The sequence below is a fragment of the Papio anubis genome, chromosome 1 (genome assembly GCF_008728515.1).
Source record: "Papio anubis isolate 15944 chromosome 1, Panubis1.0, whole genome shotgun sequence".
Lineage (NCBI taxonomy): Eukaryota > Metazoa > Chordata > Mammalia > Primates > Cercopithecidae > Papio > Papio anubis.
Window position 1 is genome coordinate 115,289,039 of NC_044976.1, and position 288,358 is coordinate 115,577,396.

General features: G+C 42.6%; 4 protein-coding genes and 1 long non-coding RNA gene across 14 annotated transcripts; 3 read left to right on the forward strand and 2 right to left on the reverse strand.

The window, feature by feature from the left end:
- Positions 1 to 5,397: 5,397 nt before the first annotated feature.
- On the forward strand, positions 5,398 to 44,457 carry CD101 (CD101 molecule). Of its 2 annotated transcripts, none has more exons than XM_003892471.5 (10): positions 5,398 to 9,359; positions 17,600 to 17,980; positions 19,290 to 19,706; positions 21,154 to 21,540; positions 24,692 to 25,075; positions 25,760 to 26,164; positions 29,474 to 29,884; positions 33,347 to 33,742; positions 41,545 to 41,819; positions 43,697 to 44,457. In XM_003892471.5, the coding sequence occupies exons 1-9, from the start codon at positions 9,272 to 9,274 to the stop codon at positions 41,784 to 41,786; spliced, it is 3,111 nt and encodes a 1,036-aa protein (XP_003892520.1). In that variant the 5' UTR covers positions 5,398 to 9,271; the 3' UTR covers positions 41,787 to 41,819; positions 43,697 to 44,457. The 2 variants fall into 2 exon arrangements, with proteins under 2 accessions (XP_003892520.1, XP_009214660.1); XM_009216396.4 differs by having other exon boundaries at positions 41,545 to 41,796.
- Positions 44,458 to 66,397: 21,940 nt separating this feature from the next.
- On the forward strand, positions 66,398 to 113,676 carry TTF2 (transcription termination factor 2). 8 transcript variants are annotated; one of them, XR_004176975.1, is made up of 25 exons: positions 67,250 to 67,338; positions 67,418 to 67,520; positions 69,318 to 69,404; positions 80,779 to 80,845; positions 82,630 to 83,622; positions 83,943 to 84,057; positions 84,405 to 84,587; positions 86,043 to 86,191; positions 88,063 to 88,144; positions 90,286 to 90,405; positions 92,506 to 92,656; positions 94,824 to 94,929; positions 96,900 to 97,081; positions 98,107 to 98,260; positions 98,585 to 98,676; positions 99,402 to 99,484; positions 99,884 to 100,017; positions 100,799 to 100,969; positions 103,359 to 103,417; positions 104,218 to 104,368; positions 105,723 to 105,805; positions 107,528 to 107,602; positions 110,093 to 110,275; positions 111,580 to 111,648; positions 113,500 to 113,676. XR_004176975.1 is itself a non-coding variant. In XM_031652275.1 (24 exons), exons 1-23 carry the CDS (start codon positions 67,311 to 67,313, stop codon positions 110,235 to 110,237), a joined length of 3,513 nt encoding a protein of 1,170 aa, XP_031508135.1. In that variant the 5' UTR covers positions 67,250 to 67,310; the 3' UTR covers positions 110,238 to 110,275; positions 113,500 to 113,676. The 8 variants fall into 8 exon arrangements, 5 of the variants coding, with proteins under 5 accessions (XP_031508146.1, XP_031508135.1, XP_031508134.1 ...); XR_004176974.1 differs by having other exon boundaries at positions 110,093 to 111,648; XM_031652275.1 differs by lacking the exon at positions 111,580 to 111,648.
- A 6,952-nt stretch (positions 113,677 to 120,628) lies between these two features.
- On the reverse strand, positions 120,629 to 130,355 carry TRIM45 (tripartite motif containing 45). 2 transcript variants are annotated; one of them, XM_009216414.4, is made up of 7 exons: positions 130,257 to 130,355; positions 129,172 to 129,422; positions 126,481 to 127,214; positions 125,062 to 125,191; positions 124,032 to 124,146; positions 121,805 to 121,931; positions 120,634 to 120,902 (listed from the first exon to the last, which is right to left on the reverse strand). In XM_009216414.4, exons 1-7 carry the CDS (start codon positions 130,320 to 130,322, stop codon positions 120,754 to 120,756), a joined length of 1,572 nt encoding a protein of 523 aa, XP_009214678.1. In that variant the 5' UTR covers positions 130,323 to 130,355; the 3' UTR covers positions 120,634 to 120,753. The 2 variants fall into 2 exon arrangements, with proteins under 2 accessions (XP_003892524.1, XP_009214678.1); XM_003892475.4 differs by lacking the exon at positions 130,257 to 130,355 and having other exon boundaries at positions 120,629 to 120,902; positions 129,172 to 130,247.
- An 8,075-nt stretch (positions 130,356 to 138,430) lies between these two features.
- Positions 138,431 to 149,859, forward strand: LOC116269454. Its single transcript, XR_004176981.1, has 3 exons — positions 138,431 to 139,660; positions 141,222 to 141,510; positions 149,504 to 149,859. It is a non-coding gene; the product is annotated as an uncharacterized LOC116269454 (long non-coding RNA).
- A 3,450-nt stretch (positions 149,860 to 153,309) lies between these two features.
- Positions 153,310 to 225,055, reverse strand: VTCN1 (V-set domain containing T cell activation inhibitor 1). The gene is made up of 6 exons (XM_003892477.3): positions 223,498 to 225,055; positions 180,872 to 180,936; positions 166,961 to 167,308; positions 163,499 to 163,777; positions 157,325 to 157,495; positions 153,310 to 154,936 (listed from the first exon to the last, which is right to left on the reverse strand). The coding sequence occupies exons 1-5, from the start codon at positions 223,527 to 223,529 to the stop codon at positions 157,371 to 157,373; spliced, it is 849 nt and encodes a 282-aa protein (XP_003892526.2). The 5' UTR covers positions 223,530 to 225,055; the 3' UTR covers positions 153,310 to 154,936; positions 157,325 to 157,370.
- Positions 225,056 to 288,358: the final 63,303 nt, after the last annotated feature.

The following is a 288,358-nucleotide window of genomic DNA, read 5'->3' on the forward strand; positions in this document are numbered from 1 at the left end:
ACACACTTTTAAAATAAAAGTTTTAGTATTATTTAGGTATGGCAGGGCCAACAGATCAGGAGACAATTACCATAGAAAAGGCAGTTTGTTATATTCATAGAGCCCAAGAGGAGGGACATACCACACCATGGGAGGCCACACAGGGAAGCACCAGGGTCAAGGCACAGAGGAAACATGGGCATGGAGCTTTATTGTGGGTTTTTGCAGGAAGGAATAGGTGAGGCAGAGTAGGCAGGCTTAGGATTGGCTAGGTTGAATAATTCCAGCAAGCTCTAGGACACAGGGGTTGTCCCTAGTTGTCTGGTACCCAATCCTGGGTGATTAGGGAAAGGGAGTAGTGGTCCTTAGTGCAAAAACTCAGTGGAGGAGGTTGTGGAGTGTAGGCTCTGGATTGGTTGGTTTGCATATGAAAGGCTTCTCTCAGGAGAGTCCTTAACTAGCTCTAAGAATTGGCTAGCCCTGGAAGGGGCAGTCTCTCCAGGATTAGCAAGACCCCAGATGTTAAAACATCAATAAACACAAAATAAAAAGAGGTAATTAATGCATACACTCATTGCTTAGGGCTTGTAGACTACTGAGTCTTGTAGACACCTGGGTGGCTCAGCTCCACCCAGAGAAGTGATGCTCACCTGAGTCCACCCTGTTCTGTGCATTCTCCAACCTACTTGTGCCAACAGTACTGGTTACTATGATTATAATAAGTTTGTTGAATAGTATGTAAACCAGTGAAATATGAATGCCAACGGGCTGTTCAGAAGTGCTGTTGGTAAAACTGGATGTCCACATACAAAAGAATGAAGCTGGACCCTTACCTTAGACCATCTCCAGAAATCAACTCAAAATGAATTAAAGACCTAAACATAAGACTTAAAACTATAAACTCCTAGAAGAAACCATAGGAGGAAAGCTATAATACTTTGGATTTGGCAATAATATCTTGGGTGTGACACCAAAAGCTCAAGCAACAAAATAAAAAAAAAATAGACAAATGGGACTACCCAAACATAATTTCTGCATGTCAAAGGAAAAAAACAGAGTGAAAAGACAACCTACAAAATGGAAGAAAATATTTAAAAGTCATATATCTGATAAGGGGCTAATATCCAGAATATGTGAGTAACTTTGTTGTACAATAAAAAGTAACCTGATTTTAAAATGGGCAAAGCATAAAAAGGAATGAAATAATGGCATTTGCAGCAACATGGATGGAATTGGAGACCATTATTCTGAGTGAAGTGACTCAGGAATGGAAAACCAAACATCGTATGTTCTCACTCATAAGTGGGAGCTAAGCTACGAGGACACAAAGGCATAAGAATGATACAGTGGACTTTGGGGACTCAGAGGAAAGGGTAGGAGGGGGATGAGGGATAAAAGACTGCACATTGGGTACAGTGTACACTGCTCAGGTGATGAGTACACCAAAACCTCAGAAATCATCACTAGAGAACTAGTCGTGTAACCAAACACCACCTGTTCCCCACAAACATGTAAAAATTTAAAACAAAATGGGCAAATCACTTGAATAAACAACTCTCCAAAGAAGATACACGAATGGAAAGCAAACATGAAAAGATGGTCAGCATCGCTAGTCATAGGAGAAGCGCTGATCAAAACTACAATGAGATATCAACTGATGTGCATTAGGGCAACCACTGTCAAAAGAATAGGAAATAACGTGTTACTGAGAATGTGGAGAAATTAGAACTCTTGTGCTCTATTGGTGGAGATGTAAGATGGTGCCACTGCAACGGAGAATAGCATGGAGGTTCCTCACAAAACTAAACAGAATTACCAAATGATCCAGCAGTTGCATTTCTGGGTACATATCCAAAAGAATTCAAAGCAGTATCTCAAAGAGGTATCTGCAAACCCATATTCATCACAACAGTATTCTCAGTAGCCAAAAGGTAGAGGTAACCAACCTCTTGTTGATGGCAACAGATGAATAAAGAAAATGTGGTATTTACTTACAATGGAATATCATGCAGCCTTTAACAAGGAAATTCTGTCATACATTACAACATGGATGAACCTTGAGGACATAAGTGAAATAAACCAGTCACAAGGACAAATATGTATGATTCCACTCATATAAAGTATCACAGAAGATAGAAAGGTAAGGTTGCCAAGTGATGGGGGGAAGGGAAATTAGTGTATAGTGGGTATAGCGTTGCAAGATGAAAAAGTTAGGGAGATCTATTGCCCAACAATGTGAATATACTTTACTAAACTGTACATTTAAAAGGTTAAGATGGTAAGTTTAATGTTATGCTTTTTACCACAATTTTAAAAAGTAAGAAGTATCAATAAAAACATGAATTCTCTGAAAAAAACTCAATAAAAGCAAACTGCTTTTTTAAAAAAAAAATGCTATCAATTTTGGTATGAGCAAAATAACTAAAAGATTGAGCAGGGTGGGGAGGATAACAGAAACATGGGAGGATTCTGTACTCCATTGGCTTCACAGATGCTGAAGTTCTTACTCCATTTGAAAGAAATCGAACCTGAAATTTGTAGAGAAGACATTATAGGTTTGGTTTTTGCAAGAAAGTGGCAAGAGACTCAAGGCAGCAGACCCATATTCAACAGAAAGGCTTGGGCCTGTGTCAAGAGATTGGCGAACGAATGTGCATGTATATGTTGAGGTGGAAATAAAATGTCTAAGATCCATGGAAGCCTTTTTATGATTCCCATGTTTACCTGACATGTTCTCTTGATTGATCAACTAACAGCCCAAATTGTGTCAGATAAGAAAGTTTCTACTGTGATTGTTCCCATTTTTATAAATGAGGAAACTGAGACATAAAGAAGTCAAGTGATTTGCTCAAGATTTGAACCCAAATCTTTCTGACTCCACAGTCTATGCATGTGCTAAATCGTTACACCAGCCTCACTGCCTGAATATGCCAGGCATTTGTTAAGTATTCGTTGCACAGATAGAAAGATGAGTAAGAACTAGCCCCTTCCTTTATGAAATTCGTGGTCTTAAAAGATAGGGAGGTGTATAAATAATTCATTTTATTACTATATAATAAGTAAACTTATAGAAATTCACTGACATAGCACAAATCTTTCTTTGGATTTCTATCCAAAATGTTAAGAAAGTTTTCACTTAGGAGATGCAAACCCAAATTTTAAAATTTTTAAATGAATAGGCATTTACCAGGTAGGAATGGGACAAGATGCTAAGCAAAGGGGATAGCATTTGCAGAGTTAAAGAAAGAAACAATGGTAAGGTACATTCGGAGAATATAAGTGACTCTGTATTCCTGAAGGTTGAAAGTTAAAGGACAGGGTGGTGAGACTGTTCCCCAGGTTCAGCTCACAGAGATCATGTCAAGAAGTTTGGACCTGATCCTCTAGAAATCTTTTGGAGCCACTGAAAGAAAAATTTGGAAAGTGAATGGCTGTGTTTGTATTTTAGATCACTCTGTCAGCAAAGTAGCAGTGAGAGACAAAGCTGGAAGACCAGAGGTGCTGCCTTATTCCAGATGAAAGCTCAAGGCTCTCAATTGTTATGGCAATAGGTAGAATTAATTCATAAAAGATTTTAAGGATAACTGATAGGATTTCATAACTGAATGTGATGCATGGAGGCCAGCCATGGGTCTGGGTCGATACTGGTGCATTCAACCATGATGGACAATACCAGTGAAAACAGAGAAAACAGTGATTTCAGCTTTAGACTCAAGTTTGAGTTTCCCAAGGAACCTTCAAGTGGAGATACTCAACACCAGCTAGATGGTCTGGAGCTTACGAGAGAACTTGGGGTTGGAGATCTATTTGAGATTGTCGGTATAGAGATGGGGAATGAGATGCAGCAGGGTGAGGAAGGAAGGGCTGAAGACAGAACCTTGGAGAAGATTATAATGTCAAGTGGCCTGGAGAAGAGAAACCAGTGAGAAGCAGACTGAGAAAGAACTTCCAAAGGGGTAAGGGAAAATCCTGGAGAGAGTGGTGTCAGAGGAGGAAGGAAAGAATAGCAAGCAAGTTTGCCAATGGCCAGCCACACCTGATGCCACAGAAAGACCAGGGCAAGTGAGCAGTGTTCACCGTTGTGACCCAGGAAGTCTGTGTGAATCCATGCCCAGATTTCAGTGGGCTAAAGTGGTGGTGGGAATTAGGAAACCTGGTCAGAAGTTTGAAGAGGGGAGGGAAAAGGAGGTGATTTGGAACTAGAATAAAAATTGACTATTTAGTAGAATAGGAGACACTTGAGCTTCTTTATGGGCTGAGTAAGCAATAGATGGGTGTCTGACCCCAAGGGGGTAGGAGGGATCTGGGGTCTAGGTAAAGGGAACTTCCTGTCTCCTCTCCCCCTTTCTGCCTGTCTCTAAGGCCTATTCTGATCCCCTCCCCTAAACTTTTTTTTAATCATAGCTTTTTGTCAACTGACCCTCCATAGGAAATTTAAGGAATAGCCCTTCCCAAAGAAGTGTTCACTTAGAAAACAGGAGATGGCCTAGGATCCCATCTGTTTCTCTTTCTCCTCTTTTGCCAGGAAGCTAAACTCGCCCTGTTTTGCACCCCATGCTTCTTTGCCTCCTCCATAGAAACCTAGTTCATGCTTTCCTCACAGGTAGGAAGAGTCGTCATCCACCTTGAAAACCTCTTCAGCATTGGTTAACTCATCAGCTCCTGGGGAAGCCGGGCCAGTGGGAAGGAAGAGCAAGAAGGCCGGGGAGTTGGGACCTGGGCTTCATCCTCCATCACTGGGGCCAAGTCACAGCTGGGCCTATGCCAGGCCTCAGTCTCTTCCTTTGTTATATGAGGGAGTTGACTGAGATCACTGTGGTCCCTTCTTGTAGTGTGACTGCTTGGTGTTATACACATGCAGAGGGGAGGCTCAACTGCAGGGCCTCCCTCACGTGGGCAAGTCCAGGCCCTGTGGAACAGTAATCAATGTGACCTGAATTCAAAGAGCTCAAGTGGGGAAAGGGGTGAAATAATGACCAGCCTCCTGTTGACCCCTTAGGGTTCTTTCCCCCTCCTCCAGCCATTCACTATCGTGCACTCTGCCTCCTGTAAATCATGAGTAGCTAGCTAGAAGGTTTGTTAGACAGAGCTCTGAACCAAAAGTGAAAAGGCAGCCTTAGAATCCCATCATTTTCTAGCCATGATACTGATATACTCTGAGTCTGTTTTCTCATTTGTAAAATGGGATTAGTAATACCTACCACATAGTGATAAGAGGTATTCTAGAAGACTGTATATGTAATGTGCCTTGCACAGAGCCTGTCCAGTACTCACTCTCTCCCTCCATCTGAATCAGGAACTTCATTTTTACATTCCTTTCAAATGATACAATTGCAATGCAACAATTCCCCAGGTAAAAGAATAACTGTCTCTCTTCCTGGCTCTATTTTTTCCTTTTCTTCTTTTTTTTTTTTTTTTTTTTTTCCTTGACAACAGAAAGCTTCTTTTTCCCCCCAGAAAAGAGGCAACATCACCCTGTCAATGTTAAATTCTGGCAGAAATGAAGCCACTAAAATGGAAAGAGAAAAAAATATTTTGGCAACAGCCAGGAATGAGAAATTGCATAGCATTTACTGGGTTATATATATTCTATGGATACAGGATACTCTCTATTATTGGCAATGATTGTCTCTGTGGTCAATGCTTATTTCTGAAATAATTCTCTTTTCAGTGCACATGGTGGATTGATTGCACTGATGGCCTCAGTTTGTTTGTGTTAATCTCTCCCTTTGCTCTATCACTTTGCAGTTCCCCTCCATAAAGAGGCAGAGTATATATTAACCCATCTCTTGCCTTTGGAGTTGGTCATGTGGCTTGCTTTGGCCCATGGGGTGTTAGTGGTCACGATGTAAATAGAAGCTTTAAAAAATGCTGTTGTATTTCCACTAGTTCTTTTGGACCCCTGACATTACCATGAAAATGTGCCAGTCCAGCCTGCCAGAGAGGTGTGAGAGACATGTGGAAGAGAACTGAGTCATCCAAGCCAAGGCCATCCTAGACCATCCAGCTCCTGTCAGCAGGACATAGCCCCATTGACAGAGCCACCCAGCTGACCCATAGGCTTGTTAACAGAAATAAATGTTTGCTGTTGCAAGCCATCAGAGTTTTCTGATTGTTACACAGCAGTAACTACTCCATTCACACACATTTGCTGAAAGCGTTGGTGCCTGGGGGTGACCCCCAACTTCTGCAACTGAAATGGTGAATAAATTCCTGTAATTTGAACCTCACTGATTTTATAGTTAGCAGCCTGGAGAGTTTGTTTGAAATCTCCATCCTAGGCAGACTGCCCTTTAATTGTTCCCTAAATACAACCTGCACATCCCTGCCTCTGCTTCTGCCTCTGTACGTTGTATTTGTCCACACTGAAATGTCCTTCCTTCTCCTCCCTGCCTATTTGCATCATACCAGATCTCCAAGGACATGACTTTAAAACCAGCCTTTTCTGATTGACCTCCTGCGACTGTTCCCTGCCTTTTCAGCCTATTAATTCAGGTTATTTCTTGCCTGAGCCATAGATTGGATACCAGACCCATGTTTGCCATATATGGCTGCTGTTTTTGTTTGTTTGTTTGTTTGTTTTAATCTCAGCTGTTTATTAAACTAGATCCCAAGTTTCTGGAGGGCAGGGCCCTCTAACATCTCTTTTATCTCCCAAGCCTTGTATAGTATCTTGAAAAGGGAAGTACAGGGCCTTTCATTTAAGACTTTAATATTTGTAAGTTGACCATCACTGGGGGGCTAATTGTTACTTATCATTGCTAATGAATAAAACCAGAAGAATGGATGAGTGAATGGAGGGATGGATGGATAGATAGATAGAAGATAGATAGATAGATAGATAGATAGATAGATAGATAGATAGATAGATAGATAGACAGACAGATAGATAGATAGATAATGTTAGATGCTTCCAGATCTGAATTTGTAGAATGTACCCTGTTCTACTATAATTCTCACTAGGAAAATAAATTTTACTTTAAAATGCCACCTTTCCCCTGAAGATTTTACTGACCCCCATTCATTCTCTCCAGATTAGATATGTCCTTTTCCTTTCCTGATATCCCTATGTGACAGTCAAGTTCTTACCTGCTCACCTCCACCATGCCACATGGCACAAGCAGCAGCTCCTGGAGATCAAAGGCTGTAGCTTAATTATGTATGGATGTCCAGCACATGGTAGGGTGCTTACTGCACAAGGAGTACTCAGTAATTATTTGATTATTTTATCTATCCTGCCTCTGTCTTTCTTTTAAATGCCCTACTTCAGCCCCTTATTATTGCTCATAGAGACAACTACAAAAACCTTGTAACTGACCTTCTTGCTTCTAGCCTTATCTCCCTTCTTCACCTTTCAACCTGTTAGCAATGCACACATACGGAATTCAACTTAAAAGGAAAATCCAACCAGGCTATACTCCCACTAAAAATCTTCATAGCTTCCCTCTTCTTCAAGGTATTAATAAAAACCAAGCTCTTAGGCTTGGCACGCAAAGCCCACTAAGATATGCCCATCCTACCTGTGTAGATCCTTCTTTCACAACAGCCTTAAACTTTATTCCAATAGGATAGTACAGCCTGTGTGTACTATTCATACTACACGGTTACTTCCCAACTGTACCTTGTCCCCTGCCTCTCTAGATAACTCACTGACTCACCTGGCCCAGCCCAATCCATCCTGACCTTCCCTCCTGCCCACCAATTTTCCCCACCCCCTGCAACAATCAGTGTTCCACTGATTGTTGACACATTGCGTTGTGATTATCTGATTTAAGTAGAAGCTTCCTGAGAACTCTAGCACTAGTGTAGTATTAAATTAGCCTAGGTTCAGGACCAACTGTTGAATTTAGACACTCCTCTGCCATCCTTGGTACCTGGGTTCACATCTGAGTAACTGCCCATTAGTGTAACTGCCCAATGGGTTCTCCCTGCCTGCTGCCCAGATAGAACAGATTTATCAAGACAGGAGAATTGCAGTAGAGAAAGAGTTTAATTCACACAGAACTAGCTAAATGGGAAACCAGAGTTTTATTACTCAAATCAGTCTCCCCAAAAATTCAGAGACTGGAGTTATTAAGGATAATTTGGCAGGCCAGGGAGTGGGGAGTGCTGATTGGTCAGGTAGGAGAGGAAATCACAGGGGATCGAAGGGGGTTCTTCTTGCAGTCTTCCATCCCTGAGTGGGATCAAAGAGCTGTTGGAGCCAGATCACCAACCTGGATGGTGCCAGCTGGTGCATCAGAATGCAGGGTCTGAAAAATACCTTAAGCACCAATTTAGGTTTTGCAATAGTGATGTTTAGGAACAACTGAGGAGGTTGGAATTGCGTGGCCTCTGGCTGCATGACTCCTAAACCATAATTTCTAATCTTGTGGCTAATTTGTTAGTCTTACTAAGGAAGTCTGCTCCCCAGGCAAGAAGGGGGTTTGTTTCCAGAAAGGGCTGTTACCCTCTTTGTTTCAAGATTTAACTGTAAGCTACATTCCTCCCAAAGTTAGTTCGGCCTACAGCCAGGAATGAACAAGGGCAGCTTGGAGGTTAGAAGCAAGATGGAGTTGGTTAGGTCGGATCCCTTTCACCGTCATAACTTTCTCACTGTTATGATTTTTGCAAAGGCAGCTTCGTAGGGCAGATGAAGATAAACTTAAATGTCTCATGATGGTAGCTAATATTCATTGAGCACTTACTATGTACCAGATATTGTTCTAAGTGCTTTAAATAAATTAGCTCATTTGGCATTCACAGTAATCTTATGGGGTACATACTATTAGTATCCTCATTTTAGCAATGAGGATTAGGAAAGGTTAATTAAGTTTTCTAAGATTACACAGCTACTAAAACTAGAATCTGCATGCAAACCCAGGCAGCCTGACTCTAGAGCCTGTAACCTTCAGCACCACCTCGTGTCGCCCCACGTTCATGTTTTCCAGGGGCCCTCTCCCATTTCTCAGTCGTTTCCTCTCCCAAGAGCGGAGGAGAAGGAAAGGCCAAGAAGACAACATTTCTCATGGCTTTTTAATGTATTCAGTTTACCTGAATTCTCTCATCATTACTAAATGACACATACTGAGCCAGGTTGAGGCCTATCTTTTCTTAGTTTTATCTGTATCTGTTTACTTAACCACGAAGATAACTTTTTTACTCCCAAATTTGAGTGATTAGTAAAGAGCTATATAATGTAACCAGTTTTGCTTTTCGCAAGCCATCTCTGTTTCTCAGTGGGCTGAAAACCACACTATTGCTTCCTCTTTACTTTGCAGTGAGAGCACAGCATTTGTCACTCAACCTCTGAATGTTAGTGACACTGCTAGGACGGGAAAGGACTGTGCTGGCCCCAATGGCAGGCTTCTCATATGTGGCATCTTTCTTTCTCTTTCTGAGTAAGTTTCATAATCCTTTATGTTTCTCTTGTCACAGGAGGTAGTCACCTCAGGGTGCTGGGTGATGGAACAGGACAATTTGGTCTCTGCAGGAACAACTATGCCATATATTTCTGATGTTAGCAATGATTTTTGACTTATTGATGACAGTTCTTGGCTTACCTAGACATCCTTGAGTTCCAGGGAGGTGCAATGCTTGGTTGAGTCCCATGCACATGATTCCATTGTTTTTTACATTTGTGTGTGTTGCCAGATCTATCAGTTTTGCTTGGCCCTGTCTTTACTCATCTTCCTGGGCTGATCATCCCAAGAGACAATAAAAAAGCCTTGTGTGAGGCTGGGCGCAGTGGCTCACGCCTGTAATCCCAGCACTTTGGGTGGATCACGAGGTCAGGAGTTCCAAGACCAGCCTGGCCAAGATGATGAAACCCCATCTCTACTAAAAGTACAAAAATTAGCCAGGCGCAGTGGCAGGCGCCTGTAATCCCAGCCACTCAGGAGGCTGAGGCAAGAGAATCGCTTGAACTCAGAGGGCGGAGGTTGCAGTGAGCTGAGATCAGGCCACTGCACTCCAGCCTGGGCAACAGAGTGAGACCCCGTCTCAAAGAAAAAAAAAAAAAAAAGCTTTGTATCTCAAACTGAGAGGAGACTTTAAGGTTTGTCTGATATTAAGGCTTGATGGAATAAATATGCCTTGCAGATATGACTGGATGGAAAGAAAGGTTATGAAAGTACTTAGTAGTTTTAGACTATGCTAAAAGAAGGTTCTAGATTTCATCTGTGAGTGGAAGTGGAAATTGACTACTGAGAGACTGAGAAATGGGCAGGAAGATTCACTTGGCTCTGCTGAGGGCCATGCAGAGGGGCTTGCCTGATCTAGGGGCATTTATGTGTGTTAGAATAGGATGGAAGAAGAGGAAATTTGGAGGTAGAAGGGAGAATCAGATGAGTTGAGCAGGTAATGGAATAGTTTCAAACCAGATAGCAGGTACTTTTTAATGCTACAGTTTTCATTAACATCTGGTAAAGAGAATAGACCCCATCTCAGAATAATGTGTAAAATGTATGAAATAAAGTGCATAGAATTATAGAGGAAATCAATCACATTGAAATACAGGTATCAAAATATTTTAAATACGTTGTAATGCAGTAATTTATTTGCTTCTTATTTATGGATTACATAATAAGATCTACAGGTAGGTCTATTAACCACCAAACTTCAAAGTAATGATGAGTATAAATAACATTTCAATATATCTTAAGTAGTTGTAATGTGATATGAAGATATCTGTGGTTGTCTACGTTCGTAACTGAAGAAAATACTAAATTTCCATTAGAGGTAAAAATGAAAATAAAGGTGTAAGATTATTTTTCAGCCTGGTTTATGGACCCTTTAATCCTACATGTGGACCCAGTTAAGAACTCTTGCTTTATAGCTGGGCATGGTGGCGCACACCTGTGGCCCTAGCTACTTGGGAGGCTGAGGTGGGAGAATCGCTTGAACCTGGGAGGTGGAGGTTGCAGTGAGCCGAGACTGAGCCACTGCACTCCAGCCTGGGTGACAGAGTGAGATTCCATCTTAAAAAAACAAAAACAAAAACAAAAACAACTTCTTGCTTTAGAGAGACTGGATGGAGCTAGTGCAGGGACCCGAATGGCTGGGATGATTGGGGAAGTAAACCAAGCTGTATTTGGTGTGACCAGGACTATGGTTGAAGAATTAAAAGAAAAGAATACAGCATTCAGCACAAAGAGGTTGCTTCATAAACATTGATTGAGTTAATTGTGCTCTTGTCTCTAGGTACATATGATAGTGTGAGGTAAGAGTCAGTCCTAGGGCCTGCAGGAGAAGTTGCCAGGACCACTTGCTGGGTGATGGATGCCTGCCAGACTGACTTGGCGGGTGTTGATGGATAGGTGCACTGGTGGGATCCTTTGGGGGCTGGTGTGTTTCTGTTTTTTGGTTAAGTTGTCTGAGTGTGATTCTCAAGTGTATGTGCTTTGTGTATTTGAACTCTTATGTTTGCTACATATATAGGAGGAAACTGGGTTTACATTGTGCAATAATTCATAGAATTGCAAATTCTGTCTCTTTTTTTGGTAAGCAGGCTAGAAGGCCTGGGGGAAGGAAAGTAGTAATCAAGGCTCAAAAAGGGGAAGCTGGAAGCTTTTCCTTAACCCATTTAAACAATTACCTAAACTGGGTTATAGATTTACTTCTTCTAAATTCTGACTCATCCCAAGCACTAATTTTGTGTAGAAGCACAGTTTCTATGTGAAGAATACATAAATCAGGAAGTTACTTGAAAAAGCTTTGGAAGTCTGCTGTTTGTCATTACAAATATAGAGGGGAAATGAAAGAAATTATTTAAATAGTGATCAATTGATCAATTACATTGGTTAGCAAATGTATACTTTGTCCCAATTTTTTTTCAATAAATATAAGGACTGAACAATCCTGATAGAAAGTGGTGCCATATGAGATTAATGTCATGGGTAAATGAGTTCTCGGAGTTAGCAGTTAGCTTTGTCTGCCTGTCTATTTCCCCCACCCTAACTAGCTGCCCTACAAATAACGGCCATTAACGTGGCAGGGTTTGGGGGAAGGGCTATTGTCTGTCTTACTGAGATTGCATTCATGAAAAATAAAACAGATTCCACTTAGTATGGATGGAAGCTGTCTCAGCCTCCAAGCATATAGGGTTTTTGAATGTGTAAAGAGAAAGAAGCTGCTTGTTATGTTGGCTATTCCTGAGGTAGGTTTTGTATAAGGTAGCGTTATTTGAAACTGCTCTTTTTTTGGTATCAAAAATGGTCAAGTATGGGCCGTTTTATAAGGTTCAACCTAATTGTTTTCATTCAAATAATACTGCAATGGTAAATTTGACAATTCAAGTGATATTTTTAAAGAAAGTCAATACCATCGAGGAATTTTTAGTGTTTTGAAAGCATGATTGCAATGTCAGTATGTCAGTGCCAAGATTTGTACTCATCAGCCTACAAGAATATGAGCTGTTATTCAAAAGTGGCTAACCCTCTGCCCATTGAAAGAGAAAGCAAGAGGGCAGTCCTCACAGGTGTTTTTCGGAGGGTGGATGATACGTACTTGAAAAAACTCAGAGAGAATATATTTATAATAAGATCCTTAAGCTTATGCCCCAGTGCATAGCCATTTGAGTTGATCTCTGCCAGTCATGCTTTCCACCTGAAAAATACCTTTGAAGTCTCCACACTATTTCTTTCGGTTTTCTGAGAAAGTAGTATGTCTTAGACTGTTTGGGGTGTTGTAGCAAAAGTACCATAAACTGGGAGGCTTATAAACAACAGAAATTTAGTTCTGGAGGCTGGGAAGTCTAAGATCAAGGCACTGGCAGTTTGGTGTCAGTGAGGGTCTGTTCCTCACAGCGCCTTCTAACTGTGTCCTCACGTTGTAGAAGGGGCTAGCGAGCTTCCTGGACTCTTTTATAAGGGCACTAATCCCATTCATGACAGCAGAGCCCTCATGACCTAACCGCTTCCTAAATGCCTCACCTCGTAATACCTTCACCTTGGGAATTTGGTTTCTGCATATGAGTTTTAGGAAGACACAGACATTGATACTATAACACAGCACCCTCCCAGTCATCCCTCTACTAAGACATTATTTCATTCATCCGCCTTGCTGGCTTCACCCATTCTCCATCCCACCCCTTCCTACTGCTCCTCACCTAGCTACTCTCTCTAGCTGCCATCCTGGTCTTCATTTTTCCTTTTCCATGAAACTCCTGGAGGTAGGTTACACTTTCTGCAGTTACTTCTTACCCTGAAAACTGCTGCTTCCACTCTATTGAAATCCCTTTTAGAAAGATCTTCATGGACATCCTCCTCATCGAGCTAACAAGACTGTCCTCTGCCTTCAGAGTCCCCAACCTCTTGGCAGCCTTTGGCAGTGCTGACAAGCCCTTTCCTCTTAGAATGTTCTTCTTCCCTTGGTTTCCAAGCCGCTGTGTCCTAGTTGCCTTCCATTAACTCTTCCCTCTGTAGGTATTGTTCCTCATCCCATCCCCTAAAGAGATTCCGTAGTAATCTCTCCTTAGCCCTCTTCCTTCTGTTCCCCAACACTTCCCAACACTTGTATATAACTGGCCTAATCGACGTCTAACAGCTCAGAACTCTCCCTAGTTACAAACAGACATTTACAGGAGCCAACAAGAAACAATGGAGACAGCCATGGATTTGGCACTTGCAGATCTATTAATATGTTCAAGTCTGGCTCAAATTCTAGGAGTTTTTGCACAACTAAATATGGGAATGTCAAATGGTTTTTGAAAGGATTCGATTATAAATATTTTCAAAGGGTTAAATAGACCTTAACCCTTTGAAAATATTTATAATTTATATGTAAATATAAATATATATTTAAATATTATTTCAAAATGTTTGCTGAATATCCTTCCTGTCTATTCCAAGGTCTTCAAATTTAGTATTTCTAAAATTAAATGCATTATATTTTCACTCACCATTATACACACAACAGTAACTCTGCCTGGTATCTGTATTTCTATTCAGAGTATCAATATTCTCCCAGTCAGCCTTATCAAACTTATGATCTTTGATTTCTTCCTATCTCTCATCTCGCCTACTACTCCCAAGCATCCAAAACACTGAAAACTCTACAGATTTTGTTTCTACAGTAGCTAGGTTATAGTACCTTTATTTTTATCCCTATTGCTTTTGTCACCTCTGCCCTGAGCTCCTATAATTACCTGATACCTATTTCTAACTTCCATCATCCTATACACAAACTGTCAGGTTCATTTTCCTAAGACCTTTCAAACACTTTCAGTGGATTCCCCATTGCCTAATGAATCAAGTCCAGACTTTTAAATGTGATAGTCAAGTCTTTTCTGCTCTGGACCCAAAATTGCTCTCCAGTTTTACCTCTCTCTATTAATCTTCATGCAGCGCCCCCACCATCCAGTTGATTACTCCTTATTTTTGAATATGTCTTTTGATTCCTACTCAGAGTCTTGCCATGAAATCTCTTTTACCTAAAATGCCCTGTCTCCCCATTTACCTTGTCATAATCTTCCCAATTCTCCAAAATCCATTTCTAATGCCATCTCTTATGCCATCTCCATAAACCTACTTCCCTCCCCTCAAAACATAGTCCCTCCTTTCTTCAAAATTTTTGAAGCACTTTTATTATATGTTTTCCATAGAGAGATGACTGCTGTCCACTTGACTGGATTATAAAATCCAGAACAGAATCTAGCCTAAATTCATCTTCATATCTTAGTCCGTCAAGCATGAGAAATACTATAAGTGGTTGAATAAATATTTATTGAATTGGCAAATAAAGCAGCAGAAAAAGAAGTATGTGTTTTCACAATAAAAATGTTCAAATGTGGTACCCATCTTGCTGAAAAGTGATGGGAAATGTTGGAGAAGTGTTGCCTAGCCACCAAAAATAACATCGTTTGTAGAAACATGCCTTGATATAAGTAGGTTCATGGTACCTCAAAAGCCACATTAAAAAATATTTTTATTGTGAAATACAACATAAGAAAATATTAATAAAACATACATTTTCGGTTTAACAAATAAGTAAAAAGTAAAATCTATATAATATCTACCCAGGTCAAGAAACAGAATATCACCAAGACCTAGAAGCAGCCACCCAGCCCGCAGTGTGCCCCATCAAATCACAGACGCTCCCCCGACGCAATCACTTTCCTGACTTTCATGATAACCGCTTCCTAGTTTGCTTTTTTTTTTTTGAGATGGAGTTGCCCAGGCTGGAGTGCAGTGATGCAATCTTGGCTCACTCCAACCTCTGCCTCCCAGGTTCAAGCGATTCTCTTGCCTCAGCTTCTGTAACAGCTGGTATTACAGGCACCTGCCACCATGCCTGGCTAATATTGTATTTTTAATAGAGACAGGGTTTCACCATGTTGGCCAGGCTAGTCTTAAACTCCTGGCCTCAAGTGATCTGCCCACCTTGGCCTCCCAAAGTGCTGGGATTACAGGCATAAACCACCTCGCCTGGTCATTTCCTAGTTTTTTGCTGATGATTTTACCCCTTATGTATGCATCACTAAACACTACAGTGTGGTTTTACCTGTTTTTAAACTTTATAAACAGTAGGATTATTCTGTATAGAGTCACAAGGGTTCAGAAGTGTTTTTGTATCTTTCATTGAACGTAGTCACTCATGTTATTGCAAATAGTTGTAATTGTTGATTTTTATTTCTATAACATTCCACTATATGACTGTGCCACAGTTTATCCAGTGTACTGTTGATGGACATATGGGTTGTATGTTGTTTGGGGTTTTAATGAGCAGTGTAGCTGTGCATATTCTTTCACACATAGCTTGGTGCACACATTTCTCTAAGATGGCATTGCTGAAAAGTGTTTTAAACTGCCACTGTAGTATAACTGGTTGGTAAGTTATAATTTACATTTTCCCAAAGTGGTCTAACTTCTATTCCTGGCTTCTTATTACAAAAAGAGCATGATATAAATATGTCACATTAATTTGGACTTATGAATAAATTAGTATATTCTAAATTATTATAGAGGCTGGGTGCAGTGGCTCACACCTGGAATCCCAGCACTTTAGGAAGCTGAGGCAGGCAGATCACTTGAGGTCAGGAGTTCGAGACCAGCCTGGCCAACATGGTGAAACCCTGTCTCTACAAAAATACAAAACTTATCCGGTCATTGTGGTCCATGCCTGTAATCCCAGCTACTCAGGAGGCTGAGGCAGGAGAATCACTTGAACCTGGGAGACAGAGGTTGCAGTGAGCCAAGATTGTACCACAACACTCTAGCCTGGGTGACAGAGCAAGACTGTCTCAAAAAAAAAAAAAAGAAAAAAAATATTATTACTAGAAATGTGTGTGGTTGGCTGACTAGTTGGTTGAGTGTTGGTTGGTTTCTCAATTTTAGATTGAGCATACATGTATGAGATATATGCACCTGACTGCCTCAGGTGACCACTTACCTTTTCTTCCCTTTTGCCCTTTGTTGTAGTTCCCTTCTATCCCTTAGAACTAGTTTCATTTCATCCCAGATTCCTATACTCAGTCTTTTTGTGTTCTCTGTAATGTCCTTTTTCCTTTCCCTCACTTGTTTTTTCCACTCTAGTCTCCTTACTCTTTGTCCCTGGAGAGTCACAAAATGCAGCAGAGGCTCTGCTTCTTCCTCATCTTCTTATGAACTCTGTTCAGTTAACTCCATAAAGCCAGCAATCTCTCCCTGTCTGGCCCTTCCGATGTCTTCCAATCCGTCTTCCCTTTTACTGTACCCTGGGCCCCTAGTAAAAGAACTGGCCACCCTTGTGGCATGTCTTTGTCCTTTCTGCAACACAAAATGAACTAGCCTTTAATATCAATCATAGTAAGTAAAGATATGCTTTTTGGTTTCTGAAAAATGATTGATTTAAAAAACTTGTCAAATGAAATGTTACCATTTAATCATGTTTTTTCCTTTAGACCTAATACTTGAGATTTGTTCTAATAGAAAACATTTCCTAGTAGTCCCAACGGAAAACTTTTGGTAAGAACAAAGCTAAAATAAATTCTAATCCCAGAACCTGCTGGATTTTACAGCCATCTATTAGGAGGCTTTTCAGTAAAAACGTTTCTTTAAGAAATGACAAAACAAAACCAAAAAACCCTCCACAGAATAGAAAGGAAGTGCTGCTACCTCTTCAGATGCTAATTTTGGCTAGTCTTGCAACAGACCTGGCTAGGAGCTACAAATAGTTCAACCAACCAGCTAGAAAAATCATGGCACCAAGGGCAGAGCCCTAGACCTTGCGTCTCCAGCAACTACTTCTCTGGAAACTGCCCGACAATGGCATCAGGCACCCTGGAATTTGAGGCTTGAGGAAGTATATGCCAAATTTTTTCATAAAATAATGTAAAATTATCATACATTTATTTGCTTTAAAATAAGTACACTTCGATAAGCAGATGTTTTATAGAAGTGGTCATGTTACATTGATGAAGCTAAACTTTTTTTAAGAGACCGAAGATTACTATAGAAGTTAAAGTTATAAAAGAACAATTAACTCATCAAGCAATTCCACTGCTGCTCAGCCTGAAGAAGATGTTGAACATTTGAGTTGATTATAGCTAACAACCTGAGATCTCATTTACCAGAATTGTAATACAAGGAAATACATAATGTGGTACACTGGGAACTGAAACACTAATCTCTTTTTATTCCCCTTTCTTTCTCCTACTTGCAAGCTAAGCTCAGCATTGGCCAGAGAGAAGTAACAGTTCAGAAAGGACCACTGTTTAGAGCTGAAGGTTACCCAGTCAGCATTGGCTGCAATGTAACTGGCCACCAGGGACCTTCTGAGCAGCATTTCCAGTGGTCTGTTTACCTACCAACAAACCCGACCCAGGAAGTCCAGATCATTAGCACCAAGGATGCTGCCTTCTCTTACGCAGTATATACGCAGCGGGTGCGAAGCAGAGACATCTACGTGGAGAGGGTCCGGGGCAACTCAGTCTTGTTGCACATCTCAAAGCTCCAGATGAAGGATGCTGGCGAGTATGAGTGTCACACACCGAACACTGATGAGAAATACTATGGGAGCTACAGTGCAAAGACTAATCTAATTGGTAAGCTGCTTGTCCACTTCTGCTCGCCAGCCCCTGAGAAGCCGGAGTCTCCACCATCACAATATCTTGCAATGTGACCTGGCTTTATATTGTTCCATGTTCTTTGGGAAAAGAGCCCACATACCCTTGTGGATATTTTGGAGATATGTCACAAGGGGGTATCTCATATTCTCTAAAATTATGTTTCTTTTTCTCAATTATCTTTGCCATATGTAGATGGTGTGTGGTTTTCCCAAGGCCTTGTCCACAGCTATCCATAGGTTGCTAATAGCAACAGCATTCAACAAAGCTATGAGAGTTCTCCCTGTGTTGTCTCTGCCCTTGGAGGCAGAAGAGTAATTTGACAAGAGAGCTGCTGCCATGGGTGATAAGTCATTAACTTAGAAATGATTATTCTCAAACTACCATTCTCTAGCATATTTACATATTGGGAAAGGGTCATAGTCTTTGCAGTTGTCACTTTGTCCCTTTGCCTAGAATATCTATCACCCCCTTTTCAGCTTAACAAACTCCTACATATACTTCAGGACCCAGTTTAGATACTACCTCTTCTGTGGAACTCATCTTGACTGCTTGGGCAGAATTCCCACTTTTGTTTCTTTTAGATTGTCTGTTCATACCACTACTATCAGCATGCATCCAGTTATATGGTAACTAGCTGTTTGTATACCTCTCTCCCACCACGTCCTCAGCTTCAACTCAGTGGCTAGCACTGAGTAGATGCTCGGTCACATTGGTTGATTAAATCTAAGTGTTGCTTTCATATAAGCTTAGGCTGTGTGATTTCATTTTAAGAAAACAAGAACGGTAGGGTAGTAAGACAGTTACTAAAACTTTAGTAAAGAATGCATTTGGGCTCTAAATGATACATTTTAACAGACATTATTACAGAGCCTTATAGAGGAGCAGGTTAAGGCCCAGGGAGGTGAAGTGACATGCCCAAGTCCATGTAATAGGGACGGATGTAGGACCAGAATCTAAGGTTTCTCTGTCCCAGTGCTTTCTCCCTCTAAATACATGCTTTGTGTCTGAGTAGCTAAATTGGTTACAGCCTATGCTAATGAAGCAAAGTGAGGGTCAACACATTGGTGAGACATTTACTTTGCCAAGTTCCGTAGACTGTACATAGATGCCAGTGTTCCCATTAGCAATAGAGAAAGCATATGGATAGGAAGGCATATGGCAAGTGGAAAACCAACTTGAAGTCTGTGTGCTTTACATATGGTAGCTCGGGGCACCATTTTCACCTAAGGAGGCCCACTGGACAAGCACTGGGCCAGTCACATTATTATCACTCCTTTGTTTCCAGTTATTCCAGATACCCTCTCTGCCACCATGAGTTCTCAGACTCTCAGTAAGGAGGAAGGTGAGCCATTAGCCCTCACGTGTGAGGCATCAAAAGCCACAGCCCAACATACACACCTCTCTGTCACCTGGTACCTAACACAGGATGGAGGAGGAAGCCAAGCCACCGAGATTCTCTCTCTCTCCAAAGATTTTATATTGGTCCCTGGGCCCTTGTATACAGAGCGGTTTGCAGCCAGTGACGTACGGCTCAACAAACTGGGGGCCACCACGTTCAGGCTGTCCATAGAGAGGCTCCAAGCCTCAGATCAGGGTCAGCTGTTCTGTGAGGCAATGGAATGGATTCAGGATCCAGATGAAACCTGGATGTTCATCACTAAAAAGCAGACCGATCAAACCACTCTGAGGATCCAGCCAGCAGGTAATTATCTTCCTACGAAATTCATTAATACACTAGTATTAGGTAGTGGGTATTTATGAGGTATGTTTTAATTTTTGTTCTAATCCTTTGTTGGCTCTAAACAAATTGGCTAGAAAGTTTGATTTGATTTTGTATTTTTGTCATCTGAGAAGCATAACTAAGAGGGAGGACATTCAGTTTTGGCTCTGCCCACAGATTCTTTGTGGGATAAGGTCTACTCAATGGTTAGATCGATTCCACAAGCCAGTCATGGAAGTAGTTTTGTTACCATTTTTGCCAGTCTCTGTGTTCGCACATTATCTCCATTATCTAATTTAGTCGTGACAACCACCCCGTGAGGCAAGTAGTTGGGTCTCCATTTTAAAAATGAGGACTCTGAACCTCAGACATGCTAGATGCACTGCGTAAGCCCACCCAGCTGGTGAGAGTGGGGCTGGTATTCAGAGGGAGGCCCCTCTCTCTCCAAAGCCCACTCAGCACAGACAGCTGGGCCTCAGAGTAGCTCCAGTTTCCAACATGAAGCCTTGTCTTCGTCAGTGCTAGGATTTCCTTCCACCTGCCCCCTTTCCCTACTTGGAATGCAGTCACTTTCCTTTTTTATTTTTTTTTTAATTTAAAAAATTTTTTAAGGACAGGGTCTTGCTATGTTGCCCAGGCTGGCCTTGAACTCCTGGGCTCAAGCAATCCTCCTGCCTCGGCCTCCCAAAGGGCTGGGATTTCAGGCATGAGCCACCACACCCGGCGTGCTGTCACTTTTCATAATCTTTTGGCATTTTTGTCAAAGCAAGTACAAAGGCCTTGTCTGTGATTCTTGGTCTCTCCCTATACGCTTTTGTCCAACAGGATTGGTTACTAAACCATATACTGTATACCCATTGCTAAAAGCAATGATCCAACGGTGGATCATTAAAGTTTTTTCTTTATTAAAAAGAGTGTTATTGTGTTCCACTAAAAATTGTCCTCTTGGCCTTAAGTATCCAAGTTACACTCATGAGTCCTATGGAGCAATATCACATGTGCTTTTTAACTTCAGAAAATTCTGCTGGAGATTCTTAGCCAAAAAAGAGAGTAAGAAATCACAATTTACAGCAATTCAGTATAAAATATTTAATTTAATATATCTATTTAATTCAGTATACAATATTTTAATTTTTAATTTAAAAAGCATACATTACTATATGCATCATACGTTTGTGCATTCATCTTGCTTACTAAGAGTGCATTCGGAAAACCATGCGTACTGCCCTTTCTGGGTGATTTAAGGAAGAGTCATGAGTGTTTTTTACTCTAAGGATTTTTTTTTTTGGTTTACCTACCAGTATAGAGCTGAACTCTCACATAAAATGTGATCCCTGTGGCATCCTTACAGAGGGTATCATCTCTCTCTTGTACTGAAAGGACAGGGGCTGTGGGCTCTCTAAATACCTGCCTTGCTTTTGTTTCCCAGTGAAAGATTTTCAAGTCAACATTACAGCTGACAGCTTGTTTGCTGAAGGGAAATCCTTAGAACTGGTTTGCCTGGTTGTAGGCAGTGGCCGTGACCCACAGCTTCAAGGCATTTGGTTCTTCAATGGGACTGAAATTGCACACATTGATGCTGGTGGAGTCCTGGGCCTGAAGAATGACTACAAAGAGAGAGCAAGTCAAGGAGAGCTCCAGGTCTCAAAGTTAGGCCCCAAGGCTTTCTCTCTCAAGATCTTCTCTCTGGGCCCAGAGGATGAAGGCACCTACAGATGTGTGGTAGCAGAGGTCACGAGAACACGCACAGGTTCCTGGCAGGTGCTTCAGAGAAAGCAGTCACCAGACAGCCACGTGCACCTGAGGAAGCCAGCAGGTATGTGAAGTCAAGACCCGGCATGCACTGGGCTGCTTTCAGATGGCCCCTCGTCAGTAGAAGACCCCTTTGTGGATACAATGGGGATCTTCATGAAGAGCAGGTTTCAATCAGATCATATTGGAGGTGGAGTGGAGTGGAGTGGAGTAAAGGAAGGCACCCAAACTAGCTGGAGACCCGAGTCCTATTCCTGAGTCATTACTTAGGCTGCGACCATGAACACACCACTTTACGTCGCTAAGTCTCAGCTCCCTCATCTGTAAAATGATGGCACACAACTAGATGGTCTTTAAGTTCCTTCTTGCTGGCTTAGAGTCTAAGCCCTCTGCCATGTGTGTGTGTGTGTGTGTGTGTGTGTGTGTGTGTGTGTGTGTGTGTGATATGAATAGGTTAAGAGGAAAAAGCTACACTTTGTCCTCCTTCCTGGGGAATGAACACCCATGTTATCCTACCTTGAGACTCTGCTGGCATTTTTCAATTGCCTTCTGTTAATCTCCTACTATGTCAACCTGGTGTGGGAGATAGTACTTAGTCATAATTCTGACTCACAGTAAGAAACGAAGAGGTAATTGATAGTGGGCAGACTCCATCCTCTGCATTTTGCTGTGATGTGGTGAGATGCCGGTCCAAATGGTTCTGAGTGTCTGCAAGCACAGAACTGAGGAAACCACGCAGTTTACCTTTACTTTATGAAGGTTGGGCGACTTTAAACATGTTTGAATAATCATTGCCTTTTGTGTGGAGAAAAACAGACAAATCTACAACTAATATAAGGATCCACTAGGCTGGGTTTAAATTCAAAGTCCAGAAAGATTAATTGCCCCCAAATTTTTTTAATGTTTTAAATGTTTAAAAACTGAGCTGAAAATAAAGATGTCCTTGTTGCACTGGCTTATTGGAGACATCTCCAAAGATAGATACATTTTCCTTTCATGTTCTCCAATACGCCATTTACTAGGAATGAAGATGCACTGATTTGGCCTTGAGTGGCAGGCCAGGAGGTGTGTTGTGTTCACTTTCACACTAAACATTTGGTCTGACTTTCTAGAATTAAGGAAAAACAATATAGGTAGGGTTTACATATTTATGCAGAGATAAGTTTCTGCTTTATGCATCTCAGCCTTCTCTGGAACATATCTGCAGGCTTTTGTAAACCTGGTATGTGGGAATTTCACCCAAAGGGGAACTTCAGGGTACACAGCTGATAATCCTATGAATAGGGTCATCTTCTAAAACTAAAAATAGTTCTTTGTATAGGCTGGAGTCTACACTGGGCTTACTATGTAGATGCAGAAAAAGTTATTAGCAAATTTATTAAGGATCCTATTTAGCATTCTGTTTTGAAAGTCAAACGTTACTCGAAGTATTAGCAACATTTCATCATTTATGAATATTTTAATCACCCATTACCGTTGTGAATGTGTAACTTACATACATTTCATAAGTTTATTACTTCTTACCAAAAGGCAGTAATGGCCACAATGAACTAAGGAAACATCATTTAAAAAAAAAAAAAAAAATCATGTTAGTTTAAACTAATCATCATGGTTATCTTAAAGTGGTGAGATTATGAGTAATAATTTCCCCTCCAATTTCTAAACTTCAGTTATGAGTCTATTTTTAACTTGAGAAAAATTAAATTTGAAAGCAGATTTGTTCTTTTAAAAAACATATTTATGGACATTAACCTTCATTCTGTCTTTGTTACTTATGTATATGTATGCATAAAACAGTCAAAGACTGAACTCCTTCCTCCGCAGGGAAGAACAATTTGCAAATTCATTTAGATCCTATTTAGATTTCTAATGCCAGTTCTATTTTATTTTCCTCTTTTGCTTTGAATTACCTCTGCTTTTGCCAGAGCCTATCATTAAACACTAATGCTAGCAGCTAACCTTTACTAAGTACTTTCCCTCGCCATCCAGGCTAAGCTCTTTGCATGTGCCATTTGTTCAGTTTTCTCAACAATGCAGCAAGGTGAGCACTATTATTATCTTCATTTTTACAGAAAAGAAAACTGAGGCTCAGAGAGGTCAAATATGTTGCCCAGGGCAATTCTGACTCCAGGAGCCGTGGCCTTAAATTAGTGCTGGGCTGCCTAGAATGTACAATCTCCTGCTGTATCTCTACATTGCTCACAAAGCAACCAGGACAAGACCTTGCAGAATTCATGTTTGTTGAATGAATGTGTTTGTTGAATGATGACTTGAATTTCCCATCTGAGAGTCAGATTTACATTTATGGTTTTACACTGTAGTTTAGACATAAGAAGCCTCTCTGTTTACAACAACGTGTATATGTATATATACATGTATTTTCCCCCCAAATAATTATTTTTTATAGTAATATTGTGAACAGAGATGTAATTAACAATGTTTCTTCCTCATTCAAAACACTTACTAAACCAATTAGCTTGATTAGGGAAAGATAAGAAAGAGGAAGATCTTTTTGAACTCTGAAGGTCCGAATTCTAAAAAACTAAAAATTTAAATAAACACAGCTTTATTACTTTCAGGCTCTTATATCTACCCTAATTAACATACTAAAACATTACCAGATGTTTGGCCAACTAGGTATCCTTAAGGAAGAGTTGATTTAACAAACTAATAAAAAATACGTGCAAGTGATAAATGGCTTAAGTAAGCTGGGCACAGTGGCTCATGCCTGTAATCCCAGCCCTTTAGGAGGCTGAGACAGGAGGATTGCTTGAGGCCAGAAGTTCAACACCAGCCTAGGTAACAAAGAGAGACCCTATCTCTGCAAAAAATTTAAAAATTAGCCAGCGTGGTGGCACGTGCCTGTAGTCCCAGCTACTGAGGCACGAGGCAGGAGGATCGCTTGAGCCAAGGAGTTTGAGGTTGCAGTGAGTTAAGATCACAGTGCTGTGTTCCAGCCTGCACAACAGAGCAAGACCCAGTCTTTAGAAATAAATAAATTGTTTAAGGGTAAATACATCCTCCGATATTCTTTCTGCTATCTTGTTTCCACTATTTAAGTGTTTGGCAAATCTTTTGCCGGAGGGTGGTGCAAGAGGAAACAGCCCGATTTGACTTGTCACAAACTAGTCAAGTCCTAATTAATGAGATTTCACGTATTTTAGAAAATTTCTTATTTACCTAAAACAGTTTTTTTCTTCTATAATCTGTAACAGCAAGAAGTGTGGTCGTGTCTATCAAGAACAAGCAGCAAGTTGTGTGGGAAGGAGAGACCCTCGCCCTTCTCTGTAAGGCTGGTGGAGCTGAAAGTCCCCTGTCTGTGAGCTGGTGGCACATCCCACAGGATCAGACACAGCCCGAGTTTGTGGCTGGCATGGGGCAGGATGGCATTGTGCAGCTGGGTGCCTCCTATGGGGGACCCAGTTACCATGGCAACACAAGGTTGGAGAAAGTGGACTGGGCCACCTTCCAGCTGGAGATCACCTTCACTGCCATCACAGACAGTGGCACATATGAGTGCAGAGTATCTGAGAAGTCTCGGAACCAGGCCAGAGATCTGAGCTGGACTCAGAAGATTTCAGTTACTGTAAAGTCTCTGGGTAAGTGTCAGAGGAAGTCCTTTTTTGCACCTGTATATCACTCAATTCATTCTGCAGTGGAATTGGATTGCGTGTTATCCTGAATCCCCCAGTGATGGTATGTGTACCCTAGGACACAGAGCATAGTCTCTGGCTACCCTCTCTGTCAATCAATCTTTAAAGTTTCTTCATCTTTGTAAAGATCATCTTTAGGGTGCAGCTTGTAAATTGTTCAAAGTTAAAAACAAAATCCTATGAATCAGCTTATAGATGAGTATAGCTGAGCCTCATATCTTCTGGCTTTTGAGAGCTGCAGCCCTGGGATTGCAGAGCCCATTGGAGCATGTGCAAAAAAAAGGGTTCTGATACTGAACCCACGCATGGGGGTAAGGGAAGGAGGCCAGACATCTGGGGTGGGGAGTGCTCCACCCACTCAGCAGCAGCTGTCTAAGTAGCAGATTGGGGAAACACTGCCTATTTGTTGTGGCTGCTGGGAACAGTCTTAGAAGAGGATCAACTTTGCAAAATTGAGGTCAGAGTTCAGGACAGACTGTACTGAGAATCAACTTCTACTCTATAAAATATAAAACTCCAGATGTACAAATGCATGGTCCTACTCAAAGAGGTGGCAACTAGAAAAACCTGAAAGTGCTGTATTTTAATCTGGTACATATATTAGAAATTATGTTTCATTTTTCTGTCTAGAGTCAAGTTTACAAGTTAGTCTGATGAGCCGTCAGCCACAAGTGATGTTAACCAACACCTTTGACCTGTCTTGCGTCTTGGGGACTGGTTACTCTGACCTCAAGGTGCCACTCACTGTGACGTGGCAGTTCCGGCCAGCTAGCTCTCACGTCTTCCACCAGCTTATTCGAATCACCCACAATGGCACTATTGAATGGGGGAATTTCCTATCCCAGTTCCAAAAGAAGACGAAAGTTTCACAGTCTTTATTTCGTTCACAACTCCTGGTGCATGATGCCACTGAGGAAGAGACAGGAGTGTATCAGTGTAAAGTAGAAATTTATGACAGAAATTCCCTATACAACAACCACCCTCCGAGGGCTTCTGCCATCTCTCACCCATTGAGAATAGCGGTCACTTTACCAGGTAAGTGTGACTTGAAATTAATCCCTGCTTTAAAAACAAACAAATAAATAGCAAGCCTCCCATTCTGGGTAAGTTATAACAATACAACATAAAATACTTTCTCCCATATTTGTTCTATCTAAGTAAGCACCACATAATGAATGATACCCAGGTTAACACTGAGTTAGTATGCACGGGTTGGCCATACTGGTGGTTAAAACATTGAAATACCTTCCATGTCGGCTAATTGCTGCTCTCTATCCATTCCCCATTTTCCTCTAAGTTCCCACCATCCAGCAACTAGAGGGTACCACGTGGCACAGCAGGGGGCCTCTAGGACCTGGCTCCGGGGGAGAAGATACGTTTTGGATTGGGCACGGTCCAGGCCTTACCAGTTAGTAAACATTTGCGATGTCTCTGCTGGTGGTAGGGATAAGGTAAATTCCACTGGAATACATCCACCTACTTATTTGTAAGGTGTTAATGTATAAGAGTCAGAAAATTTATTATTACAATCACATATAATCCATCTCATCAACTGATAATAGAGCACAGGAGATAAAAGTGAGATACCACCTAGGCAAAGTTCTGCTGTGTCATGTATCTTCTCTCTCATAGTCTGCATTCTCTTAGGACAGAGTGATGGAGAGACATTGAATTATTTAGATCTGACAATCACTGGATAGCAGAACAGCTTTGGATGAGCCACCTGATCTGCTCAAGCCTTAGTTACCTGATCTGTAAATTGTTAATGTGCAATTTAAATATGGTAACATATATAACATGCTGAGTACCTGACATACCAAGATGATGCTCAAACGTGGTCGCTGTCATTCTCGCTGCCGCTGTGCAACATTTTTGGTAATAGTAATGATCCCCTTGTTCTTGAATTCATGCTTAATTAATTTGCCCTCTCTGTGGTATTTGCAACTGCTGCCCCAATCTGTCTTCTTGAAACTTCCTTTTTCCTTGGCACCATGACACAAGATTTTCTCCTCCACTGATTTATTCTTTAAAGAAAATAGTTTCTCTGGATTTTATTCTTAGCTTTGATCTCTTTTCATTCTATACGCTTTCCTGCAGTGGACTCATCCCTACCTATGGATACAACCTGTATGTTCACAACTCCCAAGTTCATTATCTTGACCAATTTCTCCTCTGATCTCCAGACTCATATATCCAGCTGTCTCCAAGACATGTCTGCACTCATTATGTCAAAACATAAACCCCCCATTATCATCCAAAGCTCTTCCTTCTACATTGCCCCTTATGTCCCCACTCCCCATCAGTGACCCAAGTTGAAAACCTGAGTCATCACAACTCTTATGTTCACCTTGTATCTAAACTCCCATAGTGTGACATGCAAGGCCCTTTATCATCTGGTACATTTGTGTCTTTCCAGCATCATCTCCTTCAACTTTCCATCGTGAATTTGAGCTTCAGTCACACCGAATTACTTGCAGCTCCTCAATAGTCCATGTTCCCTCTCACTTTCAAAATCTTTGGTCAAGTTGCATCTTTTTTTTTTTTTTTGAGACAGAGTCCCGCTCTGTCGCCCAGGCTGGAGTGCAGTGGCCAGATCTCAGCTCACTGCAAGCTCCGCCTCCCGGGTTCACGCCATTCTCCTGCCTCAGCCTCCCGAGTAGCTGGGACTACAGGCGCCCGCCACATCGCCCGGCTAGTTTTTTTGTATTTTTTTTAGTAGAGACGGGGTTTCACTGTGTTAGCCAGGATGGTCTCGATCTCCTGACCTCGTGATCCGCCTGTCTCGGCCTCCCAAAGTGCTGGGATTACAGGCTTGAACCACCGCGCCCGGCCTCAAGTTGCATCTTTTGTGCAGAAATCCTTAACCTCTTCTCCATCAGAATAATTCCTATAAACCCTTAAGACTCAGCTCAGAATTATCCCTCCAGGAAGTCTCCCCTCACTCCTGTATTTGGGCTAGGAGACCCTGCTGTGTGCTCAGATAGGCACTTCTACATACCTCTGTCTTAACATGAGGGACATGAGGAACAAAAATTGTACACTGAGGCCAGAGGTGGCTCACACCTGTAATCCCACACTTTGGGAGGCCAAGGCAGGCGGATCACCTGAGGTCAGGAGTTTGAGACCAGTCTGGCCAACATAGTGAAACCCCGTCTCTACTGAAAATGCACAAATTAGCCAGGTGTGGTGGTGTGCACCTGTAGTCCCAGCTACTCAGGAGGCTGAGGCATGAGAATCACTCTGCACAGGAAGTGGAGGTTGCAGTGAGCCAAGATCATGACACTGCACTCCAGCCTGGGCGACAGAGCAAGACTCCATCTCAAACAAAACAACTGAAAATTTCACACTTGAGAAAGGTTTCTCAAGACTTATTTCAGCTCCACATTGTAAATGCGGAAGACAGTGATCAGGGCAAATATCACTGTGCTGTGGTAGAGTGGCTGTCTGTCTACAAATGGCACTTGGCACTATCTCTAAGCCTCTGTCCCTGTACTTGTCTCTCTCTAGAGTGTGAGCCACTGAGGGAAGATATCCACAGGGCCTGGAATTGTCTGGCACATAATATAGTGTGTGCTTCATAAATGTTTGCTGAAGGAAGAGTAAAGAGACCTACTGGCAACACCAATAAGCAGTTACAAAAGTAGAGTGGGTGATGTGAGCAAGACGTGAGAAGAAGATTTGGGAACAAGGATGGTCACTCATCTTTCTGACAAAGCAGAAAAGCTGCTGGGGTCAAAGATTAGTTGACTCCACATCCATACGATGTTTCCACAGTTAAGTGGCTGCAAAGATGCACACAGTTTTAATCACTCATGTACAACTTCCTTTTGTTTACCCATGTTTGAAGGCAGATACAACTAGAGTTTGAAAATTGTGAATCCAGAAGTACTCTGCATAGTAAACACACAAACACAGCATTAATAGGGCCACTTTCTCCCAATCTGATACATAAAATGTGACAGAAGAGATGCTTGTGCTTAAATACTGAAGCAGTATCATGTGGAAGAGAGATACTGGGCTTGTCTGTGTGACACTCCCTCTGCCACACCACCCCTACCAAGCACAGGTAGCACTAGGACTAGTGGATGGTAGTCATGAAGAGATAAAATTCAAGTTGATATCAGAAAGCATTCTGGAGTGGAGAGCTGTCCAAAGATGAAATGGGCTGCCTTGTCAGCTAGTGATGTTGTTCAAAAGCTGGATGAGCAGTGAGCGGGGCTACGGTAGAGGGAGTTCACCCATATGATGGCGGGAGGATGCAGTGTCATACTTGACCTCTAATGTCTCTACTACCTTAACTTTCTGTTTTGTAGCAAAGTAACTGTTTCCATTTTTTAAATTTAGAGAGCAAGCTAAAAGTGAATTCAAGGAGTCAAGTCCAAGAGCTCTCCATCAACTCCAACACTGATATAGAATGTAGCATCTTGTCCCGGTCCAGTGGAAACCTTCAGTTAGCCATCATTTGGTATTTTTCTCCTATTTCCACTAATGCCTCCTGGCTAAAGATCCTGGAGGTGGACCAAACCAATGTTATAAAAACTGGGGATGAGTTTCACACCCCATGGAGAAAACAAAAATTTCATACTGAGAAGGTTTCCCAAGACTTATTTCAGCTGCACATTCTGAATGTGGAAGACAGCGATCAGGGCAAATATCACTGTGCTGTGGAGGAATGGCTGCTGTCTACAAATGGCACTTGGCACAAGCTTGGAGAAAAGAAGTCAGGACTAACAGAATTGAAACTCAAGCCCACAGGTAAACCTTGAGGGTGTATCCTCACCATGTCTGTCTGTCCGATGGCTGTTTTTTCTTGGGCAGCTCTTCTATGGAGTGATTATGTGGGAGTAAAAATATGACCTAAAGTCATAGGAACAGTGTCCACCTACAAATGACTGCAGGACCGGGTAGTCCACCAGAGGAGGGGAGGTCACTTAAGGTGATTCAATCTGAGGTTTTGGGGAGCTGAGGTAGAAGCAAGATCCCTTTGATTGGTTCGCTTCTCAGCCTGGCAGCCTAGTCTATGCAGCTACCCAGGGTATGGTATCTCCAGATCTCTATAATAGCAAGCTGTGTCATTCCAGTGGGGCTCTACTGTAATTTGGCAGAGAAAGAGTAATACGAAGCATATTTCTCCCACTGTGAACAGAAACTGTACAACTCTATGGGGATGTGTGGAGAAATTGCTTCTCAACATTTAGCTGCCTAAACATAAGGCAAATAAGAGTAGTTAACTGTTGGAATGGCTTACTGAAGGAGTCTCCTCTTCCTCAGGAGATCTTTAAAAATGCAATGGAAGTTCCGCACTGGTCTAAGAGTGCTGCTGTCTAAATGCGGGCAGGGTGATTAGGTCTCTCAGCATAGGTTAGGTCACCTCCAGTGTTGATTACAATTAAATGAACGTCACAGCCAAGGTTCGGGAACTGGCCAAGATCCAACAGCACAATGCAGAGAAGTTGATCTAATTTGGTGCTTAAAATATTATTTTCAAGGTAATGTTAAAAAAAAAAAAAAAAGGATGATAATTCAGCATTACTATGTATTAGGCAATGGAATACAAAGATAAAGAAGGCACAGCCCTGGCCCTTAAGGAGCTCCCAGTCTGGTGGGACAACAAGGGCAAAACAGCAGCTTGGTATGGGATCTCTTCCTGCCCTCTGGCTTCCCTTCTCTATGTTCTTCAAGCCCCTTCTTCTCCCTGCTAAATGCATGTGTTCCTCAGGGACAGATCCTGGGCCTGTTTTGCTTCTTATTCTCTGCTTTCCTCAGAATTTCTTAAATACTGCCCTGGTTTCAACTACCATGTTCTGGATGATAACCCTGAGATTTTGTGCTTAGTCCTGATCTCCTGAGCTCCAAGCCTTCATACCCAACTGCCTGCTGTACATTTCTACTTGGATGCCCCCATACTCAGCATGCCCTGAATTGCACTTAGCATCTCTGCCATCTCACCATGCTCATTTGTACTTCTACATTTCCCATCTGTGTGACTGGCATTCTGTCTCCCAGTCATCCATGCCAAACCCTTGACCACATGTGCATGCCCCTCGTCAGGAGGCAGCCACTGCTTAGCTCAAGTGCCTCCCATGTACAAATGTGGACTCCGTGTTGTCAGATCTTTTTGCATATCTACAGATGCCTAAAATCTTTTTTGGTAACATCTCCCAGTTTGAGAATGTCCACAACTAATTCACTTCTTTTTTTTTTTTTTAGACAGTCTGGCTCTGTCACTCAGGCTGGATTCAGTGGTGTGATCTTGGCTCACTGCAACCTCCATCTCCCGGGTTCAAGCAATTCTCCTGCCTCAGCCTCCAGAGTAGCTGGGACTACAGGCGTGCGCCACCATGCCCAGCTAATTTTTGTAATTTTAGTAGAGACGGGGTTTCACCATATTGGCCAGGCTGGTCTCAAACTCCTGATCTCGTGATCTACCTGCCTTGGCCTCCCAAAGTTCTGGGATTATAGGCATGAGCCACTGCGCCTGGCCTAGTTCTTTTAAAATACTGCAAGTGTCCAGCAGAACATACCTGTGGGCTTGGTGTGGCTGTGGACTTCTGGTTGTGCACGTCGTTTAGGGAACAAGTTAACAAAGAGGCCCCAGAAAGATGCTGAGAATGACTGGTCAGAGTTGTAAGAAGGATATTTTATCTGAGATCGGAAAAAAAGAAGTCAATTTCAAGGAGAAAATGGACTCCAGTAACAAAAACCACATAGAGAAAAGGACTAGAGGGTCCCTTGAACTGGGAAATTAGGCCCTGGCCAAGTATAGTGATGGGATTGGAAGCCAGATCACAATAAAATAGGAAGTAATATGAGGCAAGGAAACAGCAACAGTATCACATAAGCTAATATTCCATGTGCTTCTCCATGAAGGAGAGAGTAAACATGGTAACTAAGAAAGAGTCCAAGATCAGACAGAATTATTCTCTTAAAGACAGATTAATAAATGTGTTAGGGCCGGGCATAGTGGCTCATGCCTATAATCCCAGCACTTTGGGAGGCCAAGGCGGGTGGATCACCTGAGGTCAGGAGTTCGAGACCAGCCTGGCCAACATGGTAAAACCTCGTCTCCACTAAAAATACAAAAATTAGCCCCCTGCCTGTAATCCCAGCTACTTGGGAGGCTAAGGCAGGAGAATCACTTGAACCTGGGAGGCAGAGGTTGCAGTGAGCTGAGATTGTGCCGTTGCACTCCAGCCTGGGCGGCAGAGTGAGACTCCATCTCAAAAATATATAAATAAATAAATAAATAAATAAATGTGTTTGTAGTAGAATTGTAGTAATGCACGCTATAATTTCTTTATTTTGTTTGTAACTACTTTAGCCTTCATTCTAAATCCTCACCTGCTGGTTAGTAAGGGGGAAAAAGGTAAATGTCAAAATCTGTTTAAAACTTAGTCTAATCCAATCATCTAAATAGTTCCCTTGGCTGGCTTTCTAACACTTGCATCAAATGTTCAGTCTCTCGGATGGCCTCCTCTCTTTCTGCATCTACACCCAGGTAATATCTGGGTGGATGGGAGGAGAGTAATTTGCTAAGAATGAGGGGTCCTGGTGGAATACATGGCTTGAGGGAGCTGCTAAAAGTTGTGAACGACCACTTTGGGAAGTAGAGGAGGAGTGAATCAAGGATAAATAAAAGCAGCAGGCAGAGGGCCCTGCAGCAGCTGTGTGGTTTTCAATGGCAGGGTCCAGCAGGCAAGCAGTTGGGCTAAAGAAGGAAGGAGACTGGTTTCATTCCTAGCAGAGAATGTTCTGGCAAATGTGAAAAACAGGGACCAAGGACAAGGATTAAAATGAATGTGGCCAGGCGCCGTGGCTCACGCCTATAATCCCAACATTTTGGGAGGCTGAGGTGGGCAGATCACTTGAAGCCAGGAGTTCAAGAGCAACCTGGCCAACATGGTGAAACCCCGTCTCTACTAAAAATACAAAAAATCAGCTGGGCATGGTGGCACACACCTGTAATCCCAGCTACTCTGGAGGCTGAGGCAGGAGAATTGCTTGAAACCAGGAGGCAGTGGTTGCAGTGAGCCGAGATCGTGCCGCTGCACCCCAGCCTGGGTGACAGAGCAAGACTCTGTCTCAAAAAATAAAAATAAAATAAATGCACTGATGTCTAAAGAATATAAGAGCTTCCCAGTGAGAACTAGATTTTTCAGAGGTGGTATCCAATCTGAACATCTGCATTCTCTAATTTACTGCCATTTTATTGTTTAGGAAGTAAGGTACGTGTCTCCAAAGTGTACTGGACCGAAAATGTGACCGAGCACAGAGAGGTGGCCATCCACTGCAGCCTGGAGAGTGTAGGCAGCCCAGCCGCTCTGTACTCTGTGATGTGGTACTGGAACAGAGAAAACTCTGGAAGTAAAATGCTGGTGCACTTGCAACATGATGGCTTGCTGGAGTATGGGGAAGAGGGGCTTAGGAGGCACCTGCACTGTTACCGTTCATCCCCTACAGACTTTGTCCTGAAGCTTCATCAGGTGGAGATGGAGGATGCAGGAATGTACTGGTGTAGGGTGGCAGAGTGGCAGCTCCATGGACACCCAAGCAAGTGGATTAATCAAGCATCCGATGAGTCACAGCGGATGGTGCTCACGGTGCTGCCTTCAGGTAACCGGGGGTTTATCTACCGTGAGCTCATGGTCAGGAGGATACATGGCTCTCCTCTTATGCTCTCCCTCTCACCTATCTTTTGCTCCTTCTTCAGACTGAAGACAATTTTCAGGTTTCCTAAAGAAGATGACTTTGCTATCTCTCTCAATAGTAACTCATTTGAACAAACAAGGTTCACATGAGGTTTTGGCACAGACGCTTAAGTATCAGGAGCATCTGACAGGTCCATGTCTTTCTGCTGGGGTTCAAGGAGAAGGCGGGAGGTGAGCAATAAGCTAAGCTTACTGAGGGAAAGGGCCATTGGAGAAGTAGGGGTGTGGTCTTGGTGCCAGACACCAGGAAGCATAAAGGGAAAATCATCAATAAAGGTAACAATCCTGAGACACCAGCTAGCTTTAGTGACACTCCTTGGGAAGGACAGAATGCTGTTGAGAACATATGGGAACATCTAAGAAGTAGGGATAGGTGCATCCCAGCCCAGCAGGGCTTCCAGAGGGGAAGGTGAGGCTATCCAATTTGTTCCTTGAGGGGGTTCATCATTGTTTTTCCGTGTTCATTCTTCAGCGAAGTTTTCTCCTGAGTGCCAGGCAGAAATGTTTTTTCTATCAGCCTTTTTTTTTCTTTCCAACAATTACAGGAAGTCCCATACTTGTGAGCACATTCCGTACATGTTTTCCCAGTGGAATTCATAGACTCTGTAGAATCGGCAGTTTTTGCAGTAGAATAAATAGATAAGAACCGTAAAAAGTATACAGTCTGTGATGAAAAGCATGTCTTCTCTGAGGCAGATGGGATCCTTCATAGCATACATATTGTTAATCTTTGTGAGATCCTTGTAAAACAGGTATATGGTTTTTAAAAGATAAACCTGGAAAGAAAACATTAAAAATTGAGTGGCCTTTGTATTCTTCAGAAAGCCTTTGTCATGACAAACTGAGGGTTTTGAGGGTAATGAATGTTGAGGATTTCCAAGAAATCCCTGTAATGTAGCATCTGGGCTCCTCTACCTGGCTGTTCCTTTCTGGTAGTAAGGGAGGCAGTGTGGGTGATAAAAAATCCCAGGGGCTGGAATCAGACCAGTCTAAGCTCAAATCACAGCTCTACTACCAATACCAGCTATGAAATCATACTATGGTTACTTGCTGTGAGCCTCAGCTTGCTATAAAATGAAGATCATAATATAAATATATATATAAAGTATCCAGTACAGTGCCTGGCACATGGTCAGTACTCAGCAAATGTAATCTTCTTCTCCCCTTATGCCTCCAAACATGCAGCACATACACATACACACAGGTATACACACATCTACATGTGTACATCTATGTGACAAAATAATGGCATTTGTTTAATAAATAACTATATGAGGTTCTGAGGGCACAAAAGTGTATATACAGAGTCTGTTCCCACAGAGCTTAGAGTCCAGTGGGAGAAATCAAGTCCAACATAATAGGTGTCTTCAAAGAGGTATTTCCCGTAGACTATGGGAACAACAGAGGCAGGGCTGGGGTGAAGGGCTAGGTAGGGAGGCGATCTGGGAAGGTTCCCCAGAGTCTGGGGCTCATGAAAAGGAAGAAACTTATTTTAGGAAAATGAAAGAGTATGCAAGATGATAATAAGATGTAAAATGTCATGTTATATTCAGGGAACTCCTGGTCATTGAGAATGGCAGGAACTGCAGTCTCTATGGTACAATAGCAAGAGATAAGACCAGTGAGGTGGAGAAGGTACAGATAGATCCCAAATGTGTCTAGAGTATGAAGCTAAGAAGAAAGAACTTTATCATGATAGTGATGAAGTTTCATTGAAAAAGTTTAAGCAGGGAAGTGACATGATCAGGTTTTCCTTTTAGAAAGTTCCCACATTAAAATGAATTGGAGGCCGGGCACGGTGGCTCACGCATGTAATCCCAGCACTTTGGGAGGCCGAGGCGGGCAGATCACCTGACGTTGGGAGTTTGAGACCAGCCTGACCAACATGGAGAAACCCCGTTTGTACTAAAAATACAAAAAATTAGCCGGGCGTGGTGGTGCATGCCTGTAATTCCAGCTACTCGGGAGGCTGAGGCAGAAGGATCGCTTGAACCCAGGAGGGGAAGGTTGCGGTGAGCCGAGATCATGCCATTGCACTCCAGCCTGGGCAACAAGAGTGAAACTCTGTATCAAAAAATATATATAAATAAATAAAGAAAGAATTGGAGGGGAGGCCAACAGTGCAGGGAGAAGTATATGAAATGTTGGAAACCCAGTTGGGAAAAGGTGAAGGCCTGAGCTAAGGCAGTACCCATGATGACTAAGAAAAGAACAGGCATTAGGTATTAGGAGATGTCATCTTCAGGATTTAGAGGCCGATTCATTGTATATAGAGGGCAAATGAGCAGAAAGAGAGAATTAAGGATTAACATCTGGATTCTAGCTTAGATGGATAGTAGGGCCATTTACCAAGCAAGGTAATATATGACAGGGGTTTGGAGGGGAAGATTAGTTCAGTTTTGAATAAGTTGGGCTGGAATTGAGTTCAGAGTACCTGTGAGTTATTGATAAAGATCTGTCCAATAGACATCAAGACTTCCAAATGGGATCTGCACCAGAGTTGTAGATTAGAAGTCATCCATTGGTAGCCAATAATGATGCCCAAGGGTGGAGCTCTGGGATAAACTACCGTTTCTCAGGGAGTGGAGAGCCTGTGAAGGAGACTGATAGGAGTGATAGGTTGCTGGGAAGAGAATCAGGATTTAGTGGTACCACAGACACTAAAGGCAGAGAGGGTATCAAGAGGGTGAGGAGAGTTGACAGACTCAGCTCTTGCAAAGAGGTTGATTAAGATAACAGTGGGAAAGTATCCATTGGATTTGATATTGTGGAACAATTACAGAAAAGTAATCAGGGAAGTCAGACTGCAGCAAGTTGAGGAGGGGAGAGTGGGCCCGTTAATGCAGATTGCGCTTTCAAGAGCTTTGATGTCAAGGGGAAGAGAGAAGAAAATAAAATGGTAAAAGTTATCCAGAAAAAGTGGAAGTGTTTTAGTTTTGCTTTTTTTCTGTTTTGGTTTGAAGATGGTACAGATTTGAGCACATTTATGTTTTAGAGGGGAGAAAGCCAGCAGAAAGAAAGAGAGAAAGAGAGAAAGGAAGGAAGGAAGGAAGGAAGGAAGGAAGGAAGGAAGGAAGGAAGGAAGGAAGGAAGGAAGGAAGGAAGGAAGGAAGGAAGGAAGGGAGGAAGGGAAGGAAGGAAAGGAAGGATTAATAGAAGAGTAGATACGACTGACAGTCCAACATCTCACCATGCATGCGCCATCTCCTTTCTGGAATGCTCCTGCATGCCATCTTTCCCTGGTCAACACCCTCACCCAGCAACTTAACTGCCACTGCCTCAGAGACTTCCCTTATTCTTTTAGCCCTCACACCTGCAGTTACCTGTTTAACATCTGTCACACTGCTAGACTATACTATAGGCAAAGATGATGAGTGTCTCATTTGTAGCACTAGCACAGTGCCTGGCACATAGGGGATGCTCAAATGTTTACTGAATCACTGTGTAATTGCACTCCTGGTGAATACCAGGTCTATGTGTTATCAAGATCCAGTTCAAATATAATATGCTACTTATGGTCACTTATCAGATGATTTTTCGTGCTCTCTATCTGGCTATCCCAGCTTGGGCTGGGTTTAGGGCCACACAATAGGACTGTAGAGCGTGTGGCTCAAGTGAAGGCAGGAAAGTTAAGAGACATTTTTTCGGAGAATGGACCTTGACTTTTCTTCTCTATCTCTCTATCTTATTTCTTTACCAATGACTAAGCCATGGCAGGGACAACAGCTGCCTCAGTCTTTTTACCTTACCCTTAGACCCTAGACATAAATGTCTTATTCTAGAGAATTGTCTGTGATTAATTGATAGGCCAGGCTGTAAGGCTTCCTGGGAACTGAATTATTTGTAGTGGTGTGGTACTTGTTACTATTTCCGAGCTTTTATTAGGGTAAGAGTCTATTTAGAAAGTAGAGCCTTGGGCCAGATGTGATGGCTCCCATCTGTAATCCCAGCACTTTGGGAGGCCGAGGCGGGAGTATTACTTGAGCCCAGGAGTTCGAGACCCCTGTCTCTACAAAAAATTTAAAAATTAGACACATGGTTGATGCACACCTGTAGTCCTTGCTACTCAAAAGGCTGAGATGGGAGGATTGCTTGAGTTTGGAGGTCAAGGCTGCAGTAAGCCACGATCATGCCACTTCGCTCGCGTCTGGATGACAGAGCAAGACACTGTCAAAAAAAAACAACAACAACAACGAGAGAGAGAGAGAAAGAAAGAGAAAGAAAAAGAAAGGAAGAAAGAAAGAAAAAAGAAAGAAAGAAAGAAAGAAAGAAAGAAAGAAAGAAAGAAAGAAAGAAAGAAAGAAAGAAAGAAAGAAAGAAAGAAAGAAAGAAAGAAAGAGAAAAAGGGAAAGGAGAGAAGGGAAGGGAAGGAAGTGGATTCTTGAAGGAGCTGTCTGTCTCTATCACACGGAAGTTTTTGGAGATGCCAGGCTACTTACCTGTGCTTCCCAGTGCCTCCAGCAAGGCCAGGCACATGGCATTCAGCAAATGCTTAATGAAAGAATGAGCAGGCAAATCTTCAGTTGGGTTGAAACAGGATGCTGTCAGTGATTCACTTATTCTGGGATGCACTTGTTATCAGGTTACCTTACCCTACTTTTATTTCTTGGCAAGAGCCATCTCCCACATGGCTGCATGTTTGGGGTTGGGTAGTGGGTAAGAGTTGGCAGCCCCCTCTTTATCTCACACCTCTTTTCTTCTGAAGTCAGTGTCTCTGAGGAAATATCAAAAAGGAGTGCTCCTTTTGCTGTGCTTGGCTGTGGGTGGAAGCACATTCTAAACTAAGCCTCACGATGAAGTGCTCTCATTACATTTTTGGCTTTGTTTTGAAGGCCTTGTACTTTGAGCATTGGCCACTGACTCAGATTGATTCAAAATGCCAAACCTTAATGGTTTGAATGTCACTAATTCTAATCCAGATATGGGTGAGAGGCAGATGATGGGAAATGGTGACTGTGGGATCCAGAGCAAACACTGCCCTCCTAGGAGAGGTGATTTAGCAGCACAGGTGGTAACAGTTGCTAGCTGTTGGCCACTTCAGCATGGTAAGGGGCACACCTTGCCATCCTTTGATGGTAGATTGCGCTAAGCTGAGCAGCCTCATCCCCACCAGGATAGCCAAGCCCTCTGGCTGTTCCTTCATGCTGAAAAACAAGAATAGTAGATTTATTTCCACCTCCTGTGTAGTGGCCCCATCTCGCCATCATTACCCCACCATTCTAGCAACTGTAATACCTGGTGCTGTGGACTTTCACCTCACAATTCTCTGCCTCCCATGAGTAGAAAAGGAAGCCAGAGCCCCTGGATCCACTTCAGTCTTTGCTGAATGTCACCCAGATTTGAGGACAGGGGGACCAGAGATCTAAGGGAGAGAGAGAGCCTGTGGAGGAAGATGGCCAAGCCTGGGGTCCCTATGTGAGGGATCTGTAGGCTCCAGCCCTGTTCTCTCTCTCTTCTCTTAGGAGAAGGTTTCCTGTGATTTTCTTAGTTTTTTCAGTAGCATTCTAGATAATATTTATCGCTTGCTGACTCCACAAATGCTTTAGGCACTTCATTAGATATTAGATGCTTTATTATACATGATCTCATCACAACTGTAGAAATTGTTATCCCTATTTGGTTGATGAGGAAACTAATGATTAAGAGAGGATAAGTAACTTGTCCAATGTCAGTAACAGCACATTGAAGACTGAGGATTTGAACTCAGCTCTCTTTGAAACAGAGTAGGTGCTCATTCATTACTCTGCACAAATGCCCACAGCCAGTGCTTATAATACCTGGACTCCGTGGCTCCATTCACTTGCATCATTGCAGTCTATGCTTCCTTCTCACCGTGGGCCTTTAGATGTACTCAAATAAGACCGGGGGAGAATAACTGTAGTCAAGCAGGGTCATTGGAAGAGGGGTCAGATAGGATGTGGAGCAGAGGGATGGTAAAGAATTCAAAACCTAACTTTATCATTGCTCACCAATTCAAAAAACAAAACCAAATTTAGGATGAAGGATACAAATGAGGTCAGAGAAAATCCAGGCCACGAACCTCTGCAGCTCTTTGCCAGCCTCATTCAGAGTTGCCAGCCGAATGTTCAGTGATGATCTGTACTTTGTGTAGCATGATGGCAGCCATCCCTGGGTTCCCATGTGTGGAATGTGCTCGTGCAATTGATTCATTCATCAGGCTCCATTGAGACCCTGTGAACAAAGAGTTGAGGAAGATAAAAAGACACACAAGACACAGGCCCTACCCTCAAGGAGCTCACAGTGCAGGAGGTGAGCGAATGTCTAGATTCTTTCTTGACTTCCATCAAAGAGATGTTCTTCAACATGTAAGATTCATTGGCAATGCCAAAAATGGAATTCTTGAAGCAGAAGGTTGGTCAAGATGACCTCTAAACCTCTTTTCATCTCTAAGCATCTATAATCCCATGAATCCTGCAGCTTAACCTTTGAAGAAGAAATTGCTTATGTCATTACAATTTTCCAGTAAAAGCACAGCTACTGTTAGCATTGAATATTTCAGAACAGCCCTGATTTCGGATATCATGTCATAAATAGATGTGATTGGAAGACTACATTTAGTAATTGGTCTCTTTAAGCATGTGTCTTTCTTCTTCAATAGACTGTTCCCTGAAACCTGTGGTGTTTGCAGTCCTCTGGGCCTTTGCTTCCCTGGCTGTGTGGCCAGGAGCCACTCGGGCTGCTTGTGTGTGCTCCGTGCGTGTGTCTGCTGCTAGTGCTTCCCGGCGGACTGCAGCTGTGGGATGATCATATGCTTCAGCATGCCTTTATATAGTATCTTTTGCCCATGTGGTTGCAGTCAATCCAATTTAATTCAGATCAGCAAAAGTTACTGAGCACATGTGCTAGGCACTGTAGGGGATATAGAAACAAATGGCACTATCAGACATACTCGAGTAACTATAATGAACAAAGGAGACGAGTAAAAGGGAACTAAAGAGGCCTAAACAAAGGACTGAGTGAGAATGGGATGGAAGAGAAGAACTGTGCCTGCAGCAAGGTAGGAAGAGCTGGGAGAGTGGGAAGTGTGATGGAGCTAGCCTAGAAGGACCTAGAGGCTCAGATGCATGGAGCATGTCAGGTGGTGGCCACAGCCAGAGCGACAGAGGAAAGGAGTGGAAGGGAGGGGGCCAGGGAAGGGGAGACCCACGGGGAGGACCAGGCTTGGGTCAGCGGGGCAAGGGGCTCCTCATTGTGGGTGCGATTGTTTTATAAGGGCAGTGCAGAGTGCAGGGCAGAGTGTGTGTATGTGTGTGTGAGAAAGAGTGTGTGCCTGTGTGTTGGAGAAGCAGCAGTGGGAATAACTCAAGTTAAAAATTCAGGACTGGCAACACTGTTGAGAACGAGGGTTGAATTATAGATATCTTTTCTGAGGAAAGAAGATTAAAGGAGAGGTTTTCTTTTTTGTTTTGTTTTTCATTTTGGCTGTTAGTTTTAAGTAGGTCATTGGAACCTCCAGTGGTTGGAAACTGCAGGGCAAGGGGGTGTTGCATTAGAAGGGCCCGTTCCAGGAGCTCTCTTCCCCCGGTGCTCAGTCCTGTGCTCCTCGTGATTTCAGGAGCACACTATGCTATTTGGCCCCATTATTTTTACATATACTTGCCCGTAACAATAAATCCCAGGAGTGTTTGTAATTGATTAGTACAAATAAGTTGGAGATGAATTACTCTCTTTCTCCCTTCGTCGCAGAGCCCACGTTTCCTTCCAGGATCTGCTCCTCGGTCCCTTTACTCTATTTCCTGGTCATCTGCCCTTTCGTCCTGCTCCTGCTTCTGCTCATCTCCCTCCTCTGCTTATACTGGAAGGCCAGGAAGTTGTCAACACTGCGTTCCAACACACGGAAAGAAAAGGCTCTCTGGGTGGACTTGAAAGAGGCTGGAGGTGTGACCGCGAATAGGAGGCAAGACGAAGAGGAAGATGAAGGCAACTGAACCCCAAGAGGTACCTGCAGTCAGGAAGGAAAGGTGGGGGTTTTTTAATTGGGCTAACCGGGGGTAAATGAATCTTGGTTCTGTCCTCAATGATGTCTGCGGCCTTGGGCAAGTTACCTAGGAATCAGAGGGAGCGTTCGCTGAGTGCTTATTGGTTCTATGCACTGTTAGGTGTTCCTTTGTCTTACCTCATCCACCTCTTGTATCTCCCTACCTTGGAACCAGATAGCATCCTTACCCTACATGTCTTGAAGGTTCAGGTCCCTGGGCTGCAAGGAGATTAGAGGCTCCCTCACACAGCCTCTGGAGAGCTAAATGAGATCCTACAGCTATGCCCTGGCGGGGCTTCTCTCTCCTTCTTGTGTCACTTGTCACACCTGCTCTAGGTAATCATTTTCCTCCAGATGAGAGGTGTAGGAAAGGGCCTGATGCCAGCAAGGCAAAAGGAATTGGGAACATGCTCTTTGTTTACCTAAAATCTGTCCCCCCAGCAAGAATGTAACTTCCTTCAAGGCAGAAATCCAATTTTCTTCTCCCAGCCCACCTACAAAGGCCCACTCAAGAGCAAGCTCTGAGTAATAGGTGCTTAATTAATATAGGTTCTTTGACAAAATGATAAAACATTTGTAACCTGAGTTTGGGTTTTTTTGTTTATTGTTTGATAAGATTTTTTATTAATTAATTGCTGAGCAAAAACTTTTTAAAAACTCATGTAACAGTACTCCAGTCAGCCCCCCAAGGCCTCGTACCCCTGCTTCCCCCCACACCTCCATACCCCCACCAAAAGGTCCATCTGGTTCCTGGTGCTCAGCCAGTGCCTTATTTTCTTTGACCTGACAGCACTGGGTGGTACAGAAGGCATTGTTTGGAGGAGCGGGGTTGTCAGTGCCACCGTTCCCTCATTCTCCTGCAGGGCTGGGGTTCAGGGGCAGCAGTAGGTCAAGTCTGGTTCCTCAAGGTCTCCTATTCTCAGTTGCAAAAAGCAGGCGGTGGGGGTGGGGTGTAATGGCTTAAAGCTTTCAACAGCTGTCCCCACTGGGCCTGCAGTCCCCTCATCTTTGTTTCAAAAGCCACTCAGGCCCTGTTGTAGCCAGAATTGGAAATCAATCAGTGCCACCTAACAGACTTGAGAAGACACATCTATTTATTATCTATGTGACCAACCGAGTTGCTTTAACACTCGTTAATTTGCATTTCCAAGGAGAGCAATTTAGTTTTAATTATTTGATCAGGCACACACGTCCTCTCCAAACATAATTAGTTCCTTCGTAAGGGGATTATTGGTGGCTATCAGCACTCCTACTGTGGACCTACCAGTTCCTTAAACTCATGTCCCTTCATAGCCTGATTTAAAATACTCCAAATCCTTCCTTAAACATGTCAGCACATTTGTTTCTTGTCACCCAGGTAAGGGAGCATATTTTTACAAACAATAAAGCTGAAATGAAGACTTCTTTTTTTTTTTTTTTTGTATTTTTAGTAGAGATGGAGTTTCATTGTGTTAGCCAGGATGATCTCGATCTCCTGACCACGTGATCTGCCCGCCTCGGCCTCCCAAAGTAGTGGGATTACAGGCGTGAGCCACCGCGCCTGGCCGAGACTTCTTAGAAAGTATGATGACCCTCTGCCACTATTTTTTAGAAACCTGTATTTTAATTCAAAGGGAAAGAGCGCAGAAGCGAGCCTGGGCCAAGGATCTTGGATGGACTCTGCCGCAGCCCTCTGTGGGAGCACTCTTCCCCCCCTCCCTCCTCTCTCCTCACATGGACACCTCCTTCAGCTTCTAGCTCAAACACCTCTTCCCCTTTGAATCCAGCACAGACATAGCACAGAGGAGATGTAAGCAGACAGGGAGGGTCTCCTGGGAATGTAGACATTTAACCAACTTGAGCAATCGGCTTGTTTTACAGCTTCCTGCCTCGCTGCCTGTTTCTTCCCAAGCCCCGTGTGGAATGTGGTGACCTAGTCAGCTGGAACCAGCTCCTGACAGACCCTGGCAACTTCTAGATGAACCCGAATGAACTTTCCTCACTACCATCCTGAAGTCACTACCCCGGGAGGAGCTACAGCTTCATGACCATAACATGTGACCTATGCGCTGGCAGCATGACTCACTGAGGCTGCGCCACTGGGACCCCTCCCTACATGCACTGATGCACTCTCTCCCCTCTCCATCACCCCATGAAACCCTCCTGTCACTTTCCTTCAGAGACACCGCTTTGGAGAATATTCCCAGCGCTATCCTTGCTTGTGACAAGTGAAACAAACTCCTTTTGATCAAAACTCATGTTCTTGTGGAGTCATCTGTTACCCACCAGGCAAACAAACCCTGGTTTTTTCAGGGAACAGAGACCCTCAGATATGAAACTGTCCTGGCCAGAGCAGAGCATGGGGAAGTATGAGTTCCCAGGGGGTACCTGCTGCACGTCAGGCCCTGTGCTAGGAGCAAGGGGTCCTGTGGTGACTCAGACACAGTCCTGTCCCCCTGGGATGCTCACCTTGTTTGTCCTGGATGCTCTGCTTTCATGAATGGGACTTAGAGCACCTTCGATAGTCTAACCAGCTACATGGCACTGTTTGTCCCATAGGCATCTAAAACCCTCCAGAACTAAAACACCCCCACAGTATTTTCTTCCTTTTAAACTTAAAGAATAAAATTTGCCCTGATGCATTTCGGCAGACATTTTATGCCTCTTCTCTCTCCAATTACATACTTGTTGACTTTTGGTTTTTGAAACTTACTGGAGAGCTTTACTTTTACTCATTGATTTCAGCTTTTCCATTTCATGCCACCACCTGGTTTTACTTTCGGCTTTTTTGTATTATAAATCCTCCTTGGCAAAAGGACAAGCCTCTGTCTCAGGAGTTGACCAGCCAGGGCCTATGGGCCAAATGAAGCCCACCATCTGTTTGTTTTTTAAAATATAATGTATTGGAATATGGTCACTCCCATTCACTTACATACTGTCTGTGGCTGCTTTCACGATAAAAATGACAAAGTTGTGTAGTTGCCACAGAGACCATATGACCTACATTGCCTAAAATGTTTATTACCCGGCCCTTCACAGAAAACGTTTGCCAGCCCCTGCTGTCCTTTAATGTTCTGTCTCTCTTAGCCATGTATTATGTCCCTGGGAAACTGATTCGACCTCTTATATCTGAATCTCTTATATATCTGATTAATCTAATAAATAATCTTAGGCTTTCAGGATTGGCATCTAGTCCCAGCCATTCTGAAGTTCCACTCCACTGTACCAGGCCCATACTATAGATGGGAAGCTTATCAACCCGCAGCATTTCACATCATCATACTGAGTACCTACTCTGTGCAAGATAAGCTGACACAGAGATGATTAAGGCGTGGTTGCTCTGTTCATTATTTTTATTGTATTGAAATGTATAGAAAAAAACAATTTATGGCAGAAGATGAATACAATGGTATAAAGTCATGTGCCATAATTTCTTACAATTGTACAGGATTTTTTCATCATCTCAGAATTTTACAGCATCTCTATACAAAAGGAATTGTTATTCCTGTCCAACAGGTAAGGAATTAAAGTTCAGAGAGGTTGGGATTTATCCAGGATCACCCAGCTGTATGCAGAAGAGTAAAAGCTCAAATGTAGGTCTGCTGACAAGTCCTGGACTCTTTCCACAATAAACACTATGCTCAAATCCATCGCTATGGGGGAAAATCTGGATATAATAATAGCCACCTTGAGTGGTTGTTATGGTGATCAAATCAGATAAATCAATGGAGATAAGTTTTAAAACCATATCAAGTCATAAATGAATGTCAGCATTAACCCCAGTTTTTCTAGGACTTAACCTGTCCATGTACACAAATAAAATATAATCAATAGTAATAATCCAAATTCTACAGGCTTTTCCCCCAGGATATTTACACAGGGTCTTGACCATCTACAGTGTCCTTTAGATGTTTCTGGGGGATTCCCCAAAACTCTAGGAATTTTTTTTTAAAGAGAGGAGGTCTCACTATATTGCTCAAGCTGGCATTGAGCTCCTGAGCTCAAGTAATCCTCCTGCAAGAGCCTTCCAAGTAGCTGGGACTGCAAGTACACACCACCACGTCTGGCCTGGATTCTGTGAATTCATATGAGCTCACAAGCAAGTCCATTCCCATGTGGTTCCCTGCAGCTCTCTTGGGCTCTGCAGGCTCCCACTGCAGCTGGTGTGCTGGAGCACATGAGATGTCAAGCTGAGTGGTGTTCAGAGGTAAGCAATGAAAAGGGTCTCATTCTCTTTCTGTCTTTACATTACATTCTTCTGTAAGGATATAAATTCAAGATTGTTTGCACCCCTGTGTCTCTAAAGATTATCTTGTGAAAACTGTTCCATTAACATTTGCCCAGTATCTCCTTCCTCCATAGAGTCCAGACACCAGTAAGTCTGTGGCCAGGCTGGGAGAGACTTCATGCTATTCTCTCCATTTCCCATTCCCTGTTCCCAGCAGCCTCTGCACTAACCTCCTCATCACAGGTCCTCTTCTTCTCCAGCAGGAAGGTTATACAATTGTGCTGTTGGGGAGGCTCTACCCCTTGGCAGACAGAGCCTGAGAAGTCTGCATTCCCTGTAGGCTCAGGTGGGACTTCTGTTACACTGGCCATTAAGTTTTACTCCTAATAAAGTGCTACAGGCCTTTAGAAAACAGAGACAACTTCATAAAGAAGATGTAAGTTAAATTGGGCTTTAAAAATAAGAAAATATTTTGACAGGAGAAGGGTTAAGTAGGGGTCTGGACAGAGGAAGCCCCATGAAAACTGCAGTGCACAGAATAGCTTTGAGGTTAAGCATCAGATGTATGAAGGGAAGCAATGGTAGATAAATCTGGAAAGGTAGTTAGAGCAAAATTCTGGGGTTGGGGAAGGACAGAAGAACAGATCTTGAACATGCATAATATCTTGAACTTCATGTGGTGGACAACAGTGAGCCAGTGAATGTAATGTAGTAGGGAAGGAGGATTGAAAAGCAACAGCATAGATGATAGGTGGGGTTGGAGTGAGGACAGCAGTGGTATGAAGGTGAGTCAGGGAAGCCAGCTGGAAAACTATCTTCACTCTTCATTTGTGTAATGGCTATAACACCAATTTTGTGAGCATTTTGAGTATAGAAAAAAATTATCAGAAAGTCTCAAGTATCTTCTCAAGCTCATAGAGGTACCTCCTATGTGTTTGTTAAACACAATGACACATTATGAGACTCTTCTTGTGTCTAATAAATGTTTATTAACCTAGTTTCTACTAGTAAGTGTAGAGATAACAGACAGTTCCACCCATTTATATTAACTGGCTTTCCATTTTTTAAATTTATTCACCTTTACATTTAATTTACTTGTTAGAAATTTAGAGTTTCTACCACATTGTCTCTTAATCCAAGGCTCCTTCTGAACCGGCTCTGACTGCCAAATAGAGATGTTTTGAGTTGAAGCATAATTATCACATTAAACCATTTACCGAGAGAAGAGACTATATGGGATGAGGACAGTGATTAAGAAGTTTCTATGTTATAAATAACCAGCATAGGAAAATCCAAATTTATTACTCCTATAAGGTCACATTGGCAAGGGCACCAAGAGGGTGTGTGCTTCCATTTTAAATTGGCTTTTCAATAATAGGATTCTTGGTGGACTTATCTCACCCTAGTCCCTTTCTGGGGACCTTGTGCTCCAGCCACACCAAATTACTTGCCAGCTAATTACTCCCCAGGTCTCTACCAAACATGCCCCTGATTTTGTATCTTTCATTTGGAAATTTTCTCCTCTTGTGTGATCCTGTTCATCCCACTCAATTGACTTCAATATGTGTTTATGCTAAGTGTGTCCACATAAGATACCAGGGAAAAACAATACTGTTTGTTCTTTCATTTGCATCTTCTGGGCTAGATCATGTTCATATAGAAAGTTGTGATGCAAACCAAGATCTCAGAAAGCTCCCTACCCTATCTCATGCCCTTTGGTAATTATAAGATTTTGAGCTCCCATAAGCTTATCTTGGGTCCTGTCTCCCAAAACCACACTCTGCTGGGAGGTGTTTCTTGGTGGCCTGATGTGCATGCGTGGCACACAATTACATGAAAGAGAAAGTAATATGGAAGCTATCCTATGGCACTGGTGCAAGTTTAAAGCCTGCTACCTTTTGCTTTTTATTATTTACATATGTACTTCTTCAGTGTGAGGGGTTTTCAACATTTTCCTCATGATAACAGTCATTATTGAGAGGCTCAGGCCAATAAAACAAATACATACTACGACAATAGCAATAAATGTTCTTTGATGACACGCATATGTATATATGCAGTGAGTTTCTAATCAAAACATATATCAGTAATAGTTACTTGGGTACAATAATACTATAGACCAGGGATCATAAACTTAGATGTTTCAGCATCTAAGGTAGGTAAATGAAGAGAAAGTATCGGTCTGGAGAAAATCCTTAGAGAGGGATGAAGATTAGAGCAATTGGAGCATGCATATCTATTGAAAGGCACTTAAGTTCAACATAAGATACAAGACATTGTGCAAGGTAATCAAAACACTTTGAGGGGTGGAATTCTGTTCCTTGTAATCCCTGCATCACATCCTAAAGCCATCAATAAATGCTAAAACTCTGCCACCAAAATAGCATCTGAAGGTTATGCCTATATCTTAAAATTGTGAGTTATTGGCCTATGGTTTCTTCTAAAAGCTTCACTGTCTTACCATTTTAAAATAGTTCTAAAATACATGTCAAATTGATTTTTATATACGGTAATTTTTGTATAAAATATGAGGTAGAATTCTCATGCACTGCTGATGGGAATGTAAAATGGTACAGCTGCTATGGAAAACAGAATGGCAGTTCCTCAAAAATTAAAAATAGAATTACCATATGAGCCAGAAATTTCACTTCTGGGTATATACCCAGAATAATTGAAAGTAGGGGCATGAAGAGATATTTGTATACCCCTGTTCATAGCAGCATTATTCACAAAAGCCAAAGATTGGTAGAAGAAACCCAGTGTGCATCAATGGATAAATGGATGGATAAATAAAATATGGTATATGAAAAATAATACAATATTAGTCATCTTTAATAAGAAAATAAATTCCAACACATGCTATTGACATGGATGAACCTTGAAGATATTATGCTAAGTGAATAAGCCAGTCACAAAAGGACAAATGCTATATGATTCCACTTATATAAGGTACCTAAACCAGTCCAATTTATAGAGACAGAAACTAGAATAGTTGTTGCTGGGCCTGAGGGAGGGGCGATAGGGAATGATTGTTTAATGAGTTATACAGTTTTAATTTGGGAAGGTGAAAACACTTCTGGAGATGGATTGTGGTGATGGCTGCACAGCAATGTGATTGAACTTAATACACACTGAGATGAACACATAAAAATGGTGAAAATGGTAAATTTTATGTTACATATTTTACCACATTATAAAAGTGAGATAAAGATCATGGTTTATTTTGCTCCATATGATTATCCCATTGTTCCAGGACCATATTTTTAAAAAGAGCATTCTTTCCCCACTGTAGTGGCATCCATAACATAAATTAGGTGAATGTTATGTTTTTATGTATTGTTCAAGAAATCTTTGCCCATCCACAATAGTCTGCAGTAATACATTAAATCACAACCAATCATGATTTAATAACAATTTACTACTGAGCATGATTTCTTACTACTAACCATGATTTCTTACAGGGAATGCAAGGTTGGTTTAACATTTAAAATTTAATCTATGTAAATCAGTACATTAACACTTAAATCATCTCAATAGATCAATAAAAAAAGAATTTAATAACATTCGATACTTCTGTTTTTTGTTTTTTGTTGTTTTTTTTTTAGACAGACTCTTGCCCTGTCACCTGTCACTCAGGCTGGAGTGCAGTAGCATGATCTTGGCTCACTGCAACCTTCACCTCCTGGGTTCAAGGGAGGATTCTTGTGCCTTAGCCACTTGAGTAGCTTGGATTACAGGTGTGTGTCACCACACCTGGCTAAATCCATATTTTTAGTAGAGATGGGATTTTGCCATGTTGGCCAGGCTGGTCTCAAATTCCCAGCCTCAAGTGATCCCCTGTCTTGGCCTCCCAAAGTGTTGGGATTATGGGCATGAGCCACCACGCCCAGACTTAACACTTATTCTTAATAATATTTCTCAGTAAACTAGTAATAGAGGGGAACTTTCTAAAATTGATAAAGTATATCATACTTAATGGTGGAATATTAAATGCTTTCTCCCATAGTTAGGAATAAGATGATGATAATGTCAACTATCACTATGTCTGTTGAATATTATACTGGAGGTCCTAGCCAATGCAAAAAAACAAGACAAATAAACATAAAGTAAAAGGATTAGAACAGAAGTTAAACTCTTTATTTGCAGGTGACTTGATTATATTTGTAAAAAATCCAAAAGTGTCTCCAGACAAGGTTGCTGAACACATGATGAACATGTTGATCAAAAATGAGCAAAAATGCACTACGTTTTTGTATATTAAAAATCAAAAATTGATAAACTAATTTGAAATTACATTTATAGCAGAAAATATCAAATGCATTGGAATAAATTTAACAAAAGATGTGCAAAAACTCTACATTGAAAACTAAAATATTTTGCTGAGATAAAGAAGACCTAACTAAACAGAGATTCCATTTTCATGGATTAGAAGGTTCAATATCATTAAGTTGTCAGTTTTCTCCAAGTTGATCTATAGATTTGATGCAGTTGTTATCCATGGGGAGGGAGTGGCAATTTTGCTCCCAGAGGACATCTGGCAATTTATGGAGACATTTTGGCATGTCTTTACAACTTGGAAAGTGCTACTGGCATCCAGTGAGTGAAGACCAGGTCTAGTACTGAACATCCTACAATAAACAGCACAGCAGCTCTCCCCAACAATGAAGAATTGTCTGGCCCCAAATTTCAATAGTGTCAGGTTGAGAAACTGTAGTTTAATGGAATCATAATGCAAATCTCAAGCGTTTTTTTAAGAAATTGACAAGCTCATTTGGCATTAAATGGAAATACAAATTATCTAGAATTGACAAAACAATATTTAAGAATCAAAACTTGGAGGAATTATATTCTCAGACTCCAGAACATTCTACAAACTATAATAATTAAGACCATGTGGAATAGGTGCACAAGTAAACAAGGAAACCTAAGAAGCAGAATAGAGTTTAGAAATACAGATACACATACACATTTCCATTATAGGTGCTATTATAGTGGGGAAAGGATGCTCTTTCTAATAAATGGTGCTAGAGTAATTGGATACTCATATGGGGGGAAAACAAACCTTGACATCTATCTCATGTTATAGGATAAGAGAAAAAAATAGAAACATTGGACATCATTAAAATTAAACTTTTTTTGTTCATTAAAAGACAATATTAAGAAAGTGATGGCTGGACATGGTGGCTCATGCTTGTAATCCCAGCACTGTGGGAGGCTAAGGTGGGAGGATCACTTGAGCCCAGCAGTTCAAGACAAGCTTGGGTAACATAGTGAGACTTCTTTACTACCAAAAAAAAGTTTAAAAAAATTTAAAAGCCAGGCTTGGTGGTGTGTTCCAGCAGTCCAGCTACTTGGGAGGCTGACATGGGAGGATTGCTTGAGCCCAGAAGGTAGAGGCTGCAGTGAGCTGTCATCACACCACTGCACTCCAGTATGGGTGACAGAGAGAGACTCTGTCTCCAAAAATAGCAATTACATCACAGACTGGGAGAATTATATTCATAAAACATATCTGACAAAGGCTTATATCCAGAATATATACCAAACTTTTATAAATCAATTTTAAAAGAGGAGAAGCACAGAACTCAATTTAAAAATGGCCAAAAGATTTAAATATGGTTTGAAAAAGAAAGAAAAAAGACTTGAACATGGATCTCAGAATCGCCAATAAGCATATTGTTAGTTCAGGTGCTTTGAGAAGCACATGCCAAGATCACACATGAAAGGGATCTACTGGGGGCAATGCCAGTGAAGAAGAAAGTGGGTGGAGCAGAAGAGGGAAAGAACCCTTGTCTGTCCTGCAGGTCTGACTTCTGTGAAAGGAAACAGAGAAGGAAGGAGGATTATATAAGAAAAGCTTCAGATTGCACAGCAGTTCTGAGATAATCTGGGTCAAGCTGATAAGGAGTCTCTGAGCAAAGCTTGCTTATTGAAGAAGTACTCCATGGGGCAGACATTGCCCAGCTCTAGTAGCTCTGCCATGCTTAGTCCTTGGCGGGGAGCAGCCCACGGGAAATGTGGCCTTAGCATAAACATTTGAAGATCTGGATGCTGGAGGTTGTCAATTAGCTATGGTCTTTGCAGCAGGCTCCCTTTAAAGGAGATATGAGTGGTACAGCTCCTCAGCCACAACATATGAAAGATGTTCAATGTCATTACTCATGAGAAAAATGCAAATTAAAAGTGAGATAACTTTATTCATATACCAGGATAGAAAATATAAAAGACTGACAATAACAAACAATGGTAAGAATTTGGAGCAACTAGAAATAGAGTGCATTGCAGGTGGGAGGGTAAATGTATTCAACTATTTTGTAAACTAGTTTGGTAGTTTCTAATAAAGCTAAACATATACCTACTTTACGACCTACAATTCCACTACTAGCATTTTCCCAAGAGAAATAAATGCTTATGTCCACCAAATGACATATACAAGAACATTCATAGCTTTATTCACCATTCCTAAAAACTAGAAACAATCCCCTTGTTTATCGAGAGATGAATGAATAAATTATAGTTTCTACATATCACAGAATACTACACAGTAATAAAAATGAACAAACTACTGACATACATGACAGCACGAATGAATCTCACAGCATTTGTTGAGTGAAAGAAGACAGACACAAAAAGTACAAAATTCAAGAACCAGCAAAACTAATCTATGGTGACAGAAGTCAGAATAAGGATTTTCACTGGCAGAGCAAGTATTAACGGAGAAGTAGCATGAAGGAACCTTCTGGGGTAACTGAAATGTTCTCTTTTTTGATCTAGGTTGTGGTTTCATGGGTGAATACATATGTAAAAATTCATTGAGCTGTCTTTTTAAGATTTGAGTATTTTTTGTATGCAAATAACTCAATAACATATAACTTATTAATAACACATAACTTATTATATGTAAATAATTTAAACCTGAGGGTTTTTTTAAAGCATTTTTCTTTCAAAAAGTAGTTGAGAACCAAACAGATGACCAATATAGAATGAGGAGTTTTAATATAGACGGGAAATTGTAAGATTTATGTATTCAACGAGCATTTTTCTGGTACTTAGTATGTGCCAAAACATACGTCAGGAGGTAGGCAGGCAGAAATGACTGACATTGTTTCTTCCTTCAACAAAGAAAGGAGAAAGGAGTTAAGGTTTACTTTATTGAGCAGCCATCATGTGTTATAAGGATTGAATCCTTACGACAATATTGTCAAGAAGCCAAGATTAAACCATTGTATTCATCAGGGTTCTCCAGAGAAACAGAAACAATAGAATATTGTTAGGCTATGTATAGATATATAAGAGGAGATTTATTCTGGGAATTGTCTCACACAATTATGGAGGCCAAGAAGCCCCACGATATGCCATCTGCATGCTGGAGAACCAAGACAGCTGGTGGTGTAATTCAGTCTGTCTGAAGGCCTGAGAACCAGGCGAGTTGATGATGTAACTCCTAGTCTGAGGCAGAAAGCCTGAGAACTGAGTGGGGAGGGGATATAAGTCCTGGAGCCTGAAGGCCCAAGAGCAAGGAGCTCCAAAGGCAGCAGAAAGAAAATGGATGTCCCAGATCAAGAGCAGAGAGAGAATTTGCCCTTTGTCTGTCTTTTTGTTCTATTTAGGCCCCCAACAAACTGGAGGATGTCCTCTCCACATCGGTGAGGTATCCTCACTGATATAACCAAAAATAATATTTTACCAGCTATCTGGGCATTCCCTAGCCCAGTCAAATAGACACATAAAATTAGCCATCATAACCATAAGTCAGGAAAAAGCAGTTAAATATCATGATCATTAAGTGGCATTAAAGATTATGATCATCAAGCCCAGATGCTTTGATTCCAAAAGCAATGATCTTTCTATCAGAGTAGACTCCTCAAGTCATAAAGATTCTACCATTTCATTATGGGCAAAGATCTGTAAACATAAGGTCATGAGAGGACCACTGGGACAGAACACAATACTAGGTGCTTGTGTTGTCACAGAGTCTCTAAGTGCTAGCGTGTTCTGAAAGCGGGGGATAAATTTGGACTTGGGGAGCAGGGACCCCTTTGCACTCTTTGCTCTGGTTCCGACAGATTTCCATTCAGCCCAACACATGTTGACTGAGTGACCACTCTGTGCTGCCTTCTGATGCTGTTCAAACAGATACATAAGAGCATGTTTTGTTATGGTCTCCCCTGACTGAAGGCAGATGCTACAAGTTCTTAAGTCTGTCTTTAGGGAATCTTTGTATTGTTTAATGGTCTGTCTGACAGCAGCTATTTGTACCACTCTGCTGGCAGCAGGAAAATGAGGGTTCTTCTGTTCTTAATGCCCAAGATGAGACCAGCCCAATAAAAGGGTGCTGATGTCAGAAGGGCCTGTATTCTCTAAGCATGGACCAAATACCTTCTAGCCCTAAAATTGACAGATGGGGCTGCTGGTGTAGGAAAAAAAAAAAACAGAACAGAACAGAACAAAACAAACAAACAGAAGACATTGAAGCAAAACACTGAGTGGTGTTACAGGAGTCTAAAGTAACTGGGCTTTGCTTCAATATCAAATAAAGGTTACTGGCTCAGCCCAACATTAGCTCCTAACACACATAGGTGTCCAAATATTTCCCTTGAAGTTCTTTTATTGATTGAGGAAAGGCATTGTTAGGATTAAATGTGGATCATTCAAATGCAGTAAACCAGTAGATTTTCCACCTGGCAACAGAAGGCTCAATGGCAACTCTGGATTTAATAGTAGTCTTTCCATACAAAAGAAACAGTAAATATATGAGCCCTCAATCAATGAGATGAAACTGAAGCCACTAACTACTATCTCTTACACTCCTCTACTTAGATTTTTTTGCTTCTTTTAGATGGTGTGCCAAATGAATACATTCAATAAATTAATACTCAGGAATGTGTGCTCTGGATTCAGACCGCCTGGGTTCAAACTCTGACAATGTCACCCACTAGCTGTGTGATCTTTGCCGGTTAATCTTGCTTTGCCTCAATTTCTTCATCCATAGAATGGGGATAATACCCATTACTTCAGAGTTGACTATGAGGATTAAATGAGATCTACATGTGTGGGAGTCAGAACCCATGTTAGGTGTCATCATCATTCTTAACAAGCTAGCCATTTTAATTCTTCCTACTCCTGAAAAGAAAACGAGATACCTGCATTTTACTTCTTAATTCTTAGCACACTAGTAGAACAGGATGTGGAAACAGAATGCAAGCATGGGTTTTGCCACGAGATAGGATCATTGCTTGGGTTCTCAGCTCAAAAGGATAATTTAAGGCATAGGTAAGTATAAAGTTTCAGAAGTCAAGATATCAAGGCAGTGTGAACAGAGGAGCATGTGGATAGAATTATCTGAGTGCTTTACAGTTAAATGCAAAGCCAGGGTAGTTTAATCCAAGAGTTCCAAGTGAAGATATATAGTATATGGGAATTAATGAGAAATGGAATCACCAGAGACTCCTATTCTGAGGTACATTTTACCTATGTTAATTACCTGTTTCAATTTACATGTAGATTTGAGTGCAAATGGCACATTTGGAGAACAACTGTTATGGAAGATACCAAATAATTAGTTTGGGAATCTGTATTAGTCTGCTTGGGCTGCCATAACAAAATACCACTGATAGGGTGGCTGAAATAACAGATACTCATTTTCTCACAGTTCTGGAGGCTGGAAGTCTCAGTTAAAGTGCCAGATGATGGGGATTTTGGTGAGGACTCTCTTTCTGGCTTGTAGACAAGCCACCTTCTCATTGTGTAGTCGCATGGCATAGCAAAGAGGGCAAGCTCTCTGGTCTCTTCTTAGAAGGGCACTAATACCATCATGAAGGGCCCATCCTCATGACCTCATCTAAACCTAATTATCTCCCAAAGCCTCCTTCTCCAAATACCATCACACCGGGGGCTAGGACTTCAATATATGAATTGTGGGAAACATCATTCAGACTATAGCCAAATTGACAGCATAATTAATGAACTGGACTGTGGTTTGTCCTGTCCAAGGTGTGCACTCTTCATGTCTGTTAACATAGTTCAGATGAAGTAAGTTATCTGAGTGCTACATGTTTGGCATTTTTTATTGTGCATGTATACACTTAGGTAGGAGGATGTACAACTCAAGAGCAAAACCAGTCAAGTGAACTGAGTAGAATTTCCCCAACTGCCACTTAGCAATGCTCCAGCTCTTCCATCAGAAATAGGTGATCACTGAAGTGTCAGAAATGGTGTCATCATGAAAGAGTGTAAGGATGGAAAGGGATTGCTTAAACATGCATGCGGAGCTCTGGGTGGGAATACAGAAACCCTGGACACCTCCTCCCCCACAGCTGATCATTAATGCTGTTTCTGTCTGCCCTGAACTCAAGGAGAAATGTGGAGGGTTGAGCAGGGAGGAAGTGGGGAAAGCAGGAGAAAAAGAGAAACAAGAGAGAAGAAAAAGTGACAATTAGCACATAAAAGCGAGAAGGCAGAAATAAAAGCCAACAAATCACAGAAAAAAGAACTGACCAGCCTCTGCCCCACCCAGCTCTGCTCTGGGGCTCAAGTGGGTCTCTCTGATCCACCGTGCCAGCAGCGCTCACAGCCCCCGAAGAAACTGCTGGCCCAGAGAAGGAAGAAGGCTGAGTGCTTGCAGGAAGAAACCCTTCAGACACCAGGGGAGGCAGCAAGCCCCACCACACTGAGGCAAGGCCTCACTGTCTCTGTGGGACGGCAGATAGGATAAGTCCTGTCTTACTGTGTGTGGAAAGAGGTGTGTGGGCTTCCGCTTAGAGTTAGGTGGAAGTTCAGCCTGAAAGGGAGGGTAAGAAAGTACTAAAGAGGAACAGAAGAGCTGAGAGGAGCTAGATCTTTTCAAGGGGATGTCTGCTTCTGCACCACGTGACAGTGGAGGATGCCTTGGATCTTCATCAAAAGAGGCAACTTCCTCTTCTCCTTGAGAGACAGAGCAAATCCCTCATTTACAATATAGAACCTTCCTAGCCTTCATCCAAATGCATGCAAATCTTGAGAGAGCACCAAGAGGGAAAGGAAGGAGGCAACAGATTCTATAAGAAGTGAGACGTGACAGACGTTGTGAGGCAAATCGACGCAGGAGATGGTAGTGTGACTGAATGAATCACTAGCCTAGTGTGAGGCAAGGGCCTCTGTTCTGAAGAGCCACCCCCCTGAGGCCTCTGGGCTGCTTCCTGTGCTGCTCACCAAGAAAATGCCATGCCAGGCTAGGTGTGGTGGCTCACGCCTGTAATCCCAGCACTTTAGGAGGCCGAGGCGGGCAAATCACCTGAGGTCAGGAGTTCGAGACCAGCCTGGCCAACACAGTGAAACCCCATTCCTACTAAAAATACAAAAATTGGCTGGGCGTGGTGGCGCACACTTGTAATCCCAGCTACTCAGGAGGCTGAGGCGGGAGAATCACTTGAACCCAGGAGGCGGAGGTTGCAGTGAGTCGAGATGGTGCCATTGCAGGCGGAGGTTGCAGTGAGTCGAGATGGTGCCATTGCACTCTAGCCTGGGTGACAGAGTGAGACTCTGTCTCAAAAAAAAAAAAAAAAAAGAAAAGAAAATGCCATGCCAAGTTAAACTCACTTTCTTTTCTGATATGCTGCTTTTTGCTAGGCTGGTAAGTCATGGGACAGCTATATCTGTGTGCATGAACTGCAGCAAGGCCTTTGAACAAGAGGAACAACATGCACACTACGTGACTGCATGCTTGAGTGAATGACCATACCCAAGGCGTAAAGACCATGGCGCCATGTTTACCTGGAGGGGCTCTCTCCAGGTCTTGCTAAAGCACTCTGCCTTGTTGGGCATTTTTATTGGCAACTTGGAAGAAGGGAAAGAGAGCAGGCTTGTCAAGTGTTCAGTTGACACAGAATTAGGAGATGGCACTAATAAGTCAGTTGACAGGAACAAGATTCAAAGAGATCTAGATAACCTAGAATAATGAATCAAAATTAACATGAAATATAGTTAAGTTTAGGCAATTAGGTGCACCAAGTAGGGGAGATGAGCTCATGCATGAAAAATGAAAACAGTAGGTTTTGGTTGATTGCACACTTGATATACATTATTAGCATAACATATTTATTTAAAAACAGAGAAAAAAATTTGGAGTTTTACACTGCATATATAAAATGGTCATATCCAAAATAAAGGAGATAATTACCCCACGGTATTTTTCATATTGCATTCTCTTTGGGATGCCTCAAATGAAGCATACATTCATCAAAAAAATACTGGTGAAACCCCATCTCTACTAAAAATACAAAAATTAGCCAGGTGTGGTGGCATGTGCCTATAATCCCAGCTACTCGGGAGGCTGAGGCAGGAGAATCGCTTGAACCCAGGAGGCAGAGGTTGCAGTGAGCTGAGATCGTGCCACTGCACTCCAGCCTGGGCAACAGAGCGAGACTGTCTCAAAAAAGAAAAAACAAAATACTGGTGAGGGGGTGTCGGGGGGAGAAAAGTAATTGATGCAGTTGGACAAGTTTCTCTGGGGAAAGAGAATGCATGTGAAGTGCAGAGAGGATGAAGTAGTCATATTCATATATTTTAAAGTGATGTAAAAATGGATCAGGTGTATTTTGTTTAACTCCAGATGACAAGAAAGTAGAAGTTTCAGACAGAAAGATTTCTGCTCAATATGCATTAGAATTAACTGACATTTTGACACACTCAAAGCGAACTTGTTATAAACAGAAGTTTCTATGCTGAATCCATTAGGGACGCTGTGGAAGGGATTTGGGAGGACACATTAGGTGGCTTTAGGGTTCCTTCTACCCTGTGATTTCATCCATTCCATTTAACAGATACGTATGCAATGTTTACATGCTGTGTATACAGTGATTAGTGAGGCAAAGAGAAATAAGTCCCTGCTTTTTTGGCACTTACATGTATAGTCTATGGGGCAGACAGACAATGAACAAGTCAACAGACAACTATGAAATAAATGTTACGTGGAAAGCAAACCGGGTACTGAGAGAGAACAAGGAAGAACCTTTGTAGATAAAGTAGTCAGGGCAAGGCTCACTGAGATGGTGCTTGCTGAGACCTAAGGATGAAGGGCTAAGGTTTTAAAGAACTGAGGAAAGCATTCCAGGCAGAAAGCACAATATAAATGCAGGCCTTAGGGTAATATGAAGCTTGGCACACTGAGGAACAGAAAACAGGTTAGGGCGGCTGCAATATAATGGTTGGGGAGTGGGATGGCTGTCTGTGAGAGGGGAAGCAGGTAGGGCCAGATCATGCAATGCCCATAGGAACCAAAAGGATGACTTCACCTTTTTCTCTAAGTGTAATAGAAAGTCACTGAAGAGTTATAAGCAGAGTAACAGAACCTGATTCATGTTTTTAAAAGTTGATGAGTTCTTTAAGGCCATTTTCATACTAAAAAAGTAGCAGCAAAAACCAGAGGCTGCTCTGCTCTGGCTCCCAGGCTAACTCAGAAAGGAAAAGGAGGGAGAACCAGGAAGAACTCTGCCAGAGTCTTCTCAGCTACTAAGATCCCAGCATCCAAGGAGGCTCACAAACTTCATGGCAAAAGTCTTCAGAGCATTGGGTAGTATTGTCTACGCTCAACTTGAGAACCTGGAATCCACCTTAGTGCTATTTGTTGCTTTGCAGAAGAAATGCAACTCAGAAACAAAAAGAAAAGAAAACAAAACAAACAAAAAGAGGCCGGCTGCAGTGGCTCACGCCTGTAGTCCCAGCACGCTGGGAGGCCAAGGTGGGCGATCACTTGAGGCCGGGAGTTCGAGACCAGCCTGGCTAACATGGTGAAGCCCCGTCTCTACTAAAAATACAAAAATGAACCAGGCATCGTGGCATGCGCCTATAATCCCAGCTACTCGGGAGGCTGAGGCAGAATTGCTGAAGGCTGGGAGGCAAAGATTGTAGTGAACCGAGATCACACCACTGCATTCCAGCCTGGGCGACAGAGTGAGACTCTGTCTCAAAAAACAAGGGGGAAAAAAAAAAAGAAAGAAAGAAATACAACTCAGGGTGGCCACCAGAAAACAAGTACATAGCCAGTGGAGGCCTTGAGGCTCAAGGTTATCTTGAATGTGTAAAGCGGCGAAGGGTTTAGGGAACAAATGAGTAATGAGGGTTGAGAAGAAGGTTAGAATTAAGTAGAATAACTAGTATAGGGTTAAGGGGAAGAGGGAAAAAACAGCTTGGGATAAAACTTGAATTAGATACCAAAACATTGGGTAGGAGGGCATGAAGAAAATAAAAGAAAGAAAGGATTAATTAGAGGAAGGTTAGGATTGAATAGCTAAGATGAGAACTAGGCAAGTTTAAGAGCTGTTCTGATGAAGGTACAGAGACGTGGCGCCTATGACCACTCTACTGCTGATAGTATAATACCATTATACGCCATATAAAACAATGGGAGAAAAAGAAGAAAAGAACACCAATAATCCTACCATCTGAAATAAGCATTGTTATTCTTATTTTGGTACATCCTCTTTGTTATTGTTTTCTATGTGTTTGCGTTTAATATCTTTATTGGATTTTAAAAATCAGAGCAATACATGCTAGTTGTAGAAATAAAAACTGCACCAATCTCCCAACCCAACCTCCCAGAGGTATATAAATGGGATCATACAATATGCAGTCTTGAAAGTTAATAGTTTGTTGTGACTAAACATATTTTTCATGTCAGGTGCGATGGCGCACACCTATGATCCCAGCCCTTTGGGAGGCCAACGTGGCAGACTGCTTGAGCTCAGGAGTTTGAGACCAGCCTGGGCAACATAGTGAAACCTTGTCTCTACAAAAAATACAAAAATTAGCCAGCTGTGGTGGTGTGCTCTGGTAGTCCCAGTTACTTGGGAGGCTGGAGTGGGAAGACTATTGGAGCCTGGGAGATGGAGGCTGCTGTGAGCTGAGATCGCACCACTTCCAGCCTGAGGGACTGAGTGAGACCCAAAAAAAAAAAAAAAAAAAAAAAAAATGGACATGACTATAGTCATAGTACATAGTACATTGTATAATGTTTGTTACTTAACATTATACAAACGATTACGATGTCTTTCATCTCTTTGTATTAATAATAATTAATGTCATTTTAACTTAGGTTTAAGTTCCATACAAACATTAAAGAGACTTTCAAGACCATTTAAAAAGAGGAAGATGATGGCTAAAAAGCACATGAAAAAGAGTGTCACATCAATAGAAAAATCCAAATTTAAAAAAAAATCAGATACCACTTCACCCCTACTAAAAAATGCACACAATAACAAGCATTGTTGAGGATGTGAAGAACTGGGAACCCTCATACGTGGCTGGTGGAAATATAAAATGGTATAGCCACTTCGGAAAGTGGTTTAGCAATTTCTTAAAAAGTTAAACTAACCATATGACCTAGCAATTCCACTCATAGGTTATCTGCCAAAGAGAAATGAGAGCAAATGTTCATATAAAGACTTTAACGTTAGGCCAAGTGTGGTGGCTCATGCCTGTAATCCCAGCACTTAGGGAAGCTGAGGCAGAGAGATTACCTGAGGTCAGGAGTTTGAGACCAGCTTGGCCAACATGGTGAAACCCCATCTCTACTAAAAATATAAAAATTAGCTGGACATGGTGGCTCAAGCCTATAATCCCAGCTACTCGGGAGGCTGAGGCAGGAGAATCATTTGAACCCAGGAGGAGGAGGTTGCAGTGAGCTGAGATCGCGCCACTGCACTCCAGCCTGGGCGACGGAGCAAGACTCCATTTTAAAAAAAACAAAACCAAAACCAAAACAGACTTTAACATTAATGTTCATAGCAATATTATTCCTAATAACTCCAAAGGAAAATGATCTAAATGTCTACCAACTGGTGAGTGAACACAGTGGAATACTACTCAGCAATAAAAAGGAGTGAAATACTGATACATGTGCAACATGGATAAACCTCAAAAGCATTATGTAAGTGAAAGAAGACAGAGGCAAGAGTCTACATATTACATGACACTATTATATGAAATGTCCAGAAAAGGCAAACTTATAAAGACAGAAAGCATATCAGATGTTGCCTTGGGACTAGCTGGGGGTGGCAGTTGGAATTGACTACACACAGCTTTGAGGAAAGTTTTTGAGTGATAGAAATGTTTTAAAACTGGATTCTGGTGGTGATGGCACAACTTCATAAATTTACTTAAGAAGTGAATTGTGGGCTGGGCGTGGTAGCTCACACCTGTAATCCCAGCAATTTGAGAGGCTGAGGTGGGTGGATTACCTGAGTTCAGGAGTTCGAGACCAGCCTGGCCAACATGGTGAAACCCCATCTCTACTAAAAATACAAAAATTAGCTGAGCGCGGTGGCGGGCACCTGTAATCCCAGCTACTTGGGAGGCTGAGGCAGGAGAATCACTTGAACACAAGAGGCAGAGGTTGCAGTGAGCCAAGATCCCACCATTGCACTCCACTCTAGCGTGGGCGACAGACCAAGACTCCATTTATATATCTATATCTATATATATATATATATATATGAAGAATTGCACATTTAAAAAAAAAAAAAAAAAAAAAAAGAAGACGAAGATGAAGAGCCTGCTTTGAAGCACTTTTGGAATAATATTTCAAGAACAGTGAAATTTGGAATCTAATACTGAAAAAATATTGGTACAACAAAAGAATTTGTAGTCTCTTGGCTTTACAAAATATAACCACATTTGTTCTCATTACAGTATCATCCTGATTGAGCCTATCTATGTCAAAGGACAAGTTGAAAACAGTTATATATTTGAAAGGCACGAAATGAAATGAAATGAAATTGAATTACCATTACCTATCTTCAAACAAAAAGAATGAAACAGAAGAGGGTGGGCCTCAGTTTGGTTTTTATGTTACTATGCTGCTACCTAGTGGTCATTTAGAAAACGGCAGGACTTGGGTTTTTCTTTTTTGTCTTGGATTTGTTTAGCCATGTCTGTACACCACAGCAAATACCTAAACACTTACCGATGTGTGGGTTAAATATCTGAATGTATTGCTGAATAATTTATGCTTTATAAAAATACTATAGTGGCAAGAACTGGATTGAAAGTTTTGAAAAATGGCTTTTAGTCCCTGATCGGCTGGTGTCAGCTTTGTGACTTTGAGCCAGCTCAAAATCAATCCATGGGTACTATCCCGTTCCAAAGTTTTAGGAGCAGCTCTGTAAGGTCAGCTCCTTAACTGCTCTAAACTTTAGTATCTTCATCTTGAAAATGGGGATAAACAATCCCATCCCTAGGCTAGTTGTGACAATTAAATGTGACAATGCATATACAAGTACTATCTCAGAACACACCTCAGGAAAAGTTAGAATATGACTTTCCCTCTCAGAATGTGCCTAATGGGGAACAATCCTTTATCTGTCAATTAAAATTAGTTACTGCTTCCCATCATATCCCAAAGCAACAAGCAAAAACACCAAAAGTTCAGAAAAGTAAATATGATTCTTAAAATGACCCGCTGATTGGAAAAATAAATTTGAACAATTTAAAAAATAATCAATAAAGCATAGCAGCTGGAATTTTACAAATCACTTGAAACTTGGAAATGCTGATTATTTTAAAACAATAAGGTAGTGACCAAGATGTCAAAAGGTGAATACCAATGGTATACCTCTCACCAATGGTATCTTATGGAGGTCTGACATGTTTAATGTATGCCAGTCAGCACAATGCTGACCACAGAAAGTATAATTCTTTCACTTTCCCAAGAATTAAGCCCCGCTTTTGTGGGGTTGGACTTGTTCCTGGGTGTGGTGGCTCACACCTGTAATCTCAGCACTTTGGGAGAGTGAGGCAGGAAGACTGCTTGAGCCTAGTAGTTTGAGACCAGCCTGGGAAACACACCAAGACCTCCTCTCTACAAAAAAAAAAAAAAAAAAAAAGAAATCAAAGAATCAAAAAATTAGTTAGGTGTGGTGGCACATACCTGTGGTCCCTCCAGAGGCTGAGGTGGGAGGACTGCTTAAGCTCCAGAGGTTGAGGCTACAGTGAGCTATGATTACACCACTGTACTCCAGTCGGTGGCAGAGCAAGACACTGTCTCAAAAAAGAAAATAAAAATAAATAAAAACAAAATGAGTGTCTGTACTAGGCGGGAGCACAGTAGTTCAATCATGGCTCACAGAAGCTTCAACCTCCCTGGGCTCAGGTTATCCTCCCAAGTCAGCCTCCCAAGTAGCTGGGACCACAGGCATGCTCCACCAAGCCCGGATAATTTTTGTATTAGATGGAGTTTCACCATGTTGCCCAGGCTGGTCCCAAACTCCTGGATTCAAGCGATCCACCTGCCTCAGCCTCCCAAAGTGCTGAGATTACAGGTATGAGCCACCTTGCCTGGCCCACCCTTGATTTTATTCAGTATTTCACAGGTCAGAGAACTAGTTTTCTTCTGTAACTGAAGGGTTTCTACTACCACTTTATTTCTTCACCCATTAGGATATTTCCTTAGGATGCCAACATATCTAGATGACTAATTTTAGTTATTACTTTCCATGCAGCAGATAGATGTTTTGGCATTACTTAGTTTTTAAAACAGCTTTATTAAGGTATAATTTAGATATCACAGAATTCACCTATTTAAAGTGTAAAATTCGACGAGTACAGTAAATTTAATCAATTGTGCACCCATTACCACAGTCCAGTTTTAGAACAATACCAACATATACTTTGCATTTGACCAGCTCTATACTGAAAAATTTATTGGATAATTAACCTGTGCATTTTAAACCATCTAAACCTAGGACCCAGCCTAGACATTATTTTGAATAAATCAAGCTTTAAGGAAAAACAAACTCTAAACTTTACTCAAAATAGAGATCCATAAAGCACATTCTCGCAAGGTCTCTCCAGGGGTCTGTAGGCTAATTAAGAATACACATTTAAAATATAAATTAAGAATAAAAAATAATACACATACACCAATACACGTATGTATTTTGAAAAGTGTATTCATTATAGTTTATTTCAATAGGCATAAGTTTTTTTTTTTTTTTTTTTTTAAGAGACAAGGTCTCACTCTGTCACCAAGGCTGGAGTGCAGTGGCATAATCACAGCTCACTGCAGCCTCGAACCTGTGGGCTCAAGCCATCCTCCCACCTCAGCCTTCTGAGTAGCCACAACCCCAGGTGCCCACCACCACACTCAACAGGCATAAAAATTAATTTTAAAAATGTTTCCAGTTATGACCATCTTTTATCCAATCTCAAACTTATTTTTTTCAATCTTTTAAATATGATGAAGTGGAATAAGTTGCCCAGAGACTTAACATTTTTATCTAGTATATTTTAAATTTATGGAAGAAATATTCCCCATTTGTGATTTGGCTGTGCACACTTTTACCGGGATGGACTGGAGATACTGACTTGGGTACTTGCAGAGGAGGTGCTTCTTCCTTAATGGGATATTTAAGAGGCCCCGATTTTGCCTTATTTTAAAAATTATTCAAGAAATAATTAATTACCATGCCCCTCTTTCTGCAAATCCTGTATTCATGGTGTACTACCTCCAATACAGCATCTGTTAAACACGTACAAATACATCAATTGCAAGAATAACAATCTCGGAATAATGAAAATGCCTCTACCTGTTTTTTGTTCCTGTCTTATCTCTAAGTTCATCTAAGTTTCAGAAGGGTAGTTATGTATAAATGAACTCCACTTTGGAAATTCCATTTTTCTCTAGTCCTGGAGAGTTGCTAATAACTCCATTCATTTTGACATTTAAATACTATTTTATATTTTTATGTAAGTGTTCAATATGCACTAGTTCAGTCTCCTCAAAATACTGAGTAAGTTTCTTGTGGTTGGAATAGTTGTTTCAAACTTTGTGTGTGTAAAAGAATAAATTTTACATTTCTCAAGCACCTAGTCCACATCGGGCATAAAAAAGCTATTTAACAAGTACTGTTTAATTAATAAATGATACCTCAGGCTTGTCTCCCTTTCTCTGGATCCCCATAAGATGTACGTTTATCACATCGCCGAGATTTCCTAGACATTACAGATTTTCTGTTCTACGGCCCCCATAAGAACAGTGCAGGTGCCACACCATATGTCTGGGACATATGGTCCTCAATAGCTGCAATATGAAACTATTTCTATTGCAATAAATCTGGTATCTATTCCTCTCTTTTTGTTTACTAATAGTTTTGATTACAACTTCAAATTTTAAAAATCGAGGATGAAGCTAAATAGAAGGGAACTGTCCCCTTTCTTCTATTTAACCTCATCTTCCACTTTCAAAATTACAAAAGAGTATTAGGAAAAAAAATTTGACAGTACAAAATAATAAAGCAAAATTCGCCTTCACCAAAAGTCATCTATTTCCCCTTCCGTAGTTTCCACGTTGAGGCTGGTAACTCGGGGCTTCCACTCTGGGCGAGCCTAGAGAACGCCTAGTACACACAGGAAGCAGCTGCGCGGGCCAAATGGCGCTGAGACCTGCGCACCTGTCCACGGACCAGCCAACTCGCCAACTCTTTGACCTTGGGTGAGTCTCTCAAATTTGAGTCTCCGGATCTTCCATAAAATGCTACCCATCTCATCAGGCTGAGTGAGGAGAGCCGTGTATGTGTAAGCACTTTGTGAAATCTAAAGCACGAGGCAAACTTAAAGCATTGTTGGGGGGAGGGGGGTCCTAGAGAAGTCTTTGTGCCTGCCTATGAGAGCCTTTTCAGTTCCCCGCAGCAGCTTCCAGGGACTTCCCACCACCCCGGCCGCTCCGGCTCCTGCACCGCAAATCTCGCGGCTCCGCCTGCAGCTGCGGCTTCCCCGGGCCTCCCCGCCAGCGACTGAGCGAGGAGCCCAGCGCGCACGAGCGCCAGCCTGGCTCAGAGACGCCCGCGAAGCCAGGGCCTTTCAGCGCCTGCTAACTGGCGTTACCCCTAGGGCCGCCTCTCGGTTTTAAACGTAAACAAGAGCTGCCCTTCCCTCTTCCAAGACCTGCAAATCCAAGATTCCTTTCCTCCGGAAGCCCCGTCGCCTTCTAAGTTTCTCCCCAGCCTCAGCCACGCCCCAGCCAGCAAATGCCGGGTCTTCCACGTCCGCTCGCTTAGTATTTGATTTCGGCGCGCGCCATACCTGAGGGCGGCTGTGATTGGTTGGAGGTTAGCGAAGTTCCTATATGATTGGCTGATGGCGGGTAGGATGGAAGAAGGCCAAGGGCGGAGAATTGTGGGCGGGATTAAGACTGCAAGAGCTGAGTGATGGTTGGTTCCTGAACAAAGAGGGCGGAGTAAAAGGCGGAAGCAGACTTTGGGGCGGGGCCTTGTGGAACTTGGGAGAGCCCGCGAGATGGAAGTAGTTAGGTGTCCGGAGCACGGTAAGGGACCAGGGTCTCAGCATCCCCTGGGGCCTGTTAATTTAGCGTGGCGTAATCGTTCACTTTCTTCTCTCTTCAGGGACTTTCTGCTTTCTTAAGACCGGCGTCCGCGATGGCCCGAATAAAGGAAAGAGCTTCTACGTGTGCCGGGCAGACACGTGCAGCTTCGTGCGGGCAACCGAGTAGGTCTCGACCTGGGCCCCACTCCCTGTGGCTACCTCCCGAGAGAAGCTGCCGGCTCCCCGCTGTCGGGGGCCACAGAGACGAGGAGTGGTGGGGCCCTGGTCTGCGTTGTCAGGACCCTTTAAGCAGTTGGTGATCCCAGGGCAGCGTGGCGTGTTTGGAAGACGCCCTGCTAATTCTGGCTGTGTGACCCGAGGCTGGTTACTCTCCCTCTCTGGGCCGATGGTTTCCCTACCTGTAAAATTGAAGATCGGTGTTTTCCAGCTCTGGGTTTCTATTCACCTGACAGGACTTAACCACTCCCTTCTCCTGCTCAGACAGTCCCTCCCCCTTTAAAGGAGTAAGGACACACAGCAGACATGGTGGAAAATAATTTATCTGTGTTTTGCACTAGTTTTAGGCCCGACTGTTTTTTTTAAATGTTTGAGCTTAAAACACTCTAGTGATTAGTTGTTAGCCTTTTTATTTTAAAATAGGAGTCTCTGCATCTAAATGGTGAAATTGATAATTCAAAGAAATTAGCGCTGGAAGAAACAACGGAGGGCCTGGCGCGGTGTGTGAGGCCTGTGATCCCAGCACTTTGGGAGTCCAAGGCGAGCGAATCGCTTGAGCCTAGGAGTTTGAAACCAGCCTGGGCAACATGGTGAAACCCCGTCTCTACAAAAAATTTTTTTAAAAAATTGGGCATGGTATCACACGCCTGTAGTCCCAGATACTCGTGAGGCTGAGGTGGGAGGAGAGAGTCAGAAATGTTAAGCATCTTCTCTAAAGTGAGGAAAGTTAATAGTTTGTCAAGTGTTAATGTTTTCACAATACCAAGTGTCTACATCTTCTATGTGAATTTTAAAACTACCATCACATCATTAAAGGTTTGCTCTCCATTCAACGGAACTTGTTAGAGAAAAGTTATTTTTCCACGTGTCAGATGTAAAGTACATAATGGATATCAGTATTAGAAAAGTGTCCTTTCAACATGTACACTAACTTCCCATGTTTCTGTTTCATGAGTTAGATGATTTACACTGAGCCTCTCAGGTCAAGTTTTGTGAGATAGAAGCATTTTTACGTTTGCAGGAATTCAGCATTAATGGTGGCATAAGATTTGGTTTTACATTAAGAGAAACACTCTTATTTAGGTCCCATCTACACAAATGCTTTGCTATACAAACTAGTACAGTGGTATTTGAAGACAATTATTGGATAAACTTGATTTATTTGGAATATATCTGATAACCAAAATATAGGCCAAAAAAGTGCCATAGGTATAGGAGAGTACTTTAAACTTTCACTCAAACCTGTTTACTCTCAAATGTTATATATATTTAAATTTTTTCATAGTAAGTTGGGAGTGATTAAAAAATTTACCCAAAACAAGAAGCATATAGGACATATTATTAGAAGTAGGCATGTGAATAACACTAATTGACAGCTCTCAGGTTATTATAGGGAAAGCATGAAGGAAGAGCCTGGGGAAAATTCATACAGGGCCTCAGCCAGCCCTAATTATGTCATTCATAGGGGGATCTCAGTGTAGAGGTTATACAGTGCAGTGTAATTTTAAACTTTTGAGTCATCAAGAAATAGTTATGCTTTATTTGAGAAAGTGGGTAAAGATGAAAGCTAGGGACCCCTTCCCCAAAGGAATGCCCACAGCCGTGATAATGAGTGGGAATTACAAACCCAGTAGAGGTTATACATAGATTCTTGATGTAAAAGCCTATAGTTTTGGTTTGACTTTAGGATATTGATCTCTGTTCCTGGCCTAAAAATGTTTTCAACTTTTTTCTTTTCGCTAGCCTTCCTGTTTCTCATTGCTTATTGCATGAGGACTTTGTGGTAGAGCTTCAGGGTTTGCTTCTGCCACAGGACAAGAAAGAATACAGGTAAGGGTCCAAAAGGAACATCTAAGTATATTTGCTTTTTTTTTCTCCCTGAAAGAGTTGCAGCCAGGTATGTATTAGGATTGTTCTTTAAAAGTCATTTTAAAAAACAAACAAAATTTGTGTATGTATTAAGTGTCTTTTGGGCTGTCACTCCGTAACTGCTGAGCAACTAGTTAATCTGAGAAGTCTGATTTCTGGTAATTTTCACGTAAATGTCTCCACAATCATCCCTCTCCAACTGTCAAGTAGCTTATAATGTCAGCTGACCATTGGCCACTAACTTGCAGTTAACTTGTCAACCTTCCAATTCTGATAATAGAACAAGGTAATGGATAAAAATGGCTGACAGATACTTAGTACTCAATAAATGTTAGTTTCCTTTCCTTTCTATGGGAATTTGGGAAGGGCAGAGAAGTCTATAGAGATGGGAGATATTTGTCATGAGTATTTAAAGATAAAGGAGGAATTCCCTAAGTGTTATAGAGAGGTCATATTTAATGGATTAATATATTGCATTAGAGTACTGAGGCATGAATTAGCATGGCGTTTTCAGGGAAAATTTGAACAGAGACTTTAGGAGATAAGGCTGGTCAGGAAGGTAGGGGTCAGGATGTGATAGTCTTTGTGTGATATTCTATGCACTTCAGAATTTATATATTCTAGATCCCCCCCCACCCAGTTGAAGACATTTGAGTACCACCTACAGTTTTTACATACCTGAGTACTGTTCATACTTCTGTTTTTCTTAATTTAGTTATGTGTATAGTAAGATACACAAGTCTTAAGTTTTCAGCCAGTTAAGTTTTGAGAATGTATGTACCTGCTCATAAAACCAAGCTCCGAGTCAAAATATTACCCCAATAAGTGCCATCAGTCCCCTTCAAGTTAATTTCAACCCTCCCATCTCTACCCCCATCAGCAATCACTGTTCTGATTTTTATCTCTTTAGATGTGTTTTGATTGTTCTTGAATGTTATATAAATGAAATCCTACTGCATGTACTCTTCTGTGTCTGACTTCTTTTACTTAACAATGTGTGAAATTTATGTAATATGTATCAGGAATTCATTTTTATTGTGGAGTTGAATTTCATTTATAAATGCACCACTTTGTTTCTTGTGCCTATTTGCCATCAGAAAATCTCAACGTATCTGTTTAAATCTTTTGTCCTTTTTTTTGCATTGAAATTTTTATCAAGTAGTTTTAGATTCACATACAGTTGTAAGAAATAATACAGAGTTATCCCCTATAGACTTTATCCAGTTTCCCCCAGTGGTGACATTTGCAAGGTTTAGAAATATATCACTAACAGGATATTACTATTGGTGCAACCCACCAGTTTTATTGGTAAAGGTAGTTTTACTTGAACTAATTTATATGTGTATGTGTGTGTATATTTAAATCTATATAATTTTATCCTGTTGAGTCATGTATCTACCACTACAGTCAAGGTACTGAAGAGTTCCCTCATGGGACCTCTCTGTTGCCCTTTCTATAACCATACCCCCTTCCCTCCCTTCTACCCTCTTCATCCTGGCAATCAGGAATTTGTTCTTCATTTTTAAAATTCTATCATTGCACAATTGTTACATAAATGGAATCATACAGTATAACTTTGGAGATCTTTGCCTGTTTTAAAAATTATGTTGTCTTTTTTAAAAACTGAGTTGGAAGCGTTCTTCATAAATTCTCTATACAGGTTAGGACAGGCATGGTGGCTCACGCCTGTCATCCCAGCACTTTGGAAGGCTGAAGTGGGCAGATCACTTGAGATTAGGAGCTCGAGACCAGCCTGGCCAGCCAACATGGTGAAACCCCATCTCTACTAAATAAAAGAAAGCAAAAAAACAACAACAAAAAAATTAGCCGGGCGTGGTGGCACACTCCTGAAGTCTCAGCTACTCGGGAGGCTGAGGCAGAAAAATCACTTGAATCTAGGAGGATTCAGTGAGCTGGGTGAGGTTGCAGTGAGCTGAGGTCCCACCACTGCACTCGAGCCTGGGTGACAGAGGGAGGCTCCTTCTCAAAAAAAAAAAAAAAAAAAATTCTCTATACAAGTTATTTGTCAGATATTTGTATTGTGAGTATTTTCTCCCAGTCTGTGGTATGTGTTTTCTTAATTGCTTTTTAAAAAGCAAATGGTTTAATTTTTTATGAAGTCCAGTTTATCATTTTTGTATGGTTTGTGCTTTTTGTCTGATCTCCAAGAAATCTTTGCCTACCCCAATGTCACAAATATTGCCATGAATTGTCTAGAAGCTTTATAGTTTTATTTTTGTTTGTTTGTTTTTTTGAGAGAGAGCGTTTTGCTCTGTCTCCCAGGCTGGAGTGCTGTGGTACAATCTCAGCTCCCTGCAACTTCCGCCTCCTGGGTTCAAGCAATTCTCATGCCTCTGCCTCCCAAGTAGTCACAAGTAGCTGGGACTACAGGTGCTCACCAATAATTTTTTTGTATTTTAGTAGAGACGGAGTTTCACCGTTTTGCCCAGGCTAGTTTTGAACTCCTGAGCTCAGGCAATCCACGCATCTCGGCCTCCCAAGGTGCTAGGATTACAGGCGTGAGCCACTGTACCTGGCTTGTTTTTTTTTTTTTTTAAAGTAGCTTTTTCATATAGGTCTATTATCTACACTTTAAATTACTTTTGTATAGTATATAAGGTAGTGTAGAGGTTCGTTTATTTTTACATATGTTACCAATTGCTTTAGCATCATGTTTTGAAGAGTTTCCTTTTCCCATTGAAATGCTTGGCATCATTGTAAAAAATCAATTGATCTAATATATGTAAGTCTATTTCTGGGGTTGCTAATCTGTTCCATTGATCCATTTGCCTATCTTTACATAATTAATCAGATAAAATAGTGTGAGTCTTCTGACTTTATTCTTTTGCAAGATTGTGTTGGCTATTCTAGGATCTTTGCATTTCCATTTTTAAAAATTTCCACAGAAAACCCTGTTGGGATTGCATTGAATCTATGTAGATCAATTTGGAGAGACTTGTCAATACTGAGGCTTCCAATCCATGAATGTAGTGCATTTATTTATGACTTTAAAAATGTCGGCCGGGCGCAGTGGCTCATGCCTGTAATCCCAGCACTTTGGGAGGCTGAGGCAGGCAGATCACGAGGTCAGGAGATCGAGACCATCATGGCTAACACGGTGAAACCCCATCTCTACTAAAATTAAAAAACAGTAGCGGGGCGTGGTGGCGAGCGCCTGTAGTCCCGGCTACTTAGGAGGCTGAGGCAGGAGAATGGCGTAAACCCGGGAGGCGGAGCTTGCAGTGAGCCGAGATCGCGCCACTGCATTCCAGCCTGGGTGACAGAGCGAGACTCCGTCTCAAAAAAAAAAAAAAAGTCTCTGAGCATTGTTTAATGTTTTCATTAGAGAGTTCCTATACATCTTTTGTTAAATTTTTTTCTCAGTGTTTATGTTTTTTAATGCTGTTGTAAATGGAATTTTTTAAATTTCATTTTTGGATTGTATTCTGCTGGTACAGTGGGGCTGGTAAGGCTTTATTGCATGAAGTTATACTCTACTGATACTTAAAACCATTTACGTGCTACTGGAGGACCTTTACCATACAGACACACTGTGGTAGGTGTTAGGAAGCCACTGAAGGATTTTTGATCCAATTTGCATTAAAAGAAGAACTGTGGAGGACAGATTAGAAAGTGAAAATAGAGCAAAGAGACTACTGAAATACTAGCCAGCATTGAAAGCCCACTACATACTTTTTTTTTTTTTTTTTTGTAGAGACAAGGTCTCACTCTATTACCCAGGCTGGTCTCAATCTCCTGGGCTCAAGCAATCCTCCTACCTCAGCCTCCCAAAGTGCTGGGATTATGAGTGTGAGCCACTGCACCTAGCCTGTTCATTATCTTTTAGCTTCATATAATTTGTTGTGATAGATGTCAATGTCCCTGTTTACCAGACAGATGAAGAAACTACCATTGAGACAGGTCAGAAAGGGAATCTGGTTATAAAGTGGCATTTAAACCCAAGTCCAACTGATTCCAGACACACCAACTTTCTCTTAAGTGAGAGGTGATGGGCCTGAATTGAGGTAGCAGCAGTGGAATTGGGTGCAATTAGAATGGAGAAAACTTGCTGAAAGAGCACTGATAAGATGTATTTCCTGGCAGGGCATATAAGCGTGTTCCTTCCTCCATTTTTTCATCTGGAATATTGCTCACAGTGACCCTAACTTCCCTGGGTTGGAGGACTCCGAGAGAGAACGTGTGTGATGGCCTCGGTCTGGTGTATGGCACATTGTCAGTGCTCAGTAGGGAAATGGTTGCTAAGGTGGGACTTCTGGGTAATGTGTTTACATTAAGCAGGACAAGGAAGAAAGGTCAGGTTGGTAGAGTATTGGGATGTGTGGCCAACATGTACAGCTTTGGACTAATCATGTCTGTTTGTTTTTTTTTTTTTCTTTTTAAGAGTCTTGCTCTGTCACCCAGGCTGGAGTGCGGTGGCACAATCTCAGCTCACTGCGACCTCTGCCTCCCAGGTTCAGGTGATTCTCATGTCTCAGTCTCCCGAGTATCTGGGATTACTAGTGTGTGTCACGATGCCTAGCTAATTTTTGTATTTTTAGTAGAGACGGGGTTTTGCCATGTTGGCCAGGCTGGTCTCGAACTCCTAGTCTCAAGTGGTTCACCTGCCTCAGCCTCCCAGAGTATTGGGATTACAGGCGTGAGCCACCACACCTGGCCAAATTGTGTCTTATTTTCATGTGAAACCAGCTAGAAAAATGAGTGTGCAGCTCTGAAGAAAGGCGTGATTGAGGTCAGAATTTTGAGAACTTGCTGTTAACATTCTTTGTACTAGATGGATGAGACTGAGAGGGGATTATTATTTTAAAATAGAACAAAAAAGTATGTTACATGTATTTCTCTCAGCCCAAATCCAGAACACTATTACTAGGAGGTACTTACTGGAGCTTTAAAAAGGTTGTCTTAGGGCTAGGTGTGGTGGTTCACACCTGTAATCCCAGCACTTTGGGAGGCCAAGGTGGGCGGATCACTGGAGGGCAGGAGTTCAAGACCAGCCTGGCCAACATGGTGAAACTCCGTCTCTACTAAAAATACAAAAAATAGCTGTGCGTGGTGGTGGGTGCCTGTAATCCCAGCTACTTGGGAGGCAGGAGAATCACTTTGAGCCGGGAAAGCGGAGGTTGCAGTGAGCCAAGATCACATCATTGCACTCCACCCTGGATGACACAGCAAGACTCAGTCTCAAAAAAAAAAGGTTGTCTTAGGACAAATAAAAGTAAAAGGCAGTTCTCAACACACAACAAATTAAAAAACAATAACAACAGAAAACCAGGTACCCTGATAGGTGGTATGGACTGGACATTTAAACAGAAATAGATAAGCCTATATATGGATGATGGCTTCCGTAGTGAACATTAAGGGTGTTGAGCCAGAACCCCTGGAGAGTGACCTAGGGGAGTACAGCCTTTCCCTCACACAGTCTGGGTTTTCTTTTTAAGAACTTAAGTATTTTACATCCTCTAATTCATAGTATTATGTTTGGCTTAATATAGCCAGGAGACAGGTGCAACAGAGTAATGGAAGGGAGGTGTAAACTGAGGTGAAGATGCCCATTTTTTCATCCCTTGCAGTGTAGCTGCGTTTGTGTGCAGATCTCTAACTGAAACACCAGATGGCACCACTCACCAGCATTTGACTGGCCGTTCGGCGATGGCTTTCTGTGTACAGGCAGTAAAGGAAACCGATAATCTCAGTAGAACCAGGGGGAAGAAATCTTGCATTGACATGAATGATGTGGCACACCCTGGTATACAAATGTTGGACATTGTCATTGAGTTCACATTTTCCTTTCTCTCTGTTTCTCACAGAGCTTTCACTCTCAAGGATACAGGGTCAAAATAAATGGAAATATTTCTTAGTTGTGGGTAAAACAAGTTTTAGTTCTTTAAATAATTGGTTATGGTATCATTCTGAGCAAACTATCGCAAGGACAGAAAACCAAACACCGCATGTTCTTACTCATAGGTGGGAATTGAACAATGAGAACACTTGGACACAGGAAGGGGAGCATCACACACTGGGGCCTGTCGTGGGGTGGGGGGAGCGGGGAGGGATAGCATTAGGAGAAATACCTAATGTAAATGACGAGTTAATGGGTGCAGCACACCAACATGGCACATGTATACATACATAACAAACCTGCACGTTGTGCATATGTACCCTAGAACTTAAAGTATAATTTAAAAAAGAAATTCACCTCCAAAAAAAAAATTAATTGGTTGTGGTGAGATGTTCAAAATGTTTTACTTTTAATAACCCTTGAAACTTCACATGTGTAGAAAACTCCTCGTCTTGTTGACTATTGGGTGAAATTGACCTGCGGATTATCTAGCCCTAGTATAGTGAGCAGGCTGATGACAGAGAGGCAACCAGGCATGCGCCAGACCCGGCCAGAACCTTGGGCCCCACCAGCTGTGAAGGACCCACTGAATAAAGCCATACTTATGGGGCGGTGTACAGTACCATGCACTGCACTGTGCAATAATGGGAGCAATCCCTGTGTATAAGGGTAGTAACCCTTTGTAATATGTGTAGCAATTACGTTTTCCCAGTTTGCTTTTTGTCTTATAATTTTGCTCATAGTATTTTCATCATATGGAAGTGTAAACTTTTAAAAACTACTAAATTCTTTCTCACCTCAGTCAAAATTACTAAATTCTTTATTTCTCAGCTTCAGAGTTTTATCCCATGCTTAGAAAAGCCTTCTTCACTCTAGGACTACAAGAATATTCATCTCTGTTTTTTTCCTAGAACATTTACAATTTTGTTTTTTACTTTCACATTTTTTTTCCATCTTGAATGTTCATGTAAAAGAATGAGGTAGAAATTCGGCTTTATGTTTTTCCAGAGCTGGAGCATGTAAAGATGTGAACTCATAATCCCCAAGGAGCCTTTGACACAACTGGAATAAGAGTTAGACGTACTGAGATTGGCATGCAGTCTCCTCTGCACGTTAGAGTGCTAAATTGAAGACGTTCAGATGCCAGATGGTTCTCTGACTCTCAGACATACAGTTCAGGGCTAGGAAGGTTACATAGAAAGTGGACAAGTTGAGACCTGAAGTTGTCCTTGAATGACCTTGACAGTTTTGATGGAGGAAAGGACAAGGAAGTGTTGAGGCAGAACAGCTTCAGCAGAAGTGTGGATGTAGGAATAAGCAGGGTGATCAGCTAGAGTGAACTTGGCATTTCTGTTGCCTATCAAGACCTTGGTATATATCAGGCTTTGCTCTGATTGTATTTTGTCTTCATCATGACCGTATGAGGTATGGACTATATCATTTTGCCGTTTTACAGAAAAGGAAACTGCCACAGGGGGCAGTCAGTTAAGGTGTCTGATGTTTCAGAACTAATTCTGTGGTAGGGCTGGGATTCGAACCAAGGAGGATAGTTCTGGAGGCTGAGAGAACCGCAGCCTTGCTAAAGTGAATGCACTTGGCAATGTGATGTTGAGTTGGACGGTTACCTTTAGGAAGATGGAAGGATTTGTGTTTTGGTGAAGAAGTCAGGATTGAAGAGGTCTGGCTTCCTCTAGCTGGTTCCTTCATCGTTATTGCCTATAACCTCTGTCCTAGAAAACAATTAATAAACATACTGCAGAAATTAATGCTTTTCTTTATAGTGGAATTGATATTTGCTTTGTCCGCAAAAATATATTTCCACTGCATTCTTTGTTGATTTACAATATAATAAAACATAACAAACAAACTTTTTATCCTAAAATCAGAAAAGCCCATCCAGATTGATTTTAATTAAAAATGTAAGGGAAAGCATTTTTAGCACTGTGCCTAGCACATAGCAGATGTTCAGTGTGTCTCCTTCCTTCTTTCTCCAACTTTTGCCCTTTTCCTGAAAGTCTACATGGCATGAGTTTTGAAGTAGACACTACAGTCATGAGTCATTTAGCAATGGGGACATATTCTGAGAAATGCGTCATTAGGAGAGTTCATTGTTGTGCGAACGTCACTGTGTGAACTTACGCAAACCTACTTGGTATAGCCTAATACATACCTAGGCTACAGACCTGTACAGTATATTACTATACTGAATACTGCAGGCAGTTGTAACACAGTGCTAAGTATTTGTGTATCTAAACAAAGAAAATGTACAGTAAAAATACAGTATTATCTCATGGGACCACAGTTGTACATGCCATCCACTGTTGACTGAAACATCATCATGCAGCATGTGACTGTACTTATGAAATATTCTTTCAGTAAAGATTTCAAGTACTTGATATGCTTTAAACAACAGCAGGGATTTGTTCTTGATTTATTTCTGTAAGTAGTAGCACCCACTGATGGCAGCTGGTACTTTGAATTTTATGCATTCAAAGCATTTCAGAAATTGTATTACATATGTTTAATATAATATCCTATTGCAATGAGAAAAATTAAAGAAACCAGTAAGGTTTTAAAAATTGTGAACTTGGATGGGAAAATCGTGTTTGTACAAGAGGGAGGGGCTGGACCTATTTTCTCTTTAGCTTAACTTTTATGGACTACTTGTCCATTTGGGCTTGTTCATCTTTGTTTATGTGTCCTGGTGAAGTAGTGGCATCAAGGGACTGGGACCTGCTCAGGACTCCTGAATTAAGATGCAGACTGTTGTGATTCATCTTGTACATCGTGGGACTAATTTAAGAAGTTAGAAAAAGAACAATAAATTACACTGAAGGAAAGCAGAAGGAAGGAATTAATGTTGGTAAAAATTACATTTAATGAGTTAGAAAGCAGTATATAGATAATTAATAAAGAAAATCAGAGGCTTACCTGGTCAAGAAGAACAGCACAAATACATAATATAAGAAATAAGGAGCTGCACCACAGACGTATTGAAACGTACATAAAATGACGTATGCGTAGTTTCACTCCTTGTGCCACTGCTTTTAATAGTAAAGGATAAGAAACAGATGAACTGCCCACCAAGAGGGTTCTGGTTAAAGGTAACGAAACATCCTATACAGTGGAAAACTGCAACTGGAAAAAAAAATAATAAAAACAAGGGCCTTCTTTACATATATGTTACTATAGAAAAATTTTCAAGGTACTAGGTAAAAAAAGAAAGGCAAGGTATTTAGCAGTATGTATGTTATGCTACCCATTGTGTAGAGGAGGAAGAAAGAATGTATATTGACTTGAATACGCATTTAAAAATCTCTTGGAAAGGTAAACAAAAAACTAATGAGCAGTTACATGTTGGGAGAGAAGTGAACCGGGCAGATAGGGTGTGAAGGGGCTCCTCACTGTGTTTTTAATACTTATGGATTAAATACGTTACCTATTTCAACAAACAAAATATATATTTTTAAAATTCTTATTTAATCAATTAAATTTTTTGAGGAGTTATTTTAGGTAATGACATAAATCAGTTCTATTTTATGCAGCAATACTTAATTGTGTACAGCAGGCAAGTCAGAGTTGGGAATAAAGAGATCATATATGGTTTTTGCCCTCTAGTAGCTGAAAATATACCTGGACAGTCAGCTATATTTTATAGCTGGACAGTCAGCTTTATTGGGTTGCTGTAAATGTAATAGTGTTTTTTGCCATTAAAAGTAATGGCAGAGAGGCAGTTCATGGATTAAACAGGGAAGGGAATGTGGGGAAACCTTGCCAAGCAGGTATGACTTAAGCTGGGCCTTGAGGGACCAGTAGGACTTCCATAGCTGGAGATGGGGAAGATGGTAGACAGATCGGGATGATGAGGATATCCTTTGGATGGAGAGTAGTACCCATGCAAAGTCTAGTAGACTGGAGGGTGCATGGCTTAGTTCGGCAGTGGAACAGCATAGACAACTCTGGATAGCTGGACTATGGGCTGTGTTTGTGTGTGCAGGGACTTTCTTGCACTGGGATGTTAAGTCTGTATTCAGCCTTCTTTTTTTGGTGGAAAGAGTGTAAATATATACAGAAGTAAGATAGGGTACTGTAGTATGAACTTCAATAATTGCCAGCTCATGGCTACTCTTGTTCTGTATGTATCCTATCCACTTCACCTCATAACCCCTGCCCTATTTTGAAAGAAATCCCAGATAACATTATTTCATCTGTCAATATTCTAGTATGTAGCTTTAAAAGATATGGACTTTTTTTTTTTTTTTGAAACAGAGTCTCACTCTGTTGCCAGGCTGGAGTGCAGTGGCGCAATCTCAGCTCACTGCAACCTACCCCTCCTGGGTTCAAGTGATTCTTCTGCCTCGGCCTCCTGAGTAGCTGGGACTACAGGCACACGCCACCATGCTGGGCTAATTTTTGTATTTTTAGTAGAGACGGGATTTCACCAGGTTGGCCAGGATGGTCTTGATCTCTTGATCTCGTGATCCACCCACCTCAGCCTCCCAGAGTGCTGGAATTACAGGCATGAGCCACCATGCCCAGCCAAGATATGAACTATGTTTAAAAATGTATTTTTATGTTTTAGAGAAGGGAGTCTTGCTGTGTTGCCCAGGTTTGAGTGCAGTGGCTATTCACAGGCACAATCTTAGCACATTGCAGCCTCTGGCCTCAAGTGATCCTCCTGTCTGAGGCTCCTGAGTAGAGGGGACTGACTACAGGTGTGTGTCACTGCATCCAGCTGGACTCTTAGCATACCAGTTGGTGTACATATTTTCAGTGGATTCATAAACTATCATAAATAGTTTTATTAGTTTTTATTTGTTTAAATCAGGATCCAAATAAGGTTCACAAATTGGAATTGATTAATATGTCTTTTAAGTCTCTTTAGTTTTCCCTTCATCTTTTTTTCTCCCTTGTAACTTATTTGTTGAAGGGATCAGGTTGTTTGTCCTGTAGCGTTTCCCACTGCCAAGATTTTGCAGATTATATTCTCCATGGTCTAGTTTTACGCGTTCTTCTGTTGTTTCTATTTCCTATAAATTGGTAATTGGATCTAGAGGTTAGTTTTTTGTTTGTTTTGGCTTGGTTGTTTTGAGTTTTTTTGGGCAACATTGCTTTATAGCTAGTGTTGTGGCCCCCCTTCAGGGACACACAGTGTCTGGCTGTCTCTCATTTCTCTGATTTTAGTAGCTAGTGCTGATCAGTGTTTCTATTTCAGTCATTCGTTACAGACTAAAAAGAATAAACCTGTGTGCATTCTCTGGCGACCATGCCATATTTATTCTTTGACTTCTTAGCCCTTATAAATGTTCTGTGCAGTAAATAATTTTTAAATGTGTATATAAAAGTAATTGGTTTCAAGTGACCTCCCAAAGCCAGTATCAAATAGTTGCAAGATGTTTTCTTGGATTAAAAATAAGCTTATCTCTTGTTCTAATGGATTTTCATAGCCTTGATTATTTGTGTTTTATACTTCATTAGATTGTTCTTCCGATGCATTAGAAGTAAGGCAGAGGGGAAACGCTGGTGTGGAAGTATTCCATGGCAGGTAGGAATTATTCATCTGTTTTCGTTTTTTTTTTTGTTTTGTTTTTTTGTTTTTTTGTTTTTTTTTTGAGACGGAGTCTCGCTCTGTCGCCCAGGCTGGAGTGCAGTGGCGCAATCTCGGCTCACTGCAAGCTCCGCCTCCCGGGTTCACGCCATTCTCCTGCCTCAGCCTCCCGAGTAGCTGGGACTACAGGCGCCCACAACCGCGCCCGGCTAATTTTTTGTATTTTTAGTAGAGACGGGGTTTCACCGTGGTCTCGATCTCCTGACCTTGTGATCCGCCCGCCTCGGCCTCCCAAAGTGCTGGGATTACAGTCGTGAGCCACCGCGCCCGGCCTATTCATCTGTTTTCAAACCTGTTGTGTTAAGACTTTTAATATGCAGCATCACCTGAAAGTACCTTGAAGTTCACATAAACAAGTTGGTCTTCATCAGACTGTCTTGAAAGATAGTTTTCTTTAAGCAAGGTAGGCCCTGTTGGGACTTTAATTCAAAGGAACATTTGGTTGTAATCAAGATTAATTATTTGCATCCTATTTCACTTAGTAAATATAAATATTTACTAATACAAATATTTATTTGAGGTCTTAAATGCAGTCAGCATTCTTTTACTTAAGAAAAAAAATAGATTTCCTTGACTAACTCTTGTATCTTTTTATAGAGGAATTTCTACTTGATATTGGTATAAGCTCCTAGAATGTTCGAACTAGGAGGAGTGTCTCCTCTGAATAGGAGAAGCCCTATAGATATTCAGTACATAAGGAACTAGAACCAGGGAGATGATAAGACTTGTTTTGGCAGAGGTATGGCTTGAACTTACGATTCTATATTACCACAGTAAAATCTTCCTAAAGCCAAAATCAAAGCAAGTGTTTTAAGACAATTAGGTTTGGGGAAAAGTTCATCTTTTTTTTTTTTTTTTTTTTTTTTTTTTATTGAGACGGAGTCTCGCTCTGTCACCCAGGCTGGAGTGCAGTGGCGCGATCTTGGCTCACTGCAAGCTCCGCTTCCCGGGTTCATGCCATTCTCCTGCCTCAGCCTCCTCAGTAGCTGGGACTACAGGCGCCCGCCACCACGCCCAGCTAACTTTCTGTATTTTTGGTAGAGATGGGGTTTCACGGTGGTCTCGATCTCCTGACCTTGTGATCCGCCTGCCTTGGCCTTCCAAAGTGCTAGGATTACAGGCGTGAGCCACCGCGCCCGGCCGTGGTTCATCTTAAGAGAACAGTTTTTTTCTGAGAAGTATACACTGTGGCCATTGTGATTGTAAAAGCACTTTGCTTTGTCACTACTTTTCCTTGAGGTCTGGAAAAGCGTGATCATAGACAGAGAAGGAATGAAGCATTGAAAGTACCGTGAAGAAATGAGTCTTTTGTGGGTTTGGCATGTCATCTTTTCTAGACGTGGAAATGGTATCAAGAATGTTCAGGAAATATTGGACTGCTTTTACTGTGTTTCCATTCCTTCTGCAGAATAATCCTAAGTGAATTAACGCAGGAACAGAAAACCAAATATCATATATTCTCACTTACAAACAGGAGCTAAACATTGAGCACCCATAAACATAGGAACAATAGATACTGTGAACTACTGGAGAGGGGAGGAGGGCATGGGTTGAGAAACTCTTGGGCACTATGCTCACTGCCTAAGTGCGATATACTCATATAACAAAGCTGCATGTGTGCCCCCTGTATATAAAATAAAAGATGAGATGAAAAGGAAAGGCATTCTAGATAGGACATTTGCATTAATATTTTATATGAAGATTAATTATTTTGTCTTTAGGATCCTGATTCCAAAGAACATTCTGTCCCCAATAAGTCTCAGCATGCATCTGAGACATTTCATCATTCTTCCAACCAGCTGAGAAATCCATTCAAGGTACTTGACAAGAATCAAGAACCAGCTCTCTGGAAACAGCTCATCAAAGGTGAAGGTGAGGAAAAGACGGCTGATAAGAAGCAAAGAGAAAAGGGAGATCAGCTTTTCGATCAAAAGAAGGAACAGAAGCCTGAATCGATGGAGAAAGATCTCTCATCTGGCCTGGTACCAAAGAAAAAACAATCTGTAGTTCAAGAGAAGAAGCAAGAGGAGAGAGCAGAGATTCAGTGTGAGGCAGAGGAGACTGGAGGCACACACAAAAGAGACTTTTCTGAAGTTAAATCTCAACAGTGCCAAGGTAATGAGCTTACAAGACCATCTGCATCTTCTCAGGAGAAATCAAGTGGTAAGAATCAAGATGTCCAAAGAGAATCAGAACCTCTGAGAGAAAAGGATACCCAGCTTTTGCCTCAAAACGTTCACAGTCACAGCTCAATAAGCAAGCCCCAGAAAGGGGGACCCCTCAACAAGGGGTACAAGAACTGGGAGGCTAAAGAAACAAAGGCAAAGGATGGCCCTAGCACACAGGCCACCCAGAAAAGCCTGCCTCGGGGGCATTTCCAAGAGCGGCCGGAGACCCACGGTGTGCCTGCTCCTGGAGGACCAGTGGCTCAGGCTGCACCAGCAGCACCAGGGCTTTCCCTGGGTGAGGGCCATGAAGCTGCCACAAGCAGTGACGATGAGGAGGAAGATGATGTTGTTTTTGTTTCCTCTAAGCCTGGGAGCCCGCTACTCTTTGACTCGACTCTGGACTTACAGACGAAGGAGAACCTCCAATTCCCTGATCGAAGTGTGCAAAGAAAGGTATCTCCGGCCTCAGGTGTTTCCAAGAAGGTGGAGCCCTCAGACCCAGCAGCCCAGCATGTCTACCTTACAACACAACTGAAACAAAAGAAGGTAACTGTTGACTCGTGTTTTGTTTTTGAGGTCAGAGCATTGCTTGCTATGGGCAGATGGGAGATCTCATTGCTACAGAAGGGTTAAATATGTTCCTATGAAGGTTTTATAGGTGTGTGTTTAGTTTCTGCCTTTTCCCCTATTTATATTTTCAAGATTGGTAAGCCAGCTGGGTTAAAATTTTAAAAAGGTTCTGGTTTTTACACACATATTTAAAAGAGCATAATTTCAGAGTTTGGGCGTTTCAGGCTATTTTAATCTGAAACTATTCATCTAACAGTGTGAAAGGAGAGATCCATTTGATGGAATCTGTTTTGCAGAGCACACTGGCATCAGTGAACATCCAGGCTCTTCCAGACAAGGGGCAGAAGTTGATCAAACAAATCCAGGAGCTGGAGGAAGCGCTCAGTGGTCTTGCCCTTTCCCCAGAGCAAGGTAAAGTGGCTTATGCCTGAGAACTCCGGGTTTGCGTGGACTTTACAAGAGACATTTGGAAGCCCTTTTAATAAAGAATGTGTTGATTCATTCACTTTTCCATTTTATTATCTGCTTCTGAGCCTTCTTTCACATTACACCTATGGTTCATAAAAAACCTTTCTCCTATTCCCTGTGGACTCTACTTTCTTCCCCCATTGTTCAAGCAACTGTTAAAATGCTACATTCTCTAGGAATCCTTCACTGGAATGGTGATGATCCCTCTCTCTTGACCTCACCTCCACACATACGATCCCTTCACTTAGTTTGCTGAACTTTAATCTGCTCTTCCCTTGTTTTCTGAGCAGGAACTAATGAGAAGAGTAACAATCAAGCGCCACAGCAGAGTCACTTCACCAACACTACCACTGACCCTCCCCACCTGGTGCCTCCCCAACCCCTTCCTGGTTGTGGTACCCAACCCGTGGGTTCTCTAGAACTAAAGTCTGCCTGCCAGGTGACTGCTGGAGGATCCAGTCAGTGTTATCAAGGTAAGACCCAAGGGCCTGGCCCTGCTGTGAATAGCCACCCCTGTGAGTTACGGGCCACCTGGTACAGTAGTCACCTCTTATCCACACTTCCAGTTACCCTTGGTCACCTGTGGTCCAAAAAGAGGTGAGTACAGTACAGTAAGATATTTGGAGGGAGAAAGAGACAGAAACCACATTCACATAACTTTTATTACAGTATATTGTTATAATTTTTCTATTTTGTTATTATTGTTAAACTCTTCCTGTCCCTAATTTATTAAAGTTTAAAATAGGTATGAATGTGTGGGAAAATAAAAAAACAAAACAAAACATCGTGTGTATAGGGTTCAGTACCATCCACAGATTCAAGCATCCACTGGGGGTCTTACAACATATGCCCTGTGGATAAGGAGGGATTACTGTAGATGTCTTTGTAGCCCACCATGAGGGAGACACATTCTTAAGCTCGGGTAAGTGTCCATAATAGTAGGATTGTGCAGCCCGGTATGGAGCTTGGGACAGGCATGAAGTTTTCCCAGGAGGCTGTACAGATCAGGTGTTCACCTGCTCATCACCATACTGATTAGTCAATGAAAGTGGCTTGCACAGGATCATCCAGTCAAATAATGGTAGATGGAAACCCTTAATGATCACAGAGGTAGGAAAGAGCACCCTCCGTGAGTTGCCTATTTATCCTTCAGTGTGTGTGTGTGTGCATCTATAGGCGAGAGAGCGTGCGTGGCGTGAGACTGGTGTGTGTGCGCAAAATAATCGGCAGAGAGCGTGTGCAAGACCGGCGGAGAGCAAAAGTGCGTGCGTGCAAGCACCGAGCGTGTGTGTGTGTGCGTGCATATGTGTGTAAAGGACCAGAGAGCAAAGCAAGAAAATCGGTGAGAGGCGTGCGCGCAAGACTGAGATATGTGCAGTGCGTGAAGACCAGGAGAGAAAGAGAGAGCGTGCGTGAGAAAGAGGAGATCGATCCAACGATGGAGGATCTGAAGATCATGGAGGAAGGAATGGATGGATCGAGTGGTGGTGGTGGAATGGAAGAGTGGAAGACCCGAGGAAGACTGGAGGAAGATCGGAGGAGGACTGGAGGAAGGAAGACCCAGTGGATAAGATGGTCGGATGACTAATAGATCCACAGAGAGCAATAACACCCTATTAGCTAAGCGTTTCCTTCTTGAACTTTCTAGGCAACTTTGAATTCAGAGGTAACTGCAGAATGAAGATTCCAAGTAGAGCCTGAAATGTGTAATAGGATCAGCTGACAGGAGACTGATCAGGAAATAGGAGCTTGGGTTGGCTGGCAGTGACTAGAAAAGCAAAAGCCAATTGCTTCCCAATAGAGAACTCTTAGAGAAGTGGAAAGTTGAGGAGAGTAGTTAACAAGGAGGGTAAGAAATAAATACAGGGCCATTTCTAGCTAAGTTCACTCTAAAGGGATAAAGAAAACATACTTGTGACATCTTTTAGGTAACACCTATTTGTACGCACGCCATACAAACCAAGATCACGTTCACGCAGTGTGGAAAATCACAAGTGAAGCCATCGATCAGCTGCATCGCTCACTTGAGTCATGTCCTGGTGAGACGGCTGTTGCGGAAGATCCCGCTGGGCTGAAGGTGAGCCAGGGAAGACTCCCGGTGCAGTCCCCTACGACAGTGCTCCAGCAGCCCCATGAACCTGCTGACAGAGAGACTTTCTGAGATACCTTTCCTACAGATAGATGCCTGAATGCCTTCCCTTGCAGAATCCTCTCCTTTTATGCTTAACGGCCAAACAGTAACAACAAAACTCCTTTTTTAAAAAAGTCATAAAGTTACATATTTCTGTAGCAGTAAAGGATCCATTTGTTGAGTTGGTAGGTGCCACAAGAATGTGAAAGAATTGCTGCTTGGGGCCGGGCGCGGTGGCTCAAGCCTGTAATCCCAGCACTTTGGGAGGCCGAGACGGGCGGATCACGAGGTCAGGAGATGGAGACCATCCTGGCTAACACGGTGAAACCCTGTCTCTACTAAAAAATACAAAAAAAACTAGCCGGGCGAGGTGGCGGGCGCCTGTAGTCCCAGCTACTTGGGAGGCTGAGGCAGGAGAATGGTGTAAACCCGGGAGGCGGAGCTTGCAGTGAGCTGAGGTCTGGCCACTGCACTCCAGCCTGGGCGACAGAGCGAGACTCCGTCCCAAAAAAAAAAAAAAAAAGAATTGCTGCTTGTAATGAACTAGTTGGGGTGAAAATACATATACAATATATATAAAACAGCAAAGGCTTTAAGACAGAAATAAGTTGTACCTTGTAATATACTATAAAGTACAAAAGGGATTCAGAATAAAGGAAACATCACTCTAGGTCAGTGATTATTTGTTGTCTGCCTACTTTGTGCCTTAAAGGAATTGAAAGCCTTTAGATAGCAGAGAGGAAAGGAACAAAACACCACAATTAGAGGAGTGGTGACTAGTGGGAAGATGAAGAGATCGGTATTCAGAAGTGGTGATCAGGTGTCATCAGTGCCTGAGCCAGCAGTAGCAGGTGATGTTACTGAGTAGGAGCCTGGCGTTGGTGAAGGATTAGATCTGAATAGCTCAAGATATAGTGTGGAATCGCTGTAGCATTTAAGCAGGGATGGCCGATGAGGATTAGTTTTTCTCACAAAGTACAAGGTAAACTGGAGTACAGAAGGACTAGAAGGGGGACTCTGGTCAAAGGGCTATTGAAATTTATGACCAGCAGTGCAGACTGGGACATGGGCTGCAGAAAGGAGAGGCAAATTTAAGAGATAATGAGGAAATGATGAAATGCCAATGTAATGGCTGCTGAAAGTAGGGTCACAGGTCTTGGTTAAAAGCATAGAGCTGGGCGCAGGGGCTCACACCTGTAATCCCAGCACTTTGGGAGGCCGAGGCAGGCAGATCACTTGAGTCCAGGAGTTCAGGACTAGCCTGGCCAACATGGTGAAACCCCATCTCTACTAAAAATACAAAAATTAGCCAGGCATGCACCTGTAATTCCAGCTACTCGGGAGGCTGAGGCAGGAGAATTGCTTGAACCTGGGAGGCGGAGGCTGCAGTAAGCTGAGATCGCGCCATGGCACTCCAGCCTGGGCAACAGAGCGAGACTGTCTCAAAACAAACAAACAAACAAACAAAAAACCAACAGGCTGTAGAGATGGATTTTGACTGATTAAGCAGACAAATCAGGACTCTCACTTGGGGTATAGGGGGACTCTTAATAGAAATGCCGAACATTAGATGCAACCCAAAACAAACAGGGGCAGACCAGGACAGTATGGTTGCATCTAATGTTAGGCATTTCTATTAAGAGAGGTTGCTGTTAAGGACTTCAAAGTGAAATGAACGGTCTACATGAGAACAATTAGAATACTGAGGGGATCACTTGCAGAAAATAAAAGAGTAGAGTGTAGAGTTGGTGTAGCCAGGCTTGGCGTAGTCTCTCATTAGGAATTTATGCTTAACATTCGGTTATTACTTTTGTCAGGTCCCTTTGTTACTACACCAGAAGCAGGCATTGGCTTGGTTACTGTGGCGGGAAAGTCAGAAGCCACAAGGAGGGATTCTGGGTAAGTGTGGTATTATAAGAGCCAGCCTTTATTGAATGCTTAGGCATTGTGCTAAACACATAGTGTTGTTTTATTTAATTCTCTCAAGAACTCTATGAGGCAGGTACTATTATTCCTCATTTTACAGATGATGAAAGTGAAGCGTGGAAGTGTTAAGCAACTTGCTCAAGAGTACACAGTTGTAGGATCAAAGATTTTGGTTGCCAGCAGTAGAAGCTGACTGGCTGATTAAATAGAGGAGGAGTTTATTTTTTGGCGGCCCCCACAATCTCTGGGAGATATGGAGTGCCAGGCTCAAGGCCAATTTCAGGAGCCATGGCTACAGTCAACACACAAACAGTAGTCTATTGCCTCCCTCTTTTTTTTTTTTGAGATGGAGTTTCACTCTTGTTGCCCAGGCTGGAGTGCTGTGGTGCGATCTCGGCTCACTGCAACCTCCACCTCCCAAGTTCAAGTGATTCTCCTGCCTCAGCCTCCCGAGTAGCTGGGATTACAGGCCTGTGCCACCATGCCTGGCTAATTTTTTGTATTTTTAGTAGAGATGGGGTTTCGCCATGTTGGACAGGTTGGTCTCTAACTCCTGACCTCAGGTGCTCCACCCGCCTTGGCCTCCCAAAGTGCTGGGATTACAGGCGTGAGCCACTACGCCCAGCCTAACAGTAGTCTATAAAAAGCATCATAGCTCCTTTGCTTCACCAAGTGCTAGAGGCAACCAGTGCCACCCCAAAGTCAGTTGTTTCTATAGCCACTCTTTCCTGCAGAAAGGATTTCACAGGGAGTCTCTTTCTGAAGCTGTTTATACCTGAATTAAAGACGTTTATGAGTACATCTGATATATAGAGCTAGGTCATATTGCTAGTGCCTTAGCTGCAACAGAAACCAGAAAGCAAGTTTTCCACTCTGCTTTGGGGACTTGTCAGGCTAAAATTTTCTAAGGTGTTCAATTTTCAGAAGCCATGATAGATGTCCACTATGGCTAGGAAGTGACTGTGTCAGTGGTCCTCAAGACCACCCCCAGGTTCGATGATTTGCTAGTAGGACACAGCATATGGTCATACTCACAGCTATGATTTATTACAGTGAAAGGATATAGATCAAAATCAACAGAAGGAAAAGTCGCAGGGGCAAAATCCAGGGGAAACCAGGTACAAGCTTCCAATATCCTCCCAGTGGAGTCCCATGGGATATGCTTAATTCTCCCAGCAGGGAGTTGTGACAACAGGCGTTCAATGTTCCCTAGGAAGCTCATTAGAGATTTAATGCCCAAGGTTTTTACTGGGGGCTGGTTACATAGGTGGCTTCAGCCTGGTATATACTAAGTTTTCCTGCTCCTAGAAGGAAAGCAGGTGTTCAACATAAACCATATTGTTTGTACAAAACAATTTAGGCAGAGTGATCAACTCTTACCTTACATCCGAGTTTCCAGAGGCAACCTTGTAAGCAGGACTTTCAAAGGATAGCAGACAGGCCTAGGGGCCTGCTATGTTCATTCTTTTTCTGGACAGTAGCAGGGCCAGAATTAAAACCGAGCCCATGCTCTGACATTCTACTTCTGTTCCGGCAGAATGATTATTTTGAGTGGGTCAGGATTGTAGTCTGTTAAAATGAGGATAACAGTACTCTGTAGAGTATGAATAATAAATTAGATAAGCTCAGTGATTGGTACAATGACAGTACCGAAGAAATGTTCATTTATGTCCTTTTTTGATGAATAAGTTAAGGGAATGGAAGGCTATTGTAACTCCAGGAATGTTCTGGTACTGGTAAAGTAAGTAGTAGGATATATCTACTGGACATTTTTTACTTTTGGAGGTAACGGATCATCAAACTGTAATAGATACTGCACATTGTGCAGGTAACACCATAACATAGGGACTAGAATAAGATTCAAATGGTAAGTTTTAAATTTTACAAGACTCATAGTAAATGTCTTGGACCTAGATCTCAAAGAGCAAGTGCTAGGGTTCCGCTGAATAAGGAAGATAAAGGAGCCATTAAGGTAGGCACAGAGTAGTGACTGGAGTGGCACTGACAGCAGAGAGAACAAGGGATAAATGTCTGCCAGTGGTTTCTTCTCTTGAAGTAGGGTTGATTCTTTGCCCTAAGCAATTAACTCTCTTAATTTTGCTTTTATTTTCTAGCGGATGATATGGGCTTAGGAAAAACCCTGACAATGATTGCACTCATCCTGACCCAGAAGAATCAAGAGAAAAAGAAAGAAAAGGAGAAAAGCACAGCTTTGACATGGCTCTCCAAAGATGGTAGACCGAAGTGCCTTAATAGCCTGCCATTCCCTATGTCATTTGAGCCACCCAAGAGGGGAACGTTTTCAGCTAAAAAAGGATACCTTTGGTCATATTTAATTATTCTACTGGAAAATCAGTATTAGATTACTCACCTATCGTATCATTTCTGATGCTGAGTATACTAATTATAAGTGATCATTTTTTCCCTTTTAATATAAACTAGGCAGAATTTTATGGAGAAAGGTGAGGCTCTAGAACACTTAATTTAAGCATAATAATAATTCTTATTTTTTGAGACAGAATCTCGCTCTCTTGCCCAGGCTGGAGGGCAGTGGCATGAACACAGCTTACTGCAGCCTCAACCTCCTGGGCTCAAGCGATCCTCCCACCTCAGCCTCCCAAGTAGCTGGGACCACAAGTGTGCACCACCACACCCAGCTAATTTTTTAATTTTTTTTGTAGAGACAGGGCCTTACCGTGTTGCCCAGGCTGGTCTCAAACAACTGGGCTCAAGCAATCATCCTGCCTCAGCCTTCCAAAGTGCTGGGATTACAGGTGTGAGCCACCATGCCTGGCCAATAATTATTATTTTTGTAAATATTGGGGAAATAACCACAGGGTAGATTCAAATTAATTTTTTTAAAGGAAGATCTGTCACAAATTCACATTTTAATCACTATAGTGGAAGCTATTTTCCATGTTTCTGAAATTCTAGAAGTTCTAGATTATAGACACTTTCTATCTTAGCAAATGTTTTTAAAATGTAGTAACTTTAGCCAGGCACAGTGGTACGCACCTGTAGTCCCAATTGAGGGAGGAGAGTCAGGAGAATCGCTTGAGCCTGGGAGCTTGAGGCCAACCTGGACAACATAGCAAGACACTGTCTCTTAAAAAAAAATTAAATAAAAAGTAAGAACTTTACAAGTACTTTAAAGATTGAATATGTTATGTATAGATAATACTACATGTAAGTTGCCATGTATTTGAGTACAGTTCTCAGTTGCTTAGATAGATCAAAAATCTATGGCATCTGCTCTCAGGGCCTCTAATGAGCACTGTTGCAGCTGGGTCCTATATCCCTTTGTGTGTAGTAGCAGCATGTGTGAGTAGCACAGGCATACACACGCAGAGATGAGGGGCCATGGTATAAACAAATCATCACTAATTGGTTCCAAACCAATGTTTGTTTATTTTTTAAAAAAGGTTTCTGTACTTAATTTTAAGGTAGAAGTACATACAGTAAGTTATGCTTTTCAGAAAAGATAACAATACTCCATACGCCTGTATAATGAATCAACTCAAGAGGAGTTAGGAAATGATCCAGCTTTCACCTCCAGCCACTCTGAAAGCACATTCCTTTTTCACACTAAGGTCATGTGCCACCCACTTTCCTCCCCCTATTTAGCCTCTCTTTCTGCCTGTACTTTTAGCGGAGAAAATAAATAATTAAGTGTTTCAGTTTAAAAGACCATTTCTTGGCCGGGCGCGGTGGCTCAAGCCTGTAATCCCAGCACTTTGGGAGGCCGAGATGGGTGGATCACGAGGTCAGGAGATTGAGATCATCCTGGCTAACACAGTGAAACCCTGTCTCTATTAAAACTACAAAAAACTAGCCGGGCGAGGTGGCGGGCGCCTGTAGTCCCAGCTACTTGGGAGGCTGAGGCAGGAGAATGGTGTGAACCCGGGAGGCGGAGCTTGCAGTGAGCTCAGATCTGGCCACTGTGCTCCAGCCTGGGCGGCAGAGCGAGACTCTGTCTCAAAAAAAAAAAACCATAAATAAAAAAAAAAAATAAAAGACCATTTCTTCCATTTCCTATTTCACTGTAGGCTCTGTATAGAAATAAGAGCAATGGTTAAACATATTAACTGAAGGAGTAAAGTCAGTCAGGAGGAAGAGGTAATGCCTTTAAGTTAAAGGCTGGTCAACCACGGTGACTCACGCCTGTAATCCCACTGAAGGAGGCTAAGGCAGGAGGATCACTTGAGCCTAGGAGTTCGAGACCAGCCTGGGTAACACAGCAAGACCATGTCTCCATATATTTAAAAAAAAAAAAAAAAAAGTTAAAAGCCATTTGGTATATGTAACTAGGCACTGATTTTTTTTCCCTTCTCAAGACTCTTCTGAGTTGACTTCCCATGGAACACTAATCATCTGTCCTGCCTCCCTGATCCATCATTGGAAAAATGAGGTGGAGAAACGGGTGAACAGCAACAAACTAAGAGTCTATCTCTACCATGGGCCAAACCGGGATTCACGTGCCAGAGTGTAAGTGCAGGAATACGCAGTTGTGGGACCATTCAGCACCTCTGCTCAAGGGCCTGTGGGCCTTTACTCCCCTCCCGAGATTTCACTTAATCAGGAAGCATATTCGTGAAGGCCAAAGACAGATCTTCAGTCTCGTCACCATACAGCCTTTGCCTGTATCCTGAGGTCTATTAGTGATCTTTTGCTGTCCTTGTCATTGTCCTCAATGAAAGCTGCCCTGTGAGGAGGCCTGAGATGCCTGAGCTGCCAGTCAGGTGGCAGCAGCATTCCCCTAGTCAAAAGAGATGTTTCGCAAGGCCCGCATGGCTGCTGGACTTCTCATTCCAGGTGTATGTAGTGTGAATGGAACCGGCCCAGTTCTACAGAGCATCTTGATAGAATGCTAATGATTAGTTGCTATAGGTTGATTATATTTTTATGACTTTTTAATATACGAACCATCTAAGATGCTTTAGACTCAATAATTTAGGATGATTAGAGCTAACTGTAAATTCTTGAAGAGGGATGCTCAGAAAGGAGGAAAGAAAATGCTTTCCCACGTGGCAGTCTTAGTCTTAGTCTTTGTCTTTTGGTTTTAAAGGAATTGTTTTCTGTTCTTAATAGCGAAGTGAAGATCTAGATTGAATACTGGCTGCTGTAGTCAAGGATGAGAACAAAGTTATTTTTGCTTCTAAGTAATTTCTCTCCCCAGCTTCTAATCTGGATATTTTATCTCCTAAAGAACAGGGCAGCAGTCTTTCAGGAGTAAGTTGTTAGATCGGTGCCCCTCTGTCTCTGACACACCAGTTCTCATGACTGAGAGTCGCTTCTGCAGGCAAAATGCATCAGGGCCGCAGTGGCAGGCCTGCAGGCCCTCCCTGGCATAGATTACTGTGAGTTGCCTGCCTTTGTTCTAAATTTTTAGTTAGAAATAAATTGAATCTCACCTGATTTTTACTTTGAGCATAACTTGTTTGGTATTTAAAATGTACTAGTTGACCGATTAGAATCATTCTCAATTACACTTCTTTATATGATGCTAGGGTAACTTACAGATACTGCTGCCTCTCTGAATCAGGCATATCATTTTTATCAAAAGTATTTATTGGGGTTCTCTTAGGGCTGGACATGGTGGCTTATGCCTGTAATCCCAGCGCTTTGGGAGGCCGAGGCAGGCGGATCACTTGAGGTCAGGAGTTCCAGACCAGCCTAACCAACATGGTGAAACCCATCTCTACCAAAAATACAAAAATTAGCAGGGTGTGGCAGTGTGCACTTGTAGTCCCATTTACTTGGGAGGCTGAGATGGGAGAATCGCTTGAGCCTGGAAGGTGGAGGTTGCAGTGAGCCGAGATCACGCCCATACACTGTAGCCTGGGTGACCAGGGTAGGTTACTCACCTATCATATCATTTCTGATGCTGAGTCTGATAATTATAAGTGATCATTTTTTCCCTTTTAATATAAACTTGGCTTGATCTATGATTAGCAGAATTTTAATTACTTTATTTCCATAAATACTTTATTTTATTACTTTTGAGACAGGATAGAGTGAGACCCTACCTTGTCTCAAAAATAAATAAAGTATTTATTGAAGTTCTCACAATATTAAGCTTCACTGGAAAAAGATTTGTGTTTCTCATTAAGAATCTTTGTATGTAACAAGTATAAGCAAGATACATTGAAAGCTTACAGCATGTATTTTTATATCCTAATGTCAAACTAGATAAGTGAATTTTCACAAATCCATTATAGAGTGGTGGAAAGAAAGCAGCATTGAAATAAGGTGAACAGTGCTCTGAGGGTATCTTTCTCCCCTGGACTTTGGTGTCATCCATGTCAAATCATGATTAAATGTTAATTCCCAACTCTATCCTACTTTCTGTTCTGGCCAGATCATATCAAGCATTATATTATCCCAGCCAGAGATTTTTCTTTCTGACTCACTGGATGGTAAGAGGGAGGCTGTGGTAGCTATAGAGAGCAGGTGGTAAATGATCAGAGGTAAAAGATAGGGAAACCAAGTGGGTAAAATTTACCTCCAAAAGTGTGTGTGTGTGTGTGTGTGTGTTAAGGACACGAGTTAATGAGTTCCATTTGTAGGCATTTTTATTGAAAGATTACTCTGTCCCTCTCATTGTCACTCTATAGTGGGACCATTTATTGATTTCTTTGTTATGTCTATGCAGCCTCTCTACATATGACATCGTGATCACTACCTATAGCCTCGTGGCCAAGGAGATTCCCACAAACAAGCAAGAGGCAGAGATCCCAGGTGCAAACCTCAGTGTGGAGGTGAGGCTGGGGGGCGGCCAGGGAAGTGGAGTTGGAGCCATGGATGGTTTAATGGCAGTGTTTCACAGCCTCTGTGATAGCAAGAGGACCTCCCTGGAGGTCAGGAATGCTGTAAATGATCTGCATGTGGAAAGGAATTGTTCTTTCCTCTATCCCATCGCCCTTATTCCAGACAACCACCTCAGTGATAAAGGTCAGCATATGCCACAGGATTCACCTGCCTTTTAGAACGAAAGATGACTACATTGTATTTGTGGGGGTAATGATCACCTGAATATATAAAAGCCTCACTTGTTGCTATTTTTATTTTAGAGTATTTGATATTTTTAATATTGATTGTGCAGACTAGCATTTTACTACTAGTGTTTTGATTTTAAGCCATCATTCCCTGCCTCCCTTTATTTCCCAGAAAAAAAGCTTTGCAAATAATAGGGCTATAATGGGTCAGGGGCTAAGTGACAATCGTGAAGACCTGAGGGTCTTCTAGGGGGTCCAGGGCAGCCTCAGTTATGTGATGTAGAGGCTTTATCATGGAATTATACTCTGAAAATACAGTGTCATCCCAAGAACTCATCTTTCCGTATGTTATCCTTTTAGCCCAACAGGATATTCACAGGTTTCTTTATTTGGAGAGATCTCTAGAGAGAACATCTCTCCGGCTTATAATCAACTCTGACTTACAGATGATGAAATTTTCAGATTCCTCACTGATTTTCTGTTGCTTTTGGGATACACCCTAAATTTCTTTTCATGATGTATTAGGCTTTATTTATTTATTTATTTATTTGAGGCAGAGTCTCACTCTATTGCCCAGGCTGGAGTGCAACGGTGCAATCGTGGCTCACTGCTACCTCTGCCTCCTGGGTTCAAGCAATTCTCCTGCCTCAGCTTCCCAAGTAGCTTGGATTACAGGTGCACGCCACCACACACTCAGCTAATTTTTTGCATTTTTAGTAGAGATGGGGTTTCGCCATGTTGGCCAGGCTGGTGTCGAATTCCTGACCTCAAGTGATCCACCCGCCTCGGCCTCCCAAAGTGCTGGGATTCTAGGCATGAGCCACCGCGCCCGGCCGTATTAGGCTCTTTATGATCTTGCCCTACCTGTATGTGGCTCATCTCTCTGACACCCTGCCCCTCCCCAGGGCACCTCGTGTTCAGTCATACCAAGGGATCTGTAGTTCCTGCCATGCTCTGTCACAGCGTTGTGTCTGTTCTCCCTCCGAATGAAATGCTTTACCTCCACTGCTTCTCCCAGGTTAATTTTTTTAAACCTGCTTCAAGAATCTTTTCTGGACCACTCCCTTCCCACCTTCCCCCAGTTTGCTTGAATGCCTCTGTCAGCACCTCATGCTTACATAAGTTGTAGCCCTTTGTTTCTTCAGCAGACGTTGAGTATCTGCTATGGGTCAGGTGCTGTCTCGTCAAGAGCAGCCAGATTCCCACTTCAGGTATTGAATTAGACAGTAGGACTTACTGTATCTACATCATATTGTAATTATCTTTACACTTGTTTTTCTCCCCTGCTAGATTTTGAGCTCTTGAGGGTAGGAACTGTTTTTTATATCTGGCTTAGCATCTCACATCTAAAAGTAGACTTTTAGAAAACTTTTAGTAAATTTAGTAAATATTTTATTGAGTGAGTGAATTTGCAGGTTCAATTCCTAGTGTAATCCTGGTCTACAGCCATTGCTTAAGTGTGGATTTAAAGAATAAAAGAAAACTCAAATTTGAAAACATTTTACTCTTAGCCATCTGATGTTCAAAGACTGAGACTCTCAAATGACTTATTTATTTGAACCAGTTGAGAGGTTTTACTCTTAGGTTTCTTAATTCTTATTTCAGTGTACCTGATCTAAGCAAATTTAAAGGTAAAGGTGGGTCCTCCATACTTGGCTGCTAGTTCCCCTTGTTTCCTTGAGGACATGTAATTTTCCCATACTGTGGCTAGATTTCACTTGTGATTCTTCCAGCGCACCTCAACACCTTTGCTTCAAATAGCCTGGGCTCGAATCATATTGGATGAAGCTCACAATGTTAAGAATCCCCGAGTGCAGACATCCATAGCTGTGTGTAAGCTACAAGCCTGTGCCCGTTGGGCTGTCACTGGAACCCCCATTCAAAACAACTTATTGGATATGTATTCACTGCTGAAGTGAGTAACTTCTTGTGATTGTGTAAATATGACTCCTGTCTGTATCCCTTCATCATTATTTCATGTCTCATAATAAAGCCTTAGTATGTGCCAGATTATCTTGTTTAGCAGATGGCAAGCCTGTCAACCTTTAAAGGACAAAAGAATAAATATTTAGGAGAAAATAGCTGTTGATTGGTTGATATAGGACTTTGATTACATTCAGCCCTTATAAATATGCAAACATATAGGACAGCTTGAATTAAATTATTCTTGAGTCCAGTGAATGTTTTCGGCTACTTCTGCTTTAAAACATATGGTCTAGGGCCAGCACTACAATTTATTTGAAGCAAACAGAAAAGAATGCTGATTTTAAATTATTTCCTTTTGGCTGAGTGCAGTGGGTCATACCTGTAATCTCCACACTTTGGAGGGCTGATGTGGGAGGACTGCTTGAAGCCAGGAGTTCAAGATTAGCCAGGGCAGTAAAATGAGACCCCATCTCTACAAAAAAATTTAAAAATTAGCCAGGTACAGGGGTGTGCACCTGTGGTCCCAGCTGCTCGAGAGGCTGAGGCAGGAGGATCGCTTGAGCCCAGGAGTTCAAGGCTGCAGTGAGCTAGGATTATGCCACTGCACTCCAGCCTGGGTGGCAGAGTGAGACCTCAGTCTCTCAAGAAAAAAATTAAAAATAAATAAAATACTTATTTTTATTCGAGTCAGCCATAATAGGATGTGAAATTTCTTTCTTAGCCCCTGTAGCTTGAGGAACAAATTCTAGCTGTTGGTTATATGTCTTGTTGTGACAACGTAGGTGTTGTTACTAGGAAAACTCACATTTTTATAATGTGGTTTTGTTATTGACTTACATCCTTTTGATCTGTCCAGCAGAGGTTTGCTATGAAATTCACTTTTTAAAGTGATTGGATGACAGATGTAACAGAAAATCTGATTTGTGTTTCATCTTACATCTTACTTTGAACTTTTATTCCATTCTCCCTGACTTCTCCTTCCCTATTCTGTGCCCTTCTTCCTCAACAAAAAAGGTTTCTCCGTTGCTCTCCATTTGATGAGTTCAATCTGTGGAGGAGTCAGGTTGACAATGGCTCAAAGAAAGGAGGAGAACGGTTAAGTATTTTAACCAAGAGCCTTTTGCTGAGGAGAACAAAAGACCAGCTGGACTCTACTGGCAGACCTTTGGTAATCAAGTTTTTACCTGTCCCTGGGGGAGGCCGGGAAGGAGCATGACTGTGTCCTTGTCTTGGGTTGAACAGCCATCTGCTTTGCTTCAGGAGCCTCTGACTCTCCCATCCTCCTGTGAGGAGGCCCCAGGGTTGCAGTTCCTTGCCTAGTGTCACAGCAATCCAGTTGTACTGTATGTTGGAGCAGTCCTGTGTTTAAGAAAGGGTGGAAGCTGCATTCCAGGGGTTGACTAGCTCTGCAGTGTCAGTATGTGGGGAATTTCTTCTGTAATAGGTAATTTGTATAGCTTCATGCCAGCTTTTTTTTCGTTTGTTCTTCCAGGTGATACTGCCCCAGCGTAAATTTCAGTTGCACCATTTAAAGCTTTCTGAAGATGAAGAGACTGTTTACAATGTGTTTTTTGCAAGATCAAGGTGTGTGTATTAAAGAAGCACCTTCTCACACACACTGTTTTATTCCTGTCTTTTCTTGGGAGTGAGTTGAAGGTCAAATTTCCACAAACTTTATTTGTGGCATTATTGATTAGTTAGCTGTCTGTATTCCTTTTTTTTTTTTTTTACTCCATTTTTCTGCTTCTCCCCTCCCCAGCTTACCTCTTGTCTCATACACACATGGAAGGCAACATTTTGAATCTACTCTTCATTGACTTCTTTGCATAGAAGTCACAGGGTGTGGTCACCATATACTCAATCTGTCTGGTCCTCATGGGGCTGTACTGAATGATGATATCTCTTTGACATTTGACCTGTCAGCCAGCATCTCACTGGAACTTTAAAGAGACTACTTTAATCCTTTGTGTCATCTGTTCTTTGCACTGTCTCTTGAACTCTTATCCTTCCCTGAATTCCAGATTTACTGTCTCCTATTTGGTACCTCTCATTTACATTTCTAATGTAAATATATTTTTTCTTCTTTTACACCTTATATTTATTAGCTTATTTTTTTTAAAAAGATTGGTTTTTTTAAAATAACTCTTTTGCATTACCTTTGGCCATTACTTCTTATGAGCTTGGCATCATTTAACAAGTCCACTTATATAATTTGTCAAGATCCCACTGCAGGCACAGTTAAGCAGGTCTTAGTGACCATTATACTTATACCTGCATTTTTTTTTTTTTTTCTTTTTAATCTGAGGCAGGTCAGCTCTGCAGTCCTATCTAAAAAGGCATGAAAGTAGAGGCAACCAATCTGGAAGAAGCCCTAATAATCCATTCAATAGAGGTAAGCTGTAGAACTCTCATAAATACATATGACTGATGATAATGGGGATTTGGATTCAGTGAAACACAGAAATGTGAGGTTATGAATCGCTGGTATCAGAGATTTGACCTTAACTAAGACCCTCAAACCAGAGTAAAATCTACTGATCTGCGAACATGAGATCTGGTGTTTATTTAACTTCTTTTTAATTGTTTCCTAAATCTGCTTTATTAAAAGGCAGGTAGTTGTATAAGGAAAACCGATATTTCATTTGGCCTAATTGGCATGGAAGTGAGTGATAACTATATTACTGAGTCTGAGATCAAACACGGTTCAAGTAGCCCCATGTAGTTCCCAGCTCTCTCTGTATTTCTCTTTTAAATCCCGTACCATCCTGTGGCTTGTCTTCCCTCTTGGAAGTGGCACTGGAGTTTGGGTCCGAGGAGCCTAGACACCCTGAGGCAGCAGACTCACCAAGATCCAGCACCGTCCACATACTGTCCCAGTTGCTGAGACTCCGCCAGTGTTGCTGTCATCTTTCTTTACTGAAGTCGGTAAGAAAAGCCCTCAGCCTGCTGTCATGTAGCGCTCCAGAGGGGCCACCGAGAAGTCAATTTCACTCTCCTCCAACTGGAATCCAGTCTGCTTGATCAAAGGAAATGCTGTGTTGGTTTTTCTATTTTTGTTTTTTTGTGGGCTGGAGAAAAGGGGGCTTATTTATTTTGCTTTATTTCATATTAATCTTGATAATTCGTATGGCATCAAGAATAGTGTATTTCTATTGTTTATTTTGTTTTAGATTAACTGTTTCAGAAAGGAAAATGACGTTTTGTTTAAAAAGAAGCCTTTTGTGAATGCTCTGCTACTTCAGAATGTTATAAAGCTAATTTAGTTCTCGGGGTTTTCTGCTTTCAGGCAGTCTTGGAGTTTTGGGTTCCAGTTATAAAAACTCAGATAGTTATACAAACTGAAAAGTTGCCTCTACATTGGATAGAGGCACATCCAAAATTAAGAGGAGTATTTTATTCATTTCAGGAGCTGTAATAATGTATTCTGATTATCAATATCTCAACTAACTATATTCTAGCTTGGAAAAATAGAATGATTATGTTATCTGCCTGGCAGGTCTTTAAAAAGTTCCATCATTTGGTTTATCTTTAATCTGGTGAAAACACTTGCAAGATCACACTTTAATCGAGGTGTCTTGAGGTGTTACTGATGACAAATTACAAGACATTTTGTCTGTGAAGTGTTAAACTATCAGAACATCATCAACAAGTAACAAGGTTTGCTGCCTTGACTTCCAACCGCTCCTGTCCTTTTTTATTTGTTCAGGCCCTGGATCCAATGGAACTGAAGGGTGAAGGTCTCGTCCTTTCCCTGGAAGAACAGCTCAGTGCTTTGACCTTGTCAGAACTCCGTGACTCAGAGCCGTCTTCCACTGTTTCCCTTAACGGCACTTTCTTCAAGACGGAACTTTTTGAAGACACACGAGAGAGCACCAAGGTACTTTTTGTCTCCTCTGTAGTAGTAGAGAGACTTCGATTCCTCACACATTTTCCTGTGTGACAGCACCTCATTTGTCCAAGTGGGAACAGCCATTTGCCAGCAGAGCTAGAGCCATCAGATTCTAGCTGATCGGATTCTCCCTCCAGTCTTAAAGCTTCATTTATTTCACAGATAACACTAAAGCCTTACTACATAGGGGGCTTTCAGAGTAATTTGGGACAGCCCCAGCATTGCACTGAAGCAGGTTTTCTGTCGTGGGTCACCGGGGAGCTTGCCAGGTTTGTGCTAGGGACGGGGCCTATGCAAGTGAGCATTTGTTTAGAGAAAGCTTAAAAGGAAAACAAAGGCTTCACTCTGGAGACTGTGTCGTACATGTGAGTGCCAATTGCTCTGACTTTGAAAGACTTCCATATGTGAGTAGTGTTTCCTACAGAGCCTTCTATCTTCATTAGTCATTCTGCTCTGTTTTCATCAGAGCTTTTTAAGGCAGAAACATTCTGCTGGAGGAAGGCTGACATATGCCGTAACCTGAGTCCTGCCTATCTGCTGGCTTGAAATGTGCTTCATCATCCTGCCTGTCTTGAAAGTGGGGCTTGTTTCTCTCTCAGCATCTCAAGCTGCCATTCTTGGGCTCAACCTCTCTTCAAAGGCTTTTTTTGAAAAAGTGTATTAATACCTAGAAAGGAGGTCACTTCCAGGGGAATGGCATTATTTTTTAGAAGAAATGCTGCCTTTTAATTAATATTTTAAAACATTTACCTAGGTCTTTACCACTCATAGCTGAGAGAAACATAAGAAGAGCATCCCATGTGGCCAGAACACACATGCTAGTGCCTTCGGAGTGAGCTACTGGGCTAAAACTTATAATATTCCTAATCATTTGTGTTCCTTGTTTAATTAAATGCAGGCAATGTTTATTCACAAGTTTTCTTAACATATGCCCATTAATAGTTGAAACCACGTAAGGTTGTTTCAAGTAGGGAAGGAGGCTTCTTACTGGAATTTGACCCAGGCGCATGGGCCACAAATCCAGCCCCCCTGCTGCAGTTTTCTCAAAACACCATGGCCAGCTTTTTCATGTGGGAGTCACAGCGCCCTTCCGCAGTCTCAAGTTGCCAAGACACCAGGCACATCAGTGTCTCTGTTCTATTGTTAACTAAATAACAGATGTACCTGCTTTTCTGTCTGCTGATTTGAATTGTACAGTTCTGTGACTCACTTCCTGCCTAGGCACCAGAATGTTAAGATTGGAAAGCAGCCCCATGGGGTGACCACTGGAACGACATCCTCGAATGTGGGAGCTCAGGGCACCTCAGAATTTATCTGGCCTAAGTCCTTCTTTTCACTGATAAGGAATCTGAGTCTCAAAGAGGTTCAGCCATACGAGGACAGAGGAAGAACTTCTGTATATTTATCTCCTGATTGATTTACAGTCCAGTTTTCTTCCTTCTCCAGCATTCTGGGGGTGAACTCTGGGGCCCTTAGAGGCTTTTGGAAGGTTTTTCACGTGAGCAGCTGGGAAGAATTAATCCAGCTGCACTCCAAAGTCGTGCCCCATGCGTTCTTACTGCCAGCTCCCCTGTGGACTCAAATGCACCCTAAGGGTTCTTGGGGAATATCCAGGGAGCCTGTTCAGAAGCTTTAACAATCGTTCCTCCGTCTGGAGAGGTCCTTTTCAACAACATTTGGTACAGGCCGTAAAGTGGGTAAAACTCTTTCACTTTCTTCTTCAGCAAGCATTAAGAGAGTACCTTCTCTGTTTTGGCCATGTGTGTACTCACAGCCCCTCACACGTGGCCGAAACAGAGAAGGTACTTTCCTAATATTTGCCTCCCTGGAGTGTCTCAAGTCCTGGAAGCAAGAGATAATAAGCAACTAATATGTAGTATGACAAGGACTGTGATAATAGAAACAAAAGGTGCTACGACAGTACATGGGCAGTAGGCATCTAACCCATACTTTGGGGGTTGGGAGGACCTCCACTGACACAAAAGGGTGTTCTAGGCAGAGGGAACAGAATGGATAAGATAGCCAAAGTGTGATTTATGGGAAGAATTTTGGTGTGACTGCTGTGTCGTTTGAGGAGGGCGTAGTGAGAAACGAACCCAGAGAAGCAGAGGCTGGAGCAGCAAGGATCCGACAAGCTGCCTTGAGGAGCTTGGCCTTTATCCTCAGTGGGAAGCTATGGAAGGGCTTTAGCCAGAGGGGTGAAGTGACAGACTCACATTTTAGGAAGAGGTTTCTGGCTACAGAGAGGAGGGTGGAATAGAGACAGGTGAGGCCAGAGCACAGACGCCATCTAGGAGCCTGCTTCGCACGGCAGGTGAGAGGAGATGGAGAAAAGTGAATTGCTTAAACATACAGTGTTGATGTAACCTTTTCCCAGATTTCATCTCTGTTGGCAGAATTGGAGGCAATTCAAAGAAATTCAGCGTCCCAAAAGAGGTAACTGCGTTTTCTCATTATCCAAGTATTGGTCATAATTATGTGAGAAAATTTGATATTGCCGAGAGTCATAAATCAAGGACTGTGAGTCACGCTCAGCAGAAAGCACTGAGGTTATAGCACACATTCCCTGTGATTTCTAATTAAAATATTTTTGGTGCAAATTGAAAAGGACATCCCTACAGGATCGGGGTAAACTAAGCATCTGAAGAAGAGTTTAAAAGTAGAAAAGCATATAAAGAAAAGCAAGGGAGTGAGCAGGCGCCAGCAGTGCTGATAACGTTCTTAAGCTGGGTACTTGGATACAAGGAGTTTCATTTTGTCATTTGCTATGCCTGACATATGTGCTATACACCTGTATTTGTATATGTGAAATAATTCAATATAAAAATGTAGAATTCTAATTAAGACAGCGTGGGGGCAGGGAGGAGCCTTAGCAGCCTGTTGCTCTGGCTGGCACAGGAAGGGTTGTCAGTGTCCATTTTGTGCAGGACCACAGATTTCTGGATGAGCACTAGGCCCCCAAATAAAAGAAGGCTGGAGGCATCACTTTAGTCTAGCTACCACTTTTTTCTGCCTTCATTTAGCACTAAATAAATTGTAGCAATGATCTAGAAATAACTGGAAGCATTATAATCTTCAGACATGACCTAAATGTACACCTTCTCTCTTAGGCAGCAGAAGCCCTTTCCTTGTCAACATTTGATAGCCAATCTTAAGAATGATGGGGGCATTAAAGCCCTGCAGATGAGTCTGTGTAATCTATGTTAGGGTATTTTTTATTTTATCCTTCTTTCCAGTGTCATTGTCTCTCAGTGGACCAACATGCTGAAAGTTGTAGCATTGCACCTGAAGAAGCATGGACTGACTTATGCCACCATCGATGGCTCTGTCAACCCCAAGCAGAGAATGGACTTGGTAGAGGCATTTAACCACTCCAGAGGCCCTCAGGTACAAGCTGGTCACATCAGAGCTGCATAATTAACTGTTCTGAGTTATATAAGAGAATTCTTTTTGTTTGTTTCATTTTTGTTTTTGGTTTTTTGAGATGGAGTTTCACTCTTGTTGCCCAGGCTGGACTACAGTAGTGCTATCTCAGCTCACCGCAACCTCCACCTCCTGGGTTCAAGTGATTCTCCTGCCTCAGCCTCTCAAGTAGCTGGGATTACAGGCTCCTGCCACCACGCCTGGCTAATTTTTGTGTTTTTAGTAGAGACGAGGTTTCACCATGTTGACCAGGCTGGTCTTGAACTCCTGACCTCAGGTGATCCACCTGGCTTGGCCTCCCAAAGTGCTGGGATTACAGGCATAAGCCACTGTGCCCAGCCATACAAAGAGAATTCTAATATGGCAACTTAAAAATATTTACAGCCTTGATTCCTCCAAGTGTTTAGAATTTATTAGACATGTATTGGGGTACTTTTAAAGAGCACAAATATTCTAAAAAGAATAAAATAGGCCGGGCGCGGTGGCTCAAGCCTGTAATCCCAGCACTTTGGGAGGCCGAGACAGGCAGATCACGAGGTCAGGAGATCGAGACCATCCTGGCTAACACAGTGAAACCCCGTCTCTACTAAAAAATACAAAAAACTAGCCAGGCGAGGTGGCGGGCGCCTGTAGTCCCAGCCACTCCGGAGGCTGAGGCAGAAGAATGGCGTGAACCCGGGAGGCGGAGCTTGCAGTGAGCTGAGGTCTGGCCACTGCACTCCAGCCTGGGTGACAGAGTGAGACTCCGTCTCAAAAAAAAAAAAAAAAGAGAATAAAATAGGAGGACTAAAAGGAGATTAAGAGCAGAGCTGGTTAGGATGAGGGGAATCTTTGTAGAGGAGGCAAGCTTTGAAGGATAGGTGGGGTTTTGGGATGAGGAAATATGGAAGGAAATGAAGGAACACAGGCATCTAATTATAGATAATAAGGATTTGGAAAGCATTAGTAGAATGATAGGCAGGAGAATTATTGTAACAATGGAGGGATGGGGACTGATGAAATAAACATAATCGGGTTAATTGAAAGTTTATTGAGCTGACCATCCCCAGGGTTCTAAATTACAGTATTTATATATTTTGGCAGGCACTCAGTTAATTTTTGAGGTCGACTCACACACACACAAAATGTGATGTGAGAAATTTTCTCAAAAGTGAGACATGGGAGATAGCATTATAATGTTTAAAAAAATTTATAACAGCAGAAGGAAATTTGATAGGAACACAGTGCTTATCTGTATTGATCGTGGACTTAAACCTGAGACCAAGATGTGTTACGAGACCAAGTCTGTTTAAAGTTACTGTTGTGTTTCCTTTTGAAGGTAATGCTAATCTCTCTCTTGGCCGGAGGTGTTGGTCTAAACCTGACTGGAGGAAACCATCTCTTTCTTTTGGACATGCACTGGTAATGATTCCGGATTTGTCCTGAGTTGTCACAGCACAGCAAGGAGGCCAGTGGGCTACAGGGGCAGCAGGAACTGACTTCCTATGTTGATTGCTGTGTTCGTATTGTGGAGATGCCTCGCTTTGTATCTGTCTGTAGATACAGATCTAAGCAGGGTAGAGGGCTAGTTGACTCCCCTGAATTCCTGAGCTAGCAAGCCTTCAAATGACTACTCAAAATAGTTCATTCATGCCATTGTTAATCTAACATCTGTTTCCATGGAAACTAGGAGCATAGCTTTTCCTCATGGCTAATAGTTAACGTTGCTCATTTTTACCTCTTCTCCAGAATACTGTATTTCAGACATACTTGTTGGGGTCCAAGGAAATTTCAACCTTCGAAAAGAGGAAGCAGCATTACTCCAAAAAGAAAAGGAATAGGGATTTTCTAATTATGTTAGAAATATACTTAATACCTCACCCTTGGATTCATGTATGTAGTGTTAATACCAGGAGTACAACCACATCTTTTGTGGCCACAAAATGAATGAGTTAGTGTGTTGCTAACAGAAAATCTCATAATTAGTACCAGTTTCTGGTTTTCCGGTTATGCCAATCAAGGATTGCTGCACCAGGCACTGTTGCTGGGGATTGTCATTGGTCTAGTTCTCCAGACAGCCCAGATTGGTACAAATAGGTCAACCTGTTATCATCTTCTGGGAGAATGGGTTTAGTTCTTACTTGGGACTCCTCTATACACGTGAGTGAGGAAAGCATACTAGGAATCATGCTTTTTTTTTTTTTTTTTCCTGAGATAGAGAAATGTTATCCAAGGTTTTAAAGAGGTAAGCTGAGAAACTAATTTGGAGTTACAATGGGAATCAATAAAGAAGGAAACAAATTAAGTCTCCTTCATTGAATCACAGAATGTTAAAGTTGAAAAAGGTAGCTATTCAAGATCATTAGCTGGCCCTTCAGTTTCCAAGTAGCAATCTGAAGCCTGGAGGGCCGAGGTTAAAGCACTTGCCCAAGGACATCTAGCTACCTAGAGACCAGACCTGAGTTTTGCTTTCATCTCTGTTACTTAGAGTTGTCAACTGATGATAGCGATAAGAGCTGTTATGAACACTCTGACCCTAGTTTCTCACTAGAAACTAGCCAAGAAGGTATCTGGCACCAGCTTGTCTTGCCACTATAACCTAGGACAGGGGTTGACAGATTTTTTTTCTTTGAGGCTTTTCAGGCCACATAGGTCTCTGTCACATGATGTGTGTGTTTTGTTTTGCTTTGCTTTCTTTTCTTAAATCCATTTAAAAATGTAACAATAGGCCGGGCACGGTGGCTCAAGCCTGTAATCCCAGCACTTTGGGAGGCCGAGGTGGGTGGATCACAAGGTCAGGAGATCGAGACCATCCTGGCTAACACGGTGAAACCCCGTCTCTACTAAAAATACAAAAAACTGGCCGGGCGAGGTGGCGGGCGCCTGTAGTCCCAGCTACTCGGGAGGCTGAGGCAGGAGAATGGCGTAAACCCGGGAGGCGGAGCTTGCAGTGAGCCGAGATCGCGCCACTGCACTCCAGCCTGGGTGACAGAGCAAGACTCCGTCTCAAAAAAAAAAAAAAAAATGTAACAATAATTTTTAGCTACGAAAACAAGCTATCGACTGGATTTGGCCCATGGTCCATAGTTTGCCACTTCTGATCTAGTATGTCGGTTCCTTTGAGCTTTACCTGTCTTCTAACAGGAATCCGTCACTTGAAGATCAAGCTTGTGACCGAATTTACCGAGTAGGGCAGCAGAAAGATGTTGTCATACACAGGTAAGTAATGGTCCCCAGGACCCAGGACCCTTCTCAACTTGTACTTTGTGAAAGTCTTTCTTTGTTAGGTAGTGTCTTAATAGAATTTAAAGTATTTGGTGATGACTTTACTAATGATGCTCCTGAGGCATACCCTCAGGCAAACACCACAGTCAGGGAAAAAACGAGCAGTTTGGGGTAAGCTTGAAGTTGGTCACTGCAAAAGAAGAGCAAGTTTGTGTATATGGTGAGGGCAGTCCATGAAAGGACACTCCTCTCTTTTATTTTTCTTTTTAACTTTTATTTTGACATAATTTCAGACACACAGAAAAGGTACAAGAATAGTACCAAAAAGTTCCCATATATTATGTGTGCATGTGGGTAGAAACATTTTTCTGGACCACTTGAGAGCAAGTCATAGACCTGATGCTCCTTTGTCCCTAAGTACTTAAGTGTACATTTCTTAAAATTAAGGGAATTCTCTTACATAACCCCAACAAAATGATCAAAAGCAGGTTATTAAAGTTAACAAAACACTATTATCTGATCTACAGATCTTTTCAATCTCACTTGTCCCAGTGATGTCCTTCACAGCAAAAAAGAATCCCAGATTCTGGTAGCATGCAGTTGTCATAAGTTTGTCTCCTTTGATCTGGAACAGTACCCCAGTCTTTGTGTTTTATGACATTGACATTTTGATGAGCATGAGCCAGTTATTTTGCAAAATGTCCTCTATTTTGGGCCTCCTTGTCTTTAAAAACAACAAAACCTGCCTTAATGCTGCCAATCCCCTCTCACAATGGCCCTGTTTTTCGCCTTCCTTTTCATGACCAGGTTTCCTGAAGAATTAGGAATCACTGCCTATTTTTACTTGATGACTTCCCATTCATTCCTCAACCTTTGCAAACTGGTTTTTACTCCTGTTGCTGCACTGAAATTGCTCTTGTTAAGGGGCACCAATGACTTCCAGACTTTGCCAAATATAGTGATCATGACAGTCTTCCTATGCTCTCTTCTCTGCTTATTCTGTACATTCTTTCCTTTACAAATTCCATGCACTCCAGTAAGTCCAAAATTCATATCTTTAGTTCCAAGGTCTCCTAAACTTCAGATCTGACTATCGCAGTCCCTGCTAAATATCTGAATCCGAGTGTCCACATACTCATCTGCTATCCTTTCTTTTATTCATTGTTCATTTGAGCATTCAGCCCATAAAACATACCTTTTGAGCACCCACTATGTAGCAAGTATAATAACATGTTTCAGGTATTCAAATGTTACAAATCAAAATTGATTTTCTCTTCCTATTACCTCAAATCTGCTATTCTTCTGTAGTCACTGTCTTTGTGAATAGTATCACTCTTTATCTAATTATATCTAGCCAGAAACTAGACTCCCACCTTTCTTGCTTTTCCATGTACCAAGTCCTTTAGTTGTATTTTCTAAATGTTTCTGATAACCATTTCTTCCTTCGCATGCCCACTGCCAGGTCCCCCCTTCCCACTCCGCTGAATTCTGTCCTCTGCATCACCACCAAAGGGCTCTTCCTAACTAATCAGTCTGATTGTGTCATCCACTTCTCATATTCTTAGGTAGCTCTCACCTCCTATAGGATCAAATCAAAATGTCTTAGCATGACATACACCGCCACCCGTGATCTGGCCCTGCCAGCCTCTTGAGCCTTTGCCATTTTGGACAACATGGTGAATGTGAACTTCCTCCAATACACCATGCTCTGAAACTCAGCCATGGTTTTGCACATGTTCCCATTCCCTGGGGTGCTCTCCTCACTGCTCTCTCTGGCAAACCCTTGCCCATCATACAAGTCTCATATTAAGAGTTAACTCTTTAATGGAGCCTTCCCTGACTACTCTGGACACATTTCCTTTTCTTCCTTTTGCACACAGCACATACTTCCATTATAGCACTTACCAGGTCATATTATTATTGTTGTTTATTTTCATATTTGTCTCGCTTGTGTCCTGCTCCAGAGAAAGACCGTATTCATCTCTCCATCCCCACACCTAGCATAGTGTAGTGAGTGCTTAATCAATACTTTTGAATGAGTGAATGAATGACAACAGTGCCATTTACTTGGTTTGAAAACCCTGTTTTTAGTGTGAATTCACTAAAAAATAGATACTCTACTTAAACTAGCAGAAATTTGATAACCTTTGAGGCCTTATGGACTTACCAAGGTAGAACTTTTCAGGTGAAAGCTGGATCTCTATACTTTTTTGGATTGGGATATCTTTTGCTTATTCTGAGTTTTTTCAATTACCTTAGCTTCACAAAGTATTAGAATGTCAATGTGAGTCACATCCTTTCAAAGGGACATATATCTAGTCAAGGTTGTTTGGATCCCTCAAACAGGGTTCTTAACTGGACCTAAGAAGACTTAAAGGAAGAAATCTCATTAAAAACTGAAGCATAATGAAAGTTTGAATGTATTATTAGATGTGCTGCTTTGGGTTTTGACAGTTTGCTTATTTTTTTGTTTTTGTTTTTTAGATTTGTTTGTGAGGGAACAGTAGAAGAAAAGATCTTACAGCTCCAAGAAAAAAAGAAAGATTTGGCCAAACAAGTTCTATCAGGGTCTGGAGAATCTGTCACCAAGCTCACCTTGGCTGACCTCAGAGTCCTTTTTGGCATCTAACCTCCCATGGATAAGGGCTCAGAATAGCACCATTGCTGGTTTGTATTAGGATCTGGGAATAACAACCTAATCATGAGCCTTGAACTCTGTTCTTTGCATTTCAATTTCACCATCAAGCCTTTCACCTTCCTCAAAATGAGGCATAATCTTATCCCCAGAATTGAAAAGGGGTTATGTTAGCCAATTAGTTAACCAATTATGTTAATACGTCAATTTATTTAATGAGTGGTATGGAAACCATTTGATTTTTTTAGATAAAAGAAAATATTTTAGAGTTGGATGATTTTGGAAAACAACTCTTGCAGAATTGTACATAAGCTTCAGTAAAGTTCAAAAAGCGGGCCAGGTGTGGTGGCTCATGCCTGTATTCCCAACACTTTGGGAGGCCGAGGCAGGAGGATGGCTTGAAGCCAGTAGTTCAAGACCAGCCTGGGCAACACACTAAGACCCCATCTCTATGAAGGATAAATAAATGAGCTAGGCGTGGTAGAACACACCTGTAGTTCTAGCTACTTGAGAGGCTGAGGCAGGAGGTTTTCTTGAGCCCGGGAGGTTGAGGCTGCAGTGAGCTGTGATTGTACCACTGTATCCCAGCCTGGGTAATATAGTGAGACCCTGTCTCAAAAAAAAAGAAAAAAAGCTCAAAAAGTTCTGTGTTGCCTATCTCTTCTTAGCTGATGATGGGAGAACCACTGTTACTACCTTCTGTAACACAGACGCCATCCTATCTCTTCATCTCTTCTTGCCAGTGATGTTGCTCCTGTAACCATCTTTTTGTGGGTGGAGCAGAGTCGATCCCTGCAACCACCCTGCAACCAGCCACCTCTGCAGTTCTCTCAGTGCAGGCAGTTCTTCCTCTCAGACTGAAGGTCAAGGAGATGCTTTGTACATGAACAGATGTTGAGTATCTGTATCATTGTATTGTTTAGTGTCAGTGTATCATTTAGTGTTGTATATCACTCAGTCATTTAATATTGGTTATCACCATATCGTTTAGTATCATTTGGTTCATTGTATCATTTAGTATTTCTGTTATATCATTTCTATTATATGTAGCATTTGTATAATATTTGTGTCATTTTTAATAGTATTTGTATTTTTACAAATTTACAGTATTTGTAGCATTTAGTATCGTTTCATTTAGTATTTGGTATAATCTAATAAATACTAATCCAGTCCCATACTAATCCAATCCAATACTAGTAATACTATTGGTACAATCCAATACTAATAATACTAACAGTAGTATTGATACAATCTAATAAATAATGTGTTTGACAGTGTAGCAGAAATAATGCTATGTGTTCATCAAACCCATTTCCTTTTCCTCCCGGGCACCCAGAGAGACTGTATTTCCATCTTGGCTGCAGTTTGACGGGGTCCGTATCAATGGACTGTGGAGAGAAGTGATGTAAGTCACTTCTAGGCTGCCCTCTACCACTTTTCAAAAGATCATTCACGCTGTTTCTTCCCTCCTCAGCCTATGGGATGCAAAGGAACTGATGGAAGATTACAAGGCCCTAGGGAAGGTGAAGCCACTGGCTCAGCAGTTCTTAGCCTAGTTTTTGGCCATCAGCCCTTCTATTAGACTAGTAAAGCCTCAGTCCCGGGATAGCTTCCCCATGTGCACTTCCCCCCTCGCACCAGCTCACCTACACTGGACTATGACATGATCAAGGAATCTTTTTTTTTTAAGCTACCGAGATTTTTGTGTTGTTTATATAGCAGTTTGTACCCTAATATAAACACTTGAGATTTTATACTTCAGGAAACTATTCAGATTTCCTTCTTCTCATTAGCAATTATTCCAAAAACACTTACTCTGCTAATTTCTGCTAGAAAGAATCACAGTTCTTACATAGAAACATTTCTCTCCCTTGAGTTGGGAAACAAGACCCTGTGTTAACCCAGTCACAGTGTGGACTGAGGCATTCGGAGCCTGTTTAAGCAGAGGTTTTATATAAGGACAAGATCTAAAGGCTTACAAAGGTAAAGACAATGGCTTGGTTGGAAGAATTCTAGTCTAGAACTGAGACTTGACTCTAGTTCTAGGCTCATCTTAGCTGGGTGTGTAACGTTGAAAAAAATTGGCCGAATGCAGTGGCTCATGCCTGTCATCCCAGCACTTTGGGAGGCCGAGGCAGGTGGATCATGAGCTCAAGAGATCAAGACCATCCTGGCCAACATGATGAAACCCTATCTCTACTAAAAATACAAAAATTAGCTGGGCGTGGTAGCACGTGCCTGTAGTTCCAGCTACTGGGGAGGATGAGGCAGGAGAATCGCTTGAACCCGGGAGGCGGAGGTTGCAGTGAGCCGAGATCGCGCCACTGCATTCCAGCCTGGCGAAAGAGTGAGACTCCATCTCAAAATCAGTCAGTCAATCAATCAATCCTCACTTTCTCTACATTGTGATTTCCTCATTTGTAAGGCGGGCAGTTTTCAGAACTTAGCAGCAACAAGGTTTCTGATAAGAAGCAAAGGAAGTAATATTGCCTTTTTGAAGTTTTGCTATAAGATCGACACACCAAGGTAAAGACTGAGTCACTTGAGAAGCAGTGACTCCCAAGCCAGCAAGAATGTACAAACCTGGCTCTGCCATTTGCTGATTGAAATTAGGCAAGTTGCAGATTCCTTGGACATCTCAATCCTTTCATTTGTAAAATGTGTGGATTATCATGTATCTCATGCTCCACTGGGAATATCATAGCAAATATATATACTGTAACATGTTTGACCAGATAGATTCAGTAATGTCAACTAGAAGGTGTTGGACGAACATTGTCAGTCTCCAGTCAAGCACTGTTTAGGGGAGAGGAATTCTTTCAGGCTCAAGCATTCTGGCTTTTAGTTTGGAGAGGGATGCAGGGATTGTAACCTACAATCTTCAGATATTGAGGCATTGACAAGTAGTCTACTGCAAGGTGGATGCCTCCTGGTATTTTAAAACAGCTTCTCTAATTTCCCTTGTTATTGTACGCAAGCAAAGCAACCTAGTTATGTCTTGGGTAGGTGTTCTCATAGCTGTAAGATGCTATTGATTTGATGTGGATGCAGAGAAAGAAATGGAACCACTGCCTTAGTGGGATGGAATATACCAAACATGCATTCTTAAATCCTAGTGCTGGGATGGAAATGTCTCATGAATTAACGGAAGTGGCATTCTGGTATTAATATATCTTACCTCAGGCTCATATTCATTTTAGTGTAAATCAGTTTCTTAAAGTCTAGGTATGACAGGGTGGGTCATTGTACCTTCTAGCGATGGACAGCATCCCACAACATAGTGGTCTAACTGAAGTGCTGCACTGAGTCCTGCCTGTCAACCAGCCTTCCGTCGTGTCACACTACTGCTGCTGGATTTGCTTTTTACATCTGCCTGTTGCACCTGATTTGGTCATGGATGATATGAGGTAATAAATGCTTTGAAAACCATGAAGGGCCACACAAGTGCTAGTGTTATTGCTGTGGGACAAGGAATATGAGAACCAGCAGCAGCACGGGTGCAGCTGAGAGCCAGATGGTGAACGTCTGTCACCAAAGTGCAACATTCCTGAGCACCGGATTTACAGGGTATTTCTTACTCGACAGAACTGACTTCATGGAAGGTTTGTAGTTTGACTTTGCCTTAGCCATGTTGATCAAATAGGAGTGTGGTGCATGCCACAGCTGGGCAGAGTCCTGGGCCCTTCAACAACCTCGTCAGTGACTCCCATTGCAGGCCCACTGCAGTGGCTCACAGCTGTAGTCCCAGCATTTGGGAGGCCAAGGCAGACAGATCACTTGAGGCCAGGAGTTTGAGACCAGCCTGGCCAACATGGCAAAACCATCTCTACTAAAAATACGAAAGTTAGCCAGGCATGATGTTGGGCACCTGTAATCGCAGCTACTTGGGAGGCTGAGGCAGAAGAATCACTTGAACCCAGGAGGCGGAAGTTGCAGTGAGCTAAGATCACACCACTGCACTCTAGCCTGGGCCACAGAGGGAGGCTCTGTCTCAAAAAAAAAAAAAAAAATTCTCTTTATGGGAGGTGACTTATTTCTCTAGCAATCCTGTGAGTGATTTAGCATGGCAATTCATGAACACTGAGTTGTTTCTTTGCTCTGATTGTCTTTTGCTCAATGAAATGGCTTTTAGGAGGGCTCAAAGGTGAAGCCAGATTCTCCTGCACTAATAGGATAAGCATGGAGACACCAGTGCTCAGTGTGGCCTCTGGTGGTCTGAAATTTCGCTATTGACTATAATACCTTGAAAGAATTAGGTTTCCAAAGTAGGATATTGTACTGCTGTTTGTTATATAGCATTTAGCCTTAGGAAAAGGGCAGCAAAAATTTAAAAGCACATCCGTAGGCACAAAGAATTATACTAGAAATTCAGAATTCCTAGACATATGACCTAGACTAAAATGTTTTCATAACAAAATGAAACCAAGGTCATTTATAGTACAAAGTACCACAGAAGTCAGTAGTTAGGGGATGGAGATAGATATGGAAAAAGCAGAAGAAAAAAAAAGCAAAACCCAGCCTAACCCCCAGGGAGGGAAGAGGGGAGACAGGCAGCTACACAATGTTTCTACTATCTTGAGTTCTTTTTTCCCAGATTCCATAGCTAAATCCAAATGTATTAATAGGTAGAGACTACATAAGAAAGGAAGGATGAGACTATTTTCTTGCTTATTCATACAGTAATTCAGAAATGTATATTGCACACTTTCTGTATGCCAGGCACTCCTGGGCACTGGAAATACAAAAGCAAGCAAAACTGAAAAACTATGCTGTCCTCCTGAGGCTTAGCATCTACGGGAGACAGGCATTAATCAAATAACCCCGCGTGGCTGTGAAGCAGCCATGATGCTGAGTGAGTGCTACAAGAGACGACTGTGCAGCTGGGAGGGCTTATAACAGGATTGGAGCTAGTCAGGGAAGAGCTGAGGAAGTGATGAAAGAATGGAAATCAATATGTAGGAGCTAAGAAGGCAGAGTGAGATGCCTCTTCCTATACTGCATCCTGCTTCTAATGAGCATCCACTTCACTGAACCACCTCTTCATTGAGCCAAACCTACCACACAGGGATACATTCTCTAGAGGAAAGTTGAGCAACTGTTGCATTTTGGACATTAGAATATGGGTGGGCTGACAGGTATGTGTATGTTTATTATCCAAGACAGCCAAAGTGTTTATCCTGTTGCAACATCCCAGGGGACACAGGCTCTTATTTGTGACTCTTTTTTCTTACCTGCAACACCAGAGGCATAAGTTACATCATAATGCTGCATCTTGTTGATGCTTCAATGCTCACAATTCAAAGGTGATTTCTGAAGCACTTTGTTACGCTGGGGACAGCTACTCAATCCTCCCACTCTTTTTTTGCCTCACCTTGGAGTCTTGGGCGCTGTTGATCACTGACTCTGCCAGGTCTTTCAGCAGGCAAGACAGCTCAGTTAAATTGGGTTTGGACTCCACTGTAGTGCATGCATGAGACAGTGCCCCGATCCCCAACACCCACACACAAACTTTAAGTATTTGTAACAGAATTGTTACCATTAATATTGCTTAAAGGCTAACACATTAGCCAGAACCTAGACGTCTTATGGAAATTTTCTATTGCAATGTTACTTCATCTACATAAAGTTGTCCAATCACTGAAACCACCTCCAACTGAAATAAATGGTAAGCTTTTTGTTCTCAATTCTGAAATCGGATTCATTAAAAGGCACATGGGGAAAGATGATATAATAAACAGGCTTCTTCATGGCAAGCAGTTCCCTAGATGAGGTAACTGGAAAATTCAAGGCTGGTCTCTCAGGTGCATATAATTTATCCAACAGGCTTGAGATAAGGCTGCTGCTTTTCCAAGTGGTATTTGTTTAAATGACAAATACTGAGGTTTGGGAGAAGGGAAGTCTGGCTTATAAAACAGATACCAAGGAGATCCAAACTAAAAATTCTACCAATTAGATCTTTATTCACTGATCATAATATGAAGTCTCTACTATCTGCCAGGAACTGTCCTACATGGGGACAGAATGGTAGTTTAAAAATATCAAATCCCTGCCCTCATACAGCTTACAATCTAGCATGAGAGGGCAGACAACAAACAGAACATACGTATGTTGGCCTGTAATCCCAGCACTTCGAGAGGCTTGAGATGGCCGGGAGTTTCTGAGACCAGCCTGGGCAACATGGCAAAACCCCATCTCTACAAAAAATGCAAAAAATTCACTGGGCATGGTGGGGTGCGCCTATGGTTCCACCTACTTCGGTGGCTGAGGTGGGAGAATCACTTGAACCTCGGGAGGCAGAGGCTGCAGTGAGCCAAGACCGTGCCACTGCACTCCAGCCTCAGCAACAGAGAGACAGAGATCCTGTCTCCAAAAAAAAAAAAATACAAACCACAAAACATATACATATATGTGAGATGGCGATGAAACTGGGCAACTCTGGGGTGGGAAGTTGCTATTTTGTACAGAGTAGTTAATAGGGTGATATTTCACACTGGAGTGGGAACTTGAGAGGAACATGAACCATGAAGGTATCTGTGAAAAAAGCATTTCAGATGGAGGGGCAGTGATTCAGGCACCAAGACAGTGCGTGGAGAGTTTGAGGAGCACCAGGCAGGCCAGTTTGGCTGGAACAGGGTGATGGAGGCGGATGGGTGGGCAGTAAGAGCAGGGATCCAGATCATGTGGGGTCTTACATGCTGATGTAAAGGCTTGCTTTTCTGAGATGCGAGGCCAATGGACAGTGGTGAGCAGAAGAGTGACATGAGCTGACATGTTTTAAAAGATTTCTCTGATATTGGGTGGTCAAAAAAGATAAAGGTTGGGAATTGAACACTGGATTCTGTAACCTGGAGTTTACCGGTAACCTTGACAACAGCTATTTCAGTGGAGTCTTGAGGATGACTGACTGACTGGATTAGATCTTACAGAGAATGGGAGGGAAACTAGAGATACCAAACAATTCTTTTGAGGTCCTTTTAAAGAGGAGCAGAAAAGGGGGGAAGTTGCTAAAGTGGGTTGTGAAATTCTTCTTGAAAAATCAGCCCTAACACCCAATGCGACTCTATTTGGAGAAAGAACCTTTAAGGAGGTGATTAAGGTTAAATGACCTCATGTGGGTGGGGTCCTAATCCAATAGGTCTGGTGTCCTTATATGAAGAGACACCAGGAGCACATGCACACAGGAGAAAGGCCATGTGAAAACAGAGGGCTGCCATCTGCAAGCCAAGGACAGAGTCCTCACCAAAAAACAACCCTGCCAGCACCTAGATTTTGGACTTCCAGACTCCAGAACCGTGAGAAAACTAGTTTCTGTTGTTTAATCCACCCAGTCCATGGTATTGTTATGGCAGCCCTAGCCAACTAATACAAAAGGGAAACTTGTATTTGAAGAGGGAATATTGTACCATATTTATTTTCTGAAGTAAGCAATCTGGTAGAGGGGGAAATTACTGAAGCAATGTTCTCGGGCAATAGCTACAGAATGGGATTTAGTACACGGGATAGAAGTTGGCTCTTGATAGGAATTTGGATAGATGTGTACATGTGGTAGGGAGGTTAGGGAAATTCTCCTCTGAATCCTTTTATATTCTTGGTGAAATAGGAAGCAAGGTCATAAGTACAGAGTAGAGGTGGGGTAGAAATTGGAGTTTGAGGGGAAGAAAGTATGAATTGTCTAGAAGCATGGGAGAATAAATGGACTGGGGAGATGTTTCAGGTTATCGGGCAATGCTAAGGCCCACTGAAATTAGTGGTCATAAATTTAAAGTGAGGCTAGTCATCACGCTTTTTTTTTTTTTTTTAAGGATCATTCAGTTGGGTTAGATGGAAAGCTGGATCTAACCTGGGTTGGAGTTTTGCCAGGCAAGAATGATAGAGGGAGACTATGCAATAGAGTGATTATAGTGATGGTCTGTAGAATCTAAGCTGGGAAGGATGAAGGGAAGGACCTGAGGTGGGTGAGAGGAACAACAGGAAGGTGGCAGAATCACTGCATTGTGGGTTCCAAAGAGGTAGACGAATTAGTAGTCAGGTTATTACAGTGGGTGAGCTGGAAAGGTGAGAGGTTGTGGTTGCAGGATGCCTGAAACTAAGACTATGCAGAGTGTGCAGTTGGAATCAAGATCTAGGATATGTAAGGCTAAGTAGGGAAAAAATAACATTGGGGAAATGGTCACAGAGCTAAGAAGTCTGTGTAGACAATGAGTTATCCCAAGACTGATAAGGAGTTGTACCGGAGTCATAGCAAGCTCAATGCTATAATCTTCAAGGAATGGAGGGGAACAATTTGGGGCTCAGTAGATGGCTGAACCATGGAGGAATAGCAAGCTGTATAGCTGAAAGGCATGAGCTCCAAGGCTGGCCATTTTTAGAAGAAAAAAAATGGCTAATGCCCTAGAACGGGGTTTCTCAGCAGTGGAACCACTGACATTTTGGATTGGATACTTCGTTTCAGGAAGCTGTCCTGAGCATTGTAAAATGACTAGCAGCATCTTTGACCTTTACCCGCAAGATGCTAGTAGCACCTTGCCCCAGTAGTGGCAACTAAAAATATCTCTGAGACTTTGCCAGATGTCCTCTTAGGGGCAAAGTCCTTCCTGGTTAAGAACCACTCATCTCGGCCAGGCACAGTGGCTCACGCCTGTAATCACAGAACTCTGGCAGGCCAAGGTGGGCGGATCATGAGGTCAGAAGTTCGAGACCATCTTGGCCAACCTGGTGAAACCCTGTCTCTACTAAAAATACAAAAATTAGCCGGGCGTAGTGGCATGTGCCTGTAATCTCAGCTTACTCTCGGGAGGCTGAGGCAGGAGAATCGCTTGAACCTGGGAGGCGGAGGTTGCAGTGAGCTGAGATCGCGCCACTGCACTCCAGCCTACGCAACAGAGCAAGGCTCTATCTCAAAGAAAAAAAAAAAAAAGAACCACTCATCTCAAAGCGGTAGTAATAAGCTAAAAGGACATATACTTCTGGGCTGAGTGACACAAGGAGTGAGGAAGAGCAAATAGCTAATAATTTGAGAGGGTGACGGGCAGGAATGTGTTTTGGAAAGATCAGATTTGGGTTACAGAAAGAGGCTGAAGGGAATGTTTCCAGAAAAGGGTGAGAACACAGAGAACATCTTAGTATTTATGGCTACAATGTAGCCCATGTCTGTCAGCCTCAAGGAGGAAATGTATTCCACAATGATCTGACAGTCATCATCTAATTATTTCACTTCCTTTGCCTGACCCAATTCACCAAAGGCGTCATCCACCTCTTAAGGGATCTTATAATGCAGATTTCGCTAATTATATTTAATATATGCTGAGTTTATTGCTATATAGGAAATCAAGACTCTCAGAAGAACACACGAAATATATACAGTGAAGACCTTGGCAGGGCTGAGGCACTAGTGCTGTGTACATCCTCTCCCCAGAATTCTCAAGCAGCTAAGAAGGCACACTATGAGTGAAGGCACATTAAGAGTCAAAGCTCCCAGTTAACTTTCTAGGTATATAAACAACAGTGAAGACTACTCTAAAGACTACTCTACCAAAAACAGACCTGTGAGAAGTATGAAGGTGTCTAGATTTTCTGGCATGAGTAGAACTGTAATAAACGTATGAGGTTCTATTTCAACACCACTCCCCTTTATTAACTTTCTATTTGTATGCCCTTGACCAAAGAGTAATCTTCAAGCTTTGGGGCAGAAGGCTGACATGGCATGGGGGCGGAGGGGGGACACCACCAAAACAAGATCACATTATCATGATCACGGAACATGTACCAGTAAATCCACTGAAAGTATGCTAACAAAAAGCAGACAGGATGAAAGGAGGTTTCTAATCTCTAGGGGAAATATCTAAATAATGTGTAGCTCAGAGAAAAATAAAAAAGGTCATGATAGGCCAGGTGTGGTGGCTCACGCCTGTAATCCCAGCACTTTGGGAGGCCGAGGCAGGTGGATCACGAGGTCATTAGAAGTTTGAGACCAGCCTGGCCAACATGGTGAAACCCCATCTCTACTAAAAACACAAAAATCAGCTGGTCGTGGTGGCGGGGACCTGTAATCCCAGCTACTCGGGAGGCCGAGGCAGGAGAACCATTTGAACCGGGAGGCGGAAGTTGCAGTGAGCCAAGATCATGCCACTGCACTCCAGCCTGGGTGACAGAGTAAGACTCTGTCTAAAAAAAAAAAAGGGTCATATCACAAAGGAACTAACTAAACTACCTAGACCCTTCAGTTCCAATGGAATAGATACCTCCATACTGTACAAAATGAAAAGGAGTCTTGTGTGGTAGAAAAAGAACGTTTGCCAACCTACCTTTAAGAGAAATGTAGAGGTGGTCTTTTGTGCTCAACCATCCACAAGTACAGTCAGTGAGTAACAAAAGAGCACCTGAACTCCAGTGCAAGATAAGGCACTTTGTTTTTAATTCTATCAGTCTCTTTAGAAAGAACGAAGGTCTGGGTCCTCTGGAAATCTCAAGTGGTGCTGACTGCAGCTTTAAAAGGCTGAGCACAAAGCCATCAGAGAGCCACAGTCCTAAGTAGACTCCTCGATGCGCTCTGCCCACCTGTCCACGTGCATTCAGACTTCTCATTAAACTTCCCACAGCATGACCAGTGGGGACGACCTGGGTGGCCTTTGTGTCCATGGCCACAGCCTAGGTACCCACCTACATGGGACAAAGAGGAAAGGACAAAAATCAACCATTAGAGTGGAGTCTGGCGGTTACCATTATCGCGGAAATTAGACCGACCTCCTGGCAACATGCAGATTCATGGAGTGAAAATATCTAAGAAAGTCTTGGCAAGAGGAACAAGCTGTCTGACTGCTGTGTAGTCAGGAGGACCCTGAAAATTGATCACAGCAAATCAACTCATGTTAGCCAGAGTTCTAAGAATGCTGTAGTGATAAAACTTACCACCTGAAGGAGGCGAACTAGTTTGCACATTAACTATAAAATAAATTGGTTTGGATTTTAACTGTAAAATCACTGAAATAAAAAAGGATAGGTTGGTGGACATAGAAAAAAAACCGAGGTAGATCCTCAAGTGTTTATACAGAAGGATGCAAAAGCCCATTTTACAGCCCATTATTAGAGTAAGGACACAGTAATTTTTTTTTGTAAAGTAATTAGATCCTTTACCTAAACTCCCTATCCTTTCTGTCTCCCTGAAAGACCCAGACCTTGTTCAACTGGTTTAATCATCCACTCCCCCAGCCATGCCTCATTTGGAATTTATTTAAGATACTAAAAGGAATAAGATGGGTCCACAGTTTTCACACTGCTCAGGCTGCTGGAAAGGGACAAACTGAGAATCCGACATAGAAGCACAGGGCTCACAGGAGCTGTACCAAAACTAACAGAACTCAGAGCTTTTAAGCCTGCTATTTCAATTCAGAACAAGGAAGCTTTAAGTGAAACTTTCAGAATAGTGGTGTCTCTACAATCACAAACTGTGCTTCCTAGAAACAGAGCCTAAATCCAAATGTCTCGTGGCTGTGTGGTGGGGAAGGGCCCGTCGCTTGATTCCCGCTGCTGGCAGAAAGGCCCAGGTAGTGCTTTCTCCTTACCTGGCATGGTGCCTCCACAGGCGCAGCGAGCCGTTTTCTGGCCTCCACTGGAGCAGAAGGTGCAGCAGTGAAACACACCTGGGTGTGGGCGGTGCTTTCTCCTCACGGTCACAGTGAATGGCGAGCCCTTCAGTGTTCAGACCAAAAGCAAAGAACAGCATCTTACAAGTTAACAGGATGTGTTGAGCATCGCTATATGCTAAACAGAGTCTGAGGCACAGGGCCTGCCCTTGGAGGGACAAGGACACCAGGAAAGAAATAGATTAGAGGGCAAGAACCCTGCTCAGCTGAGAGGGGGCAGATACAGAGGCAGTGGAAGCATTACGTGGTCTGTGCAGCCCTCCTACCATGCTTTTCACCGCAGATGCTGAATACTAGACTCAAGTACTGATTTATTCCGTGTAGCCGAACCTGCTGGGCACTGACAGGAGTCACACAGAGTCAGCTGCATTTTCAGTGACATCTGTATTAGCTGGGGATTGTTCTGGCAAGATGGCAGCAAAAGCAGAAGCCCATGCCACAAGAAGCTTAAGCTTTTCTTAATGGATTCTGCCTCACTCTATCCTTGTATGAAGTATAAGGATCTAGGTCATTCAATACATTAGTAATCTCAGACTGACTTTTCTCTGGGATTCTCAATCTCAATTCTTAAGGAACCTCAGGTATAATAAGTAGAATGTCACAACCACAAAGATAGGACATCCTGTGGTCCCTTCTCCAATTTCTCAGCCATGTACCTCTTTTCACATACCAAGCTAGCCTCTTTCCTTCCATCCTGGACATGACTTACCTGTTTACTCACCCACTTATTCTGTGACAGTGAAGACATATGGAAGGGAGAAAGGTTAAAATGTGTACAGCTAATAATCCTCAAATTAGTAACTCTCCCATATGCCTTTTCCTTTAAGGATAACTTTCATTCTCTAATTTATATCCCATATTAAACAAAAAATATTTATTTATTTTTTAAAGATGGGATCTCACTCTGTCACCAGGCTGGAGTGCACTGGCACAACCATAGCTCACTGCAGCTTTGAGCTCCTGGGCTCAGGCAATCCTCCCAAGTAGCTGGGACTACAGGTGCACATCATCATGCCCAATTTAAATATTTAATAAGTTGCAATGTGCCTATCCTTATGTGAGAACTACACTGTTAGAGAAAACGCAAAGCAGAGAGCCTAGCACCTTAGAAGTCTTTCAGATGTTAAATTTCCCATCTTAAAGAGTTTACAAATCAGTTAAAAAACAACTTGGCATTCAAAGAAATGAGTTCAAATTCCCATTTTGCTATATTTGCTGTGTATTTTAATGCATGTTTGGTCTCGTGGTCTAATTGGACACTGATCCCTGTGCCTGAGTGGTTTTGAGGAAAATTGATATAACATATGTAAAAACACCTAACCTGTTCCTGACATACCATAATTAAGTAAATAAATGGCTTTTAAATATGAGTGTTCCTAAGTGCACAAATCATAAGCCTAACATATCATGATGCTGTATGGTATTTTACTGTCCCTGTCAGTGCTGATTTCTGTGGAGGGAAACCTCTGAGTACTCCAAGGTCAGCAGAAAGATTCTGCTGCACCGGTTAGTATCACCCAATTTTTAAAAACTCATAATCTCTAAAGCAGAAAGTGCTCTACTTGTTTGTGTTATATTTGTTTGTTTGTAGAAACCATGGTAACATAACTTGTTTGGTATTTTTGTTTGTTTATAGTAACCATAGTAACAGAAAAACTTATATGTAAAACAGAGTAGAAAATTACGTAAGCAGATGGTTAGGCAGAGAGATGACTAGTCAGTTGTGAGGAGGGGGCGTAACTCTCTCAACTGTGTTCATGGCCAGATACAGTCTGGACAAAACTGGAGAATTCTGAGCTAGATTATAATTTTTGAATATGCATGGTTGTCTGCTGGCAGATCACCCCCTGTGATCAAGACATCTTCTCCATATTAAGAATCCTAAGAAACTGACTGGGAGAATGATAAACTATACGCATAACTGCCAGGAAGTGACACAGGGATAGAGGTCAACAGCATCCTTATGGTCAACAGCATATTCTCCAGGAAGAATAAGAGTAGCAAAATCTGGGCTGTTTCTAAAGTGAAGAAGACGACATGGGGATTCTATTCAATCTCTCTGTATAGCTGATTCTATGCGAAACATCTCCAGATCCTAAGACAGTAGAAGCCAGGGAGCTCAGGGAAGCACGTGCACCAGTCTTACCTGCACATGCTGTTCTTTGACACAGACCCACACAGTATAGACACCAGGCTCCTTGGGGGTGTAGGAAATGTAGTATGTCCCATCCTTGTTATCCTGCACCATTGGTCTGACTGGGCTGAATGGAGATAAGAGTCAAAACACCACTCACTCCCACAAGCTGGCTTTAGTTGCTACTATTTCAGAATGTAAACTACACCATTCCATTCAGTATTAATGTTAAATATACCCAAACAGGATGCTTCTTCCATTTGCCTCAAAAATTAATTTTACAACAGAAGGTAAACTGCATAAATTCCAATTTAGTCTGATATTCAGACAAATTCCTTGAATATATTATTGCGTCCTTTTCAACAGGCTTCTGTTGAACCCTCTTGCTCTGTTGTGCCTCCTCCATTCTCCAATTCCAGAGAAATATAAACATGTTCCAGGCATAATTTAGTACCAAAGGGAGACTGATTTTTGAAAAGGGTACCATTCAGTCTAACACAGAAGATTTTTCAACTTATTCTAAAGCTGGAGATGAAAAGAATCTGAGGGGCACACCACAGCTTTGAGAGAGAATTGAATACAAAATCCACACAAGAAAACACATTTGGTCATATAACGTTTCATAGTATTATGGAGAGGTAAGATGTAATTACTTAGTTGCACTCCAATATATTTTTTTTGACCTGGGGTCTTGCTCTGTTACCAGGTTGGAGTGCAGTGGCGCAATCACAGCTCACTGCAACCTCAACCTCCTGGGCTCAAGGGATCCTCCCATCTCAGCCTCCTGAATAGCTAGGATTATAGGGATATGCCTATAATTTTTTTTTTTTTTTTTTTTTTTTTTTTGTGGAGACGGGGTCTCCCTATGTTGCCCAGGCTGGTTTTAAACTCTTGGGCTTAAGCGATCCTCCTGCCTCCACTTCCCAAAGTGCTGGGATTACAGGTGTGAGCCACCGTGCCCAGTTCCAATATCTTAAAGGACCTCATGTTTCCAGTTTTCTCACTGCCTGCTATCCATGACACCTACTTGTGGCATACAAACCTGTCTTTCTTATCCTTAGGGAGAACGGCAACTTGAATGTTGTCTCCTCCCCTGCCCATGATTTCTCCTGCGGCATCCTTACAAAGCAGGGTGAAAGAGGCTGTCTGTTTCTCCCGGGCTCTGTGGAGGTCTGAAAAAGATAAACACTCGGTCCTTACCTCAAACGTAAACTGCAGTGACTACATCTCCATCTTGCTTTTTCTCTTCAGAACAAAGGGTTGTACTTTCCTGCTTACTGTAACCACCCTGGCTCCCTTTCTTTTCTCTTCCCCTTCTGCCTCCTAGAGTACACCTCTTGGGAGTCCTTCCTGGTTAGCCTGGTTCTCTCAGCTATCAGCTGCTTTGGATCACACAGGATCCTGGACCTTACCTTCAGTCCTAGGAGGCTTTAAAAATACTCAGGACCGACCTAGGTATTTAGAGAAGAAAACTTCTAGACCTTGTGAGAGAGGCTAGTAACCCCAAAACCACCCTCCCTAAACTCCAGATCCCGCTGGGCTAGGCAGGGAGTACAGGTGACCAGCCTCACGACCCTCCATGTTGTGAGATCCTCTGCAACTTGGTAGCTCATGCCAAGGTATTGGAGGGCTATCCAGTAGCTACAGCCCGTACTCCAGCATTCAGATGAAACAGGGTTTCTTAACCTGGGGTTCATGAACTACTACGAGGTCTATGGAAAGGCTTATGAAGAGTCTAAAAATCTGGAATTGTATGCACAAGTTACTGGGTGTTTCTGTAGGAGAGAACATTCTCAAAGAGATCTATGGCTTTCAAACAGTTAAGAATGCCTGTGTCAGAGTCTGATGACCCTTAAGATGCAATCTTCCTATCAGGACTGACCTGTGAAATATGTTTTAATAACATGCTTCCATTAGAAAGGGAACGTTCGTCAAAAGAAACCATTTTTCCCCCAATTAAATGAAACACCTACCATATCCTTTTAAATGCCAGTAAGGTGGATGTGAACCAAAAAGGGCCTAAAGGAAAGGAAACCGTAATCTCGTCTTCCTTACTCCTCTGAAACCCCCTTCAGAACTTGATCTAGGAAACCAGGGTCTGCCATGCTCCTCTCTGAGCAGGCAGAATTTCACCGGGCCCTAGTCACTGCTGTTACCTGCAATGGGCACTGTCTCTGTTCTGCCATCTGATAGAAACAAAACATAATCTATGTGCTTCTCAGCTGTTACTACTTCTCTGAACAGGAAAAGGGTCAAGCCTCACTCCTGTATTAACTGTACCCTAACCAGAACAAACCAGAAAGGGCAAAGGTGAGGGTCACTGTCTTTCGGATCAGTTTATGTCCCCACCTTTGGTAACCTGGTCAGTGGGGCGTGCTTCCTAGCAAAACAAGCCACCAATCTTTACACACCATCTCCCTGTAGACTGCCTTCTCAATGTCAATGGGAAATGCTTTCCTACCTTCTCCTTGTAGGACACATTTGGCTGGATCAACCTCTTTGGTATTAATGGTACCATAAATTTCATAGCCATGGCACTGGCCTGCTTTCTCCTGAGGACAGAAGCATATCTTATCATTTACTCCAGGACGGGCACTATATTGAACTTTGTTCAGCTTCCTGAGCCGTTCTACTACCACCCCCTTGGTGATGAGGATCTCCAAGTCTGAGCCGCTGGTCAGCAAGTGCTCGGTGAACTCCACTCCAGTCCGCATGTCTGCCAGTAACTGTTCCAGCTGGGCCTTCTGCAGCTGCAGGGAATTTTCTTTCTGGATTCGTATGTCTTCCAGCTGCTTCAGCAGCTTGTCCCGATGCTCCTCAATGGCCTTAATGTAGCCCTCCGAGAATGTCTGGACATCAGCTGCCACTGCCTCCACTCGCTTCTGCAGGGCACTGTTCATTATGTTGATCTGAGCCAGGGCTTCCTCCAGGGCCTCCACGTGGGGCTGAGTACCTTTGAGGAGCTCCCGCACAGAGTCCCCATGCTTGTGGATGACATTGCTGGTGAAGTCACAGGGGTGTTCCCGATGCTCCCCCACCACACAATCCCGGCACACGGGCCGGTCACAGAACTCACAGAACAGCCTCAGTTCCTCTGCAGGATGAACAGGACACAGGATGGGCTTCCCAATCCGGCTGTAGCCTTTCAAGTCTTTTAGGTCCACCATGGTGTGGTAAGTCGTTTTCTTCTGCCGCCTAGGGGCAAAGAGAGTCAATAACAGGAAATAAGGGAATAACTCTAGTTGGGAATAGTTGGGCAGAGGCGTTTCAGGGGCACAGGCTCTGAAGTTAAACAAACTTGATTTCAATTCCTTGCTCTAATCTCTAATTGCATGATCCTTTCTGATTCCAGTTTCTTGTCTGTACAGTGGAGACAATCCCTACCTGCAAGAGCTGCTGTATAGAATAACATGTGAACAGACTAGGGCTCTGGCTTGCTACATGTCTATGTAGAAGGTTGCAAGACTATGACTGCATGCTAGGACTTTCCCCAAAGAGTTTAGACATGAGCCACAGTCGGCTTCCTAAGGTAAGTTAGCAGCGAGGGCATGGCAGAAAACTAGCACCAAGAAACAGAAACCATGCCAGATAACACAGTAATAAAGTCCAAGCAATTAAAAAGCAGATAGCTGATCCTGACACCAAGTCTCATCCAGCTTGCATCTAAGATTTTGGTGAAGCATTTCTGTTGACCAGTACCTATACTACCCAAATCAACAGGCTAGAATTTTTTTCAAGAGACATCGTCAACATTATTAGAAAGCGTGAAACCGGCCGGGCGCGGTGGCTCACGCCTGTAATCCCAGCACTTTGGAAGGCTGAGGTGGGCAGATCAACTGAGGTCAGGAGTTTGAGACCAGCCTGGTCAACATGGTGAAACCCCGTCTCTACTAAAAATGCAAAAAATTAGCCAGGTATGGTGGTGTGTGCCTGTAATCCCAGCTACTGGGGAGGCTGAGGCAGGAGAATCGCTTGAACCTAGGGGATGGAGGTTGCAGTGAGCGGAGATTGCATCATTGCACTCCAGCCCGGGCGACTAGAGTGAGACTCCATCTCAAAAAAAAAAAAAAAAAGTGTGAAACCGATCGTTAGTAGAATCAAAGTTCTCTAATTTCTTTCCTGTAGTAGCCCTCTAGAGATGTAGGGAAATCCCTAGGAAAACATGGTGACTGTTCAGAGTTCCTCCATTAGCATTATATCAATTTCAAGCTTATATGTCTATTCTGGCACCAGAAGAGTGGCTGCAGAGAAAATAGGGTCAGCTGGTTTGGCTGGCTGCAAGACAGTTGCAGGGACTATCACATAATTACAAGTTAAAAATAGAGTGAAGTCTACAAACTTGTTCTGTTAGTGTAGCCAGAAAACAAATGGAAGTTAGAACCCAAAATCTATTTTAGGCTAATCCTAAAACTGTGGTCATTTTATATTCTGGTGTCCTAGGATGGGGTAAGGTAGAGTAAGAAGGGACAAAATGATCCATCTGACAAACTATTCACCAAATGCCATAAAAGACGTAGTCTGCACCCCAATTAACACCCCAATTAATACCTGCCCACCTCACCAAGCTCCAGAGTAACTCTAAGGTACAAAGCAAAAGCTGAGGTCCAGCCAATCACCACCTATTCTAGGAGTGTAGCATGGGTTAGTGGAATGTAGTCAGAATGATCTGGATTTAATACTCAGTTCTGTTACCCACTCACCAACTGTAGGACCTTGGCAAATCAAATATTGCTGACCTTGTTTCCCCAGTTAATAAATGGGGGTGAAAACAGGGCCTGCTTTTCTGCAAGAGTTGCAAGATCAAAGGAGATAAAGAGCAGGATCTATGCTATTATATTCATTCTCCTATTTCTCCAGCACCCAGTACAATTATTCACTACATGAATGATTGATGATTGAAGGAAACTGTAGCTGCACTTTGTAAATTGAAAGGGATTATGAAAACCTCCATTGCTATTGCTACAGGTACTATATTAGGCTGACCGGGTTAACTGTTGTACTAGAGTATTTGCTACTGCATCGTTATATTGCTCTTTGACCTTCCACAGTATTTGAGAAGGCTTTCCTTTTCATCTGCTCACCAAGGGATTTCTGTCTTGACACCTTTGTAATCTGCTCTTAAGCTACACCGGGTGCAATGTCCCATCTTTACCTATGAGCCTGGCAGCAGAAGTGGCAGAGGTTGGCTTTGCAGGTCTGACACCTCTTCTCTACTTCCCTGTCGTTGCACAGGTCACACACCAGGCCCTGGCCTTCCCCACGCAGGCTCTCCAGCATCACATCATTCACGGCCAGGTGGTCTATGGTTAAAGCCTTCACTCCACCCATGGGCAGGTCCACCTGAGCATCACATACCGGACAGAGGATGCCGATCTGCGACTGCAGACTTCGTGGCTTGAGTTCCTGGAATATTGACCCCTCAGAGCCTGTGTCAGAGTCTCCCCCTCGGATGTCCACTACTGAGAAGGGCTCCAGCTGCTCCAGACACGTGGTGCAAACTGTATGCAAACAAGGCAAGAGCCTGGGGGCTTTGAAAAGCCCCAAGCACAAGGGGCAGTGAGTCTTGCCTGAGTTTCCAAGTGCAGTCCCATTAGGGAGTTTGCTTACAATGCCCAGCAGCGGCTTTCTGTTTTCTGACATACTCCCCACGTTTGTGACCAGTATCAGAAAGGGCCCTGGGCAGTTCTACGATGTAGTAGGAGATGATTAAGCCCACCCAAAGAGAAAGTTTCCAGAACTTGAACAGAGACCATGGGGACTCCCTCGCTGACAAATAAAAGGGCAGACGGGAAGACCAGGCTTCCTCAAAAGAACCACCCACAGACCTAACCAGGAGGGCCCCCTCCTTTCCACTGCATCCCATACCAGACACGCCCACGCCCTCCTCTGCCCCGTAAGTCCTCCCCGGATGCGCTTCCAGGTCTAGCTCTACAGCTAGTCCTGCTGCCAACAAAGTCACCCCTGCATCTCTCGCTCCCTCCACGGCCACCCCCCCTCCCGCCGCCCGCCCCACTGCGCCCCACACGCGACAAGCGCCGACCCAGCCCGCGCACGATGAGGTAGGGGCCCTCCTGCTCCTTCCCTCTGCGAAGGGCGCGCGCCGGACGAGGGACTTGCAAGCCCCTGCCGGCTTCTCGGTGGCCACCGCCTCCCCCTCGCCTCGACCCAGGACGCCCGCGGGCTCTCGCCCCTCCTCACACCAATCACAACCCGGTCTACTCCGGCGAGTCCAATCACCGTCCGAGAGGGGCGGCCCTCGCCGCTCCGGGCCCCGCCGCCCTCCAGAGTGACGCCACTAAGCATCCAATAAGTTTTGGTAATTCCACATCTTCGCCAGTCCACTCACGCGGGGGGCGGGACCTGACAAGGTCGTGGGCGGGGCGGCCGAAGGGCTTGGAGTGCGGCGGGAGGAAAAGGCGAAGGCTGGGAACAAGCGGCATAGTGTAGTCGGCGTCACCGTTTCACAGGGACTGTCCCTCTATCTCTGTGGTGACCAGAGAGGCCTCAGGGCCTCTTTAAAAGCCACGCTGATTTGCTGCCGGGACGGCCCTCTTTGTGCCCTCGGACTGGTCCCACGAACGCAGACTGGGCTCTCCCATTGGTGGATGGCACTGTCAGTTGGCCCCGTGCTGGGAGTGGGAGACGTTTTTCTGGCTCCTGAGGCCTTGGCCGCTCGGGGGCGCCAGACGTTCCTGCTCCACGCCGGTGTAAGGCTGCGAGGCTCCCCTTCTGTCTTCCGGCGCTTATTGTAACTCACAGGTCCATCACGCCTAGCGTGCTGGGTACAAGCACTTCCGCGGCTCCCTGGCTTTCGGTATTTTCCGGGGGTGAGGGCATCTCAGGCTCGCGTTCCGGGAACCGGTTTGGGAGACCGTGGAGCCGAGGTCTGGAATGGAGGGCTTACTTCGACCGGCCTGGCCAACGCCATCCTCCTTGTTGGGCTCGGGAAGGTTTTGTTTCTCCGTCCGGGGAGAATGCAGATGACCTAAGGAGTTGAATGTCACCCAGGATTCCACATTTCTGTGTAACAGAAACGAGCTGAGCTAGTTGGACCCGCTGTTTTTATCAGTCAATCACGGAGGGCTCCTGCCTGGTCACAATGGGACAATGGACGGTGGCAGTGAGGGACAAGCCCTTTGTGGGCTCAAAACTAATTTGGAAGATGAACACGTCCGACCCCTTTAACTTTATAATTACACGGCCTCCTTCTCTGGCCTTACCGGGCGTCTCCTGATTCTCCAAAATTCCAAAAATGGAAACAGCTGCTCCCTTCCCCTCCACCTGTTCTTATCTCCAGTCGCGTCAGCCTGTCTACTGGGCCCTCACTGCTTTCTTTGTTCATGACCTTCCCTACTTAATTTGGACCCAGTGGGCGGCTGTTTCACTGATGCCTTCATTATCCGTTTCATGCTATAGGTGTAGCGTCTGGAGCCTAAGCTTTTAAAAATATGGAATCTGAAAAAGAAAAATATGAAATATGAAAAAATATGAAAAAAAGCTGTAAAATATAAAACTGAAATGTTTAGCCATTTCCAAAATAAAACACGCCAATGAGTCAAATGCCACCTTTATATAAAATGTGCAAGTAAGTTCCAAATGTTAAGCATATCCCCAAAGATTTTTAAATAGTCCTTACCTAGATTTTTTTCAGCCTCTTGTGCTTCTTGCATCTGCTCTCAAAATCTGCATTCGCGTCTCCAGTAGGCTGGAGGAAGTCACAAAAACTGTGTGGACTTGGGTTTGCTATATATTCTTGCTTTGAACTTCACCTTTACCCTCCCTGCTGCTTGACTGTGCTTTACTTCATCTCTTGTTCATGCTGTATCACATTTCTTGTGGTGGTAGTTTCAAGCTTCTCTTGTTTGAGAAGTGCTTTATAATTTACACGTGCAGTATCTCATTTAGCCGTATCTCATTTAACCTTTAACAATATTGTAAGGAAATGGCCTTAAAGAGGTCTTGCCAGCTCTTGGATGGCCAGCCCAAGTTAACATATCTGGAACTTGAACACAACCTTATGATGCCATATCTAAGATTATATCCGGGTTACCTCACCTTTCCTTTTGTTTTTTGTTGTTGTTGTTTTGTTTTTTGAGATTGAGTTTCGTTCTTGTTGCCTAGGCTGGAATGCAATGGGAGGCTCTTGGCACACTGCAACCTCCACCTCCAGGGTTCAAGCGATTCTCCTCCCTCACCTTCCTGGGTAGCTGGAATTACAGGTGTGTACACCCGGGTAATTTGTTGAATTTTTAGTTGAGACTGGATTTCACCATGTTGGGCAGGCTCCTCTTGAACTCCTGACCTCAGGTGATCCACCCGCCTCAGCCTCCCAAAATGCTGGGATTACAGGCGTGAGCCGCCACGCCTGGCCACCTCCACCTTTCCTTTCTCAGTTTCTTAAGCATCAAATCCCTCACACATGCTGCAGCTAATTCCCTTCCATTGATGAGAAAAACAAGGCTGTCTGAAGAACTGCCTCGCCTTTCTACTTAAAAAATCCATGATTCCTCACACCTCCTCTCGTACCTCTCCTGACTGCCATTCTTTAGTGCCAAGATTAGTTCCTCAAGATCTTTGCTTTTTATCCCAACCTCTCCTGCTTCCTCAAAACCTTATTCTTCCTATGTTTTATTCAGTCCATTTTTCTGCCAAGAGGTCTGATGAAGTCCTGAAAGGGGAAGAAAATCATCTTTTGATCTAGCTCCTCTTCAACGTATTAACGGTGGTGGTTCTCACCGCTATATTTCTCAAAAGAGTGGTCTCACTGTCTGCTTTCTTCATCTTTTTATAACCATCACCACCCGTTTATTCCTCCCCTCTTTCCTATGGAGACTTTCTTGTAGATCATGAGTGACCATATTGCTGGCCTTTTCTCAATAGGCAATCTCTTTAGTATTTACCATTTTTTGTACTTCCTCTTCCTTAAAACTTGTCTCCTCCTTGACTTCTGAAATACTCTACTCTCCTAGTCTTCTATCTCTTGGGCTGCTTCTCACACCCTCCATCCTCACTAGTTCCCCTTCCTCCACTTTATCTCCTACCTTTGCGTCTACATTTCCTCTTATGTGAATGATTCCCAGACCAGCGCTTCCAGTACTGATGTCTCCCCTGAGCTCTTGTCATAGATTTCTAAATCTGCACTCAAATGTGTTCCTATCACCAAGTCTCACATAGCATAAACTTCACTGAACTTCTTTGCTCGCTGAACTGCACTCTCTGAATTTTCCTATTTGATTCTCTCCAGAGTATCATCATTCTCCTTTTCCTCCTGCATGAAACCTTATAGTGCTGCTGGCCTCCTTGCTCTTGTTCCATATCTAGGCAGACACCAATTTCTTTCCATCCCCACTGCCAACACCTCACTGCATACACTTTTTAAGATGCTATAGCTCTTTATCACCCTCACTTTAAGTATCACAGTAGTGTCTGAATTACCCCTGCCCTTTATTTTTTAATTGATCTACACAGTTCTTCCAAATTGATTGTAAAAACATATACAAACATGATACAAGTCAGTCTTCATTCTAAAACCTTCAGTAGCTCCCCATTTTTGTAGGATAATACCTGGATTCCTCAATAGATTCCTAAAACTGCTTTTTAGTTATTCCCTAAACATTGTCAAGCACATTTCTTGGTCTTTGCCAAGTTGTCGGCAACATTCTCCTTCTTTTATTATTTAAACCTACCCTTCCTTCTATGAAAGGCCTACTTCACACTACACCCTTGAAGCTTTCTCTTATTTCAAGGCCCCAGATTCAAGCTTAATAGCTGTTTTGCCTATATTATTCACTTTGCAGTTTGTGCTACCTTGTGGTATTGTTTTTATTTATTATGTGTATATATATATGCATGTGTATATATTTACACACTATATATATCACATACATACACGTATACTCTCTCTGTTAAGATGGAAAATCTTGGCAACCTAGACAGTAGTCATTTAATAAAGACCTGTTATTGATGAAGGAGAGAATGGTGATCTCAAGTAATGGGAGGACAAACAGGACCACCTTCAACCAAGAGTTTCGTGGATAGTGAAGACCATAAGTGATACGGGGTGACATCATAGGATGAGAGAGGATTTGTTAAGGATGCTCCTTTCTCAGAATTAATTCGGTGTCTTCTTCCATGCTCACACATTGCTTCATCTGTCTGGGGACCCCAGGCAGCAAATAGTTAGGGAAGTGCAAAAGTCATGGGATTAGAGGAACAGGACTGATGAAAGTGACCAGGGTTCATGAAAGTGTCTAAAGATGGCCGGGCGCAGTGGCTCATGCCTGTAATCCCAGCACTTTGGGAGGCTGAGGTGGGCGGATCACGAGGTCAGGAGATTCAGACCATCCTGGCTAACACGGCGAAACCCCATCTCTACTAAAAATACAAAAAATTAGCTGGGCGTGGTGGCGGGCCCCTGTAGTCCCAGCTACTCGTGAGGCTGAGGCAGGAGAATGGCATGAACCCGGGAGGCAGAGCTTGCAGTGAGCCGAGATCGCGCCACTGCACTCCAGCCCAGGCGACAGAGCAAGACTCCATCTCAAAAAAAGAAAAAGAAAAAGAAAAAGTGTCTAAAGAGTTTCAGCCCACCCCTGTTGCCCAAGACAGGGATGATACTGAAGGCAAGAAAGACAGGAAGGGAGAATGACTCATCAGGAAATCAGGCAAGCCTGGTTTGGGCACTTTGCTTGATCAATACCACTAGACATTGAGTGGATATATGGAAAGGGACTAGAGAGCTTTGTCAGACTTATCTTTCACCATTCCATCTGTCTGTGTTGCCATCCTTCCTTCTTTCCTTCAAAGGAAGGAGACTCCTTTCTCCTAAGACCTGTGCTCTGAAGTTCAGCCCTGCCTGCCTCCTCTCTCTCTTCTGTCTTTATTTTCTTTCTGGTGGATCTTTTTTTCCTCTCATGTCCATGCTTCAGTCTCTCCTTCTACCCTGTGCCCCTCTCTAGCTCCCAATCTCTACTTCTTTATAGCCAAGCTGCTTGAAAAGAATAGTCTACATTTGCTTCTCTTCTTCTTCTTGCATTTTACTCCTAAACACAGCTCTATCCGGCATTTGCTCTCACCATTCCTCTGAACTTGCCTTTGCCAAAGTTACCAGTAACTTCATATTTGCTAAACCCATTAGATACTTTTCAGTTTTTAACTAACTGAATTCACTATAGCTTTTGACAGTGACAGTTTTTTGTTTCTGTTTGTTTGTTTGTTTGTTTGTTTGAGACAGGGTCTCACTCTGTTGCCCAGGCTGCAGTGCAGTGGTGTGGTCACAGTCCACTGCAGCCTCAATCTCCTGGACTCAAGCGATCCTCCCACCTTAGCTTCCCAAGCTGGGATTATAGGTGTGTGCCACTATGCCCAGCTAATATTTTTATTTTTGTAGAGATGAGGTCTCACCATGTTGCCCAGGCTAGTCTTGAACTCCTGGGCTCAAGTGATCCTCCAGCCTTGGCCTTCCAAAGTGCTCAGATTGTAGGTATTAGCCACTGCGCCTGGTCTGACACTGACAACTTTCTTCTTGAAACTTTCTTCTTCCTCAGTTGCCATATGCTATTCTTGATTTTTCTTCTACCTTCTGCCAAGCTCCTGAGCCACTCTCTCTTTTTTTTTTTTTTTTTTCTGAAATGGAATTTTGCTCTTGTTGCCCAGGCTGGAGTGCAATGGCACAATTTCAGCTCACTGTAACCTCTGCCTCCCAGGTTCTAGTGATTCTCCTGCCTCAGCTTCCCAAGTAGCTGGGATTACGGGCATGTGCCACCATGCCTAGTTAATTTTGTAATTTTAGTAGAGATGGGGTTTCACTATGTTGGTCAGGGTGGTCTTGAACTCCTGACCTCTGGTGATCCACCTGCCTTGGCCTCCCAAAGTGCTGGGATTACAGGCATGAGCCACCTCAATGGTGGCTTCTTCTTCCTCTTCCTCCTCCTCCTCTTCCTCCTCCTCTTCTTTTTCTTCTTCTTCTTTTTTAACTTTTTCCTCCTCCCTTGATTGATGTGGGATTTGGAGGTGATTTATAAAGCATGAACCCACTTGTTACATGGGGGCTCTTTTTACTGTATTATTACCTCCATCATATCTCCGAATTCACTCCCTGTTTTCAATTCATTCTCTATAATCCTGTTAGTGATCTTTCTGCAATTCCAGTTTGATCATACTCTTTGGTAGCTCTTCCGTGCCTTTGTTTACTCATTTAATGTCCTTTGAGTACCTGGAATATGATTTTCCCAAATGTCTTCACAGCTTACTCCCTACTAAAATAATAAGTTCCTTGACAGCAAGGACTTTTGACTATGTGCCAGGCACCAGAGATGTTTTGTTAAAACAAGCAAAAATTCCTGCTCTCATGGAACTTACCTTCTAGTAGAGGAAAGCAGCCAATAAACAATAAATATGTCGGGCACGGTGACTCATGCCTGTAATCCCAGCACTTTGGGAGACTGAGGTGGGCGAATCACTTGAGATCACTGGCCAACGTGGCGAAACCCCATCTCTACTAAAAATACAAAAATTAGCTGGGCGTCGTGGTGCACATTTGTAATCCCAGCTACTCGGGATGCTGAAGCAGGAGAATCACTTGAGCCCGGGAGACGGAGGCTGCAGTGAGCGGAGATCATACCGCTGTACTCCAGCTTGGGTGACAGAGCGAGACTCTGTCTCAAAAACAAACAAACAAACAAACAAACAAAAAACAATAAATGTAATAACTGCAGAACTATATAGTATGTTAGAATGTGAGAATGCCATGGAGAAAAATTAGGCAGAGTGAAGAGCGTGCAGTGCAGGATGAGGGTGTTACAACATAATTGGAGTGGTCAGGGTAAGTATCATTGAGAAGGTGATATTTGAGCAAATACTTGAAGGTGAAGGAGGGACCCATGGGGAAAAGATAGTTCAGATAAGGGAAGAGTTGGTGCGTGCTGAGAGAGGAATGTGCCTACTCGTGTTTGAGCAACAGTGAGGAGGCCACTGTGACAAAATCAGAATGAACTAGGGGGAGAGGAGTAGGAGGTGCCTTCAGGATAAAACTCCATATGTCTTAAAGTGATATATATAATCTCATATGTATATATGGTTTCCCATGACCCTGCCTCTGTCAGCCCAGTCAACCTCATTTCTTGCACTGCCCCATCCAAACCCAAGCATGCACACCGGGTTTCAGCCTTCTTTAATGATTATACAAGCTACTACTTATTCTGCTTCGGACACCCTGCCCATTCTTCTTTGTCTAATGAATTCCAACCCATTCTTCAAAGCTCAGTTTAGACATCAACTTCTTTAGGAATCCTCCATTCATCAAGTCTTCATTAGGTGTCCCTCTGGGTGCTACCCATGGTACTCCATGATGACCTCTATCAAGTCTTTAACATTCTGCATTTCAATTTTCTACTCGCTTGTCTGATTCAGCCCTCTCTTCTCACTGTTCCCCTCCTTTTCCACACTGGGAACTCTTAAGGACAAGGGACCTTGTCCTGTTTCGGCATCCTTAATACTGGGCCAGTGTCTGAAACTTAATATGATTTAATAAATGTTTGATAGTGAATAAATGGCCAAGATTCATGTTTCATTTCTAAGAAACTGATCATTAGGACAGATGACTGGAGAAATTTATTGTTCATTTCAGACAGATCATTTTTGTCTTCCGATTTTCTTTTTTAAAAGGGCCTCATTCCTAAAACACAGAATCTGTAGTGCCATCTAGTGGAAACAGCTCAATAAAAATGCTATACTATGAATAAAACTCAGTTTCCTTCTGTTCTATTTTATTTATTTTGAACCAAGATGGACAGAGAAGGGAGGACTAGGTTGCACAGACTCCAGTGCACACTGCAGGCCGGGCATTTTTATTTTTATCTAAAAGTTCACTGTACCTGAGAGGACTGTAGTTGTGAGATCTAACAGGTATAAATAGTCCCTTATCACTGACATTTTGTGAAAACGGCCAACTCTTCAACTTTGAGAAGGTAAGAAGGAAACAGCTAGAATAATGTGAGTTTTGGAACTCTCCTTGTGTAACTGCTTGTAGGTCAAACTAGAAGTACACAAGATATCAGTTCCATTATTAACAGCTATCCTTTTAGAAAAAAAATTCTTTACTGTTATATCTAAGACAGACTCCTTAGCTCTTCTCAGTTGACTCCTAGTTGTCTCATCAATTGTTTGTCATGACCCCAAACTATAGTTGATGTAGTCAGGACAGGAAGCTGCACCCAATCTTAGTTGGTCTGGTATAAATATAAGCGGTTCTTAGACTATTTACACTTTATTCATCTATTTCTCTGAACTCCCTTTTTTATGTTTATTACATAATAGAGCTCAATATTAATGTTGTTTGAAATACATGTTTTAAAAATTACCTGCTACATTCTGTTAATGTATTTTATTTTTAAAATGTGGATAACTGTGTTGTGATTATATTATTTTTACATAAATTTATCTTCCATATAAAATATTCATAAGTCAAATGAGTAACAATAGTAAGAAAATGGCACATTTTAGAGACTGAATTTTGTGCTGCATTTGGCAATAATGCTTGTGATTAAAATTAGTACAGTGCTGATGCTGCTGTGTTAGAGAATTGATCATAAAAGGCTCTTGATAATATTGCATTATAATTTAACACTTTTTTCCTTTTAGGATTCTTTCATTACTTGTACTTATTAAACATGTCAACTTTAAAGATTGATTTTGAATGGAAAGTTTTGGTTTAGAAGGGGCCCTTTATTTGGAATAAGTTTGCCCCAGTTATCTTGCTCTCTGTCAGAATGCTAAGTCAATGAGGGCAATCTGTTGAGTTTTCTGTATATCCTCAGTGTCTAGTTGCAAGTCTGGCTTATAGTTGGAGCTCAATAAATATTTATTAAGTGAATATATGAGAAAATTGAAGTGCAGCAAGGTAAAGACACCGATTGAAGGTCACATATGGCATTACTGGCAGAATTAGGGCAAGAATCCATGTCTTCTGACTCCCACTCCATTGAGTGGTTCAATATAACACCTTGTCTTGAATCAGTACTGCTTTTAGATTCAGAAGCCTGTGGCGCTTGCCCTGGACCCTTTGCTTTCAAAGAACCCACCCTGGCCCTTCTCCAGCCACACCTCTTCCCATGGGCCAGGGAATCCCAAGAGTACATCTCTCCCCTCACCACCCCACCCTCACCTCCTTCAGACTAGGGTCCAGCCACCTACAAGCCCGAAATTCTCTGACAAATAGCCAGAAGCCCACTCCCAGGCCCATGCAGTTGTGGACTGCGAGCGTAAGTGTACACACACTTAGGCCTCAGGAGTGGTCAAAGGACAGCTTTTGGGGGTGGTGGAACTTGATCAAGCCTGTTGGAGTGTCCACACACATATGCAAGGGCCTCTGGTAGGATGGAGAAAGATGAGAACAGCCCGTGAGCTGGGTGCCCCTGTTTGTCCTCTTGCTAATGGCCACTCAAATATTAGGGGTAGGCCTGCCTCCTATATTAAATCTAGTTTCTCCACATATTTAATATCATTTAAACCAGCACTAAGTGAATGCCAGTATTATGACAGACACTGTGCTGGATATTTTCAAATGCATTACCTCATTTAAATGTTATTCTTCCATAAGAATGCTCAGAAGTAACTTACCCGACTTACCTAAGGGCAAGCAACTGGTAAGTTACATGCATAACCCGTATCCTCAGGAAGTAAGTGCAGCACCAAAATACAGGGGGGTGTGTGTGTGTGTGTGTGTGTGTGTATACATACATATATATACACATATACTTTTTCTAGAGTAAATAATGTATCTGATGAAAACATGCAAACAATTTATAAGAATGTAAGTCAATAGTAAATCTCCCATGCTAGGCCTCAAGTCAGAGACAGCCAGTTAATAATTTTTTTTAATTAAAAATATCCACATATTTTAAAATTTATCATCAATAATTTTTAAACTTTTTTATTCGGCAAACTTCAGATATATGATATATACACGCATAGGGAAAAGTATAATTAACCCCTAAGTACCCCTCACTCAACTTCACCAGTTACAGCATTATGTCACTCTTGTTTAATATACTTCCCCAACTTTTATTATGTTTTCTCTGCTGGGGGTTTTTAAAGAACATACCAGATATCATGTCATATTATTAAATTATATTAAAATATTAGATGCTTAATTTATAAAGGTTTTGATGTAAAGATGGAAAATATTTTGAATTTCCCATGAAGACCTTTTAATTTTAAAAATGCCACATAAGATTATATATACCATATAACATTTTACCAATGTTATTTAAATTTATTTATTTATTTATTTAGAGATGGAGTCTCGGCCTGTTGCCCAGGCTGGAGTGCAGTGGCACAATCTTGGCTCACTCTAACCTCTGCTGAGTTCAAGCAATTCTCCTGTCTCAGCCCCCTGACTAGCTGAGACTACAGGCACACACCACCACACCTGGCTAATTTTTGCATTTTTAGTAGAGACGGGGTTTTGCCATGTTGGTCAGGCTGGTCTCAAATTTCTGACCTCAGGTAATCCACCTGCCTCAACCTCCCAAAGTGCTGGGATTACAGGCATGAGCCACCATGCCCAGCCCTGATTTTTAAATATTCAATATTTCCTCCTTTGTTCCAAAGGACTCAGGTGAGAGTCAGGCAATACATAATAATTTTGTGACTATAAATTCAACGTGTGCATTCCACCTCATGCCATGCAGCTTTCTTTGCAGGATTCTGTGAGACTGAGTCTCTTTTTATTTTATAGTCCATCCACTTTTTATCATCCTTTCTCTTCTTTTGGAAGAGCTGTTGAAAATGGTAAGCAAATAAAGGCCTTTTTTTCTCACTTCTCTGAGAGATAAAACCTGAAAATGATGAATATATAAGGGCAAACTATGATTTAACGTAGTGCCTTTTCTAATTCAGATGACAACTAACTTTTCTGAGCTAAAGTGTGCCCACATCCTGATGATAATATTTAGAGGATGAGTAGGTTATAATATATATCATGGCATGCAGAGAAGTCTGCACATGAGTTCCAGGAATGTTGCTAGGAAATATAAATAAATAATGTTCCCAGATGCAAGGAAATAGAAATAATTCCACCAATTGGGGCAAAGCCTAGGTATTTATTTCTATATTGACAGCAACTATTTTTTCTTAAGTACCTATTTTCTAGATAGCATTTAAATCTGCACTGCATTTTAATACATTTTTCACTTTTTTGCACAGTGTTCAGGACCTGAAAGCTCCTTCTCCTATTATTAATGAGAAGTATATGATGTCTTCAGGAAATTCTGATGTAATAAAGCCCTTCTATTATTCAGTGTTCCGTGTCCCTCTTTTAGACAGAATCCCATCAAGAAAATCTTTGGAACAGTGCTGTCTGGAGCACTGGACTGGAGAGTGCTTCACTGGGTGAAGAGATTCACTGGGTGAATCTCTGTGTTTGAGGAGCTGAGAGGCAGCAATCTGGGTGGAAAGAAGGTTCAGAGACTTGTTTGGAAGCTGCCTTTGCAGGGTAAAGCACTGTTTCATATATGCATCTAGTGTGGTCTGGAGCAATGCTGATAGAGATTGGGAGGTAGGAAGAGTTGAGGTGGGTAAAGTCCCTCCAAGCCACCTTTGGTACTGCCATCGCTCTAGACCTGTGTTGTCCGACATGAGCACTTGAAATGTAGTTGGTCCAAATTAAGATGATGCTGTGAGTGGAAAATGCACACTGGTTTTGGAAGATTCATTATGGAAAAAAAAGAATATAAAAATCTTGTTAATAATGTTTTATATTAATTGCATGTTGAAATAATAATTTTTTTTATTTTTACAGTTTTTAAGGTATATACTTTTTTACAGCAGTTTTAGGTTCACAGCAAAATCATGCAGTTTTTTGTTAGAAAATTTACAATTTATCTTACTTTACATTTATATAAGTGATGACTATATATATATATATTTTTTTTTTTTTTTGAGACGGAGTCTTGCTCTGTCCCCCAGGCTGGAGTGCAGTCGCCCGCTCAGCTCACTGCAAGCTCCGCCTCCCGGGTTCACGCCATTCTCCTGCCTCAGCTTCCTGAGTAGCTGGGACTACAGGCGCCTGCCACCAGCCCGGCTAATTTTTGTATTTTTTTAGTAGAGACGGGGTTTCACCGTGTTAGCCAGGATGGTCTCGATCTCCTGACCTCGTGATCCGCCCATCTCGGCCTCCCAAAGTGCTGGGATTATAGGCTTGAGCCACCGCGCCCGGCCGTGAGGACTATATTAATATTCTTTCTAAAAACTAATTGTAATATGAGTTCATTCTATTATAATCTGATTTATCCTTCTTTATGTTAGATCTGTTTATCTCATACATTCTAAACGGGAGCAATATTGCTGCTAAATGGACAGAACTTGGTTCTTGGATTGTTAAAAAATCCTACTCTTTTAAAAAATTTTTTGTTTTAGATGGGGGGTTACTCTGTCACTCAGGCTGGAATGCAGTGGCACAATCATAGCTTATTGCAACTCTGAACTCCTGGGCTCAAGCAATTCTCCTGCCTCAGCCTCCCAAGTAGCTGGGACTACAGGTGCATGCTACTATCCCTGGCTCTTTCTCTTTCAGCATACAAAGCACAGATATATATGTAGTACAAAATCAGAGACAGATAGATGATTGATTGATGATAGATAGATAGATAGATAGATAGATAGATAGATAGATAGATAGTTTCCTGAGGGGTGATTAGGAAAAAAAAGTCTAAAATTGTTCCTTATGGGGTTGGTCATGAAAGGCTGACAAACACTGATTTATCTACACTTGATATTCTTAGAGTGTGTGCACATAACAATGGAACTTTTTAATGAACTATCAATCTCCAAAGCTTCCTAAGGAGTGAGAAAAGTATAAAATAGATGAAAGATACAGAAAGATTTACATTTACAGATTAGGAGGAAGGAAGTATCTGAGCAATGTTAGAAATCTCTACCACTGGCCGGGCGCAGTGGCTCATGCCTGTAATCCCAGCACTTTGGGAGGCTGAGGTGGGGAGATCACCTGAGGTGAGGAGTTCGAGACCAGCCTGGCCAACATGGTGAAACCCCGTCTCTACTAATAACACAAAAATTAGTCAGGTGTGGTGGCGTGCACCTGTAATCCCAGCTACTCGGGAGGCTGAGGCAGGAGAATCGCTTGAACCCAGGAGGCGGAGGTTGCAGTGAGCCGAGATCATGCCATTGCACTCCAGACTGGGCAACCAGAGTGAAACTCCATCTCAAAAAACAAACAAACAAAAAGGAAATCTCTACCACCAACTAATCACCAGATGTTAACCTTTTTGCCAAATTCATCTCTCTCTCTCTCTGTGTGTGTGTGTGTGTGTGTGTGTGTGTGTGTGTATTATCTAGGTGAAGCGAACATAGATGTTCTTTGCATTTATTTTTTCAAATGTTTTCTAGGTGTGAAATTTTTCCAAATAAAAGTTGGGGAACTGCCGAGCGCAGTGGCTTATGCCTGTAATCCCAGCACTTTGGGAGGCTGAGGCAGGCGGATTATGAGGTCAGGAGTTTGAGACCAGCCTGACCAACATGGTGAAACCCCATCTCTACTAATAACACAAAAATTAGCCAGATGTGGTGGCGTGCACCTGTAATACCAGCTACTTGGGAGGCTGAGGCAGGAGAATCGCTTGAACCCAGGAGGCGGAGGTTGCAGTGAGCCGAGATTGTGCCATTGCTCTCCAGACTGGGCAACAAGAGTGAAACTCCATCTCAAAAAAACAAACGAACAAACGAACAAACAAAAAGGAAATCTCTAACACCAACTAATCACCAGATGTTAACCATTTCTCTCTCTCTCTCTCTCTCTCTCTCTCTCTCTGTGTGTGTGTGTGTGTGTGTGTGTGTGTGTGTGTGTGTGTATTATCTAGGTGAAGCGAACATAGATGTTCTTTGCATTTATTTTTTCGAATGTTTCTAGGTGTGGAATTTTTCCAAATAAAAGTTGGGGAAAGGCCGAGCGCATTGGCTCACACCTGTAATCCCAGCACTTTGGGAGGCTGAGGCAGGCGGATCATGAGGTCAGGAGTTTGAGACCAGCCTGGCCAACATGGTGAAACCCCGTCTCTACTAAAAATACAAAAATTAGGTGAGCATGGTGGCGGGCGCCTGTAATACCAGCTACTTGGGAGGCTGAGGTGGGAGAATCCCTTGAACCTGGGAGGTGGAGTTTGCAGTGAGCTGAGATGTACCACCGCACTCCAGCCTGGGCAACAGAGCAAGACTCCATCTCAAAAAAAAAAAAAAAAAAAAAAAAAATTAGGGAAAATGCCATACTTCCCCATACCCTGTCTCTACCCATTCCTGTACTCCAGTTCTATACTGGGTCCTATGGAACCACAGTTTCTTGGTAACATGTTTTCTCTCACCTCTGGATGTTTGCATATATTTCTCCCTCTGCAGGGGACATACTGTCTGGCCTCCCACTTTGTCCTTCACACACAGCCTTTGCCTAGATAACTCCCAAAGGTCTTTTAAAGTTTCACTTCCTTCAGGAAGCCTTTCATGATCACCTAACCCCACTAAAGTCTACACTAAGACTCTCATATACATTTCCTTTATTGTAATTGTTCTTATTATTGTCCTTGTCATACAATATTATACATGTACATTAAACTTGTCTGTTTTCACTGCATTATGACTTCCTTAAAAGCAAGGATTATGATTTATTTTATTCATTCTTTGTCCTCTGCAACTATGACAGGGCCTCTCACAATATTTATTAAAATAATAATTAATTTTTCAATAAAATGCATAGTTGCTTATATAATCCCATTCAAAAGGAAGAAAAAAAACAAGAAAAAGGGAGGGAAAAAGAAACTTTGATGTTTTATTTGGTTTGTAAAGCTTTACTGATGACAGCATAATTTCAGGTTAGACTTATATAAAATATTGAAAATAGCTCCCAGATCCCCATTATTAGAAACTCTGGGTGAAATATCCCTGACAGTCCTAGAAAAAATTGGTTGGTTGTTTCTCTCAGCTACAACCGAGCCGTTTCTCCCTCTATCTTACTCTGCAGGAGCTGCGGTGGGAGGCAGGAAGTCGGGGAGAGTGGGGAGGATACAAAGATGAAAAGTAAGGGAATTGTTTTTCAGGAATTTGGAGTTTAGCGAGAGATACAGATTCATGAGTAATACCAACAGTTCTACCTTACATTTGTATCTTTTTTTTTTTTTTTGCAGTTTACAGTGCAGTTTCCCATCATTTATTCCTCAAAAAGTCCTTTAAAGTAGGCATTATTAGCACCATTTTAAGGGTGATTTTAACATAAGCCAGAATGTGCTGTGAAAGTAAGACGTTCTTTTTGTTTGGTTGTTTTCTAGAGTCCAGACATTTCCCCTGTATCTAGAATCCATCATTTAAAATCTACCACTCCTTACCATATTCTGCACCTTTCCTATTGTGTAAAAGTGTGTAGGTATAACCCAGGCTGCAACTTCAGCCTTCAACAGCAGGAACTATTGTCTAATGAAAGTTGTACTCCAGATGGAAAATTTCTCAAGTGAAATGGATGGGATTGGTAAATCCATTGTTTTCTAAATTAGCAAATATTTGGGTATGTAATAATATACATTTATTCAAGACAAAGGCTATGATCACAGCTTTTCAAAATACGTGTGCAAACAGATGAGGACTAAAGCATACACATTCTGATCATTATTAAGGAGGTGGATTTAGGAGTAATTATTTTCTCTATAAATTAAAAATCATCAATTATTTTTAGCATATGTACATACCCAAGTTTTGCACATTAATTAAAGAAAGCTGAGAATCACCTATTTTTCAGTCCTAAAGGATTCTTGGTTTATTTAACCCACTAGTTGAGTAGCCATTTTTCCTCTGTCTTCCTAGCTCCAATCAAGTCTTCCCACCTTCTCTCAAGAACATGCAGAGGACTTTGCCAGAATTATTGAATCAAACCACCACACCATGACACATTGACCTGGGAAAGAATTGTTTGTCTATTTCTCAACTTCATCACTCTTCTGTTTTGAACCTGCAGGCATGATGAATGCTTGCTCTCCCCTTCCTGATTACTTGTATTTGTATTAAAGGGGTGATTCTCGGGCCAGGGGTGGTGGCTCACGCCTGTAATCCCAGCACTTTGGGAGGCTGACGTGGGCAGATCACCTGAGGCTGGGAGTTTGAGACCAGCCTGGCCAACATGGTGAAACCCCCATCTCTACTAAAAATACAAAAAATTAGCCAGGCGTGGCAGTGGATGCCTGTAATCCCAGCTACTCGGGAGACTGAGGCAGGAGAATCCCTTGAACCCAGGAGGCGGAAGTTGCAGTGAGCTGAGATCACGCCATTACACTCCAGCCTAGGCAACGAGAGCGAAACTCTGTCTCAAAGAAAAAAAAAAGGGGTGGGGGTGGGGGTGGTTCTTGGATCACAAATTGAAAGTCTGAGGGCAGGAAGACTAGTCTTGAGCCTATGTCAATTGTTCACTTGAGCACTAATGCAAATCTGGGCAGCGTCCTGCAGGCCTCTTCTTCCCATATGTGGCAGGGAGCTGGCACCCTGCACATGTGGCCACACCCAAGTGCTCACCCTTTGTGCTGCAGTTTCAGTTGATCAATAGTTCAATGACATTTGTATGTAGGGAGGATTGCCTGACCGTCCTAATGGCTGTTAGGGAGGTCTGATTATTCCTTTTCTTTATCTGAGCAGATATACATCTGAAAGGCCCTGGAAGTCCTTGGAAGAACAACCTAATAACAGCTCCTGAGCTTTGGGGGTTCCCATTTCCAACAGGGCTATTTCTTCAACTGGAGGCTTGCATAGCATCATGGTTGCCTACTTTTCCTGCAAATATAATATAGACCATTACTGTGGGGAAGGGTCACTCTCTACTGGAACACTTGAACCTGATGAGTCTAGTATAGCTATGCCCAGCCTAAGTGCTGTAAGGGCCCAGAGGATTACCCTGCTCCTTGAAATTTGATTGTGTTTCCCCAGAAAAGCCCTCTTTTATGTTTATACTACGTAGCTCTAGAAGTAAATGTGTCTGTATCCCTTTTGCCTGACTGGCCAGCACACAGGTGTTTTCAGTCTTCAAGGACTACAAAAAGTTAAGCGTGAAGGAAAGAAAACACACACACACACACACACACACACACACACACACACACACACACACATACCGGTTTCTATCCTGAGAGCCCCAGGACAGAAAAGATTGTAATCTACCTCTAGCCTAAAAACATCCTTAGCACTCAGCAATTTAGTTTAGTTATATGGAGACAAACTGCTCCTTTATCACTCAATTCTCTTCCTTTGAAGATTGGACCCACACTGGTTTATTTTTTATCTTTTCATGATCTATGGTCTTTTGTAACATTTAAAATAGTAACCTGTGGTTTGGGGAGGCCATTAGCCAATTCTCTTCCCTTAACAGCATCTACCTGCTGAGCCATTGTGCTCTAGTTTTTAAGTGTCCTCTGACCTGGTTTGCTATCAGTAGCTATTTGGATAAGACTTTCTGTTGTGTCCCAGCTGTTCAAGCATTAAACCTCTATTCTTGATTAAACGGAGGGAAAAAAGCAAAGTTCATATCTTTCCTTTTGTGGTTCCTTGATATTCATTTGCTCTGACCACCACATGTACTTAATAATAGCTAATTTTTATTAGTTCCTTCCTATATGCCCATGTTATGGACAGAATTGTGCCCCCCCACCCCATATTTATATGTTAAATTCCTGACCTCCAGGATACCTCAGAATGTGACTCTATTTGAAGAATCAGCCTTTAAAAAGGCAATTAGGGTCAAATGAGGTCATTTGGGTGGGCCCAAATCCAGTATGATGGGTGTCCTCATAAGAAGAGGGAGAACTCCATGTGCCCTCCCCTCCCACCCTCCTTCCGCCATCTCTCCATGCTGCCATAATGGAATGCATGAATGCCCTGGCTGATGCTCTCAAGAACATAAACACTGGAAAAGGAGGCAAACACCAGATTCTTACTAGGCTATGCTCCAAAGTCATCATTGGGTTTCTAACTGTGATGATGAAGCACGGTTACATTGGCAAATTTGAAATCACTGATGATCACAGAGCTGGGAAAACTGTTGTGAATCTCACAGGCAAGTTAAACAAGCGTGGAGTGATAAGGCCCAGATTTAATGTGCAACTCAAAGATCTAGAAAAATGGCAGACAAATCTGCTCCCATCCCTCCAGTTTGGTGTCATTGTACTGACGATCTAAGCTGGCATCACGGACCACAAAGAAGTAAGACAAAAACACACAGAAGGGAAAATCCTGGGATTCTTTTTCTAAGAATGTGATACATACTTGCAAATAAAATGCCTCAGTGGAAAAAAATAAAAAGAAAAGGGAGCGACATCAGGAGTGCACACACACAGAGAAAACGCTGTGAGTACACAGCAAGAAGGCAGCTGTCTACCAGACAAAGAGAGACGCCTCAGCAGAAGCCAAATCTGCTGACACCTGATCCTAGACTTCCAGGCTCCAGAACTATGAGAAGTAAATGTCTACTGTTTAAGCCACACAATTTGTGGTATTTTGTTATGGTAGCCCTAGCAGACTAACACAGGCAGGCAATGTAATAACTGCTTTTTATGAATTATCTCATTTAATTGTAGGTACTATTTAGACAGGCACTCCCAATATCAATTTTGCCCACAGCAGGAACTCTGTTGAGAGCATGGTCAGGCTTGACCCTGAAAGTAGGTAAGTAGAATGCTCCGGCTCATAAATGGATGAGGTGGGGAGAGAAGTTTAATGGACACAAGAATTCCCTGACACTTGTGTATCTTTATCGAGATTGTATCTACCTGTTTGCTCCTTGTTCATTAAAGGAGAATGGTAATACCCTAATTTACACCAGGAAGGCTTCTGACAAGGGTTTGTTTATTTATTAAACTGATAAGCCCTTTCTGATTATTCACTAACAATTTCAAATTTTTTTCCTCTATTTTGTTCTTTCTTACCCATCTCCATGGAATGGCTGGGTGAATGTATGTGCACATAACATTTTCCTTTCTGTATATGCTGGCTAAAACTGTAGGTCTCAAAGGTTATCAAAAGTTCAGAAACAGATACAAGTATATGTAAGAAAAATATACATAATAAAATATTTTAAAAAGTCAGTGGGGGTAAGGATAAATTAATTAACAAATGGTATTATAAAATCACTTGAAAAAATAATAGTTAATTCATCTCATCGAATATACAAAAAATTAATTTCAGATTGGATTAAATATTTAAATGTTAATAAAACATGGAAGCATTAAAATGTAAAGATTAATTTTTTGTATAATCGAGGGCTGCAGAAGGCATAAGTACTAAAGGAAGTACTTAAATATAAAGAAAGAAACCAAAATAGAAAATATTGGTAGATTTGACTATATAAAAGCAGTGTGGTGGGTCATGGCAAAGAGGCTAGAACCATATGTAATCTATTCTCAACATTAGCGCACTCAGGAGGATTTAATAATTAAATCTGTTCTTTCCAGGTATACTTAAGGCCAACAAGAAGGAACACATAATCTGGTCTCAGGAAACATTTTGCATCATCTGGTTAAGACTTCTGCCTCATCAGATTACAGACTACAGGTGAAGCCTTGAAGAGAGCTCCAAGGAGCTGCATGGGCACAGGGCAGTGTCCTCAGAGTGAGCTAGGAAGAGGCTTGCACTGTCACTGCCAGACGCTTTGTGTATCAGGGAAGGCCTGAGCGTAATACTTGAGCAGCCATTGCTGTCTCCTCCAGGGAGAGGAATCATCCTCCTCACAGACGGCTGAAGATCTTATGAAGCTGAACCTCCCAACAAATCCTCATATTTTGATACAAATAAGAATATGATTGTCAATATTCATGCAATGTTTTAAACCTTATGTAGCAATTTTGCACATTCTTGTGCTCTTTCAGAAATAGTGTGGGTTGTGATGATAGATTTGGGTTTGAATTCTGGTTAACCATTTGGCTATGTGATCCTGGGTGACTTACTTAACCTCTCAGAACTTATTTTCTCCTCTATAAAATGATGATGGTGATGGTGCTAGGGTCAAAATGATACCACCTTATGGGATAAGGATTGGATGACAGAAATACCTAGTCTGACCCGTAGGAGGCACTCCATTTCCTTCCCTTCTATAAAAGTGGTTAGTTGCATCAGTAGACCTCAGATTTCCACGATAGTTATATGTTTATATAGTGATGTGTTCTCCTCAAACGTGTTTCATGTTACATGGTGATTTTTTAAAAAAGATAGGGTCTCACTCTGTCACCTAGGCTGAAGTACAGTAGTGTGATCCTAGCTCACTGCAGCCTTGAACTCCTGGGTTTAAAATATCTTACCGCCTTAGCCTCCTGAGAAGCTGGGACTACAGGTGCATGCCACCACACTTGGTTAATTAAAAAAATTTTTTTTTTGCAAGGACAGGGTCTTGCTATGTTGCCCAGTCCGGTCTTGAACTCCTGGCCTCAAGTGATCCTCCTGGCTTGGCATCCCAATGCACTGGGATTACAGGCATAAGCCACCACACCTGGCCTCACAGTGATTCTTAACTCAGCAATGTGGCATGGAGGCGTTAATATCTGTATTGCTAAAAAGCACCCCTGAGCCTCCTGACTGAGAATTGTCAGTCTATAGTATATGATACCCCAAGTATCTCTCATGAGTTTGATATTTTTGTGATACCTTATTCTTCACTCTTAGTAGCTTTATTTCAATAAAGTAAGGCTTTGCTTACATGGGAAGGCAGTGCATTAAGCTAATGAAAATTGTAGTTGATAAACTACCTTCTCATATATAGCTGGATGCCAGGGAGTATTTTTGTTGGGGGTGGTGCTGGAGGGAGTTTTGATGGAAATAATAGTAGAAAGATGGAGAGTACACAAGACCTAGAGGAGGGATGATTGAACCATAAGGAAAAACAGATAAAAGGGAAGGGGAGAGGAATTGAAGACAATGATCATTTTTCTCATAGAGCCTCATTTAGCAGGCTGAGACTTGGCTGTTTCGGGAGTACCGGCTGTCTCTCACTAGAAACTGCCATCTTTATGCTATCACCGTGTCTCTCATCCAGTCTCACCTACCCGAGGTATAAGACCTGCACTCACCACTTAAGTTATACATGGCTACCTGATCCATCTCCTCAAAGGCATATTAAGTACTATAAGATTCTCGGATTTAATCTGTCAAAACCTAAATAGTTCTCCCTATAATGATACATGAATGGTTACAAATAAAGTTTGGTAACTGCAAATATAGAACACTAGAGAGAAAGGAAGTGGTCCCAGTCTACCATGAGCAGCTCATAGCCTAGATGAACTGAACATAGCTTTCGGTTTGTTCTAAGGAAAGGATATAAGACCAAAGTGTCCATAAAGTTCTTAAAGTAACTTTTAGAGTTTGGGGTAAGAGATCTTTCAATTGAAACTACTAAGAATACTTCTTAGGCCAGGCAATTAGATTTGAACTGAAGAGATAAGATAAAGCTGAAGGTCAAAGTTATGACTTTGAGAAGAGTCAGGCAATGTCATCATCAAGGGAGGCAATCTTCCAGTAGACAGGGGCTTCTGCAGTGATAACTACAGACCCGCTGTTTCCAGGCTGCAGATTAATTGCATTGGCCCAGCAGACACCATCAGTAAACAAGCCTTCCAGGGAATATCTACTTGATCCTCTTTCACAGAGCAAACTTCCAAGGGCTGCCTGGGTCCAATCCTTATTTTGTTATCATCTTCAGGGAGTCCAAGTGCACAGCAATGAAAAAAAATTGTGTGATTTTGTGCTAAAATGCATGTGTAGACTAAAGAAAAGAGTAACATCACGGTGCGTTGGACCATGAAGTGATAGATAGCTTCATGAGGAAAGAAGAATTTTGGAGGGAACTTGATGATGGGTAAAATTTAAAGAAAGATGGGAGACAGCAAATGTATCCATACTTCTGGAATGTTTTAGCTTTTGGCACTTACGTTTGAGTATCCCCAGATGTCTGTGGTGTGTACCTCAAAATCTGGTTCTTGCAGTTGGGCTGATGTGATAACATCTGTTGTCTAAGGTATCTACTGTGTGCTCATGGACAAGGCATCTGTTTCTGTGACTGTTTATTTTCACTGATGACTCCCATATTGAAACTCCTGGGAATGATTCCATGAAAGATGAAATAAACCAAGGTTCGAAGGAGCAAACAGTTCAAACACATAGTAATATAGTCGGAATTAGAGCAGCCTGATGGATGTGTGGAGACTTCACCAGCTGGAAGCAGACTGGGAATTACAAGTTTCATCAACAGAACCAAAGCACATGACCTATGCCACAGGGCAGAATCCTTATTATGTAATAATGACCTCTGCACACTTCTCTCCCTCAATTAACAATGCACAGATTGAGGTCATTGTGTATTTACAACCTGGAGATAGCTGATAGCCCATACTTCACCTTGAAGTTTGGCTTGTCTGTTTCCTCAAATGTGTTAACACTTCTGAAACGTTTTTGCCTTTGGCACCTCAGTTTGAACATCTCCAGATGTCTATGGTGTACCTCAAAATCTGGTCATTGCGCAGTCGGGCTGATATGACACATCTGTTGTCTAATGTATCTACTGTGTACTCATGGACAAAGCCAAATAATCTGGGCCAGGATTGTTTATGCTTTCACAGTTTGCTTTCTCAGTTTGGTTCGGCATTGATCTCTTCTTGCAGAAAGCCTATATTGGGACCAAACTGGGAATGCAACAGGGCAAAGTTGGTCTAAAAATCCTCTGGGAATTTACCATTTGGCAATTAAATTTTCTGTAGATTACATCTCTCTACCAATTACCAGTGTGACTTTTAGAACGTTATAAAATCTGAGCATACCCAGTTACATTTCTTTTACCTTGAGCCTCTGGGTCTTGATCTGAAAAATTAAAGGACTAGAAAAGATGACTTTGAATTTTTTACAGCTCTAATATTTGAGAATTTAATAATTGCTCAGTAGTGAAAGTCAGATTTCTTGACACTAGAGCAATTAGTTTGTCCACCTATACATATTCCTCCTACATTTATCTGCCTGAAGCCCATTGCCACTAGTATTTTCCGAGATGGAAATGTGCCAGGCTGGTATAAGCCCAGTGGATTTTCACCAAGAAACTAGACCCAGCCACCCAGCCCATACTCACAGTCTTATCATTCCTCCCATTCATTTACCCATTCACTCAACAAACATTTATTGGAGGCCTGTTAAGTGCTAGGTACTAATCTTTAGAACCTACTCTATGGCTTTTCAGTCCATCTTGCCTTCACTCACTTTTTTTGACAAACCAGGCAGACGATGGTGTAGGAAATGTATATTTAATCATTCTCTTGAACGATCAGCACTCTAAAATCAGTTTTCCATAACAACATGTAATACAGTCACCGTGGCTCCAAGGTCCAGGAAGGCAGTGGTTAACACATGAAAAGTGTGGGAAGGGGGCTGGAAACATATTCTTTTCCATCAAAGCTTCATTCCTCAGGGCCTCAATTCCAATAGTCATCGTCCTTGCTTTCAAAAGTCTCTGTGTGCTTCGTGAAAAGTATATGTTTGTTGCCTTAATTTGAATCGTGGCCAGGCAGGGTCTGGAGATCTAAATTCAGAGTAAGAAAACCTGAGCTAGAACTCAGGCAGCTCTCTTACAGAACTGGGCTTGCAGGGTAGAATGAAAGGAAAGAAACTTAGAAGCTCAACAAGCTGAAGATAATCCCATCAGGCATTTCCCACAGGCCTTGTCAACTCCGTTCGCTGAGAGATGTTATCCTGGTGCCTGATAGAGTTCTGGCTCTCTGTGCTGAGGCAGCAGCCAAACAGACAGAATGCTTACTTGCCAGTAACTAATGTGAGGAAGCAGACAGCTTTGTTGGCTCCCCTCTTTCTAGGCCCTTTTCTACTCGAAACCAGGGTTTCTTAGCCCTGACACAGTTGACCCTTCGGATTGGGTAATTGTATTGGGGAGACATCCTGTACATGGTAGGAGGTTGAGCAGCATCCCTGGCCTCTATCCGCTAGATGCTAGTAGCACTGTATCCTCCTCCACTCCCTCACTGTGGTAACAAAAATTGTCTTCAGACATTCCCCTGGGGATGGGGGGCGAAATCACCCCAGCTGAGTCCCACTGCTCTAGATGCTATTGAAAACTGAGGTCATAGCTGTCCATGCAGGACGGAAAGGAGAAGCCTCAGAGTTTGTGATGACAATGCCATCTATTCAGGGTGAAAGGTCCTTCCCTGGACCATTCACGGATGAACATCATCTGAGAAATAAATCCACATTTGTTTAAAAAGAAGGTGCTCAGTTTATTTATAAAATCAGTGTTGCCGACTGCTTTGTTTATGCTAAAATTATGATCATTTTTCTTATCTTTGGCATTTGTCAGTTGGGAAGGGAAGCTGAGACACCTTTGGAAGCATCATAAAAAGTAAATCGTTTGACCCATTACTAAAATGCAGCTGCCCCTGAGTTGCGAAGTGGCAGTCAATTAGCAGCATCTTAGAGTACCTACTACAGCTTAATTTGTGGAATATAAGATGTGGATATATTGGGATAGGCTTTCCAGGAGTTTCCTCAGAGCAGCATTACAGCACATATAACTAAAAATTCAGAGACAAAGGACATTCACTATCCTATCCTCTCACTCCCCAGGTGATAGGTAGGGGGAGGTCCCTGAGATCTGGGATCACTTGTTCCATGTGCACTTTACTTATCACTCTTAACACACTTGCCTAGTTCAGATGAATTATTTTCCCAACTTCTAATATGCCTCTGAAGATAGATTTATCTTGTTCATGTTGGAGTCTTTTGCTTTTGGCTTCTTTTTGTTTCTTGTTCTTGTTTGTTCACTCCAGACTTCCAGATATGAATTCATTTCCTCCCAGAAATATAAAACTAGGTCATATCTGGTGGTGAAATACTTCTGTAGATCCCTGGGATTGTGGAAATAACAGCAATAAGATACCACTATAGCCATTCACAAAACAATTATTGAGAACTGAGAGCTTCCCTGCCACTGCGTGGTGTATCTCTTGTTTAGAAAGGGGCTTATTTTTCAGTATTTTGATGTTGTTCTATTGAGGTCACATGGTCCCATGGGTTGCTGGGGAAAAAGAGATAGCTTGCATCTCTCCTTAATGGGGTATCATCCCAGTGGCAGTCTCAAGGAAGAGATGGGTCCTCATAGTAAATGAGAACTGAGAGGAGTCTGGGCAGTCTCCTGAATAGAGGTGGAAGGGTGGTTTCTGCCGCAATTCCTAACCAGGGAGTGTGTGTGGCCTAAAATGCCATGACTCATTATATTGTGTGTCTCAAATAATGTTCTATTCATTTACTTTTATTAATTTTTTTTGAGATAGGGTCTCACTCTGTTGCCCCGGCTGTAGTGCAGTGGTGCAAACAAAGCTCACTGTAGCCTCAGCCTCCTGGGCTCATGCAATCCTTCCACCTCAGCCTCCTGAGTAGCTGGGACCACAGGTGCACCTCCATGCCTGGCTAATTTTTTAATTTTTTTGTAGAGATGGGGTCTCACCATATTGCCCAGGTTGGTCTTAAACTCCTGGGCTCAATCAGTCCTCCCATCTTGGCCTCTCAAAGTGCTGGGGATATAGGTGTGAGCCACTGTGCCCAGCCTTATTCATTTACTTTAAAAAATCTACTTGATTTATGGTTATTCCTCTATGGTGCCAGGGAGGAAGAGGTGGACTGCAGCTAACTGGGTAATTGTATGTAAGCCTACATGTGCTGCCTGTGAATATTATCCATTAGATGTATGTCATGGCTTTTTTTTTTTAAGCTGTCAATTATTACTGTAAGGGAATACAAGGTAAAGATGAGTCAGCTATGTTATATAGGACATTTTATTTAGTTGCAGGTTATTAAACACTCATTTGCAGTGTTGTGGGGAATCAGTGAGAGAAAAAAGTGCTTTTCCCTGTACTAGTGAGATTCCCAAGTTACAGTTTCCTTAGGGAAATCTCTGCTGACAACTGCGGAGGATTGGAAATGATGAAAACTGGCGGGTTTCCTTACAAAGAATCTCCTTTGTTCGCTGCACTATAGTGAAATATTGGAGAACAAGAGAAGGAATGAAAAGAAGCAGATCAACAGATCTTTACCTGCCCCTGAGGACTTAGCAATGTAGGCAAGGAATACACGTGCCTTGGAGAGTGTAAGCTATAAATCATACATGCATGCCAAGAGGATGTAAAATACAAAGACCCTCGGGAAGGTGGGATATAAGCTAGGAAGCACTTTCCTAAAATGGATAAAGGAAGTAGTGGGTATAAATTGCCATAGAGTAGAGAAGATTTTCAGAAAAAGACAGTGAGGGAGGGAGCAAGACCAGAAAGTAACGGTAGGTAGCAGGTAGTGGTAGGCAGCAGTAGTGGTAGGTAGTAATGGTGGGTAGGTATGTGTCTGTGACTTTAACTTTGATATAGTAATACCCAGAGAGTCACTTTAGGCTCTGGAGCAAAGGAAGGCTATGATGAAATCATGTTTCAGAATACTTCGATTCTGGCACCGTGTTTCCTATCAGCTAAAATAGGGAAAGGAAGGAGCAGGCACAGTGTTTCAAAACCAGTCTGGGTGTGAGATGATGAAGGCTGGATTAGGGTCCATCTGAGAGGCAACATGGGAAAATGTGATAGGTAGGGGTTAAGAAATTGACATGAGGGACAGAGGGGAGACAAAAATAGCTCTGAGGCTCTAAACCTGGAGGCTTGGTGGGGATGCCACTGAGTAATATGGGAGTATCAACTGGAATTTCATGATCTCAGCTTTCTACACATTTCATATGCAGAGGAATATTCAAAAGGAAATATCCTAACAACCATTGGAGCCAGAGGACTGAAGTGAGAAGGAAATCTCAGCAGGAGGGCTAGTTGGTGAGTCATCTGCCAACTGTCCACGGGGGCCGGCTGGAGGGGCAGGGAGGGGTTTTCATGTGAATGATGATATGCACGTCATTATGCTTTATAAATAACAGTGAAATTCAGGGTCATTAGTCAGGGCTAAATATCTCTTTCTCTTCAATAAGTTATTTTGCCTTCATTGATGACTGAGTAACTGATAAGGTATTTGAATTTACACAAATACTTGAATTGTATGTTATTTTTCCTATGGGTCTGTCAATGAAGTCTAGGCTGTTTGCTTACCTAACAAATGATTACCTTTCCCAGTACTAGTGGAAATAATGTCACAGCCCTGGTGTCATTAAATGTTTCTCTCTGTGGCTGATGCTGAAGGCTATCCAACTCTCATTAGGAGCACAAGCACCCATAGAACCAGTCTCCCACACCATTTGTGATTAATCTCACCTGTTGTAACAATGACTTTGCATGCTTTTTTTGTGGCCGAGGCACATTATTTTAGCATCAGGTAAGGGGCGAGAGGCAGAAGTGCCCAGCTGATGGCAAGGAAAGAAGAGACACACAGAGAAGCCTTTGAGTTTAGCAGCTGTAGGTGACTCCGTCTTTTGATCTCAGATTCTGTGAAGGGAGAGAAAAAGTTAAGGGTCAGCAGGAGAAGCCGGATATCTTCTTCACATGACTGGTTAGCAAAGAAAAGTACCTGAAAAACAGAACAAGTTGTTCCTAATACAGGCAGTTTTTTACCCTTTGCCCACCTTTCCATAACTGGCTTAAAAATAGAGTTTTCTCTTTCTTCAAAGAAAATTCCATTCTGTGGTCCACTCCAGTGAACATTCAGCCGAATGAAAAACTATACCAATAGAGAGATTGTTATTGGTTACCAAATAAAGAATAGGCTAAACAAATAGCCATGGCCAGTTCTTGGCTTGAGATGCATTTTTCCTCCAGGCAGTGATCTTTAAAGGATCCATGTCATTACATTAGCTTTCATCATACCATTATAAAGTGTCTGGGAAGTATTATTCCCATTCTGAAGTAGAGAAAGGTAGATGTAAAGAAATGAAATAATACTTCTTTTGCTCGATTTCCTCCCTAGACAATCCTATCTCTCTCTTTTTTTTTTTTTTTTTTTGAGACAGAGTCTTGCTCTGTCGCCAAGGCTGGAGTGCAGTGGCCGGATCTCAGCTCACTGCAAACTCCACCTCCCGGGTTTACGCCATTCTCCTGCCTCAGCCTCCCGAGCAGCTGGAACTACAGGCCCCCACCACCGCACCCGGCTAGTTTTTTGTATTTTTTAGTAGAGACGGGGTTTCACTGGGTTAGCCAGGATGGCCTCGATCTCCTGACCTCGTGATCTGCCCGTCTCGGTCTCCCAAAGTGCTGGGATTACAGGCTTGAGCCACCGCGCCTGGCCCCAATCCTATCTCTTTTATTTCATTTCAGCTCTGTCACTTACCAGCTGTGTGGCTTTAGGCAAGTTACTCAATATATGTGCTCCAGTTTCTTCATCTATAAATAGGGCTAAAATACTAATAACCTACTTCATAGGGTTCTTACGAGGATTAATGAGTTAATGCATGCCAAGCACTTAGAACAGTGTCTGGCCCATAATAAGCACTCCATAAGTATTGGCTGTAAAAACGACAATGGAACCAACATCACTCAAGCCTACTAAGCATCACTTTCATGCTGGTCATTTCCAAGTCTACCTCCTTAGTTTGAACTCTGTCCTGAGTTCCACATCTAGATTTCCAGTTGCTGCTAGATATGTCATTTAAAAACATAATTATTCAGTAAATATTTCTGAGTACCTACTATTGGGGTTCAAAGGAGTCCAATAAATAACAGCCTCTTCCCCAGCTTAGCTCTGAACCAATTAAAGAGAAGGATAAAAAAGTAAGGCAACTGGAAGATCAAAATATCACCTTTAGTGCTGAAAATCTGTTAATAGAGAATGAGGCTTTGTAGGCAGGCAAGTGGGCTACAGCCTAGACTCCCCAGTCAGACAGAACCAGACTGGCACAAGTCTACTGCAAGAGCAGATTCTACCCCTGAACAACTGACGGCCTGGAGGAGCACAGCAGAATGGACACGGGCTTCCTAAGCGTTAGCAAAAACGAAGAGAAAAAGAAGGAGCTGAGCTACTTATGTCCAGCTGCTCCTAATACACTCATCAATCAGATAAATTAATTCCTTGTTCTCCGGGGAAGAGTGAAAGAGGGAGGAAGAGAGAGGCTAAAAAGATTACACTGGTGGGGATCCCTTCCCATAAAAGGAAATATATGGAGTAAGGGTGTAGTGTTTTCCTCAAAACCTATCACATGCCGGAGTATTGTGCTAAGCACTGGGCATCTCTACCTGGGTACACTATGGGCATTTTAAACTGAACATCTCTAAAACTCTCATCTACTCCTCATACATGTTGCTCCTATGTTTTGGGTTTTTTTTTTTTTTTTTCCTGGTAGCATCACCAACCTTCTAAGTATCCTGGGTAGAAATATCAAACCCATTTTGACTTGTGATTTCTCTTGACTTTCACATTTGCATCACCAAGGACTGCACATTATTTTGTTTAAGCAACTTTTGATTCTTCCCCCTTTTCTTTCCCATTGCCCCTGCCCCAGTTAACACTCTCACAATTTGTCCCCCAGACCATTACTGTAAGCTCCTGACTTCATGTCTTCCCATTTTATCCAACCCATTTTTTGTCTTCCAGCCTGAACTCTGCCTTATCTATGGATCCACTTCAGTCATAATTAACAACCCTTTCCCATAGGTACTAAATCTACACTGTGATTAATTTCTCTTTTGATACTTACACTATTCATTTCAGTATCTCAGGGTGCTTAAAAAAGTGCTGTGAACATACTTGGCACACAATAGATATTTGTTAAATGAATGACCTAAATTAGTAGTATAAGCAGAGAACACAGGATGTAAATCCCACGGCCCCACTTAATTGTTTAAAAACATGTATGGAGCACCTACTTTGTGTATAACAATAAGAAATTCTGCTATTTTCTTAATTTTGAGCTACTAAACGTTGTATTTCATCCTAGACTGACACTTCAAACACTTGTTTTGATGTATCCAACAAGCATGTAAAGAAGAAAGATCTATTAATTGAATAAAAGGTGTGCTCAATGTCTATGTCTTGTTCAGTTATGGCTCTTGCTACTAGAAGACATTATTTACACAGTTTGGAGCTTTTTACTGAGAACTGGACTGAGATACTGTTGTCAGCACCCATTGTTTTAAATGACCGATACTTCAGTCCCTCCTTCCTTGAGTCCCTCCTTCTCTTCTGGGAAGGCCTTTCATCAGATACTGACTCATTGGCCTAGGTATGGGCAGCTGACCCAAGTTGAGTCAAAGTCCTTCTTGGGAATGTAGCATGAGACTGATGAATTGAGGTTCAGTCTCATCACTCTCTTAAGAGATTTGTAACTATAGGTACGCTTGGCAACCACGTCTTGCCATATGGACTAAAACAAGAGAGAGTAAAGAAAGAATTAAGTAGAAATGAGAGACAAAGAATCTCAATGGGATTTAAGTTCCTGGTTCCAGCTGTTCCTGAAGTCAACTGAACTTCCTGTCTTTGGTTCCATGACATTCCAGTACACTTCATACATTTCCCTTTCAGCCTAGGTTTATTTATACCCGTTTTCTGTTACAGGCAACTAATAATCCTAACCAGGATAGTTGCCAGTTTGTTCCTCAAGATGGCGCAAGAGCTCTCACTCTCACATACGATTTTTTAATTAGATACTTTTAAGACATTGCAGTAAAAACACAACAAATGTACCATCTTAACCATTTTTAAGTGTACAGTTCAGTAGTGTATATCCACATTGTTATAAAACAAATCATTAGAACTTTTTCATTTTGCAAATCTGAAACTCTATACTCATTAAACAAAAACCTCTTTCTCCTTCAACTCCTCCACCCTGCCCTCTGCTAACCACCGTTCTACTTTCTGTTTCTGTGAATTTGACTGCTTTAGGTGCCTTGTTTAAAACATACAGTATTTGTCTTTTTGTGACTGGCTTATTTCACATAGCATAATGTCCTGAAAGTTCATTCATGTCTTAGCACATAATAGGATTTCCTTCCTTTTTGAGCCTGAATGTTATTCTATTGTATGTGTATACCATATTTTATCTAGTCATCTACTAATGGACATTTTGGGTTGATTCTACCTCTTGACTTTTGTGAATAGTGCTACTGTGACCACGGATGTGCAAATATCTGATTCAGACTCTGTATTCTTTTGGAGGCATACCCAGAAGCTGGACTGTTAGATCATATGGTAGTGCGTCCAGAATTGGTTGCTTCTGGTGGGTTCTTGGTCTTGCTGACTTCAAGAATGAAGCTGCGGACCCTCGCGATGATTGTTATTTTTTTTTATTTTTTATTTTTTTCCTCTTTGAGATGGAGTCTTGCTCTGTTGCCCAGACTGGAGTGCAGTGGCACGATCTCGGCTCACTGCAAGCTCCACCTTCGAGGTTCACGCCATTCTCCTGCCTCAGCCTCCCGAGTAGCTGGGACTACAGACGACCACCACCACGCGCGGCTAATTTTTTGTATTTTTTTTTTTTTAGTAGAGACGGGGTTTCACTGTGTTAGCCAGGATGGTCTCAATCTCCTGACCTCGTGATCCGCCCGCCTCAGCCTCCCAAAGTGCTGGGATTACAGTTGTGAGCCACCACGCCTGGCCTGAGTGTTACAGTTCTCAAACACGTTGTGTCTGGAGTTTGTTTCTTCAGATGTTCAGATATGGCACGTCTGGAGTTGCTTGCTCCTCCTGGTGGGCTCCTGGTCTCGCTGACTTCAGGAATAAAGCCACAGACCACTTCAGTGAATGTTACAGCTTTTAAAGGTAGTGCAGACCCAAAGAGTGAGCAGCAGCAAGATTGATCGTGAACAGCGAAAGAACAAACCATCCACAACCTTGGAAAGGGACCCCAGTGCGTTGCCGCTGCTGGCTCCGGTGGCCAGCTTTTATTCCCTTACTTAGCCCTAACCACATCCTGCTGATTGGTCCATTTTACAGAAGGCTGATTAGTCCATTTTACAGAGTGCTGATTGGTCCGTTTTTACAGAGTGTTGATTGGTGCATTTACAATCCTTTAGCTTGACACAGAGCGCTGATTGGTGCATTTACAATCCTCTAGCTAGGCAGAAAAGTTCTCCAAGTCCCCACTTGACCCAGGAAGTCTGGCTGGCTTCACCTCTCAGTAGTTATTTTTTTTAATTGTTTTGATGACACTTTATACTATTTCCTATAGCAGTTGCACCATTTTACAGTCCCACCAACAGTGCATTAGGGTTCCAATTTTTCCACATCCTCACCAACATGTTATTTTCTGTTTTTGCTTTATTTTGTTTTGCTTTTAGAGTAGCCACCCTAATGGGCATTAGGTGATATCTCATTGTGGTTTTGACTTGCATTTCTCCGATAATTAGTGATTAGCATCTTTTCATTTGCCTTTTAGTTATTTTTATATCATCTTGGGATGAATCTGTCTTCAAGTACTTTGCCCATTTTAAAATGAAGTTATTTGATTTTTGTTGTTGTTGAGTTGTAGGAATTCTTAATATATTATGGATTGAAATCCCTTATTTAGATAAATGATTTATAAATATTTTCTCACATTCCATAGGCTACTTTTGTGTGTGTGTGTGTGTGGGTGTGCGCAATTTATTTTTAAAATTGATATATCAGAGTTGTAGATAATTTTGGGTTCATATGTATAATTTCAAATTAAAAAATCATAAGAATATGATTTATTCAGTTAGATTCAGCAAACATTTATAGGGTACTTATAATGTGTAAGGTATTTTGTGCCCAGTGCTAGGTTTGATTTAAATGGCGGCCTCCTGACATACTCCTTTCACTACAGTTTGAACCCAGTTTATCCCCAGGAAAGATGGTCTTAAAAGTCATAATTCAGTCTATGCATTCTCTTGATACTAGCTCAACCTAAGGTTTTGTATGCACTAAAGCACTGCAGGGAGACTAGGGTGCTGGGTCTTCTCAGCCAGTTCTCAGCTAGGGTGCTGGGAGACCAGTTCCATCTAAGGGTTTCAGATTAATCCTGAGCCAAATTAGTGGGATCATGAGTCAGTCCCATGAGGGATGAACAAAACTAAGTCAGACTCCAGACTTTAGTCTTCAGATTCACAGGCTTCTCAAAGTCAGGATGGAACCAAACCTTGGTTTCTAGCCTAAGATTTGGAGGGCTTGAAGTCCAGCTGAACATATCAAAGATGTCAAGTAATTAATTATCACTTCCCCACTGCTATGCCAAGGTAGTCCTACCAAGTTACACAGAGCCTCAGAATCCTAAACACTGTTCCCCAGACAACTGGTCAATGAGAAAGCATACAAGATGAAACCTAATTGCCATCTTCGACCTATATGTCATACATATTGTTTTTGTGTTGGGCTTTCTCTTATGTAATACAATCTTAACTGGAATTGAATGATCAAACTCTTAGTGAAGAGGACTCTGTAGAGATTTTTGTGCCTTGGTATATATATCTATTAATGTAATTAAATTTTAATTTAGATTTTACTCTTTCCCCAGTAAATCCATACAAAAGTAGGGAGGAACCCACCTGTCACTTTGATATCCCCTGTTGCTTTGGCAATGTCATTTTCAATCATACAGGAGTATGTGTTGTTGATCGTAACATTGTACAGCACAGACACAACCTTCATGGTCACATTCTCAGAGTTCAGCTCAAAGCTGGTATTGGAGACTTCCGAGAAGTTGGCTCCCTGGTCAACTTGGGATGCCCAGACCACTGTGGGCTGGGGGAACCATCGGGGAGCCTCACACCGCAAGGTCTCTGAGCTGGCGTTATAGTCCACATTCACCTCTGGCATGCTGAAGGCTGCAGGGTCAAAAGTCAAAAAGGGCAGATGCCAAAGTCAGACACATAAGACAATACAGCCTTTGAAGTGCTAGGTCTTAAAAATGCAGTCTTCTTTTTTTTTTTTTTTAACCATTGAAGCTACTCAGTATTCCTCAGAGGTCCATCTGTGTGTGGCCAATTGTATTATAGGCACGAATAATTATTTGTTCATAGTATTGCTATACATCACAACCCATTGGCCAATCACAGACCCCAAGGACCTAGATTCTAGGTATATTATTGTTACAATAGATAATTTTCTCCAAGTAAGAGGAACTTCAGTGGTCATAAAAAAGCTTATCCCTTAGGGAAACTAGGCATTTTCCTAGGGACCTATGAAGCTTCCGGATTTTATGTATTTTTCTCCCTGGAGGATAAAGTTAGAGTGGGGAGGGAGAAGGAGAAAGAAGAAACAAACAGCATTCATCTATCACCCAGAGAAATTCCATCTACAAGCTTTGTCATCACAGAGATTTGGAGTTTGCTTGGGTAGAGACTGTCCAGCTCTGGTATCCAGGGATAGAAATAGAAATTTGTTTTCCTCCAAGGTAATTCTCCTCACTGGAGAGGTAACTGCATTTTGAAATTAAGACTTAGCTTCCCCCCATATCCAGGCAGAGAGACAGCTGTGGAAAAATGTTAAAGCCTGGACTTTTTATGGGGGCAAAATATAATTTATTAATTTATTTGGCATCTTCCTTTACCTGGGACTGAGCTGGTGCTGAGTAGGTAGTAAAAGGAAAGCCCTTGCCTAACCCTTAAGGAGTCTGTTATCGAGCAGGGGAGACAAGACTCATATGCTCGGAGCAGGCAGGGAACACGCTCTTGGGAGATGATGTGGGAAACTAAGTTTACATGACAATGAACCACCATTCATTGAGGGTATACTCTGTGCCAGTACTGTATTCCAGACCTTATTTCATTTGTTCCTCACAACACTCCTGTGAATACTATTGTCCCCATTAAAAAACAAATCAACTTTTAATTTTGAAATAATTTCGGGTGTACAGAAGAGTTACATAGAAGGTATAGAGTTCTGGCATAAGCCTCACCCAGTTTCCTCTAATGTTAACATCATAAATAACCAATGTGCATTAGTCAAAACTGAGAAACCGGCCAGGCGCAGTGGCTCATGCCTATAATCCCAGCACTTTGGGAGGCTGAGGTGGGCAGATCACCTGAGGCTGGGAGTTCGAGACCGGTTGACCAACATGGAGAAAGCCAGTCTCTACTAAAAATACAAAATTAGCTAGGTGTGGAGGCACATGCCTGTAATCCCAGCTACTTGGGAAGCTGAGGCAGGAGAATCACTTGAACCCAGGAGGCGGAGGTTGTGGTGAGCCTAGATTGCGCCATTGCACTCCAGCCTGGGTCACAAGAGCGAAACTCCATCTCGGAAAAAAAAAAGAAAAAACAGAGAAACTGTCATTGGTACATTACTATCAATTAAATACCAGATTTGATTTGTATTTCAAGTTTTTCCACTAATGTTCTTTTTCTGTTCCAGGATTCCATCCAGAATACCACCATGCTTTAGTCATCATGTTGCCTGATTTTCTTCTAGTCTGTCATGTTTTCCCAATTTCTGTATATTCCATGACGTTGACTGTTTTGAGGAGTACTGGTTAGGTATTTTGAGGAGTACTGGTTAGGTATTTTCCATGACCTTGACAGTTTTTGAGGAGTACTGGTTAGGTATTTTGTAGGACGACCCTCTGTTGGAATTCATCTGATGTTTTTCTCCTGATTAGACTGAGGTTACGGGTTTGAGAGAGGAAGAGCACAGGAGGCAAAGTGCCCTTCTCATGACATTGTATCAGAAGGAACATGCTGTTAACATGACTTATCAATGATGTTAACCTGGATCACCTGACTAAAGCAGTGTTTGCTGGATTTCTTTGCAAGCTGGATTTCACTAAGTCCAATATACCCTGAGTAGGGTAGGGAAGGTTTCAAGCTCCATTTTCTGGAGGGGAAGAGATCTAAATAAATTATTTGGAATTCATCTGTAAGGGGAATTTGTTTCATATCCCTCATTTATTTAAAAAGTATGAAGTCATATGTATTTATTCTATACCTTTGAGTTATAATTCAATACTATGTTATTTATTTTGTTGCTTAAATTGCTACAGCTTTGCCATTAGAAGCTCTTTCAGTTGGCTCCAGTATCCCTTTGACATGACCCCATTTTAAGATGAAGAAACTGAGGCTCAGAGAGATTGCTTTGCCCAGGTCACTGTACGTACACAGGTCTGATTCTAGATCTGAGCTTCGAATCATTGCACATACATGTTATGAGGTATGCAAGAAAGGCCTGTGTATACTAGTTTAGGCTGGAAAGGCCCGGTTTCGATCTATCCTTCAAGGCTGCCCTCCAATGCCAGCTTCTCCAGGGGGCTTTCCCGTGCCTCCCCTCCTATGCATTTGAACGGGATCTCTCTCTTCCTCTCAATCACTCTATTTATATTTCTCTTAAAGCATTTGATACACTTTACTAATTATTATCATTTACAGACTTTTATTATCTCTGTCTGGACGCTTAACTCTGTGAGATCTATACTATGAGCTCTGCAAGGGTAAGGGAAATCTGTTTCATCGTCTTTGTACTCCTCACAGTACCTGAGTCCCTTGTATATAAATTCAGAAAACATATGTTAAATTGGGTTGGCAACAAAGGGTGGATTTCACTGTTGCCGGGGAAGGGGAATTAATAAGTTTAGAGGGCAGTGTTGTTTTCATTTTGGTTAGTTCCCTTTGAACTTCTAAAATGTGCGCACTGTCATGAGTCTCTGAAGGTACTGATTTCAGGACTGGACTTGGGTCTACTTAGCATGGAAATGTCCCAGGCTAGGCTGCTCTTATTAGCTATACCAGGGGCTACCACAAAAGAGACTACATTTATTTTGTCAAATAGAGAATACACCGGGAAATTCTGAAGCAGCGAGAACCCAGAACAAAAGATTTTTAAGGCCTCTCTTATAGTTGGCTACTTTTGGGGTTGGTGTGGGTCTTGGCCATAAAATGGCAAAAATAGCTGTTAGCAGAATTGGGAGCGTCATTGACGGATATTGGTCATAACATGATATTTCATCAGCAACTTGTAATCTTTAGCCTCAAATACTTTTGGTGCTTTAAAAAAATGTCTCTCCAAAAGTAACTCACCTCCAGTTTTATACTCAAGGTTAGCATTCCCCTTGCCTTTAGAAGTGATGATATAACATTTGTAGGTGCCAGCGTCTGTAAGTTGTACATTTTTCAGCCGCAGAGAGGCATTGCCAACTATCACTTGATCAGCAAACACTGCTGTCCGGCCTCTGAACATTTCATCCTGCTCCGACAGCTCATCTTTGCCTTCTTTGAACTCATGGACCAAGCCTATAACACCTTCCTTCAGCCATTGTATCACGATATCAGAAAGTTTGATGTCAGGTTCAAAAGTGCAGCTCAGGATTCCATCCTCCCCAATGTTCCCAGCTGAGGCAACAGTAGTGACTGTGATGGAGTGTCTCCCTGCAGTTCAGGAAGCAAAGATCAATGCTAAGGGAAGCCTTGGAACTTCTACAACAAAACCCTTCATTACTGAAAGCCAGACAGAGACTTCTGTGATAAATTAAAAATACAGAAGAACATGAGAGGCATTAAGAAAAAGAAGACAAGAAGAGAAAGAGCAGGAAGACAATCGTTTTGATATATATAGAGAGCAGATCTGTCATATATAATAGCTTATGTAAGACCAAGTAACCCAAACCCTGAGAACACATTGGACTTGGGGTTTGAAGATGAAAATTCAGGTCTTGATTTTGTCACTTAATAGCCATGTAACCTTCAATAAGTCATGTAACCTTCTTGGATCTTAATTAATTGGAGGTAACAATATCTGTCTTACCTACTGTATTAGTCCATTTTCACACTGCTGATAAAGACATACCTGAGACTGGGAAGAAAAAGAGGTTTAATTGGACTTACAGTTCCACATGGCTGGGGAGGCCTCAGAATCATGATGGGAGGTGAAAGGCACTTCTTACAAGGTGGTGGCAAGAGAAAAATGAGAAAGATGCAAAAGAGGAAACCCCTGATAAACCCATCAGATCTCATTAGACTTACTCACTACCACAAGAACAGTATGGGGAAACTGCCCCCATGATTCAAATTATCTCCCACTAGGTCCCTCCCACAACACATGGGAATTATGAGAGTATAATTCAAGATGAGATTTGGGTGGGGACATAGCCAAACCACATAATTCCATCCCTGGCCCCTCCAAATCTCATGTTCTCACATTTCAAAACCAATCATGCCTTCCCAATAGTCCCCCAAAGTATTAACTCATTTCAGCATTAACTCAAAAGTCCACAGTCCAAAGTCACATCTGAGACAAGGCAAGTCCCTTTCACCTATGAGCCTGTAAAATCAAAATCAAGCTAGTTACTTCCTAGATACAACGGGGGTACAAGCATTGGGTAAATACAGTCATTCCAAATGGGAGAAATTGGCCAAAACAAAGTAGTTACAGGGCCTATGCAAGTCCAAAATTTTAAAGCTCCAAAGTGATCTCCTTTGACTCCAAGTCTCACATCCAGGTCATGCTGACACAAGAGGTGGGTTCCCATGGTCTTGGGCAGCTCTGCCTCTGTGGCTTTGCAGGGTGCAGCCTCCCTCCCAGCTGCTTTCATAGGCTGGCAGTGAGTGTCTGTGGCTTTTCTAGAAGAACAGTGCAAGCTGTCAGTGGATCTACCATTCTGGGGTCTGGAGGACAGTGGCTCTCTTCTCACAGCTCTACTAAGTGGCACTCCAGTGGGGACTTTGTGTTGGGGCTTCAACCCCATATTTTCCTTCTGCACTGCCCTAGCAGAAGTTCTCCATGACAGCCCCACTCCTGCAGCAATCTTCTGCCTGGCATCCAGGCATTTCCATACATCTTCTGAAATCTAGGTGGAGGTTCACAAACCCCAATTCTTGACTTTTGTGCACTCACAGGCTCAACACCACATAGAAGCTGCTAAGACTTGGGGTTTGCACCCTCTGAAGCCATGTCCAAGCCCCTTTTGGGCACAGCTGGAGCAGCTGGGACACAGGGAACAAAGTCCCTAGGCTGCACACAGCATGGGGACCCTGGGCCCGGCCCACAAAACTGTTTTCTCCTAGGCCTCCAGGCCTGTGATGGGAGGGGCAGCCATGAAGACCTCTCACATTTTCCCCATTGTCTTGGGGATTAATATTCAGTGCCTCATTACTTATGCAAATTTCTGCAGCCAGCTTGAAATTCTCCTCAGAAAATGGGTTTTTCTTTTCTTTCACATTGTCAAGCTGCAATTTTCTGAACTTTTATGCTCTGCTTCCCTTATACAACTGAATACCTTTAACAGCACCCAAGTTACCTCTTGAATGCTTTGCTGCTTAGAAATTTCTTCTACCAGATATCCCAAATCATCTCTCTCAAGTTCAAAGTTCCACACATCTCAAGGGCAGGGGCAAAATGTCGCCAGTCTCTTTGTTAAAACATAACAAGAGTCACCTTTCCTCCAGTTCTCAACAGGTTCCTCATCTCCATCTGAGACCACTTCAGGCTGGACCTTATTGTCCATATCACTATCAAGCTTTTGGTCAAAGCCATTCAACAAGTCTCTAGGAGGTTCCAAACTTTCCCACATTTTCCTGTCTTCTTCTGAGCCCTCCAAACTGTTCCAACCTCTGCCTGTTATCCAGTTCCAAAATTGCTTCCACATTTTCAGGTATCTTTTCAGCAGTGCCCCACTCTAGTGGTACCAATTTACTGTATTAGTCCATTTTCATGCTGCTGATAAAGAAATACCTGAGACTTGGAAGAAAAAGAGGTTTAATTGAACTTAACAGTTTCACATGGCTGGGTAGTCCTCAGAGTCATGATGGGAGGTGAAAGGCACTTCTTTTTTTTTTTTTTTTTTTTTTTTTTTTTTTGAGACGGAGTCTCGCTCTGTCACCCAGGCTGGAGTGCAGTGGCCGGATCTCAGCTCACTGCAAGCTCCGCCTCCCAGGTTCACGCCATTCTCCTGCCTCAGCCTCCCGAGTAGCTGGGACTACAGGCGCCTGCCACCTCGCCCGGCTAAGTTTTTTTTGTATTTTTTAGTAGAGACGGGGTTTCACCGTGTTAGCCAGGATGGTCTTGATCTCCTGACCTCGTGATCCGCCCGTCTCGGCCTCCCAAAGTGCTGGGATTACAGGCTTGAGCCACCGCGCCCGGCCAAGGCACTTCTTAAATGGCAGTGGCAAGAGAAAATGAGAAAGATGCAAGAGCGGAAACCCCTGATAAAACCGTAAGATCTTGTGAGACTTACTTACTACCAAGAGAACACTATGGGGGGAACTGCCCCCATGATTCAAATTATCTCCCAACAGGTCCCTCCTACAATACAAGGGAATTATGGGAGTATAATTTAAGATGAGATTTGGATGGGGACACAGAGCCAAACTATATCACCTACTTTAAAGGTTTCTTATGAGGATCAAATCAAATGGATATTAACTTGATTTGCAAACTGTAATTACACATATAAGGTATTGTTATTCTCAGTTAACCAGAAGTGGCACAGAAGTGAAATCTCATGTTAGCTAAATGTGGCTAGTCATTCTGAAGAATGCTGAATTCTAAAGTGCTATGACTTTTATCTCAATTTGAATGATGAAGAAACTAAGGCATTGAGAAAATAAGTGATTTGATCAAGTTTACAGTGCTAGCTGTAGCATAATGAAGAACTGTGTTTAATTCGGTTGATTTTTGGTTTAACATGAAAGCCACCCTCTCCTCTCCAAACATACCACCAGTAGAAATATTAATTATGTGCCAGCTGTATCCAACTACTTCTTCCTCACTTGGCCAGACTACAGCCCACCCAGTCAGGGAAGGATCAATCAGCTGTTCATTGTACACTGGGGGCTGCTGACTGAGGACACCTACTGGGGTGATTTAATTAACTGAATCTTCTTGAGAGGCTCTTTCTGTGGCTTGGATATGAAACTAAGGGCAGATGGCCTTGGAGCCCAAGAAGAGAGTGGAGGAGACACAAAGAAGTATGGGGGAGAGACCATGGGAGAGAAAAATGGAAAGAGTCTTCTATCCCCAGAGCTGTCTTGGATCCTGGGGGTGTTCAGGTCTAGTTCCTGTCCTAATCTCTGCATATCCTTTAAACAACACCTGATATTAAAGTGGCCTGCACAAATCTCTCTTTCTTACAGCCAAAAAAGCCCAACATAACGGGTCCTGAGCACTTCTTAACTGGACTTTTCAGCTTCTTTATTGATATTTCTACCTTTCATCTTTGCCTCCATCCAATCCACTTTACATGCATTAATCCTACAGGTAGACCTTCTTACAATATAATTTGAACATGTCTGTTTCCTAATCACTCATCTTTAATGGTTCCTAAGAGCTGTGGAATGGATTTCACATTTTCCAGCCTGACCTTCAAAGCCAAATACTGCCTGGTACATAGTAAATGCTCCATATATATTAGCTCTTATTGCTATCTTTGCAGCCCTATCTCCAACTACATCCTCTCATAGTCCATTCTGTCTATCTGTATCAAATTATTTGTTGATTTTCTGCCTTCAATAAAAAACACACAAACAAAGCAGACATGTGTGTTTTTTTTTAATGTAAGAGGTAAACATTATCGGCATAAGGATATCCTTGGCTCTTCTCCTCTTCCAGCCTATTAGGGGTTGGAATTACCTCATTGACTCCTAGACCTCTACAAAGTAAATGAGGGTTATGAATGAGGAAGAGAGAACTGGAGAAGCTATTCTAGATGGATTTGCGGCAGAAAGAACAGAAGGCTACTGATGGAAGAAAAATTATAGCTAGAAAAGGAGGAAGAGGAGACAAAAATAAGTACATAGCCTGGTTTGGAAGGATGTTTTAGAGGCTTGAGATTGTGAGAAGAGAGACTTTGGAAGCAGCTGCCATGCATGGCCATTCCTGTGGGAGATCTGGGAGAGGAATTATAAAAGGGGACAAAATGAAGTTTTTGTGGTGTAATAAGAACACAACACACCTCCATTCCCTGCGTTGGCATTTTCTTGAACATTGATTTAAAGATTCAGTTTGCTTTTCAAGTATTGTTACTTAAAGACTGATATCCAAGGCATCCCAGGCTAGCATGGGTTATACAATTACACTATGCGCCTTCACACCCCTGTTCATCTTGCACCTTTTAATTCACAGCTCACACTTCTTTACCACCAGTTATCCAAATTCTACTTATATTCAAGTCTGTTCAGATGGCAGCCCTCCCATGAAACCTTCTTTTAATTAACGAAACGAAAAATTAGTAGATTCTCTCTTTACTTTCTTGTAACCTTTTTTTTTTTTTTTTTTGCCTTTATTATAGCAGCTATCTCCCTCTACCTGGTCTCTAGTCTATCTCTGGAACTAGTTTGTGAGTGTTTCAAGAGCAGAGACTGTCTTAATCCTATCTGTAAGTCCTGTAGTGCCTACAGCTATGTTTCTGCAGAGAAAAATAATGTTTGTTGAGTTTATGAATAAATGAATAAATAAATGGAAATCAGTAGAAATCAAAGCATTGTTTGAGATAGGCTAAAATTATTGTAGGGGTAAGGGATGTTTGGCGGGATTACCACATCTAAGTTTTGGGGAAATGTGAGCCAGTGAAAAGGAAGGCAATAAAAATACAGAGAGGTTCACAATAAAATCATGAATCAAATACAACCATGTTAGAGCAAGGGTAAATTTGAGGGTTGTTGATAAAGTGCCGTTAAAGTTGAATTGAAAAATTACTTCTCAGAAAAAAAATACATGATTAGCATGGTTTATGGAGAGAATGAAATGGTAATGACATATCTTAGTTCAGTAATTGTATTACTGAATTAATTGTAATATGTTGGCCTTGAGCTCACAGGTAGGAAAACCAGCCACCTATCTCCCAGAGAAGTTAATGATTAAAAGCAGCAGCTGTAGAGTGCCCCAGGGACCTGCTGCAGGTTCTAGTCATTTAAGGTTGCATTAATGATGTGGCAGATGGAATGAGTGTAATGTTGATTAAATCCCCTCCACCTCAATGTCAAATAAAGAAGAGAAATAAAAGCCAGTGAGAACTTAAAAAAACCATAGGGACCTAGCCATTGCTTTGCACCCAGAAAGCAGTCAGTAAAATACTTGTTTGTTAAGTGAATAAATGATTGTTAAAAGTGATAAAATTTAATTTGCAAGCAACCACATGTAAATATTACTTCTCACAAGAAAAGAAACTATTCAGACTTGCAAACAAACATAGGCTCAAGAAGGATTATACCATCTGACTTCGTATGACTCTCCAGGCCTATTGACCACCAGAGATTCTTTCTTATTTTTGTTTTCTGGAGACAGAGACTCACTCCACCAAAGATTCTTGTGTGATTTGTTGAGTCAAAGGACAAAAGGGCCCCATGGAGATGGGTTAGAGGCAGGTACCTATTGATAGAGAATTCATTAAATGGGCACAGATTTTAAGCATTTCATTAGCCTCTAAGATTTCATCAAACCCCTTTAAAATTGGAAGACTGAGCCACTTACTGAAAATTAATTATCCAGCTTGTGAGGGCCAATTACTAGCACAGCTCCTGTCTGCATGAGGAAAGTGGGGCTGTTAAAGCGGGGGCAAGAGGAAACCTGAGCAGCTCTGTGTTCACACGGCGGGAGGGAGTACTATTCAATCAGCGCTCCGTTGTAGGAGCAGGAATATCTTGAAGTGGGGGTACGGGTAACACAAGGCAAGGATTCTTTGCAGAAACTATGATGCTGGGGCAGCCTACAGCACTGGATAAAACCTGGAAAATGAGTTGTCCTTTGAAATGACTCAGAAAGACAAGTTCTGTACATTCCAATAGCATAGAGAGCATGCTAGATGTCTTCAGCAGATGGTCATCAGCATCTGCTAAAACTCAGCTGTCCAGATGGGCACCACAGCACACGGCTTACAAGGTGGAAATGCAAAGATTAACCTTGGGATCACACCTGTGAGTGCCACTCTTGCCAAAGAAGACGGTGGGGTTGAGAGAACAGTTCGTTCTGTGAGAAGAAATTTAAAAGGACACTGGGCCAGGCCAGATACGGAACAATGTAGGAAAGCAGCAGAACATGGTGTTTGAGAACATGGCACAGGTACAGGCTGTCTGGGTTCAAGTCCCAGCTCTGCCACTTATTGGATATGTAACCTTGGTCAAGTTTTCCAACCCTTTATTTCATAATTTTTTAAAATATGTAAAATGGCGATACTCCCTTAGAGGGTTCCTGAAAGGACTTAATGACACGATGCAGGTAAAGTGCTTAATACAGTACCTGAATTGCCACATGCTAAACCTTAAATCAGTATTGATATTGATAACCATTATTAACTAGAATCATTTGGAAAGATTGCAGATCAGAGCCCCAGGAGGTAAGGAAAGCAACATTTCACTAAATGTTTGCTTACAGTGACTCATTTTAAGCCATGAGAGAATAAGAATGACCATTATGCCCATTTATGGATAAGGATAGAGACTCCGTGAGGTTAAATGGCTTGCTGAATGCCTTGGATCTAACTGTTAGTGGAGTCAGGGTCAGACACAACCTGGTCTGGTCCTGAGCCTATGTCCTTTCTACCATATTTTGCTGATACCCGGGGCCAGATTGAGACATGTAGAGTGCCAACCCAATAAGAAGGTATCCCTACTTCACTTAAAAATCCAAACAACTAAAAACCACAAAATAAGTGTAAGAAAGGCCCATAGCTGTTTATTTTCTCAGATGACTCAGAGTTTTTTTTTTTGGATAGATCAAATATTTTCTAAATAAACTGTGCGATGTTTCCGTTTTGGTGTCATCAGCACACACCTAGTTGGTTTATCCAGTGTCTGAAGCTGGAGCATTACTATAGTGTGATGGGTCCTTCACCAGGTTACTTAAGGGTTTGTGTCTGCTGCTTGAACCCCAACAGCTGGGCGGTGAGCCAAGGCCTTGGTGCCCAGCTGAGGAGCAGATGTCCCTGAGAACCTAAACATCCCAGACAGTATCTGAGAACACACCAAGAAAAACAGTCTCATTGCAAACACACCGCAGGCAAAGAGCCAGAAAACCAGCTTAAATGCAGCTTAGACATGGGAGATGGCACAGATCTCTAGGGCTGTCTTGTGCCGCCCAGGAGTGCCCTGTATGTAAGTCCTAATAAACTCAATTACTCACGAGACTGGACTTGTCTAAGTCATTCTTTGGTCTTTCAGCTGCTTCCCAGTTCTGGCAGGGGGGTGGGGGTTGTGGGGGAGATGCGGGACACATGTTACAGTTTCAGGTTTTGCTCCTAACAATTATTAGGAGGCAGCATCCTGTGGCTTCAAAGGAGGCCTTTCCTGGTGTGACCAGGAAATTGTGCAGTTCCCAGGAGGTGCTATAGGAATGCGTTAATAATAGCAAATTTTTACTAAAAGCATTGATGGCATCAATATAAATAACAATGGCAGTTGCTTATCACACACAGGTGTCAGGCACTCGATAAGAACTCTCCTTTAATTCTCACAATGACCCCGCCTGTTTTACCAGTGAGGAAACGTTTAAGTTGTATCCCAAAGGATATACAGTTACTGTGAGCCCTGAGATTGGAATGGCTCTGATTCTGAGATTCCTCCATTATACAGAGCTGTTCAAAGTCACTCAGAGAGTGGGTGATAGCGCAGGGACTGGGCTGGGTATGGTTAGGGGCCTTTCCATCACGTCTCCTTCCTTCTTGAAGGCTTATCCACAAGAGCTGTCCTTTAACCAGGGGCTGATTGGAACCCCTCCACCTCTCTTTCAAATGGTCCACCCCAAATGCATTTTATGTTTTATGGGGTCTTTATTTAGAATTTGTAAGGAGCAGGATGGCTATGCAAAGGTGGCCTATACAGCATCAGGAGAGTTACAAAAAAATAAAATTTCTTTCTGTATTGGGGAAAAGTTTTACATTTTCAAAAGCTATAGTCTCAGGAATCATGCCTGCAAGGCAAACCACAAAACACCCTTCTCCACCACAACTCTGTGTGGACGTTGTCCTTGGTATGGGGTGATGGGTAGGAGTGTAGGTTAGGGAAGCAAATTCCCAAGGCTGGAAATACAGCCATGCTCACTTGCTGACTGTGTGTGTCCTTCCAGAAATTTCTCATCTGAACATAGTAATAACATCTACCTCCTATTTGTTGTGTGTGGTAAGACAAATCATGTATGCAAAGTTATTTAGTACAGTAGAGTGCATGAAGAAAGGATTCAAAAGATGTTATCATCATGATAAAGTTTAGATATTTGTCTTCACCCAAATCTCACGTTGAAATGTAATCCCCAGTGTTGGAGGTGGGGCCTGGTGGGAGGTGTATGGGTCATGGGGGCAGATCCCTCATAAATGGCTTGGGCTATCCCTTTGGTGATAAGTGAGCTCTTGGGCTCTGAGTTCACATGAGATCTGGTCATTTAAAAGTGACCACTCTCTTTCTCCCTCTTGCTCCTGCTTTCGACATATGACATGCCTGTTTCCCCTCGCTGTCCATCATGATTGAAAGCTCCCTGTGGCTTCACCAGAAGCCAGGCAGATGCCAGCACCATGCCTCCTGTAAAGCCTGCAGAATCATGAGTCAATTAAACTTCTTTTCTTCATAAATTACCCAGTCTCAGGAATTTCTTTATAGCAGTGCAAGAATGGCCTAATACACATCATTGTCTGCTTAATGCTTTTTTCTTAATTTCAATGTCTTATATATTAAACCAACTAACATTTTATTGAATTCATGTAAAGTGTGCTCATATGATGATCTCTGATAAAGGTTATAGTCCTTTTAATAGAGGCAATCAAAAAAATCGAACTAAACAGTATTAAACTAATAAACTGCCCATTTTATCCAAATAACCAGCTGTCACCCAGTGAAATGGGAAGGAGGCAGAACACCTTTTTATTGGCAGTAGTAGAGTTTCAAATTTTTAATGGTACATTACTGGATTGAGTAGACTATTACTTCTATCTATTCACACCTCCATGCATCCATCCAACTGTCCATTCAAAAAGCACTTAAGGAGCACCCTGTGCATTCAAGGAACTGAGTTCAGTTCTCAAGGTGGCTGTCGCTATGCAACAGGAAAAGATATGAGTAGCAAACCTGTTGACTAACACAGGGAAGTTATGACATTGTGAAAATTCTTGCTAGGGTAGTCAACACCACTAACAACCAAAAGATAAACAACTCTCTGAGTTCTGATGCCAAGTCAGTGAGCCTCAGGTCCAAGAAAGTTTTGTCATTAAGATTTAGAGTGACAAACAAATACTAGGGTTTTAATTGAAGGCGATGTATAAGATCAGGAATAGGGTAAATTATAATTAAGAGTTAAACCTTAGTGAGGAAGGTACCAAAATGTACTTTAGCATTCATATCTTTAAAACTTATTCTAAAATACTTGGTTTATCAGTCAATATTTTATTTCCTTATAAAGAATATATATGTAAATCTGAGAGCAGTGGCTCACACCTGTAATCCTAGCACTTTGGGTGGTTGAGGTGGGCAGATCACTTGAGGTCAAGAGTTCGAGACCAGCCTGGCTAACATGGCAAAATCCTGTCTCTACTAAAAATACAAAAAATTAGCTGCATGGTGGTGAGCCTGTAATCCCAGCTACTCAGGAGGCTGAGGCAGGAGAATCACCTGAAGCTGGGAGGCAGAGGGTATAGTGAGTCAAGATTATGTCACTGCACTCTAGCCTGAGTGACAGAGCAAGACTCTGTCTCAAAAAAAAAAAAAAAAAAAAAAAAAAAAAAATCAGCCAGGCGTGGTGGTGCATGCCTGTAATCCCAGTTACTCGGGAGGCTGAGGCAGGAGTATTGCTTGAACCCAGGAGGCAGAGGCTGCAGTAAGCCAAGATTGTGCAACTGTACTCCAGCCTGAGCGACAGAGCAAGACTCTGTCTCAAAAAAAAAAAAGAATATATATGTATATAAACATAAAGTGTATATATACATTCATGACATTACATACATATTATATTTATATACATACATTTACAAAAGTTTTTGTATGTCTGTATTGAAGTATACAAACATAACAATCCACACATCATAACTGTACAGCTTGAAGAATGATTATAACTTTATTCCAGGTAACCATCATCATACCAAGGAATAGAACCTTACTGCCCTCCCAGCAGTGCGCTCATGCCCCTCCTCACTGCTACCCGCTTACTTGTCCCCAAAGATAAGAACCATTATTATTATTCTACCTTTTACCAGCAGAGATCATTTGCCTGTTTTTCAACTTCATACGCATGGAATCATGCAGAACTTACTCTTTTGTGCTCTTCTGTAGTTCCACATTATGTTTTGCCTATGAAAGTGTACTCAGTCTCTGTCACCAGGAAACAGAAACTAAAACCACACAATTCTACAACACCCAGTATTGGTGAGGGCGTGGACAGCTCGATCTCTCATGCATTGTTGGTGAAGAGTAGATTGGCTCAACTTTGAAAAACGGAATGGCAGTATCTACTAAAAGCTATTTATTGGCCTTTTGTACATACTCCTTGTGAGCTGCTTTAAGACATTAGAAAAAGAAAGATGGCCAAATAAAGCAGGAAGAGGAATATTAATAAAGACAAAAGCCAAAATTAGTAAAATAGGAATACAAATCAGAGAAAACATAAATAAGCTAAAAGCTGGTTCTTTCAAAACTACTATAAAGATAACAATATCTTATAAATCTATTTTAGTATATGAGAGAGAAAGAGAGAACAGAAGAAAGAAAACGAGAGAGACAGAGAAGAATAGAGAGAAAGACAGAGAGAGAGAGGAAAAAAAAAAACAACCAATATTATGAACAGGAAAAGAAATAAATTAACATAGGAAATCAATATTAGAATGAAACAGGCTAGTGAATTCAGAAACAGATCCCCACACATCTGGATACGTGATTTACGAACATGATGGCACTGGAGGGAAGTGGGGGAAGGACAGTGTGTCCAATAAACGGTGCTGGGTTTACTGGATACCATAAGGAAAAAAATGAAACTTGACCCCTCTCTTGTACTACATACAAAATTAACTTGAGATGGTTTGCAGATATAAATGTGAAAGACAAAACAATAAGGCCTCTACAAGATAATCTAGAAGAACATCTTCATGACCTCACAATAGGCAAAGATTTCTTAAGCAGGTTACGAAAAGCTCCAAATATAAAGAAAAGGATCAACAAAAATTAAAATTAAGAACTTCTGCTCATTGAAAAACATCATTAAGAGAGTGAAAAAGCAAAGTGTAGAGTTTAAGAGATTTGGCGATGCCTATAACTAGTTTGCATCCACGATATACAAGGAATTACCTACAAATCAAAAAGAGAAAGACAAATATCCCAATAGAAAAAAATGAATGAAAGATAAAATATACATGTTATTTATTTTTTTATTTTTAATGTAGAGACAGGGTCTCTTTTTGTTGCCCAGGCTGGTCTTGAACTCCTGGCCTTAAGCAGTACTCCCACCTTATCCTCCCATAGTGCTGGCATTATAGGCATGAACCACCACACCTGGCCTAAAATATACATGATTGATGATGAAGAAAGTGGGAAAGGGATTAATGTCTTTTCTAGCAAACAACTCTAGCAAGTTTTCTTAGCTTTGACTTTGTGACAAAATTGAGTGGCAGCATGTCTACACTGGAGGAGTGTGGCAGAAAGATCTCTGGAATATAGAAACTAAAGTTACAGAGCTTTGGTCATGACTGAGTTAAAATGAATGTGTTGGACTGAATCAGATGGTTTATGAAAAAAAGAGCAGAAAATTCGCCTCAGAGAAGACAGCTGCCAGCCTTAACTCACTCAGTGTCAAAATTAAAGCAGCATCCATAAAAGATGCTTCAGAGGAGTGGCCTAGGCGGAAGAGGAAAGTGAAGACTCTTCTGCAACTGACATTGGTTAGCTACGTTCAGAAACTAGCCATCTGAGGCCGGGCGCGGTGGCTCACGCCTGTAATCCCAGCACTTTGCGAGGCCGAGGCGGGCGGATCGTGAGGTCAGGAGATCGAGACCATCCTGGCAAACACAGTGAAACCCCATCTCTACTAACAATACAAAAAATTAGCCGGACATGGTGGCGGACGCCTGTAGTCCCAGCAACTCGGGAGGCTGAGGCAGGAGAATGGTGTGAGCCGGGGAGGTGGAGCTTGCAGTGAGCCGAGATCGCGCCACTGCACTCCAGCCTGGACGAAAGAGTGAGACTCCGTCTCAAGTGGGGGAAAAAAAAAAAAAGAAAGAAACTAGCCATCTGTGCTACAGTGGTATCTGTTTTCTACATGGTACAGTAGTCATGACCAGTTTTCTCTTTACCCAAGACCCCTGTGTACAAAGATTTGACATTCTTTAACACTTCAGTTGAAGCTTCGTTGCAAAGAAATCATCTACCCAGGCCAACCACTGACAGAATGGCTCAGAGGCAGCACTTTACCTGTGATCCCAGAATGACATCTTCAGCACTGACTGATAGATAGACTACTGATAAAGATGTCGTTTGATTATCTCAACTAACTGGTGATGTTGACAGTATCTCCCCACTCAAAAATGAGGAAACTAGGCTGGGCACGGTGGCTCAGGCCTGCAATTCCAGCACTTTGGGAGGCCGAGACAGGTGGATTGCTTGAGCTCAGGAGTTTGAGACCAGCCTGAGCAATATGGCGAAACCCCATATCTACTAAAAATAAAAATATTAGCCTGGCGTGATGGTGCATATGCCTGTAGTCCTAGCTACTTGGGAGGCTGAGGTGAGAGGATGGCTTGAACCCAGGAGGTGGAGGTTGCAGTGAGCTGAGATCATGCCACTGCACTCCAGCCTGGGCAAGAGAGCCAGATCCTGTCTCAAAATAAATAAATACATAATGAAAAATGAGGACACTGACGTCGAGGACTTAAATGACTAATGTGGAGAGAGCACAAGAAGTAGAAGAATGAATGCTATACTCTGAGGTTTTCTGGGTCCAAGCTCTGGGCTCTTTCCATGCTACCACACTGAGTGATTAGGAGTTTAATGGTGAGGGGTGAATAGATTGCAATAACGCAAGAAATCACATACCTGAAATACCAAAGCCAATGATGAGTGCAATTGCTCCAGCCAGAATAAAGATGATGCTAATTATGCTACGGGAAGAGAGAGAGAAACAGAAAATTACTTCTCCGTTCCTCTTGATGTGCTGCTTTGCAACCAGGGTACGAATCTGTTGTGGATAAGATGAGTTACATAAAGCATCTCAACTTTTTCTTCCACATAAGCTTCTTCCTAGAAATGGGTATCTTAGAAAGGAATTTCAGCAATTCCATCCCCATCCCCCTGGGGCTCTGTGATCAATGAAAAGAGTGACCCTTGCCTCTGACTGTGCCATTTACTGTCCTATTTCCAGATCAGGGAAGACCATATATGAAGGCTATTGGGGCAAGAATGATGAAAACACATCTTCAATGCCAGGTGCCACTTGAGAAGGACTGGTCCCTTTCCCAGCCTGCCCTGAGCATCACTGTCCACCCTCTTGTGTCATTTGTCTTCCTGTCTTGTCTCCTTCCATAGACTTTAAACTCCATTAAGGACAATGGCCACATCTTCTTCACTTTGTACCCACTCATGCCTCATTTACTGCACTCCACACGTCCTCAGTGGGAGTCTGTTTTCTCTTATTAAAAAAACAAAAACAAAAACATATTTACTACAGAAAGTTTAGAAAACATAAAGAAGCAAAAATGAGACAAATAAATCACTTGTAATCCCATCATCTAAACACAACCACTGTGTTTTGATATGATCTTCACCAATTATTTTTTATTTTAAGTTCTGGGATACATGTGTAGAACGTGCAGGTTTGTTACATACGTACACATGTGTCATGGTGGTTCGCTGCACCTATCAACCCGTCATCTAGGTTTTAAGCCCCGCATGCATTAGGTATTTGTCCTAATGCTTTCCCTCCCCCTGCCCCCTAACCCCCGACAGGCCTCAGTGTGTGATGTTCCCCTCCCTGTATCCATGTGTTCTCACTGTTCAACTCCCATTTATGAGTGAGAACATGTGGTGTTTGGTTTTCCGTTCCTGTGTTACTTTGCTGAGAATATGGTTTCCAGTTTCATCCATGTTCCTGCAAAGGACATGAACTCATTCGTTTTTATGGCTGCATAGTATTCCATGGTGTATATGTGCCACATTTTCTTTATCCAGCCTATCGTTGATGGGCATTTGGGTTGGTTCCAAGTCTTTGCTATTGTAAATAGTGCTGCAATAAACACACGTGTGCATGTATCTCTACAGTAGAATGATTTATAATCCTTTGGGTATATACCCAGTAATGGGATTGCTAGGTCAAATGGTACTTCTGGTTCTAGATCCTCGAGGAATTGCCACACCATTTTTCACGATGGTTGAACTAATTTACACTCCCACCAACAGTGTAAAAGCATTCCTATTTCTCCACAACCTTGCCAGCATCTGTTGTTTCCTGACTTTTTAATAATCACCATTCTAACTGGTGGATCCTCACTAACTTTTAATGAACAGATTAACAAATGACACGTGGGAAACTAAATAAATAAATAAGGAAGTATTGCTTACTTACTTACTTACTTACTAAGTGCTAGAATTATATGGCAGACATGTTGTTCCAAGCAGCATTTATAACTTATATCAATTATCCATTTAGTAATCTTAGGAGGAGAGCAAATTTTATTGTCTCCATTTTATAGATGGGGAAGTGACACAGGGAGATAAAGCATCTTCCCTAAAGTCACAGTTGGCAAGTGGCAGAGCAGAGTTTAGAATTTAGAATTTGTCTCTTAAATCTGTACTCAACTCCCTCCAAATGTACCAAGGGTAGGAGCTCACGGATGGGGCGTGTCCCTTTCTTTTGCCAAGGGGAACATGCACGCCTTGAGGGGTCACCTGCTTTAGCTCGTGAGAGTGACTCAGGCAGAGCAGAAGGCACAGGTCAAAATGGTTCCTGGGAAGCTCGCCCGTTGCTGCCTGTCCTGGCGCATACATCATCGGTCAGACGTCCTCAGCCGCCCTCTCACACGGCTGCCAATTCACACGCTCCCAACACCCACGCTGATGTTACTCAATAGGCAGGACAAAAGAAAGGCACAGGGAGGCAAAGAACGATGCATAGAGAGGAAAATGAAGCACGGGGCATTGCACTTTCTGCCCTGAATAGGCTCATTGTACCCAGCCTCCTATGGCTCAGGGATGGACCCACCAGACACAAACAAGAGTACCCTGCAGGCCAAGCCCTCATGAGGTGCAGCCACAGGGCAGCAAGTAAAGCTTTAAATAATAGGGCATCTGCTAAACTGATTCCAAGGGGAGACTACATTTGGCCACTGCTCCTCTTTTTCCACACCTCAGTGCAGCCTCAGTTCTTACTGGTCCAAGAGAGTGAGAACAGCTAGATAAAGTTATAGCAAGAGGCACCATCCTCCGGCTGTCTTTGACTACTGAGACAGGCAGCTGACTTGTGTGTGACCAAGGGTTTTCATTCACTTTGGGTAAATTACTTCATCTCTCTGAGGCTCATTTTCTTTTTTTGTAAAATGGGAAATAAAGTAATTCCTGCTTTACCTATTATAAAGGTTGCGTGTGTCCGCCCCCGCCCTCAACATTCACGTTGAAGTCCTAACCCCAAGTACCTCTGAGTGTGCCTTTACTTATTAATAGGGTCACTGTGAGAGGTGAAGCCAGCTGGACTTCCTGGTCAAGTGGGGACTTGGAAAACTTTTCTGTCTAGCTAAAGGATTATAAATGCACCAAGAAGTACTCTGTAAAAATCCACCAATCAGCGCTCTGTGTCTAGTTAAAGGATTGTAAACACACCAATCAGCACTCTGTAAAATGGACCAATCAGCAGGATGTGGGTGGGGCCAAATAGGAGACTAAAAGCTGGCCACCCCAGCCAGTAGGGGCAAACTGCCCGGGTCCCTGTGCACACTGTGGAAGGTTTGTTCTTTCGCTCTTCACAATAAATCTTGCTGCTGCTCCCTCTTTGGGTCTGTACCAACTTTAAGAGCCGTAACACTCACCATGAAGGTCCATGGCTTCATTTCTGAAGTCAGAGAGACCCCGAACCCACTGGGAGGAACAAACAACTCCGGACACACCACCTTTAAGAGCTGTAACACTCACTGCGAGGTCAGTGGCTTCATTCTTGAAGTCAGCAAGACCAAGAACCCACCAGAAGGAATAAATTCCGGACACAACTGCAGATGTAATTAGTTAAGGTCATACTAGAGTAGGGTAGTGGTGAATTCCTAATCCAGTATGGCTGGTGTCTTTATAAAAAGGGGAAATTTGAACGCACATGAACACACATACCCACACACACACACACATGCAACACCATGTAAAGATGAAAGCAGAGATCTACAACTCAAGGAACACCAAAGGTTGCCAGCAAACCTCCAGAAGCTAGGAGAGACATGCAACGGATTCTCTCTCGCCACTCTCACAAGTAACAAATCCTGCAGACATGTCCATCCCGGCCTGCAGCCTCCAGAGCTGTGAGAGAACACATTTCCATTTCTCAGCCACCTGATTTTTGGTACTTTGTTACAACAGCACTAGCAAACTAATACAAAAAGGTCATTTCAGGATCAAATTAGATGATGAATGTGGCATTATTCAGAAGGGGCTATTCATACACACTTTTACTATAAATACATTTTATATATAAGCTATTGCTGTAAGTTTATTATTAAAAGTTGTGACTTTTACGGGAGGGGACCTGAACAGCGACACTAAAAAGATATGTGGGCACTCTCCAAGAAGAGGGGGACAATGGAAGTTGTGTATTTCAGCCAAAGCTCCTAGCCTCTCCATCACACCAGGCCCACGTTTCCCTCACTGTGAAAACAGAAGCCTGCCATCTGTCACCAAATTCCCTATCGGAGCAGGAATCACCTTGAGGTTTGTTCTCAACTAGTATTCCCTTGGGAAACAGTTCAACTTCCAGAGCCTTGGGAAGAGAAGCAGGAACTATCAGAGCAGCCAAATTAATTCCTGTCTGCTGCTTATTAATTTTTTAGAAAGATGAAAAAAATATTTCACTGTAGGGGTTCTTACATTGCTTTCTGATCTTTGCTTTCCCCTCAATGATTTCCAATAACTATGCTACAGGAAATGTTTAATGCAAAACTATGTCTTCTAACCACTGCATTGGGATTCACAGTGTACTTTTGGTACCCACTCATTACAAAAGGGCCCAAACAACAATCAATGCTTTTAGAGGGCTTGCTCATTTAGTAAACATTTATTAAGTACTTACTATGTGAAAGACATAGTGCTAGTCAATATGAAGGAAACGGAGAGATGATGTAAACAAAGTCCCTGCCCTCAAGAAGCTTATAGTTAAACTGAGGTGACATACACACAAACCTTTGTAATAATCTGAGGCAGAATGTGATCAGGGCTTTAGTAAAGAAACAAACAGACCAGGCGCGGTGACTCACACCTGTGGTCCCAGCACTTTGGGAAGCCGAGGCGGGCGGATCACCTGAGGTCAGCAGTTCGAGACCAGCCTGACCAACATGGTGAAACCCTGTCTCTACTAAAAATACAAAATGTAGCTGGGCATGGTGGTACACACCTATAATCCCAGCTACTTGGGAGGCTGGGACAGGAGAATTGCTTGAGCCCGGGAGGTGGAGGTTGCAGTGAGCCGAGACCTAGGGAGGTAGGAAGAATTTAAACCCAGGGGAAACAGAGATAATCAAAGTGCATTTCCATGAACAAATTTCAAAGAAAGTGAAGAGAAAGTCTTTATTCAGAAATATATTGAGCTGATCCATGCTGCTACACACTCTCTGTCCAAGGCAGAAACACACAAAAAAAGGTATTATTTCTGCTGCACTGGGGGTGCAGGGGGTCAGGATCTAAGCATTGCACTTTAGTGCTCTGGGCTGTGGGCTGGGAAGGTGCTTTCAGAGGCTGCAGAACCCAGAGCCTTCCAGGTGAAGGAGCAGCTTTGCAGCCTGGAATTCTGTCCCCCTTCCTGAGGAGGGCCTGGTTCGGTTCCCTCACATGCCTGATTCAGCTGCCGCTGCCTTCTGCAGCACGTGGAAGAAACTGGGCCTTTGTTAAAACATGATAAGCACATTCCTGAAAAGCCTCACATTCTGTGAAATTACACAATAAAAGTAACAGGCCTTATGGGGGAAAATAGGGTTAAAGGCAGACCGCTCGAAACCGATGTGGCTTTGTCATTACTCTACTAACAGAAACAATAACTAGTACCTTGGGAGATAACTTGGACAGACAAGGCAGGCAGCTCAGTAGGGCCAGAAACTACTTCAGGGGAATATATAAATATAAAAATGAATATAAAAAATGCACAGATATAATGAAATAAATACTCCGGCTTCTGGGTGCTGTGAGCCGGCGTGGTTGCTGTGAAGGTGGGTGCGGCAGATGTGCAGCCTAGAACTCGCAAGGGTAGGATGTACTTCCCTGGAGAGGGAGCCCGTGTGCAGATGTTCATTCAAAAAAATTCTTTTTCATAAAATAAAAATAGAACTGAAAGCCATGCTAAGCCTTTCGCACTGAAGTTCTCATTCTATTCTGCTATTTCAACTCTCCTTGCTTTGGGGAAAAAAAAAGGCATGTGAACCAACACAACTTCCATGTTGTCCTGCCATCATTCCCGTTTTTAAACCATACATGAGCTCATTGATGCTATAGAAACATATACTGCAGCAGACAGTCTGTATTACTGTACCAAACACCAAAAAATAAAGCAGAATAGAGACAACTATCTCTCCCTCTCTCTCTCTTTTTTTTCGAGACAGAGTTTCACTCTGTTGCCCAGGCTGGAGTGCAGTGGCATGATCTCAGTTCACTGCAACCTCCGCCTCCCAGGTTCAAGCTATTCTCCTGCCTCAGCTTCCCAAGTAGCTGGGATTACAGGCGCGTGCCACCACGCCCAGCTAATTTTTTATTTTTAGTAGAGATGGGGTTTCACCATGTTGGCCAGGCTGGTCTTGAACTCCTGACCTCACGTGGTCTGCCTGCCTCAGCCTCCCAAAGTGCTGGGATTACAGGTGAGCCACCGCAGCTGGCCGGAGACACCTATCTCTTAAGGACAACCATTCATTTATCAGAGGTCCATGGAATGGCATAACAGTAGCTGATGCTTAACAGGCATGTGTGGTAATTCTTCATTATATGGTATCTCGTTCAACCCTACAGCAACCCCATAAGTACTACCCTTATTACCTTTTTACATGTGGGGAAACTGAGGCTTAGCTTAAGTAACAGATGAAGCTGTCATAGCTGGAAGGTGGGAATGTCAGGTTTCGATTTGAGGGAGTATGACTTACAGACTTGAGGTCTTAACTACATGCTATACTTCTAGAAAAAGTGGCAGGAGGCCTCATGTTTGGAAGGCTCCTGTCACCTCCTCAAGTTCCTTTTCTAAAAACAAGAGCTTTCTGCATCTGCTACACAGTGTATAGAGCCCTCAGTCTGGAAAACATAAAATGCTTTTTGTTTTATTCAAACATGAATGGCTTCTATGTTCTCGAGTTTCTGTTTCCTTCTCAAATACTAACAGAACTGGGAGATACTACATTCCTTATAGATCATAGTTCAGCTCCACTCGTGTGATTGCTAAATGTTTAAAACTGAAAACTAGATTAGTTTTGCAAATGTGTGATTTATTTGAATATACCAAGCAGGATATTTGAGTAAATCAAGTTGCAGCAAACATATTACATTGTTCACAAACCAACGAAGTGACTCGGTTTATAAAGAATGCTGAAATTAAAGACATTTACTTCAGCCTATCCAAAGAGGAGATTAAGGCTGGGTGTGGTGGCTCATGCCTGTAATCCCAGCACTTTGGGAGGCCGAGGCGGGCAGAGCACTTGAGGTCAGGAATTTGAGACCAGCCTGGCCAACATGGTGAAAGCCCGTCTCTACTAAAAATTCAAAAATTAGCTGAGCCCAGGGGTGTGCATGCGTAGTCCCAGCTACTTGGGAGGCTGAGGCAGGAGAATCGTTTGAACCCAGAAGGCGGCGGCTGCAGTGATCTGAGATCGTGCCATTGCACTCCAGCCTGGGCAACAGAGCAAGACTCCATTTCAAAAAAATCAAAAAATCAAAAAGCAAAAAGGAGAGTAAAAGCAGAAAAGGAAATTTATTTATGGGGAAAAAGTATTTCCTATAAAGGGGAAAAGGAATTATTTTCAATGCTATGTGGAATAAAGCACTGGGCTTCAAGGTAAAACTAAACATTTTCCAGATATTGATTAGCATAGGTTTCAGGTTTCTGAGAAGCTTAGATTGTTGTCCACTCCAATTTTTGTTTTGCTGAAGAATTCAAGGTGTAGTGTATGTTTCGGCCGGGCGCGGTGGCTCACGCCTGTAATCCCAGCACTTTGGGAGGCCGAGGTGGGCGGATCACAAGGTCAGGAGATCGAGACCATGGTGAAACCCCGTCTCTACTAAAAATACAAAAAATTAGCCGGGCACGGTGGTGGCGCCTGTAGTCCCAGCTACTCAGGAGGCTGAGGCAGGAGAATGGCGTGAACCCGGGAGGTGGAGCTTGCAGTGAGCCGAGATCGCGCCACTGCACTCCAGCCTGGGCGACAGAGCGAGACTCCGTCTCAAAAAAAAAGAAAAGAAAAAAAAAAAGGTGTAGAGTATGTTTCCTGGCCTCTACTCCTCTCCCTGTATCTCTTTATACTGGTAAAGTCAAGGCCTGCTTTGGTCCAGGAAACCAAGAGCAGAAGCATGAGGAATGGTGAGTATAGGCTTGAGGAGAACTTGGCAATGAGGAGGAGTCATTACATGAGACTTGAGGGGTGTGTGTGGAAGAGAGAGGACTTCCTTTCAGGGCAGCCTCTGCTCCATCAACATGGCAGTGAATGGCCAGGCTTTGTATTTGGGAAAGGAATTTTGGGGAATTGCGTACAAGAGACTTGGCTGCTGTTGAGTATCAGGTTGAGGCATCCTCTTTTCTTTCTAGCTACCCCCAATAATAATAGCACAGTTTAGTGGATTCCTCCAAAGCACAGGCCCCAGAATAAATCATGACCTGGGTCCCAACACTGTAAAACTAGGGTAACATGGCTGGCAGAAAGATTTCATCTTGTATGCCAACAATCATTTGAATGACTGGCAGTTGTGGCTTAGAATACTGTGTTGAAAAGATTGCAAGATTGCCTCTGTGCTCATAGGGAAGAGTGCCACCACTAATGAGTGTTTTCTTTCTTTTTTTTTTTTGGCGGGATGGGTGGGTGGGGTGGGCGACAGCATGTTGCCCGTGCTGGAGTGCAGTGGTGCGATGATGGGTCACTGCAGCCTTGACCTCCCACACTCAAGCAATCCTTCCACCACACCTCCCTGCAATAGCTGGGACTACAAGTGTATACCACCACAGGTGCACACTACCCAGCTAATTAAAAAAAAAAAAAAATTTGTAGAGACAAGATCTCACTATGTTGCCCCAACTCCTAGACTCACGTGATTCTCCCGTCTTGTTCTCCCAAAGTGTGGGGATTACAGGCACACCTGACTGCGTGTTTTCTTTCTTTCTTTCTCTCTCTCTCTCTCTCTTTTCCCTTCTTTTATTTCCTTCCCTTCCTTCCTTCCCTTCCCTCCCTTCCCTCCTTCCTTCCTTCCTTCTTTCCTTCCTTCTTTTCTTTTCGAGATGGAGTCTCTCTCTGGGACCCAGGCTGGAGTACAGTGTCATGATCTCGGCTCACTGCAACCGCCACCTCCTGGGTTGAAGCAATTCTCCTGCCTTAGCCTCCTGAGTAGCTGGGATTACAGGCATGTGCCACCACACCTGGCTGATTTTTTGTATTTTTAGTAGAGATGGGATTTCATCATGTTGGCCAGTCTGGTCTCGAAATCCTGACCTCAAGTGATCTGCCCGCCTTGGCCTCCCAAAGTGTTGGGATTACAGGTATGAGCCACGGCACCCAGCCTACAGTGTTTTCTTTTCTTTTTTTTTTTTTAGAGACAGGGCCAGCTGTTCCCCTGGCTGCAGTGCAGTTACACAATCATATCTCAATGTAGCCTTGAACTCCTGGGCTCAAGCAATCCTCTCGCTTTAGCCTCCTGAGTAGCTGTGACTGCAGACATGTGCCACAATGCTCAGCTAATTTTCTTTATTTCATGTAGAGACAGGGTCTCACTATGTGGCCCAAGCTGGTCTCAAACTCCTGGCCTCAAGCAATCCTCCCACCTTGGCCTCTAAAGTATTAGGATTACAGGTGTGAGCTACCACACCCAGCCTTGTGAGTGTTTTCTAAGTGAGCATGCGGGCCCCATGTATTCCATCCCTGGGTTAGCAGAAACACATGAAAAGAGGCTTTAAGTCACTCCTAGCTACAAAACCAGGGGAATCGCAGGCTAATTTAACAGCAATGTAATGGCAGTACAATAGCAATGTTAGCCGACACTCCTCCATGCACACTTTTGGCTCACACTTTAAGAAAAACACTGATTAACATGCATACTTAGAACAGGGTTTCTCAAACTCCGCACTACGAACTATTTGTGCTAGATAATTCTTTGTTATTGGGGGTCATCCTCTGCACTGTAGCATGTTTAGCAGCATTCCTGGCCTGTGCCTTCCAGATACCAGTACCACCACTACCCTTGTTGTGACGATCAAAAATGTTTCCAGACATGTCACCCCAGCTGAGAACCATTGATTTAGAAGAAGTGAAATCAGGGCGGTGATATGACTAGAAGTCATGTTTTTTGAAAAATAGTTGAAGGAACTAGGGTGGTTTAATTTAAAGAAGACTAAATATAGTGATGTCATTTCAGTATTTGAAAAGTGGTGTTTGCAGGAAGGGGAACATCACACACCAGGGCCTGTTGTGTGGTAGGGGGAGGGGTGAGGGATAGCATTAGGAGATATACCTAATGTAAATGACGAGTTAATGGGTGCAGCACACCAACATGGCACACGTATACATATGTAATAAACCTGCACGTTGTGCACATGTACGCGAGAACTTAAAGTATAATAATAATTTTAAAAAAAAAAAAAAAAAAAAAAAGAAAAAGAAAGAAAGGTAGTGTTTGGTCTGTTCTCCATCACTCTGGAGGAAGAAACAGAGGCACTGAGTGAAAATTCTAGGAGATTAGATTTAGACTCAAAATACGGAGAAACTTTCCAACAGAGTTCGCGGAGACTGGCCTGCAATTTCATGTGCAAGCAGGGGCTGGGTAAACACACAGTGGGTGGGAAAAGTTTCTAGTACCAGATAAAGCTTCAAAGAATTTTGAAAGTCCTTTTTAAATAATTTGTTATATGATTCTGTAATTTGATATTCCCTGGGATTTGCTGCGGCCTTGGCTTTGCCTGCACATGCCTCCTAAAACCTTTGTTAATAATATAAGAATGATTGCTAATATTTATTTGAGTACATTGCCTCATCTATCTAATATAATCCATAGGACAACCTATGGAGATAGACACTATTATCTTTGTTGTATAGATGAGGAAGCTGAGGCCTAATTTAAGTAATTCCCCTAAGGACTCAGTCCTGGGAAATTAGAGAGAGCAGGATTAGACTCAGGTCTCAGATGCCATCATCATTGGTCTTCATCATTATACCGTATTTTATATTAATCAAAAGATTTGTAAATCTTAGGATTTGAACCAGGGGCTAGGCTTGTGTTTGTACAGTTGTAACCGATGGAAGGACAGTACACACAACCTTACATAGATTGAAAAACATTTCTCTCCCCCACAGGAGGTGTCTTTCATCTCGGACTCTGGAAGGAAAACTGGAAGGGGCGTGAGTATCAGGTGGAAAATTTCACAATGTTAACAGTAGACACCTTTCCTTAAACCATATTTGAGTTTTCAGCAAAGCCATTCTATTTTATTCTTAAGCTTGTCCTATATATAACATCACCCTGATTGCCGTAAGCACACATTAGCATTTCATCATCATCCTTGAGCACACTATTTGTCACTGGCACAAGCGGAGCGAGACAAAAGGCAATGCAAGGTTGATTACCAGTCCTTTTTGTAATCATACCTGTATTTCCTGTTCCTCCTTATTCTCACTGCAGAGAAAAAAAACATTTCCACAAGATTCCTTCAGCAGCATAACTGATCCCATTGTGTTGAATAACAAACCCACTCCAAACCTTTCATGACCCTCCCACAAAGGGCCTGTACTGTTAGAAAAGCCGAGTATCCCATAAGCAGTCTCTGTGGTGTAAACAAAAACAGCCTAATTGTGTGTCTTCTGAAGTGGAGGTTAAGAGAGATTGCAGGGGTGCTCACAGCACCTGGGGGAGGTCTGGCTGATAACGAACACTTCTTTTCATGGTTGGCTATTGTCCTGGCTGCTCTCCCATTCACCAACTCCCCCCCTACCATAATCTTGGCATCCCCTTGCTCGCCCCACCTCTCTCCACTTCTGTTCACCTCTCCTCTTCCAGCCCAGCCATAGACAAGGGCAGGAGCACCGCTCAGGGACAGCCTGATCATTTCAGGAATGGATGAAACAAAAAGAAGCTGCTGCTACTCCTCCCTTTATCCACTCCATGGAGAACCCAGCATTTCCTAACAGGGGCTCCACAGGAGCAGGAGACATGAACAGCTGGGCAACACTGCAATTCATCCTGTACCTGCCTCCAGATTCAACACGACTTTTTCCACAGGGCTATTGTGAGGGTCCAAAGAAACAAACTATTCCTTACAAAACGTAAATATTAGCTGCTATTTTAAAACCATAAACGTTAATTCTTCTCTAGGCATGGTGGTTCATGCCTGTAGTCCGAACACTTTGAGAGGCCGAGGCGGGAGAGCTGCTTGAGACCAGGAGTTGGAAACCAGCCTGGGCAACATAGTGAGACCCTGCCTTTACAAAAAAAAAAAAAAAAAAGTAAATTCTTATTTTTACTTTTCACTATTCCCAAATTTAAATAACTCCTGATTGCTTATCAAAGTTCAAACTGTTCTTGTCTGCTGGTCATGGAAAAGAAAAAAGAAAATTGAAACTGATCCTAGAATTTAAGATCACCCTTAAATGCCCCGAGCTATTTTTCTAACCCTTCTCCCTTTAGGAAGCCCTGTATTCTCATCAGACTGTTCACTGCCCTGTTGCTCTCTGCTTAGAATACGCTTCCACCTCTTCCCAGGTAATCAGAAGCAGGCCCATCCAGAGCCCGGCTCAGCTCTGACCTGCCTCAGGCTCCTTCCTGAGGGCCAGCCTGGAATGTGCCCTCCCTTCTCTTTTTTAAATGGATGTAAGGGAGTGGGAAGGCAGGTGAACCTCAGGAGGCTGAACCTGTGTGAGGAGAAGAGGAAGAAGGGCTTGAGTGGCACTAGGGTTTGAGACGGGAGCTGGGAGGGGGAACTAGGCCCCGAAAGGGCTGATGGGAAGGACAGGGCAGGCTCCCTGTGAGCGACGTGCATTTCTATTTAGCCTGTCCTCCCCATCAGTCAGCGAGGTCATCAGTCAGTGTAGTCATCAGTCAGCATGCTCATCAGTCACCCTGGTCATCAGTCACCCTGGTCATCAGTCACCATGATCTGGGCCTCAGGCAGATGGATGGCCTGACAGGGAGAGTGAGCTGTAATCTAGATTACCTTTGCAACACCCTAAAGCCACCGCGACTGTTTTGAATTTCATTCCTTTACTTGCCTTCAGGAAATCTGTGCCTGTCACTGAAGAGATTCAGAGAAGCACTTGGGCTGGCTGCTTCTCAGAAAGCCTCGCCCTGGGATCAGTTCACTGTTTATTCATTAATAAAGCTGGAAACAAGTACATCTATTACCCTCAGAGCTTTTCTCTACGAAAGCCTATACACCTGTCTCAGGCAGTCTGTGAGTTCTCGTATGTACTAGGTCACATTTGTACACTCCAAGGCTTCTGTCATCCACTGTCTTTATTTTATAATGCCAGAATTATAGTTTTCCCAGTGAAAAGCAGACCACTGTATCCTAGAAGTAAGTAGGGGATGTATTATTCAGTCTTCCAAAAGATCTACCATGAGTTCCAATGCAAATCCTCGCCTGCTGGGACCCACATTCTCTTAGTTTATACTGGGGCCCAGTTCTGCAGGTGTAGCCATGTAGAGCTTGTGAGAATTCAGGTATGAAAATCAGGCTGCCAGATCCACCCCTTGAGGGCCTGGCTTGCCTGAGCAATTCCCCGGCTGCAGCCCCTGGGGCCGCTCTGTACCATAACAACCCTTGCCTGCCTACATCAAGGGGCATTCTGAAACCCAAGGCAGGGGAGATGTTCCCTGTCCTAGGGTGGAGGCATCCTTAAGTAGAACCCTTCTGTGGTCCTGACCATCTGTAGCAGACACAGAGGAAGCTTCCCAGGCCTTCCAGCCTGGAATCTGTAGTTTTCTTACTCCCTGGAGCTGCCTTCCACCCAGGGCCTGCCTTGTGATTTCAGATTCTGTTACTTGGTCTTTTCTCTCTGGTCCAGCCTGACTTCCTGGGCACCAATCTTAGCTTTCTCCTATAGATTTCAGCATTTCCCCGGTAGAGACTCCCAACCTGATGCTATGTGCTACGTCCTGTACCTACCCCACCTCCGGTCGCCATTCTGACCCACTGAAGCCCCGGGCCGGACACTGACCTGGAGATGGGCTATGGGGCTCTTATGAATCACAAGAAGTCTGTTTTATTTTCTAAGACTTCTATACATTCTGATACCATTTCTTAAAGAAAAAGAATAAGATTAAAATATAAAGTATTGATTTAAGCATGGAAAGCGAAGAAAGCATACTAAACCTGAAAGTTTGAATAAAAATATAAGCTCAAGAAGAATTTACATAAACCTGTGACTACTTTCTCCCATCTCCCATCAGCTCCACGCTCCATCCATTCTAAACCACTCTGGGTCCCTGACTACGCCAGCTTGCTTTTTACCTCCATGCCTTTGTTCCTATTATTTTTCAAGTTCTTGGAACATGCGAGGAACTTACCAAATGCTTGTTGAATAAATGCCCCACCTTACAGACTGTTTCCCTCGGAGCGTCTAGCACATAGTCTTTAAAATATGTTGAATTAATGAACAAATAAATATCCATGCTGTGCTATTAAGAGAAACTAACACATTCTTAACTTTTGAGAAACCATTTATGGGAGAAATTGTCATTTATCTTTCTCTTTAAACAGTCTTTTGAAAAATTGTGGTATGGGAAATCTTGCTGATGCTATAAATTGTAACAAAATGCCTTGGAGGGTTGTACACGGAAGACCTGGTTGGCTGTGGTTAAGAAGGGAACCTAGAGATTCATAATAGCTGTGCTTGAATAATTGTTAATCTTGAGTCCTCTTGGCCATTTCTCTCCACAAATAAGTTACAAAATAGAAGTGTTTCTCTAAAAGAGAAAGGACTTTGTAGGGAATGAAGAGTTAAATTTCCAGAATAGTGCATACTAAATAGCCTTTTAAAAAATCCTTGCTAAAAATACTTAAAATGCTGAATAAAAAGAAAAGAAAACAAAACAACAACAACAATAAAAAACAAGACAAAACCACACACACATTTTTGAGTACTTCATTTTTGCCAGCAAGAAAAATGAGGGAGATTTGCAGAGGCTAAAAATGAAACCAACACATGCGTCCAGATCAGTAAGAGAGTTCTGGGCACACTGGCTATGCATTCCAGGGACCAAAAGCTTCCGTCTTCCATGCCAAATACCAGAGACAGAGCTAAGGGGCCATTCAAGCTGGGGACTCACTGCCAAGAAGGAGCCTTTTAAAATGAAATCTTGGTTTCAGGGGTTTTGGGAAATGGAGGTGCTATGAATTCAGGCCTCAAATCTGCATGATGACTGGCTTATATATATGCAATTTCAGGGAATACATATATTTTTTCTTTACCTACCACCAAGACCAAGTGAGGTTGTTGCCTTCTCATACTCCCCGTGTCCCAGCTTTGCTGTCTGGCAGTCCAAGTTATCAAGAACCTTAAGATATGGAAGGTATTTATTAGGCCAGTCCGGTGTCACCTGAAGTCTGGGCAACACTGGGCTATCTGCAAGGCTGACTAAGCTTGTCCTTCCAGCATTAGCCAAGCAGGAGTGGCAGCCTATCTCTCCCATCCCTGAGCAACACACCCACAAAAAGGGACCAGATGGAAAAGTTAAGATTCAATGAACTTATCTAGAAATTTATAATCAGGAAAACTAGAAAGAAGTGATTTTAAACATTTTTTTTTTTTTTTACCTTGTATGTATTTTTATAGTTCCGTATTTTTATACTTTGAATTCTATGCTGGCTGGTGGGGATGTCAGTGGGCAGTACTACCATCTTTTTAATACTTACAGCATTTTTCTGAGCTTGAGGGAAGAATATTTACAGTCCAGGGACGGAGCTCCTTTCTTCACTTGGTGCCCTTCTTCATGATGTGTGTATGTAGCGTTGGGAGGATAGTGCCTGGCATGGAGCAAAGGCACTAAAGATGTTGGCTCTTTCCTGCTACTCAGAGGTTAAGGACCACAGCAAGAGCCAGGGTGACTGTGGATACCAAGTGTGTTGTGTTTCAAGGCCAAAGGGGTGAAGGATAGAGTTAGGAGAAGGTTTCATCCAGAGACACTTAGAGGTAGATTCTATTAGGGACTGAGAATCCTACTAGGCCTAGAAGCAATGCCTAGCCAGTTTTCCCTTGATCTAGAAACTAATTAGCTTTGCTTCTTGCTAACCCAGAGACAAGAAAAGGAACCAATGCTGGTACCTCTAATGCTGCCACAGCGAAATCAGATCTTGACTTAGACTTGAGAAGTCAGGATAAATAACTAGCTCTGTTAGTTTTATATTTATAATGTTTCTTAGTTTCTCCCATCTTTTAGGCATATCTTACCCAAACCTAGGGCAGAAACATTTTTTTCATATTTTAGTCAAATACAACAGTTCCCAGTGGTCACGCAAGTCTCAGGTTTCTTCCTGAGAAACCCAGGAAAGACCAAGTTATGGCAGCAGAAACCAGGGCCCTATGGGAAAAGAGGCAAGAATGACTAGGGTCTTGGTCCTTTTCCATCCAGGCAATTTTTCTACTACTTCATGGAAACGAACCACATTCCACTAGAAAAAAATTTCCATGGGCTGCTATCAGAATCAAAATATAGCTAGGCTGGGGATGTCCTGATCAGTGCCAAAGTGGCATTTGTAAACCAAAAATAAAATTCTGAGACCCCTCAACTAGCTGAATGGACCCCTCCTCTTGGCCAAGGGCATTCCAAAGTTAACTTTCAAAACTAGTTCAGGCCGTGATGGGAAGCACAGATATACCCCATTATACCCTCCTCTCTTTTGGAATTCAAGAAAAGCCCACCAGCATTACAATCAACACAGGTTTTATCCGATAAAAAACATTTACAATGTATTATTCTCTCTGAAGCCTGCTACTTGGAGGCTTCATCTGCATGATAAAATCTTGGTCTCCACAACCTCTTATCATAACCTAGAAATTCCTTTCTATTGATAATAATTCTTTCAACCATTTGCGAGTCAGAAAATTTTTAAACCTACCTGTGACTTTGAAGCCCCCCAACCCCCACTTCAGGTTGTCCCACCCTTCTAGGTTGAACCAATGTAAAGCTTACATGTATTGATTGATGTCTTATGTCTTCCTAAAATGTATCAAAGCAAGCTGTGCCCTAACCACCTTGGGCACATATCATCAGGACCTCTGGAGGCTGTGTCATGGGCACATCCTTAACTTTGGCAAAATAAACTTTCTTAATTGATTAAGACCTGTCTCAGATACTTTTGGGTTCACACATTCCTTGCATGAAATTCTGCTTCACTGTTCTGAAATGTGGTCCCTAGCTATAGAAACTATCTTTTCCAGAAACTGGAAATGTAGTTCAACCATGGTCATGAGTGTTACTTCCAGGCATGAGAGATCTGAAAGGCATAGTTTGGCTTCATAGCTATTTGAATTTCTGGAATATGTCAATGGTTGGAGAGACAATAGGTAATATAGCTGAAATTAGAACAATCATGTTAAATCTGAGGCATGTAGCTATCGGTGTGGTTGGACTCCCAAGGAGGCATTTTCTCTCAGTGCGTAAAGTGGATTGTACCTGCTAGGACAGCCAAATGAAATATCTTCAAGATGCTGGGGCTCAGAAGCATAAACCAGGCAAGGCCCTTAACTGGTTACAGCTTCCTGCTTCCCTGCCTCAGCAGTATTAGAGGAGCAAGTTCATTCTTAGGCCTTTTGAGTATTTTGTGATTTTATAACCTCCTGTTTTATGTTGGGACTGGGGCTTGGAAAGTGAAATGAACTAGTTATTGCAAAGGAAAAGAAATAATTGGATAAGAGATAGAATGTAGGGAATGAGAGGGTAGGTATATTGGATGGGGTCCCTGATTTTCCCTCTCCACTTCAAGTCTAGATATTCTCTGTACATTCATTGATGTCCGTGAAGCCATGGGCACTGTAGGAAGACACATCTGAATTATCCAGGTCAGTGGTTGCTCACATCTGGAATCCCAGCACCTTGGGAGGCTGGGGCAGGAGGATTGCTTGAGGCCAGGAGTTCGAGACCAGCCTGGGCAACATACCTTGTCTCCATAAAACAAATTAAACAGTGTTATTCAGGCTCCAGAACTGACCCTGTTCTTGAATTCCTTAGGGCAGATTCAGAGGGGATTACCATTTTTACATATGGCTGCTAAGATTTCTGGGCCCTTTTTCAAACCTTTAAAAAAAAAAGCTTTTTGGCTGGGAGCGGTGGCTCATGCCTGTAATCCCAGCACTTTAGGACGCCAAGGCGGATGGATCGCTTGAGCCCAGGAGTTCAAGACCAGCCTGGGCAACACGGTGAAACCGTACCTCTACAAAAAATACAAAAATCAGTTAGATGTGGTGGTGTGCACCTGTAGTCCCAGCTACTTGGGAGGCTGAGGTGTTAGGACTGCTTGAGCCCAGGAGGCAGAGGTTGCAGTGAGCCACTGCACTCTAGCCTGGGTGACAGAGCAAGACCTTGTCTCAAAAAAAAAAAAAAAAAAAAAGGAGCTTTTTCCTTTTTTAACAGTATTATCAAGAACCTATAATTTCATTATTGTTCCTTCAGGCGCTTGAGGAACTAGGGGACAAAGCAATAGCATGAAGTCCCCAATGACATACAGGATCCTGTCAGCGCACTTGTGAGCTACACAGACTTTAGTGTATAGCTTCCCTCCAGACAATTTTTCAGGGAAACTGGTGACCATATACATCAGAAACTGTTTCTGTGTCCTCATTATACCAGAAACAGTCCTCTAACAAAAATGTGTTACATTGTATTGAAATTATCTGGTCACACATTTGTGTCTCCTTTAGTCTCCTCTAAGTTTCTCAAGAACAGGGACCATGTCTTTTCATTTTTGTAAAACAGGATGTTACATTTAAAGTTTCAGCTGAGGTTCCAAGATACAATAGATGCTGCCTACCAAAGTGAGGTGCCACATCACTATGCAGAGCTTAAAAAGGGAATCTTTAAAGAAAAAAACCAAAAATAAAAACTAAATTATAAAATGAAAAAAAGAAAAGAAAAAAAACTAAATAAAAAGGGGGTATTTGACAATCATTTCCACAATTCTTACCCACCTCACTCACTGAGACAATTATTTCCATAATGCTTAGCTGCTTCACTCAGATGAAGGATATTAAAAGGACCAGGGTAGGAAAAGATTTGAGAAGATATTTCTTTGGGGATTTTTTTTTTTTCTGTGCTATGTGAACATCCTCCTCCCCGCCTCTAACACACGAATACAAAGCTTAACTTGAAGAGCTTGTAATGTGTTCTTGATGGGGTAAGGTGGGGGACACCAAGGATTAGAATTTAAATCATACTTGAGAAATTCAATATGATCTAGAACAGATCAGAGAGAGAGGAGAGAGACAGACAGACAGAGACAGAGAGAGGGAACACAGAGAGCTGCGAGACACTCTTCTATGAGGCAAGGAATGTACATCCTTCCAGCAGGACAGATGTCCTAGAACCATGTGGAGTCCTCACCAGTAGGAATAACTGGGAGAGGGAACTAAGCAGTGAGAGTCATGTGTGAAGTAGACTTTTGGGGAATAAGGGACTGGGGCAACATCAGGCAGTTGAAGGTAAAACCAGGTTTTCATTAGAGGCTTCAGAAGTTTCATCATGTATTTCTATACATACACTTTAAAAGGTCGAAGATAAAAAGAAATTATTCCTTTGATTATAACTACTGGTCATGTTGAATCAATTCATCAATCACATTTATTTCCCTAAGTGTCAGACATCATGCCTGATTCATTCTAGGCATTTGATAAATGCTAAACTGAGCTCACCTGATTTTGGGACATGTTCTATTACTATACCAAAATATGTCCATGACACAGCGCAACTGAATGGCAGCCCATTTTTTTTCCCCAAGATCCTTCAGGCCATTGAAAGCAGTTCATATTTTCATTTCAGGGTAATGACTCCTTAAATTATACTTTTGGGTAGGTTTTATGTGAACAATTTTAGGTAGTTTTATGTGAACAATTACAATTAACTAAATATAAATACATATTTAGAAATCTGCTAATTGGCCAGGCACAGTGGCTCACACCTGTAATCTCAGCACTTTGGGAGGCCGAGGCGGGAGGATCACGAGGTCTGGAGATCAAGACCATCCTGACTAACATGGTGAAACCCAACCTCTACTTAAAAAAAAAAAAAAAAAAAAAAAAAATTAGCTGGGTACGGGTGGTGGGTGCCTGTAGTCCTAGCTTTCACCTGTGAAAGCTGAGACAGGAGAATGGCATGAACCCGGGAGGCAGAGCTTCAGAAAGTGAGCCGGTGATCGTACACTGCATTCCAGCCTGGGTGATAGGAGCTTATTAATCTATCCCAAAAAAAAAAGAAAAAAAAAAAAAAAAAAAAAAAAAAAAGAAAAGAAAAAGGAATCTGCTAATTATTATATATAAGTAAAAAATAGTTTTCTAACTCCAGAGATACAATGTTATTATAATCCATATAAAGTCCTGATGTCTGTGGTCTAGGTTTTGGCAGTGTCACAGTAAATAAAATATAAGCCAAGCAGAAAAGTTTAGGTGAAACCAATGAATATTTAGAAAAATATCAAATGCATTACATGGATAACACATGGCAAAACTTCCTCTTGAAAAGATCCTCTTTACAAACTTCCACCCTTCTTACTAGTTCCCCCAAACTTTTCCCTTCCTAGAATTTCCTCAAAACTCTCTCTGAAGTTCACTTCCTCGTCTCTTCTCCCTCTGTGCCCACCCTGCTGCCTATTTTCTTGCTTTGCACCTGCAGGTCCACTATCCTCTGTCCTTTCTGTCATTTCCTTTTCAGTATTCTCTGCATGATTTCAGTCTTCTCTACTCCATTGAACTCATAATTGTGAGTTGGGGAATGTGGAGATTTAGCAAAAAGTACCAAGATTTTCACGAGAAGTTGGGTAGAAAAAGAAAATTCTGTGAGTACTTAATTGTTTTTCCTTGTCGTTCCATGAAAGGGAGACTTGGCAAAAGTCAGCATCGGGAACAACAGGAACAGATGACCTGCTTTACTTGCTCTGAAGCCCTGCAGAGGTGGACTTTCTTCACCTCAAAATAACTCTCACCTTTAGCCTGATAATAAAGTGAAACTTTAGAACAAGGAAGTTATTTCTTTGTTTTTGTTCCTGATTAAAATATTTAGTATGATGTTTCACTCATTAGTTATTGAGAGCTGGGTAAATGAGTGTATCAGTTACCTTACCGGGAGTAGAGTTGGGTGGTAAATTAAAAGGAAGGCAGCTAAGAAGAGGGACATCAGTAAAATGGTGGGATAGGAGATCCCCACTCATATTCCCCCATAGCAATGTGAATTTGGCAACCACTGGTGGATCCAGGTACCTCTGTGGGAGCTTTGGAATCCAAGAAGGAGGTTGTAAAACCCCAGTGAAGCCCAAGACCAAGGAGGTAGGCTCATGCCTTGGTGGCAGACTCACCCACCACAAGATCCAGAAACAGCTTCATCCTCTGTGGATTCATCTACAACCCCATTTGGTCTTGGTCCTGCCACCAGCAACATCAGCCAAGGAGCCCAGGAGGAGTCACACACCACACATAAGTGCCTCAGATAACAGGCCCATTGATCTTGTTCCCATCTGTGGACTGCAAATCAGCCTATGACCCAGTGCTAGTCCCTCTCCACTGTGCCCATGAAGCAGTCCTGTTCACTCAGGACTTGATGGGAGACGTAACTGTCCGTGCCCATGGAGACAGACCTGCCAATCTCAGTCCAGCCGAGGATTCTGAAGCAGCCCTATGACCTACCTTCAGCACTTCTCAGGCTATGGCCTCGGCAGTCCTAACCACCCAAGTACCTGACAGGAGCCATGCCCATCCGTGTCTGCAGAGGTAGGCCTGAAAACCTTGGTCTCAACTGTGGATCCTGAAGGAACTCTGTGACTTGGTTTCAGCCCCTCTTAGCCACAGACCAGAGCCAATGCTGCCTGCTTACTAACTCAGCAGGGATTCTCCCAGAGACTTGGCAGGAGCCATAGCCATACACACACCTGATAACAAGACCACTGTCCACAGACCCGCAGACCCTGAGGCAGACCTTTGTCTCAGTATCAGCCCTACTGACCAAAATCTAGGACTCCTCCAGACAGGATCCATACCTGCCCAAGCCATTGGTAATGGGTCCACCAACAGTGGACCCCGCTGCAGACCCAGGAGCAGTTATGTAACCCGACTCCAACCCTGCTTAACTATAATCCTGGATGCAATACCATCAGCCCAGGGAACTGACAGGCAAATGTCCTTACCTGCCAAAACCAATCTATACAGTCTAAAACAGATGTTTGGTCCTTACAATACATAAACACTAATGCAAGTCTATGCAGGTTAAGAAGAATCAGGCAAACGTGACACCACCAAAGAAACTAGTAAAATTTCAGCAACCAACCCAAAATATGAACATCTATTAATTGCCTGACAAAAATTTAAAATAATAATCTTAAGCTCAATGAGATGCAAGAGAACACAGACAATTAAACAAAAATCAGAAAACAATACATAAAAAAGAAGAGTTTAATAAAGAAACAAAAACCATAAAGAAGAACTGAACAGAAATCTTGGAGCTGAAGAATGTAGTGACAGAACATTTGATAGAGAGAGAGCTTCAACAGCAGAGTTGATCACGCAAGAAAAAAAAATCAACGAACTTAAAGACAAGTCATTTGCAATCAGCCATTTAGAGGAACAAAAAGAAAAACAATGAAAAATAGTAAAGAAAGCACATAAGACCTTTGGGCCACTATCAAGTGATCAAATACATCCATTATGGGAGTCTTAGAAGGAGAAGCAAGAGAGAAAGAGGAAAATATACTATTTAAAGATGTAATAGGCCAGGCGTGGTGGCTGTCTGTAATCTCAGCACTTTGGGAGGCCAAGGTGGGAGGATTGCCTGCAGCCAGGAGTTTGAGACCAGCCTGGGCAACATAGCCAGCCAGACTACATTTCTATAAAAAATAAAAAACAGGCTGGATGCTGGGAGGCCAAGGCGGGCAGATCACCTGAGGTCAGGAGTTTGAGACCCACCTGACCAGCATGGAGAAACCCTGTCTCTACTAAAATTACAAAATTAGCTGGGTGTGGTGGACCATGCCTGTAATCCCAGCTACTCGGGAGGCTGAGGCAGGAGAATTGCTTGAACCCAGGTGGCAGAGGGTGCGGTGAGCCGAGATCACACCATTGCACTTTACCTTGGTTGGGCCACAAGAGCAAAACTCCATCTCAATAAATAAATAAATAAATAAAATAAAATAAAAAATAAGCTGGGCATGGGGACAAACACCTGTAGTTCTAGCTACTTGAGAGGCTAAGGTGGAAGGATGTCTTGAGCCTAGGAGTTTGAGGCTGTAGTGAACTATGATCATGTCACTACACTCCTGTACTCCAGCCTGGGCAACCAAGCAAGACGCTGTTCGGGGTAGGGGGGTGGGGTGGGGGAATATAGTAGTTGAAAATGTCCCAAATCTTAGGATATATATATATATATATATATATATATAGAGAGAGAGAGAGAGAGAGAGAGAGAGAGACATCCAAATTTACAGAGCTCAAAAGATTTTAAGCAGGGTCCCCAAAGAATATTACTCCAAGACATATTATAACAAAATAAAATCCAAACTCAAAGACAAAGACAGAATTTTGAAAGCAGCAAGAAAAAAGAGGCTTGTCACATATAAGGGAAACTTTATGAAGCTACTGGTGGATTTTTCAGCAGAAGCCTTACAGGCCAGGAAGAAATGGGATGATATATTCAAAATGCTGGAAGAAAACAACTGTCAACCCAAAATATTAAACCTAACAAAACTGTCCTTCAGAAATGAAGAACAGATGAAGATATTCGCAGATAAACAAAAGCCAAAGGATTTCATTACTACGGACCTGCCTTATGAGAAATGCTAAAGAAGGTTTCCCAAGTTGAAATTAAAGGATGCCAAGTAACAATATGAAAGCATATAAAAGTATAAAATTCACTGGAAAAAGTAAATATACAGTCAAATTGAGACTACTCAAATTCTGTAACTGTGGTACAGGAATCACATTATACTGTAGTGTAAAAGTTAAAAGACAACAGTATTAAATATAACTATAGCTATTATTTATTTATTTATTTATTTTTGCAACGGAGTCTCGCTCTGTTGCCCAGTCTGGAGTGCAGTGGCATGATTTCGGCTCACCGCAACCTCCGTTCCCCAGGTTCAAGCAATTCTCTGCCTCAGCCTCCCAAGTAGCTGGGATTACAGGTGTCTTCCAGCAGGCGCAGCTAATTTTTGTATTTTTAGTAGAGACGAGGTTTCACCATTTTGACCAGGCTGGTACTGAACTCCTTACCTCGTGATCCACCCACCTTGGCCTCCCAAAGTGCTGGAATTACAGGCGTGAGCTACCATATCCAGCAACTATAGCTATCATTTTTTAAAGGGTATATACTTTTAAAAATTTAAAGTGTGACATTAATATCATAAGAGGTATGTGTTGAGGGTAAGATTGTAGAGTTTCATGTGCAATTGAAGTTAAGTTGTTAGCTTAAAATAGACTATTATAAGGTGTTTTATGTAAACCTCAGGATAACTCAAAAAAAAATTCTAGTAGACAAAAGATAAAGAGAAATGAATCAAAGAATAACACTACAAAAAAGTAATCAAATCACAAAGGAAGACAGAAAAACAGAAAGAAAGAAACTACAAACCACTCAGAAAACAATCAACAAAATGAAATAATAATAAGTACAGTTAGCCATTAGTATTCATGGGTTCTACGTCTGTGGATTCAACCAACTGTGCATCAAATATTAATATGTTAGGAAGAAAACAATAACAATAACACAGCAATAACAATGGAAATAAGAATAACAATACAGCATAACAACTATTTACACAGCATTTACATTGTATTAGGTATTTTAAGTAATCTAGAGATGATTTAAAGTATATGGGGGATATGCATAAATTATATGCAAATACTACACCATTTTATATAAGGAACTAGAGCATTTGTGGATTTTAGTATCAGGCATTTTGGGGTTGGGAGTGGTTCCTGGAACCAATTCCCCACAGATACTTAGGGATGATTGTACTTGCCTATCAATAATTACTTTAAATGTAAATGGATTACATTTTTCAATCAAAAGACAGAATGATTGAATGGATTTTTTTAAAAGATCCTACAATATGCTGTCTACAAGAAATTCATTTTACCCTTAGGATACAGAACGAAAGTGAAGAAATGGAAAGAGATTCCATGCAAATGGTAACCAAAAGAGAAGAACAATGGCTACGCTTATATCAGACAAAGTAGACTTTCAGTCAAAATTTGTTGGGAAAGACAAAGATAATAACAAAGATAATGACAAAGGGGTTAATTCATCAAGAGGATATAACAATTTTAAATATATCTATGCATCCAACCTTGGAGCATCTAAATATATAAAGCAAATATTAACAGAACTGAAGGGAGAAAAGGCAGCAAAACCAAAATAGTAGGGGACTTTAATATCCCACTTTCAATGATGGATAGATCATTTAGACAGAAAATCCATACAGAAATGGTAGGCCTGAATAATTCTACAGACCAGATGGACCTAATAGACATAGATAGAACATTCCATCCAATAGCAGCAGCAACAAATGGTATTGGAAAAACCAGAGATCTACATGCAAAAGAATGAAATTGGATCTGTATCTTATACCACACACAAACATTAACTCAAAATGTATTGAAGACTAAATATAAGACTAAAATTCAAAGTACCAGGAAAAAAGCTCCCTTTGACGCTGGATTTGGCAATGACTTTTTGGATATGACACCAAAAACACAAGCAAAAAAGCAAAAATAAATAAATGGAATACTTCAAACTAGAAATCTTCTGCAAAGAAAACAATCAACAAAATGAACAGGCAACCTGAAGAATAGAAGAAAATATTTGCAAACCATATATCTGGCAAGGAGTTAGTGTCAAAATATATAAGGAACTCATATTACTCAATAGCAAAAAATCAAATAACCCTAGTTTTAAAAATGGGCAAAGACTTGAATATACATCTTTTAAATGGCCAAGAGCAAATGAAAATGTGGTCAACATCACTAATCATTAGGGAACTATAAATCAAAACCACAGCGAGATATCACCTCACACCTATTAGGATAGCCCTTATCAAAAAGACAAGTGATAAAAATGTTGGTGAGGCAAGGTCAGGAGATCGAGACCATCCTGGCCAACATGGTGAAACCCCCGTCTCTACTACAAAAACAAAAATTAGTCGGGCACAGTGGCGGGCGCCTGTAGCCCCAGCTACTGGGAGGCTGAGGCAGGAGAATGGAGGAATCCCCAGAAGGCGGAGTCTGCAGTGAGCCAGATAGCACCACTGCACTCCAGCCTGGGCGACAGAGCAAGACCTGGGTCCCAAAAAAAAAAAAAAAAAAAAAAAAAAAGGTTGGTGATGATGCAGAGAAAAAGGAACATTTGTATACTACTGGTGGGAATATAAATTGGTATCATTATTGTGGAAAACAGTATGAAGGTTCTTCAAAAAATTAAAAATGGAACTACCATATGATCCATCAATCTCACTGCTGGGTGTCTACCCAAAGGAAATGTAATCAATGTCTAGAAGGCATATCTGCACCCCCACGTTCATTGCAGCATTATTCATAAGAGCCATCATATGGAAACAACCTGTGTCCATCAATATATGAGTTGACAAAGAAATTGTGTCTCATATTTACAATGAAATATTATTCAGCATATGAGAGGCAGGAAATCCTGCCATTTGTGGTAACATAGATGAATCTGGAGGTCATTATGCTAAGTGAAATAAATCAGACACAAAAAGACAAATACTATATCATCTCATTTATATATGGAATCTTAAAAAGTTATACTCACTGAAGCAGAGAGATGAATGGTGGTTGCCAGGGGATGGGGGGTTAGGGAAAACGGAAAGGTGTTAGTCAAAGGGTACAAAATTTCATGTATAAGAATAATAAGTTCTGAGGATCTAATATACAGCATGGGGCCTGTACTTAAAAATATTGTTTTATAGGCCAAGCACAGTGGCTCATGCCTGTAATCCCAGCACTTTGGGAGTCCGAGGTGGGTGGATCACCTGAGGTCAGGAGTTCGAGACCAGCCTGACTAATATAGTGAAACCCTATCTCTAGTAAAAATACAAAAATTAGCCAGGCATGGTGGCGGGCGCCTGTAGTACCAGCTACTTGGGAGGCTGAGACAGGAGAATTGTTTGAACCCGGGAGGAGGAGGTTGCAGTGAGCAGAGATCACACTACTGCACTCCAGCCTGGGAGAGAGAGCAAGACTCCATCTCAAAATAATAAAAATAAAAATAATAATAATAATAATAATATTTTATTGTACACTTGAAATTTGCTAACAGCAGATCTTAAGTGTTTTCACTGCACACACACACAAATAACTGAGGTGGTATATGTGTTAACTGACTTGATTGTGGTAATCATTTCACAATGTATATGTACATCAAATCATCACATTGTGTGCCTTTTATACATAGAATTTTTGTCAATTATACCTCAATTAAGCTGTGGGGAAAAAAGAGAAAGGAGGCTAAGAAACGAGAAAGAAAATCTCAAATATTGAAGAAGATGGGAATGTTAAATTAAAATTTTGTCATTTTCTTTTTCAATATGTTGGCAGGGTTAGTGCTGGTTCTGGAAAAAGGCTTTAGTGAAAAGTAATACTTTAAGGCATCTAAATGGTTGGTAGGAGCATAAGTTGGTACCAATTTTAGTGTGGGGAGAGGGGAAAAATTTGGCCACATGTATCAGAAGACTTACGATATGCACAGCCCACTTTGATCCAGTAATTCTATTTCTAGGAATTCATTCTACAGAATCAACAGGATGCATTTCCAAGGTTTTCTATAGTGTTGATTAAAATTAATGTAATAGGATTGGGTGCAGTGGCTCACACCTGTAATCCTAACCCTTTGGGAGGATGAGGAGGGAAAATTGCCTGAGCCCAGGGGTTTGAGACCAGCTTGGGCAACATAGGAAGGTCTTGCCTCAACAAAAATTTAAAAAATTTAGTCAGGCATGTTGACATGCACCTGTAGTCCCAGCTACTTGGAAGGCTGAAGTGGGAGGATCATTTGATCCTGGGAAGTTGAGACTGCAGTGAGCCATGATGGTACCACTGCGCTCTAGGTGAGGCAACAAAGTGAGACTGTGTCTTGATGATAATAATAAAATAAAATAAATGTAATATTTGTGGCAAATAATTGAAGGCAATTAAATGTCCAACAACAAGGAACTTAATGAGTGAATTAAGGTTCATCATTAGTGACAATACTATGCATTTGTTAAAAAATCATATTATAGAAGATTTATTTGAGAAATACTTATAAGACCAATAAGTAGAAAGTAGCTTCCAAAATAATATGTACAGTATTTTGCTATGTATTAAATACATACATACATATATATATATATAGAGAGAGAGAGAGAGAGGAAAAAACAGACTGGAAGGACATATAAATAGTGGTTATCTCTAGGTTAGGACCGATAGAGATTTTTTTCCTTTGTGCTTTTTTGTATTTTCCAAATTTTCCACACTAATCCAATATTATTCTTATAAAATAAACAAGGAAAACATATTCTAAAAAAGAAAACCCTGCCTTTTTTTTTTAAGAGTACAATCTAACTATTTTAGATGTTGGGCAAACAGGCATCTCTCCCTTTAATGCTCTCATAAAGCTGGTAACTTCAACACTTTCCTGGGTTAGTGGTTTGCATTTTCAGAAGAACTCTCACAGAAAGAGCTAGTACCCAAGTGAATATGTGCTATAAATTATAGATAGCTTGTTTTTCTTCATTTAAGTGAGCAAGCATGTTCTTCATAAGTTGATACATGGCTCACAAGCTACCCCAGGCAATGGTTAGAAAGCAGCCTCAGTTCCAGAGAGCCCAAACAAGCAGCACCTGGAGCCCCTAGAATTTTCGAATAAACAGAATAGTTCCTTCACAGTTTGACACCTTTGGGGAATGCTAATGAAAGCCACCATCTTGCAACTCATTTCTTTACAACTTTATTTGCCTCAAAGATAGAAAATTGTGACGCTAGCAGGAGCCTCTACCCATATTAAAAAGATTCTCTTGCAGTTCACATACTTTCTGCCTCGGAAAATCATCATTTACTTTCACGCAACATGTTTATTAAGATAAGTACAATATGTTGGGGTCAGTATTAGTGAAACTATAAGTACTTATTTGCTAAGCCCGTAAAAGTCAAGCATTTCATTGACCTAGTAATTTGTCTACTAGAAAATATCAATGTAGAAATACGAGAAAACAGATTTATCATGTACCTAAAGAGAAGTAGCAATGGTCACACCCCTCCCCCTTCTCATTGCTCTCAGAGAACCCAGGATATATTATTAGGATTTTTTTGACTTTTATAGAAGACAAATTTGAGGCAGGAGAATAGGGTCTGGAGACAGGGAGCATATGGCCCATTCATGCTGACTTCCTAAAATTAAGTCAAATGGAAACGCTTCAGCTATAGCAGGAAATATCCTCTCCATTTACTTGGGGAGTACACTGAGTAAATGACTTTGAAACTTTACTTCATCCTCTTCATTTACATAGGGCGTACACCAAGTAACCAATGGAAACCTCTAGAGGGTATTTAAGCCCCTGAAAATTCTGTAACAGGGCTCGTGCGCCCCTATGCTTGGCCTGCTCCCACCGTGTGGAGCATACTTTCATCTTCGATAACTCTCTGCTTTTGTTGCTTCATTCTTTCCTTGCTTTGTTTGTGTGTTTTGTCCAATTCTTTGTTCAAGACGCTGAGAACCTGGACACCCTCCACCAGTAACAAAATGAGAGGTAAGGATCTGGAAGATAGCATGGCTTGTTCAAGGTTTGCCAGTGTTTGCTTTTTCGGTGAGTCTAAATCAAGGGCTGTACTTCCATTTACATCATGAGAAAGCAAAAAGCTTGTTCTTATGCCTCCTGGTAACTGGGTGTTTGTAGCAATGCCCCTGAGAGTCCAAGAATTTCTCCTGTAGATATACTCACTCTGGGCACTGCTTTCTACTGCAGGGGCACAAAACTGTCGGGGTCCCATTTAATGTCACTTCAACCTTACCCAGCTACAGTTAACCACGTTAATTATATTAACGTGTGCTATCCTAGGGACGCCCCCACCCTACCTTTCAACTCTCATCTTCCACTTCCCTGAAGTATCACGATTATTTCTATTCACGTCAAACAACTGCTAGGTAACCAGATCAAATCAGCACAGTGATGTCAAAATGCCTCCTCACTCTCTAGAGAATTGGTCATACTAACAACATGTGAATGACAGACAGCCCTAATAAAGGCTTGTGTGTTATATGTGAATGACAGACAAGCCTGTTAAAGGATCTCTCATGGGAAAGATTCCAGATAGTGGGACAGTGGAGTAAAAAAAGAAAAAAAAAAAGTAGAAGTACTAAGGATTTAGTCCTGGCCAGCCATTGTTTCACTGTACTCTGATTCTACCCCCATCCGACATTTCCATTCCCTGTCTTAGACATTTGGCTCCAGTGGCTGCAGAAAAATTAATTCAAATTCTGGTTACTTATGCCTTCAGCATCTGTGGTCTCTGTAGAGGTATAAGTAACCTAGGGCTGCATCGCCTCCTGCGTCCACACTGGCATCACCCACCTGGTAGTTGTCAGCAAATGAAATGAACATCTATAAACTAAGATGAGAATAATACCCTGAAAGGTAAAGTAATTAAAATTATAACAATGAGACGGCAGTCAAAACAATACCCATGTTTATTTAATATCTATCATTTGAGAACTATGGGGTGGCCCATTCCTATCACCTCATGAATCCTCTCTATACTTTTATGAGAGAGGAAAGAGCGTAGGTCAGTTACAAAAAAAGCCAATGTGGGGCAAGGTTAATCAAGAAAGCATTGTTGTAGAAGGGGAAGGCCTGAAAAATATGATGACTTTGGATATCAGATATGGTAGGGCATTCCTGGGAAGTAAAAATACCAGCCTGTCCTTTGGTTCCTGGGCATCTGCTCAGCCAGCATCTGCATCCAGTTTGGAAGGTGGGAGAAGGCCCCAGACGCTGCCCCTGGGCTCCCACATTCACATACTTTTGTCTCGTCGTGGCTTCTATTCTTTTGTAATTACCCCAGTGCCTAGTTTCTTGAAGGTGCCCTAATGTATATTAACAAGTATTATTTTTAAAGGCATTACATTTTTATAATATTGGGTGAATCACAATTAAACAGATTTCTTTAAGTCTATAGGATTTTTTTAAAGCCTTTAATATGCTAATATGCACAATGAATGCCCTAGAAGAATATATATTAGGTCAAATCCTTTGAAATTACTATTTTTCTTTTTCTTTTTCTTTTTTTTTTGAGACTGAGTCTCACTCTGTCTCCCAGGCTGGAGTACGATGGCACGATCTCTGCTCACTGCCAACTCTGCCTCCCAGGCTCACGTAATTCTCCCGCCTCAGCCTCCTGAGTAGCTGGGGTTACAGGCACCCACCACCATGCCCAGCTAATTTTTATATTTTTAGTAGAGACGGGGTTTCGCCATGTTATCCAGGCTGGTCTTGAACTCTTGACCTCAAGCGATCCACCCACCTTGGCCTCCCAAAGTGCTGGAATTACAGGTATGAGCCACTGCGCCCAGCCACAAGGTTCTTTTTTTTTTTTTTTTGAGAAGGTGTCTCGCCCTGTCGCCCAGGCTGAAGTGCAGTGGTGTGATCTCGGCTCACTGCAACCACTGTCTTCCAGGTTCAAGTGATTCTCCTGCCTCAGCCTCCCCAGTAGCTGGGACTACAGGCATGTGCCACCATGCCTGGCTAATTTTTGTATTTTTAGTAGAGACAGGGTTTCACCATGTTGGCCAGGATGGTCTCCATCTCTTGTGATCCGCCCACCTTGGCCTCCCAAAGTCCTGGGATTACAGGCTTGAGCCACTGTGCCCGGCCCACAAGGATTCTTTTAACTGTAAAATTGCTTTAAATTTTTGTTTTAACATGAAAAGTTTTCATGGAGAAAGCAGAGCACAAAAGCACACACATTGTATTAATAACTATGTAAAAACTATTCACCGTTGGACTTTAAAACGGCAAAAACGAACAAACAAAAAGAGTCATTTATAAGGATAGAACTATGGGCCAGTCATGGTGGCTCATGCCTGTAATTCCAGTTCTTTGGGAGGCTGAAGTGGGAGGATTGCTTGAGCCCAGGAGTTTTTGAGACCAACCTGGACAAGATAGGGAGACACCGTGTATAATAAATAAAGTAGCCGGCCATGGTGGTGAGTACCTATAATCCCAGCTACCTGGGAGGCTGAGTTGGGAGGTTGCTGGAGCCTGGGAGGTCGAGGCTACAATGAACCATGATCTCACTGCTGCCACCCAGCCTGGGAAACAGAATTCTGAGAAAAATCCCAGTGTACCCCCTCCCCATTCTTTCCAAGTTCGGAGAGTAGTGTCAAGGAGAAGATGACCTCCAGCCAGGACTTCAGTATTATGTTCCTCTGGCCTCCTCACTGAGCTAGGTGGACTCCAAGACCTAAGAGACAGGTAAAGCATTACTCTTTGAACAGCTTCTCTGTCTCCTTACCCAGATGAAGCCTGCCTACATAGATCTTCTCCAGGAATACCTGAAGTCTTCAGGTATTCCCATCACCCAATGGCTCTTTTCCAAAGTTTGCATTTAAGTTGGTTATTTGAAGTTCTGTACAGGATCCTACAGCAACACTATTTACAAATGATGGTTAACTTTTCCAGCAAGGCCCCAGACGTCTATTGGATTCTAATGTTTTAGATGTTCTGCACATTTATTTATTTTGAGGCAGGATCTCACTTTGTCACCCAGGCTGGAGTGCAGTGGTGTGATCTCAGCTCACTGCAACCTCCGTCTCCCGGGGTCAAGCAATCCTCCCATGTCAGCCTCCTGAGTAGCTGGGACTATAGGCGTAATCCCCGCTACTATGCCAGGCTAATGTTTTTGGTTTATTTTTTGTTTGGTGGGGTGCAGGAGGTAGAGACAAGGTTTCTCCATGTTGCCTAGTCTGGTCTCGAATTTCTGGGCTGAAGTGATCTTCCTGCCTTGGCCTCCCAAAGTGTTTGGATTATAGGTATAAACCACCCTGCGCAGACAATTCTGTACATTCATAATGGGAAAGGAAAATAGTAGAAAATAATCCTATCATAAATGCAAAATTATAGTATAGAATGCACTCTTGAGGGTAACTTAGGGAACTCCAACTTACAAAGCTGTGTCCATGGGAAAATGTCTTCCTGGGCTTGCTTACGTCACTGTCCCAAAAGCCCCTCAGCAGCCTCTTGGTGGAGAGTGAGACTGTCATTGCCCAAGAGAATTCCTCTGCCCAGACCTTTAGACAAAGCCTGGCCTGCGGGAGGGACTCCCAGTGCAGCAGCACCACAGAGCTGCTGACCAGAAAGGCACAGTAACTCAGGATTATGGCTTTCTCCCCAGGGCTCTGTGGGGGAATCCCTCCGTGTAGGGGAAATTCTGGAATCCTGATCTCCCCCTTTCCCTGCACACATCCCACTCATAAATGCAGTCTTGTTCCTACGTTCTGAGCCAGCAGCAATTTGCAAGCCTGCCCCTAATATTCCTTGCAAACTGTCCTTCTGAAGGGCCTGACATGAGTAAGTACCCAAGAGATATATAGCCCCTCTATGGGGAAGCACCCACAGAGCTGGTCCCAAGGTGAAGGTGACCACTGTTGGTTGGGGGGGCCTTAAAAACTTGGCTTGTTTTGCTAAATTGCCATGACCCCATATTAAGGTCATTAGACAAAGATCACCTGGCCTAAGGCCAATAAAATGACACCATGACTTTCCCATCAAATCTGGCTGCTTCTCTCTCGGCTGCAGAAAATCATTAATATTTGTTCTCTCTTCAACAAATGGAAGAAAGAAGGAAGAGGCTAGAAGGCAGTTTCCTTGCATGAGCAGAAGTGAAATCAAATCTCAGCTTCTTGCCTCCCTCGTCCAAATCTCTCCTGCCTCAGGGCTTTCCACCAGGACCTGTCTGGAAAACTTATCTCAAGCTTTAAGGGCTTATGCCTGGGGCTCCTCCAGTTCCCTCCCACACAGTACTTGCTATTACATGACTTACCCTATCATGCCTCATAAGACTTTATGAAGCTTCTGCCAACCACTTTAAAGGATAATTTTTCCCATACTGTTATATTCTGTTCCTGAACACTTAGGTCTTTTGGCAAAAGGTAGGGTCAATCACCAAATATAGGAAACGGATGAAAGGGTATGTCCTTGTACCTGACTGCAGAGCTTGGTGGCTTTGAGTCGTGGGGGCAGCAGAGGAGAAAAGCTGCCACCAGCAACTACATATAGAGAAACGGAGGCTGAGAGACCAGCCGATGTCAGGAGTGAGGGGGAGAGCAGCAGATCAGGGGAGTGCAGTGTCATGGAAACCAAAAGAAAGAGCTTCAGGGAGGTGGTGGGGACATCTGTGTTGAATGCTGAAGTGAAGACAAGATAAGAACAGAGGTGTAAACATTAGACTTGGCCATGTGGAGGTGATGAGAGGCATTGACAGGAACAGTATCTAGGTATAGTGGGGACAAAATCCATCTAGAGTAAGTTGAAAAGGAAATAAGAATACGTTGCTAAGCGCTTTATGTCTTAGCTCATCTAATTCCTATTACGATCTTATGATGTAGATTCTAATATTATCCCCATTTTACAGATGAGGAATCCAGGCACAGAGAGGATAACTAAATTGCTCAAGGTCACACAGTTAGAAAGTGTGACTCGGCTCACTGCAGAGTTGGATGGACCCAGACAACCGGGCTCCAACCTGTGCTTGAAACCTCTACCTCACTCTCCTTTTGCAATGCCACAAAACCAGGATGAACACTCACTCCAGGCAACACTAGCAACAAGTGCTGAAAAGGAAAAAAAGAGAGATGGGGTGGGTAGCTGGAGAGGTTGTGGGACCGAGACAGGGTTTTCTTTAAAGACAGAAAATCCTGATACACGGGTTGCACGCTGATGGGGATAATAGAGGTGCAGAGGAGAGATTGATGATGTCGGCTGGAGGAGGTGTTTGTGAGCTGGGAGATGAGATGGATCCAGAGCACAGAGGGGTTGACCTTTGATAGGAGCTGAGCAAATCCTCTGGTACCAGGAGGGGAGGCAGAGAAAAAGGGCACCCGGTGAGTGTAGCAGGTAGTTTCGGATGTGAAAAGATGAAGGAGTACCTGTCTGCTGGTTTCTCTTTTCTCAGTGAGGGGTAGAGCAAGATAATCATCTGAGGCTGGGCTGGGAAGAAGGGATGTGGATTGTAAGAGGATTGAAGAGGGAAGAGAGGTATGAAATGGCCATTCTGGGGGTGGAGGTGCCAAGAAAACACAATGAGGAGGCAAGGCGGGGAGCTACAAGAGACAATTCCTACATTTTATGGATGCACTCTCTGTCTCTCAAATCTTTCATGGTTTTTATCTATGACATTTTTCATTTTAAATTGCAGAAAAAGAAGGAGGAAACCTGCCTGCCCTCTCTCCCATGATCCCTGTGCTGGCAGCAGCGGGAACACATCTGAAGTGATGTGATAGGAAATCAGAAGCATTGCAGGCGGATGGTTTGGGATTGTGAAAAGCGCATACAGAGAGAAATGTAGCCTGGGTTTCTTACCTGTAGAAACTTCATGGGTTTTCCTTTGTTTTCATCGAGACCCATCTGCGGCTCTGTAGCAGAGTTCTTAAAGAAGAATGTGCAATGATAAATGATCCCAGGTGAAATTTATATCTGTCTGCACTAAATCCTTGTGCTTTTCTGGAGGAATCAGGGAGCACAGAGAGGCTGCTAATACAGACAATCACCTGGAGGTCTTGTTACACCACAGATTACCAGGCCCTGCCCCCAGAATTTCTGATTCTTTGCAGGATGGAGGGAATGAAAATTTGCATTTCTAATAGTTCCCAGGTGATGTGGATGCTGCTGGTTGGAAGACCATACTTTGAACATTGAGTTTGAATGGGGAAGGCCTTAGGGTTCATCTAGTTCACCACCTCAGGTGGCAGAGGATTTCCCACACCTCACAGCACAAGGACTAGAAAGAGGATATCTGAATCCATTGAAATCTCAAAAGATTCCAGACACAAAATGTCCTTAAGTCCAGCTGCTATTGTTGGACTTGTCATTCCTCTCCCTCCCTCCAAGTCTCTGTTTTCTGCAAAAACATTGGAGGGAATAATTTGAGAGTAATGAACACATAAAGTGCTATTTACAAGACGCTGCTCTGAGCTCTTTACTTGCATTAACTCACTTAGTCTTTATAACAGCCCTGTGACCTGGGTGCTACTATTACTAATGCCCAATTTACTGATAAGGTAATGAAGACACAGAGAGGTTAAGTAACTTCCTTGAGGTCACCCAGCTAGGAAGTGGAGAGCTGGAATACATCCACAGATCAGACTAACTCCAGTATCCACGTTATTTCCACACTTTCATATGGCAAAAGTAAGTATGTATGAAGTCTGGGTCTTTTCAGATTTGTGGATTCTTGGTGCTTGGGTAAAATGTGGTCTGCTAGGGTCCAACACAGTTCTTTTTTTTGTTTGTTTGTTCTTTTTGAGAGGGAGTCTCGCTCTGTCGCCCACGCTGAAGTGCAGGGCGCGTCTTGGCTCACTGCAAGCTCCGCCTCCCGGGTTCACGCCATTCTCCTGCCTCAGCCTCCCGTATAGCTGGGGCTACAGGCACCCGCCACCACGCCCGGCTAATTTTTTGTATTTTTTTTTTTTTAGTAGAGACGGGGTTTCGCCGTGTTAGCCAGGATTAAATGGCGCCGGGCCACTCAACACAGTTCTTAGCTAGGGTCCCTGGGCAATGTAAGATCATTGAAAAAACCCTATTTTGGCCGGGCACAGTGGCTCACGCCTGTAATCCCAGAACTTTGGGAGGCCGAGGTGGGCAGATCACGAGGTCAGGGAATCGAGACCATCCTGGCTAATACGGTGAAACCCCGTCTCTACTAAAAATACAAAAAATTAGCCAGGCGTGGTGGCGGGCGCCTGTAGTTCCAGCTACTTGGGAGGCTGAGGCAGGAGAATCACTTGAACCTGGGAGGCAGAGGTTGCAGTGAACCGAGATTGTGCCACTGCACTCAGCCTGGGCAACAGAGTGAGACTCCATCTCAAAAAAAAAAAAAAAAAAAGAAACCCTGTTCTACCATTCTTTAAATGCATGGCCCTTGGACAAGCTGCATACTTTATTCTGATTATCCCATTGATAAAATAAGGTGTTCTGACTTTCTGAATTTTTAAGCTAAGAAAGAGTTTAAATATATATATATATTTATTTATTTATATAAATGTATAATATATATTTTGTATATTTTATATATATATATATATATATATATATATATATATATATATAGAGAGAGAGAGAGAGAGAGAGAGAGAGAGAGAGAGAAAGGTCTTGCTCTATTACCCAGGCTGGAGTACAGTAACACCAAGGCTCACTGCAGCCTTAACCTCCCAGGCTCAAGCAATTCTCCCACCTCAGTCCCGAGTAGCTGGAACTACAGGTATATACCACCACACCTTGTTGATTTTTGTATTTTTTGTAGAGATGGGGTTTCACCATGTTGCCCAGGCTTGCCTCAAACTCCTGAACTCCTGGGCTCAAGTGATCCACCTGCTTCGGCCTCCCAAAGTGCTGAGATTACAGGTGTGAGCCACGGTGCCCAGCCAGCATATAATTCTTACTGAGTTTCAGTCACTCCTTACTCCTGCACTCATTCATCTAGAGCAGCTGCCTGAAGCAACACAGACCAACAATCCACAGTTTCCAGCCAATTCTGGGAAGAGCTCTGCCCTTGGCCAGCTAAGAATTCTTCTGCCATGACAGTCACTGAGGAGGCGCGTTTTTTGCCACTGATGAAGGGTTCTGCTTAAGTAGCAACAGAATAAGCACAGCTGATTAGAAAGGTAATTTTTCAATAAAAGTCAGTATAGAGGACTAGGTAGTAACAGGTTGGTTCCTGCCACTGGCTGCCTAGGAGACACTGAGCAAGGTAACTTGCCTCAACATTTGCATCTATGAAATGGAGATAATTAGGACTATGAGACAGTTTAGCTAATTAAGCATTACCACGTGCTTGGTCATAGTCACATTGCTCCAACTGGCCCCTGAGGTTGTTGTTCTTGGTATCAGCAGTGCCTCAGCAGAGATCTAGACACTGAGCTTGTACACACTAGGACCTCCCAAATGCACCTCACCCACCCTGAAGCTCTTCACCACCAACTTTTGATGCTCTATACTGGAATTAAAAGAGTCAGACATTTAATAAGTCTAAATCCTAGCATCCTCGGGTTTAGAGAAGGATTGTGTCTCAGACTCATGGCAACAAAAGGCGTGGTGGACTTTATTATTATCTTTTTTTCTTTTCTTTTCTTTTTTTTTGTAGAATAAGAATCTACAGAACTCTACGAGTATTCTCATGACAACAAAAGGTGTGGTGGACTCTATTATTATTATTATTATTATTTTTGTAGAATAAGAATCTAGAGAACTCCAGAGTTCTTTTAGAGCTAACTGAATTTAAGAGATCCCTGGGGCAATTAATCCAAAGTATACCCTCACTGCAACATCTATTTCAGGGTCAGAAGTGCCAGTGGAGTCGTGAAATTGAACTTAACAAATTTTTATGGAGAGCCAACCAAGTATCATGGATTGTAGAGGGAGTTGCAAGTAATGAGTATAGCAATAGCTAACATTTATGGAGTTCTTAGGATGTGCCAGGAACATAATTATCACATGTCATTCATACAGCCCTAGGAGTTAGGTACTATTGTCTGCCCTATTTCATAGATAGGGTAATTGAAGCTCTTGGAGGGTAAATGTTCATGGTGGAACAAGGATTTGAATCCAGATGCATAGCCATAGTGCTGCATTGCCTCCCTACCACAATGAGCAAGACAGAGACCCAACCCTCGAGGAGTGAACGCTGGTGAGGGAAACAGGCACCAGGAATAGATATTCATAAACATGGCTGACTGTGAACATAAGATGGGCAACTGATGGCAACTAGAAAAATCCTGTAAGACTTCAAAGTGGAGGTGGCATTTGAGCTGAACATGGAAAGAAATGAGTAGCATTGCAACAGGTGGAGACGGGGGGAAAGGGTAACGCTCAGAAAATCATCTACCCCCGATGGGGGCAGGAACACAGGTGCCACCTATTTAAGTCTTTCTTCCAATGTACAATTTATCTTATTTTGCAGATTCCTGCCCTGTTCACAGGATGGACTCAGAAGGTTCTGAAGGCTCAGATTTTATAGGCTCAGGGAAGCTGAAAGTTGGACACCAATATGGCCTGTGCTGAGATCTCCTCAGCCCAGGCTCAAGCAAGATTTTCTTACCAGACAAGCTTCCATGGTGTTGCTCGACACTGTTTTCCCCGACCATCAGGGTCTGAGATGTCTGAGCCAGGCACCAGCTTGCAAACTTAGGAGAAATGGGAAACCAAAATTCCAAAGCAAACTCCCTGAGCCTCCTTGTTCTAGGCTCCCTCATTCTCTACTTCATCCACCTTCCTCTGGTAGAAAGATCCCTGCTCCTTCTCTACTCAGTAGCTTCCTTCCTGTGATGTTTTTATCAATCCCATTGTCACCAGTGATTTCAGATGAAACAGGGCAAATGTTTATGGATCACTAGCCTTGGGTGTTCCATGAGACTCCGCTCTGTTGACATTCATTAATCTCTATCCCGACCTCTTGCTACCTTTCTTGCCATTTATTCTCAGCTCTTTCCTTGACCCCCCCTCTTCCTCTGCCCACCCTTGAATGTTGGTGTTCTTCAGCTCTCCATCCCAGCCCCTTGCCTCTCTCCCTCCACGTGCTCTCCTTAGAAGCCACCCGCTATGACTATTCCTTGCCCTTGAGCTATTGACACTCAGATGTCTATCCCCAGCCCTGACTTCTCCTAGTTTTAGCCTCATGCCTTCTGCTGCCCAGGGAGCATCCCTGTCTGAAGGTCCCAGGGGAATCTCAAGCTCAACACATTAACTAGATATCCTCTCTCTTCCTTGTCCCCAACTCACTGCACCCAATCCAGAAACATGGAAGTCATTCCAGGATCTGCCCTTTGCCTCATCTATTCTTATTCTGCAGCATCCTACCTGCCCCTCCAATCATTGATCAAATATCACCAGTTTTAAGTCCAGTGTTTCCTGAATCCATTTTCCTCCTGGAGTTCTTTACTGTCACTCTCATCTATGCCAGTCCCTGTCATTCTGTATACTCTGACCACAACTGTTTCCCAACTCTTCTTCTGGCCTCCAGGCTTACTGCCCACCTGATGAAAACCACCTTGACCCCCTTCTGAAGGCTCTGAAGGCTCAGATTTTATAGGCTTAGGGATATTGAAAGTTGGACACCAATATGGCCTGTGCCTGTAATGGCTCCTCATCACCACAAATCCCAGTTCTGAGTCTAGTGAAGAAGGCCCATTGTGGCCTGGTGTGATCGCTCAGCCTCATCTCCCAGCATTCCCTGCCTCATCTTCATGTTGTGATGATAATACAGAGTAGTGTGCAGCTTTCCAACATACCACACTCATTCGTGAGTGTTACTGCATTTGATTTAATTCTGTTTCCTCTACTTAGACAGCCTTTTCCACCCTTCTTCACCTGGGTCATACGAACTCATTGTCCAAGACACAGCCCACCCATCCTCTGGCTCAGAAACCCTCCCCAAAAGCCTTGGGTGACAGAAATGCTCCCGTTGCAACCTGTGCTTATTGTCTCAGGACTTAAGGGTGGCACATTAGAGTTGTTATGTGGGAGTCTTTCTCCTCCATTAGGTTATGACCTTAACAGCATCTTGCATCTTAGTCACCTTTGCCCCATTGTCTAGTGCAATATTCAGGACATAGTAAGTGCTCAGTTAATATTGTTCACTGGAACTTAATCCCCTCAGAGCAAGGGTTTTCTACCCCTGTCCTCCTAGCAGGCACTCTGCAAATGTTCCATAAGTGAACGCTGCTGCTGTCGACAGCCGTGATGGGGAGAGGGGAAGAGGGTTCTAGTCACACAGCTCCCTAATGTGCACGGAGGCCAGGCATGGTAAAAACTGCACATCAGCATTCGATCCCTGAGCAGCGTGCATGCTGGGAGTGAGATCTGAAGGAATTAGGCTCTCTGGTAATTATGAATACTTAGGAGAATAACTCACCAGGTCTGCAGAGGATGGCCCTTTCATGAGCGTTCCCACATCACCACTGTTGTGATCACCTCCAGAAGAGGTATTTTTATGAATGAAGGCCATTATGACAAAGGGAGAGGGTTGTTAGGGTCAAGAGTTCCCCCAGGCAGGCTCCACCTGCATCCCTGAGACGAGCTTTCATGATCCTGCTCCCCACTGAAGCTGCTCATTGGCCCTCTTCCTGGAGGCCCCTTGCACAAAGGATCTGCCACCCTCATGGACAGTCACTGCTTCTGAAACTGCAGAGCGTGAATAGCTAACAAGGCACGCAAGGGCCAACAAGAGGAGTCTCTGTTGATTCCAATGGGTTTCTGAAGGGTGGGGGATCCGAATTTTGAACACCCACCTCCTGCTAATCCTCCAGCAAAACCAGTCAGACTGGATGCAAAGCATTATGAGAGAGCCCACACGTCCCATCTGACCTCCGAACAACGGAGTCACTTGTCATAGGAGGAGCGTTTCATGTCCTTGGGATCAAGGCTGGAGGAATGGGGGGCATGGGGAGCTGGGACTGGCAGGAGCAGGGGCAAGGGTGGCAGGGGGAAAGAGCTTGGGATTTCAGAGCAAGATCCCCGCATGCACAGTTTCACAGTCACCCGGCCTTAACTTCTCTGAGGTGATAACAAGCCCTCACAAGGCAGTGGTGGACACACTGCTCTAAGCCACCTGGTGCAGGGCAGGGAAAGAGGCGCTCACAAAATGCTGGCTCCTCTGACATAGGTGCTTCTTAGGGACATCCTCTCAGGGCAGAAGGGTCTAGAGGAAAGCCCCCGCCACCCACTGCTTCTCCTGGAGCACAGTGCTCTAGCCAGGCACAGGGGAGGGGAAAAGTGCTGCCGCAGCCACCCCCGCCAGCCCTGAAGAGCTCCCCACCCCTGCTACCCGGCAAGTGATTTCAGATAAATGTGAATCGAGTCGGCGGGAGCTGATATTTTGTTTTAAGGAAAAGAATTTTCTAGGCTGCCTCTGGGAAGTAACATTACTCTCTTAGTCTCTTCACAAACTTTTCACAGTTGACCTGAGGATTCCTTTCCTCTCTCCTTCCCTCTCTTCTTTTCTTCCTTTTGTGGGAAAAAGAAACAGAAATTGGAGGACTAGTCCTTCAAACAACCTCTAGAACCACCAAGTATCAGTCTCCCTAAACACTGTCCTGAGTTGTGACTGACATTGGATCAATCATTTCAAGAAAACCCTGCACTTTCCATCTCTTTCTCTCCAGGACGGTAAATGCTATTCTGAGGGAAAAAGAGGCAACTAGAATGTAGCTCAGGGGAGAAGCAAAATGTAGGGGAGAGGACTTGCTTCCTTCTTCCTCTCTGGAGAGTTCAGCAGCAGCAGCAGCAGCAGCAAGTTCTCCTCTCCAAGGAGCTCCTAGGAAAACTAGGGACCCCACCTTTGAGCTGGGGGTGGGGGTCCTGGGGAAGGGTGTTGGTGAGAATTGCTCAGGAGTAGCAAGAAATCATACCCACAGAGAAATGAAAGTACCTTCTCCTCCTTCCCCCCGGGCGCTGCATAAAGGGTCCTCCTGCATCCCCTCCACCGTTGCAGTCATGGATTCCCTGCCATCCCGCAATGCAGCCCACACCAGCCTGCTCGGTGTCCCCAAAACAGTGCTTACAGCCTTGACATCTCAGGGGAATGCCCAGCCTGGCACACACGCCCCTCAGTCCAAGCTGCCCAGCAAGGGCCAGCCCTCCATGGCAGGCCACCAACCAAAAACCTCCCTAACCCTGAGCAGGTGCCCTGAGCAGCTGAGGTGGGATGTTAAGTCAAGTCCAGTTAGGCTTTTGTCTGGCCAGGCTCCCGCTGGACCAGATAAAATTATAGGTGGGGTCCTATGGGACAGCCCAACAGTGCTCAGCACCCCCAAAAGACCTCACTGCTGTTCCCTTCACCCATAAGGATAGACAGAAGAGTATATACTACCTCCAGAAGAGGATCTGCCCCAGGGAAGCCATGGCTGGGGAAGGTTCCCAGCGTATCTGGGTACTGGCTGAGTGGAGCTGCTGCTGCCCTCCTTGGTGACTCACAACCAGCTCCCGTGTGCTGTCCTTAAATAGTGTGTTCAGGCCGGGAGTGGTGCGTGCACCTGTAGACAGCTCAGGTATGAGGAAACTGGCTGTGCAGAATTCCCTGCAGGCACAGTGGCTGCCTGCTCCAGCCAGCCAGCCAAGCCAGGGGCTCAGAGCTGCCTTTCCAAGCCTTGACTTTGGGAGAGGGTGATGGGGAAAATCTTCCCAGGCCCTTGCTTCAGGGCTTGTATTCAGCAGGACTTTCCTCTAACTGTGGAAGGGAGCTGTAGGGAGGGAGATTTAATCTCAAAATAAGAAAGGACTGGAATAACTCAAAGTGTCAGGCTATGCTAGGAGCCTGGGGGCCAGGAGTCCCCATCTCTGCTGGTAGACGCTCAGAGGCTGGGTCGCCACTGGTCAGGTCTCTCATGGAGGAGACTCATGCTGGGGGACCTCAGGAAGGCCATGAGCTGAAGTGACAAGACCACTGAGTTTGTCACTCAAGACTGTCTCCTGAGATGCCCAGCTGGGTGTGCAATTCTCTTCCAGTTTCATTTCAGTGGGAGCGGGAGAGGGCCAGCACTTCCCACCTTGCAAAATTTTTGACACTCCAAAAAGACACTGAATGTGCTCTGCTTCAACTGGCCCTCTCTCTGGAGATCCCAAGACCCAGAAGCTTTGCTGTCAAAGGTGAGTGGGTTAGCAAAAATCTCTGACATTTCATCCAGCAGATTGCCAACTAAGCAAGATTCTTGTTAAAGCCTAAGCCTTGCTCTCTGTCTCTCTGTCTCTCTGTCTCCTTATTGTTTCCTCCAGCCCCTAGGAGAACCTCAGATGGGAAAGTTTCATGACTGGTTACCCAGTTTACTGTTGCTGCTGACTGACTATGTTTGCAGTGAAGGTGCTCCAGGCCTTCAGCAGCATCCTCCTAGGGTTGGCGTATGGGCAGGTGGAGCAACCATTGAGTAAAGATGGTGCAGGAAGGCAGAACTGAGCAGTGAAAAGAAGGCAACAGGAGAGGGCAAGGTCACAGTGGAAAGACCTTCAGAGTCACACAGCTAGGTTCAGTTCCTGGATTCCTAATTCATCATGTGGCTTTGAGAACATCACTTTACTTCAAGGCGTGTCTCACCGGGCTGGAGTGAGGAATAAATGAGAGGGGGTCTATGTGCCTTCCCTTCCCCAGAGTAAGTAAAGGGCGATGCCCTGGAATCTATGCAGCGCCGGTGCTGAGTGGGTCCTTCCCGGGTCTGGGGAAGCGGAGGGCAGTGGGAGCAGTGGTTTCTGTAATTCCAACCAAAGGCACAGGGATTCTGCCCTGCCCCTCAATGAGCCTTAAGAAGAGCAGCCTCAGCTGGGCACTGCGGCTCAAGCTTATAATCCCAATATTTTGGGAGGCCAAGGTAGGAAGAATTTTTTTTTTTTAAGACTGAGTCTCGCTTTGTCATCTAGGTTGGAGTGCAATGGCGCAATCTTGGCTCACTGTGACCTCTGCCTCCCGGGTTCAAGTGATTCTCCTGCCTCAGCATCCCAAGTAGATGGGATGAGATTACAGATGCGCCACCACACCCAGCTAATTTTTGTATTTTTAGTAGAGACGGGGTTTCTCCATATTGGCAAAGCTGGCCTCGAACTCCCGACCTCAAGTGATCCACCCACCTCGACCTCCCAAAGTAATGGGATTACAGGCATGAGCCACTGCGCCTGGCCGGTAGGAGGAATTCTTGAGCCTAGCAGTTCGAAACTAGCCTGAGCAGTATAGTGAGACTTTGTCTCTACAAAATTAAAAAAAAAAAAAAAAAGAAGAATCCTTCTTATAAGAGGCAGACAAACAAAAAATTAGCTGGGCATATAGTCCCAGCTGCTCAGGAGGCTGGGTGGGAGGATCACTTGAGTGGGAGGTTGAAGCTACAGAGAGCCATGATCATGCTACTGCACTCCACGCTGGGCAACACAGCAAGACACTATCTCAAAAAATAAAATAAAATAAAATAAAATAAAATAAAATAAAATAAAAAAGCAGCCCCACCTCAAACATCCTGGGGCAGAGTCATGGAGTTTCTCTCTTCTAGCCATGCATCATCACTACAGGAACAGCTAAGGATGACCCTGGAGGGAAAATCAAGACAACCCAGCAGAGACACCTCCAAGTAAGAGGGAAAATGCCGCTGAAGCGGCCCGCCTGTTAGAGGGCAGGCATTACCTGGCAGGGATGTGGAGCTGAAAAGCATTCTGCTGCCTCTGGAGAAGCAAATGGACAGTACTCTGGTTCTGACTCCAAAACCTAAAGAGTATCATACACAAAATAATGAGGGAAATCACTGCAAAGCAACAGCCCAAACGTGTATGTGTGCGCATGTGCACGTGTGTGCATGTGTAAAGAGAGAGTCTTGGAAACATTGAACTCTCCAGCATTTGAAAGCCTCTCTTGGCTCCCCTGACACTGTTTTCTGAGACTCTCACTAATGCCCCTCACTGCCTTTGCCCAGGCCCTTTTCCTTCACCTCTCCCATAAGTGATAGGGGTCCCTGTGGTCCTGTCCTCTGCCTTTTCTGTTCATAGCATGCATGTGCCCTGGGTGACCTTGTCCACTGCTCTGCTTCAACTGCTCCTCTCTCTGGAGATCACAATATCTGCATCCTCACCTCCCTTCCCTTGACCAAACCCCAACCCCACACACCCAGCTGCTTAGTGGACATCTCTTCTGGGCTGTCTAGAAGGCACCATCTCCCATCTCTAACCCAGCTGCTCCCCCTAGGTCGCACTTTTTGGAACACAACAGCATCCCACACTAGGCTGCACAGTCAGAAACCTCAAAGCCACCCTTTATTCCGCCTGCCCATCTCCCTACATCCCTGATTCCTCCTCCTTGTGTTAGTCTACTGAGGCTGCCATAAAAAAGTACCATAGACTGGTGGTTGAAACAATAGAAATGTATTTTCTCATAATTCTGGAGGCTGCACAGCTGAGATCAAGATGTCAGTGGAGTTGGTTTCTCCTGAGGCCTCTCTCCTTGGCTTGTAGATAGTGTCTTCTCCCTGTGTCTTCACGTGGCCTTCCCTCTGTGTGTGTCTGTCCTGATCTCTTCTTCTTCTTCTTCTTTTTTTTTTTTTTTGAGACAGAGTTTCACTCTTGTCACCCAGGCTGGAGTGCAATGGCATGATCTCGGCTCACTGCAACCTCCACCTCCTAGGTTCAAGCAATTATCCTGCCTCAGCCTCCCAAGTAGCTGGGATTACAGGCACCCGCCACCATGCCCAGCTAATTTTTTGTATTTTTAGTAGAGATAGGGTTTCACCACATTGGCCAGGCTGGTCTCGAATTCCTGACTTCAGGTGATCTACCCGCCTCGGCCTCCCTAAGAGCTGGGATTATAGTGCTAGCCCTAATCTCCTCTTCTTATAAGAACACCAGTCATATTGGATTAGGGCCCACCCTAATGATCTCATTTTAACTTAATTGCTTCTTTGGAGGCCTTATCACCAAATACAGGGGGTTAGGAGTTTATGAAATTTGGGGAGAGACATAATTCAGCCCGTAAAACTCCTCTATGCCTCCTAAGTCCATCCCTTCTCTCTATCCCCAATACTATTGCCCAGATTTCCTCCCTCATCATTTCCAATTTGAATTACATTATTAAATAGTGTCCTTCTCCTAGTCTGCCTCTCCCTGTGCTGATCCACCCACTTCCACTAGAGTGATCTTTCTCAAATGCAAATCTGATGAGGCACTTGCCTGCTTGAAATGACCAATGCCTCTCCAGAACCTGTGGTCTGGCCTCTGCCTACCTGTCCAGATTTTTCCCTCACGTCCCCTCTTCTCATTCTGTGGACCAGCTCTACTGCGCTGCTTCAGGTTGCTCTAAAATGCCAGCATGTTCTCCCAAGCCATCCTGCCTTTACATACGTTGCTCTTTCTACTTGGAATCCATCCCTGCCTTTTTCTTGTTTCATATAAAAGTTATGGGAAACATTCCAAACAACTACCATCTGGCAGGTGCCATGCTCCGGGCTCCCATGTGAACCTGGTGCCACTTACTATGTTCCTAAATTGGGACCATTGAATTGTCTGTCTCCTTCACTAGACACACCTTAGAAATAGAAAGGTGTCTTACTCATTTTTGTATTTCACACCAGCATAAGGCATGCATGCACAGAGTAAGCAATCATTAAATGTTTGTTGGATAAATGCACATTTTTCTTTCACAGCACACAGTAATGGTACTATTTTCCATTTATGCATCTATCTCATTGCTAGTCTGTGAGCTCCTGGAGGGTAAAAACTAGGCCTCGTTCATCTTTTTTTGTTATCAGGTCCTAGCACCGTGCCAGGCATAAAAAGCACTCAGTAACATTTGATGGATGAGTGAGCAGGGATCAACTTGGGGTGTGATCAATCAAACATTTTCTGGAGGAGATGTCTTGTGAGCTGGATTGACACTATTAGAGGCAGCAGAGAACAAGTCGCATTTGAGATAGAGGAACAATTGATGATTAAGACAAAGGTAAGGCAGATGTAGGAGATAAGCACAAAATCTATTCTCTCCTTGTTGATCTTGGGGAAAGAGACAGAGACTGCTTAATGTATCTGGAATCAAAATGTCTTATGAATTTTTTTAAAAAATTATTTAAATCATCCAGTCACCTGGAGTTCTATTTTCTCATTGTGTATCTGCACATTTTCCTGTGTATAAGGCTTACATTTCCTTGGAATCACAGCACATTCTGGCTGTGATAGGAAGAGCACCTGCCTGTGAGTAAGTGTGGGTCTAGCCAGTTGTTCCAAGTGTTGGCACAGAAGCGGGCTCTGTGCTGTGCTTGTGACTGGTCCAGGCATGTTGCAAGCCACTCCCCTGGTGGTCTCTGGCATCCAGACAAGGGGAATGCAGTGGCACCTAGGCAGGGGTGTCCATGACCCCAAAGCCCCAGAGAGGGTGTTACAGCATGCTAATTAGTTCTTATAGTCCCAGTTTCTGCTGCCTAGTGGACAGTGGCATGTTAACGGCTCTGTGAGTTCCTCGCCCCACTCTGGCCAGCGGCTCTGGGGCTAACTTGGCACCACCACTGCTTTCCGTCACATGGGGCAGCTGCCCTTCACCGGTGGAGGGCAAGGGGCCACAGTGTTACAGCCTTCTGTGTCCCCTCATTTGATGGGTCCTAAGTTCTTGTCCCATGTCCAAGAAGAATGAGGTCATGCTGACAATTGAAGGGTTGGGCCTGAACAAGGCCTGGGCAGGGGCATTGCTGACAGGAGCTCTCCGACTGGCAGAGTGATCAAGAAAAATCCTGTGTCATTGTGACCTCTGGAGTAATGGCTGGCAATTGTTTGTCTACACCTTAGCAGAATTCAGGCTCCCTTATCCTCCTAGCCTGGTGGTCTGTCATTGGTTTTACAAAGGCAGTAAAGTTTGGGGGAAGAGCTATTCTCACTTAAACTATAAACTAAATGTCTCCCAAAATTAGCTTGGCCCAAGCCCAGTAATAAGTGTAGCTTGAAGGCTAAAGGTCACAAGTGAGTTGGCTAGATCAGATCTCCCCAACTGCCATAATTTTCTCACTTATAATTTTTGTAAAGGCAGTTTCAATTCTGAGAAACACCTTGTCAATAGCAGGAATTTGGAATCCTGCTAAAGGGGAAGAGATCTTATAATATTCTGCAGAGCTGGGAAGAGCAGACCTTGTAGTCTTAATATAGCAAACTTCAAAAAGGTTAATTGAAGGGGATGCTGACATCTGGTAAAATATTAAGGAGCTATCACTTTATCTGAGACCTTGACTTTCTTCTGCTAGTTACTAGCACCTCCATATAAGGGAAGGGCTGATTGCTTCATCACTGGCCAGGCTGAGGACCAGTATCTGAGGCAGATGCTATGCTTCTTCTCCATTCCTCCTTCCTCATCCTTCAGTCAGAAGCCTTCAGACATCAATTCCTGGCAGCCCTGCCTATTGGTTTACCAGTTCACAAATTTGTGTGACCCCTACTGTTATCACTAAGTCAGAATGTCCTGGGGCCTGAGTGGAATCTCTGGTCAGCAGACCCCAGTTGATTTATTTATTTGACACAGGGTCTGACTCTGTCGCCCAAGCTGCAGTTCAGTGGCGTGATCTCAGCTCACTGCAACCTCCACCTTCTGGGATCAGGTGATCCTCCCATCTCAGTCTCCTTAGCAGCTGGGACTACAGGTGTGCACGACCACACCCAGCTAATTTTCATATTTTTAGTAGAGATAGGTTTTCAACATGTTTCACAGGTTTTGGCCAGGTTGGTCTCGAACTCCCGGCCTCAAGTAATCTGCCCGCCTTGGCTTCCCAAAGTGCTTGGATTATAGGCATGAGCCTGTGAGGAAGGATCCGTTCCACGCCTCTCTCCTTGGCTTGTAGATGGCCATCTTCTCTTTATGTCTCTTCATATCATCTTTACTCTATGCATCTGCCTCTGTGTCCAAACTTTTTCTTTTATAAGGACACTGTTCATACTGGATTTAGACCCACCCTAATGACCTCATTGTAACTTGAATACCTCTAAAGATCCTAACCCCAGGCCGGGCGCGGTGGCTCACGCCTGTAATTCCAGCACTTTGGAAGGCCGAGGTGGGCGGATCACGAGGTCAGGAGTTCAAGACCAGGGTGGCCAACATGGTGAAACCCCATCTCTAATAAAAATACAAAAATTAGCCATTCATAGTGGTGCATACCTGTAATCCTAGCTACTGGGGAGGCTGAGGCAGGAGAATCACTTGAACCCAGGAGGCAGAGGTTGTAGTGAGCCAACATCATGCCATTGCACTCCAGCCTGGGTGACAGAGCAAGACTTTTTCTCAAAAAAAAAAAAAAAAAAAAAAAAAAAAAAAAAAAATTCTAACTCCAAATGAAGTCCCATTCTGAGGTACTAAAGGGGGATGGTTAGGACTCTAGTATATCTTTTTGGGAGGTGCAATGGACTGAATATGTCCTTCCAAAATGCATATGTTGATGGGACCTCTGAGAGGTGATTAGATCATGATGGAGGAGCCCTCATGAATAAGATTGAGTGCCTTTATGAAAGGGACCCCTGGCCGGACACAGCGGCTCACGCCTGTAATCCCAACACTTTGAGAGGCTGAGGTGGGCGGATTACCTGAGGTCAGGAGTTTGAGACCACCCTGGCCAACATGGGGAAACCCAGTCTCTACTTAAAAAATACAAAAATTAGCCGGGTGTGGTGGTGGGTGCCTATCATCCCAGCTACACGAGAGGCTGAGGCAGGAGAATCATTTGAACCTAGGGGGCGGAGGTTGCAGTGAGCTGAGATCGCGCCATTGCACTCCAGCCTGGGCAGCAGAGCAAAACTCTATAGCAACAACAACAACAACAACAAAAGCTGGGAGACCCCCGAGAGCTCTCTCACCTTCTCTCTTCCATGTGAGGAAAAACAAAAGCTCAGCAGTCTGCATCCCGGAAGAGAGCCCTCACCACAACCTGACCATGTTGGCACCCTGATCTTGAACTTTCAGCCTCAGAATTGTAAGAAATACATGTTTGTTGTTTAAACTACCCAGTTCACGGTATTATGTTAGAGCAGCCCAAATGGATTAAGATATTGGGACACAATTCAATCCTAATGTTCCCTGGAGGAGGCCCACTTTCCTCCCTTTCTCCACTCTGCTGCTCCTGACTACACACACGCTGTCTGCTCTGAGCAAGATGCAAGATCTTGGAGAGAAAGGTTGGGCGTGAGGTTAATTTGACTCTGAGACACATTATCACAGGCCAGGGATGATGTGCTGGCCTACCTGGTGAGATGGGCTCCCCAGCCTGCTTCTGACTCCAGGTGTGTGCTTTTTCAAAGCTGCACATCAACAGAAAGGACAATGATGGAGGATGAAATGTTCCCAAATATTTGCTGTCCCTTCTCAGGGGAAGATTGTACTTCGCTACCCTGTTGACAGCAGGATTGGTCATGTACCTTGCTTTAGCCAATGAAATATGAATGGGAGGGACATGGGCTATTTCCAAGGGGAGGCTGTGAGACGTAGTGCGTGCTTGGTTGTGCTTTCTCTCCCTTTGGGCAAGATTGGTAGTGTTCTAGATGGAAGTGGTCTACTGGCCTGGAGGAAGGTTCATATGGAACTGAGCTTATACCAAACTGTGATGGGCATGTAGAATGAGCCAGAAATAAACCATACTGTTGAAAGCCACTGAGACTTAAAAGTTGCTTGTTATTGGTCATAACTTTGCCAATCCCAAATGAAAAAACAACCTTCCCAAATAGAGGAGAACTGGGCTTTAGCTAAGAATATATTGGTGGAGTGAGCACAAAGGTGAATTCTAAATGGATCACACTTTATATGTGATGAATGAAACCATAAAAGTACTAGAAGAAAATAAGAATTACCTTTATAAGCTGAGAGCGGGGAAGGGCTTTCTAACTATTATTCAAAACTCAGAACCCTTGAAGGAAAAGATTGCATTACAAACTGCCTTACTTAAAAATTTCATACTTGATAGAAAAATAAACTAACACCACTATCACCAAGAAAAGAAATAGAAACCAAGCAAACAAATCTCATAAGTGTGGTAGATTGTTTGCAAAAATAGCCACAAAATTCCTTCCTTTTATTCACACTCTTAGGTATTCCCTTCCCATCCTAACTCTAGCTTTACCATGTTACTTGCTTTAGCCACAGGGACAATAACAAACGGGATGCGAGCAGGGTCTTAAAGCACGTGGGCGTTGGTGCTTGCTCTCTTGCTGTTTCCTGGAACCTGTGACCAACATACAAATAAAGATGAACTGTCTCAACAGAACCCAAACCGTAGAATCTTGAGCAAACAAGTGACTGTTGCTTCGAGCCAAACAATTTTGGGATGGTTTATACACAGAAAAAAGTAACTAATGTTAAGGAGCAAAATCAAAATGAAAAAGTTATTTGCAACTCATACCACAAACAAAGGGCTTATGTTTCTAATACACATTTTTCGCTATGTAAATTTCCTTCTTATTAAATTTTAAAGCCCAACAACTCAGTAGAAAAATGGGCAAAGTCAGGCCGGGCGCGGTGGCTCAAGCCTGTAATCCCAGCACTTTGGGAGGCCGAGACGGGCGGATCACGAGGTCAGGAGATCGAGACCATCCTGGCTAACACGGTGAAACCCCGTCTCTATTAAGAAATACAAAAAACTAGCCGGGCGAGGTGGCGGGCGCCTGTAGTCCCAGCTACTCGGGAGGCTGAGGCCGGAGAATGGCGTGAACCCGGGAGGCGGAGCTTGCAGTGAGCTGAGATCCGGCCACTGCACTCCAGCCTGGGCGACAGAGCGAGACTCCGTCTCAAAAAAAAAAAAAAAAAAAAAAAAAAAGAAAAATGGGCAAAGTCGTGGGGTGGGGGGAGCGGGGAGGGATAGCATTAGGAGATATGCCTAATGTAAATGACGAGTTAATGGGTGCAGCACACCAACATGGCACACGTATACATATGTAACAAACCTGCACGTTGTGCACATGTACCCTAGAACTTAAAGTATAGTAAATAAATAAATAAATAAAACTTAAATGTAAAACCTTAAAAAAAAAAAGAAAGAAAAATGGGCAAAGATTATGAACATACAGTTCACGGTGAAGAAAATACAAATAGTTGTTTAAATATATGGACACACGCTCAAACTCATTCATAGTAAGACAAATTCAGATTAAAACTCCCTCAGGATAGAATTTTTACCTGTCAGATTGGCAAAAATACAAGGGTTTGGTAACATGCTGAGCTGGTAAAGACATGAGGAAACAGGCACTCTCATACACTGTGGGTGGGAGTAAAACCTGATAGAGGACAATTTGGCAACAGCTATGAAAATTACAAATGCACAAATTGTTTCATCTAGTAACTGTATTTCTAGGAACTTATCCTACAGTGTACTCATATACAAAGTGACATATGCACAAGGTTATGCAATGCAGTATTGTTTATAATAGCAAAAGATTGGCAATAACCTAAATTCATCCCCCTTTGTAGACTTACTCATGCAATGCTTCCAGTGGATGGCCTCCTTTTCTTTTCTTTTCTTTTTTATTTTTTTGAGAGGGAGTCTTGCTGTGTCACCCAGGCTGGAGTGCAGTGGCACAATCTCAATTTCTGCAACTTCCATCTCCCAGGTTCAAGTGATTCTCCTGCCTCAGCCTCCCAAGTAGCTGGGATTACAGGTGCCCACCACCACGCCCGGCTAATTTTTGTATTTTTAGTAGAGACAGGCTTTCACCATGTTGGCCAGGCTGGTCTTGAACTCCTCACCTCAGGTGATCCGCCCGCCTCGGCCTCCCAAAGTGCTGGGATTACAGGCGTGAGCCACCGCGTCCAGCGTGGCCTTCTTTTCCTCTCTCTTGCTTCTCAAATGTTGCCCATCCTTGCAAGCCCATATCAAACTCAACTTTTCATTTGCAGACTTTCATGACCACACCCTTAGCAGTGACTTCTTCCTTCTTCATTATCTTTTTGTATGTATATGCTTATTTCCTTAAATAATATTTACCTCCTTATGGTGAGAAACTTTATTCATCTTTGAAAATGAAATAAGGCATATAGAAGGCCTAACTCAGAGTTTGGTACACAGAAAACAACACTCAACACATGGTGGTTCTGTGGGTCTCCCTCACCGCCCTTAACATAATGCCTTGTCCTTGGTAGCTGCTCCACAAGTGATTGCTTATTAAAAGCATAGTTGTCTTCAATGACCATGGGACACACATCAGAGAGGGAAAACTTAGCTCGGGGAGGCAGACATCCAGGTAAGAAACTGACAATTATGAATTCAGAAATGCTGGCCCAATATAATCACTTCCAGAACTTGTGGCCCTATCAGAAAATCATGTTACCCTACTCTACTGTGGCCTCCCATAATGAGAGCTGTATCCATCTCCCAATGGGCGGTCTTAGACACAGATGACTGAGGCCACATCCACCCAATCCAAATAACCGATGATGGGTGTGGCCCAATGACTGTGGAAAGACCCCAAAGAATTCAGATTTATAGACTTATTGAAGAAGATTTACTGTGTGTCAGAGATGCTCATATATGCTGTCTAATTTGATCTTTCCAACAAGCCACAAAATCAGAATGCTTATCCCTGTCTCATAGATGACAGACCTTGGCATCAATCATGCCAGGATCCATCAATCATCTATGTAGCATGTATCAAGCACCTCAGGAGGTACAACTATAAGATTCAATTGCTGTTCTTAGGAAACTTCAATTTAGTAGGAAAGTGATTTATACACGTAAAAAGAAAATGACTATCGTGAAATCAGCTACATGGCAGATCAAAAGCCTCTCGGGTTGGAAGGAAGGGAGGGAGAGAGAGAAAAAAAAATAAAGGGATATATAAAGGGAGGAAAGGGGTTGGAATGGTCATTAGGCATGCCACCCCAAACATTTATGAGGGACACAAAAGTGGGATGAAGCCCCAAGCCCTCTTTTTACTGCTTCCATAGTCCCTGGATTGGTGGCATCATAAGAATCTTTGGTACATGTGGGCACTTTCTGTGACTTCCTTTCTTCTCCTTTCCTCTCTTTCACTGGTCATCACAGCCAGCTTTTACTTCAATTTGTCTTTCATCATCATACCTCGTTTCCCATATCCTCCCACACCCCATAACTCCCTTCTTACCAGAATCAAAACAAAACCAAAGCAGGCTATCAAGCCTCTCAGCCTCATGGGATATTCTTGGCTCATGGCTTTCCTGAGGTGGAGCCATCAGTGTCACTGGGTCTGAAAGGGAAGAGGGTTTGACAGCAGTCAGTCCTGTTGAGTCTGCTTCCAACCACTCCACCCAAGGGGCACTTGAGCAGCAATGGGTGGAGGGGATATGGGAGAAGAACCAGCATCTTGCTATCCTAGGCAGCACCAAAGCTTCCCTCACTTGCTTAAAGCCTACTGGAGGAGTGAAGATAAAGGATTAGCACTGGGCAACAGAAGCTATGAACTCTCTCCTGAAGTACCTTGCAGGCTCCTCGATACTCTTATCACTAAGTCCGTTATTCACACAGTGGCAGCCACAGTGATCAAATTCATAAAGCAGATCACATCATGTACTTCCTAACAAACCCTCCAGTGGTTTCCCACTCGAGCTAAACTGTCCTGGCCTAGAAGATCTGGTCCCTGTTACCATGTCATCACTGCATCTTCTCATCTTGTCATCTGTAAAATGGGAATGAGCATGGCTGCTTTTAGAATGAAACAAGATGACATATATCACACACAGACACACACACCATCACCACCACCAGGCCATCATGGTAGAACCTGAATAGTAAGAAATGATTAAGTTGAGCAGTTTTGCAGCCATGTGAAGAATGATAGAATCAGGTACCTAGTAGATGTGAAAGGGTCAAGTTAATGGCATGGTTAATCCATCTTTGAACAAGACAATTGGACAAAAGTCTGGCACAGAGAAGTGAATGACAGAGAGAATGGAAACTTGAGGCACTAACAAGTGACATGTTGAACTGTAGTCTCCAAACTGTGATCCATAAGGAGTGGCCGGTTTAAGATTTTTAGAAACGCAAAAACATGTTTACTAATTGTCTAACTCTTGAGCTGGTGGGCCACTAGTATCTAATAAGCTTCATCACACAAGCACAACAGCTGTGTAACTGCTTGCTATGGTTTGGGTATTTGTCCCCACCCAAATCTCATGTTGAATTATAATCCCCAGTGCTGGAGGTGGGGTCTGGTGGAGGCGTTTGGATCATGGGGGAGGATCCCTCATGGCTTGGTGCTGTCCTTGTGATAGAGAGTTCCAGGGAGATCTGGTCACTTAAAAGTCTGTGGCACCTCCCCTCATTCTCTCTTGCTTGCTCTTGCTTTTCCATGTAATATGTCTGCCCCCCTTTGTCGTTCACGGTGAGTAAAAGCTCCCTGAGGCCTCCCTAGAAGGCAAGCAGATGTCAGAGCCATGCTTCCTGTACATTCTGCAGAACCGCAAGTCAATTAAACCTCTTTTCTTATTGATTACCCAGTCTCAGGTATTTCTTTCTAGCAATGCAAGAATGGCCTAACACACTGTTCTGCCTGGTCTAACACTAGTTGGCTTTTATACATTAATGATGATATTTGAGCCTGAGTGTAATTCTATAACGTTTCATCCTACCCAAGTTTCATCTTGAAACTGGGCATTGTGGGGGATCCTGACAAATAGAATAATTGGTATCATCTAAGCATCTGTATGTACTTGGTCCTTGCTAGAACTTGTAGGGCAAGCATGGACCATTTGAATTCCCATAATTATGAATAAGGGATTCATGTGGTCCACACCCAGGTATCTGTGGTCATGTGGCTTGCTACTAAGAAAACTGGGTGTGCCTCTTCACTAGTTAAAAGCCATCACATTTGGAATAAATAATAAACATTTGCCTGCTTCTGTATTTCTTGAGGTCTGATAACACACTTTGAATAATTTTGTATGTGGGCTCGTTGTATCTTTCAGGCCTAATTTCTAACAGTGTCATTTCCCATCTGAGTTCTGATTCCAGGAAGGTCAAACCCTGCAGTAACTGCTATTGGCGCCCGGTGTTCACCTTGGTCCATAGTCTGATCACAAGATATTCCACACATTCCAAGCTGAAGTCGGAGATCACTATTCCATAGTCAAAGGAGTCTAGTTCCTTAAAAAAATGCTGGGTGCCTTTCTAGTATGGGGAGTGGGGGAAGAGACTGTTTTAGAAGCACATCAGGAAGTTGTTACTCAGTTTGATTATGCTAGGCAAACAGAAATTAGTTAACTGGCAGGAAAACACAAAGCCAAGTTGGAACCTCAAGCTGAAACCATGGTTTCAAGTGACTATTTGTCACTCCCTGAAATTGCAGCCCCGGACTATTTCCTTCTTTCCATCAGAGCCAAGGCCGATGACCTGCCAGGGCCTTGTATATCATTCTCTTACTCCAACAATAAAGCCCATAGTTTATTTCTGGGTTTGCCATCCATGAGCCACAAGAAAACACACTCCAAGCTGACTCCATTGCTGTCAGGCCTCTTTGCAGTGTTTACGATTAGATGAGAGGGGCCACTTGACCTGCAACTGGATTGGCTGGCCAGTGGCTCTTGTTGTTGTTAATTAAAGAAGGAGGAAAGCAGACGTCATACAAGGAGTCCTGATCAAAAACTTTAGAGGGCTGTTCAAGGAACGCAGGGACTGTGTTTACGGTTGGATTTTACCTCACACCCTGATCTGCTGCGTGACTTTGAGGAAGTCCCTTCACCTTTCTGTGCCTCAGTTTCTTCACCTGTAAGATTACCCTAGTGATGAGCTTTATACCACGTACTTGAGTCTAAACTTTTAAAACTAGGGACCCAGCTAACACCCCACTGGTTTCTCTTCAGAAGGGTGTGGTCTTTTCCATGCAGATTACATTCCATTTCCCAAATACAATGGTCTGCTTTATAGTTTGGGTGATTGGATTTACTGGCTCGTTACAGGTTTAAAAATAGAACAAGTCACATAGAACTACAAATTTACCCCCTGAGGCTGATTGTGTTGGCAGGCAAAGAGGCAGCACTTTCCTCTCTCAGGATTTGACCTGAACACACAGGTTGTATGCATTTGAGGGATTCATATGTGGTCAAGCCTCCAACCCTCAAGCATCAGCGCATAGGAGGAGAGAGGACTGTTGACCCCAAGGCTTGGGATTTTCTACAACTGAGCCCTGAGCCCTTGATCTGCTACCCTTTTGCCTGCTGGCTGCCTTCCGCCCTCCTTTGTGCAACAAAATCTTAGCTCTCTTTCAAGGCTTCAAAAGCCTCCTCCATGTTGCCTTCCCTGGGCCTTCTTCCTCCTTCCCCTTGCTGAAAGCAGTCTCCCTCCTCTTTCCCCTCTATAAGCACCCATTTGTGCTATACCTGTAAATTATATCACACTGCTTTGTACCATGGATATTTGTGCCTATGTTTCATTCTCTTCCTTGAGGTCAGGGACATTGTCTGTGATGTTAGATCCCTTATAGTACCCAGACAGGGCTTTGCCTATAATAAGAAAATGGATAAACAAGAAAATGGAGGACTTTGGGCAGGAGGATTCACTGACCTGGTTCTCCTTGTCTTTCTGTCTTGCATGTCGTGAACCCTCACTGCATCTGCTCTGTTTTTAGATCTCACTGAGTCCATTTGTTCAACCAACCACCTTATGGGGCTCTTATGGGCACTATGATGTGCTACACAGCTCCTGGGAGTGCTGCTGACAGCAAGCCCTCAGCCCTTATCACACAATACAATTGTCTAGCTAAAAAGAGCCCCTCGTCCAACGTCATGCCCCCTTCCTAGGACAACCTGCATGAATAACTGGTCTATGTGGGTTTATAAAGGTTCAGGCCCCATACACCAATTTGGAACAACTTCAGAGCCTCCTATGAGATTGGCTGGGGCTGTCGTCAGACTGCATCACAGCTCAACTTCTTCCTCTGCCCCATCCTGTTTCCTTCTTCTCCTTTTATAGCTGTTGATCCTAAGAGCACTCTCTAACAGAAGTCATGCACATCAAACTATTGCAGAGTCCGCTTCCCAGAGAACCAACCTGCAACAAGTGGCTACCAAGTACCAGGTACTAGTCTAGCTTGTGGCGTAGTGAACAAGAACAAGTCTCTGCCCTCACAGAGCATACAATCTACTGGGAGAAGACAGACAATAAACAAACATACACATAATAAGTTAAAGGAGGTGATGATCAGAATAAGCAAATTGGAAAGTGACTTAGGAGCTGTATTAGTAAGTTCTGATGCTGCTAATAAGGATATATCTGAGAGTGGGTAATTTATAAATGAAAGAGACTTAATTAACTCAGTTCAGCATGGCTTGGGAGGCCTCAGGAAACTTACAATCATGGCAGAATGGAATACAAACATGTCCTTCTTCACATGGTGGTGGCAAGGAGAAGTGCCGAGCAAAAGGGGGAAAAGCCCCTTACAAAACTGTCAGATCTCAGCCGGGCGCAGTGGCTCATGCCTATAATCCCAGCACTTCGGGAAGCTGAGGTGGGTGGATCGCGTGAGGGCAGGAGTTCGAGAGCAGCCTGGCCAACATGGTGAAACCCCATCTCTACTAAAAATACAAAATATTAGCTGGGCATGGTGGCAGACGCCTGTAATCCCAGCTACTCAGGAGGCTGAGGCAGGAGAATCGCTTGAACCTGGGAGGCAGAGGTTGAAATGAGCCAAGATCATGCCATTGCACTCCAGCCTGGGCAACAAGAGTGAAACTCCATCTCAAACAAAACATCAGATCTCATAAGAATTCACTCACTGGCCGGGCGCGGTGGCTCAAGCCTGTAATCCCAGCACTTTGGGAGGCCGAGACGGGCGGATCACGAGGTCAGGAGATCGAGACCATCCTGGCTAACATGGTGAAACCCCGTCTCTATTAAGAAATACAAAAAACTAGCCGGGCGAGGTGGCGGGCGTCTGTAGTCCCAGCTACTCGGGAGGCTGAGGCCGGAGAATGGCGTGAACCCGGGAGGCGGAGCTTGCAGTGAGCTGAGATCCGGCCACTGCACTCCAGCCCGGGCGACAGAGCGAGACTCCGTCTCAAAAAAAAAAAAAAAAAAAAAAAGAATTCACTCACTAACATGAGAATAGCATGAGGGTAACCACCCCCATCATTCAATTACCTCCCACCAGGTCCCTCCCACGACACACGGGCAGTATGGGAATTATGAGAACTGCAATTCAAGATGACATTTGGATGTGGACACAGCCAGACTATACCAGGAGCCAAGCAAGAATGTTATTTTTAATGAGGATGCTAAGGAGGCTTCACTGATAAATAACAACGCAAATAAAATGAGGGAGAAAGACATGAAGATATCTCGGCAAAGAGTATCCTAGCTAGGCGCAGTGGCTCAAGCCTGTAATCCCAGCACTTTGGGAGGCCGAGGTGGGTGGATCACGAGGTCAGGAGATCGAGACCATCCTGGCTAACACGGTGAAACCCCGTCTCTACTAAAAATACAAAAAATTAGCCAGGCGTGGTGGCGGGCGCCTGTAGTCCCAGCTACTCGGGAGGCTGAGGCAGGAGAATGGCATGAACTCGGGAGGCGGAGCTTGCAGTGAGCCGAGATTGGGCCACTGCACTCCAGCCTGGGTGACAAAGTGAGACTCCGCCTCAAAAAAGAAAAAGAAAAAAAAGAAAAAAGAGTGTTCTAGACAGTTGAAATAGCAACTTCAAAGACTATGCCAAAGGAACAACAGCAAGGAGAATGGTAGCAGATGAGGACTCAGAGGGTTAGATCATGTAGGGCCTTGTGGGCCTTGTGTCAATGTTCTATTTTCTGTATTGGGATGTGGGTTCACAGGTATTTATTGGATTATTTAAAACAATAAATAAACAAAATTTAGAAAGAGGGCCAAGCACTGACAAAAACAAGTGTGTCATCAACCACAGATTATGATTCTATGTGCCTGAAATTTAAAAGAGAGAAATGTCTATTCAAAATCCAAGAGGAGATGTTGAATACATGAGTCTTGCATTCAGGGCCTGGACGTACACTTGAGAGTCACCAGCACTTAGACAGGACACTAAGATGGAGAGGGTGATAGAAACGAGCTGTCTGGGGGCAGAAGCTGGGAGATCCCAACATGAAGAGATTGGAGAGCTGAGTAGGAAGCAGTAAATTCAACTGAGAAGAAGGGGCCAATGAGGAAAAGGGAAGAAGAGGCGACTCACTCGTCAGATGGTGCTTGAAAGGTCAAGTCAGAAGAGGTCTAAGAACTGGATTTGGTAAAATGGAGGTCACTGGTGATCTCAAAGAGGAGTTTCAGCAGAGGAGTAAAGACAAAAGTCCAATCAAGTGAGAGCAAGAGAGATTAAGAGGACAGGAGGAGAAGACAGTGATTATATAAACAATGATCTTGTGGATTTTGCCATAAAAGGGTGCAGATAAGTGGGATGGTAGCTGGAAGGGATGTGGAGTTAAAGGAGGGACAATTGAAGATGGGAGATATTTGTTCTTCAGTGACAATGTATTGAGCACCTACTTATTTTCAGGTGTAAAATTACATACTGAAAACTGTGCAAACTCCTTTAGCAGGTGTTGTGGGTGCCTGCAACCCACCTCAAGGCAGCCCTGTGGACAGGTCTGTGCAAGTTTCTAGCATCCTGCATCAGACACACACCAGAGGACCTCTTTGCTTTTCTACCTCAGGGATTCCTCCAGAACTTCTCTGTATACTGATGGGAATTATCCCATTGAGAGGCAAAACTGATCATGCAGGAGAGAGAAGAGTCAATCAGTAGGAAGGGTAACATCCATTGCACAGTTGGGAGGGTTAGCCTTAGACAGCAGCTGGGACAAGCTGAATTATGATGAGTGGGAAGGAGCCCTGTGGATAAGGTTGCACGTGGGCTGGTTGACTTTGTTGTGGGAGTGTGTGGATGTTCTCTTCAGATTAATTCTATTTTCACAGTGGAACAAGTAGTAAGACCGATAGCTGAGTGCAAATTGTGGTAAATGAATTTGAGGTCTGAGGAAAGAGGAGAGAGTATGAAATGACTAGCCATACACATTCACTGCACATGTCATATACCAGGCACTCTTGCAGGCACCTGGGATAGCACAGAGATCTCTGTCCACGCAGAGCTCACACTCCAGTGAATCCACTAGAGAAATGTGCTCAGACTGCCAGGCAGCACTCGGGACCCTCTTGAGGTTAGAATCAAAGCTATGAACGAGAGCAGTCCCGTGACTGTGTGTTGGTCAGCTAAGGGATTCTGATGTCCAACAGAGCACTGTCTGGAGAAAATGAAGTAGGAACAGAGACATTAAAAATAAAATCCATCAATTTAAAGTATCTACCTAAAACTAAAGAGACCCCAACTTAGGCCGGGCGCAGTGGCTCACGCCTGTAATCCCAGCACTTTGGGAGGCCAGGGCGGCAGATCACCAGAGTTTGAGAGTTTGAGACAAGCCTGACCAACATGGAGAAACCCCATCTCTACTGTAATCTCAGCTGTTTGGGGGGCTGAGGCAGGAGAATCACTTGAACCCGGGAGGTGGAGGTTGTGGTGAGCCGAGATTGCACCATTGCACTCCAGCCTGGGCCACAAAGTGAGACTCCATCTCCAAAAAGAAAAAAAAGGGACTCAAACTTTATTGATTGGGTCTACACGCCCCCCATACCCTTCTTTATATGCCTATTCCCACCGCTCTAGTTCAAACACTCTGTTCTCAGCTGAACTATTTCAAGAAGCTCTTAATTTATGTCTCTTTTCCATTATTTTCTCCAGTTAGGCCAGTCCACAAAACTTGGTTAGATTACTTTGCTGTAAGTATAACTGTCAATGTGTCATTCTCCCGCTTGGAAACCTAAACAGCTTCTCACTCCCTACAGAAGAAAATCTGTCTAAACTTTTATTTATTTATTTATTTATTTATTTATGTATTTATTTATTTATTGAGATGGAGTCTCGCTCTGTCGTCCAGGTTGGAGTGCAGTGGCATGATCTCGGCTCACTGCAATCTCTACCTCCCGGGTTCAAGCGATTCTCCTGCCTCTGCCTCCTGAGTAGCTGGGATTACAGGTGCCTGCCACCATGCCCGGATAATTTCTGTATTTTTAATAGAGATGGGGTTTCTCCATGTTGGCGAGGCTGGTCTTGAACTCCTGACCTTAGATGACCCACCCGCCTCAGCCTCCCAAAGTATTGGGATTACAGGTGTGAGCTACTGCACTTGGCCTTATCTAAACTTATTTTTATTTTCAGTGCTCTTTTCAATCTGGTTCCCAATGTACCCATGCCATTCTTGCATTGGCACATTTGAATGTCCTACTCCATTCAAACTAGATTACTCCACGGCCCTTGACCTTCACAGCTTTTCACAATCATCATGCTCTTCCTTTGGCACACAGCACCCTCTCTGCCTGTCTTCATGAACTTCTCCACAATTCAAGGGCGTGCTCAAGTAACATCTCTCTTCCCACCCAAGGCTGCAGTGAGCACTCGCCCCTTGACTTCCATCCCAACTAATGCCCCTAATTCCAATTGTTTATATTATTCCTTTAGTTCTCTTACATGCTATCTACATTTATTATGATCTTTTGTGTCCCTTTCACACCTCTACAGCTAGATGATAAGCCCTTAGCAAGCAGAAAAGCGATGCCTTAGTTTCTCTGTCTGATCCTCAGCAATGATACACTTGGAAAGTCAACCTTTCTTCAGCATTTAATTTTGTGTGCTGACTCAGAGGCAAAAAAAAAAAAGAGAGAAAAAAGGATTCCTTCAGGGAGCCCTCATGCGGACACCTCTGACTGGTGGTTCCAATTACAGGAAGCTCACAAGAGAAGCCACCTCCCGTTTGTTTTCACTCTATTAGGAAATTCTTTGTGTTAATTCAACATTTTGTCCTATGACCCATTAAGTAAAGCTCTGTTGAAAGCAATTTAATTAAAACCCTTGTGATTTTTGCAAGATTGCCAAAAATTTTAGCCTCTCTAGGCAGAACCATGGCTGGTAAAATGCAGCATTTTCAGATATCTACATATCAGCCAGGAGCCCAGCAACTCCGGCTTGTGCAAAGTTGAAGTTCTGAGAAGTTCCTCCCACTTTGGTTGAGGTCACTTGGCTGGTAGACAGATTTTGTAAATGTAGCTTACTGTCAAAAAGCTGTAGCATACCAAATACAGCCTCCCTTTCCCCATACATATAGACACATACACCCTCTTTTTCTTGCCTAAATAAATATAATAGCAACCATGGTGAGCCAGCATAGTCTCAGCAATTACAGATAAAAACAGCAATTAACACTTCATAACATCTCAAGTTCTTGGTTCTCCAAATGAAAAGTCACCCTGTTTGAAGCTGAGTCTTTTCTGCACCCAGAACAGCCTTTCTATTATTTTGCCCAGTAAAGATTTATTGAGGGCTTACTATATCAAAGATAAATGGGGTTGAAGTAAACAATACAAAGGAGTAAGCTCTTAAGAGGTTTACAAACTACTGATAGGAGGCAGCTAATATAAGGTTATTAAACTCAAGTTCAGGTGCTAGGTGAGATATGTAAATTGGAAACAGTGGGAATAGAAGGAGGGATAACTTGGGTGGGAAGGGAAAGGACAGTTCAAAAAAGTCTTCAGAGAGGACGTTGTAAAAGGTGCTCAGTTGATTGGTGGTTCCTCATTAAGTTAAACATAAAATTAGCATATGATCTAGCAATTCTACTCCTTTGTATATACCACCCAAAATTGAAGCGGGTGCAAACAAAAACTTGTACACATATCTTTAAAAACAGGTGGGGTAGGCCGGGCGCAGTAGCTCACGCCTGCAGTCCCAGCACTTTGGGAGGCTGAGGCAGGTGGATCACAAGGTCAGGAGATGAGACCATCCTGGCTAACACAGTGAAACCCCGTCTTTACTAAAAATACAAAAAAAAATTAGCCGGGCGTGGTGGCGGGCGCCTGTAGTCCCAGCAACTCAGAAGGCTAAGGCGGGAGAATGGCATGAAGCCAGGAGGCGCAGCTTGCAGTGAGCTGAGATCCTACCACTGCGCTCCAGCCTGGGCGACAGAGTGAGACTCCATCTCAAACAACAACAACAACAACAACAACAACAACAACAACAAAAAGGTGGGGTACTAACTAGTCCAATGTGGCATTAGTTTTGCTGTTGTAAGTTTGCATAGAATAGGCAGATTGTTTAACCAATTAAAAGTGATTACTTAGATACGGCAATTTTCTCAAATTCAGGAAGTTGTATTAAAATGGTAGTTTGTTGTGTCAAGAGAAAAGGTCTTTACGATATTTTATTTAAAGATAATCTTATAGGAACACAAACTTGGAATATGGCCTTATTTTATGAGGTACTTAAAACTAATTTAATGGGCCTGTCTGGAAAAGATAAAATGTTATGCAAGTGAACTACTTCTCCAAGATTCTATCCGTTAAGTGATAACGGATGCTGTTTACTGGAATGGGGTAAGCCTTTTGCAACCATATTTTCTGACCAAAATAGTTCAAAGGGTCACAGATGAAAGGAAATCCAAAGTTTACCTATGCTTAGAAACACTTACACAAAAGGCAGTCCACTGACTTATTGCTTGGAAAGTAGCCACAGGCTCTTTTGGAACACACTTTAAGTCACCAGTTCAGCTTGGAAACACAACGTCTACTCCCATTTGTCCTAGGGCCTTGTTAAAGTATGACATTGGTCAGAAATCCTTCATTTCCTTCTTGATTACCAAGATAGTTAAATTAGATCTTTTTTCCAAGGGAGTACCGTAGCTCATTAATTGAAGGTCTTTAAAGCAGGCAAGAACATTGCTACTGAGCGTGAGGCTCCACAGCAGCCCTGGCCCATGGAAAACAACACAAGCCACATCTGTGGCTTTACATTTCCTAGTAGCCACATTAAATAAGTTACAAGAAATGTGAAATGAATTTGACTTATATATTACTTAACCCAATATGTTCAAACTAGTATCACTTTAACATGTAATCAATATAAAAATTATTAACAAAGAAAACTAGGTGGAAAAAAAATGAAGAATGAAGGGAGAGAGATGAAAGGGAGAAGGAAAGAGAGAAAGGGAAGCATGGAAGAAAGCTCTACAATTTGCTGGCACAAAGATATTTTTTCCGTGATATAAACACCTTTTCCTCTTAACCAACACCACTCTCATGGATCCAAATCTCCACAAATGTGTAAGCACACTCATCTATACACACACACATGTCCCCACAGGAGAGGGTGAAGAATCATTTAGCACTTAATTATGGTGCTGCTTCTAGGTATCAGACATTATTCAGTTGGTCTAGGTTACCACTCTAGGTTCAAACTCCTTCTCTCCCTCATCGGTGTCAGCTCAGCCCTGCCAAGGCCCATTCTCCTCTGTTGATCTTCCTCATCACATCTGTAAACTGTTACCTTCTTGCCCCCAAACTGCCACTTCCTCCATGTCCCTCATTTGGTTAGTAACATCACCGTCCACCCTGACCCCCAACAGCATCTTAATTATACCATCTAATGACTTTTTGAGTCCTTGTCTGCTTAGCTTAAATGCAGCATTGAGTCATCCAAACATTCATTCAAAACATATTCGTTAAGAGCTTGCCATGCGCGTCATGGTGCAAGGCATTAGCAATACCAAGACATAGAAGGCTCTGATGTCCTCTTTTCCTTTTCCTTCCATCCCATGACATCATCTTTATCTCTTAAAAGTTCAATTATTCCTTCCACCAAAACCCTAGAAAACCAGAAATTTCTCTCACATACCACAGCTAACCCTTCAGCAGTTGTGTTGTCTCTGCCTTCAAAACTCATGTCAGGTTTGCCCACCTCTGACCATCTCCACTGCTCCCATCCATGGCCCAACCACTGTGCTCTCTGGGCACCAGCTCAGTGGCCTGCTGGTGGGTCTTCCACTCCACACTTACTTTCTACAGTCCACAGTAGACAAACTGGGCCTTTAAAAAGCAAGTCAGATCATGTCACTCTCCTCAGAGCTCCCAGTGAGGTCCCCAACACATCTAAGAATAAACTCCAAGACCTTTTACCAGCGCCTACAAGGCCACAGCCAAAAGTCTTCTTTCCCTGGCCCAGCTCCTGCTGGCTCCTCTGCCTTCCTCTCTTCCTCCCCTCCCCAGTACTCACTCGACTGCAGCCCTGCTGGACCCTCCCTGGCTCTGCAGCCATTCCCCAGACACAACCAGCTGTTTCTCAACTCAGAATCATTACACATCTCATTCCTCTGCCTGGAATGCTCTTCCTCCAGACCTTCTTATGGCCGCCTCTTCTCAGGTTTCTACTCAGATGTCACTGCCTGAGAGGCTTCTCCTTATTCAATCAAAAAGCGCCCCTCCACCCCCATTCCCCTTCCTCCCTCCCCCACTTCCCCACGTCCCATCAATCTCAAGCCCTTATTCTGCTTTATTTTCTCCATGGCACTATTTAAAACCATATTACATATGTATGTGTTTGTCTATTGTGTGTATTATTTTACATTAGAATGGAGGCTCCAAGAAGTCAAGGCCTTGCTATCCCAGGACATAGAAAAGCACAGGGCACACAGTAGGACATCCCAGGAAAAGCATGGGGCACACAGTAGGACATCCCAGGAAAAGCATGGGGCACACAGTAGGACATCCCAGGAAAGCATGGGGCACACAGTAGGAGCTCCAGTGTGCAGATTCTCCTCCTCCTCCCACCTCCTGAGTGTAGGTGGTTCACAAAAGCTGTTCTCAGGAGCCTTTTGTTCTTCCTAGGCACTCTGGGGAATCTCTACTTCCATCGCAGTGCTTTTCAAAGTGTGATCAGCCCAGCACCTGCATCCACATCTTCTAGGATGCTGCTTAAAAATAGATTCCTGGTCTCAACACTGAATCTAACTGAATCTTTCTCTCCACAGAGTGGAGCCTGAAACCTGCCATTAAATAAGCTCTCCAGGTAATTCTTGTGCTTGATAAGCTTAAGAACCACTATTTTTAGATTTTAGTAATTACTTTTACTGATTGCCAGATCTGTGTTTCCACCTCTTGTTTCCAAAGGATCCCCAAGGTTTGTTGATTCTGCTTCGGAAGCCTCTCTCAAATCTGTGTGTTCCGTTCACATTTGTGGTCTCTCACCTGGCTCACAGCTTTATCTGAATCACTACAGTAGCCACCGAGCTAGTACCTGTGATCTTTCTAAAGCACACAGCTAACCCATGTCATTTTCCTTTCCAAAACCATCAGTGGTTTTCCATTCTCTCCTCTCGGGGTCCCGTTTGAATACTTTTTAAATCTTCCCTCTCTAACAAGAATCAGTTTATGTGCCAATTTCTCTGGAAAATTCTCAGCTGAATGTGGTCTCCACTCCCACTTTGATGCCCGAAGAGCTCTGTCATCTCTTAAGGTATTTATTCACTTTACCTTTAGTAGAGCTATTCATTTATCTGTCTTATTTCCTCAAATCATGTTCCATGAGTTCAGGAAATGTGACTTATTCGTCTTTTTATACTCCAAAGCACTTAGCCCAATGATTGGTATTCAATAAATGTTTGTTGAATGAATGATTGAGCTCGTGTTTGGTTCAAAATATACTTCATCATTCTGTGTTTTTTCTCTTCCAGTAGTTAAAAATGAAACCCACAAGATAGTAATTCAAAAATTTTGTTCATTCATTTCTGCTAAAAGAAAAACACTGACAGCCAAGCACTGACACTCATTTGTGATAATCATCAATTTAGATATTGCAATGAATTTCAAAAACAAATTTATCATAATCAAGGAACATAAAACCATTTACTAAGTATGACAAAGGACAAAAAAACCTTTGAGTCCTCAATTACGGTCACAAAACAGGATTCAAAATGAATGCAAAGACAAGTAGCCCTTTGTGAATATTCAATGTGTAATATAATTTAAATATAGCAAGGGGGAGAGTTGACACTCAGAACTCCACTCCTCAAGGTAACTTTTCCTTGTTCTCCAGTTTGCAACAATTTTGCCTTCTGTTAGGCAGATGCAAAGCTTGGGTGTATCTACTCAGTGGATTTGATCACCTACACAGCCCTGCCCATAAACTGTCTTCATCACTGCAAGTCTGTTTCTACTACTGGGCTGGGGGAGATATGTCTACGGCATTACAGCTGGGAGTGTGGACTTTTTTTCCCAAGAAAAAGATGCTATACATGAGGCTAAATAAATCAAAATAAAATTTTGAAGAATCCTATTTATTTATTTATTGAGATGGGGTCATGCTATGTTGCCCAGGCAAGAGTGCCATGGTTATTCACAGGTGTGATTCCACTACTGATCAGCACAGGAGTTTTGAATTACTCCGTTTTTAAACGGGGCTGGTTCACCCCTCCTTAGGCAACCTTGTGGTCTCTCATTCCCGGGAAGTCACTATATTGATGATGAACTTAATGCAGACACCTGATCAGCACACAGCACTGCAGCCCTCCTGCCTCAGCCTCCCCAAGTAGCTGGGAGTACAGGCATGAACCACCATGTCCAGCTTAATAACCTTTTTATATTTAGGGTTAAACAGGCTCTTAGAATCTAGCCTGGTAACCTAACCATATAGTCTTGATGGTTTGGGCAAATGCATTTTGAATTCCTACTAAGAGATGAACTTTTGAAACACTCTCTTTCTGGACAAACAACTGGATAATGTTCTCCCCTTTCCTCACTTAGTCCCATTGACCTTGCAAAATAGCTCTTGGTCCTGTGGCTTCTGTCCCGGGAATATGGAAGAAATTAGAATTAGACATATCATTTGCTGAATTACACTTGAAACCCCACAAGAGTGGCATTTCTTACAAAGTAAGAAAACTAAAAAAATGAAACTGTACAATAATAAAGCATTTAAGATAATTTTGGAAATGTTCGTCCTGGGATTTGTTGCCATTATATTCTATTCATCTGTGCAAAGACAATATACTTCTCACATAATTCATCTGAAACCTATGCTGTTGTTCTCATTTGCCCTACAGTCATTAACTCTCAAGGTTGGAAGAGCCCTTGGAGATCATCTGGCTAAATGTCCTCGTTTTGCCTACAAACACAATGAAATTGCTTTAGTTTTATCTTTGTTATAAATTTGATAGGTCACAAATATTCTGAATGCTTCCCGTGGGTTACAAATGTAGCCCATTGGGTTCTATATTGAACCAGTTTTATTTATAAAATTGCGGGAAGAATTAATACAAGGTATCTCTTTGGATAATATAGGACAAAAAACAATGTCAGAATCAATTTTATAAAGCGGTATTCTGGAAATAAAAGACAACAGACTCAAAATTTTAAACTAAAACTCTGCATGCAGGAAGAATAAATAGGAGAAGCACTCCTATTATTACGATTTAAACTCAGGAGGAATGAATGACTTAACTAGTGGCTTAACTCCCAGACTCCTTGGTACTTGAGAGACACATTTAATCTTGCATTTAACTTGTTTGGAAACTAGCTTAGTAACTTGAGCAAACAGAAGCCTCTTTATGAGAACTGTCTTTCTCTGTGGTTAGAGATATCTTTGTCCAAAAACTTGTTCATTTGGTTTTTTCATGACTGGGAATTTTTTACGATACATGAAAGCTGTGAGCAGGGGCGCCTCGTAGCACAAAGAGTTGTTTTGGGGGACATTTCATGATACAGAAGGGTTACAGATACTTCTATCTAAAAAGGGTGAGTGGAGTCTTCATCAGGTGATGGAGAAGATGAGGAAATTGAGGAAAGTGGCAGAAAAGCAAACCTCTTATATACATGGATGCAGACAGAAAGAAAACTATGAAAAACCAGAATAGCATCTGTATCAAATGCATTGATTTACTCTTCAACAAGATCGGTTCCACCTTCATCTAAATTACGTGCTGAGATTCCTTGTAACATTTTGTTTTTAAGGAGTTGTACTGTGGGGTATTCAAAAAGGCTTGAAAACCATTGATCTATTTCAATCCCCTCGATTTAAATCAATTACACAGACATTAATTAAGCACCTGCTACATTTTGTGAAGCATTCTTGTTTCTAGGGATATAAAAATAAATAAGACACACTTTCTGCTCTTTAGAAGTTTATCATCTTGTGGGAAAAACAGACTCATTAATCATCACAACAGATATGATAAGAGCTATGGGAACACAGATGAAGGAACAATTAATTCAGCTGGAGAGAGCCAAATAAAGATATAAAAAGACAACATTTGAGCTGGGCCTTTAAATATGTTGGAAGTTTGTCAGGTGGACAAATAGGATAAGAGCACTCAAGGGTAAATATGCTTGGCATGGCTGAGGTTTGATGCTTGCGAGAGTGGTGGGCCTGCTGGAGATTTTTGGGAGGGGACGCTGGGGGTTGGCTCAGTGAGCACCATACCGTGTTAAGTGGTCACCAGTTGCCAATATTATTGTTTTAAGAAGGGGGATGAAAGAATCAGATCTATGCCCTAAATACGTAACTTTGGAAACAACATGGCAGATAGAAGATGGAGGAGAGACCCCTTGGGAGGCCTTAAAAGAGTCGAAGTGGAAGAGGATGGGAGCCTGGACTCTGCACATCTGGATGGGAAAGAACAAATGCAAGAAATATTTGGAAGTAGAATTGGTTGTACTGGGTAATAAACTGAGTGTGACAGATGAGGAAGAATAGCAAAACAAACTCTGATTCTTTCTTGGGAACGGTGTGGGTAAATATTGGTCTTATTATTCTGTCTGCAAAAGTCAGAAACTCAACTCGGGCAAAATGGTAACTATATTGTCCTCAGAATCCAAATTTAGGTTAAGAAAACAAATTGGAGATGCAACTGTGTATCTAAAACTAAAGAACAAATGTAATCTAAATCCATTCTTCCCCTTGCCTGCCCTCTCTCCTACTCACAACCCTACTTTCTGCTTCTTTCTACTAGTTTCCCTCTCATCTCTGCTTTTTTTTTTTTTTTTTTAAACAGCTCTGTTGAGGTATTATTGAATTGAAATGATAAAATAAACTGTGCATATTTAAAGCATACAATTGTATAAGTTTTGAAATACGCACACACCCATGAAACCCTCATTATATCCAACACCCCCAATCTCCCCATGTCTCTTTGTAATTTTCCCCTCCCATACCTGCCTCACCTCTCCTCTCCTCCCTTCCCAGCAGTGACTGACCTGATTTCTGCCATTACGAATTCGTTTCCATTTTCAAGGGTTTTATATAAATGGAATCATCTAGTAGGTACTTATTTTTGTCTGATTTCACTCAGATTGATTCATGCTGTTGTGTGACCTGTATTCATTCCTTTTGATTGCTGAATAGTATTCCATCATCTCTGCTTTTTTCTCTGTATTGTTTTATTCTTTCTCTGCTGCCTATTTCATGCAGAAAAAACCTGGCTCATGGAAGTTCCAAAGTTTACACTTTATGATTACCTCCACCAAGAACTGCCTGATTCTCTTTCTGGTCTCCAGTTCAGAAATTCCTGGAAAGGTTTTTGATTGGCTCTCTTCTGGGTCAGAGCCTCAACCCTGGGCCAGATATCTATGGCTGGATGGGCAAGGCTTCATGGAGAACATGGCAAAGCCACGAGAATCATCTGGATGTTTGTGTCCAGCCTTCAGATCACACAGTACCATCCTTCTGACTTTTTTCCTGGCCCTACTCCTCAGATTCACACTGAAATTGTGAAAAGCAAGTATTCCTGTAGAAGGCTTTAGTTTAGTAGTATTTTCATTTCCCAAATTTCTCTGTCCTTTAGGATATATTTCTGTTTTGGCTGATAGCTCAGTGATTTACACAGTTTTAAATATTCTGTTATTTGACAGATCAGTACAACAGAATCAAAAATTCAGAAATAGGTTCAAATACATATAGGGATTTATGATAGAGTTGCTATCTCAAATCAGTGAGGAAAATAATAGACTATTCAATATATCATGTTGGAACAACTCTGGGTCCATTTGGAAAAAATAAAATTGGATTTATGCCTGATGTATTATACCAGGATCCATTCCAAATGAATCAAATATTATATGTAAAAAGTAAGTCCTAAAAGGAACATTCCTGTATAAATTCAGAGCAAGAAGACCTTTCTAACTATGAGAGATAAAATCTAGATGGCATAAAGGAAAAGGTTTTAAAAATTAAATTCCATAAAAATCAAAATCTTTGCTTGGCAAAAACTACTTGAGCAATGTCAAAAGACAAATGGGAACAAGTTGTTTGCAACTCATTTCACAGACAAAGTTTAATATCCTTAATATTTTAAGCACTCCTACAGGCCAATAAAAAAAGATCAATTATCCAAAAGAAAATTGGGCAAAGAATATAAAGAGACAGTTCAAAGAAAAAAGGAAGTACATACAACTTTTAAATATATGAGTGTCAACCTTACTCACATTACTCGAGCTACAATGAGATACCATTTTCACTATCAAATTAGTAAAATTGAAGTGTACTAATTCACACTGTCATCATGGAAGAAGGACATGAGCACTACCCTACCCACTGTTGCAAATGGCATTTAGTCATGTAGGTGGGCAACATAGCAACAACCATCAAAATTGGTTATTCAAGGCTGGGTATAGTGGCTCATGCCTGTAATCCCTGTACTTTGGGAGGCTGAGGCAGGCAGATTGCTTGAGCTCAGGAGCTTGAGACCAGCCTGGGAAGCAAGGCGAAACCTTGTCTTTACAAAAAATACAGAAAATTTGCCAGGCATGGTGACACGCACCTATAGTCCTATCTACTTTGGGGGCTAAGGTTGGAGATCACTTGAGCCCAGGAGGTCGAGGCAGCAGTGAGCTGTGATCACACCACTGCTCTCCTGGGTATGCGACAAAGGGAGACACCGTATAAATTTAAAAAAAAAAAATTAGTTATTCATTGCAGTTACTGTAGTAAGAAATTTGACAACAACCTAAATGTCCACCAATAGGGGATTGGTTAAATATATTATAGTACATCCATATAATAGAATATTGTATAGTTGTATTAATAGAAAGAGAATGAAGACACTTTTTATGAATTGATATTGAAAGGTTGCTAAGATGAATTATAAAGTGAAAAAAAAGTAAGATGCAGAATAATATGCACAGTTTTCTATTTGTATGGAAAAGAAGAGATTGAATTGCAAATTTGTATTTGCTTGTGTACAAATGTAAAATCTCTAGAAGAATTCAAGGAAGCCGGCCACAGTGGCTCACACCTGTAATCCCAGCATTTTGGGAGGCCAAGGCGGGCAGATTATGAGGTCAGAAGATTGAGATCATCCAGACTAACATGGTGAAACCCCCTCTCTACTAAAAATATAAAAAAGTCCCAGTTACTCAGGAGGCTGAGGCAGGAGAATTGCGTGAACCCAGAAGGCGGAAGTTGCAGTGAGTCAAGATCACATCACTACACTCCAGCCTGGGTGACAGAGCAAGATTCTGTCTCAAAAAAAAAAAAAAAAAAAAAAAGAATTCAAGGAAAACATTGACTGGTGACTGGTTTGCAAAGGTGAAGTGGAAATGAACATATGCAGGACAAGGGTGGGAAAAAGAAATATATGTATATAAGTTTATTTAATTTTGAATCATATAAACATTTTATTTACGTTAAAAATTAAATACTTTTTAAAAAAATTATTCTTTGTCTTAAATCAAATTAAGCCCTTTTTTTTTTTTCCTAAGCTTTTGTTCAAGGTAAGCTTAACTTTTAGATTTACCTTAGTTCAGCAAACCAATATGTTTCTTTGAGGATTTAGCTTCATGATTTTGGCTTAAGTCCCTGACCCTACATATCTATGTCACACCAATACACACATTCACATGCACACTGCAGTGAACACTGTACGTAGATAGGCATAGACACTCATCAAGACAGTGTGGTCTATGCAGAGGACCATGCATACATAAAACTCAATAACAGAGTTGAGTGAGTAGGCATCTGCATACAGGATGTGAAAGCAAAATAAATCTTGGGACCCCAAAATCACTAAGCTAAAGGGAAAAGTCAAGCTGGGAACTGCTTAGGGCAAACCTGCCTCCCATTCTATTCAAAGTCATCCCTGTACTCAGTGAGATAAATGCATATCTGGATTGCTTCCTTTGGAAAGGCTGATCAGAAACTTAAAAAAATGCAACGTTTGTCTCTCATCTACCTATAACCAGGAAGCCCCCCTCACCACTTGTCCCACCTTTCCATACTGAATCTATGTACATTGTACATATATTGACTGATGTCTCACGTCTTTCTAAAATGTATGAAACCAAGCTGTGCCCCGACCACCTTGGGCACATATTGTCAGGACTTCCTGAGGCTGTGTCACAAGTGCGCATCCTTAACATTGGCAAAATAAACTTCCTAAATTGACTGAGACCTGTCTCAGTTATTAGGGGTTCACAAGGAAGAAGGTGGGGTCTGAGTAAGTGCAGTGTGGGAGGTAATTGGAGGGGGAAAGAGAAAATAAGTAGGGGGAATGGAGGATAGAATTAACAGAAACAGAATGTAGTTCTTTTATGTCTCTTACTGCAAATGCTACATGTGCCTGTAAGGAGACGATTATCTCTGACTTAGCAGGAGATCTCAGAGCTGAATCATGCATCCTACAGCTTCGTGGGTGCTGATCCAAGAGGTCCAAGCTGGTCCCACTTCTGTGACTCCCTGTATTGGATTTTCTTTAATTTAGGGCATGGGCAGCAGAGCTCTGAGGACAGCCAAGAGCTCTCTGGGCACATCAAGGCCCTTTATGACTTCCCTACTGGCTTTCATTCCTGATGATGAGAAAGAAGCCTAGTAGAGAATGCCCACGTAATGCCCTCATTTAGGGAAGTGACAGAATCTCTGTGTCACTGTGCCAGATTCAAATAGAGTCCTTCCTCCAAGGGAAAGGGTTTGCTGGCTTTACGGCCTCTGGGACTAGAATCTTCATTTTTGGCTCAGGTACAAGGTATGTCTTCTGAAAGTCTCCAGCTCATTTCCTGAGACACGTTCTGTGTCAGCCTGTTTTGTATTGCTCTAAAGGAACACCTGAGAATAGATAGTTTATAAAGAAAAGAGGTTTATTTGACTCACAGTTTTACAGGCGGTACAAGCATAGCATTGGCATTGGCTCAGCTTCTGGTGGGGCCTCAGGAAGTTTTCCTCATGGCAGAAGGCAAAGGGGGAGCAGGTGTGTCACATGGCAAGAGAGGGAGCAAGAGAGAGAGGCAGAAGGACCCAGACTCTTTTTCACAACCAGATCTCATGTGAACTAGTAGAGTGAGAACTCCCTCATTACTGTGAGGATGGCACCAAGCCATTCATGAGGGATCTGCTGCCATGATCCAAACACCTCCCACTAGGCCCCACCTATAACACAGGAATCACATTTCAACAGGAGACTTGGAGGGGGTAAATACCCAAACTGTATCATCTCCCTTATGTCATCAGTGGAAAATGTTCTCAGGCAAGGACTCCGCATGCACTAGAGTTTGATCTCAGTCGTGCTCTGGAATGCTTCCAGCTCTGAGCCTCAGGACCCTCAGAATACACCTCTTAGGAGAATAAATAGGATGATGAACAATCGCTAACATTTATTGAACACTTACTATATACTAAACAACTTACATACATGATTCAATTTAACATTCAGAACTGCTTTATACACTTTGTGTACTTGTAACCATAATAGGTTCATTGCCCAATGTGTAGCAAGTCAATGTGCCAAATCAATGTGCCAAGATGCCAGGTTGCAGCAGAGAAAGAGGTTTAAGTGTAGGGCTTCTGCCTGAGGAGACAGAAGGAAACCTCAAATCCACCCCCCCGAGGAGAAGGGTTTTTAAGGGTTTTGGAGTGGGCCAAAGTGTGGAGATGGATGATTGGTTGAAGAGTACAGGGTGACGTCGTGAGCAGGAAGATAAAAAAACTGTATTCCAATGTTGTTTGGGTTCCTCTGTGGAGGTCTTCAAACTGGTTGGCATCAGCTATTCAACCAGAATTCAGGATCTGCTTAAGCAATTCCTAAAACAAAACCTTTATGATTCTAATGTCAGATGTTCTATCTATCTTAAACAAAAGCCTTATGACGCTAACGCTAGAAAACCTATCTATGGGAACAATGGGGATACAAGTGGTCAGTATCTAGTGCTCCCTGACTTTTGGTTGCAAAAAAGTGAGTCAAAGTTCAGCCTGATTGTTTAATTATAGCTATATTTCTGTCCAGAATTAACTATGTTTCTGTCTTCTTGTTAGCCCTGTGAGGACAGCTTCTTACTGTTTTCATCCAATTTTACAGATAAAGAAACTGCAGCTTTGGCTGGGCGCGGTGGCTCAAGCCTGTAATCCCAGCACTTTGGGAGGCTGAGACGGGCGGATCACGAGGTCAGGAGATCGAGACCACCCTGGCTAACACGGTGAAACCCCATCTCTACTAAAAATACAAAAAACTAGCTGGGCGAGGTGGCTGGCGCCTGTAGTCCCAGCTACTCGGGAGGCTGAGGCAGGAGAATGGCGTAAAAACCCAGGAGGCGGAGCTTGCAGTGAGCTGAGATCCGGCCACTGCACTCCAGCCCGGGCAACACAGCGAGACTCCATCTCAAAAAAAAAAAAAAAGAAACTACAGCTTACAGGTTAACTAACTTGGCCATGTTTGCAAAGTTGTTGAGAAGGGAACCAGTATCTAAACTCAGACATGTAAGATACCACCCCAGAACACGCATAAGAAAACACTTTGCAAACTAAGGTTCCACACACATTACCTCTTGTTGTAATGTATAATTGTATAGCTGTTGCTGTTCATAGCTAGCAGTTCTTGAGTACTTATGATCTGCTGCACATTTTACATCTATTGTCTCAATCTTAACATTAGCCCTTTGAATATATTACTGCCCACATAAGGTGTTTCTTTGTTTTTTTCCCAGAGTAACACAGCTGATAAGTTTTTAACCCTGGCAATCTGGCACCTGCTCTTCTCACCACTAAACTATGCTGTCTTCCCAAAGGCTCAAATATTCATGAAAAATATATGATGAGGTGTTACTATTTCTTTCTTTTTTTTTTGAGATGGAGGCTCGCTCTGTTTCCCAGGCTGGAGTGCAGTGGCGCGATCTCAGCTTACTGCAACCTCCGCCTCCCGGATTCAAGCAATTCTCCTGCCTCAGCCTCCTAAGTAGCTGGGACTACAGGCGCATGCCGCCATGCCCAGCTAATTTTTTTTTTTTTTTGTATTTTAGTAGAGATGGGGTTTCACCGTGTTGCCAGGCTGGTCACAAACTCCTGAGCTCAGGCAATTCACCCACCTCAGCCTCCCAAAGTGCTGCGATTACAGGCATGAGCCACTGCGCCCGGCCGAGGTGTTATTATTTCTAAACAGAAACAAACAGAATTGCAACATTCCCATTCTGTGTGAGCTCAGAACTTTAATGCTTGTGCAGATCCACTTTGAGTGAGACACAGTGTGAGCATCACAAATTTTCTCCCACAAGTACCTTTCTAACTCCACCCTAGTTTTGTGTCAGTTATGTAGTGCTCTATGCCCTTTGTATGAAGACCATTAATGATCAGGGAGCCAGCACAATTGTTCATTTAAGTACTGCTCTCCTTTCCTCCTCCCCTAAAAACTTCATTTGTTCCAGCAAACAAACTGATGTGTCTTTTTCCCATGGGATTTTCTTCTGCCTTCTCTCTCATGGGTGCTTATCTGCAGACCTACTCTCAACTCAACTATGCATGGGCAAACCAACTCCCATTCTGCCAGGAAACCACATTTAATTGTCCTCAGGAAGAAATTCTATTTGTTCCCTCTATAACACAAAAATGCATTTTAGCCATGTCTACAAATTCCACATGCCCACAAGATTACTCCTGAGTTGTACTTTAAGATTGAGAGAGGCCGGGCACAGTGGCTCATGCCTGTAATCCTAGTGGGAGGCCGAGGCGGGCAGATCACCTGAAGTCAGAAATTTTGAGACCACCCTGGCTACTAAAACTACAAAAATTAGCTGGGCGTGGTGGCAGGCGCCTGTAGTCCCAGCTACTTGGGAGGCTGAAGCCGGAGGAGAATCATCTGAACCCAGGAGGCGGAGGTTGCAGTGAGCTGAGATCGTGCCACTGCACTACAACCTGGGCAACAGAGAGAGACTCCATCTCAAAACAAAAAAACAAAAAAAAACAAGGTTGGTCGGGGGACTACTGCAAATTTACAAAATTCTCCTATCCTAAATTCACAGGGCTGACATACACACATATATCTCTCAGGCTCTAGTACAAGCTAAAGACTGGGACCATTTTGTATTCACTTGTATCTCCCACAGTGTTTTACACAGAGTAGGTGCTAAGTATTCATTTGCTAAATGAATGCTATTTTTATACTTAGAAAACACTATTTTAACCAAGGAGTACGCTTTCTTTTTCTTTCTTTCTTCTTCTTCTTCTTCTGTTTTTTTTTTTTTTTTTTTTTTTTTTTGAGACAGAGTCTTGCTCTGTTGCCCAGACTGGAGTACAGTGGCATGATCTCAGCTCACTGCAACATCCACCTCCCGGGTTCAAACATTTCTCTTGCCTCAGTCTTCTGAGTAGCTGGGATTACAGGTGTGCACCACCACACCTGGCTAATTTTTTTGTATTTTCAGTAGAGACATGGTTTTACCATGTTGGCCAGGCGGGTCTCAAACTCCTGACCTCAAGTGATCTGCTCGCATGGCCTCCCAAAATGCTGAGATTACAAATGTGAGCCACCACACCTGGCCTATGCTTTATTTTTCTTGTGCTTTTCTCTAAACCATAAAAATTTCTATTGACCTGACAGTTAAGATGGTCTTGTTCTAGGCTATATAAAGCTCCTACTATGTGCCAGGTACTCTGCCAGATGCTGAGAATACTAAGAAGATAAAAGCTAGTTCCTCTGCTCCAAGGGCATGGTCTGTTTTTTAGCCATTTTCCCTGAGGGAGGAGTCCCATTGGTCACTTAAGGCATAGAGATAGTTCCAGACTAGAGAATTCTGTCCTACATTTCCAAATTACCAGATGTAAACACAGAGAAGACAATTTCACAAGCTGGAAAACCAGGCAGCTTGAAAAGGAAAAGTCAGGCTGTCATGTTCTGCTCACGATGCCCTTGCTATTGTTCCAGGTGGAAGGCAGAGGAACAGCGGATGAAGCCTTTTAATTTGCTGACAATTAATTCTTTCACTTACTTGAAATTAAAATGTTCAGCTTCTCCCTGTCACTCATCAACAACAGTTAACATCAGTGTCTTTTCAGCATTTGGCAGTCTCTAAGTATAAATAGCCCATTACCTTGCAATGAAAGATAAATTGTAAACTCCTGATTAAGTAGAATGCTCTCGGAATGAGCTTTCCTGGCTTATTGATTCTTCTACTTATGAAAGACTTAGCTGGAAAATTAATCTTTTTAGCATTCATTCATTAATTCAATCAATTAATCAACACGACAAATGATAGTGGTTAAGATGAGTCGCTGGAGCCAGTCTGCCTGGATTGGATCTCAGCTCCATCACTTTGTTCTGTTGGGCAGACTGCTTACTCTTTCTATGCTCTGTCTCCTCATCTTTAAATTGGAGAGAGTAATAGTACTTATCTCATAGCATACATATGAAAATTAGATAGATTAACATATGTAAAGTCCATGGGAAGGTGCCTAGCACATGGTAGGTAGTACATAACTGTTACTATTATTATTGATCACCTCCTCTATTCTATGCATGAGAGAGCAGTGAGCAGGATAAGCGTGACCTCTGTCTCATCATGAATTCCCACCATCATAAAAAATTCAAACAATATAGAATTATACAGAGTAAAATATGAAAGTCTACTCCATCCTGCCTAATTCTACTCCCCAGAGGTAATCATTATTAATAATTTCATGCATATCCTTCCAGGCTATTTTTCTGGGTATATGACAAGGTATACATAAATATCTATTGTCTATTGTTATCAAAAATAGAATTATTCTGTCTAACAACATATTGTGGGCAGTTCTGCAAGTCAGTCGATACAGACATACCTTCTTTGAAGTGGCTGCTTTGCTTTCTATAATAAGACAAACTTTATTAATCTTCCTCATACTGCTGGCTATTAGGATGTTTGTACTTTTTTGCCAATGTAAGCAATACCACAATAAATATCCTTGTAGGTGTACCTTTGCACATTTGTATAGTACTTCTTTAGGATGTATTCTTTAATAAGCATTGCCATCCATTTTTCCCCTCAAATAAAATGCTTTGACAAAGCAGAGACTCTCTGATCTTGAAAAGATGGCCTCAGTGATATTATGACAAATTCTCACTTCATCACAGAGAGTTGTTGATGTCATCATGGAAGGGTAGCCAATTGGGCTGAAACTCTGGCACAGGCCTACGAGATTGGTTTTTTGAATGGATCTCTAATAACAGCTGATTTGATCATAGTTTTTTTCTTTCTCAAGGTGTGGTGAAAACATTCATATTAATGGAGAGCTGTGACTCTGGGTAACTAAGGCTTTCATCTTCATATTAGAATCTCATTCATATCCTCTTTCTCTCTTAGTGCACTCTTCCCAAAATATTATGACCCAGTCAAGAAATCCCATGACTCCATGACTTCAGTTCTCAAAATATTTAGAGCTTCTGTACAATAAAAGTGAGCATTAGGGGAGGATGAGTGAAAAGAAATGACAACCAGATGGGGATGACAATATTTAAACTGGAAAATCACTCAACAGAAACCTCCCACTGAAACTATGCACAGATTATGACAAAGTGGGTAGATGCTTTTATGGCCTTCAGCTAAACTAAAGACATGCCCAAAGGCAGTGCCTGGATATATGAGTTAGGATACAAGTTTAACTGCCCTGGCAAAGAGACCCCAAAGTACAGTGAGACAGAAGTTTAATTTTCCCTCTTGGAAGGGTCCATAGAGAGTCTAGAATTCCAGAGCAGACAGGCAATGCTGTTCCCTAAGATCATCCCAAGGTATCGGCACAGGGCAGCTCTGTTACCCTCAGTGGTGGCACCCATGTGGCCTAAAGTGGCTGCTGCTGTTGCTGCTCTTCCCCACACAATAGGAAATGGATAGTGGAGCAAAACAAGCCCTTTTATCTATAAAGAATGTGGCCCTGATGTTCTTCACATCACTTCTACTCACACTCCAATAGGAGGAATTTGGTCATATTTCCCTCTTAGCTACAACAAAGGCTGGGAAATACAGTTGCTAACCGAGTGACCATTTGCCCAGCTAAATATTGGTGTTTTATTATAGAAGACAGAGAAGGAGACAAATGAAAAGAGAATGATAGATAGCTATTGGGGCTTTGATCTCTGGTACAGCGAATTTATAAAGAGAGGCATTTTATAGGATTTTGAACTAGAGGGTAAATATGGGAGCACTGCACACCAAAGAGTAAAACTAGCCAGGCAGGAGTTGGGGACAAGTGTCTTCCAGCTTAATTTAAACAACATAGAATTATGTAGCCGGGCACAGTGGCTCATGCCAGCACTTTGGGAGGCTGAGGTGGGCAGATCACGAGGTCAGGAGTTCGAGACCAGCCTGATCAATGTGGTGAAACCCCATCTCTACTAAAAACACAAAAATTAGCTGGTCATGGTGGCATGCACCTGTAATCCCAGCTACTTGGGAGGCTGAGGCAGAATAGCTTGAACCTGGAAGGTGGAGGTTGCAGTGAGCTGACATTGCGCCACTGCTCTCCAGCCTGGGTGACAGAGTGAAACTCTGTCTATAAAAAAAACAAAAAACAAAAAACAAAAAACGTACCCATTGAGGGCACCTTCCTGGGATCTCCACTATGTCAGTTTCCCTACTTTACCTTGAAACACCACACTGGACTTCTCCTTTCAAAGTCCTGATCATACTTACAACTGAGAACAGATAGTATAGGTATGTCAGTAGTTATAATACTAGGTAAATCCTATAAGAAGGGAATTCAGAAAGTGTCATAGGAACACAAAGAAAATAATTTCCAATTGAGAAGGTGGATGCTGCCATTGAAAGCTCGTCAAGTTGAAGTTTAGGTTCCCTTGCTGAACCAAGGAATGAAGAAACCAGATAATTCCCAAATAGGAATACAAATCTTGACATGTGACTAATGACTGAGCCTTGGGTAAATGATACAAACCATGGAGAAACAAGGGAATCATTGCAATATTTTATTGCCCCAGGCCCCTGAACACCCACTGAGTACCCATTCTTTCAAAACTCAGCCTTGAACATCACTTGTTTATGACAATTTATCTGATTTACCCTATCCCACCCCATCCTGCTCAGATAGAAATGACCTCTTCCTCCCTATATCCACATTGTATACTACATTTCAGTCTATCACAGCACTTATAGCTCTTCAGAGCACTTACATTTTAGATTCTGAGACCCTCTAATAGTCCATTCTTACGCTGCCATAAGGACACACCCAAGACCGGGTCATTTATAAAGGAAAGAGTTTTAATTGACTCACAGTTCAGCATGGCTAGGGAGGCCTCAGGAAACTTACAATCATGGCAGAAAGGGAAGCAAACACGTCCTTCTTCACATGGTGACAAGAGGGAGAAGAATGAGAGCCAAGTGAAAGGGGAGGCCCCTTATAACACCATCAGATCTTGTGAGAGCTTAATATCACAAGAACAGGATGGGGGAAACTGCCCCCATGATTCAATTATCTCCACCGTGTCCCTCCCATGACACATAGGGATTATGGGAACTACAATTCAATATAAGATTTGGGTGGGAACACAGCCAAACCATATCATTCTTCACTTGGCCCCTCCCAAATCTCAGTCCTCACAATTCAAAACACAATCATGCCCTTCCAACAGTCCCCCAAAGGCTTAACTCATTCCAGCATTAACTCAAAATTCCAAGTCCAAAGATTCATCTGAGACAAAGCGAGTCTGTTCTGCCTGTGAGCCTGTAAAATCAAAAGCAAGTTACTTTTTAGATGCAATGGAGATATAGGCATTGAGTAAATACACCCATTCCAAAGGGGAGAACTGGCCAAAACAAAGGGGCTACAGGCCCCACTCAAGTCCTAAATCCAATAGGGCAGTCATTAAACCTTAAAGTTCCAAAATGATCTCCTTTGACTCCATGTCTTACATCCTGCACATGCTGATACAAGAGGTGGGCTCCCACAGCCTTGGGCAGGTCCACCTCTGTGGCTTTGCAGGGTGCAGTCCCCCTCCCAGTTGCTTTCAGGACTGGTAGTGAGTGTCTGCAGCTTTTCCAGGCACGTGGTGCAAGCTGTCAGTGGATCTACCATTCTGGGGTCTAGAGGATGGCCCTCTTCTCACAGCTCCACTAGGCAGTACCCCAGTGGGGACTCTATGTGGGGGCTCCAATCCCACATTTCCTTTTCACATTGCCCTAGCAGAGGTTCTCCACAGTGACCCTGTCCCTGCAGCAAACTTCTGCCTGCACATCCAGGTGTTTCCATACATCCTCTGAAATCTAGGCAGAGGTTCCTAAACCTCAGTTCTTGACTTCTGTGCACCCACAGGCCCAATGCCATGTGTATACCACAAAGGCTTGGGGCTTGCACCCTCTGAAGCAATGGGCCTGAGCTATAGGCCCCTTGTAGTCATGGCTGGAGCTGAAGCAGCTGAGACTTAGGGCACTATGTCCAGAGGCTGCATAGAGCAGAGAGGCCCTGGGCCTGGCCCAGGAAACCATTTTTTACTCCTAGGCCTCCAGGCCTGTGATGAGAAGGGCTGCTGTGAAGGTCTCTGACGTGCCCTGGAGACATTTTCCCCATTGTCTCAGTGATTAACTTTCAGCTCCTTGTTAATTACGCAAATTTCTGCAGCAAGCTTGAATTTCTCCCCAGAAAAGGGGGTTTTCTTTTCTGTCACATTGTCAGGCTGCAAATTTTCCAAACATTTATGCTTCACTTCCTCTTGAACACTTTGCCACTTAAAAATTTTTTCCACCAGATACCCTAAATCATCTCTCTAACTTCGAAGTGCCACAAATCTCTAGGGCAGAAGAAAAGTACTGCCAGTTTCTTTGCTAAAGCATAGCAAGTGTGACCTTTACTCCAGTTCCCAACAAGTTCCTCATCTCCATCTGAGACCACCTCAGCCTAGACTTCATTGTCCATATCCCTTTCAGCTCAAAGCCATTCAAGAAGTCTCTAGGAAGTTCCAAACTTTCCCACGTTTTCCTGTCTTCTTATGAGCCTTCTAAACTGTTCCAGCCACTGTCTGTTGCCAAGTTCCAAAGTTGCTTCCACGTTTTTGCATATTCTTATAGCAGCACCCCACTCCCTTGGTACGAATTTACTGTACTAGTCCATTCTCACACTGTTATAAGGATATACCTGAGATGGGGTAATTTATAAAAGAAAGAGGTTTAACTGACTCACAGTTCAGCATTGCTGGGGAGACCTCAGGAAACTTACAATCATGGCAGAAGGGGAGGCAAACACGTCCTTCTTCACATGGCAGCAGCAAGAAGAACTGCCAAGCAAAAGGGGGAAAAGCCCCTTATAAAACCATCAGATCTTGTGGGAACTTACTGTCACAAGGACAGAATGGGGGAACCCTCTACCATGATTCAATTATCCCCAGCTAGTCCCTCCCATGACATGTGGGGATTAAGGGAACTACAATTCAAGATGAGATTTGGGTGGGAAAACAGCCAAACTATATCAGACCCCCAAGAGGAAAAGCTCCCTGAAGGCAGGAATTGTGCTTGATTTATCTTTGTTTTCTAGCACATTGAACAGGCCCTGGTGTTTAGGAGGCACTCAATAATGATTGACGAAAGTCAATTTGTGGCTCTACTTCCAAACCAATGACTCTGTACTCATCGACTACTCACTGCCTTTAAAATAATCCCTTTACACACAAGTAGGATCTTGACAGGTAGGGATGGGTCTTGACCCTTTGGTTAGAGAGTTGGGGATTCTTAACTGCAGCCAGTAAAACTTTTGGATAATTTTCAGTCTCAGCATGATTGACCAAAGGACAATGAGAGGGAAATAACTGAAGTACAAATGGCTTAGAAGATGCTTTTTCTACAATTATGCAAGTGAAGGTGCTCAGAATAGGCCACCCCAAATATGCCACTTTGGCATAAAGATTATTTTGAGCTGAAGGCAACTAAAAAACAGCAGACACAAAAAAATTTCTCTATCCTCCTCCTATTTGCCTAAAGGCAGGACATAAATTTCCTTTCATGAGGACATTGCCCTTTTCATCGCTCATACCAGGCAGGGCAGAGAGATTAGACTCTTAATCACTGGAGTCTGAGAGGAACCAGCATACCAAATATTACTAAAATATCCCTTTTATTTCATTTATTTCCTCCATGTATTTACCTTCCCACAGTTTACTACTTGTAACAACTTCAAACTTTTTCTTTATCTTCTCACTTCTTTACAAATTTATTTTTCTTTGTTAAAATGGTATATAAGTCTCCAGGTATGAGCACCCCATGGGATTTTTTTTTTTTATTTCTCTGTGCATCCTCCATATGGATATGAAAGAAACCCTTTTCGCTTGCTAACCTGTGTTTTCTCTGTTTCATCCGCAGAACTCCAGGCACTAAACCTAAACACAGAGAATAAAGGTCTTTTTACTCCCTGATACAGATGCCAGCTGAAGTTTCAGTGGCTCTGATGGCTGGTTTCAGGTTTTTAAACACCCCTGTTGAAGAGCTCTTGGATGCACTGGGGTGTAGTTTTTGATGGAATATGTGGACAAGATTTAATCTTTTCAGAAAACTTGAATGTATGTTATTTGTTAGGGCTATGTTTGGGGGTGTGGTCCAAATGTTTCAAATTCCTAAATTTGTTTTCACTCCTCTCTTGAGGAGATCAGAACAATGAGTGGCTCACACAGGGACAGCTGGGCACTGGAATACAAGATCTTTTCTTCATAGTCCAGAGTATAGAGCTCTGCAGCTGGCAGAGCACAGGAAGACCATGGTCAGAGAGAGCCGAAACATAATACCAAACACACCAATAACCACCGTGACCACCACGTGTCCAGTCTACTTGTTCAAAGTGCTTTCACATAGTAATTTAACTGGATCTTGCCAGAAATCTCATTAGACAGGCAGAGAAAATGTGGACACAGAAAGAAAAGGTGAGCTACCCAAGGTCACCTAGCAAGGTTGTGGTGAAGGTCTCTGAGAAAGGGACAGCAATTCTGGTGAAAGAAAGCTACAGAAAGATTCATTGTCACTCAATCCAAAAGGAAAATTTCCTCAGGCAGAGCTGTGTTCAGGAGACAGAGAGCAACTTGCTCTCATGGTACTCAGGTGCTGGTGGGCTGCAGGGCATGAATGCTCTGGAGGGAAATGGAGGGCAAAATGAGGCCGAGATGGTTCTTCTTTTCTTTTAATTTTTTAAAAAATTATACTTTAAGTTCTAGGGTACATGTGCACAATGTGCAGGTTTGTTACAGAGGTATATATGTGCCATGTTGGTTGCTGCACCCATTAACTTGTCATTTACATTAGGTATTTCTCCTCATGCTATGCCTCCCCAAGCCCCCCACCCCATGACAGGCCTCCATGTGTGATGTTCGAGGCCAGGGTAATTCTTACATGTGATGACCTTCGCACTGCTTCCACTTCTGGAATTCCTGATTTTAGGAAGAAATTTCAATCATTGGTCCTAAAGGAATCTGAGGCATTGTAACTGCCCAATGGGTTCACCTTGCCCACTGCCTACACAGAGCCCATTTATCAAAACAGGAGAATTGCAATGGAGAAAGAGGAATTCACACAGAGTTGGCTGTGTGGGAGACCGGAGCTTTATTATTACTCAGATCCGTCTCCCCAAGCATACAGGGATCAGAGTTTTTAAAGATAATTTGGCAGGTGGAGGCTTGGGAAGTGAGGAGTGCTGATTGGTCAGGTTGGAGATGGAATCATAGGGGGTCAAAGTGAGTTTTTCTTGCTGTTTTCTGTTTCTGGGTGGGATGGCAGAACTGGTTGAGCCAGATTCCTGGTCTGGGTGGTGTCAGCGGATCCATCAAGTGCAGGGTCTGCAAAATATCTCAAGCACTGCCCTTAGGTTTTAAAATCTGGGGCAGTTCAGACCCTTAGAGCCAGACACTGCATGACCCCTAAACTGTAATTTCTAATCTTACAGCTAATTTGTTAGTCCTGCAAAGGCAAACTGGTTCCCGGGGAAGAAGGATGGTGTTTTTCGGAAAAGGGCTGTTATCAATTTTGTTTCAGAGTCATATTATGAACTGAATTCCTTCCCGAAGTTAGTTCGGTCTACGCCCAGGAATGAACAAGGACAGCTTAAAGTTAAAAGCAAGATGCAGTCGGTTAGGTCTGATTTCTTTCACCGTCATAATTTCCTCAGTTATAAGTTTGCAAAGGTCGTTTCAGCTTGTAAATAAACAGCCAGTTCTTAGCTTATCCCTCAACTCCCAAGATGAGGAATGGGACCAGGAGCTGCTGCTGTGCTCTCCAGGTGTGTGTGTTGCCCTTCTGGGCCTTCCCTGAAGCTCCACCATCACCGCCACCCCAGCCTGTAGACCCAGTGTTCAGTGCATCCTGGTCTCACCTGAATGATATTATGTGCTGCTTCTGGAGAAGGGTTCCAGTAGATAGTCAGGCAGATGTGAGCAGGACAAGAGGGGGCCCCTCCCCACACCTGGAATGTCAGGCAACCATCAGGTGATGGTCAGGAGGTTTGTTAACTGTCTCTCTAAAATAATAATGGGCACAGCTGGCTCCAGGGAAAGGCAGTCTCCTAATAGAAAACACTTGAAGCTGGTGATCAACAGCTTCCCGATAAGATCTTGGGAGTTGGGCGAGTGGGCTCAAGCATGCACACTAAGAGGCAAAATGGCAGAGTTTAACTTGTATGTGACCTTCTAGAAACTTTCGGCTGGTCAGGGAAGAATGCCTCAAGTGAGCCTGCGTACAACTCCCGTAAACACACTGAACATGCAGACAGCTCACCTCAAGGGAAGAATTATGGAAGAAGGGCTGCAACCCCAGAAGCATGTCAGTGTATCAGACCCCAAGTCAAATGTCAGACTGTGTACTTGATCTCTCAAGTTGCCTGCTTGGTCCTCTTCCAAGTATATTTTACTTTTTTTCGTTCCTGCTCTAAAGCTTTTAAATGAACTTTCACTCCTGCTCTAAAACTTGCCAGGACTTTTTTTCTGCTTTATACCCCTTGGCCAAATTCTTTCTTCTGAGGAGGCAAGAACTGATGCTGTTGCAGACCAGTATGGATTCTCTACCGCTAACAGACGCACCCAACAGGCTCTCTAACTTGTGCTGCCAGGAGCAGTCTGGCCAATTTGTCCTGATCTCATGGCTGCGTCGGCTGAGCTGCGGCTGCCTTCTCCAAGCTATGGCCAGTCCCCCAGGCCTCCACCTGCTCCTCAGCTTGGACTTCCCAGTCAGAAATTCACACTCAACACCAAAGGGAAGACTGATTTTTCTAGTTCCAAGAATAGAACTTGAGCAGGTTCCTTCTCTCTACATGAGTGGACTTTACACATGCCTTGAATTTTTGAGAAGGTATGGTACGTTTAAAACATAAGCCAGCTGGCCAGGCGCAGTAGCTCACTCCTGTAATCCCAGCACTTTGGGAGGCCGAGGCAGGTGGATCACGAGGTCAGGAGTTCGAGACCAGCCTGGCCAATATGGTGAAACCCCACCTCTACTAAAAATATAAAAATTAGCCGGGCATGGTGGCGCACGCCTATAGTCCCAGCTACTCAGGAGGATGAGGCAGAAGAATTGCTTGAACCCGGGAGGGTTGCAGTGAGCCAAGATCGCGCCATTGCACTCCAGCCTGGGCAACAGAGCAAGACTCTGTCTCAAAAAAACAAAAAACAAACAAACAAACAAAAAAACATAAGCCAGCTTTAATATGGTCTCTCCACAACTGACCCTCAGTGGGAAGGAAAAGAGGAGGACTCCTGGCTTAAATAGAAATTTAAAGTTACAGTTACTTAGCCAATTAGACATACACATTTTAAATACAGCATTGACATCTCATGTCTTCTACTCTATTATATTATATGCTGTTCCATTAGACACCTAAATTATTCTATTAGAAGAAAATTGCATCAGGCAGTTTAATGAGTAAGATCTGCAGACTTTAATTACTTTGGAGATATTTGAGCAACCAAAGAAAGTCTTACTACAAAATGGAGCTTATTTAAGGGGCTCTAGGCCCTGATAAGAATCTGACTAGCAAATCAGCTAGTTAGCTTTTTGCCTACAGAGCCCTCAATGGAGTACACACCTCACCGATGCTCCCAGTGTCTCTCAATCTGGCGTGTGCGGTTTTCTTTTTCTAAACACTTTCCTTTTCAATTCCCCAAAGCCCCCTCAGCTTCCCTTACCTGATTAACTTCTACTTACCCTTAAGGTCTCATTTTAGATACTATTTCCCTTGGGAATCTTTTCTTGACCTTCAATAATAAACTGAATGGACCCTAGGGAACTGCCTTGAAAATTTAATAAATTAATAAAAAGACGGCTAGGCGCAGCGGCTCGCACCTGCAATCCCAGCACTTTGGGAGGCCTAGGTGGGTGGATCATGAGGTCAAGAAATTGAGACCATCCTGGCCAACATGGTGAAACCTCGTCTCTACTAAAAATACAAAAATTAGCTGGGCGTGGTGGCAGGCCCCCGTAATCCCAGCTACTTGGGAGGCTGAGGCAGGAGAATCGCTTGAACCCTGGAGGTGGAGGTTGCAGTGAGTCAAGATTGCACCACTGCACTCCAGCCTGGGTAACAGAGTGAGACTCCATCTCAAAAAAATAAATAAATAAAAATAAATAAATAAATAAATAAATAAATAAAATAAAATAAAAATCAAAAGAATTTAATTTAATGTTCCTCTTGAATCTTCCCAATGGAGCTGTCATGCTCAATGGAGCATTTGTGCACCACACAACCCTAGGGGAGACTATTAATATCTGAGACTATGTGTGGTTCTGTGCACAACCAACACAACTCGATGTGGCTTACCCTGCTCCCACAGCCTGTGTACTCTGAGTGCCATCTGCGCTTGCAGAGTGCGGGCATGTTTACTCACCTTTTTCCTCTACTGACTGCAAGTTTCTTGAAGAAAAGAAACTGGACTTGATCACTGTTAATCCCCAGAATCTAAAACTGATCTTTGCATGTAGTAAGCATTCAATAAATGTTTGATAATTAACTTACAAATAATGTTTTAAAAATTATTAAGCCCACAAATACCTCAGAACAAAAATCATCACTGCTTCTTGCTTTCTATTTTGCCTTCTTGCACTTCTTTCCCTATCTTCTGCTACCCATCAGTCAATACCCACACCTGAGACCTGTAGGTACCTGCTACTCTATCACTGAGCAGGGAAAGCCTTTCATGATTGTATTAGTTTCCTAAGGCTGCTGTAACAAAGTACCACAAATGATGTTGCTTAAAATGACAGAGACTTATTGTCTCACAGTTCTGGAGACTAAGCCTTTGAAATTAAGATGTTGGCAGGGCCATGTTGCCTCTGAAACATGTAGGTGAGAATTCTCTCTTTTTGCCTCTTCTAGCTTCTTTTTTTTTTTTTTTTTTTTTTCCTGGTCATCTTTGGCATTCCTTAGCTTGTAGATGCATCACTTCAAACCTCTGCCTCTGTTGTCATAGGACCACCTTTGCCCTCTGTGTCTCTGTGATGTCACATGATCATCTTCTTAAAGGATGCTGGTCATATTGGGCTAGGTATATCCTAATGATTTCATCTTAATTTGATTAAATCTGCACAGACCGTTTCCAAATAAGGTTACATTCATAGGTACTGGAGGTTAGGATTTCATATATTGAAATACATTGAATTCTCTGTATATCCTTTAGGGGAGGGACACAATTCAACCCATAGCAATGACACAGACAGTAGTTCTCAAATTCTCACACGTATCAGGCTTACCTGGAAGGTTTGTTAAAATACAGATTACAGCTGGGCGCAGTGGCTCATGCCTGTAATCCCAGCACTTTGGGGGGCCGAGGCGGGTGGATCACTTGAGGCCAGGAGTTCAAGACCAGCCTGGCCAACATGGTGAAACCCTGTCCCTACCAGAACTACAAAAATTAGCCAGGCATTGTGGCAGGTGCCTGTAATCCCAGCTAGTCAGGAGGCTGAGGTAGGAGAATTGCTTGAACCCAGGAGGCAGAGGTTGCAGTGAGCCCAGATTGCACTACTGCACTCCAGCCTGGGTGACAAGAGCGAGGCTCTGTCTAACAAGTTCCCAGTTGATGCTGTTGCTATTGGTCCTGGTAGCAGACATTGAGAATTACTAGTGTAGGGACTTGCAACTCAAAATGCAGTCCTTGGACTCGGAGCATCAGCATGGCCAGGGACCCTGGGAGGAATGCAGTCTCTCTCCTGGCCCACACCCCAGGCTTTCTGAATCAGAATCTACATTCTTACATTAAAGTTGGAGAAGCCTTACTCTAGGAGGCACTGCCCCAGAACAAGCTGGAAAGTCAGCTAGCCTCCAATATAGAGGGAAGGTTCTATAAAGTCAAGCCAGTAGGCTCAGTTCAGTCAAGTTGGCCTTCTCATAGATGTCTCTGAGAGCCTCGATTGGTATCTGGCTCTCAGAAGAGGTTCTTATGAGTCCACACCCCTACACCTGCTCATTCCTGGGAGATACCAGGAAGTTATGCCTGAGGTCTAATTTTCAGACAAGCAACACAACATAAGGTTGCACACACCACCTTTGCTAAAGAGAAAATAACGCTTATTCAAAGAAGCCAATGAAATGTACACTCAGAGATGGTGACAGGCCAGAGGGAATTATGAGACCCACAGAGGTACAAAAGAGCAGGTAAGTAAAATGTATTATGAAGGAGTTTTCTTGGTGCTTTGCTGATCTACTGACTTATTTTTATTTCTTTTAGAGCAGTTTTGTGGATAACTATTTATTTTCATGACTACTTTAATTAATTGGAGAAACAGGTTCACTTTGTCGTGATAAGGTTTGTATTTAGAAAGCAAGGAAGAAAGTAGAAACCAATACAGTTCCTGTGAGTTCCGCTGAATGCCCTGAAAGATTGTGCAATTCTCCTGAATGGAGTTCCCGGTGATATTGTTTGGGGTGAGGCATTTGCTCTGGAAAAGAATGGTTTAGGCCGGGCGCGGTGGCTCAAGCCTGTAGTCCCAGCACTTTGGGAGGCCGAGACAGGCGGATTACGAGGTCAGGAGATCGAGACCATCCTGGCTAACACGGTGAAACCCTGTCTCTACTAAAAACTACAAAAAACTAGCCGGGCGAGGTGGTGGGCGCCTGTAGTCCCAGCTACTCGGGAGGCTGAGACAGGAGAATGGCGTGAACCCGGGAGGCGGAGCTTGCAGTGAGCTGAGATCCGGCCACCGCACTCCAGCCCAGGCAACAGAGTGAGACTCCGTCTCAAAAAAAAAAAAAAAGAATGGTTTAAGTAGTTCCTATTATGGTTTCTAAATAAAGAGCCAAGCTCTGAACTGACCCCTGAACTAATGTGAAGGAAAGCCCTGGCATTCAAAATGGCTGCAGTGCTTTGGCCCACACCTCTCTTCACTGGGCCGGGTCCATAACCTTCCAGCTGCTCTGAACCTGAGCCGGAGTTGTTTGCTACTTACCTATTCATTTGCACCCACTGTCCACCGCCAGAAGATACACCTCCAAAGTCAGTTCCTCTTGTGAAAGTTTGACTAACAAGCAGTGGCATATTAGAGTTTCAGAGCTGACACCTACCTCACAACACCAACTCCGATCTCTCCTTCTTATAGGTGCAGAGAAGAAAAGTGACTCAATGTGGTTCATGTAACCAGCCTGTGGCAGAACCTGGAGTCAATCCCAAGTCTATAATCACTTCTAGCACTTCCCATGCCACCTCTTTATTCTGCCTTCTCCCTTGGAGATGAGCTGACTTTGGAATTAACCATAAACTAATTACCTGCCGGAAACCCTCAGCAGCTTACGCTTGAGTTCTCTGTTCCTAACTAACCCAAGCTATGGTGTTGGCACAGAATTCTGTTCCTAGGGCTATGCCAGTTCAGAGATACACAGAGCACTCAAAAATCATGGTCTAGAAGGCTACAATGCAAGCCTGGCAATTCTGGAGCAGGTATATGAATGGAGCCAGCCTGCCATACTAGGTTCTATGGGAAACTGTGAGCACATGCCCAACACTTACCTCCAATAGCCAGGAGCCTTTGGGATTGAGGACCCAGTGTTGCCAGTCATATCTATTTTTAAGAGATGTTAGAATTTTGTTTGTTTATGTGTGAAATCACTTGCATTTTAAATATTGGCTCATATTTTCAAATGTCTTTTAAAACACTGGCAGGCAAAACAAAATCCAGCCCATGGGCTGCCAATTCATCCTCTGCAGCATAGCAACAGTGAGGGATGAATTCTAAAGCCAGGCAGACCAGTGCGAATCGTGGCTCAGACCATTGGTATAGCTTTGGGCAAGGGAACCTCCCAGGCCTCCTACTTCCTAAGCACTAATGGTCCAATCTCATAGCATTCTTGGGAAGACTGAAGTAATATAGGTGAAGCACTTAGTGTGCTGCCAGTTACATCAGTACGCAAGAAAAGTTAGCCCTGCCATTATAATAACCCTGAATCATAAAGACCTAAATGCCCTTAGTCAGAGCACCACCCGGAAAGCTCTCTAAAGCAAAACCAGTACTCCTCTGCTAAAAGCCCTCTGTTCCTCTCAGCTAATTTCTGAACCAGTTTCTTCCATGGCTTTGTGATCCCTGCTGGGAATTCAATGTTAAGGTAACATAGCAGCTTGTCATGGACTTCCCTGTGGCATTTCTCTGTGGGGAGACAGAGACAAATGGAAAGAACGGACGAGGCAGGCTGCTCAGACCTCTCTGGAGAGGCTTGGAGGATGCACGGACAGAGGAAAGCACAGCTTCAGCCAGGAGGCCCCAGGGTGTTTGTTCCAGGAGATAAACATCCTTCCAGGAACCGCTTAGATCATCTGATATAAAAAAGTGGCCTCTGACCCCAGGCAGTTTTGTTCTGTTCTTTCTCAGTCAGTCAAGTGTAAGTGAAGAATGTGGCTGAGATTGGGATCTGGCCTGGAGTGCCTCATAGGGAGACACAAGGGTTTAAATGCGGCTGAATATTCTTTGGAATGCTGCCCAACTGGTGCTTCAGGTGTTACTTAAATTCTTAGCAAAGACAAAAGGAATTGAAAACAAGGGATACTAAACTGACTATTGTGCTGTAGGGGCCTAGGGAAAGCTTCCCCTCCCCCTCTAAAATTTCACTGAGGGCCGGGGGCAGTGGCTCACGCCTGTAATCCCAGCACTGTGGGAGGCTGAGGAGGGCAGATCACCATGAATATTCAGTGTGAATATTCATGTGAGGAGTTTGAGACCAGCCTGGCCAACATGGTGAAACCCTGTCTCTTCTAAAAATACAAAAATTAGCCGGGCATGGTGGCAGGCACCTGTAGTTCCAGCCACTCGTGAGGCTGAGGCAGGAGAATCTCTTGAACCGGGGAGGCAGAGGTTGCAGTGAGCCGAGATCATGCCACTATACTCCAGCCTGGGTTACAGAGTGAGACTCTGTCTAAAAAAAATTCGAGGAAAAATCAACTCATAAAAGGCAGATTGATTGAAGAAAAGGCATACCAATTTATTAACATGCACACAGAATGAATCACAGAGTGATTACCCCACCCCACCGGGATTCAGAAACTTATGTAACGTCCTGGCAAAATAGGTTATGGGGTGATAGAGAAGAGAAATTCTATTATGGGAATTGCTGGAGAGAATGAATGGTTCAAGGAACAGAGATGAACTTGTATGTTATCTTGTGAAAGGGTCTGTTCAGGATCTCAGGCAGATAAAGAGACTTCATTTTTCTTTTTTTTTTTAGTAGAGATGGGGTTTCACCATGTTGGCCAGGCTGGTCTTGAGCTCCTGGCCTCAAGTGATCTGCCCACCTCGGTCTCCCAAAGTGCTAGAATTACAGGCGTGAGACACCATATCTGGCCAGATAAAGGAACTTCAACATCATCCTGTCTTTGGGACAGACGGGGCAGGCCAAATGGGGAAGATCAGAGAGACCTTGAGGCTTCTTCAGTTAAGTATATCAATGAGCATATTTTGGGGTATAAGTTTGTGAGCCCCAACAGTGTTTTGGTATAGGGGGTCTTACGGAAATGCAGGGAAATTTGATTTCACTTACCAGAGGGTCAGAGATGGATTTTTTTCATGGGTACCACAGCTGCTGAACCAAGCAGGTCTTCTCAAGACATAGCCCACAGTGAACATGTTAGGATGTAGGAACATGTGCAGGGCTCTGGCAGGAGGTACTGAAACATTGAAAACAACCTTGATAGAGTATATCTCTTTGAAAGAGGTTTAAAAAAGATACACTAAAAGTTATTTTGCTTAACACTGTCCATATAAACCAAAGAGGGCATTTAAATTATAAATGGCCCTGTATCTCTTGGGCAACAGACAAGGCCTATTTTCAAGATACATTTTTATGTAGATCCTACTGTCCCGAATAATTTATAGATTCCTGATGTATTGAATATTGAGAAATGCTTTTTAGTCTATTTCCAGTTATTTTCATGGATGTTGAAGAAAATGAGAGGAAGGGTTTAATATTTATGCAGCTACAAGTGTCCATTTTTCCCCCAGAAAACATACTACATAACACATACATTCTTTTTTTTTTTTTTTGCATTATACAATTCTCTTCTCAGTGCTACAAAAGAACTAATTATTCACAGCAAGGGAAGCATGCTGCCTGCTGTAATATAGTTGCAAGGGGCATTTTGTGTAGTTGTTAATTAGTCAAGTTTTTGGTGTGGGACAGAATTGAGTTTCAAATTCACTCCACCACTTCCTAGATTCGAACTTGGGCAAATTATTTAACCTTTTAAATTTTAGTTTCTCACAGCTATAAAATGAAGCTAATAATAGGATCTCTGCAAAGATTGTTATGAAAATTAAATGAGCTAATAATTGTCATGCGCATCCGTGTGAAGAGACCACCAAACAGGCTTTGTGTGAGCAATAAAGCTTTTGAATCACCTGGGTGCAGGTGGGCTGAGTCCGAAAAGAGAGTGGGGCCGTTTTATAGGATTTGGGTAGATAAAGGAAAATTACAGTCAAAGGGGATTTGTTCTCTGGGGAGCAGGAGTAGCGGTCGCAAGGTGCTCAGTGGGGGAATTTTTGAGCCAGGATGAGCCAGGAAAAGGAATTTCACAAGGTAATGTCATCACTTAAGGCAAGGACCAGCCATTTTCACTTCTTTTGTGGTGGAATGTCATCAGTTGAGGCGGGGCGGGGAATTTTCACTTCTTTTGTGATTCTTCAGTCACTTCAGGACACCTGGGCGTATATACGTGCAAGTCACACTACAAAACTTAGTGCCTTGCAAGTCACAGGGGATGCAATGGCTTGGCTTGGGCTCAGAGGCCTGACAATAGTTATATAGCATTTGGCAAGATCTGGCACATAATAAGTGCTAAATTAACGGTAACTATTGTGAAACCAGAAAATCTGAGACAGATCTCGGTTAATTTATAAAGTTTATTTCAACGAAGGTTGAGGATGCACTGGGACACAGCCTCAGGAAGTCCTGACGACACGCCCCAAGGTGGCTGGGGAATAGCTTGGTTTTATACATTTTAGGGAGACATGAGACATCAATCAATATATGTAAGAAGTACATTAGTTCCATCCAGAAAGGTGGGGACAACTCAAAGCAAGGCGTCCCCCCCCCCCCCACTGGGGGCTTCCAGATCACAGGTAGGTGAGAGACAGATGGTTGCATTCTTTTGAGTTTCTGATAAGTCTTTCCAAAAGAGGCAATCAGAACATGCACCTATCTCTGCGAGCAGAGGGATGACTTTGATTGTGAGGCAGACTTGCCCTGAGCTGTTCCTAGCTTGAAGGAGCCCAAGATATTTTCCTTTCACACTATTATTAAAATTTCCCTCCAATTTAACTCTTTCAATAAAACTCACATAATCAGTGTTTTCTTAAGGTGAGGTATACCTGTACTCAAGATGTGCTTAAATTCTGGTGAAGGAATGTTGAAAGAAATAAACAATTTCCTATGCCATTCAAAAGACCACCAGGATGACTAAATAGTAGAAAGGAAAGCTTTACTGGCAACATCAGTTTGCAAAATGGGAAGTCAGTCTTCAGTGTGTACCAAAGGTATCCTCTCTTTGAAAAGGGAAAGGACAGGTTGGGTTTTATGCCTCACAGGATCTGTATTACATAATAGAGTCATACATACTTAGCAGGTTTGGGGAGAAAGTCATATTTCTTTATGAGAGGAGCTGAGTTCATGCACGATGGGCAAACATAATATATAGCATGCATCTCATGTTCATGTAGGGGCAGTATTTTAGTATTAAAACGCGGTGGAGTTTGGCCCTTTACACCAAAAGTTAAACTACAGGACACAAAGACATAGAGATTGTATGTAGTCTCTGTAAGCTGGCTGAAACTGGCTTGAGGTCTTCAGTTGCTTATCAGAAAAGAATGCTTTTCCTCTGTCCAGTCAGAGTTGTAGTGGTCTGCATTGTAAATCAGAAGTAGGAATTTGCCTGATAGCCCTATTGTGAGGGAGTTTAACAAGCTCAAGGTTTTTCTTGTAGTCAGAATGTAGGAAGTTGCTGTGCCAGCCAAGCCCTGGACCGTTGACTCATAAGTAACTTTTGTTTTCTTAACCTTGGGATCCATCTTAGTTGATAAAGGGGCATCTATTTTGGTCCCTCAGATCACGTCTACTAGTCTACATTGCTCATATTGCAGTTAGGATCCAGTCTCAATGAAGTCTGGCTACATAGTCTCAATGACAGCCTTGGAAACTCCTCGAGGGATCATGAACCTAGACTGGCCTTTCATAGTTTCCTGAGTTGGAGCAAGACAGCACAACGGCAAATATAAATCAGAAATAAGAGTCTTAATTCTTATTTCAATTCCTGTAATTGAAAGTAAGGGAAGAGTTCTCCCCATTTCCCTTTAATTTTCAGAATTTCTCTAGCCTTTGCAAATGTATATAAATCTCTATAGTAGCTAAATAGGCCTCTTGCCAGTCTCATAACTCAGAAATATTTCCTCAAGAACCTTAAAGCCATCTTTTTAAAATGGAGACATCAGGAAAAAATTGCTTTTCTATCCTCCACGTCTATGGAAGAGTTAGAGTCTGATGGGGCTTAGGACACACCACTCAAAAAAAGACTGTAGGAAACTAGAATATGTCACCCCAAAATATGCCTCTTTGGCATCTTGATTAATTTGAGCTGGTTATTTTGAGAAATTGAAGACACAGGAGTAGCTCTGAAAAGTTGGATGTTCATAAGAGAAACGTATATCTGTAAAGGAGTTCACCATTTGCAAGGGCCTCTTCATCTTTGCACCAGGAAAAGAAGACTAAATCACTAGAGACTCTTTTTTTTTTTTTTTTTTTGAGACGGAGTCTCGCTCTGTCGCCCAGGCTGGAGTGCAATGGCCGGATCTCAGCTCACTGCAAGCTCCGCCTCCCGGGTTCACGCCATTCTCCTGCCTCAGCCTCCAGAGTAGCTGGGACTACAGGCGCCCGCCACCACGCCCGGCTAGTTTTTTGTATTTTTTAGTAGAGACGGGGTTTCACCGTGTTAGCCAGGATGGTCTCGATCTCCTGACCTCGTGATCCACCCGTCTCGGCCTCCCAAAGTGCTGGGATTACAGGCTTGAGCCACCGCGCCCGGCCACTAGAGACTCTTAAACAGTGGAGGAGGTATCTACTTAAATCTGTAAAACAAACCTTACCTTTGTTTAAGATGCTTTCCCAGGTCATTTCATCTAAACCAGGCCCTCCTCCACATCTTTCCTTCCAGAGAAAGATGACATCTAAGCCTGAAGTTTAAATGCTTTCTTTTGAGATATACTCCAGAGATTTACTGATTTCTCTGGGTTTTCTCCCATGTGTATGTGAGGTATACATTTAATAAGCTTCTGTCTGTATTTCTCTTGTTATCTTTTGTTATAGGAAGTCCCAGATTAGAGAACATTTTTTTTTCCTCCCCTACTAGCCTAACTTTAGTGAGTACTTAGTGCCTTGCAAAACTATGTCCTGTTGGAAAGAGATAAGAAACTTGTTTCTCCTCCGGATAAAACCAACACAGGTGGTCCTCAATTACCATGATAAAGTTAGGATAAATGATATGTGATAAGTTATCTTACTTGAGACTAGTTATTATTTATCTCGAAAACAGGTTCATAATGGTTCTATCTGCTTGGCTATTACTATGGTTTGAAAGACCACTCCAAAACTCATGTTAAAATTTGATTGCCATTGTGATAGTGTTAAGAGGTGGGACCTTAAAGAGGTAATTAGGTCATGAGGGCTCTACACTCAGGCATGGATTAATGCCATTATCTCAGGAGTGGGTTAGTTTTCTTGGGAGCAAGCTCCTGATAAAATAATACATGTCACCCCATTTTCTCTCTGCCTCATTGCTTGCTTACCATATAATGCCTTCTGCCATAGGATGACCCTTGCCAGATGCCAGTCATGCTCTTGGACTTTCCAGCCTCCAGAACCATGAGCCAAATAACCATCTATTTTTTTTTTTTTGAATGAATTACCCAGTCTGTGTTATTCTCTCTCTCTTTTTTTTTTTTTTTTTTTTTGAGGAAAGTCTTGCTCTGTTACTTAGGCTGGGTCTGGTAGTCTGGGCTCCGCTGCCACCGGCTCCCTTCCGGGTTCCGAGGTGATTCTCACCTCAAGCGCCGGAGATAGCAGGTTTATAGGATGCTTGCCACCACCGCTTCCTGGCTAATTTTGAATGGGGTTTTAAGCCATCTTGGCTGGTCACTCAGGCTCCCGAACCTCAGGTGATCGCCTGCCTCCGACCCTCGAGATGCTGGGATTACGAATTGAACCACGCTTCCAGCCACTGTGATATCTTATAGCGGCAGGAATCAGACTAAGATTCGCACTGTAAAGGGTACGTAAATACCTTTTGTCTCTGATCGCCATTTGGGATTGCCTATGATGTGTCACATTCACGGTTTGTTGGCATTTATTGACCGAGCTGTTTCTCCCTTCCTCCTTCATGGAGGTTTTCTGGGCGAGAGAAGATTTTTGAGGCCGAGGTCTTTGCTCTGTCGCCCAGGCTGGAGTGCAGTGGCCCACTGGAAATGCTACAAGCTCCGCTCACCGATTTCATGTTTCTCTCACCTCAACCTGCAGGTAGCTGGGACTACAGCCCGCTCCTGCTTCTGTGGTTTTTTGTACTTTTAGTAGAGACGGGGTTTCACCGTGTTAGCCAGGATGGTCTCGATCTCCTGACCTTGTGATCCACCCGTCTCGGCCTCCCAAAGTGCTGGGATTACAGGCGTGAGCCACCGCGCCCGGCCGATTTTTTTTTTTTTTAATTGTATTTCCCAGCCAGCTACGGTGGCTTACACCTGTAATCCCAACATTTTGGGAGGTTGAGGCAGAAGGATCGCTTGAGCTCAGGAGTTTGAGACCAGCCTAGGCAGATTAGGGAGATCCATCTCTACAAAAACAAAAACAAAAAAGAAATTAGCTGGGCATGGTGGTACATACCTGTGGTCCCCAGCTACTCAGAAGACTAAGGTGGGAGGATGGCTTGAGGCTGGGAGGTTGAGGCTGCAGTGAGCCATGATTGTCCCACTGCACTCCAGCCTGGGTGACATATACATATATTTCCCCAAAGTTGGCAAGGCCTCTAATCCCCCCTAACAATCAGTAGGGGGGTCACTTGAAGACAGGGGGTACCCTAGATGCACGGGCATCCTGCAATGGAAGCAGCTGAAGGTCATCTGCCAACAGCACTCCCAGCAACTGGGACAAGAAGCCCTTCTTTGAAGGGGCAGCAGAGTGGTAATCACAGTTTTCATTATAGCTTGGTTATACTGTTTTGTTTTGTTTAACTGCATTTTTCTTTCAAACTGCTCTCAACACTTCACAAACTAGCACATTTTTCTCACCCACTTGCTGAAGTCTCTTGAGAAGTGAAGTTCTCCTTGCCCTTCTCATGCCGATTTTTCATAATGAAAAGTGACATATGACAAGCCAGTGACAGTGACAGAGAATCATACAGGTCTTCTGCTACTATAATATTGCTTACTTTTTATTTTACTACCGTAAACAGATGCTGTGAAACCAAACCTGAAAACTGTTTTCGTTTTGTTTTCCGGAGAATGACTTCTCAGAGTTCTGCCCCATCACAAGAACTTCATGAACTTTCTCAGGCATATTCTACTCCCACGCTCCAGTACCAAAACGAAGATTTTGTAAGAGTACATGAGCATGTTGTATTAGTCAGCTTTTCAGAGAAATAGTATAATAGGATATATACAGGCAAATATAGAAAGAGATTTATTATGCGGGATTGACTCACATAATTATAAAACTAAGCCCCACAATCTGCCGTCTGCAAATTGGAGCCGCACGATGACAGTGACATAGTTCCAGGCCAAGCCGGAAAGCCTGACAACCAGGGCAGCAAATTGTGTAAGTTCTAGTCCAACTTCAAAGGCACAAGAGTCAGGGCTACTGATGTCTGAGGGCGGGAGTGGATGTCCTAGCTAAACAAAGAGAGAAAATGCACCCTCCCTCTGCCTTTTGGTACTATTTTGGCCATCTACAGATTGGATGACCCTCATTGGTGAGGGCTGATCTTCTTAACCTTGTGTACGTATATTCTGATGCTAACTTCTTCCAGGAACACCTTCACAGACAGACCCAGAAATAATGTTTTCACCAGATACCTGGGCATGCCTGGCCCAGTCAAGTTGACACATAAATTTAACCATCACAAATGTCTCAAACCACTATTAACCAACTTAAGCCAGAGAGAATCTGGAAAATAGACCTTCCTGCCACTGCACGCAGCCTTCCTGCACCTTGCCCCTTAACCTTCTCCCTTAGCTATGTGTAGAAAACTTTCTGGCTATCTCAAATCATGGTCAGCATCAGGGACATCATCGCAAAAGAATCAATTACATAGTCAAGGGTGAATCTCAACTGCAGCTACTATGGAGGCAGTTTTGATGCCTGGATATTGTAGGATATTTCTAAGCTGGTTGATAGGTATGTAATTTTTGGCCCTAGTAAAGTTGTCATTTTAGCACTCCTGGGGATTTGCCCATGGATTTCTTTTATTTCCTGCAAGAGAAGCCATTGAAACATACAGTGCATTAAATAACCCTTCAAATTCAGCTGGCCCTCAGAGTATCATTTTATCCTTTTGTGCACATTACGAAAGGGGCACTTGGAGCCATCAGAGCTCTAGGCCAGAGGTTCCCAGATTGTCTCTTCAGACAAATACAAATAAAAAGAGGACTGGGTGGCTTATTTCAGACAAATAGAATTTATGACAAAAAGCATCAAATGGGCCAAAGAAAAACATTTTATGTGGAACTAAGGTACGATCCACAATAAAGATCTAACACCTGGAATCTTTATGTGACAATAATGAAGTAGTTAGAAACATGAGGGAAAAAAATGCTTGAAACACAATATTTGTGGGAGACTTTTAAACACAAATATCTCAAACTGACAGCTCACATAAATAAAAATTGTAAAAAAAAATTAGAAGATCTAAATCATAGAATTATTCTTTATAAAAAGAAAGTATGCCATTTTTAAAGCTTCTGTGAAATATTTACAAAAAAAGATTGTAAATAGGACATAAAGATAAACTCAGTAAATTTCAAAGCATGAAATTTATATGAGCCATTTTATCATGTCACAAAGTAATAAATCTTAAAATTAAACAAGCAAATAAACCATCCACTTTAAGGTGGAGGGCAAACTCTCAAACAGTTATTGTGACAAAATAAAACAAAAATTGTAGATATAGGCTATTATTAAAATAATAAAACGAGTCTGAGCGCAGTGGCTTATGCCTGTAATCCCAGCCCTTTGGGAAGCTAAGGCAGGTGGATCACCTGAGGTCAGGAGTTCAAAATCAGCCTGGCCAACATGGTGAAACCCCGTCGCTACTAAAAACTACAAAAATTAGCTGGGCGGGTGCCTGTAATCCCAGCTACTTGGGAAACTGAGGGAGGAAAATCACTTGAACTCGGGAGGTGGAGGTTGCAGTGGGCCGAGGCCGTGCCACTGCATTCCAGCCTAGGTGACAGAGCGAAATTTCATCTAAAATAATAATAATAATAATAATAATAATAATAAAATGAGAACTGTTTTATGCATTCATGTAATAAACCCAAGTTACTGATTACCTACTAGATACTATACATGGTTCTAAGAGCAGGATATACAACACTGCTCTCATGGAACTTACATTCCACCAGTACAGTGGAGAAGATAGCTTATAAACAAGTATATGAATAAATAAGAAAATATCAGGGGGTAACACTAGTTTAAAGAAAAATGAAACACAATGATGTGACTGAGAGTGACTGGCATAGGAGTGGCACTACTTTTGGTTGGAAAGGCCTCTCTGAGGTGGCATTTAAGCTGAGATCTGAACATTAGAAATAATTCATCTGTGAAGATCTTGGAAAAGAACATTCCAGCAGAGAGATGACCTACACTGTATACCCAAGTTAGAGAATTGGATGCAGGACGTGCAAAAATGAAAATACTTTATTTATAGAAAATTCTTTGAAAAGGAGAAAGAAAACTACGAAAATAACAACCAAGATAAATAAGTGCAAAAACAAACAAAAAAGATAAGATTGATAAATCCAAGATTTAGTTACTCTGGAGGAAAAGTACAAAAGATAAGCATCTAATCAATAATTTTTAAAAACACATATAGATATAAAAATAAATATAGAAACCTACACAATTTTTAACAGAACTAAGATAACTCTAATACAAAAGAGAAAAAAGAAACAAGAAAAAGAAAAGCATATCAAACTTTAGATCAAGCTTATTTATACATTTGGGATCATAAACCTACTAAATTGCATCCACGGAATATTAAATGACTATGTTTCATAACCAAGAAAGCTTTATTCCAGATATGCAAAAATAACTTAGGAAAAATATTAATATAACATGTTACATTTTTTTTTTTTTGAGATGCAGTCTTGCTCATTGCCCAGACTGGAGTGCAGTGGCACCATCTCGGCTCACTGCAAGTTCTGCCTCCCAGGTTCACGCCATTCTCCTGTCTCAGCCTCCCCAGTAGCTGGGACTACAGGCGCCTGCCACCACGCCCGGCTGATTTTTTATATTTTTAGCAGAGACGGAGTTTCACCGTGTTAGCCAGGATGGTCTCGATCTCCTGACCTCGTGATCCGCCCGTCTCGGCCTCCCAAAGTGCTGGGATTACAGGCGTGAGCCACCGCACCTGGCCGTTCACAGTGGATAAGACATATCTTATAATCACAATGAATGAATAAAGGTTTTTGATAAAATTCAACACCTTTTCTGATTTAGAGTTACTCTGGCAGCTTGGAGGAATAAACTAATGTGGACACCTTGCTTCACTCAATATGGAGAAATAGTAAATGATATATGATACATATAATTAAAAGAATAGCTAAGCTGAAGAAAAAAATGAAAAACAATAATATGTAAACAGTGAGGGAGTTTAAAGCCAGAATTATGAAATAATGAAATAATATAGTGATAACTTTGGGGATAGGAGTGAGGGTATCAAATCCAGATATTGGCTCTAATAATCATTCAGGGAAATGATAGACAGGGTTTGGGGCCTGCCCAGGGTGGTAAGCTATCACTAAGATCACTGCATAAAATTGGGACCTTGAGAGGTACCCTCCAGTGAACTAGAAACAAGAAATTCTCTGCCCAGAAAAGCAATAAGGAAATTTGAATCCGCCTGGGACTCTGATCGGAGGAAAAATTATTCCTTTAAAACCCAAAGCCTCAAGCCTGTCTTTAACCAAAATATAAACTACCCAGGTGGCATAGGAATCCTCAAATCCGAGAAATTAACATAAACCGGTTTGAAGCCAGCAAATCAACTCGGCAGAGGGAAGCGTGCATTTCCAACATCTAGAGAGCCAGAGTCAGCAAACCAAGGTCCGTGGGCCACATACTGCCATGGCCTGCTCTTTTGAACTTGTGTGTTAAGAATGGTTTTCACGGCCGGGTGCGGTGGCTCATGCCTGTAATCCCAGCACTTTGGGAGGCCGAGGCGGGCGGATCACGAGGTCAGGAGATCGAGACCATCCTGACTAACATGATGAAACCCCATCTCTACTAAAAATACAAAAAAAATTAGCCGGGTGTGGTGGCAGACGCCTGTAGTCCAAGCTACTCGGGAGGCTGAGGCAAGAGAATGGCGTGAACCTGGGAGGCGGAGCTTGCGGTGAGTGAAGATTGTGCCACTGCACTCCAGCCTGGGCGACAGAGTGAGATTCTGTCTCCTAAAAAAAAAAAAAAAAAAAAAATAGTTTTCATATTTTTAAAAGGTTATAAAAAAAAAAAAAAAAAAAAAAAAAAAAAGGGAGGAGGAAGAGACAGAGACTGTGTAGCCTGCCAAGCCTAGAATATTTACTATTTGGCCCTTTATAGAAAAAGTTTGCCAACCTATGATTTAGAGGACAAAGAGAACCCAAAGGGATAAAATATCCTTACTAAAAATCAGCTTACAATAAAAGATTACCCTGTAACTAAACCATCCCCTATTTAGGAAAGTCAATAAACTCAATGACTAGTAGGATTAAGTAGCTTTGCAAATTTTAGACAATAGTACAATCTGAAGAGCCTATTAAAACGGTATTTTTAAAATAATTGAACTGTACTCTTAGCTATTCTGGAGGCTGAGGCAGGAGAACGGCTTGAGCCCAGGAGTTCAAGGCTATAGTGCTCAATCATGGTGCCTGTGAATAGCCCAGGCACTCCAGCCTGGTCAATATAGCAAGACCCTGTCTCTGATAATAATATTAATAATGAAAGTGACAAAAGGAAATAGTTGTTTTTTGTTTTTTCCTAAGACCGAGTCTTACTCTGTCACCCAGGCTGGTGTGCAGTGGCATGATCTTGGCTCACTGCAACTTCTGCCTCCCGGGTGCAGGCAATTCTTCTGCTTCAGCCTCCCAGGTAGCTAGGATTACAGGCACCCGCCACCATGCCTGGCTAATTTTTGTATTTTTAGTAGAGACGGGGTTTCACCATGTTGGCCAGGCTGGTCTCAAACTCCTGACCTTGTGATCTGCCTGCCTCAGCCTCCCAAAGTACTAGGATTATAGGAGTGAGTCACTGCACCTGGCCGGAACTAGATTTTTAAAAGAACTTTTATAAAAGAAAATGTAGTTGGAATTACAACTCAAAGGAAAAATTAGATAGCAGATGTAAACACAATTGAGGAAACAATTAATGAACTAGAAGGTAGATCTTAGAGGATTAACCAGAATGTAACACAAAATGATAAAGGGATAAAAAACATGAAAAAGAAGTTAAGAGTTAGGAAAAATAGACTAAGAAGGAATGACCAGTTATACTTCCCAAAAGAAAGATTAGGATAAGTGAGAAAGAATTATTTGAAGATAAAATTATAGTGAATTATTAAGAAATAATAAAAATGTAAATCTCTATATTCAAGAAATACATTAAATCTTCAGCAGGATAAAAACAGATGAATCCAAAACTAGGTACATTATGGTAAATTATTAAAAACAAAAGAAAAAGAAAATAAAAATAAGCAGAGAGTGACTAGGCTCCGTGGCTCACACCTGTAATCTCAGCTTTTTGGGAGGCCAAAGTGGGTGGATCACCTGAGGTCAGGAGTTCAAGACCAGCCTGGCCAACATGGTGAAGCACTGTCTCTACTAAAAATACAAAGATTAGCCAGGCACGGTGGCACATGCCTGTAGTCCCAGCTACTCGGGAAGCTGAGGCAGGAGAAACACTTGAACTTGAGAGGCGGAGGTTGCAGTGAGCCAAGATCATGCTACTGCACTCCAGCCTGGGTGACACAGCAAGACTCCATCTCAAAAGAAAAAAAAAAAAGTCAGCAGAGAGAAAACATAAATTAACACTGTGGCAGAGGTTGCTATATAGCCACCCAAATATATTCTGAATCGTCTGGAAAACCAGAGTTGTAGTTGAGCATATGGATGCTAATGTTAGCGTTCTATGAGGAAAGCATGTCTTCTAGATATGACTTTAGAATCATGTAATATTTTACATAATTATGAAACAAACTTAAAGTTTAAAAAAAGCAATACCTAAAAGTGGAAAGTAAAAGGAAACAATCCTAACATATATCTAAATAGTGATATAACCACATAGAGAGATATTGGTCAAAGTGACTTTCAGAGGGATACTGAGGCAGGAGAATGGCGTGAACTGGGGAGGCAGAGCTTGCAGTGAGCTGAGATCGCGCCATTGCACTCTAGCCTGGACCAAAGAGCAAGACTCCATCTCAAAAAAAGTGACTTTCAGAAATAGTAATTTGACTGTAGATTACTAGTGGTATATACCCTCAGAGCAAAAACAATGACATAGAACA

Excerpts from the sequence above, each read along its gene's own strand:
- TTF2 (XM_031652275.1), top strand. The coding sequence starts at position 67,311 with ATGGAAGTAGTTAGGTGTCCGGAGCACG. Across the intron at positions 80,846-82,629 it reads GTGGAAGTATTCCATGGCAG|GATCCTGATTCCAAAGAACA; the intron begins GTAGGAATTATT and ends TTTTGTCTTTAG. Across the intron at positions 100,018-100,798 it reads ATCTTTCTTTACTGAAGTCG|GCCCTGGATCCAATGGAACT; the intron begins GTAAGAAAAGCC and ends TTATTTGTTCAG.
- CD101 (XM_003892471.5), top strand. The coding sequence starts at position 9,272 with ATGTTAGTGACACTGCTAGGACGGGAAAGGACTGTGCTGGCCCCAATG. Across the intron at positions 17,981-19,289 it reads TGCAAAGACTAATCTAATTG|TTATTCCAGATACCCTCTCT; the intron begins GTAAGCTGCTTG and ends CTTTGTTTCCAG. Across the intron at positions 25,076-25,759 it reads AGTTACTGTAAAGTCTCTGG|AGTCAAGTTTACAAGTTAGT; the intron begins GTAAGTGTCAGA and ends TTTTCTGTCTAG.
- TRIM45 (XM_003892475.4), bottom strand. The coding sequence starts at position 129,659 with ATGTCAGAAAACAGAAAGCCGCTGCTGGGCATTGTAAGCAAACTCCCT. Across the intron at positions 127,215-129,171 it reads TTCTGCTGCCAGGCTCATAG|GCGGCAGAAGAAAACGACTT; the intron begins GTAAAGATGGGA and ends CTTTGCCCCTAG. Across the intron at positions 121,932-124,031 it reads TCAAAGAACAGCATGTGCAG|GGCTCGCCATTCACTGTGAC; the intron begins GTAAGACTGGTG and ends TGAACACTGAAG.
- VTCN1 (XM_003892477.3), bottom strand. The coding sequence starts at position 223,529 with ATGGCTTCCCTGGGGCAGATCCTCTTCTGGAG. Across the intron at positions 180,937-223,497 it reads GGGCAGATCCTCTTCTGGAG|CATAATTAGCATCATCTTTA; the intron begins GTAGTATATACT and ends CTCTTCCCGTAG. Across the intron at positions 163,778-166,960 it reads CCTTGAGTATAAAACTGGAG|CCTTCAGCATGCCAGAGGTG; the intron begins GTGAGTTACTTT and ends TTGACCCTGCAG.